Below are 283632 nucleotides of genomic sequence, written 5' to 3'. Positions count from 1 at the left end.
TACTACTAGATTGTAAACAACTTCTCTTCATTCTCTACCTACGGAAGGAACCGGTGTGTGTTCTGCCTAAGGATAGAGGCAGGACTTAAAACATCTGGTGACTGTATTTGCTGAGGGGTGCGGGGTGCTCAGCCGTAATCTCTGTCCCAGGGGGTCGTGGTGCAATGTGAAACCGGCAGGCACCTGAAGGCGCCTCATTTGAACGCCTGCCAGCTCTTCCCACACTTGCCTCTTGAAACTTACCAGATGTAGACAAGGATGGCTCAACTAACACCAACAGCCTTTCTCTTGCATTCTAAACATCTCGCCTGGTGAAGGGTTCTGGGGAGCTCAGGAGCTTCCACAATCCCTTGCTTGGCCTAAGAAAGGAGTGGGACGAATATGGAAGTTCCACCTCTCTCCCTTTACATAAGAACGTAAGCAGAGCCTCCTGGATCAGGCCAATGGCTCCTCCAGTCCAACGTTCCATTCCTCCAGTGGCCAAACAGATGCCCCAGTTGGGGAATCTTCAAGCAGACTCTGGGCACAGGTTCACTCTCCCAGCCTGTGATTTCCAGCAACTGCTCTTCAGAAGCATTACTGAGTGGCACCATCGTTGTCTGGTAGCCATCAATAGCCCTCTCCTCCAAGAATTTGTCCAATCTTCTTTTAAAGTCATTTAGGTTAGTGGATTTCACTGTCTCAAGTGGGAGGAAGTTCCACAGTTTAACTGTGCGCTGCATGAATAAACCTTTTATCTGTCCTGAATCTTCCAACATCCTGCTGGATGCCCACAAACCCTTAGTCTTTCCTTTTTTTATTGTCAATACTTATATCCCGCTTCTTCTTTTTCAAATCCAAAGAGTTGCAACTATTTACTGGATACTTAGGGTTTTTTAAAAAAATCCTTTCCCCATCTGTATCAGCCCTGCTACCCATCTTGATCCTCCAAGGCATGTGGCCCTCAAAAGGTTGCCCCCAAGGCAATGTGGCTCTCCGGCTGAAAAAGATTCTTCTGGCTTTGTCCTAGAAGAATCGCCCCTCCCCATTTCCCCCAGTCAAACCAGTTAAATGTCCAGCCTTTGTAACTCTTGATCACTTTAAGGAACTTTAGAGGATTATTGAATTGCCCCCAGAATAGTGTGGCTGGAGCAACCTAGCCAGATGGACGGGGTTTAAATAATAAAATTATTATTATTAGAATTGTAGAGTTGGAAGGGACCCATAGGGGTTCGTCTAGTCTTAACCCCCAGCATGGCGGGAGTCAACTGATTGAAGCGATGTGGGCTAGTGATTTCAAAAGTATTTCTGGTGGATCCAAAACAGATTCAGAGGCTCACTGATGAGTCCGGGGAAGCTGAGGCAAGGCAGATGGGTTGCTCTGCAGAAATCCACTTGCCCCCTTTCCCTTGTCCATAGAGGTGGGTGTTGCTTGCCCTGAATTGGGGGAGCAGGAGGGGCTGCTAGGTGTCCTGGGATGATGGGCACAGACAAATCCCCTCTCCCTTGTTTGACCATTTCCAAAAGAGCAGCCTCTTTGTAGAGCGGAGAGCCTTTGCACAAAGTGGATTCAAAGCAGCAGGTGTTTTCTCTGTCCACTTCCTTTCTGGCCGGGCGGCCTCAGGCTGTGTAATATATTTGCTTTGGCCTCTGGCCATTCCACACAAGTTCTCGGCCGACTCAGGCCTCCCGCTAAATGAGATCTGACACCGTCGACATGGAGCGACTTAGGCCCCTGTCAACAGGCGGCAGGAGCTCTGCCTTCTCCATGCAGCCGAAGCAAAACGGAGATTGTAGGCCGTTTCCCCCAGGATGCCCACTTGGGCAGAGGTGGGCTTGATGTCCTCAGCAGCTGCAAAAGAACGGTCCATGTTGGCTTCCTTAGCTTGCACTGCCCTGCAGGCAGAAATGTTGCCCTGGAGGCGGAATGAATAGGGATGCTGTAGAGGCAACCGGGGGACCAGAAAGTTTACGATGTTACATCTAATATAGAGAATTTCATAATTTTCATTATTTAATTGGGGGTATGAGGTCTGGTGAATGTGCACAATAACCAGTTGTTCTGCATATTAGCCACTCTTAAGAACACCAGAAGAGCCTGCTGGATCAGGCCAGTGACGCCTCATCCAGCATCCTGTTCTCACAGTGGCCAACCAGATGCCTATGGGAAACCAGGATCTGAGCATAAGAGCCCCCTGCCCTCCTGGGGCTTCCTCAATAAACACACAAGACGTAACCAGCTGTGTTCTTAGATGAATAAGGTATACTATTCATTGTAACAAATTGTAAATTTCAACAGAAGTAACTAATAAAGTTCAACAAACGAACAAAGCAGAAGACCCAGTGGATCAGATCATTCTGTAGTCAGTTCATGCATAAGGTCCGTCCGTGTAATGGTGTCTATTCCAGCTGTCTGCTCATAACGTCCAAACCATCCACTTGAAAGGTTGTTACAGTTCCACAAAATCCTTTCACAGAGTCTAAGACAAGGATTTCCGGAATATTGGCCTTGTTTCGCCATCTTGGGCTTCATCAGTAGTTAAAGCTCATATGTGATATTACAGGACAGTGGATCTTATGGCAAAATAGTAGCTGCTAATAGTATACCTTATTCATCTAAGAACACAGCCGGTTACGTCTCGTGTGTTCATTGAGTATGCTTTACGTGACCATAGGTTGGTTTGTTGTTGCTTTTGCTCCTGTGGCTTCCAGCAAGTGGTATTCAAGAGCATCTTCGCCTCTGGAAACAGAGCACTGCCTTCCCGGCTGGCAGCCATTGAAAGCCTTATTATCTGGACTGTCCAATCTTTCAAAGCCACACAGGTTGGTGAACGTCGGTATGTCCTGTGGGAATGAGTTCCGTAGTTTTAACTCCATGCTGTGTGAAGACTTAAATTTATACACACACCTCTCTCCAGGAAACTGAGAGGCATGTTTGTAGCCCAAAGGCACATCCCAGTCAGGGAAAAGCCCTCAAGGCAGGTGTGAAGCAGAACTGGTGTGGGCCAGGGAGGGTGCTGGAGGGAGAGGTCAACCAGGCTCCAGCTGCATCAGACCAAAAGACCCAGGATTATGCTTCCGACAGAGGACAGCTCAGAAGCAGAAGGTGCTGGGAATGGTGGCTTATTTTCAAGTCGGGCATGCAGAGTTACACTGCTTCTGGAAATGTGGCTTCGCTTTAGCTACCCTATTAAACGGCCGTCATTATTAGTCCAACCCCATTCTCCCCCCACCAAATTTATGTACCACTTGATTGTTGTTGTTTTTATAAAAGAAACAAAGCCTTGAAGTGGTTTACTAGGAAAATAAAACAATAAAAAATTTCAGTTTAGAACAACCCCTGAAGATAAAATCAACAATAAACTAGAAACAGATCAAAACACGCATCAACATTCTGCATGTCTGGGTAGGCTTGCCAAAAAAAAAAAATATTTTTAGCAGGTGCCTAAAAAAAGCACACTGAAGGCTCCTGCCTGTTGTCAAGAGGCAGGGAGTTCCAAAGTGCAGGTGTTGCCACATGTAAGAGATCCAAGTTCTTACAAATGAGGAACGGATGTTATGTGGCGCCTGTAACAGGGCCAGTGCTGGAGGTCGAGTGGGCGTATATGGAGCAAGGCGATCTCGCAGGTAAACTAACCCCAAGGATTTTACCTATTCATGGTGAATTTGGCCTGGTAGCAAATTGGCAAGCGGTGCAGATCTCTGAGCACAGGTGTTCTATTCACTCCTGTCAGCAATCGTGCTGCAGCATTCTGCCCTAGCTGCAGCTTCTGGATCAAGCGTAAGGGAATGTAGAGTGCCTTGCCCTAATCCAGACTTACACTATCTCTGGAAATGCACCGTCCACTTAGTTATCCTATTAAATCGTTAGACCAACCCCAAAGATGGAGATCAGCTCTCTGCCTCTTCCTGACCTCTCAGCCGGCCAGCGGAGTATCCCAGGGAGACACAGCTGGCTTTTTTTTTAAAGCTCTCAGACACATCTGGAGGCGTTGAGGCCCAAAACGCCGCATGGGTGCTGGAAACGGGAACACACAGGCACGAGACAAATCGGCCCCACTTGCAAGGAGGGACTGGCTGTCTGGTGCACTTGGGTGAGGCAGCCAGATGGTTGTGTTCAGGGCCTGTGCTTCAGGGTGGGGCTACAGAGTTGTCCCCCCCCCCACTCAAAACTGCTGAGCTGCAGACAAGAACCATCCATCTACGACCAATTCTGGCCCTTTTCCCACCTCCTCTCATCTCCCCACCACATCCCAGAACTTCCCCAAATCCTGGAGAGAGACTCTGATTTCTCCCACAGAGCTTTGAGCCGCCGTTCCCCTCTCTCCCGCTACCTGGCCAGTCATAAAAGTACATAGCTATTTTCATTTGCGAAGTCAAAGCTAACTTTGAATGATCTGTTAGGGCTTGTTCCGAGATTGCCGGGAGATGAATGAGGTATCAAAATCGCTGCAAATTTGCAGGGGCGGCAGGCTGGAAATTCTTTGCCTGTCTACCCCGAGGAAAGAATGAATGCAGACCAACTTGGCACAAAGGAAGGAAAAGGTGTGGACACACATACACACACACACACACACACACACACATACACAAACGTTAGTAAACACAGCCTGCGGCTAGCTATTTATTGAAACCTAGTTAACTTTCTAGCCAGAGGAACACTGGCTTGGTTTATTGAAAGGAGTCCTCCATGGGGTCAGCAGCTGTGGTTGCAGAATGTTTACGAATATATAAACTGCTCTGGAGTTTAAAGAGGGTCAGCACACGAGGTTCTGGGGACGAGGTTCCGTCTGATAGAATAAAAGGAAAGGAAGGACGGAACGAAACTTTGCGTGTGAGAGGAACTGGTACTGTCATGGTATATGAATGGTACTGAGCCAAGTTCAAGGTTATTACTATCAATATATAAAACCCTTAACTTGGGAACCAGTTTGCCTGCAAGATGGCCTACCCCATATATGCCCACTAGACTGGCATTGTTACAAGTGCCACATAATAACCCATTCTACATTTGTAGAAACACAATAGTTACACTTTGGAACTCCCTGCCTAGTGATATCAGTCAGGCCCCTTTCCCTGTACACTTTGCAGCACTTGCTAAAAGTGTTTTTGTTTAGGCGAGGCTACCCTGATGTTCGGAAAGTTGATGTGAGCTTTAATTCTGTTTTTAGTCTTTGTTATTTTAACTATTCGAAAGCCTTAAATTATGACGGTTAATTGCTCTCGTTGATAATTTTATTGTTCTCTTTTGTAAACCGCTGTGAGGTGCGTCAGGGTTTGGTTTATTTATTTATTTTACAACCAAGAGGTGTATAAATTTTAGGAAATAAATAAATGACAGAGAGGGACCACTGAGACAGAAGGTGCTATTACGGGACAGCCACCCCCCCTCCCGGCTTTCCCTTCTTATATTGATGCTGCAGTCACGCCAGCCCCCCCTGCCCAGCAGTGAGGGCGCATTAGCAATCCCACAAGGAATTGTGCTTGATCTGGACTTCATGAAGAACGGAAAATTGCCCTTGGAAATTTAAAGGCAGCCCCGCCACCTGAGACCCCGAAACCAGCAAAATCTCCTTTGCCGAAGCTCACGTTTTGTGGCAGGCGGCGAGACTGTGGCTTGCTTTTTGCATCCCGTTCCTGGCCTCTTCCCAAGCCTCGGATCTTGCGCAGGCCAGCCAAACGCCTCGCGGTCCACGGATCACGTTGCATTGGGCTCTTTCTTCAGCCCTGGGTTTGTGGTCTCACATGATGGCTTGTGGTTCCCCAACCATCTGGCCACAGATCATTGTTTCATTCGATGAGTTTTGGCAGGCGCCTTGGGCATGATTATTCGGAGGGAGGGAGACAAAGGAGAATTAAGAAGATGATGGGGTGGGGTGGGGGTGTAGCTGGGAGAGAATTGCATATGGATGGAAGGAACCACCCTTCCTTTCCTTGACAATTAGAGGGGCCCAAGCGGCTCGTGGCTGATGAACTGACTAACCCATTTCTCAGTTTCCGCTCTTTGCTAAGGGCATTGACTCCTACACCTTGTAGAAAGCTAACCCAGAGGTTTGTAAAATTATGAATAAGGTATTGTAGGGTTGTTGCTTTTTGCAGGGGGGTCAGTCTGGACAATGCCCCGAGACTCTTCCAGTTCTTGGGAATCCTGTACCCAGTGAGGGGTTAGAACAGTGTTTCCCAACTTCGATCTCCAGCTGTTTTTGGACTACAACTCCCATCACCCCTAGCTAGCAAGACCAGTGGTCCTGGGAATTGTAGTCTGAAAACGGCTGGAGGCCAAATGTTGGGAAACACTGGGTTAGAATCTAATGAAAGATTCTGCTGAACTGATCAGACAAGTTTATTTGCAAGACAAATGACCTTAGCTGGCCACTTACGTGTCCTCATCAGCATCTCTAAAGCATAAGCTAGATCACAAGAGCTACCAGTAAGCGATGGGCCCTGCAGGTCTCTTCTCCACTAGGTAGGAGAACAAGAGCCAGTTTGGTGTGTGTGACCTGACCCGGAAGCTGGAAGCACAGAGACCTGCTTGCTCTGTGCTGGATCCAGGATGATCATGTGGGTCTGGGCTGAGGAGCTGGAGAGAGTGGAAATGAGGATATTTTCATCTCCACGTCCTCAGGGTTTGCTCAGTGGCTGCATACCCTCCAACATGCTGCAGAGAAAAATTGGGACATGTGTATTTCAAGGCCAGGGTCGCGGGTGGTGCTGTGGGTTAAACCACAGAGCCTAGGACTTGCTGATCAGAAGGTCGGCGGTTCGAATCCCCGCAACGGGGTGAGCTCCCATTGCTCGGTCCCTGCTCCTGCCAACCTAGCAGTTCAAAAGCACGTCAAAGTGCAAGTAGATAAATAGGTACCGCTCCAGCAGGTAGGTAAACGGCGTTTCCATGCGCTGCTCTGGTTCACCAGAAGCGGCTTAGTCACGACTGGACCTAATGGTCATTATTCCCTTTACCTTTTTATTTCAAGGCCACATGTGACTTGCACGAGAACACAGCCCCCAAAACAGGCATCTTTTGCGCTCTTGCAGGAGCCAAAACAAGACATCCCAGGATCCAGTCGGAAGCCAGGATGGCTTCTGTAATTCCGGGATGTCCAGGTATTTTGCTGCTCCTTGGGCTTCTGTTGCAATTTGCAGCAATTTGTACGACTTTTGAAATAATTAAAAATCCTCATGAAAATTGGCCGGTATTTTATTGCAAGTTTCTCCAAATAAATACATTTTTGGTATGCAATTTCCCCAAATACAATACATTTCTGTATGTTGTTTTCACTCATACCTGCATTGCAAAATTTGGAGGAGTGCACATTTCGAAGGATGCCTTTGTTTCGGTCCTGATAATGCTTCGGAAAGTGTGAATAGGATAGATGCAGCTTTAAACGTGTACTGAATCAACTTTCTCTTCCATCCCTGTCCTGGGCACTGGAAAATAAACACTCCTTGGCGGGCCTTACTCTTCAACCTCACCATGCCAAAAGGTTCTGTTCTGGGACAGAAAAAACACACCAGGCATTTTTAGCACGCCTGTCTTCACCCTTAGGATGCCGTTGTTGACAGGTATCTGGCTGTGGTCAGATTCATCCTCTGATGTTCACATCGGACTAGGATTGTGCTTGATGGGTGTTGGGCAATGGAAGCCAGAAGCAACAAGAATCACCTGCCTCCCTGGCTGAGAAAGTGGATGGAATATTTTTCTGAAAACACAACCCATTGGATCATAGAACTCTGATTACTTTAAGGAGCCTTGCAGGATAATTGAATTGCCCCAGAATAGAGTGACTGAGGCAACCCAGTCAGATGGGGGGGGGTTATAAATAATATATTAATAATAATAATAATAATAATAATAATAATAATAATAATAATAATAATAATAATAATTTTCAAAGATCTTTATTGAAACTTAACATATATACATAATAACCAAAATTCCCAATGATTTCCCAATGAAAGAGAAACGGTCTCCTGTGTGATTCGGACAACCCCTTTAAACCATGATCTATGTTTTAGGCGATATCAACATTGATATCCCTGATCAATTTATGAGCAGAGGGCGATGTATAGGTTACAAAATTATTGTAATGTACAAAATTATTGTATTGTGATGGTGGTTTCTGTTTGTATGATGGTGGTTTTTGTTTTTGTTTTGCTTCTGTTACTGTTTGTCTTTTGTAAGTTTTGGTGATTTTAAATTTGGAGGTTTAAGTATAATATGTCGGTATGGGAAATTGTCGTGTAACGGGCCAATGGCCGTAATAAAGATCAATCCAATATCTAAATTATAATATCTAAATAAATTATTATTATTATTACTAGAATTGTAGAGTTGGAAGGGACACCAAGAGTCATCTAGTCCAACCCCCAGCAATGCAGGGATTGGCAGATGTGACCATCAAGCACCCTTTATCTCCTTGGATGTTGCCAGACTACATTTTATTTTATTTTATTTTATTTATGGCATTTATATTCCAACTTTTCTACAAGGAGCTCAAGGTGGCGTATATGGTTCTCCTTCTCAAATCCATACAACAACCCTGTGAGGCTGACAGGCAGTGACTGGCCCCCAAAGGTCACCCTGTGAGCTTCATGGCCAAGTGGAGATTTGAACCCTGGTCTCTCCCAGGTCCTAGTCTGACACTCTAACCACTACACCACAACCAACCCTTTCAGTATGACTGATCCTTGGCCATGATGTCTCATGGGCTTGACATCTGGAGTCCAGCAACATAAGCCCGTAAGACGGGCCTGCTGGATCCCCCAAACGCCTGTGGGGAAATCTGTGAGCAGGATTCGAACACAAGAGCTGTATTCCCTCCTGCAGCTTCCAGCAGCTGGCATTCAGAAGCTTTGCTTCCTCCAGCTGTGGCGGCAAGAGCATAGCCATCATGGCTCATAGCCATCAATAGCCGTACCTTCCATTAATTTGTCTTATCCTCTTTCAAAGCCCACCCCCGTTGCTGTCTCTTGTGGAAGTGAGTTCCACAGTTTATGTGAAGAATTCCTTTTATCTTTTTTGAATCTCCCAGCATCTGGATAGTGTAGTGGTTAGAATGTCGGCTTAGCACCTGGGAGAGACCAGAATTTAAGTCCAAGTCAGATGGCTACCTCTGCAGAGCTGCTCCGGTCTATGAGGAGATACTTTTTCAAAAAGTTGGGAAACGGGAGGGCCTTGACTTTTTCATCGATCAGCCAGGGTCTGAGATGTTGCCACAGGAAAACCCGGCACATGTGTTTCAAGGTAGGAGGGGAGTCTTCCAGCTTCTTCAGGCTGGTGAAGAGGTCCGAGATCCTCTTCCTGTGCAACTGGCAGTTGCTGAGGTTGATATCGAAGTTGCTGGGGAGCTTGATGATCTGGGAGCTTGAGGCCAAGAGCTCCAGCACCGTCTCGGCCTTCTGAAAGAGGTCAGCAGAGAAGGTGTCGTCCTCTAACCACCACAGGTAGGAACACAGCCACTCGAAGATACCGCTGAAGCCCGACCAGCAGGCAGGTCCATGGAGGGTGCAGTTGTAGCGTGCCCCAAACTCCAGGAGGGGAAAGCGAAGCTGGAAGTTTTTCAGGCGCACGTGGTTGTGTTGAATGGTCACTTTAAAATGTGAAGGTTCATTATTGTTTCACAAGTTGTGTATGTCTTTAAGGGCCAGGGCCAGGGCAAATAACGAGACCCAGTCTTACAGCTGTGAAACATAGCAGGTGCTGCTGAGTTGTGTTAATCAAGCTGTGTCAGTAATTGGGTATAGTATATAAGGAGCAGCACCTAGCTCTCCCATTACCCTGTGGGATGGGTTGGTGGTTGGCTCTGGTTTGTTGTTGATGTATTTAGTGTATAGGGAGCTTTTGTTATTGTTATTAATACCTTGTTAAAGTTATTTTTGAGTCCCTTTTTAATGCATGGTCTCCCCAGCAAGCTCTCTGCATCGCTACTAAACTGTAAATAGCCAACAGGTTGAGGGACTCGTAGGTTGAACACTCACTAGGTTTGGCCCTGTGGGTCATCGGCAGCTGAGTGACCTGGAAGCAGAAACGGTTGACGGTCTGAGCCTCCTCTTCATCACCTCCCACTGTCTTCCAAAGGAGGGAGATGATGGAGGAGAAGACGGTGTCGCCATCTTTTGTTGTGGCCTTCACATTGGTTCCTGAAGGGCAGGGACAATAAAGAAACGGCCAGTTTACTGGTTTGGTTTTTTAAAATGACCCTTGGCAACATCACCACTGTCATCATTTTCCTATTTTTTCTAATCAGTTTTTACTAAAAGTATTTGACATAAAACACAATCAAAGCGAAACTAAGGAAGAAAAAAAGAGAGAAAACGAGAAAGAGAAAAGAAATATATGGCCTGCTATCACCATTATATCTTAACTCTTATTTAAAGTAATACCAAAGAGGTTTAATAATGTGTTTAGAATAGTGTTGGAAGTATTTGAAGTTGAGAATATAATGCGGCAATGCAAGATTATTCGTATTTCTTTCAGTTAACCAAAAATAAAAAATAATGTTCTTTTTTGCCTAAGTAATCAATTACCTATATATATCTCATAAAAATACATTAGGATTGATCAGTGCTTGCCCTTTTATCATTCCAGTCCACCCAGGCAGGTCGTCTTAGGGAGAATGCCATGTGGTGGCAAAAGGGTGCCAGCCTTCCGGGCTCATATTCCTGCTCTGAGACCGCTGGTTGTTTTGCACTGGATTTGAAGGAAGCAGCAGGGCTCAGTAGGGCGGGCGGGCGGAGGAAGCTCACCTCCTTCCAACAAAAGGCGAATGCTTTCCGTATTGTGGATCTGAACCCCAACACTGCTGACTAGAGCCTAACCAGAAAGGAAGCAGTTGAAAAAGGGGGGGGGGTGTCACAAAAAATGTATATAAAAATACAGTCTCCATAAATAGTTATTCTAATCATTTCTGTAATTTTAAAATAAATGCAAGATGTGAAGCATTAACTGGGTCCCCCTTCAACCTTCAAAGGTGATGTCTGCCGCACCACGCAGGAGGGCTTCTGTGGCTTGGACCATCCCATACGCCGCCATCTTCAGCAATGAATAGTTCACACCCTCCTGGTAGTACAGGAAGCTGGTGTTCCTCTCCAGCAGCTCATGAAGTGCTGCAATCCGTCTGTCATCTTCTACCACGGCGCTGGCGCTTCACAAGAAAACAAGGCAAATAAAGCACCACCATGACCATAGGAGGAGGGCAAAGTTCCGTGGTGGTGGTTTGGTAACGATAAAGAGCCAATCAGTAGGCAGCTCAGAGGGAAGAGCGGTGTGCCAATGAGAAGACATGTCCTTCTGGGGGCCACACGCCAGTGGTGGGCAAGGCCAGAGTGGGTAGGAGAAACTAATGTGATTGATTTATTTTTACATTAATAATACTTTTATTGTCAATGTACAACCTGTGTACAATGAAATTAACCGAGCCTCCCTCCCCACCACATAAACACTCAATCTCATAGCCCTCTGTGTGCTTGTCGCACAACACACCAACCCCGAAAGTCAGTTGCACCATATCATTTTCCATTCAGCAGCCTAACAGCCCACGGATAGAAACTGTTTTTTAGCCTGTTGTTTACGACTGATTATACTTCTATATCTCCTGCCCGAGGGTAGAAGATTAAAGAAGTGCTGGCCGGGGTGTGAATCGTCCCTGATAATTTTTCTCGCTCTCCTAAGGCAAGGATCCCTTGCGATGTCATCTAGTGGGCTCAGGGGACAGCCCATGATATCATGTGCTGTGTTCACCACCCTCTGTAAAGACTTTCAAGCCCAACATACCACTCTGTGATACAATATGAGAGGACACTTTCTTTTGTGGACCGGTAGAAAGAGGTCATCAATTGTTGTTTAACATTGTTCTTTCGCAAGACCCTGAGGAAGTGGAGTCTCTAACCACCTGAGTTATATTGTTTTTTCCAAGTGAGGTCTTCGCTAAGGTAAACTCCCAGGAATTAGACCACCAGGTCCATCTAGCTCAGTACTGTATGCACTGACTGACAGGAGCAATGGCTCTGCAGGGTTTGAGGCAGGGGATATTATAAGCGCCAACTTGGAGATGCCTTCTGCATGTACATAAGGTGTTCTACCCTTAACCATGGCCCTTTCCCTGAAAGTAGGATTCCTTTTGTGCATTTCAATGTACACCGCTTGATTGTAGAAAACCCTCAAAGATCCTAGTTCTCAAAGTTCTGAAGAATAGGATGAATTGAATAAGAATAAGAACCCTGCTCAGTATTGTTGACCTACACTGATGGGGAAGCAGCTTCCCAGTTACCTGTCCATCATTTCCAGCACCAGAGGATTCATACATTCCAAGATCTCATTGACCAACCCCTGGTACTCATAGATGCGGCTGAAGCCATGGAGAAAAGGCATTTTGCTCGACTCCCTGCATCAATACATTCAGGAAATGGTCTAAAGCTTCTTCCTCAGCCTACCAAAAAATAAATTCTTCATCACCATGACTGTCATTCACAACCATACGTATCCTACAGCGCTTGTTAACACATCCCTCCAAAACCCACAGTACAGGTTAACCATTTAGGTAGGATAGCAATGTTTCAACCAGTCTCTTGCTTCTGCTAATAATAATAATAATAATAATAATAATAATAATAATAATAATATCCTGCCTTTCCCCCAGATTGTGACTAAAGGTGACCTACACAAATTAAAACATAGATAAAATACAGAAAGCTAAAACGTGTTTTAAAATAGTAGTTTAATTAAAACTGTAATGGAACTTAAACAATTTGAGAATGAATCTATTTCCCGACAAAGTCAGTGGGTTACTTTGGTGGTTGCTCACTGCCTCTCAGCATAACCTACCTCACAGGGTTGTTGTGTGGGGATTAATTGAGGCGGCGGGGAGAACTACATCCGTCACCTTTAGTTCCTCAAGAGAAAAAAGGTGGAATGTAAATACAGTAACGTAAATAAACGAAGCAGAAAACATTCTGCCGAACACAGCAAGTACTTTTGGCTCAGCCCTCATCCAGACATGCTGTCAACATGTGTCTCTGCAGATATACAAGGGGCGGGTGATTGTGTGCGCACGAGAGTCCCCTGTGCGTATCAAACAGGCCCAGTTTCTGAGGATGCCAGACAGGATATCCAGAGTGTCAGGAAGATAAACGCCAGAGCCACAAGGTGTTTTCCTCTTGCTGTCTCCTTGTGGGCAGCGCCTGGGCTCTGAGCAGCTACGCATGTGTATACATGGGGAAGGGGCTTGGGGGGGTTGTAGAAAAAGAGAGGGGATGTGCGGACTTAGAAGATGTGTGGTATGGATTTATGGGGTGTGTCTGGCAGCTGCTGGGAAGTGCCTGGCTCCAGAGCAGCCGTCTTAAGCACCTTTGGCACAGCTCTGGGAATGCGCACGGCCACAGACACCACCACATGGCGTACGCCCAAGGAGAAGGGGGCATGGAGAAGGACTGTGGGGTTTGCAGGTGGAAAAGGGCAGCCAGAATGGTCAAGGGCAACTGCCCTATGAGGAAAGGTTGCAGCATTTAGGAGTCAAAGATGACATGATAATAGACGTTTTCCTCCTCTCATAACACTAGAATCCGTAGCCACCCAATGAAGCTGAATGAGACAGCAACCCTTCTGAATATCAGTTGCCGGAAGCCACAGGAGGGATGCTCTTGTGTTCGAATCCTGCTTGCAGATTTCCCACAGGCATCTGGTTGGCCACTGTGAGAACAGGATGCTGGACTAGGTGGGCTCTCTGTGTAAGGTTACTCAGAAGTAAGCCCCATCAGTTACTCCCACTTTACTCTCTGTTGTCTTTACTAGTCTTTACTAGTTCTGTTCTCTCTTTATTCTGAAGAATAATGGAACTCACAGGTAGAGAATATTTTAAAAAACGAATCTTTACTATTTGTAAAGGGAATCTTTGCATGAATTAATACTTGACTATCCCTTTCGAGCTGCACTGTATCTTTGTACTTTTGTCCCTCCAGGCTGATTTAAATTTCTGATTCTTTGTTTTCTTTCTCTTTGTTATGTTTGCACTTTTTTGGGGGGGGGGTTAATAGATCTATTATTATTATTATTATTATTTATTATTATTATTACTATTCCAACATTTTTACTTTCCTATCTGTCATCTAGTTCAGACCTATTTATTCCTAGGGGCACTTGGAGCCTGTATCATTTCTGTTTTGAAAAGTATCTGGTTTTAATGGCTGGATTTTCGCTGTCAAAAATAGCTTGGGGACCCTGGGCAGAAAGCGGTCTAAAAATCTTAACAAATAAATTAAACCCCTTTCCTTTACGGATCGTCCCCGGCTCACCCCCCTGGTTCATCTCCATAGCTGGGCTGATCTATCATCTCTGGTGATGCAAGTCCAGTGTTGACTGCCAGGCCCTCTGTTTTGACATTCCTTCTGCGCCCCCCTCCAGGGTAACTAGGGTGATTTCAGACAATCCCGAGCAGCCGCTTCTCTTGAATGGATCCCAAAATGTATCCGACCGCTGCGTTTTCTGAAAAGGCTCGGAATTGCAAGGAACATTCTGTTCTTGGTGGTGTTAAATCAAAAGATGCACAGATCCTTCTCCTCGCGCTCTTGGCTCCAGGAGAACCATCTACTCGGTTACAGACTGTTAGTTTTAATTTAATTTCCTCAACCTTAAGAGGCTGGCCCATCTCTGAGGCACGGGCGGATGGCAAGCAAGTTAGCGGCACACACCGCAGAGACAGCGTTAAGGCGAAATGGCAACGTCTGACATTGAAATCCTCAGACCTTTTGCTGGTTTAATCTCAACCCCATAAAGCCCTCTTGGATTCAGTGACTTAAAGCCATAGCTGAAATGTGAGAAAAGGCAGTGTGGTGCAGTGGTTAGAGTGTCAAGCTAGGACCTGGGAAGGACTGGGGTTTGAATCTCCACTTGGCCATGATGCTCACTGGGTGATTTTGGGGGACAGTCACGGCCTCTCAGCTGAACCTCACTCACTTGAGTTCTTCACATTTCCACATCATGGTGCAATTTTTTTTTAAAGGCATTGTGAAAATTCACGAGCATTTTAGTGTAAATTTCTCCTAATAAACTCACTGCAGCGGGGCAGACTAGATGGCGCTGGTGTCCCTTTCAGTTCTACAGTTCTATGATTCTACATTTATGTATACAGCTTTACCTAATGCACACATTTTTTGCAAAGCAACTTTCCTTTAACACAATTTCTTTATCTGTTATTTTCACTAAGAGCTGCATTATTTTATTTTATTTGCACATTTCACCCCAGTGCAATGCGTCGTTGTACAAATTTCTTTCATGGAGAACGGCGTTGCAAAATTCGGAGCAATGCAAATTTCAAAGGAGGGAATGCATTTTGGTTTGTGGAATGCTTTGGAAACTCAAATCAGGCAGTTTTGCATTTGCATGTGAACTGAATCAGATTTCTCTCCCAGCCCCCTCCCCAAGAAGGGGGGAGCTTTCTACAACCGGGAAATGAAGTGTGTGGTGGCAGTGTGGTGCAGTGGTTAAAGAGTCCAGGGTTTGAATTTCCACTCGGCCGTGAAGCTCACTGGGCGTGACTTGAGAAGGGCAGTCACTGCCTCTCAGCCTAACCTACCTCAGAGGGCTGTTGTGGGGATTAAACGAGGAGGGGGAGACCCACAAACGCCACTTGGAGCTCCCTGTAGAAAAGGGTGTCATATGAAGACAATAAATAAACAAGAATAAACATAAATAATCATCTGCAGATGGAGCTCCTGTAGCACAGGAGCGAGGGCTGGTGGAAACACTGGCAATTCTGACTTGGACGTGTTGGCTGTGGATCAGATTGCTGCATGCAAAATAGTGGAGAAGTGACTCTTGGCACAGGGCAAAGCGACAGTCACCACTGGTGGTGACTCTGTGTGTGTGGTGTGTGTGCGTGTGTGCGCGCGCACATACACAGGATGGGTCCTGATGGGAATGCTGGCAGTTCCAAGTGCGAGTCACATTTTTCTGCCAGGACATACAGTGCACTCTCTCTCTTTTGGCAGAGGTGTGTTCAAGGAGCGCTGAACGTGGCAATTCAGATTTGGCCAAGGGAGAGAGGCAGGCAGGATTTGGACTCCATGGGGTTTGTTTTTGGACGGGGATCAATTGCATCTCTGCCCCCTTAATCCCCAGTGAGCCTGGGTGCTTGCAAATACAGCAGGTCAACCAGCGCCAGGCTGCCAGTTCCAGGTCCTCTCAGCTTCTCGTTTCCCCAACCGCAGGTCCAGATCTCCACTTTATCGCTTGCCACTTGTCACCCTGGGACACCGATTTGATGAATAAATCAACACAGTCTGTGAGGAGAATTGCACCCATTTCTGTGTGTGGCTCTTCTAACGGGTGCCCTTTCCCTCGAGCCTTTTCTCCTGATGTGATGCTGATTTGGATATCCTTCCCACTGATTTTGGGTATAGGGCGGTATAGATAAATAATAAATCAATCAATCAATTTAGGTGCATTCCCCTCACTTATATATCCTATTTTGGTGTGCGTGGAGGACTACTGCGTCACAAAATTTGGGGACATGTGAGCTTTAGCTCCTGTCTTGGTTTGGGGAGTGCAATGGAGAGAGGCGGGACAGATTTGTCCCCCATTCCAAGTAGATGCCCATCACCACCCGCTGGTGCTTTTTCCACCCAGGTTATGTGAAGGACTGTTTCCTCCCATATAAACCTGCCTGGGTTCTCTTGAGATCTTTGGGGATGGCCCTTCTCTCAATCCCACCCCCCTCACAGGCATGCTTGGTGCAGGGCAGGGCCTTCTTGGTGGCTGCTCCCAGGCTTTGCAACTCCCTCCCTAGAGATGCCCTCCTTCCTTCCATCAGCTGATTTTTCCCCTCCCCCCCCAAACAGGTGTTTGGGAACTGTTTTTTTTTAAAATGAAATGAAATGAAAGGAGTTTTAATAGTGCTACACTGTTTTTATTACCTGTATTTTAATAGATCTGTTTTCCCCGCTTTAATTCTATTAGAGTTTAATTACTTATCAGCTATTATTACTTTAAATATGTTTTTAGCTTTCTGCATTTTAGCTGTGTTGTTTTAATTTGTGTAAGTCGCCTTGAGTCCCGGTCTGGGAAAAAGACAGGATATAAATGATAATGGTGATTTTGGGCACCATGATCTTGTGCGACATTGTGCTGCGATTTCCCCCTGGAAAATGTGCTTTTTTGGGGGGGGGCTGCGATCTTAACGCAGCACTACAAAACACATGTTTTCGGGTGCCATGCCTGAAGGGAAATAAATTCCCAGTGGAAAATTGCAGTGCGGAACTGCGCAAACTGACGATGACCAAAATGGCCGCTGTTCTCTTGTGAGAAAAATGGGGAAATGGAGTCCAGGAAGATGGTGTCTCGAATTTTGCTGTTGTGGTGTTGGAGGGCATGCAGTGCTGCTCAAGATGGCCTGATAAGACAGCATCCTACATCCCTGTTGAGTTCAGCTCTTTATTCAGAACCACGAGGACCAGATTGCTTACTTAATATGTTATGTACTGAAGTTCTCACCCTGGGCCAGCAGGGGGATACTGTAGATAGTTTTCACTCAGGTCCACATATGCAAATAAGGGATTGAAAGTGACGTTCAGCGATTGGATAGTTACAGAACGTGTTACAGTTGCGTTGTAGTGGAGCTCTATATAAGCAGGCTGGCTGAACCCTTCAGTTCTGTTCTGGCCTGTGATAAACCAGAGCTGTTTCAAGAATCGCTGTGTCGTCTGATATATTCACCCACAACTTAACATAATACTTAAGGAGAGGGCAAAAAGGCTCTGGAGTAGAGCACTTGCTTTGCACACACAAGGGCCTGGACTCTCCACACAGCTCTGGAAACAACAGCGTGCCTGAAACCCTGGAGAGCTGCTGCCAGCCCGTGCAGACAACACTGGACTAGATGGATGATGGTTCTGACTCCGGCAGCTTCATGCACATCAACGATGCTCTGAGGATCAAAACAAAAACGTTATTAATAATAGCTTCCCCCCTCAACCAAAAAAGAGAGACACTGTTTTGCAGAGCCGCTTTTCCTGGCAACTGCCCTCTGTCTCTTGAGCTGGGGGTCCAAGACAGGCCCTGGGGAGGCCTGGGATGCAGCCAGCCCCCTTTGGCAGGCCTCCCCTCGTGAGAACAATGGCTGACATCATGTTTTGTTTAAGCGAAAAAGCCGCCTCACAGTGTCGGAGGGAAGAGCGTTTGTTTTCCTTTCCCATTTTCTCCCTCCCTCGCTCCCTTCTTCTCCCAGGCTGGCTGGGGCCCACATACCAGGCAAGTGAGTGCTCTTTGCTTACGGGCCCCAGCGCCACCATTACAGAGCCTGGGCCCTCCTCCTCTCCTGCGCCAACCCTGCAAAGCTGGCTGCTTCCTGCCTGGCCAATGGGAGGCTTGGAGAAAAATCTGCTCCAAGGTGACCTGACGAAAAGCTGCATTCTAGGAGCTGTAGAAATTCAGGCAAGTATTTGCATAAGCATCGCAGGGTTCTCTTGGCCACAGGGAGGGGGCAGAGATGCTCACTTGAAATCTTATTTCCCCCCTCGCACCTCCCGTTTGGCTTTGGAGATCTGGCACGTATCGTTCACACACACTATCAAGCTTTATTTCTCCTTGAGAACATAAGAAGAGGCCTCGGACCATAGAGGCAGAGCATAACTACTATGGCTACTAGTTACTGATGGCCTTACCTTCTGTTATTTGTTTAATCCACTTTCAAGTCGGTGGCCATCCCTGGCTCCTGTGGCAGGGAGTTCCATAGTTTTAACTGCGTGTCACATGACGAAGGATTTTCTTTTATCTGTCCCAGATCTTCCAGCAGTTGGTTTCACTGGATGTCCACGAGTTCCTGTATTACGATCAGCGGGAGAAAAACTTCTCTGTCCACTCTCTCTATGCCATGCATAATTTGATAAACTTCTAAAATGTCACCTGTTACTGGCTTTTTCTCCAAACTAAAAAGCCCCAAATGCTTTAACTTTTGTTCCTGGGGGAGTTGCTCCATCCCCTCTTGTCATTTTGGTTGCCTTTTTCTAAACCTTTTTCAAGCTCTGTTGTTGTTTAGTCGTTTAGTCGTGTCCGACTCTTCGTGACCCCATGGACCAGAGCACGCCAGGCACTCCTGTCTTCCACTGCCTCCCGAAGTTTGGTCAAACTCATGCTGGTAGCTTTGAGAACACTGTCCAACCATCTCGTCCTCTGTCGTCCCCTTCTCCTTGTGCCCTCCATCTTTCCCAACATCAGGGTCTTTTCCAAGGAGTCTTCTCTTCTCATGAGGTGGCCAAAGTATTGGAGCCTCAGCTTCAGGATCTGTCCTTCCAGTGAGCACTCAGGGCTGATTTCCTTCAGAATGGAGAGGTTTGATCTTCTTGCAGTCAGTTTCAAGCTCTACGATATCCTTTTTGAGGGGAGACGACCATAATACAGTGGTACATTGGAAGTCAAACGGAATCCGTTCCAGACGTACGTTCAACTTCCAAAGTGTTCGGGAACCAGGGTGCGGCTTCCGATTGGCTGCAGGGAGCTCCTGCAGCCAATCGGAAGCCGCAGAAGCCGTGATGGACATTCGGGTTCTAAAGAACGTTTCCAAACCAGAACAATCGCCTCCAGGTTTGTGGCGTTCGGGAGCCAAAACGTTCCGAGTTGCAAGGCGTTCGTCAACCAAGGTACGACTGTATTAGGAGGCTCCTCCAAGATAACAAACTCTGCACCCCTTCCCCCCCCAATAAAATCTAATGTTTTTCAGGGCATCTTCAAACACTAGGGAGGCACCAAGCCCAGTCCATGACCTTTCATGACAAGTGGGAGAACTTGGCTTTGAGCATTTAAAAAAATCTTTCTCTTTATTACATCCAATAAAGTAAATAAAGAAATCTATGGACAAATACAGTATTCCAACACATTGAAGGCAGCATGAGATGAAACACTATTTTTAGACTCATTCCAAAACACTATAATCTATATTAAAAACATTTTTTCCATGGACCTCTTAGGTTGGCTTATATGTATTCCTTTGTAATAATTTATTAAGAGGTGACATGATAGAAGTTAATAAAATGATAGCCTGGCATGGAGAAGATGGATAGGGCAGAGCTTCCCTTCCTCTCTCATAACACTTGAACCCGTAGACATCCAAAGAAGCTGAACATTGGAAGATTCAGGACAGATAAAAAAGAGTTCTTTTTTCACGCATCACATTGTTAACCTGTGGAACTCCCTCCCACAAGAGGCAGGGATGGCGACCAACTTGGATGGCTTTAAAAGAGGATTAGACAAATTCATGGCTATCCATGGCTGCTAGCCATGTGTGCTATGCTTTGGCTCCACAGTCAGAGGCCGCAATGCTTCTGAATGCCAGTTCCTGGAAACCACAGGAGGGGAGAGGGCTCTTGTGTTCGAATCCTGCTTGTGAGCTTCCCATTAAGGGCATCTGGTTGGCCGCTGTGAGAACAGGATGCTGGACTAGATGGGTCATTGGCCTGATCCAGCAGGCTCGCCTTACAGTCTAAATGTCTTACATTCTTCATATAAGCCAGATCTTCTCTAACCATTCACATACTGTATGAGATATACTATTTCTTGGTCATTTTCCAGGATAATATCCTTCAGGGAGCCCAATAGCAGTACAGTGTTTTACTTTCTATGGGTATCTGCAGGGGGCTGGACTAGACTACGACCCCCCCCATTTCCCTTCCAACTCTACCGTTCTGTGATATCCTAAGATGTCCGAAATATTAGCCTGCACATATTCCAAAACGTTTGAGAGCAGTTCCAAAAGGGGTGTATGTGGTCTGCTTTACTCGATACGCGTCTCCAGAATTTGTCTGATTCCAACTTAACTTACAGTGGTACCTCAGGTTAAGTACTTAATTCGTTCTGGAGGTCCGTACTTAACCTGAAACTGTTCTTAACCTGAAGCACCACTTTAGCTAATGGGGCCTCCTGCTGCTGCCGTGCCGCCAGAGCCCGATTTCTGTTCTCATCCTGAAGCAAAGTTTTTAACCTGAAGCACTATTTCTGGGTTAGCGGAGTCTGTAACCTGAAGTGTATGTAACCTGAGGTACCACTGTATCAAGTTTAAATTTTGGAGTGTTCAAATACATTTGACAAAAGGTCTGAAAATATTTCTCCTGATTCAGGCCTGCTGAAGTTATCTTAGATGTTATACTTTGCATTTGTTTTATTCTTTTCCTTGCCAGAAATAATGAGAAGAAGCCGCAGGATTTCCATCTCAGCAGTGGCAGCAAATGTAAAATGACGGCCCCACGCTGGGTTTCTGATAGGACTGGGAGAGTTTGAATGCCTCCTGCATCGAAATTAGGTCAGTTCTTGAGATTTCTCCACATTTCTGTCTCAAACCAGAATTCCCCATCATGTTCTTCCCCATGATGGGAGTCGTAAAATCATACAATTGTGGAGTAGTCTAGTGCAACTCCCTGAAATGCAGGAATCACAGCTAAAAATCCCTTCTATTCAGTGGCACAGAGCCTATGCGTAGAACTGAAATGAAAGATTGACCAAATCAAATGGCCAAAAAGGAAATTCGGATCAAATATTAGGAAGAACTTTCAGAGGTTAAGAGCTGCTCAACAGTAGAATGGACAATCTCGGAAGGTGAACAACTCTCTTTCCTTGGAAGTTTTGAAGCAGAGGTTGGATGGCTACCTGTCAAGGATTCTGTTATGTACTGAGTTGAATAGGATCCAAAATGCAGCAGTCTGATTGGTCCTAGAACAATAGGAATCAGGTGTACTCGGAGTCAAGAGTGGATTTCATGCTCTTTATTCAGCTCATAATGGTGAGGAAGAATGGAAGTTCCCCCAGAATGTCTGCTTTATATACATTATTTACATAATGGGCCCCACGTGATTGGCTAATTCCGGGATTCTCCTATAGCCCAATCAGGTTGCAGACTCACTTCCACCTGGAGCTGGATTGGGTGGCTCCTGTGGACCAATCAGACTGCTGCATTCTGGATCCTATTGTTCTAGGACCAATCAGACTGCTGCATTCTGAGTCCTATTGTTCTAGGACCAATCAGACTGCTGCATTCTGAATCCTATTGTTCTAGGACCAATCAGACTGCTGCATTTTGGATCCTATTCAACTCAGTACATAACAGATTCTTGAGCTGTGATTCCTGCATTGCAGAGGGTTTGACTAGATGAGACTTGGGGTTCCCTTCCAAACCTACAGCTTTAGGATTATATAAGCCAGCAGAGGCCATTGTCCTCTGTGCACCCCTGGGCAACGGAGCCCGGCTTCGTGATCCAGCAGCCGTGTCCTCGTGATGAGAAATCAAATGTGGAATTCATCAATGTGATCTTGCTGACAATTGGTCATAAATATCTCGAGTGCGAGAGACGGTGCCATCGGAGCCCTTTCCCAAAAAGCTGAACAATCAGCGGCGTCCATTGCGTTTGATTTGAATTGTTCAGGAAGGTTTGGCGGGGTGGAAGGAGGGAGGGAGTCAGGGCAGCCTAATCATTCCCATCTGCCTCTCTTGAGTCGAGTGGCTCCATTTCCCAAAAAACATCCAAATTCCTTCCTTGATTTCCCCAAACACCCATTCCGTCTGCCCTCCCCACCCCCACCCCGTCTCCCTTTCCAGCCAGTGTGCAATTGTGGGATGGGCTGAGCTGTGGTCATAACTGTAGTAAACATTCCGCCCCACCCTGGAATTCTGCACCCTGTATAAATTATGCAAATTGGGAAAATTTGCATAAATTGCTTTAGTTGGCACCACTGATGGGGCAATCCTACCTGGAGATGCCAGATATTGAATCCAGGACACGCCGAGCAGATGTTCTGCCACTGAACTACATGGGCTTTTCAACTTTGTCTGCTTGAACTCATATCCCAGTTCACTCACTGACAACAAGATGAAACTGTGTCCGTGGCCCAGTCCTGTGGAACTCCCTGCCACTAGTGATTCAGCAGGTAAATGCCTGCTGGAAACCATTTTTTGTCTGTGCTGGCAGTTAAGAATACATTTTTCCACACAGTGATTAATTGAGGTCTGTTTTTATCTGTTTAATGGTCTTTATTATATTCTTTTATGTTTTTGTTGCTGTAAACCGCTTTGATACATCTTATATGACACAGCAGTACAGTGGTACCTCGGGTTAAGTACTTAATTCATTCCGGAGGTCCGTTCTTAACCTGAAACTGTTCTTAACCTGAAGCACCACTTTAGCTAATGGGGCCTCCCACTGTTGCCGCACTGCCGGAGCACAATTTCTGTTCTCATCCTGAAGCAAAGTTCTTAACTCGAGGTACTATTTCTGGGTTAGCGGAGTCTGTAACCTGAAGCGTATGTAACCTGAAGCATATGTAACCTGAGGTTCCACTGTATACAAATACAGTTATACCTCAGGTTGAAGTAGCTTCAGGATGAATATTTTCGGGTTGCACTCCGCGGCGACCCGGAAGTAACGGAGCACATTACTTCTGGGTTTCGCCGCTCGCGCATGCACAGATAGTCAAAATGACGTCACGTGCATGCGCGGAAGCGGCGAATCGCGACCTGTGCACGTGCAGACGTGGGTTGCATTCGCTTCAGGATGCGAACGGGGCTCCGGAACGGATCCCGCTTACATCCAGAGGTACCACTGTATTATTATAAATAAGTCAACATTGTCCAATCCACCCACCCCTCGTTGCCACGGAGGCGTCTCTCCTCTTCTTATTTTCTTGACAGTCCTGTATGTGTCTCAGCTCTGTCCTGGAGGCCAGGGACCACAGCTGATGGCAGGGCATCCCATAATAATGCAGCAGGCAGAATATTTTCTTCGCTTCTGCCCTGACTCTGTTGCTCACTTGCTCCTCTCTGGGGCTGTTTAGCCAAAGCCAAGATTCCTTCCTCCGTATTTCTTTGCTCCTGCCTGAAATGCAGAACCTTTGCTCATTAAAAATGTTCAGTGCTACCCAGGGAAATCCTGCTAATTTTATGGGGGTTCTTCCCCCCCCCCTTTCCCTCAAAACCCCTTACAGATGGACTCTGGCCAATCCACATTTGCCACAGGTTTTCCCTTTTTATTGTTGTTTTAGGCCAAATTAAGTGAGGACTCGCTTCGGGAAATGGCGCAGGGAGAGAGAAATGACTGGGCTCTGTAAGGTTCAGAATCCCAGTACAATCTTAGAACCCAGATTCTAAGCAAAATCTCAATGACACATGCTTTTTTATATATAAAAAAGTTCAGAAGCCTTGAACTCTTGTTCAGGCAAGAAAGAACGTGGCCCTGCAGATCTCTTTATCTGGCCCTTGAGAGCCTCCCCAGACCCCACAACCTTCACCAATCCCTGATCTGCACCTTTCTTGATTTTTGACTGGCTGGCGTGAGTTCTTGAGCTGCGATCCTGCCTCTTCCCTGCCTGGATGGAGAGAGAGAGAGATTTGAAATATTAAGCAGCAAATAAATAAACGTGTCTCTGTGTTTATAAATAAATCTGCATGGCCGAAATGTCGCCTGCCGTGCGAAAGGCAAGCATCGCATCCATTGTTCTGCCTGGCTCTGGCCGCTGTTGCAATGTGGCCCCAGAAAGCTTGCCAGTGATGGAATGCGGCCCTGTGATTAAAAAAAACACCCCACTCTGTAGTAAAGTATCAGCTAGGCCAATTTAATCCCTTTACACCTTGTTTTATTTGAAGCCCCTCAATCTTATCATTACCCATAATTTTGAATTCGGATTCTTTTTTCTTTCTTTTTGTGTGTGCAGAGAAGCAGAAACCATAATGGTTCTCTGGGAAACTGTTGCCCTTAAGAAGCAATTCTATCTAGCATGGGTATTCTGAAAGCTTTGCCTCAGTTGCCCCTCTGCAGATTTTCACGCAGAAATGAGACACCGTCAAGGAGATGAAGTGACTCCCCTATGAAGAAGGGTTGCAGCGTTCAGGGAAACGGTAAATAAGAGGTGACTTCACAGAAGCTTAATAATAATAATAATAATTTATTTATATCCCGCCCTCCCCAGCTGAAGCCGGGCTCAGAGCGGCTAACAACAGTAAAATATACAACATTCTAAAATCATTTCATTCTAAAATCAGTTCAAATCAGATTAAAATTATGCCTGGCATGGAGGAGAGGAAGTGGCTAGAGAAAAGCTGTCCTCCCTCCTGCCCCTAGAACTGGTGGGATGTTGGAAGATTCAAGACAGAAGAAAGGACTTCTTCATGCAGCGCATCGTTAAACTGTGGAACTCCCTCCCACCAGAGGCAGTAATGGCCACCAACTTTGATGGCTCTAAAAGAGGATTCGACAAATTCATGGACGAGGAGAAAAGGGCTACTGATGGCTGCTAGCCAGGCTGGTTCTGCACCCCCTCCATGATCCAAGGAAACAATGCTTAGAGAATATTTATGGGGGGGGGGGAGAGAAAGGAAAGGGACAAACCAGCAAACCCCCCCTCTGCACAGAGATGTTAGTTGCTCAGCCCTCCTGGACAATGGCCATCTCCACCTCTGCACAGTGTCAGGCCGCGCCGCGATATTACATTTTACCTTTTGCGAAAAACCTTGCAGCTTTTAATTGCGCACTCAGGCCCTGGGATTTCAGAAACTCCCTGCTCTGGTGGAGAAAAGATCATCTGGATCTTTGAAAGCTTCGGGGGGGGGGGGGAAGAAACGTCACCTTAGTTACATTTTAAGCCCACTTTGCCCTTTGCAGATCTCGGGGTGATGTCTGTGGAATGCCCCCCCCCACTGTCCTCAGCGACAAAGCTGCGAGGTAGGCTGGGCCGAGCCATAGGTCACCGGAGTGAGCGTCGCGACTCGAATCCGCACCTTCTCCCCACCCCATCGGTGTAACGCACCGACTGTGTCCCAACGCAGAAGGGAGGCCTGCCAGCGCTTAAGCCTCATGCCTGGATTTCCCTCCAGCCCCGGATTTAAAATAGCTGAGATCTCGCTCTGGTTTATGTCCGTCTGCCATCAGCACTCCTCTCTCTGCAGAGGGACTCTGAGATCCCAGGCAAGACCTCTTCTCAGCCTCCCCACGGGGCGGCCTGCAAATCTCCTGCTGACAGCCCTTGAATTTATTCCTGCAGCTTTAAAAAAAGGCAAGGGAGGCTGAGTCTGAAGTCACTTAAAGGTCATTTAGCTCACCCCGCCTTGGAGGAGGATTCCACTTACCTCTGGCCACAAAACACACATGCACACTTCCATCTAGCGAGGCAAGCATGCCCAGAAATAATAATAATAGTAATAATAATAATAGTAATAATAATAATAATAATATCAAGAACTGAAATTTTTTTGCTATGGCAACTCAAAATGGTTTACACTATTTTAAGCAAAAAGCAAACCAGCATTAAGAAAATGGTAAAAGACCTCTTTAAAAAACTAAAAAACCCATTGCCTTAAGATATTCCCTCCATGGAAAAATGTTTCAAGATGTGTAATGATGGCGCCAGGTGTGCCTCCCCAAGGAGAGCATTCCACAGGAGGGGAGCCACCCCTGAAAAGGACCCGTTCTTGTGTTGTTCGCATAACAACTTGGATCATGAGGAAAAACCCTATTTGGATGAGGTCCAACTAGTTCAGGCATAGGCCAACTCGGCCCTCCAGATGTTTTTGAGACTACAATTCCCATCATCCCTGACCACTGGTCCTTGGATGATGGGAGTTGTAGTCCCAAAACATCTGGAGGGCCGAGTTGGCCTATGCCTGAACTAGTCTCACCGTGGCCAGCCAGAGGAGGTAACTCAGCCGGCGGTACAGACAAGAGTGTCTCTGAGCTTTCGCTGAGTGTCTCCCCGCTGCCTCTCAGCAACCACAACCAGCCTTCCATTTGCTGGGATTTGAGGTGGCATAGATCGGTTTGGGGTCACCGATCTAAGGCAGCTCTCCTTTGTACCTTGCCAATTTTTGAATGCAGTTACCCCGTCAAACAATGTGCGCACCAGGGGGAAGTGTTGTTTAAAAATGCCCCACGTTACTGAACATAAGGCATTATATCAGTGGAAATGGCTTGCAGAAATTGACCAGCTGAGACTGGAAAAAGAGGTCCTCAATCATGGGTTGTTTTCTTTTTGACTCGTAGAACCACCCATTTCATAATGAAGTCAAGATCTGAGTCCTCTGAGTTCAGCTGGTGAAATTAGCTCAGTTCACAGAATTCTAGAGTTGGAAGGCAACCCAGGGGTCATCTAGTCCAATCCCCTGCAACTGATTTGCTTTTGAACCCTGTGAGATAGGTCATGCTGAGACTGTGGCCAAGGTCACCCACTGAGATTCATGGCTGAGTGGAGATTTGAACCCTAGTTCAACACTCTAACCACTACACCACACCTGTATGTCCAATAATAACAGGTTGAGGGTCACTGATGTCCATCACTCCTGCTATAAAACCAGACTAGGGATGCAGGGGATTTTTTTTTAATTTTAAAAACAGAAATAATGTTATAATTTATTATCTCTCCTTCACCTCAAGGTCCCAGTGTGGGCTACAATTTAACACACAACATAAAACAACAACAACAACAACTTGTCTTGAAAACACAAAGTGATGTGGAAAGGTTGGGAACTGGACGTGAGATTGGAAAAATGAGAAACCGAGAGCAGTCAAAATGGGCGCCTTTGTCCACCCTGAACTTTGGAGGCAGGTGGACTGGAAGTACGTTAGACATGGGGTGGTACTCTGTGTTTTCTTCCCTTGAACTTGTGGAGTGTTAAGCCCACAATTGGAGGGATGTTCCCATATGCCCCCCCCCCGCAACCAGTGAGTCAGAAGGGCCCTTTATTCATATGCAATCGGGAAAGATTTGCAAAGAAAATTTTATGAGCGATCAGGGGGACGACTTTCCCTGCACATTTGGCGGTCTAGCTTTGTGGGAAAAGCAGAGGGGGTGGGGAAGGCTTTTTGATGCAGGTGTCTCTCCCCACACTTCGTCGACTGCCCCAAATTGCCCATCCGAGCAACCGCCGGACCCTGTGAGACTCCCCAGCCGCACTCCCGGCCCCGGTTTGATCAACAAACAAGAACCCTGGTAACCAAGATGAAAATTAAGACCAGGTGAAACCTCAAAGGGGGTGGCTGATGAGGCCAGCTTGTTGTGTAAGCAAAGCCCTGGACAGCTCCCTGCCTAAATCTCCTCCGCTCCACCCCAGATCTCTCTGCCCTGTGGCTGGCTGGCCCCGCTGCATGATGATGGCGATGAAGAGCGAGGGGGAAGCATGAGCCACTGAGACGGAAAAACATGTTTGCTGGAACAAAGCGCTGGTGCACACTTGTTTAGTTCTGAACGCAGGCACAAACCTCCCCACCACTGGGTGTCGGAGCCCAACAACACAAAGGTGCGATGAATGCTCTAGGATAGTAATTCCCAAGCATTTTGGGGAAACCGCCTTTGGTTCCATAAACTCATCTCCAGTGCCACCTATCCTGCCCTATCAAAAATATTATTCAGAGTACAGTGGTACCTTGGGTTAAGAACTTAATTCATTCTGGAGGTCAGTTCTTAACCTGAAACTGTTCTTAACCTGAGACACCACTTTAGCTAATGGGGCCTCCCGCTGCTGCCATGCCGCTAGAGCACAATTTCTGTTCTCATCCTGAAGCAAAGTTCTTAACCTGAAGCACTATTTCTGGGTTAGCAGAGTCTGTAACCTGAAGCGTCTGTAACCTGAAGCGTCTGTAACCCGAGGTACCACTGTAGTGACTTCCATGAACCGCTAAACCAGAGCTTTCCAAACGTTTCATGTTGGTGACACACTTTTTTTTAGACATGCATCATTTCGTGACACAGTAATTCAGTTTTACTAGCAAACAGGAGGTTAAACTAACCCCTTTCCAGCCCTGGGAGGAGCGTTTGTGTGACACACCTACACACTGCAGCCGACACACTAATGTGTCTTGACACACAGTTTGGAAAGCTCTGCACTAAGCAGTAACGGATCAGTTGCACGCTTACTCAAATTACAGCTAAAACTATTGAGTTTAATGAAATTGTTTAATGATACCAGAAATTGCAGGAAACATATTTTTATGCATTCTTGAGGGAAACATAAAGGTGAAGGAAATTTATAGCATGAAATAGTTCTATATAGGTAAAGGAACCCCTGACCGTTAGGTCCAATCGTGGCCGACTCTGGGGTTGCGGCGCTCATCTCGCTTTATTGGCCGAGGGAGCCGGCATATAGCTTCCAGGTCATGTTCTATATAACTACTCACCAAAGGTGCACAAATCTTCCCCTTCCGCAAATATATGGTAAGTAATTAAAAGAGAATCGATAGCAATATTACCAATAAATGGCTAACCTGTGACGACACTGAATCATATATACAAACAAACATGACCGAAGAAAATAGCTTTGAAATAAGAGTGTTGAAACTTTAAATACGAAGCAATGAAGGTGTTTCGCTAGAGGCTGTAGCCTGGTCTTTCAGAAATAAGAGATCAAGATGCTTGGAGGGACCCACCTCCAGTGCCCCCCCTGCCACCTCCTTGCTTCTTAGCGCCCCCCCCAGGTAATCCCACTGTCCCCCAAGAAGAGATGCTTTCTCCTCTGGGAAACACTGATCTAGCCCATGGGGAAACAGGTGTGTGTGTGTGTGTGTGTGTGTGTGTGTGCATGCTTGTTTCTTTCCTGATTGATCATAGAACCACAGAATTGGAGTCATCAACAGGGGCTTTGACCCTCTGCAATGATACCTTCCTGGTTCATCTTGTGGCCGGGCTGGGTGGAAGAAGGGCTGTCACTCAGTGGCAGAGGAATGCAGGGTCATGTCCCAGCACCCCCCCCCCCCGCCTCAAATCCAGGAGCACTGATGAGATGGAGCCACATTGACCCAAAGATTTGACTTGACCGAGGACGGCGACAGAAGCTCTTGTTCAAAACCATGATGGCTGCCTTGCATGCAGAATGCTTCTGGGGAAACCCGCAAGCACTCCCGCCCCCTGGTGATTTCCAACAACTGGTACTCAGAAGCATTGCTGCCTATAGCCATGGAGGCAGAGCCCAGTCCTTGTGACTAGTAGCCGTTGATCACTTTGTTATCCTCCACAAATCTGCCCATTCTCCCTTTCAGGCCATCCAGCCTGGTGGTCCCAGTCTGAGAGCCCCCTGGCTGTTCATTGCACTGAGTCAAACTTGCTTTGGTGCACGTGCACCGTTGGTGAACAACCTTAGCGAGCCTCCTGCAGTTTTTGTGCCCAGGGTTTTGAGATGTCAGGTGGCTGTTGGCCCCCGACTGAGGCTTGGGTTGGAGCCCCTCTGCTTGCAGTGACGAGAAAGGAGAAAGGCGACGCGATGTTTTGTTTCTTAATGTTCTGTTCTCGGCTGTCTCCATGCAACGTACGCGGTGAGCTGATTGCTTATTGTATCATTGTATCCTGTTTACAGTCCAAAGCTGGAAAGGGGCTTAGGAATTGTGCTATTTTAAAACACACACACACACACACACACACACACACACACACTCACACACTTTAATCTTATTTATATACTAGCAAAGAAATGACTATCATTCTGTCTGGAGGACAAAAAGGCTGCAATCTCCTTGATTAACCTTCAGAGCGGGAGAATCCTGCAATATGCTTTGTATGCTGACAGCCTTCCAAGTTTCTATTCGACAAGAGGTCAGGAACAGGATCCCACCAGCTTTCTTCTCCCCCTGCCCTCCCTGCCAGAAAGGGCACTTGTAAGAACTTTGTAACTAAGAAGTAGCGCATCAAGTTTTTCTTCCTCCCTCTCAACCCCTTTTCCTTTTGTGTCATGTCTTTCATTCAGATTGTCAGCCTGAGGGCAGGGACCCTCTTATTATTCACCACCCTGAGCCACCCCAGGAGCCCCCCTTTTTTGGGCTGAAAAGCAAGGCTTTAAAAAAATGCTTTAAATAAAACAAAACATTTAAATTAAAGTAGGGGAAGTAGGTTTCGAGGAAAGGGATCAGTTAATCCTCCACATATGTTCAAATTAATTGCATGGCTCCTATGAGGGTTCAGCTACTGGCAGCCGCTGTGCTCAATCCGGCCTCTTAGGAAGATAGCCTGGCCCCTTCTGTATTTATTTCCTACCTCCACTGTCAGAGGCAACCCCAACTGCTGGGAATCGCAACTGGGGAGAGTTGTTATTGCAACCTTGGTCTTACTTGCAGGCTTTCCACTGGGGCATGTGGTTGACATGAGGACAAGGCGGGCTTCCTTTGCCCTGATCTGGCATCTGGGCTCTTCTGATTGTCATCTGCTTTCAGATGCAAAGGCAAGCAGCTGTGGCCTTGAGATTTGCAGGTTGGATCTGGGGCCCCCAACCCACTCCCAGTTCCTTCTCGAAAGCGTTCACCCATCAACATCTTGTGCTGGATGGGGTCCTCTCCCTCCCTGCCTCCCAATTATTTGGAGACGGCGCAATCCAAAACCACACTGGCTGAGCCCCTCTATTAAAAATGCTGAAAGGTATCCCTGAGCGAAAAGGAGAGGGTGTGAATTCTGGCAAACGGGGGCAGCCTCGCGATACGGGCCAGGGAGGAATTTGAGGGACAAATAGCTAGAGACAGAAAACAAGGAACGTCCGAGACGGGGAAGCCTGCCAAGGAAATGTTACAGAGCATGAAGGTGTAAGAGGAACACTTAGAGCTGACGGGAGATGTGGCTGAGGGGGTCCACATGCCCTGCACAAGCAGGGGGGACACACTTTGGTTAGGCCGCCCCGCTGGGTGGAGGCCTCAGAGAGGTGATGAAATCTGGACAATTAGCGCAAATTGAAAAGGGGTCCCAGGACATGCTTTCGGAGCCGTGAGGGACGGCTCTCGTGAGTCATGGTGACCATGAAATCGGAACACTTCTGAATCGGATATTCAACATCTCCAGTGTTTGTCGAGGCAGCACAGCTGTGGGCTCAGGGATGCCAATGGTCCACTTTGTTGCTGGAGCTTGTCCCTGGTAGGAACACAGAAGTAGAGAGGGTCCCTTCCCCCCAAAATGTAGTCTCCTTAGGCTGTGTGCGAGATTTCCAGCCATTTGCAGAGCACAGGCTTTAGGAGAAGGACAACGACAACAATTTTATTATTATTTCTATGTCACCCATCTCACCGGGTCACCCCAGCCACACTGGGTGGCTCCAAACAGAATAATAAAAACACAATGAAATATCGAGCGTTAAGAAGCTTTGCCTACAGGAAGGTGCAGGGTCAGTTGCTTGTATCAAAATGGTAAAGAGGCTGTTATACTTAAATGGCCACCGGCCACAAAGGCTGTGATGGCCATGCTCTGCCTCCACAGTCGGAGGCACAGATGCTTCGGAATAAAACTGGAAGGCACAGGAGGGGAGAGGGCTCTTGGGCTCAGGTCCTCCGGGTGGTTTTTCCAGAGGAGGCATCTGGTTGGCCACTGTGAGAACAGGATGCTGGGATAGATGGGTCATTGGCCTGATCCATCAGGCTCTTGTGTGCTTATTGGTACAAGACGTGCACATGTGGAGTGAAGTACTCCTTCAGCATGAGTTTGACCAAACTGCGGGAGGCAGTGGAAGACAGGAGTGCCTGGCGTGCTCTGGTCCATGGGGTCACGAAGAGTCGGACACGACTAAACAACTAAACAACAACAACAACAACAACTTCAGAACTTTATAAATAAAGTTAATTATACAAAGGTTGTACTCTCTCTCACACACACATGAATGGCAAATTAGACAAGCTTGTGGAGGATGGTCTATAGCACGAAAATGAAACCTCCAGATTCAGCAGCTGTTTATCTCTTTAATTCCAGTTGCATGGGGAGTTGGGAAACATATTACCCTTCATGCCCTCTTTGTGGGCATCCTGGAGACATCTCAGTGGGCAAGGTGGGCTTCTGGGCTGTCCTTGCACATATCTCCCAACGCCTCCCTGCGTGTGTTGACGGACACAGCCAACCCTTTTCACTTTGACACCCCATTAACCGCCTAATCAGATTGCAAGTGTTGCTGGACCTGTCTTTGAGTCCCCTTTCCCTGTTTCAGGATGAGGACTGCCAGTTCCTTGCTCAGATCAAGCATGCTGTTAAAGCGACCACGAGCTTTTTGACCTCATCAGCCAATGGCAACAATGATCACCCCTGCTTAGATTTGCATTGGCCGTACCAGTGCACCAGATATTACCCCCCTTCTGTGTGTACCAAGTGCAAGATTTCTGCCCCACAGTCTCTCTGTGTTGGGTCAGATGGGTCCAGAGTCATCTGTGGCTGTCAGGTGGTGGGGCATCAAGCGGGAAGAATAATAGATTCATAAAATGTTTGGGAGGGACCCCACAGTTCATCTAGCCCAACCCCCTGCGAATCACAGCTACAGAATCCAGGATAGGTGGCCTTCCAAACTCTGTTTAAAAACCTCCAAGGGACAAGAGTCCACCACCTTTGGAGGCAATTGGTTGGATTGTTGAAAGGCTCTTGGCATCAGAAAGTTGTTCCTAATATTCAGTTAGAATTTCCTTTCTAGCCATCTAAATCTATTGGTTGGGGTCCTCTGGAGCAGCAGAAAACAAGATTGCTCCGTCATTGGTGGGACAGCCCTTCAAATGTTTGAAGACGGCTCCTTTGTCACCTCTCAGTCTCCTTCAGGCTAAACACACCCCACTCCCTCAACCGTTCCTCAAAAAGGCTTAGTTTCCAGAACCACCACCACCCTGATTGCCTTCCTCTGTGCATCTTCCTTGTCAATGCCCTTCTTAAACTGGACTGCCCACAACTGGACACAGGACCAGGTGTGGTCTGATGAAGGCAGAAAACAGATCAGGGCTATTACTTCCCTTGAGCAGGACACTAGACTTCTGTTGATGCAGCCTGGAAGAGCATTAGGGTTTTTTTGTTGCTGCACCATCCTGTTGACTCGTGCTAAGCTTGTGGCCTTTATTATAAAGATAATAAAGGGGCATTTTCTAAGCAACAAGATCCTGAAAACATTTAAAAATTCAAAAAGTGCCATGGGGTGTGGCAGCTAGTGACTTTACAAAGCCAAATAAAATCAGATTTTTTAAAGATATATGTAGTTTGTTTTACTGGATTAATATTTTCTGCTTTATATGTTGTTTGTTTCCAGAAATGCATTTTCAGAATCATGGGGCAGAAAGGAAAATGTTTCTAATATATGAGTCTCTGTGAGGATGTAGCCTACCAGAGGGAATGTGCGGCAACAATTGCGTGTAGCAGAAAATTTATATACAGTAGTACCTCTTCTACCTTCCATCAAACTTTTTTTTTGTGTGTGTGCAGAAAGAAAGAGTGAACCCAAAATTCAGAGCATCAGGGTGCCTCTTAAGATTGTTGCAGCCATTTTGTTTGCTTGAAGTACACTCCTATTTGCCCTCTGCTATCCCACAGCTAAAAGCTAGGGATATAATTTATCAGGGAACCTGTATGAGGAAATGGTTTTTAAATGAATAAAACAGAATTGGCTATGCCAAAAAATAATAAAATAAAATCAGAGTTTCCAGAAATGCTTGCGGCATAAGCCTGTCACCCCGACCTTTTTTCAAAAAGTTTAAAAACACTTTAAAAACACAAACCTCTAGCCCTGCCCCGTAAATTGTTTTGGGGATGGATTGAGTGGTGGGGAGGGTGCCCCGCCTCAGGGTGACACTGGGTGCTCCAGCGGCCTAATGTGTACATCGCCTTTGGCATGCATCAAAGTGCATTTGGATTTCAAAGCAACAATTTTGCTTTTCTAGGCTGGTCCACAATGGGTGAGAACTTTCAGTTCTGCTGGCCTGCGCAATGACTTGGGAGCAGGTGGTAGGTAGGGTTTGACATCACTGCTGGCTGCAGATTCGCCCTTTCGCAGATCAGCAACTGGCTACAAGCAGGAAACAGACGGGTGTCCATCAGGCAGGGGAGAGAGGCTCATTGTCAGCAGAACGTGCCCCCGCCCCCGGTCCTGGCAGTCTGGGATGTGACCCACACTCTGCTCCTGTGATCTGGGAAAGGGTGTGGGCCAGGGCAGGAGGCAGAACGTCTGCTGAGGACACAAAACGCACAAACAGCCGGTCAGGACCGTATACTGACTATAGAACGCAAAGATACATTCTGCAAAGATCGTGTCATCTGAAAAACCAGCTCAGGTTACACACAACACAGAGGTTTCCAGGGGAATGTAAGAAAGTCAGAAGGTCCCTGTTGGATCAGGCCAATGGCCCATCCAGTCCAGCGTCCTGTTCTCCCAGGGGCCAAACATGTAACTCTGTTGGGAAATCTGCAAGCAGGATTTGAGCACAAGAGCCCTCTCCCCTCCTGTGGCTTCTAGCAACTGGCATCCAGAAACTTTGCTGCCTTCAACTGGGGAGGCAGAGCACAGCCAAAATGGAATTGAGATAGACTGCCGCTGGACCTGGAGGTTCTGTATGAACATAAGAAGAGTCCTGCTGGATCAGGTCAAAGGGGGGCCCATCTAGTCCAGTATCGCGGCATCTCTCTTTCTCTCCACCCCCTGCCACCATAATGCCTTGGCAGCCTGCTCCTCAGTACTGTGGTTAAGCTGTGATTCCTGCATCACAGGGGGGTGGACTGGATAACCTTTGGGGGTGCCTTCCAATTCTACAGCTTTACGAGTCTTATCATTCTAATACTTGCCCGGCCAAGGCTAATCTGCAGCGAACAAGCACCTCAGCGCCTGGGCCGCGTGCACCACATGCCAGGAATATCTTGCATGCTTTTGGAAGGACTTCAGCGTTCAGCCACTTAAGAGATGCCTGTGAGTCAGGCCCGTCCTTTGCCAGAAACTGTCTTCTGCGCAGGGCTGGACAATGGGCCAAAAGCCACACAGAGCAGATTGGAAGACCCACAAGGACACGGGAAGCTGCCTTGCACCGAGTCGTGCCCTTGGTCCATCCAGCTCAGGATCGCCTAGACTCTGGCAGCAGCTCTCCAGGGTATCAGGCAGAGCGCCACAGAATTGTCAAGTCGGGAGGGATCCCGGGGTCATCTAGTCCAACCCTCCTTGATGGGAGAAGTGCACTGCAAAATTTGGAGAAATGCAAATTTTGAAGGGTGTTTCTGCATATCGGTTCACAACTTGCTTTGGAACCTGTGAGTTATGTAGGTTTAAATGCAAACTGAATTGAATTTCTCTCCCCTTGCTATGTCCCGGCTTCTGCAGTTTGAGGTGGCACAGTCCAAAACTCTACTGCATAAAGGTAGCAACTAAAGCTGTCTTTGCCGGGGTGGGGGAAAGGAACCAATGTTGGCATGCTTTTCTCCCCAACTCCTAAACATTTTGGCTTGCAAGGAAAAAGGAAGATGCTTTCTCCATGCAAGGAAAATGAGCCAGTAACAGCTGCCCCTGGAATTCTGTCCATGCTCAGGAGAACAAAAAATAATTCCACGAACCTCCTCTTCATTTGACATCAAACAAGTGCAAGAAGTTCACCCTGATATTCTTTCCCCCCTTCAAATGGGAAGAGAGACCTTTTGCTGCAGGTCAGAATCCTTAGCCTTTCATAAAAGCGCATTGCATTCCATCATCCTCACAACTGCTCTCCAAGGGATGCCGGGGCTAACCTGCCTTGATTGTAGATGGAGGGAAGGAAGTGGAAAGATTTTAAACTACTGGAGGTCACTTGATTATTGTATTCATATATTAATGGAGAGAGAGATCACAGCTTGGGAACAGAGCACCGTCTCTTGCAAAAATTGAATGCTGGATGATTCAGGGCAGATGAAAAAAGTTCTTCTGCACGTAGTGCATAGTTAATCTGTGGAACTCTCTCCCACAGGAGGCAGTGACGGCCCCCAACTGAACCGGCTTTGAAAGAGGATTAGACAAATTCATGGAGGAGGAGAGGGCTATTGATGGATACCAGCCACATTCTGGAGGCAGTATGCCTCTGAATATCAGTGGCTACCAGCCACAATGGCTACGCTCTGCTTCCGTGGCTGGAGGCAGCAACACTTTTGACTTCCAGAAGAGAGTGCTTTTCTGCTCAGGTCCTGCTTGCTGGTTTCCCACTGGAGCGGCCACTGTGAGGAAAGGATGCTGGACTGGGTGGGCCATTGGCCAGATCCAGCAGGCTCTTCTCAAGTTCTTCAGGTCCCAGGTTAAATCTTTGGCACCTGTAACCCTGGAGAGTTGCTCTCAATCAGGGCTGACAAGGAGGAAGTCATTGCTGCGCCCTCCCTGATGCTGTTGAGCTGCAGCCTGCATCCTTTTCTGGAGCCCGACAACATCTGGAAGGAGCCACCTTGGCCATCTATGCAGGCAACTTCCTGCATTCCTCCAAGGATCTGAACCTCAGACGTGGCACCCCAACGCTTTCAAGGGCGCAGGAATTCAGCCTTCCTCCTCTCGATGTGTGTTTCTTGGGGTCCAACATTCTCTGCGAGTCATTGCCTGGAGAGGAAAATGAGAAATTGTTCTACAAGCGGATTATGGAAAGAGAGAGAGAGAGAGAGAAAGAGTGTTCCTCTTGTTCGTTCAAAATCTGCAATTTGTTAACTACAAGTGCCCTCATGTCACTGCCTTAAGTGAGCAAGTAAACAGCTGTTGCCTGTTCATTTTTTCCAAATGATGCATGAGGTCATTGGCCTCTGGCATCTCCCCCCACCCCCACCCCCTGCTTGCAGCCCCACCTACACAGATCTCTAGGGCAGGGTGACTGTGCCCTCAGGTTTCACAGCAGGGGTTTGCCCCACATCTCTATAAAGTCTCTGGAAGACGATTGTGCTGGTTTGGAGCTGTAGTAACTCCCCCAAAACCCTACAGCTACTGGGATAATAAGTGAGCTCCTGCACAATTCTGTGATCCCATTTTACAGCAGTGTTTGAACCATAGGATCATAAAGTTCGAAGAGAACCCCAATCACAGCTTAAGAATCCATGGCAGATGGTCCATTCAACCTCAGTTTTAAAAACCTCCAATGAAACAGATGCGGGTGGCGCTGTGGGTTAAACCACAGAGCCTAGGACTTGCCGATCAGAAGGTTGGAGGTTCGAATCCCTGCGACGGGGTAAGTTCCCATTGCTTGGTCCCTGCTCCTGCCAACCTAGCAGTTCGAAAGCACGTCAAAGTGCAAGTAGATAAATAGGTACCGCTCTGGCAGGAAGGTAAACGGTGTTTCCGTGCGCTGCTCTGGTTCGCCAGAAGCGGCTTAGTCATGCTGGCCACATGACCCAGAAACTGTATGCCGGCTCCCTCGGCCAATAAAGCGAGATGAGCGCCGCAACCCCAGAGTCGGTCACGACTGGACCTAATGGTCAGGGGTCCCTTTACCTTTACCTTAATGAAACAGAAAGTAGCTATGATTCCTGCATTGCAGGGGACCAGACTAGACAATTCTGTGTTTCTGTGCTCTAGCCCTGAACCTCCGCACCTCCCTTGAAAGATGTAGCCTGTGGAGCTTCAACAGAGCCTGATGGGTTAGAATAGGCAAACAAGGGCAAAGAGCAAACGTTGCTGAGCTGAAGGCCTTTCGCTTCTTTCACACTCATGATAAATTTGGCGCCTTCCCACAGTCCGTGGTGAATCAGCCTCCCATTAATTTTAACGGACTTTTAAAATGGAATATGTTGTTTTGAGGAAGAAGGAACAAGCGCTGTTACCTGTCCCAAGAAAGGCCAGTACAGGACAATCTGTGCATTTGAAACAAACCGATGACAGAACACACACCCCGCCCCCCCCAAATCCCGTGGTTTTGCGTAGGTGTGCCTTGCGGACGGTGGTGGCTCCCTTCCACATCCCCGTCCTTCCTGGAAGATTCAGTGAAAGAAAGAAGAAGAAGAAAAAGAAGCGGGGGAGTTCATTGTGTTTTGGGCTTGGCCCAAAGGACTACTCCACCGTTCCTGCTTGGTGGCTGGCCTTGTTTTCTATTTATACAGCTCAGACGTGTCTGCTCTTCATGATAATTTTCTGAACCGGGTCCAGCTTGGCGTTTGCAAAACTTCCCAGTCCTCTCTAGAACAGGCCCTTCTCCCATCCCGTATAGATAACGGGGCTCTTTCTTTCTTTCCTCTTGGACTTAGCTGCAGCTTTGGGCTTGCTCCAAAGGCCCATGGAATGGTTGCTCGCCATCTTCTTTCTGGATTTCCAGCTTTGAGCTCTGGGTTTCTGGCTGGGCTGCCGTGGAAGAGCTCTTGCGCTCCTATTCCACGGAGGTTGTGCGTGTGTCTTCCTGCCTTTCTCACGCAGTCTCTGCTCCTAATTAAACGGATGCTCGGAACATGTTCAGGATCCTTTGCCGTTAACAGTTTTCCAGCCGGGCGGGTTGGATCTGGGCTCAAATCAGGACTGGGTTTTGGATCTCAGAAGAAGAAAGAAGCGGCGTGGGATCGCTTAAGGGAATCAGAGCGTGTTGTGTAGACAGGCGGTGTGGTGTCATTCTGAACCGCCCTGAGATCTTTTGATGAAGGGCAGTATATAAATATAATAAATAAATAGTAAAATAAAATAATAATAGTAATAGTAATAATAATAATAATAATAATAATAATAATAATTTATTATTTGTACCCCACCCATCTGGCTGGGTTTCCCCAGCCACTCTGGGCGGCTTCCAACAAAGACCAAAAATACACTAAAATGTCACACATTAAAAGCTTCCCTGAACAGGGTTGCCTTCAGATGTCTTCTGAATGTCAGATGGTTGTTTATTTCCTTGACATCTGATGGGAGAGTGTTCCAGAGGGCGGGCGCTACCACCGAGAAGGCCCTCTGCTTGGTTCCCTGTAACCTTACTTCTTGCAGTCAGGGAACCGCCAGAAGGCCCTCGGAGCTGGACCTCAGTGTCTGGGCAGAACGATGGGGTATACAGGATGGGGTATCCTTCAGGTATACTGGGCCGAGGCCATTTAGGGCTTTAAAGGTCAGCACCAACACTTTGAATTGTGCTCGGAAACATACTGGGAGCCAAATAAAATGGAGTTATATGGGGGGGGGGAACACCCTAATGATGTCACGTTTGAACAGAAGTAGCAATTGGCAGTCAACTAATGGGCCAGTGAGTTTGAATTGATATATACCTGTTGAAGTGTCTCCTTGATGAGCGAGGTTTTCTGGTTCCGTGCTGGAGTTGTGGGAAGGCCTGTCTCCTCCCATCTGGTCTCCTGACTCTGGGTCTTCATCAGAAGAAGAGGCATCCTGGCTTAGGTCAGGATCCGGCTTAACTGTGCCCTCCAGACTGTGCTACAACTCTCAAACATATGGAGAGCACCAGGTTGCTGAAGGCTGCTCTAGATATCCCACTTGATTTCTCCAGCTGTTCCAGATGTTTGGAACGGCCTCCCCTGAACGTTCTCTTCACTTCCTCCTCCTTTTTCCTTTACGAAAAGCAATTACAAAAACATCTTGTTTCCTCCTTGGCCTTCATCATTTTTTTGTCTTTTTGCAGAAAAACACACTTTTCCTCTTATTTACTTTTTTTGTCCTGGTCTCTGACGAACACCCTCTGCCTTCTCTCTCCTGCCCTCAGGACCCTTTCCCCAGATTTTAAGCCTCAATGGAAAGGAGGAATTGACAAAACTGTCAGCTTCGGTTTCTCTGGATTTCTCAATTTCCCACTCGTCAGTTGAGTTTGCCGCATTTCCACATCAGTTCCCCATTTTCTTCTTGTTTTCCTAAAAGACTCCTCATGTAACTTTGTAGCATTTTGGAACACATTATTCCTAACTTACAATTTATTTTTTCCATGAAATTTCCTTTAATATTTTTAGGACTCATATTATTTTTGTGACTTTTTATACTGTTCATAACATTGCATTTTAATGTTGTAACCAACCTAGGGGCCTTAGGGTGAAGCGCAGGTGGTTAATAATAATAATAATAATAATAATAATAATAATAATAAATAAATAAATAAATAAATTTACAAACAGATGTGGAAACATGGAGTTGAAAAATGAGAAATCAGAATGGACAGATTTGCCCATTCTTTGCAACTCATTTCCTTCTACAAGATGCAATAGTCACGGACTCAGATGGCCAAGGATGATGATGAAAATAATAATAATATAGTATTTATACCCCGACAGATAGATGTTTATTTCCTTGACATCTGACGGGAGGGCGTTCCGCAGGGTGGGCGCCACTACCGAGAAGGCCCTCTGCCTGGTTCCCTGTAACCTCACTTCTCGCAGTGAGGGAACTGCCAGAAGGCCCTCGGAGTTGGACCTCAGTGTCTGAACGATGGGGGTGGAGACGCTCCTTTAGGTATATCCTTCAGGTATATACGTGCAACGTGGGTATTCCTTTATATAATCCACAAGTATATTTTGCAAAGATTAGCATGATCTTTCAGGTATTTAAGTTTCTCCCTTAGAAGAAGTCAGATGCCACTACCAGATTTCATAAAACAGAGATTGGATGGGCACCTGTCAGGGATGCTGAGGTTCCTGCATTAAACTAGATAGCCCTTCCAACTCTACTCTTCCCCTTCACCTGAAAGTGACAGGTTTGCCTACTCTTAAGTCCATGTCTCTGGGGGACCACCCCATGCTATTCCGGAGCCAGGACAGATTCGGAGGCTGATACCGTACCCCTCTTCGTGCCGGCGCATGCATGTGCAAGTGTGTGGTCTTCTCCAGTTGCCTTCCAACCACTGTGTGTGGCGGGGGAGCGAGAGAGACCCGTGTGGCTCTTAATCGGCTATGACGGCAGTTTCGTAGCCCTCGCCGGTACAGGATAAGCCCCAGGGACGTGACCAGTGTGTACTTCCTGACAAGCAGGCAGCAGGCAGGCCACGCAAACCCACGTCGCAGCCTGCGGGGTTTCCTGCCGCGCAGATGTCTCCAATTGACGACAACTTGTGGCGAGGTAATGGGAGGTGAGCGCAGACTCCGGCTCCCATCCAGCCTTCGAGAGACACCTTGGAAGCACCGGTTGGAGGAGTCACGCGCAGGAGCGACGGAAAAGGCCTGGTCCTCACTGCCAGCTTTCTGTCCATTCCAACACGCTGAACCATTTAGAGCTAATTTCACGCTAACTCCTCTAATCAAAAACATCTTCGTTTCCTTTTGAGAAAAGAGAGAGACCGGGGGGCAGGGGCGGGGAGGAGCGATATATTTCATAGGGGCTTCCATCTCAATGTAGGGAAAAGAAACACCCTGGAAACTGTCCATATCCCCATGGAACCTTCGGGCCAAGGCAGAGTGTGGTTACTTCCTACGAGACATTACATCACTTCCTGCATGGCCACTCTAGAATAAGAACATTTCTTTGTGCTCCTGGAATGACTGAGACGTGCTCAAAGAGTGGTTGAGGCTCCAGCCTGCAGTCGGAGGGCTCAGGGTTGATTGGGGTGAGCTCACTCAAGGGGTCCTTCGTTAATGTCAGGCGCCCACCCTTGCCAAATTATTAATTATTTCCAGAATGTAAAAATTAAAGGTTTCCCGAGGCAATGGGTGTCTGGAGAATTCCCCCCCCCCCGGTACCTAATCACAAGAAGAAATCTCTGAACATCTGGATGAGAAGGAAAACATCGTCTCACTAACACAAAGCAAACACGGTGCTCAGGCGGCTGGTGCAGAGCAAATTCTGCGACAGCCCTTCGGTGTAGTCCAGACCCACACGTTGAGTAGTGTGGTGTTAATTCAGAGGTGTGGGAACTGAGTAGCTTATGCAAGAACCCTGCATGGGGGCAACCTGTCCTTCTTGCTGCCCCTGCTGAAGCCCTACCTACGGAGGTTGCATGGTTGCGGCTTCCCAGGAGATTTTGTGGGGCTCTCATGAGATCAAACTGGAACCCGGAAGCTATCGCAGCCGCTTCTCTGGAGGTGGCAGTGTGTATCTGGAGAGGGGCATCCATGGAGGCTCCTCTTGGATTCCACCACCTGAGCCAGCCGCCTCAGCCTGCCTTATGGATGAGCTGGCCTCGACTCTGCATTGTTATCCAGTCCCATACCCTAGGTAGGCCTGAGTGTGTGGCGTCCTGTGCACCATCTTGCCTCTTCTGCATGTCAGAGGCCTTGCCTGAGAGACAATAACTTAACAGCAAGCCTCCAAGGTGGTCCACTCAGAGATGGGGTTGGTGCACAATGTGAGCAGGGGTCGCAGCCTCTAGTAGAACCTATATTGTTCTCTTTTGCCAACCAAAAGCCAGCAGGCTAGCCTCTGTTTCTTTTTAAAGTCAGTTTCTAAAGGAACATGATGTTCTGGCACAGTTGATTACTTGTACAGTGTCCTCTTAAGGCCAGGCCTTTTCCAGCTAGGAGAAACTTCTCTGGTGCAGGTCTGTGTGAAGAGCCCAGACAAGGAGCCAGATATAACCTTCTCCAGAGGGGCAGGTCCTGATAAGTCTTTTGCCTCAAAAGCAACAGAGTGCCTCACAGCCCCTTCAAGACCAACAAACTCGCTAAAACAATACCAAACAACTTCACGGAGGAGGAGGTTACTGGTGGAAGCCACAAGCTATCATGGCAACTTTCTGTCTCCACCACCGGAGGAAGGAAGTGCCTCTGAACATGACATCAGCAATGAGGAGAGTTGCTGCTGCTGCACTCAGGTCCTGCATCTGGTGGGCCACTGTGAGAACAGGATGCTGGAGTAGACCCCAGACGTCCCCTAGTCCAGCCCCGTGCAGTGCAGGGAATCACAGCTGAAGAGTTCCTGACAGATAGCCATCCAATCCCCCCATTAAAAACCCCCCAGTGAAGGGGAGTCCACCACCTTCCTAGGGTCAGCTGTTGATCCACCAGCCAAGCCGTCATTCCTTTAACCAATTTATTACAGCATCAGCTTTCATGGGCGAGATGGATGATGTGTTTGCTTTCTTCATCAGATGCTTGAAATATTGAGCTGATTGCTAGGGGGCAGGGAGCCAACCGGAGCTCAGGAACAAAAATCATTTGGGGAGAAAGCATTCTTAAGGGGTGAAGTTGAAATTGTTTCTGATTGTCCAAATGGGGGCATGATAGAACTGTGGAATGGAGTGTCTCTCTGTGTGAGGGAACACGAGGCACGCAAAGATAAAACACACATGCCAGATATTTTGGGAGAGTCAAAGTATGCATAGGTGGAGAACTAGGGAGATGGGGGCTGGGGCACACACCAACGAGACCCCGCCAAGAACCAGAGAAATCTTTCCCCCAGCCTATTGTGGCTCAAAACATCTTTTAGGGATGTTTTCCTCACATGGAAATGGTTACGTCCAAGCGCTCACACATGGATGTTTCCCAGCAAAATTTCCGCACATTCCTCTCCAAATAAATCCAGACCTTCTGCCAAGTTGGACATCTTCCTCAGTGGGACTATTTTGGTGTCCTGGAGCAGGGGACGGAATCTGCGGCCGCCATTGGGGAGGCACCAGCGTGTCAGCGTTGTATTCTGAAACCAGGCGTGCAACTCCTCGAAGCGGACGAGATCTCCATGATCCCAAAAGTGCTGCAGGAAGCCAAGAGGGAGATGGTTTTGCAGGCTGATTGTCGGTTCTGGCTAGGCGACCAAAAGCACCGTCTTGGCATTTTTGTGGGTTTGTGTACGTGTCCATTTCCCCCATAAAGCAAACAATATTGGCTGTTGTTCACCAATGCTTCACAGATCCATGGCATGGGCTTCACGGCTGATCAGGTCTGGCTGTGCCATCACGTGAGGGCAAGCGAGGGCAAAATAAACCATGCAAGGTGAAGAAACCATCATTCTGTTGCTGCCTAAACAACAAAGGTGGCCAAATCATTTTAAAGCAAGGGGTTCTCTGTATTAAGGGCCAGCCAAATGAGGAGTGTTGCTCATAATTTCCCCTCATGGTGGGATTAGATAAAGGAGGAAGAAAACGCTATCAATGGCTACTAGGCATGATGGTGACGCTGGGTCTTCACAGCTGGAGGCAGCAATGCTTCTGAATGCCAGTGTCTGGAAACTCCAGGAAGGGAGAATGCTCCTGTGCTTGAATCCTGCTTGAGGGTTTCACATAAGCATCTGATGAAAACAAGATGCTGGACTAGAGGGGCCATTGGCCTGACCCAACAGAGCTCTTCATGGGTTCTTGTGACCAAGGGGGAGCCAAATCTAACCTTTCTTGCGAGAGAATCCCACAACCTGGCTCACTCTCTGGTCGCCACCAGCTGTGGCTCTGATGTTGATGGGGCCAGGAGAAGGTGCTTCTCTGAGGATCTCGGCACCCGGGCAGGTCAATATATGAAGATGTGACCTTTCAGGGAGCTTCATAAGTCTTCACCTGCACTTTGAATTGTGCCTGGAAATGGACCAGAAGCGGCAACTGATCATCCTGGAAAGCCTGAAGATCTACCAAGGTCAAGCAAGGTGAATTTTTTCATTTGACATAAAGTTGTGTTCGTTTTTGATATTGCAAGCTCTCCATTCCATGTGCTGGGAAAGAAAAAGGCCCCCCTCACTCGCTCCGAGACCAGGATTGCGTCAGCAGACGTCGCCCACCCTTGCTTTGCGGCAGAAAGTGCGGCGAGGAGACACTGCCAGATGTTCTCCGGCAGTAAATCCATGTTAACGGAGTCACGACAGGCCACTGGCATTTGGCAAATGTCTTTGGAGCACCCCAAAACGAGGCAAGATGTGGCTTTTTTTTTAAGAGGAAGATTGGGTTTTGTAGAGGGAGCCTGGAGGTTGTCATCTGGGGTGGCAGTAGCTAAAAAGGGGAATTTTTAAAAAAAAATTGTTTGCATCTGATTCTCCAAGATTCTGGTTGGAAATGAAATGGCTGATTCCAACTGAACCAGAGGTGTTTATGCCTCTTTCCAACCCATAGAAAGCAGTGTGGGAATATAAGAAGAGCCTGCTGGATCAGGCCAGTGGCCCATCTAGTCCAGCATCCTGTTCTCACAGCAGCCACCCAGGTACCTGTGCGAAGCCCGCCAGCAGGAGCTGAGCTCAAGAGCCTTCTCCCTTCATGTGGCTTCCAGCAACTGGAATTATGGCCCCTGACTGTGGAGGCACAGCATAGATATCATGGCTACTAGCCATCAATAGCCCTCTCCTCCATGAGTGTGTCTATCTACTCTGCTTTCAAAGCCATCCAAGTTGGTGGCCATCACTTCCCCCGGGGGGAGGGAGTTCCATAGTTTAACTTTGCATTGTCCTGAATCTCCCATCATTCAGCTTCATTGGATGTTATGTGCATCATAGTGTTATGTGAGGGAAGCGGGTGGCACTGTGGGTTAAACCACAGAGCCTAGGACTTGCTGATCAGAAGGTTGGCGGTTCGAATCCCCATGATGGGGTGAGCTCCTGTTGCTTTGTCCCTGCTCCTGCCAACCTAGCAGTCCGAAAGCACGTCAAAGTGCAAGTAGATAAACAGGTACCACTCCGGCGGGAAGGTAAACGGCGTTTCCGTGCACGGCTTAGTCATGCTGGCCACATGACCCGGAACCTGTCTGCGGACAAACACCGGCTCCCTCGGCCAATAAAGCAAGATGAGAGCCGCAACCCCAGAGTCGGCCACGACTGGACCTAATGGTCAGGGGTGCCTTTTCCTTTTAGTGTTATGTGAGAGGGATGTCTTGATACTCAACTTTTTTCTAAACAGAAACCCCCCCAAACGCTGCAACCTTTGTTTATGGGGGCATCTCTCCATCTCTTTGATCATTGCAACACACCCCTCATTATTATATCATTTTAGAAGGGGGCCTTGGCTGCGACTCTCTGGAAGCAACCCTGCACTTTAGAATTTGCCCTATCCTACTGCCCTTAACATGCAGCTCTTTAAATGCTGGTTAAAGGTAAAGGTAAAGGTACCCCTGCCCGTACGGGCCAGTCGTGTCTGACTCTAGGGTTGTGCGCCCATCTCACTCTAGAGGCCGGGAGCCAGTGCTGTTCGCAGACACTTCCGGGTCACGTGGCCAGCGTGACAAAGCTGCTCTGGCAAGCCAGCACCAGCGCAGCACACGGAAACGCCGTTTACCTTCCTGCTATAAAGCGGTCCCTATTTATCTACTTGCACTTAGGGGTGCTTTCGAACTGCTAGGTGGGCAGGAGCTGGGACCGAAAGACGGGAGCTCACCCCGCCACGGGGATTCGAACCGCCGACCATGTGATCGGCAAGCCCTAGGCGCTGAGGTTTTACCCACAGCGCCACCCGCGTCCCGACAAAAATGCTGGTTATGCAGAGGTAAATGGACAGTGCTGGACATCAAGCATTATTATTATTATTATTGATGATGGTGATGATAAATTGCCCTTCATCTGAAGATCTTGGGGCAGTTCACGAGATAAAAATACAGGATAAAAGCACAAAATAAATAGTTAAAATGAAAGCAACTGCAGGCCCCTCTCAGCTTCCCCAACCAGCCGTCTCTGAGGCCCGTTCTCGTGTTTTACTTCCAAGCGGGCAAGGGAGACTCTAGAAAGAGGAGGGGGTGGGGGAAATGAAGCAGACCTCAAAGCAGCTTACAACAATCCGGTTGAAGTGAGGACAGCATTAGCTTGGCTTAGCCATGTAGGGCCTTGACACTCGAAGAGGCACCAGGGTCGCTCGCGCCCCACAACCCAGCTCCAGGGCTGATAAAAACAATCCTGAGCAGGATTGATAGAGTGGCAACGGAAGAATGTAAGCACACGGATGTGTCAGGGATTTCAGGGACGGTGCGCAGGCATGTTTTGAGAGCCATCTTTTTCTATAAAGGGAAAAGGGAGACGGCTCGCAAATTAGCCAGCTGGGACTTGGGGGGAGAATGCCGTACATTCCTCAGGGCCCGGGGCAGGGGGATGCCACTCCTAAAGTGTCAGTCAACCCTGATTCCAGGAACAGAGATGGAGTGGACATCAGCCATCTGCAAGGAAGGGACAGCTCTCCAGGGGATTTCCATCAGCGCCACCATTCCTGTGGCTGTTTGCCACTGGGAGTTATTGTAGAGTTGGGAAAAGGGCAACCTGAATATTCAAGGGAATAGAGGGGCTCCCTGATGTGGAAAGGTTGCAGCCTGTTGCCTTTCAGCTAGAGCTGCTATCTTTTAAGCATGTGATTGGGCACTCCAATGTCTTCTTCTGGAGTGACCTGTTGTGTTTTACACTGTACCTCAATTCCCTAAAAACTGAAGCACCCTTTGTGCTTTCAATGTGCCGCTTTGGGGTGTGCAAAACAACAACTCCTCCTCGCTCTTCCTACGCACCTTCTCCAGAGGACCCTGGGAGCCCATCCTCACCTCCTTTCACTCCAATTGGCACAAAGGTTGTGAATGCTGTGTCCAATTCTGGGTGCCACAGAAGGATATTGACAAGCTGGAAGGTGTGCAGAGCAAGGGCAACCAAGATGATCAAGGGTCTGGAAACCAAGCCTGATGAGGAACAGTTGAAGGAGCTGGGCATGGTTAGCCTGGAGAAGAAGAGACTGATAAGATAGCCATCTTCAAATATCTCAAGGGCTGGCACATGGAAGATGGAGCAAGCTAGTTTTCTCCTGCTCTGGAACCAATGGCTTCAAGTTACAAGAAAGGCAATTCTGACTAAACATCAGGAAGAACTTTCTGACAGTAAGAGCCCTTCGACTCATTGGGAGGTTGTGGACTCTCCTTCCTTGGAGGTTTTTAAGCAGAGGTTGGATGGCTCTCTGTCATGAATGCTTTAGCTGAGATTCCTGCATTGCAGGGGGTTGGACTAGATGACCTTTGGGGGATCCCTTCCAACTCCAAGTTCTTTGATTCTATTATTCTATGATTTCTCCATCGCTGAAGAGCTCCCCTTTCAGTGGCTCTAAGATACTGGAGAGAGGAACCCTGCAGCAGAAATAGAAAGGGATCTTTAACCCCAGACCACTACCCCACCTTCCAGGGGTATAGGTAACCTCAGGCTAAATGTGCCCCTCTCAGCTTTCCTGTCTGACCCTCAGGAATCTCCCTAGGCCACACATGCTCTCCCAAGCCACCGCCTCCCTGGGCCTGCTCTGCATCATGTGCCTCAGGTGAGTTCACCTGGCTGCATTGTGCTTTTGAACAGGGACCACGCCTCTTGCCTGCCTGGATGGAGCGAGGGGTACGTGTGGAAACCTCAAACTTTTGCGTGGCTGGAACGCACCCTGTGGTTCAAAGGCCAGAGATGCGCCCATTGGCCAACTCCTTTTGGCCCCTGCCCACCACAGCCATAAGGAACACAGCACACACCCATCTTGCTGTCTCTCGTTCTCTCCCCCCGGATAACTGCCCCAGAATGTCGTTCATCTGTGGGAGCATGAAAGGGCTCGCTCTCATGCTTGAGTGTTGATTAGGCATGTGGCGAAGGAATGCAATGTGGAAAATTGGCCCGGAGGAAGGTGGGGGAGAGAAAGAGTTTCCAGAAACTGCCCCATCTGGGAATCACAGGGCAAGTCATCCACATACACAACCCAAGCTTCCATCTGAGTCTTCATTGCTGCCTGTTCCTCCAAAGTTGGCTCTCTAAGCCCACTCCCAAGTTATCTGCTGGTGCAGAAGCCCTCTTCCAGGCTGCATGGAGATGGCTTGGGCACTCTTCGTACCTTTCCTCCCTGGGGATCCTGGTTACACTGGACAGTTATGGACATCCTGCCTGTTACAAAGGAGGAACGGAAGGCATTGTGAGGTTTCTCCAGAGCTGTGCCAAGGAAATGCTCAGGCAACCCCTTCTGAAGACTCAGGACAGATTTAAAAATGTCCTTCTTCATGTAGTGCCTAAACTACAGAACTTGCTTGTGCAAGAGGCGATGGTGGCCACCCACCTGGATGGCTTTAGAGCAGGATTGGACAAATTCATGGTGGAAAGGACAGTCAATGGCTACTAACCACGATGGCTCTGCTTTGCCTCCACGTTCGGAGGCAGCAAAGCTTCTGAAATTCAGCTGGTGGAAATGCAGGAGGTGAGAATGTTGCTCTCGTGCTCGGATCCTGCTCTCTGGTTTCCCACAACTGGTGTCTGGTTGGCCACTGTGAGAACAGGATGCGGGACTCGATGAGCCACTGGCTTGATGCAGCAGGCTGACTTATGTCAACCTTAAGAAAACCTTCATCTTATCTGTGTGGGGAGAGGCTCACCCGAAGGCAAGAAGGTGGGGGCTGCTGAAAAGGTGATTCCTTCCCCTCCTCTGTCCTCTTAAGACTCACTGTGAAGAGAGCCAGTGAGACCACCCCGTGCACCTGCTTCCTTTGGGTGAAGGGTGAATATCCTGGTTTCTGCAGGGCCTGTTCCTTGGGTCCCTCAGCGTGGTGTAGTGGTTAAGAGCGGTAGTCTCGTAATCTGGTGAACTGGGTTCGCTTCCCCGCTCCTCCACATGCAGCTGCTGGGTGACCTTGGGCCAGTCACACTTCTCTGAAGTCTCTCAGCCTCACTCACCTCACAGAGTGTTTGTTGTGGGGGAGGAAGGGAAAGGAGAATGTTAGCCGCTTTGAGACTCCTTCGGGTAGTGATAAAGTGGGATGTCAAATCCAAACTCTTCCTCTTCTTCTACCTGCAGGATCCACCTCACCACAAGGGGAAGGCTCCCATGAGTCCTGGTAACACATCAGTTCACACCAGGGGTGGATCTAGACACATAAAAAAAGCGGTTCAGTTAAAAGCATGGTAAACTTCATACAGGGAAATCCCATTGGTGAAAGACTGGACTCCACAGCGCCATCTGGTGTCACAGTGTTATAATACATATAAAGCACTTCATCTTTATGAATGTAGCTGAGTCCCAGCAAGGGGGGGGGGGCAAGAAGGCCACAAGTGTCTTTTGTGGGGGGAGGGAGTACCTAAGAACATCAGGAAATACAATAATCTGCAATTCCTGGCCTTATGCATGCACTGGAAAGGGATTATCTATTTAATTCCACTCTTCCCCAAATGTTCTAACATTGTTCTCAGTTGGGGTGCAGGGGAAGGTATCAAAATATGTATATAAATTCATAAAAATCTCTTTATTATGTATATGTATAGAGAGGTGTATACATAAAAATATACAAAGTATGTACACAACATATACATATTTCTAAAATTCAACTTTTAAGTACAGTACTGCGCTTTGTCACCTCGCAGTTTTAGATGTCAAGTGCGCTTTTGGGATCCTCTTTCATTCCAATGGCTACAGGGCGCCCACATGAGTTGGACTCCACCTCCATGCTGTATGTGCGCAGATCCTGCTTGTTGGCCACTGTGAGAGCAGGATGCTGCCCATTGGGCACTCCCTAGGTCAGGGGTCTGCAACCTTTAAGACAAAAAGAGCCACTTGGACCCGTTTCCGAAGGAAAAAAAAAACTGGGAGCCGCAAAACTCGTCATTATAAAAATAACTTTTTTGTCACTTTTTTATTATTTCTTTGTTTGACCCCTCAGAATTACTCCTCCTCATAGAAATAAACGTTAAATTAACAAGTTACCTTTTTGTGTGTGTGTGTTCTTCACTCCCCTTCAAAGCAGTGACCAGCGTACATGCCCCCTTTCAATGCAGTGACCAGTGTACATGCCCCTTACAATGTAGCGGGCGGGCGGGAAGGTGACGTGGGGACGGTGAGTGACTAATGCACGCACCGCTCCCATGCGACGTCACAGCCAGTACAGCGCCCGCCACAGTGGGGAGTGTCGGGGCGCACAATGCGCCTCCTCCCCTCGCTAGTATCCGTCCCGGAGCCGTGGCAAAGTGGAAAAGGGCCACATGCGGCTCCGGAGCCGCGGGTTGCAGACCCCTGCGCTAGGTTCCTTTGATGGTGGACTAGTTGGGCCAGTTTTGTCCTGACCCAACAGGCTCTTCTTAGGTTCCTATGGAATCTGCGGAAGGGGAGACGGATCCTGTGCTCAGGTCCTACTTGAAGGTTTCTGCGGGCATCTGGGTGGCCACCGGGAGAACAGGATGCTGGACTAGGTGGGGCATTGACCCATTGCAATGCAGGAACACGCAGCTGCCCCATAGGAGGATCAAACCTGCAACCTTGGCATTATCAGCACCACCACACCAGTGGTGGGAAGCTGAGATGTCCTTCTGGCCTGACTGTCCCCTCTCTTTCTCTCAGGCAGGGTTTGGCTAAGAGGCAAGGGTCCTGCGAAACCTGCCAGCTGTGTCCCCACTTCTGCCTCATGCAAGGAGGGCCAGGGTGGAAGCGGGGAGGGGAGAAAGGGCCTGGGGAAGGATGGAGCTCAGCAGAGAAGAATGTGTGCTGGGTCCCTGGAGGCCATTGTGTGTGTGTGTGTGTGTGTGTGTGTGTGTGTGTGTGTGTGTGTGTGTGTTGCTGCCCCACGGAGCGAGGTAGAGGAATGTCTGCTGCGCTTGGGAGACAGCCTTCGGACGGCTGTCCTTGGAGACTTCCTTGCCCCCAGGCAAATACCAGAACAACTCGCACAACATCACACGCAGACGTTTTCTGGACTGGCACAGAGTTCCTCTCCCAGGCCAGTGTCTCGGCGATTCCCCCTGAGGCTTGCTTCTCCTCCTCGCCCTGCCAAAGGCCCTGATTCATCTCCTCCGTCCTGTCAGCTTGGGAAGAACAGAGTCAGAACCCCGCCGGATGAGGCCAAAGGCTGGTCCTTGACCCGGGCCTGATTTCCAAGAGGAGTTGGCCAAATGCCTCTGGGAAGCTCGCAAGCAGGAGGCCAAAGCGATAGCCCCGCTCCCAGGGCTGCCCGCCAGCGACTCAAAGGTAGACTGCTGCTGAACACAGAAGCTCCATTTCTAACTGTCGTGGATAATGGCCCAGCTGGATGAGACCAAAGGTCCATCTAGCCTAGCATACTGTCTCCAGTAGTGGTCAGTACAGATGCCACTGCACAACCTAACAAGCAGACCTTGAAATCCTTCCCTCTTTCAAAGGTATGTTGCAATAAAATGATTCATCTGCCAGTTTACTCCATCAAGCCTCCCAAACGGCTTCCATCCCAGGTGGTTGTCACGATAACTGTAACTTTAAAGAATTGTTGTCTGGGCTTGCTTTTTTCCTCTGCCCTCCTCATCTCTTTTTCCTTTTGTGCTATGTTTTCAGTTCTTGTAAGCCCAGGGACAGGACCCCTCCACTTTCTTCTTCTTCCATTCACCTTTAAACCAGCCAGCATGGCCTGTGTTCAGGGATGACAGCAACTGTAGTCCACATCCAAAGGGCACCATCTTGGTTATTGCTGAATTAGCATGTGGAAATTGAGCCCAGATTTGTGCAACATTCCCCCTCGCTTCTTTATGTACTTAGCAACACCCCTGCACCTTAGGAGCCATGAAAACCCTGTGTATAATCCTGTTGTGGTCCATACGACAACCCTGCGAGGCAAAGTGCTGTTATTATTTGATTCCCTCCCTCCCTCTCTTTCTTTTTTCTTTTCCTTTCTCCTCCTGCGATGAGGCTACATTTTAATATTTTAATGTTTCAATATTTTAATTTTGTTTTTAAGTTGTAATCATTCAACTTGTTTTTATTATTGCTTGTTAGCTGCCCTGAGCCCGGCCTTGGCTGGGGAGGGCGGGGTATAAATAATAATAATAATAATAATAATAATAATAATAATAATAATAATAATAATTATCCCCAGGTTGCAGATGATGAATACTGAGGCCAAGAGAGGAGACTTGCCTCTGACTGCTAAGTGAGTTGACAGCAGAGACAAAATCTGAACCAGGGAGACATCTTGATTTGTAAACTGGGTCTTTTAACCACCAGTGCCACAGCTTTGCTTGAGAAGCAGGGCTTGGGATGTGGTGAGAACTGTTTCCTTTTAAAACCCAACCACAAATTGCCTCCCCAAGGAAGTGGGGATGAGAGAAAGTGCTCCTTCACACAGCTCTGCCTAGTTAAGACTCTGGAATCTGCTCCAGCAAGAGGCAGCAATGGCCACCAACTTGGACGGCTTTAAAGAGGGTTAGACGAATCGTCCTTGGAGGAAAAGGCTGTGAACTCCCTTCAGGGTGAAGCTTCCCATTGGGGCATCTGGAGGGGGGGGGGGCAAAGTGAGAGCAGCATGGTGGTCGAGATGGGCTCCCTTTGGTCTCACCCAGCAGCCAGGCCCTTTGAATGCTCTGCACTTCCTGATCTCAAAAAGTTGCATGCGGGTTAGACAAATTCATGGAGAATAAAGCTGTCACTGCCACTAGCCAGGATGCCTATGTCTCTCTCCACAGCTGGAGGCAGTTGCTGGCATCCATCTGAGGAGAGGAACAATGGGGGGCGGGGTGAAGTCAAACCGCTGCTGCGTTAGCAGCACCAAAGTGATCTCTCTGGAGTGCAAGCCTGGGCAGCGTGTATGGAGGTCTTGGGCTGCCTAGAGGACAAGACTCCCCTCTTGGCCTTGCTGATGTGATCCAAAGCAGAACAATACCTTTGGCACCAGCTTGGCTGAGGGAGTTGCAAGAAGGAGTGCCATCCAGTTGTCTAAAGGACTCCAGATTTGTGTAGGGTTTACTCCTGAGCCTTTTCTTATCCCGAATATATGCTGCAAGCCAGCAGAGGTTTAGGACCAGAGTTTCCCTTCTCCAATCAGGAGAGTTGCTGTTGCACTAACACCCAGCTTTTGGGCTTCCCCAAAGAGGCATCTGGTTGGCCATTTTGAAATGAGGATGCTGGACTAGATGGGGCCCCCTTTTGACCTGATTCAACAGGACTCTCTTCTTATGGAACCTCCAGCTTCAGAGGCAGTCTACCTGGATTCCATATGATGGCTGTGCTCTGTCTCCCCAGTTGAAGGCAGCAGTGCTGCTGAGTAGCAGCTGCTAGAAGCTACAAGAGGGGAGAGGGCTCTTGTCCTCGAATCCTGCTTGTGGGTTTCCCTTTGGGGCATCTGGTTGGCCCCTGCGAGGACAGGCTGTTGGACTAAATGGGTCCTTTGCCTGACCCAGAGAGCCAGTGTGGTGTAGTGGTTAAGAGCGGTAGACTCGTAATCTGGGGAACCAGGTTCGCTTCCCCGCTCCTCCACATGCAGCTGCTGGGTGACCTTGGGCCAGTCACACTTCTCTGAAGTCTCTCAGCCCCACTCACCTCACAGAGTGTTTGTTGTGGGGGAGGAAGAGAAAGGAGAATGTTAGCCGCTTTGAGACTAAAGGGACCCCTGACCATTAGGTCCAGTCATGACCAACTCTGGGGTTGCGGCGCTCATCTTGCTCTATTGGCCGAGGGAGCCGGTGTACAGCTTCTGGGTCATGTGGCCAGCATGACTAAGCCACTTTTGGCGAACCAGAGCAGCGCACGGAAATGCCATTTACCTTCCCGCTGGAGCGGTAGCTATTTATCTACTTGCACTTTGACGTGCTTTCGAACTGCTAGGTTGGCAGGAGCAGGAACCGAGCAATGGGAACTCACCCTGTCGCGGGGATTTGAACCGCTGACCTTCTGATCAGCAAGTCCTAGGCTCTGTGGTTTAACCCACAGCGTCACCCGCGTCCCTGGCACCTCCTCCTCCTCCTCTTCTTCTTCTTCTTCTTCTGTTCTTATTTTCTAGGTTCTTGGGGTCATTTGGCCATTGCAAGAACTGGACTAGATGGGCCTCCTCCTTTAGCCAGATCCAACAGGACTGTTCTTAGGTTCTCATGGAACCTCCAGGTCCAGAGACAGTCTATCTAAATTCCTAGGTTCTTAGGATCATTTGGTCACTGTGAGAGCAGGAACCTGGGCTAGATTGGGGCCCCCTTCTGCCTGATCCAGCTACAGCATTCTTTATCTGCACGAGCAAGACATCTTCAGCCCTTAATTTGACCCTCCCTTCCTGCTCAGATTGAAGATGAGGCTTTGGATATTTTGAAAGTGTTGTCTGCTGTGAAGTGGGGGGGGGGGGAGAGAGCAAAGGGGGGCGGGGCAAGGGGCGGGGCAGCCTCATACCTTCCATGTTACTTCATTCATTCCTGCCTCCATTAAGAATTGTGTTTATTTCTCTGGGAGACTTTTGGCCCCGACGCAAAGTTCCTTTTCGCACAGCGAGCGAGCGAGACGGCAGCCAAGCAGCGGGGAGCCACCCCCCCACCCCACCCCACCCACAGGAATGCGGCTCCTTTGACAAGGCTGGCCGGCCGGGACCAGACGGGGAGTGCACCTGCCAGGATCCGAGCCCTCCTGCCTTCTCCTCCAAGAAAGGCATCCGTGCACAGGAAAAGCTGGGTAGAAACGTGGGAAAGCAAGAGAAAAGGGCTGGATCCGGAGCAGAAAGAATGCAGGGAAGCAGCAAACACCTTTGGGATTGAAAGGAAAAAACCCAGACCCCTAAATATGCTCTGCTTCCGGAGGCTGTGGGACCTTGAGACTGACCCTTGCTGCTGCAGGAGGGCAAACCATGCCACGACAGATTGTAAATTGGGGTGGGGGCAACTGTGGTCCTCCAGATGTTGACAGGCTGCAATTGATGGGAGCTGGAGTTCATCAACATCAGGAGGGCTGCAGATGTCTCCCACCTTGACATCCTTGGCCAAAAAGGGCTCTGCACACACACACACTTTTGGGGGGGGCAACAGAATGAGCCACCCTTGGAGGAGCTGCTCTTAATAATCCATTGTTCTGATCCGGATCGCTTTTTGATCAACTTCAGGATAGAGAGCAGATGGGAATGAGCTTTCCTTCTCCCTCTCTCATCACAGTGGAGCTGGCAGGCATCCCACAAAGCTGTTGGAAGATTCAGGGCAGGTAAAAGGAAGCCCTCCTTCATGCAGTGCTGTGGAACTGTGGAACTCACTTCCACAGGAGGCATTAATCAACAGCCACCAACCTAGATGGCTTCGGGAGAGGATGGGACAAATTCATAGGGGAGGAGAGGGCTACCGATGGCTACTAACCACAGTGGCTATGCTCTGCCTCCAGAGAGGCAGCAGAGCTTTTGAACACCAGTTGCTGGAAGCCACAGGAGGGGAGATGACTTTTGCACTCAGGTCTTACCTTTGTGTTCCCCCAGCAGTATGACGGGGCAGGGCTGGGGGGCTGTCAGCCCAGGCACCCCTCACAACAGGCTCCCTCCTGTAGGCCAGAGCCGCAGGGAAGGAATCTGTGCCTGGGCCGGGCCTTTGTGCCGTGACGGCTTGGCGCTGCCCTGCTGGAACAACACTCTCCGAACAAGCCTGGCCTGGCAGTGGGAGAGGAGGAGAGCAGAGGCAGCATCTTTATGCCTCTCTTCTGCTTGGCTCCAGCACGCAAAGGACTTCCTTGTGCAATGGCCCAGCACCACTGGGCTGCCCAGTCCACACGCTCTTCCCTGGACAGCGGCAACTGATACTACGCTGCTGCATTAAGAACAGGATGCTGCAGGACTCGATGGGCGGGTGGCCTGATCCTGCAGGCTCTCCTTCTGTTCTTCTGTTGCCGTGTTCTGCTCTGGAGGGCCACAGGTTCCTGCAATACCCTCCCTGCTCCATCCTGGGTCTCTGAGGAGCAGGTGGGAATCTGGAGAGGAGAAGCCCCCCTCTCTGGCTTTGCGCTGGGCTGGGATCCCACTTGGCAGAGCTCGCCCCTGTCAACCGGGAGCTGGCCGGGCCGCCACTCTCTCTGAGTCACCCTCCGTGTTTTGTCTGCCCCGATCCAGCCCGCCTGGAATCAATTAGCCTCCCATCTATCTGCACTGGCTCTTCGCTGAGGCCTGTTTGGTTGTGAAACGGACAAGCCAGCATCCCCACATTGCCGTCCGTTGGACCCTCTGCTTCCTGCGAGGGACGGGTGGTGGAGGGGAGCCCGGAGAGTCGCTCTGAACAGCTTGATTTGCATCTGTCCGGCGAGCTGAGCTGCACGCCCTGGAAGTATCAGTGGGGGACGGGACAGCCCCCAGCCCCGGCAGCAGGGACAAGACAAGACAGCGTGCTTAGAAAACATGAGTCCTGGCAGCGGTGCTTGGACAGGAAGCGGCGTAACCCCCCAGTCCTCATTAAGGCGGCTGCATTCCTCTAACTGGACCTCCGAACCACGGCCTCCTCCCCACAGCCTGCCTGTCCCTCTGCTGCTCTCAGGCGCCTGTCAGCACCCCCAATCTCAGCCTCTTTTGGTTCCTTATCATCCTGAACACAGACACAGCCATAAGGGAAAGCGCTCCGTGACGGAGTTGAGGCAGGGAAGCAGGGCTGGAAGGGTTGCCTGTAGCCTGGGCTGGAGCATCTCTTTTGAATGCCTGGCCCTTGGCTGAAACCCAGGAGAGCTGCTGCCAGCCAGTGTGGACAGTACTGGGGTAGATGGACCTGAGGGTCTGACTTGGCAGAAGCTGGCCTCCTAGGTTCCTATTTAAATCCTCCCTTTCCTCAGAAGCATGAGGAAGGTAGCAGATTTAATCCACGGCATCTCCAGTTAGGGCTGGGAGAGAGACCTCTGCCTGAACACTCTGGAGGGTTTCTGCCAGTCAGTGTATGTAGCACTGGGACTGGCTCAGTTAAGGAGCTGCCTTTCTTCCTAAGGTTATTGCATTGGCTGCCCCCAACTCCTCCAGTGCTGAGAAGCTGGAGGAGGATGTGCTACTAAAGTGAGTTAAGGAGAGGTGCTTAAGCCTTCACTTTGTGGCTCCAGATGTTTTATGGGCTAGCTGCAGCTACTCAGTAGTGAGAGAAAGGCTCTCTGCATTCTCAGAATCAGCCTTCACAATTACAAAGTCCTGTACTTCTGAGCCGGGAAAACAAGAGGGCCGAGCCCCCGATCAAATGAACACAGAACTGAGTCTGAAATCTGTGCACTCTTTGGGTCAGAGAGCAGAGACAGGGATGCAATTGATTGAAAAGGCACTCTGCACATGCTCAGAGGTACCTTCTTCTCCATCATTACTGCACAACCCAAGAAGGAATGTGGGCCTCCTGCATTGGAGGGGGTTGCAATAGATGGCCCTGGAGGATCCCCCCAACTCTATGATTCTGTGATCTTCATTCAGTTTACACATTCGTCAGTAAAAGGATGAGAATATAGCAATGTTCTGGTGGATCAGAGCAAAGGCCCACCCTGCTTATTACCACCAATGATCCTAGGACAATGTAGCATTTAGTTTTTACAGGCAGAATGTTGCTGCATAGGAGGCTGTTACTGAACGATCAAAGCTAATTGCTGCCACAATTAGCTCAATGCTTTGAGTTACCTGGGAGAAGAGTGAGCGCTCAGGGCTCAGTTGAGCCCTCTTCAGGCTTGGAGAGGGATTGCAGTGTTTAGCGTCTGGACAGCTGAGACCCAGGAAGAAACCAGCCTGTGAAATGCAGTTTCTCTCCATTCAGATGCAAACTGGTCTGATCTGCACCTCCCAGGCTAACATATAACATTCAGGTTTCACACTTCTCTGTCGTTTGCGAAATAAGAACACAAGAAGAGCCTTCTGGATCAGCCAGTGGCCCCTTGAGCCCAGCATCCTCTTCTCACAATGGCCGACCAGATGCCTTTTCTGGGAAACCCACAAGCAGGAGTCAAGCACAATAGCCCTCTCGCCTCCTGCAGTTCCCAGAAGCACTGCTGCCTCCCAACCATGGAGTCAGAGCCCAGTCGACATGGTTAGTAGCCTTCACGAATTTGTCTAATCCTCTTTTTAAAGCCACCCAAGTTGGCGGACATCACTGCCTCCTGTGGCAGTGAGTTCTGCAGTTTAACTTTGTGCTGCATGAATACAGACTTCCTTTTTTTCTGTCCTGAATCTCCCAACTTTCGGCGGGAGCATTGTAAAAATCTGAAGTCGTTGGCAGGCCTAGATACAGAATGACTTCTGCGGAATAGTAGAAAACCTTAGGAAAATAAGACCATTGTGATATGTTATGATGGAAAATGAAAAGTGTGTTATATCAAATGTGTTGTGGACCCATGGTGGGGTGACTGGAAGTCACTATAGAAATTATAGAAGCAGGTGGATAGCCGTGTTGATCTGTCATAGTCATAATAAATAACAAGATGAAAGATGAATACATACACACATACACACGAAAGCTCGTACCTTGAAAGCTTATATTTAGTTGATCTTTAAGATGCCACTGGAATTATTAAAAAATATTTTTCATCTTTCATCTTGTTATTTATTATAGAAATTATGTAAGAAGAAATTAAGTTAATTTTTGGTAAGGTGTATTATTCTTTTGATGACAGTTTGCTTTTTAATTTCAATAAAGCATTAAAAAGAATCTTTTAAAAAAGAAACAGGGAGGTAAACTTTTCTTTCCCTGCTTTCCCCATGCAGTTCTATCTGTCGTGTTGCCAGACCTCAGCCCTACAGCTTGTAAGCTCTGCTTTGCAGCCTGGCCTGCCCAGATTCCAGGGCTGAGCCCAGCGCTTGAGCTGTGACAACAGGCAGGCCTTTGATTCCTTTAACAAGCTGTGCCAGGCGGCAAGCCAGCTGAGCAGCTGCACGCCCAAAAGATCTTCCTTAATCCCAGATGCGTGGGCAAGCAGCACCCCACACAGACCTCCTTTTCTGCCTGGGTTGCTGTCTCAGTGAGGATTGCTGAGCAGAAGCCGTTTACCCCACCCCAACCCATTTAAGGTGTATACCAGGAATACGCCAGCAAATTTTACATGGAGAAAGTGAACAGAGGAAGCAATTGTCTCCCTTTCTCTCATAATGCTAGAACTCACGGACAGAGGCGGTTTTAGGGTAGTGTGACTGGGGTGTGTGTGTTGCACTGGGCACCGTGCTGCAGGAGCCACCAAAACAACGTTGTAGGACTGAGGGCGAGAGGCCGGGGTACCGAATATTAGCGTCGCCCGGGGCGCTGCTGAAATTTGAGAGTCTGCCACTATCATGGACATCCAAAAAGAAAGTCGTCCTTCATGTAGTCAATTGTTAAACTATGGAACTCCCTGCCACAGGAGGCAGTTATGGCCACCAACCTTGATGGCTTTCAGAGAGGATTAGACAAATTTGTGGAGGAGGAGAGAGCTATGGAGGCAGCAATTGCTTCTGAATACTGCTTGCTGGAAAACACAGGATGGGAGAGGACTCAGATCCTTCTAGCGGGTTTCCCATCAGGACATCTGGTTGGCCACTGTGAGAACAGGATGATGGGCCATGGGCATGATCCAGCAGGCTCTTTATACATTTTGATGTTCCTTTCAGTTTTAGGGTTCAGGGGAGTTGTGTCTAAGGTAGGGGTGGCTAACCTTTGGCCTTCTGGATAGGGCTGGACTCCATCCCCCACCATTCAGGCCCATTGGTTGCTCTGGAGGGGACCAGATTTTTACCCTATCCCCTGTTCTGGGGCACAGACGTGAGTATCCCTGTTTTTGAGCCTTGTGTCCATTCTGCTTCATTCAGCCCTCTCGTGCCTCTTAAGGACTCGGACCCAGATGTATGTGGGTCAACAACATGCTTGCCTCTCTCCCCCCCCACCGCTCCATCCCATTCCTCTATATCTACCTTGGCTTGTAAACAGACCCCCTTCCCCAAACGCTCCGGCCTGCGCGCCAAGTGGCTCTGTTATGTGGTAAGATGTAAAGCATTTTAATCAAATATTCTCCTTTGCTTTCCCAGGCTAGATTCCTAGAAGACAGGAATTTATGGTATAATCCCACTCCAGCCAGGGCGAGAGCCAGCCAAGGTCAACACCATAAGACAGGCAGCTCTTGCCAAGCGGAGAGAACAGCTCGCTCCGCGACGGGGGTGAAAGGGGGGGGGGAGAGATAGAACAAGAGGACCTGGAAAGCAGACAAGTTGAAAAACACACTTGGAAATGAACGAGGCCCAGGCGAAGAGGAAAACAGCGGAGAGGAAGAGCCCCACCCTGTCTGCCTGACTCCACCCCTTCACTCGCTTTCCTCCGGTGGGGGCCCCCACTTGCATGGACCCCAGAAGCAGGTTTTCCGCAGCACCAAAGGGTTTAGCTAGGGATGCACGGACCACCTCTCCCGAGGCATCTGTCTCCTCTCACTGAAGCTGTTTTCGTTGCTTGGCATGGCTTCAAATTCCTCAGATGTTTTGCTTGAATCCAAATCTGTTTGGGGTGAAATTTCAGGGCCAGCACGTGCTTTAACAAACACGTCAAATTGCATTCGTGCTCGTGAAATTTCGGTGCCAATGCGAGTTTAAATGAATACATCAGTTTGCATTTGGGCTCATGAAATTTCAGGGCCAACACGAGTTTAATGAAGACATCAAATTGCACTTTGCTCGTGAAATTTCGGTGCTAACATGAGTTTAATGAAGACATCCAATGGTATTTTGCTTGTGAAATTTCGGCACCAACGTGGGTTGAATGAATACATTAAACAGTGGTTTGCTGGTGAAATTTCAGCGCTGACATGACTACATTGAATTGTGAAATTTCAGTGCCAACATGATTTTAAAGCATACATTGTATTTGTGCTTGGGAAATGTTGCTGTCAACATGAGTTTAATGAATACATCAAACCATATTTTGCTCGTGAATTTCTTGTGCAAACATCGGTTTAATGAATACATCAAATTGTATTTTGCCCGTGAAATTTCTGTGCCAATGTGAGCCTGAATACATCAAGGCTCTCTTGCTTTCTCTCTGTGCTTGTGCTAAGAAGGTTTCTGTGTAATTGACCAGAAAGCTATTTGCTGCTAAAATGACTCTTGGGAGATTCCATAGCAAGACACTGTTACATCTCATGGGATGCTTGAAAGAGGCAGCATAGATAGCCCTGGAACACTTAGGTCCTCCTGGGCAGAAAGAATTGCCTAGAACAGCCTTTTCCACTAGCAATCCCCATCCACCTATGTATGTGCAGAGCATTGCAGGATGAGACACAATGGCCCTTTCCTCCAGAGGAATCAACTACAAAAGAACAATAGCTGTTCTATCCCCATAGAAGTACAGTGGACCCTCTGGATATGAATGTACCGTATTTTTCCGTATATAAGACTATATTTTTTCCTAAATTTTTGAAGTTTAAAATAAGGGGTTGGCTTACACATGGATATTGCATAGTGCATTTTCTTAATTTTGAGTCCCAAAAAATAGGGGGCGTCTTATACACAGAAAAATATGGCAATTCGTTTCAGGGGTCCGTACGTACCCGAAAAATCCGCAAGTAGAGATGGGCTTCGTGCATGCACGTGGTGCGATAGAGCGCTTCTGCGCATACGTGCGTAATGAAACCCAGAAGAATACACTTCCGGGTTTACTGCGTTCGCAACCCGAAAGTTACATTACCTGAAGGTAAGGCAACCTGAGGGTCCACTGTACCCATATTTGTGTTGCCTTGATGTTAAAATTCATGCAGGAGCCACACAGCTTGTTTGAAAGGAAGCCAGCGTGGAGTCACACTTTGTGGGGAGAGCTGGATTCAAATCCTGACTCAGCCCTGAAGCTCATTGGGTAGCCTCAGACTGGCCACTTTCTCTCCCAGCCTGACTTACACCGCAGGGTTGATCAAGTGACAAATCAGAATGTCTCAGCTGTGCGCCTTGTAGGAACAGCAGGACGCAACTGGAAAAGAAATAAATTTGGAAGTTGTAAACTCACCTGTTAGCTGACCAGAGGGATAACCTTGTCAAAATCTGCCTTTAGCTCCAAACAAATAAAAGAGGTCTGCTTATTTTTTTTCCTTTCCTTTCCTTTCCTTATCATAAGTATTCTGTTACACACCACCCCAATATTTGAGTGGCAAGAGAAACTAGGGGTTCCAGGTGCTTATTCAGGTATGGTTGAGCAGGTGGTCGTGGACCAGATCCAGGCACTCGTGGAGGAAACTGGTTTTCTAGATCCATTTCAATCAGGCTTTAGGCCTGGTTTTGGCACAGAAACTGCTGTGCATGATGACTTCTGTCTGGGGAGAGACAGGGGAAATGTGTCCCTGTTAATTTTCTTCAACCTCTCAGTGGCTTTCAATACCATTGGCCATAGCATCCTTCTGGAACTGCTGTGTGAGTTAGGGGTGGATGGCACGACTTTGCAGTGGTTCCAGTCCTACTTGGGTGGTTGTTTCCAGAGGGTGATGCTTGGGTAGGAGTGTTCTTCGGCCCCGTGGAGCCTTCAATGGGGGCTTTGTCAAGGCTCTCCCCATATGAACCAATCTGGATCCTGCGATCATCATCCGAGGCCCTTCTTTGGGTGTCTCCTCCACAGGTCCAGAGGGTGGTAACACAGGAACAGACCTTTTCTCTGGTGGCTCCTTGTTTGTGTAATGTGCTCTCCAAGATGGCTCACCTGACCCTTCCATGATATATATTTTGGGCACCAGGTGAAAACATTTCCCTTCCACCAGTCACTTGGCTGATTAACAGTCCATGGCCTTTTAAATATGGCTGTCGGAGGAGGGCTCTTGTTTTTTAGGTATTTTGTGTTTTTCATTTTGCATTTTTATATTGTGAACCACTCTGTGATCTTGCGGTGAAGAGCAGTATATAAATGCTGTTATTATTATTAATAATAATAAACATCATCGTTCAGACTGACCCCACCCCAACCTCATAAAAAATACGATTTGTATTTTTCTTTCTTCTCATTGAGCTGGGCTGCAGGGCAGCATGTTGTGTAGTGGCTAGAGTGTCAGACTAGCGAGAGCTGAGTTCAAATTGCCACGTGGCCACAAAGTTCACTCAGTGAACTTGGGACAGTCGTTGCCTCTCAGCCTAGGCTACCTCATGGGGTTGTTGTGAGGATGATATGGATGGGGGAGCCATGTACACTGTCTTGAGCTCCTTGGAGGGAAAAGATGGGATATAAATGCAGTAATAAATAAAAAATACCATCACAAAGCCTATTCAGAGGGAATGTAATGGCTGGTGCCTTTGCTCTGAATGAGCTTCTTTAAGCAACACCACATCCCTGAACAGGATATAGATAGATATAGATACAGTGGTGCCCCGCAAGACGAATGCCTCGCAAGACAGAAAACCCGCTAGACGAAAGGGTTTTCTGTTTTTGAGCTGCTTCGCAAGACGAATTTCCCTATGGGTTTGCTTCGCAAGACGAAAACGTCTTGCGAGTGTTCCGATTTTTTTTCGCTTCCCCCCCTTTTTCTAAACCGCTAAGCCGCTAATAGCCTTTTAGCCGCTAAGCCGCTAAGCCTTTAATAGCCGCTAAACCGCTAATAGCGCTAATCCGCTAAACCGCTAATAGGGTTGCTTCGCAAGACGAAAAAACCGCTAGACGAAGAGACTCGTGGAACGGATTATTTTCGTCTTGTGAGGCACCACTGTATATGCATGCCAACAGGGAAAGGAGGCTTTAAAATGTTTGTGATACATATTCCCCTGGTTCAGTAAAGTGTACAGTCATGCCTCGGGTTGAATATGCTTCAGGTTGAGCGTTTTCAGGTTACGCTCCACGGTGACCTGGAAGTAACGGAGCATGTTACTTCCGGGTTTCACCACTCGCGCCTACACAGACGCTCAAAATTACATCACATGCATGCATGGAAGCGGCGAATCACGACCTGCGCCCACGCAGACACAGAGACGCAGGTTGCGTTCACTTCAGGATGCGAACGGGGCTCCGGAACGGATCCCCTTCGCATCCAGAGTACCACTGCATTTCTGAGCACTGCCTTTCCCTCAGTGCTGAATGAACACAGCCAGGCACTCTGCCTGGTTATTATTCCAGAGGAGGGCGCCCAGTGTGGCTTCTGAGATGGTGGGCTACCAGCTCTTCTCCCTTCCACAACTGAGCCATCACAGTCGGCAGGGTTAACTGGAAACGTCCCATGTTTCAATTCTTCCATTGACAGCAGCTTCCAAGGGTGTACTTAGAAAGCATGGAACATTGAATGGGACTGCCTCCACCTCTGCGAGGCGGTCCCCTTGGCTTGCGAGATGGCTCTCTTGTCCAAGAAGCTCAAGGGCTCCCGGCGGCTTTGGGGAATGCAATTTCTCAAGCTCTCCTTTCGTGGGCTCTGCGAGCGCCTCTCCTCTTGATTCCACCCCCCATCCTTTGTTGGATGCAGGACTCAGCCCTGGAAGAGACTCTCAAAATTGGAATTGGCACCCCTAGGTAAAAGGTAAAGGGACCCCTGACCATTAGGTCCAGTCGTGGCCAACTCTGGGGTTGCGGCGCTCATCTCACTTTATTGGCCGAGGGAGCCAGCGTACAGCTTCTGGGTCATGTGGCCAGCATGACTAAGTCGCTTCTGGCGAACCAGAGCAGCGCACGGAAATGCCGTTTACCTTCCCACCGGAGCAGTACCTATTTATCTACTTGCACTTTGACGTGCTTTCAAACTGCTGGGTTGGCAGGAGCAGGGACCGAGCAACGGGAGCTCACCCCGTTGCGGGGATTCGAACCGCCGACCTTCCGATCGGCAAGTCCTAGGCTCTGTGGTTTAACCCACAGTGCCACCCGCATCCCTGGCACCCCTAGAGATACCATTTAATCCCCATTCCACATTGGTAAGAACGGGATCTTTTTGTATGGCGGCATCTAACCTTTGGAACTCCCTGCCCATTGACACAAGGCAGGCACCACTTTCTGGTGACTGCTAAAAACATTTTTGTTTTGGCAAGCCTTTCCAGATGTTTAGGAAGTCGATGCAAGTTCTGATCTGTTTTTAGTCTCTTGCTATTTAAATTTTTTGAAAGCCTTAAATTATTGTTGTTAATTTTTCTTAGTGACAATACGGCTATTTTTTGTAAAAACACTTACTGTAGATTTTATTTATTTATTTTTTACAGTCGACCAGTGTATAAATCTTGGGAAATAAATAAATAAAATGCACATGACAAAGTGAGAAGTGAGCATGTGCAGAGGGCTGTCTCCTCGTGGCTTCAACATTCCAGTCAGCAGGCAGGTTGTGGAGGCAACTCTTTTTATGGAACGAGAAACACGGCCCTGAAATTTAATCCTACATGTAGCTGGCCTGGCTTTTCAGTTTCTGATGGATCTCTCCTGATGTTTTATTCAGAAAATCACAACCTGAATGATCAAGGGGAAGGAGCGACTCCCCTCCAAGGAAAGGTTACAGAATTGGGGGCATTTTTAGGCAAGAAGTAAAATGACAGGAGTTTATAAAAGTTTGCATGCGTGGAGAAAATGGATAGAGAAAGCTTTTTTCTCCGTCTCTCATAATATTAGTGGACATCAAGAGAAGCTGAATGTGGGAATATTCAGGACCGATCAAATAAAGTCCTTCTCCATGCAGCACATAGTTAAACTATGGAACTCATTGCCACAGGAAGCAGTGACGGCCACCAACATGGACGACTTTAAAAGAAGATAAGGCAAATTCATGGAGGAAGATGGTCAGGGAGGATGCCTGTTTTGCTTGAAAGGGAAGAAAATCTCTGAGAAGCTGGAAGAGAGGTTTTGACACAGGATGACATTTTAAGGGGAAACGATGGAAGAATTGGCAACTTGCTCAAGAAATCCATAGTGGGGGTTAAATCTACATCTCTTCCCACACAAAGTGTGGTTCCTGTAGCCCAGACTGGATGTACACAGGCTGAAAAAGTCCAGTGAAGAGTGTTGGCCGTAGTCCACCTCTCCTGACATCAGCAACGAAATTCTGGAGAGATTTATCATCTTGGTTTTTATTTATATCCCCGCCCCCCGCTTAGACCCATTGTCAAATATAGAGACACAGGAAGCTGACTTGTATGAAGCCAGACCCGTGGTCCATCTAGTTCTGTGTTTTTTAATTTTAATTTTTCTGCATTTTTATATCACCTTTTCCTCCAAGGAGCTCAAGACGACGTAGATGGCTCAACCCCTCCTCATTTAACCCCCACAACAACCCTGTGAGGTAGGCTATGTTGAGAAGTAGTGACCTTCATGGCCAAGTGAGGCCCAGTGTGACCTTCATGGCCAAGTGAGGATTTGAACCCTGGGCTTTCCCAGATCCTTGTCTGGCAATCTAACTGCTAGACCACACTGTGCCAAATGGCCTTCCAGGGTTTTAAGCAGAGAACCTTTCCCAGCCATATCTAGAGCAGGGATGGGGGAAAATTTTAATTCATTTCACATTTGAAGACAAATTCGGATACCATTTGCGAAATGAAACACAGCCCCCCCCCTTTGAAATTTGCATTTTTCAGAATTTTGCAACGCACGTCCGCAGCCAAGTAATGTGTTTGAAAGCGTAACATTAGTGATATGCATTACATTCTAGGCAATTGCTTTGCAGAAATGTGTACACAAGGCAAAACAGCCTACGAGAAAATGTGGATATTAAGATGAATTTGCATGACAATGCTGGCGAATTTTCAGGAGGACTTTAAAAAAATAAAAAAGTCCTGAACTGAACTGAAGATTGGGAAAAGGAGCAACAGGGAGCAGCTGAATTGACAAAAATTCCCCCTAACCCAGAGATTGAACCTGGGTCCTTCTGCATGCAAAGCAGGTGTCCACTGGAGAGCCAGTGTGGTGTAGCGGTTAAGAGCGGTAGTCTCGTAATCTGGGGAACCGGGTTCGATTCCCCACTCCTCCACATGCAGCTGCTGGGTGACCTTGGGCCAGTCACACTTCTCTGAAGTCTCTCAGCCCCACTCACCTCACAGAGTGTTTGTTGTGGGGAGGAAGGGAAAGGAGAATGTTAGCCGCTTTGAGACTCCTTAAAGGGAGTGAAAGGCGGGATATCAAATCCAAACTCTTCTTCTTCTTCTTCTACCAATAAGCTTTGGCTCTTCTGCTCCTCAATATTCTGAATCGGAAACCTATTTAAAATGGAACACAGAAAACTGTCTTGTACTGAACCAAAACCAATAGTTCATCTAGCTCAGGAGTGCCTACACTGACGGAGAGCAGCGGCTGTGGAGCGTTTCAGAGAGGAAGTCTCTACTAGTCGTACCTGGAGATGCCATTGGGCAGAGGCACCGACTTGTGCAGAAAATTGGGGGGAGGAGCGATGACACATGCGTGACATCGGGATGTCACACAAGCGATGTCAGGACGTCTGGAGGAGCCAGGGGCAGAACCGAATGTGGCAGAAGGGTAGTTTCAGTGGCCAGAAGCTCCTCTACTCTCTCTCTCTTGGCCTCCTCCTTTTGCTGCCCTCCGCTGGCCAGGGACTGCTTGTCCCTTCTTTCCCTTACGCAGCAGGAGGAGGAGAAGGAGCTGTGGGCCACTGAAGCCTCGCCTCGCCTCACCACACCATGCTGGGCCCCCCAATTGGCCTCTCCTTCCTCTTCCTGCCGTCGCTAACCACTAGGTGCTGCTTCCCCCTTCCTTGCCCTCTGAGGGGCTGGTTGCCGAAGCCACACTCAGATCCACACTCGGCCTCTTTTGCCCCCCTGATCATTCTGAACATTTTTTTTGGGGGGGTGAGGCTGGGCCACCTAGGAATTGGTGCCTATGCCATTGGGCATCAAACGTGGGGCTTTCTGAACACTAAGCAGGTGCTCTGCTTTTCAGCTGTGGCCTTTTCACATGGCAACAGCAACAACAGAGGGAAGCGCCGTCTTGCCTGCCAAACGAGGCAAAAACAACATTTTACGGGAAAATCTGCAGGTGTTTTAAGCCTCGGTGATTCCCACGGGAATCATCTTTTCGGGATACGAAAGACAGACCTGCTTTCTGATCGCACGCGGTGATGAGTTCTCTGGGAGTAAAAACGGCCCCTCCGAGGGAGAGACAGCGCTTGCGATGCAACAGGATCCCTCAACTCAATGTTGGACGCGATTTACTCATTCATTTAAAGCCTTGCTGCCCCGCCTGTCATCGAACTCAATCCCAGGGCGGGGTTCGAAGCACAATTAAATAATCTCCTGATGATTGAAACATCTGTTTCAATTATAATAAACCCTGTCTGGTTTTAGAGAAGGGGTGGGTGGGAATCATTGCACGCGGGAGGCCTCGGGTTCAAATCCTGGTGGCATCTCCAGGTAGGGCTGGGAACATCCCATGCCTGACACCCTGCAGGGCTTATGCCAGCCAGTGTAGGCAATATTGAGCTAGACGGACAAACAGTATGACTTCGTATAAGACATGTTCCTGGGTTCCTCTTTAAGTCACCCCATAGCTTCAGAATCATGGGGGCTGGAAACATGTGTGGTTAATGGGGGGAGGAGAACAGTTCAACTCATCATGCTTTGCATGCAGGGGGTTGCAACTTCAATCCCTGGTATCTCTTGCCCGGACCCCACCAGGAGTTCTGTGTCAGTTTAAGAAGGATATTGACAAGCTGGAACGTGTGCAGAGGAGGGCAACCAAGATGGTTCAGGGTCTGGAAACCAAGCCTTAGGAGGAAGGGTCGAGAGATTTGGCGCTGTTTAGCCTGGAGAAGAGAAGACGAGACGTGGTATGGGAGCCACCATCAGATATCTAAAGAGCCATCGCATGGAAGATGGAGCAAGCTTGTTTTCTGCTGTTTGGAAGGGTAGGGACCTGAACCAGCTGATTAAAATGGCAAAAAAAGTGATTCCAACTAAAGATCAGGAAGAACCTTTGATGGCCAGAGCTGTTTGACAGTGAAATGGTCTCCCTTGGAAGGTGGTGGACTCTCCTTCACTGGAGAGGTTGGATGGCTGCCTGTCAGGGATTCTTGAGCTGTGATTTCTACATTGCAGGGGGTTAGACCAGTGTTTCCCAACCGGTGTTCCGCGGCACACTACTGTGCCGTGAGACATTGGCTGGTGTGCCGTGGGAGGGAGGCGGGCGAGTCGGGCGGTGAGAGGCGGCGGCGGCGAGGATCCGCGTCGAGCCGGGGGCGGCTCCGCGGTGGTGGTGCCGAGCGGCGGGGCAGCGCGTGCAAAAGGGAGGAGCGCGAGACAGCGGAGGAGGAGGAGGCCGGCATGTCCGGGCAGCAGCAGCAACAACAGCAGCAGCAACTCCCGGCGACGGCTCCTCAAGCCCCGCCGCCGCCCCCTCCTCCGCCCGCTATCGCCGCCACCACCACAACAGCCGCCGCCGCCTCAGTTGCCGCCGTCCCTCAGTCCCTCGCTCTGCTGCCTCCTCCCACCCCCAAAGCTTGGAGGTTCCCCGGCAAGGGGGAGGGAAAAAACTTTCACTTTCGTGCGTCCCTCCCGGCGTGACGCTGCGCGCTGACGTCACGGGGCGGGGCTTTAATGGTGGTGTGCCGCGAGATTATTTTCAGTAAACAGGTGTGCCGTTGCCCAAAAAAGTTTGGGAAACACTGGGTTAGACAACCCTTGGAGTCCCTTCCAACCCAACAATTCTGATTTCTAGGCAGGAATAGGAGAGACCCCTCATATCCTAGAGAGCTGCTGCTAATCTGTTGTATGCAGCACTGAGTTTGGTTGATCAATGATCTGACTCAATAAATGTCAGTTTCCGATGCCCACCTAGCCCTGAGTTGTAGCAAGGTCTCAAAGGCAAAGGGTCTTTCCTATCACTTGCCTGCAACCTGCAGGGATATTCTGAGGTTCTGATGCTTCCCTGCTGAAGACTGGGATTGGGCGGCTTAATGCTGATGACGCTTGACTCTAAATGGCCTCGTCCCTGAATATTTGAAGGAATGTCTCTGCCTTCACCATCCAGCTCAGACACTGAGGTCCAACTCCAAGGGTCTTCTGGCGGGTCCCTCACTGCGAGAAGTGAAGTTACAGGGAACCAGGCAGAGGGCCTTCTCGGCAGTGGCGCCCGCCCTGTGGAACACCCTCTCAAGAGATGTCAAAAAGATCAACAGTTATACAAGCACGATTTCTGTTCTCATCCTGAAGCAAAGTTCTTAACCTGAGGTACCATTTCTGGGTTAGTGGAGTCTGTAACCTGAAGCGTATGTAACCTGAAGCATATGTAGCCTGAGGTACCACTGTATTGGGAAGTTTTTGGTGAATTGTGTGTTCTTTTATGCTATGTTGGAAGCTGCCCAGAGTGGCTGGGGCAACCCAGTCACATGGGTAGGGTAAATGTAATAAATTAGCATCAGCAGCAGCATAAACTTTATTGCACTAGCCAAAGGCCATGGCTTCATAAAAAACTCAACCATCACTACATATACAATAAAACCACCATCAAATCTACTAAAATTCTTTGTCACCTCCAACCTTTTCCATTCATAAAGAGCATCTCTTAAAATCCTTGCCACAAATCTTCTGAAACATCTGCGCAGAGAGACTTCAGAGTCGTAAGGTCAGGAGCTGGGGAAAATTTGGGGCACTTGGGTTGAGCTCTGGGACCCCCTGTTCTTCCCTGGGTCTCTCTCTCCCTCCCCTCGCCCATCATCCTGTCTCTGAGACCCCTTGCCTGGGCGGGTTGTGGACGGACTCTCTGAGATCATCCCTTTCCAACTCCCCGCCATCTCTCCCTCCATCTCGTTCCCTCGGGTTTTGCCTGGGCCAGGGATCAGTGACTCAAGCAAAAGGCATCCCCAGCGCTGTCCTCTGGGATCTGGCCCCAGGGTTTAACGAGGAGCGGTTTGTGGCAGTGAGCAGCGGCCGGCGGGGGTGGGAGGAACACACACACACAGACGCACGCAGATTCGAGACACGCTGCCCTCTGCTCCAGCCTCTTCCTTCAGCTGCAACCCTGCTGCAGTTGCTCCCTGGTGGAGGACCCAATCTGCCACAGGGTAGGCTTGGAGTAGTCATGGAGGGATCCTCCCCATGGTTCAGAAAGCCCGCTGGAGAGGCCAGGGGCCCTGAGCCAGGTCAGATCCTGATCATCATCATCATCATCAGTGCTATTTTTCTAGAAAAAGAGGTGCCAGAACTCAACACAGATACTTCCCTTGTTCTCTTATAATTGCAATGGTGCCTACCTAAGAGCTGCCAGAACTGAAAAACAGCCCTAAATAATAGCATTAGTCAGTGATGGTGGTGTTAGTGTCTCAGATTAGGACTTGGGTTCAATTTTCTCACTCAGCCACGAAGTTCACTGAGGCCTGTCAATTGCAGGGTTATTGTGGGGATTTAATGAGGAGGAGAAGCCCCCCCCCCATGCACCACCTTGAGCTCCTTAAAGGAAAAGGTGGGATATACAGTCGTACCTTGGTTATCGAACGCCCTGGAACTCGTACGTTTTGGCTCCTGAACGATCAAAACCTGGAAGTGAATGTTCTGGTTTTTGAACGTTCTTTTGGAAGCTGAATGTCCGATGGGGCTTCCGGGGCTTCTGATTGGCTGCTGGAGCTTCCTACAGCCAATCAGAAGCCGCACTTTGGAAGTCAAACACTTTGGAAGTCGAACGGACTTCCAGAACAGATTCCATTCGACTTCAAAGGTACAACTGTAAATGCAATGAATGAATGAGTGAATGAATGTTCTGGGAGGATGATTCTGGGAAACCATCAACTGTGCGTGAATATAGGATGGGGAACACCTGGTTTACTAGCAGTACACGTGAAAAGGATCTAGGGGGTCTTGGTCAACAGCAGCGGCGGGGGGGGGGGAGCTAATGCTATTCTAGGCTACACCAACAGAAATATATTGCCCAGATGAAGTGAAGTAATAGTACCGCTCTATTCTGCCTTGGTCAGACCACACCTGGGGTGCTGTGTCCAGTTTTAGGCACCACAATTTAAGAAGAATGTTGACCAAGATGGTCAAGGGTCTGGAAACCAAGCCTGATGAGGAACGGTTGATGGAGCTGGGTATGTTTAGCCTGGAAAAGAGGGGACTCAAAGGAGATATGATAGCCATCAAAAGGCTGCAACAGGGAAGAGGGAACAAGCTTGTTTTCTCCTGCTCTGGAAGGTAGGATTTGAACCAATAGCTTCAAGTGACAAGAAAGGACATTCCGACTAAACATCAGGAAGGATTTGCTGACAGTAAGTTGTTTGACAGTGGAACAGACTTCCTCGGGAGGTGGCGGACTCTCCTTCCCTGGAGGTTTTTAAGCAGAGGCTGGGTGGCCACCTGTCATGGATTCTTTAGCTGAGATTCCTGCATTGCAGGGGGCTGGACTAGATGACCCTTGAGGTCCCTTCCATGCCTATTATGCCTATTGTCACGGCACTGTCAGGCAAGGAATGTCCCGAGTGAGGAATTAACTATTTATTGTCAAAAGCACACTTACAAGTTAGGAAAAGGCGGGTCCACTAGTCCTACGTCTCCCAGTTACTTCTAGGTGTGCGTTGAAGGCGTCTTAGCACTGCTTTTAAGCAGCACACCTCTTGAAACGCAAAGCACTGGCGAAACTGCTGGCTCTGGGCATCTTGGGGGAGATTTAGCCTGTCTCTGAACCGAGGCCTTTCCGTCCACACCCACCTGCCCACTCGGGGCACGTCTGGGTCAGCAGTGAGGCGGGAGGGTGTTGCGGCCAGCTCCACGGAAAGGAACCTGGGAACGGCCGGAGGACGGCGATAAGCCGGGCATTTCACACCCTCCCGTGCCAAGGAAGGGAGCTGGGCGGGGAGGAGGAAGCTGCAAAGGTGCCAGCGGGGCACAGAGGGGAAAGTGGGCGAGGTGAGTCAGAGGAGGAAATGGGGCCGGCCAGCGAAAGGAAATGCCTTATTGCTCTGGATAAGGTCCCATGGACCGAGTGGCACCAGGGAGAGGAGGGTCCTTCTGGGTCCTTGTGCCAGGAGTCGGCAGTGGGCTCCCTGCAAGGAGGAACAACTCCTAGGAATATGGGTAGGTGTAGCCACAGATACCCCCCCCCTCAACTCACATGTGGTTCAGCTGTCCCATATACAGTGGTACCTCGGGTTACATACGCTTCAGGTTACATACGCTTCAGGTTACAGACTCCACTAAAAATGAAGGGGAAATGTGTGTGCGTCCTATGGGGCGAATGCAGGCTTTCGCCAAAGCCTGGAGAGCGAGAGGGGTCGGTGCGCACCAACCTCTCTCGCTCTCCAGGCTTCAGGAAGCTATCTGCAAGCCTTGCGAGCCTTGGACGGGAAGTTGCGCCAGTCTCCCCAGGATTGCGGATAGCAGCCTGCATCCCGAAGCCTGGGGCGCGCTGAGCAACCCGCCCCGGGCTTTGGGCAGATACCCGCAAGTCTGGGGAGACCGGCGGGAGTTCCCGCCGGGCTCCCCAGGCTTGTGGATAGCAGCCTGTTCTGGGGGCTGGGGTCGGGGGAAGCTCGGGCTTCCCCTGCCCCAGCCCCGTGCCTGGGGGGGAAAATAAATCCCCCCCCAAAAAACCTAGGTGCACCCTATGGGCCGGTGCGCCCTATGGGGCGAAAAATACGGTAAGTACTTAACCCGAGGTACCACTGTACTAAGTGCAGCCCCGATTCCAGGTTCCAAATGACTGTTGCTATTTTGTCTCTAATTTTCCCCTTGGAGAACATCTCATTTTAAAAAACAGAGATTTACAGGAGTAGGGATGGAGGGGTTCTTGTCGGCCTCCATCTGTCTCCAGAGGCAATGGAGGACAATGGCGCCTTCAGGGGTGAAGTCAAACCGTTGGAGAGTTACAGTGCCTGATGTAGCTGTAGAGACCAACACGGGAGAGACAGGTTTTGTCGCAGCTGGGGAAGATGGAGGCGTCCACTTGTACTGATGTAGGGATGAGGTAGGGGTGTTTGATTCAGTTGGCACGTAAAGGAAAACCTACCCCATTTGCAAGATCCAAAACTGAAACACAGAACCAGCCTTTGAATTTGGCCTTTCCCTGAAATTTGCAATGTACTTCTCCAGTGAAGTAGTGTGTACAAAAACGCATGTACTAGGGTAAAGTGTGCATAAAAATGCACATATATACACTTGAAAATGACATTGTATTCGGGAGATATTCTGAAGATGGTCCCTTTCACTCTGGCCTTTGACAATCTGAGATGTGTGTTTTCAGGACAAATTCATGGAGTATACAGTCATGGAGTATACAGTCATGTGTATACAGTGGTACCTCGGGTTACATACGCTTCAGGTTACAGACTCTGCTAACCCAGAAATAGTACCTCGGGTTAAGAACTTTGCTTCAGGCTGAGAACAGAAATCGTGCTCTGGCGGAGCAGCGGCAGCAGCAGGAGGCCCCATTAGCTAAAGTGGTGCTTCAGGTTAAGAACAGTTTCAGGTTAAGAACGGACCTCCGGAACGAATTAAGTTCTTAACCCGTAGTACCACTGTATTAGGCAAAATTGAATACAAGCACCTGTACATTAGGAGACGTTCACTGGTGAACAGGCACGTGAAAGCCACTTTAACTCATGTGGTGGATTCTGCACATGGAATTTGACATTTGTGAAGCTGATTTTATTCCAGTTCTGATACAAAATGAGCTAACCTATCCCTCTTGGCTCCAGATTGGAACTCTGCTCCTCAGTGGGCGTTGCATTATTACTGATTGTGGCCACCTAGTTCTGAGCAGTTTAACTGTCTCGGAAATATGCGTTTTGGAGAATGAGGAATCCGGCAAATGTCCCCCCCCCTTCTCTTGCATTTTACATCCACCTGCTGCTCTGTAAACACTTGGGTGTTCACACCTTGTGTGCAGTGCCTGCGTTCAGGCTGGCGAAGACATCTCTTAGGTGGGGAGACGAGAAGGCTGCCTCTGTCTTGGAGACAACAGTCCTTTCAGCAAGAGAGGGAGGCTGTGTTGGACAACCCAAGCCACATCGCTGGGCTGGCTTGCACGGCGATGTGGAATAAATGGCCAGCCAAATTTGAAGTGTTCTGGCTCAGCTGGCTGGACCAAGCCTCTCTCCCCCAAGCAGATGGGCTCTGTGTGTGCGCGCACATGCAAATCGTACATTTTTCCGCATGTGCGCTCACCCGTCACATATCTCCGAAGCAACCCCAGTGCTCTGTCCTGCTCTCCAATTTTCCTTTAAGAGTCACCACGGGCTCGCTATCAAGCCGAGTGAAAATGCAGCCCGGGTGGAATTGGTTTGAATTAGTGGCAAAAGGCTCGGAACGGAAATGGAACATCAGCCTAAATTAGGCCTGTCGCTTCTGGTAACGCTAATGGCCCTGGAGTGACGCTTGCAGGGGTTCCATATGGGCAGGGGCCTCCGTCACCGTCTCCCGTGGTGTTTGCTCCAAAGCGGCCGCACGAAAGCATCATGGACGCACTGAGCGAGAAGGCTTGGCGTGGGCGTCTCCAGCGCACTGTGGAAGATCCTCAAGCATGCCATTCAGTGCGCAATGCATGTGCATTGCCCCAAATGCGGCTGCCGGGCTGTTAATGAGAGCCAGATGCATGGAACGTACAGTTCCAGTGTTCCTCCCTACGGGGCATTGAAAGCCAGGGGGTGGCCACCATTGATCTGAGGGGCTGATGTTCCCCTGTCCTGCTCTTATGCAGCCATGAAGATGTCAAATGGGAGACCCAGGGCCATGCATTTTTTAAAAAATGACTACCATCCCATGTGAATGCCGTTTAAAATACCTCCCCCTGGTGGTGGTCACCCCATGGAAAAGCTTACTCGTGCACAGCTTTGCAGCAAGGCATGCTCTCTGCAGGACTGAGGAGTGCAGGAAACTGCCATAGGCTGAATCAGAACGCTGGCCCATCTGGGTCAGTGTTGCTTACACTGATTGTCAGCAGCCATAGTCACTGGCTCCAGGGGGCTGAGGCTCTGTGGGTCCTCAATTCTTTTTTTTTTTAGGGGGCCAGGCCCCCCATCGTTGAGGCCAGGCCTCCCTTGAGACTATTTGCTTGACAATACATGTGACTCCTGCCTTAGACTAGATGGCCCTTTGGGGTCCAACTCTGCAATTCTGTGATTCTTTGGTTCTATGATTCTATGACTTCACCATGGTCTGCCGAAGCCTTCAGACTTTGGTGCCACCCTGAATATCAAAGCCCGAGTCCCACATGTATGCAAATGAAAAATCACATCTGTCTTTTTCTGCATCAATTGCGCAATTTATTCCAAGCCCAGGCAAAGGAGAGGGGGAAGGGTGGAATTCCTTCCTACTGAATTCTGGTTGTTGTTGTTGTTTTCCAAGGAGGAGATGTTTTCAGTGGGGTTTGCGAGGGAAGCTGGATCTCTCTGCCGTCCCCCACGATGCCACAAGGCTTTCTTCTTAATATCAGTGGATGTGTTGTTGTGTCTCATTGTGAAGCCCTCTGCTCCAAGGAGGACCATGTGCTGCAAATTAGGGATTCTTTCTTTATTTGCTACCCAAGGCAAAAGCATCTGCTTGTGGCGGAAGGCAGGCTGAGGTTGCATCAGGCTTTGCAAACAAAAACACCTGATCCTCACAATGGGGCTTGATCAAAAACCAAGATCCATTTAATCCAACACCCTGTTTCCAGACATCCAGCAAGCAGGAGATGAAGGCAAATTTCGAATGTTTTCTTCTTCACGAATAGACACATTTTTGTGCATTCTTTCCCTTAATGGATGCATTTTTGTGAAGAGCGTTCGGTTCAAGAGCTGCGCTGCAAAATTCGGAGAAGTGTGAATTTATGCATGGCATGGAGAGAGCGTCTAGAGAAAAGTTTCTGTTCTCTGTCTCATGACACCAGCTCTCTAGCATCCTGTTCTTCCAGTGGCCAGCCAGATGCCTCGTCTGGGAAACCAGCAAGCAGGATTCGAGCACAAGACCCTTTCCCCCTCCTGTGGCTTCCAGCAACTGGTATTGAGAAGCACTGCTGCCTCTGACCGTGGAGGCAGAGCAGAGCCATTATGGCTGGCCACCTTCATGAATTTGTCTTGTCTCACTAGGTTGGCAGCCATCACTGCCTCCTGTGGGAGTGAGTTCCATAGTTTAACTAAATGCTACATGTCCTGAATCTTCCAACTTTTAGCATCATTGTGGATGCCCACCATGTCTAGCATGATGAGAGAGAGAAAGGCTTTTCTCTGTCCACTTTCTCCATGGCAGGTGTGATTTCAGACATCATATAACAACAACAACTATTATTATTATTATTATTATTATTATTATTATTATTATTATACATCATGTCACCTCTTACTTGCCTTTATGATATTGGCAGTGCTGTTTTCCTTTCCTAATGATCCCAGTAAGAGCTGTTCTCCAGCAGAATGGACTCTGTTTGGAGGTTGTGGACTCTCCTTCACTGGAGGTTTTTAAGCAGAAGTTGGATGCCCATCTGACATGGATACTTTAGGGGATTGGACTAGATGGCTATGGGGGTCCCTTCCAACTCTACAGTTCTATAATTCTGTGCATTCAAAGTTGCTACCAATAGGCTTCCCTGAAGAGAGAATCTTGAAGCATACGGTATATATGGGTGGGTTTGGGAATGTCATTCTGGATGATGCCCCGAGCCTTTTCCAATTCTTGGGGTTCAGTGAGGTTTAGAATCTAATAGAGGAAGTTGTTGAACTGGTCAAACAAGTTTCTTTGTAGGATGGTGACCTTAGCTCATGGGTAGGCAAACTAAAGCCCAATCGCCTTCTAAAACCGGCCCACGGATGGTCTGGGAATCAGTGTGTTTTTACATGAGTAGAATGTGTCCTTGTATTTAAAATGCATCTCTGGGTTATTTGTGGGGCCTGCCTGGTGTTTTTACATGAGTAGAATGTGTGCTTTTATTTAAAATGCATCTCTGGGTTATTTGCGGGGCATAGCAATTTGTGTTCGTTTGTTTTTTCAAAATATAGTCCGGCCCCCCACAAGGTCTGAGGGACAGTGGACCGGCCCCCTGCTGAAAATGTTTGCTGACCCCTGCCTTAGCTGGCCACTTAAGTGCCCTCATCAGCATCCCAAAAGAATGAGCAAAGTTGCAACAGCTGCACCTAAGTGATGAGGCCTTCCAGTCTGATGGGTGGGCTTCCCCCCCCACCCCCCTTGCTTGGCTGCTGGGTAGGAGAACAGGAGCTTGTGTTTTTGGGTGTGAGCTGAGCTGGAAGCAGGCTGGAAGCTTCCATGCTCTGCACTGGCTCCAAAGCTGTGACTAATGGAGAAGCAAGATTTGTGGCAGAGGTTAATGCTGTGTCTCCAGTTGTATCCATGCATCAATAAAACCATATATCCTAAAGACACCACAGTCTCCGCTGGCTTTCATTCCAAGGAAACTGAACTCTGAGCAGCCTCCCACTGCTCAGAGGGTGGGGTGGAAGGTAACTATTCTGTGCATGCTCAGAGGTCACCTCCCCCTCAACGAGCATGACTGCATTTTCCAGGACGGCGCCCTGATCGGGAAAAACAAGCTCACATGTGTGAGCTCACAGGTTCAGGGGCTGACCTCTGGCTCAAGTGGAGCTGTTTCTTCAGAACTCTTGTCAAAAGGCTTGGACGGTGGGTTGGTCTCGGAACAAGCTGCCAAGGGTTTATTTTATTTTTGAGAAAAGGGAGACTGGGTCTGTCTGGTGGGCCCTGCAGCTATGCCGAGCAGGAGGGGCTGGAAAGACCCCAGAGGGGCATAAATTCTGGGGGCTGCTGGCACCAGGACCCCCATCTTCTTTCTCCTGGACCCTCCTCTTCTCCCACCATGGTTAACTCTCCCAACTGAGGTGTGTGCCCCTCTCTCTGGAACGCGGTCGCTGATCACCAAGGGGAGTCTTGCTGGAAGATCTCAGCCCTGTTTTCCTTTGCAAACATGCCCGGCCCATGAGAGCCACACACGGCCTCTCCCAGCTTTGTGCGGTTTCTGGAGGAAGGGCCCATCTGCCTTGCCAACCATGTTCTAAGCCTCCCTTTCCTGTGCTGGAGAGCCTGGAATGCTGCACCTGGAGACACACAGGGGCTATTCATGTCCGATGCAAGAGAGACTTATGTCACCCTCGAGGCCTGCCAAGGTCCCATTCAGCCTGACAGGTGCTTGGCACACGGAGAGGGAGAGAGAGCTGGGAGGGGGGGGGGATGTCAAGCAGCCAAGGCACCTTTGCAGCAACAGGCAGAAGAAGCAAGAGGAGCCCAGAGGGAAAGAGCACGGACTCGCCTGCCTTGTTCAAAACAGCTTCTCCCCCTAGCCTTGTCTAAAGGCAGAATTGCACAGAAAGCGATCCATAATGTCAATGCTATTATCTAATGTCTTTATATGCCACCTTGGAATTCAAGGCGCCTTGCAACATTGAAAAATAGAAAGTGATAGAAACTCAGTTAAACCAATAATTCAAATGCATTTAAAAAATGCACTTGGAAGCAGTTAAAGTCCACGTTAATGCCCAGTTTGCCCTGACAGTAGCCCAGGGATCAGCATTGTCTGCACCTTAGTGTTTCACAGCAGCACATGTGAAAAGGATCAATGGATCATACCAGACCTTGAGTCAATAGTGTGATGCAGCAGCAAAAAAGGCTAATGCAATTCTAGGCTGCATCAACAAAAGTCTGGTGTTCCGATCAAAGGAAGTTATCGTACTGCTGTATCCTGCCTTGGTCAGAACCCACCCGGAGTCCTGTGTCCAGTTCTGGGTGTCACAGATTAAGCTGGAAGGTGTGCAGAGGAGGGTGACCAAGACGATCAAGGGTCTGGAAACCAAGCCTTATGACAAAGGAGTCGGGTATGCTTAGCCTAGAAAAGAGAATATCTTCAAATATGTGAAGGGTCGTTGCATCGAAGATGGAGCAAGCATCTTTCTGCTGCTCCAGGGAAAAGGATCCAAACCAATGGATCCAAATTTCACGAAATTCCAACTAAACCTTAGGAAGCACTTTCTGGCAGTAAAGCTGTTTGTCTATGGGATGTACATCCTCAGAAGGTGGTGGACTCACCTTTGTCTGAGATTTTGAAAGAGAGGTTGGGTGGCCATCTGCCAGGTCTCCTTTAGCTGTGATTCTGGTGGTTCCCCTACTGCGAGAAGGGAAGTTGCAGGGAACCAGGAGGAGGGCCTTCTCGGTGGTGGCGCCTGCCCTGTGGAAATCCCTCCCATCAGATGTCAAACAGACAACCACCTGGTAGGCTACTGTGAGGTCAGGAAACTGGGCTGGGTGGGCCATTGCCTGATCTAAGAGGCTCTTATGTTCTTCTGTAAATTAATCCAGCAGTTGGAGCAAGACATGAAATGCCTGGTACGTGTGTCTTGGGCAGTAATCATTGTTAGGACAATGGGTGTGTTACAAGCACTCCCCTATTTTTCTCTGAAAATGGTTGGAGAACATGGCAAACCCAGATCTCATTTGCAGAAAGAAGCAAGGCCACCAGGTATCGTTTTTTCAGGACCTTTGAATTGCGGCGACCTCTGGGATGTTTATGAACTTCCGGTGTCCTCCCAGCGGCTATTGACCTGTTCTATTCATGCACGGTTGCACTTCCTCCCTGGCGGAGTTTGAATCCACGTCTTTGTTTTAAGCTGCAAAGATGGCCCCGGATCCAACCTGAAGCCTTTGGGGGCCGTGCGGACTGAGCGCTGAGTGCCTGCACTGTGACTCACCCTCCGCTATGTTTAGAAGCCTCGCAGGATGCATTTTGCTCCGATTCCAAAAACATCTTTCCTTGCCCGAGTCAGGGCTCCAGTAAAAAGGGCGAAGATGAAAGGCCGGCTAATTCCAAGAGTTGCTCATGCTGGGGCCGGCAGGCGACTGGAGCTTTGTTGACCTTGGCTCCTCACGGGCTTGGCATGCTCTCGCCTCGCTCGGAATCGGCTTGTGGAGCTAATCTCTGTCTCCCACACCAGTCCCAGCCTGCCTTGTCCAACCCCCCCCCCCAACTCAACAAGAGAGGGCGGGGGAGATGAGGAGCAGGACAAACTAGGCAACATCTTCCTCGGGAAAGGGAACACTCTGGGTACACAAATTTTCAGCGTGCTGCTTTGCAAGGGGAAAGGGGCACCCTTGTCTGATCTCAGCCAAGGTGGAGGAGACACCTGTAAGGGCTCACATGTCCATGCAATAATACAATCATAGAATTGGAAGGGACCCCAAAGGCCAAGTAGTCCAACCCCTGCAATGTGCAGATGACCATCCAACCTCTCTTTCAAAACCTCCAAGGAATGAGAGTCCACCGCCTTCCAAGGGAGATTGTTCCACTCTGGAACAGCTCTCACCACCAGAAAGTTCTTCCTAAGGGTTCATTGGAATTGTCCTTTGGATGCATTGGCTTGGATCCTCCCTAATGTTTAGTCAGTGTCTCCTTCACACAAGGGACACTTGACATAAGAGCCCTACAGCTAGACCTCTGTAGTCCAGCATCGTGTTCTCACCTTGGCCAACCAGCTGCCCCAAGAAGAAGCTCATAAGCAACACCTGAGCACGACAGACAGCAGCAAATCTCCCCAGCGACTGGCAGTATTCAAAGATGCACTCAGATTGTTGTTGTTGTTTAGTCATTTAGTCGTGTCCGACTCTTCGTGGCCCCATGGACCAGAGCACGCCCTCAGATTAACAAGCCTAAATTGTCCATTAATTCCCATGGGTTTACTCTAAGACTAGCCTTTGATGCAACCTCTAGGCAGCTATCTGTAATTCAGCAAGGAAATGGAGTTAAGCTCATCAGCCCTAGAAAATTCAGTTAGATCAAACAACTTTACTAGTTTGAAATAAGAAGGTAAGAGGAGCTGGATCAGGCCAATGGCCCAGCCAGCCTGTTCTCACAGTGGCCAACCAGATGCCTGGGAGGAAACCCACAAGCAAGACCTGATCACAGGAGCATTCTCCCTTCCTGCAGTTTCCAGCAACTGGTATTCAGAAGCTTCTACTGCCTCCAACTATGGAGGAAGAGAATAGCTCTCATGGCTAGCAGCCATTGATGGTCTTACCCTCTTGTGAATTTGCTTAATCTTCTTATCTAAATTGGTATCCATCACTGTCTCCTGTGGGAGTGAGTTCCAATCTGTGAAGGGGAATTTCCTCTTACCTGTCCTGAAACTCCCATCATCCAGCTTCATTAAATGGCCCCACCTGAGTTCTAGCATTATGCTGGAGAGGTTATGGAACTCATTGCTACAAGATGTGAAACTGGCTATTATTTTAGATGACATTTCAAGGGCTTGCCAAGGATCTACAAAGGATAAGTGTATCAGTGGCTATCGGTCATGGTTTTACTTTATTTGTAGACTACTTTTTACCACAGTGTGTTCACAAAGCAGTTTCCAATAACAGTTATTGAAACAAATAAAGAACCCAAGTACCACAAACATTTAAAACCACAGCATTCATCTTCTCCCTTATGAACCTGCCTGGGTTCTAAGATCTTCAGCGGAGGCCTGTCTCTCAGTCCCCACCACCCTCACAGGCACAATTGATGGGGATGCGGGACAGGGCCTTCTCGGTGGATGCTCCCAGGTTTTGGAACTCCCTCCCTGGAGAAACCAGACTAGCTTCCTCCTTGCTGTCCTTCTGCCAGCAGGTAATACTGTTTTATTCCAACAGGCCCTTGGGAACTGATTGGCGTTTAAGGAAAGGGCTTTTAATAGCACTGCACTTTCATTATCTGCATTTTAATCCTTTTTAAAATACAGTCGTACCTTGGATCCCAAATGCCTTGCGAGTCAAATGTTTTGGCTCCTGAACACCGCAAACCCGGAAGTGAGTGTTTCGGTTTGTGAACGTTCTTTGGAACCCGAATGTCCGACGCAGCTTCCGGTTAGCTGCAGGAACTTCCTGCAGCCAATCAGAAGCTGTGCCTTGGTTTCTGAACGTTTTGGAAGTTGAACGGACTTCCAGAAAGGATTCTGTTTGACTTCCGAGGTACAACTGTATTGCTTTAATCCTATAAGAATTTAATTATTGCCCTTTATATGTTTTTAGCTTCTTGTATTTCATCTGCATTTCAAATCGTGTAAGCCACTTTGAGTCCCAGTCGGGGAGGAAAGGTGGAATATAAATAAATACATTAACAATAACAATAATAACAACAACAGAACGATGGAACTCTTGAAAGGCAAAGCTGGGCTCCTTTCTTGTCACTTAAATCCATTGGTCCCACGCTCTTGAGCAGCAGAAAGAAGCTTGCTCCATTTTCCGTGCGACAGCCCTTCAGATATTTGAAGATGGCTATCATGTCTCCCCTTCTCCAGGCTAAACATACCCAACTTCCGCAACTGTTCCTCATAAGACCTCATTTGCAGACCTTGGTCATCTTGGTTGCCCACCTTCCAGCTGGTCGATATCCTTCTGAGAACGTGGTGCCAAGAACTGGCCAAGTGTGGTCTGACCAAGGCAGAATAGAACGGGACTATTACTTTCCTAGACTTTTGTTGATGCAGCCTAGAATTGCATTGAGATCTTTTTGCCGCTGCAGCACACTGTTGACTTGATGTTAAACTTGTGGTTTCTTTGATCCTTTCCGCATGTCCTTTAGGTATGGCCTGCTGTTACCTCCCCACCACCCCACCCTGCTCTCTTAATTCCACCGCCATGCCTCTCCCAGCCCAATCCCTCCCCTGCAGCACATCAAAAGGGGCAGGTGCCGTGCGCAACTTGTGTGTTCCTCTTGCGCAGCCCCGAGCACGCTACAGTCAACCTGCCTTGGATCCCTCTCTGCATGCTTGTTTTGCAATACTCCACCACAGCTGCGTAAAAAAGGAAAAAGAGGGAGAGAGAGAGGCTGTGTTCATTCAGAAGCAGAATCCACATCCGCCCAGACAGGCCATCTGGAGCCATCCAGAGCCAAGTGGAAAAGATAGAAACCCACTTGAGAGAGAGAGACAGAAGAGCAACAGGCAAGCTCTTGAAGAGACAGAGGCCGTCTCTAATTGAGGGCATTTCGATTGCTTCTTGGTCAGTGACCGGAGGCTTCCCGCCAGGCTCAAAACAGCTGGGCGTGCAAACATCTGGCCGGGGTCCCTCACTGGCTGCCCCCTCCTCCCAAGACGGCGCATCGTCAAGCTGCGCAGTTATTGCCGCAGAGAGCCAAGGGCGCTGTCTTTCCTCTCCAGACCGGTTTTGCTTTTTGCCCATTGCACCTCGCCCCTGTGTGGTGTAGTGGTTAAGAGCGGTAGTCACGTAATCTGGGAAACCGGGTTCGTGTCTCCGCTCCTCCACATGCAGCTGCTGGGTGACTTCTGTGAAGTCTCTCAGCCCCACTCACCTCACAGAGTGTTTGTTGTGGGGGAGGAAGGGAAAGGAGAATGTTAGCCGCTTTGAGACTCCTGAAGGGGAGTGAAAGGCGGGATATCAAATCCAAACTCTTCTTCTTCTTCTTCAAAGCTCCTGGAGGGGGCCTGCACAGAGACAGACCAGCATTTCAAAAATCGGGCAGGGACTGGGTTACTGGGTGCCATCACAAGACACACCCAGCCTTAAGCAGTAGAATGGGTGATGGAGGCAGTTTGGGGTCTGCAGGGCACATGAAGGGGTCACGAGGGCTGGGAACTGTGGATGCAAGATGGGTTGTGCATACAATGGGGCCGGATAGACTTCTGATGCATAGGGTGGCAGCAGGGAGAGCGTGTAGCCATCTAGATGTGGTTCCCTGGTGACAAGCCATACCGGTTGGGCTGAGGGCAGCTGGAGTCCAGAAACATTTGGCAGGCCCCCAGGGCTGCAGCGCCAGTCATTGAGCAGGGCAAGCGAAGTGGACCACAAGCTTAACATGAGCCAACAGTGTGATGCAGCAGCAAAACAAGCTAATGCAATTCTAGCTGCATCGACAAAAGTCCAGTGTCCAGATCATAGGAAGGCATAGTGCCTCATTATTCTGCCTAGGCTAGACCCTAAAACACAGTTTAGGAAGGATATTGATAAAGATGGAAGGTGCGCAGAGGATGGCAACCAAGATGATCAAGAGTCAGGAAACCAAGCCTTATGAGGAATGGTTGAGGGAGTTGGGCATGTTTAGCCTGAAGAAGAGAAAATTGAGAGGTCATATGATAGTCATCTTCACATATCTGAACGGTTGTCCCTTGGAAGATGGAAAAAGCTTGTTTTCTGTTACTCCAGAGGGGAGGACCCAAGCCAATGGATACAGTGGTACCTCGGGTTACAAGCACTTCGGGTTACAGACTCTGCTAACCCGGAAGGAGTACCTCGGGTTAAGAACTTTACCTCAGGATGGGAGCAGAAATCATGCGGCGGCAGCAGGAGGACCCATTAGCTAAGGTGGTACCTCAGGTTCAGAACAGTTTCAGGTTAAGAACGGACCTCCGGAACGAATTAAGTTCTTAACCCAAGGTGCCACTGTAAATGACAAGAAAGGAGAGTCCAACAAAATGTTAGGAAGATCTTACTGCTGATGAAAGCTGTTCAGCAGCAGAATGGACTTCCTATGAATGGTGTGGACTCTCCTCAATGGAGGTTTTTAGAGAGAGGTTGGGTGGCCGTCTGTCAGGGCTTCTTTAGCTGTGATTCGTGCATTCCACGAGGTTGCACTAGATGCCTCTTGGGGTTTCCTTCCATCTCTACAATTCTATGATTCTATGAAGAGAGGGCTGGATAGAGCCACGTTTGGCCCCAGGGCCCCAGGGCCCCAGGTTCCTGACCCCATCTCTACAGCCTGAACAGTCATCATAGTGGGTCACATGCTAAGCAAAACCTCCCTACCATGTAGTCTGAGTACCTGACCTGGGGAAAGGACAAAGGCAGGGTAGCCAAGCTGCTTCATGGTGCGGTTATTCCCTCCAGCCTCATCCTGTGCAAGGTCCTTTTGTTTCTGCCTGTACATTCCAAAGCCACTCTCCCCACCCAGAGGGCCGGACACTCTCCTTTTAAAAAAACACACCAGTGCAATCTGAGCTGAATCCTGCTCATGCTGCTGTCTTTGTGGCTCTTTCCTGCTACATGCAGAGCTCCGCTTGCCACAGCGCTGATGGCAGGAAATCTCACCTGTGGCTGGGCATCTCTAGAGAGTGCGGCCCCCTGTGTCCTGTTAGGTCCTCTGCAGAGGTAGGTGCAGCAAGAAAGAGAGGGTTGCTTCACTGGCGCCACCTATAGGTTCAAAGAAGACATTGGAGAGTTTTTCAAACTCTTCAGCTGTGCTTTTCTAGTTACAGATGGATGATTCTGTACTTTCCAATTTCTCTCGGTTTATCATTCTCTCTCCACCCCCCCCAACTGAGGTTCAGTCACCCCTTTTCCGCATCCGTTTGCGATATATTTCAAAAGCCTGCATGGAGAAACAATTTGGTGCATAATTTTGGACCTAATATACACGCTCCATTTTTGCGAGCCATTTCCCTGTAAAATGATGGATTTTTGTACATGAAATGTGTGTTTGCTATAATTCACCTTGATATGCATTTTTTTGAAAGGACTTCCCTTACATAATACACTTTTTGGAGCACCTTTCCATCAGAGAACTGCACTGCGATATTCAGAGTGCAGATGGGCAATTTGGGTGGTTTCTGATTTTTCTTGTTCACTTGCCCACATTTTCACATTAGTTTGGGGATCTTTCTTTTTTCAGTCTTTGTCAGCATTTTACTGCGAAGTCCTCCCCTAATATACTTTGCCTAGATGCACATTCCTCTACCTACTAAAAGGCTTCTGGGTATGCCACTCTCACTGATAAATGCACAGTGCATCGTTATACACACTTTTATGTTGATATATAAGAACATAATAAGAGCCTGCTGGATCAGGCCAGTTGCCCATCTAGTCCAGAATCCTGTTCTCATGGTGGCCAACCAGTTGCCTCTTCTGGGAAATCCACAAGCAGGATTCGAACCCAAGAACCCTCTCCCCTCCTTCCATTTCCAGCAACTGGCATTCAGAAGCATTGCTGCCCTGACTGTGAAGGCAGAACGTAGCCATTGATAGCCCTCTCCTTCATGAATTTGTCCTGTCCTCCTTTAAAGCCATCCAAGTTGGTGGATATCACTGCCTCCAGTGGCAAGGAGTTCCACAGTTTAACTATGCACTGTATAGTCTTTTATCTGTCCCAAATCATCCAGCCTTAAGCTTCATGGGGTGTCCACAAGTTCTAGTGTTATGAGAGAGGCAGGAAACTTGACTGGAGAACTGCAGCTCAAGATTAGGAAATGTGTGTCTTTCAAAGATTGGCTGTGTTTTGAGTCTGCATATTGTTTAGGAAACTGTGAAAGCAGGAGGTGCCTCTTTAAGCGTGAACTGAAACAAGTTTCTCTGAAATACAAAGGGATGCCGAGTTTCCTCCACAGAGAAGGTTGGGAACAGTGGACAAGCTGTCCTGAAAACCAGCCTGGTCAACTCTGTTTCTTGTCCTTTGAAGCCTGGGCTGCCAACTGATCACCCAAAGCCCAACCTGCAGCATCCCTGTGCCATTGACTGCAGCAGGTCCAGTAGGGGGAGCTTTCGAATGCAGGGATCCCCTGCTATCATTGCCCAAAATGAAGTACATAAATACATTCTATTGGAGGGAAAGCGCTGACGAAAATGTATGTTTGAGACGAAAATGCATACAAAAATGTGTTTCTTGGAAGTACTGCAACACAACACGATTTGCACACTATAGTCCAGAAAATATGCAGAGAATCTCCCTTTCTCTAGATTTTACCTGTCTGAATGTGCTGTTTCTATTCTGCTTCTTTATATTGTGTGATTATTTTTTTATTAAAATACTTTTCTATCATTTTACGTCACTAATGTAAGGCCTTTCAAGCTCAGCAGCAGACCACCTGCTTTGCATTCAGAAGGTCCCAGCTTCAATCCCTGGCAGTGTCTCTATGTAGGGCTGGGGAAGCCTGAAACTCTGGAGAGCTGCTGCCGGCCAGTGTAGACAGTACTGAGCCAGATGGACCAAGGCTCTGAATGTAGCTTAGAGGCAGAACACTTACCTTGTATATAGAAGGGTCCAGGTTCAATATACAACATCTCGGGGGGGGGGGGAAGACCCCTGCCTGAACCCCTGGCAAGCCGCTGCCAGTCAGTGTTGACAGTATTGAGCCAGGGGACAAAGGGTCTTAATGTAGCTCAGTGGCAGAAAACCTGCCTTGCACGCAGAAGGACTTGGGTTCAATCCATGGCATTTCTAGGTAAGGCTGGGAAAGACCCCTGCCTGACCCCCTGGATAGCTGCTGCTAGCCAGTGTAGACAATACTGGACTAGATGGAGCAAGGGTCGAGGCTTTCCATAAGGCAGCTATATTCCTATGTTCCTATGAGCGGTACAGTCATCAAATAAAATGACTGGTAGAAAAATGACAAAAATTCAGAATGTTCATTTTGTTTAATAGCCTGTCCTATCTCTCAGGTTATGCAGATAACCTCAGATATGCAGATGACACAACCTTGATGGCAGAAAGCGAGGAGGAATTAAAGAACCTTTTAATGAGGGTGAAAGAGGAGAGTGCAAAATATGCTCTGAAGCTCAGCATCAAAAAAATCAAAGATCATGGCCACTGGTCCCATCACCTCCTGGCAAATAGAAGGGGAAGAAATGGAGGCAGTGAGAGATTTTACTTTCTTGGGCTCCATGATCACTGCAGATGGTCACAGCAGTCACAAAATTAAAAGACGCCTGCTTCTTGGGAGAAAAGCGATGATAAACCTAGACAGCATCTTAAAAAGCAGAGACATCACTTTGCCAACAAAGGTCCGTATAGTTAAAGTGATGGTTTTCCCAGTAGTGATGTATGGAAGTGAGAGCTGGACCATAAAGAAGGCTGATCGCTGAAGAATTGATGCTTTTGAATTATGGTGCTGGAGGAGACTCTTGAGAGTCCCATGGACTGCAAGAAGATCAAACCTCTCCATTCTTAAGGAAATCAGCCCTGAGTGCTCACTGGAAGGACAGATCCTGAAGCTGAGGCTCCAATACTTTGGCCACCTCATGAGAAGAGAAGACTCCCTGGAAAAGACCCTGATGTTGGGAAAGATTGAGGGCACAAGGAGAAGGGGACGACAGAGGATGAGATGGTTGGACAGTGTTCTCGATGCTACCAGCATGAGTTTGACCAAACTGTGGGAGGCAGTGGAAGACAAGAGTGCCTGGTGTGCCCTGGTCCATGGGGTCACGAAGAGTCGGACACGACTAAACGACTAAACAACAATCTCTCAGGACTTGGGGTGACTCTCAGTTGAAAACCGCACTTTGAAAAAAATCAATCAATCTGTAAGACATTGAGCTTTCCCCTAATACTTTGGAGTGCCTCCCCCCTCAATAGCTGGAGCCTTTCCCTGCACCCCGGGGGAGAGTCGGCCCTCCTCTCTTGGACCAAACTGAAGTCCACCTAATCTAGCATCCTGTTTCTGACAGCTGTGAGCCAGATGCCTCCAAAACGGCTACAAGCAGCACACAAAGGCAAAGGCCCTTCTCTGTTGGTGGTCCCCCAACATCTGGAGGTACTCGGAGGTAGGTTGCCCCTGAACCTGGAGGCTCCACATAGCTTGGCTAATCTAAAGATTCGACACCTGTTCCCAGCAACGGCTGGGCGGATGCCTCTGGGGAGCTCAAATGCATGGCACAGAGGAGACAGCCATCTTGTGTTGTTTCAGCAGGCGGGATTTGAGGATAACTGCTCCTGGACCTGGAGGTTCTACTCAGGGTGGACTTGAGTGAGCACATTTAACAGCTGAAGACATGGGTGTTTGCTGCTGAAAATGGCAGGCCCCTTCTCCATCCACAACACGAGAGACAGCGTGGTGGAATGGCTCTAGCGCAGGGTTCAAATTTCTCCTCCATAAGAACATAAGAGCCTGGAAGGTCAGGCCAGTGGCCCATCTTCCCAGCATCCTCTTCTCACAGTGGCCAGCCAGATACCTCTTCTGGGAAACCTGCAAGCAGGATTTGAACACAAGAGCATTCTCCCCTCCTGCGGCTTCCAGCAACTGGTATTCGGAAGCACTGCTGCCTCCAACTGGTAGCTATTGATAGCCCTCTCCTGCTCCATCACTTTGCCTAATCCTCTTTGAAAACCAACCGAGTTGGTGGCGATCACACCCTCTTGTGGGAGGGAGTTCCATAGACAATGTGCTTTGTGAAGAGGGACTTTCAGGGTGACCGTAGTCCAGCTGTAGTTGCTCAGCCTGGCCTACCTCATAAGGCTGTGTGGGAGGCAAAAGCAGGTTGTTGTGGAGGAAAGACTGGATGAAACACTTGGAGAATTGTGGGCTTTGTTTGGTTTTGCAATCAATAAATTCCTCGAAATAAATAAAGAGATAACAAGCAAGTGGTGGTGGGAGGAGGAAATCCTGATGGTGATGACGTATCACCTCACAAGGCTTTTCCCTTGGCACCCCCATTATGGGCTATGGAGAAAAGGAGGGCTGAACTCCACAGTCTCTGGTGGTGAGGGATCTCCAGCCTGTGATCTTAGTTAATGACGTCTCCCCTTTTGGCTGGTGAGGACATTCTGGCTAACCTGTATATGATGTTTATTCTGCCTTGGAAAACCCCACCTGGAGTGTATCTACACACAGGAAAAACCCACTATATATAAATTAGAAACTAAATCGTTATAATAAAGGAAAAAGAAAAACGCTATGTAAAATCGCATAGGAATTGTTTTTTGCTCTCCAGTGCCCTCTGGTGTTGCATGTTTACAACACATTCAAAATACTGTTTTTTTTTTACCAATGTAGCTGAGTCCCTGGAGTCCAGTTCTGGGCACCCCAATTTGAGAAGGATGTTGACAAGCTAAAAGGTGTGCAGAGGACGGTGACCAAGAGGTTCGAGGGCTCAGAAGCCAAGTCTTGTGAGGGAATTGGGGGTGCTTAGACTGGAGAAGAGAAAACTGAGATGGGACCTAAAAGCCATCTACAAGTATTGGAAGGGATGTCGCATGGAAGATGGGGCCATATCCTCCATCAAAATCAAAATCCAGAACGCCATCTTTCCAGATGCTGTCTTCCCGCTTTTTATCACAAGAGCACAGCGGCCATTTTGGTTGCCATGGTTTGTCAGACACAGTGCCCCAAAACATGTGTTTTGGGGTCACTTGAACCCTGGCATCTCCCAGGTGCAGCCTGACACTCTAACCACTCTGCCACACTGTCTCTCTTAAGATAAGGCTCTGGCCTGGTTTGCATATCATAGAAAGTCCACCTATTTATTTATTTAATGCATTTATATTGCCCCCTTTTCTCCAAGTATCTCAAGCTGTTATGCACGCCTCATCCTCCCCCCTTAACCCCCATGGCACCCCAGTGAACTGGGTTGGGCCAGTGAGGTAGTCACACCCGGTGAGCTTTGTGGCTAATAAATAGAGATACAAACCTTGAGGTCTTAGTCCAACATGCTAATCACTGTGCCACACTGCCTCTCAGCCATTGCTTCTACATGTGGCAGGGAGTTCTGTAAATGAATGGCTGCATCCTTTGCTCATTCTGAAGCAACCAAATGGACTTTGCTGAGTGCCTGCGAGCTCTGGCGTTTGGGCAAGTCTCCTGAGGCAGGGAGTTCCATAAGTGAACGGATGCATCACATTAGGAAAAGAGGCTTTCTTTGCCTTGTTGAGTGCCTGCAAGCTCTGGCCTTCTGAGAAATCTGCTCCCTGCCTGCCACCTTGTTCATGTAGGGAGAAGGAGGCCCACGTCTCTTCCTGTCTCCTCCACTGTGCCCGACAGTTTGGCGCAGGCGCCTAGGTGTGGCTGGGGAAACGGGCAGGCCCCTGCCCAGCTGCCTGAGCCAATGCCACTGGAAAGTCTTATTCTGCCCGGCGGAGGGCTGCCGTGTTTTTCCAACCCTGCGAATATTCTGGGGCTCAGATTGCCAGGCCTCCTCAGGGAAGTCGGCTGAGGAAACTGTCCGATATTTGCAGGGTGTGGCTTCCCAAATGTCTGATATTTGGTTTCTCTCTTTCTCAGTTGAAAATCGCTGGTAGGATGCTCCGTTCTTGAGCCCTGAAGCCCTTGTTTCTAAAGAAAACTTGCTCTCAGAGGAGTCTGTTCTCTGGGTTTCTGCCGGAGTCACTGGTCTGGGTGTGCAGCAGAGGGGTGCAGCGGTTTTGCCTGGGGCAGAAGGGCCCAACTGCAGCTGATGCAGGGTAGCAACAAAATTACTGATTCAAAGGAGGAGAGCCTAGACCAGTGAATCATGCAGGTTTGCAACAGGCAGCCTCCTCCGGATCAGGTGTGATGGAATGATCCTATTATGCCCCAGACCAGGGGTCTGCAACCTGCGGCTCCGGAGCCGCATGTGGCTCTTTTACACCTTTGCTGCGGCTCCGGGATGGATACTAGCGAGGGGAGGAGGCGCATTGTGCACCCCAACACTCCCCACTGTGGCGGGCGCTGTACTGGCTGTGATGTCGCATGGGGGCGGTGCGTGCGTTAGTCACGCACCGTCCCAACGTCACCTTCCCGCCCGCTGTCAGATCAGAGGGCAGCGGCGCGCATGCTTTAAATGTCGCAATGGTTTTGCGGCTCCCAGGTTTTTCTTTTTCTTTGGAAACGGGTCCAAGTGGCTCTTTTTGTCTTAAAGGTTGCAGACCCCTGCCCCAGACAACAATAGGGACGAATTGCCCACTGTAGACCCAAACAGCAACCTCCTCTGAGATGGGGATGGATGCATTTGTCACCTTTGGCTTTTAATTCTTCTTAAATTCAGTTTGCCACATTTCTGAATCGGTTTGCATTTTTTTAAAAAAGAGCTCTCATGGAAATTAATCAGTACCTGGCGTTCAAGTCACTGATGGTCACCCGCCTTTTGATCCTTTCCAAATGTTTTTTTTTTTGTCTATCCTGAAACTCCTGCTAGCTTCATGCCACATCCAAGTACTTCTGAGATAAGAAGCAACATTCCTCTCTACACCTTAAATAAAGTTTTGTAGAGATCGAAGGGAACCCCAAGGGACATCTAGTCCAACCCTTGCAATGCAGGAATCACAGCTAATGAATCCCTCACAGATGGCCATCCATCCTCTTGTTTGAAGGCACTGAGATGAACCTTTTTTAAAAATCCCGTCCAACAACCTGGCTAATGTCTTCCAAACACTGACATCCTGAAAATGATGGGATCTGGCGAATAAATTTGCCAGACGGGGGTGGGAGGGGGCAGGGAAGGCACCCATTTCTGGCATCGAGGAAAAAAGTCAACAAAATACAGGCTTTCTAGGAGGCTGGGAAGAACAATTCCTTGGAAGCAAAAGGTTCCAGAAATTCTTGAGTGGGGAATTCTGCGCCCCATGCCAGATTTCTGTGGATGGGGGGTTATAGCCATCTGTCTCCTCTATATGTGACCCTACACATAGTGGGGGAGCAGTCCTACTCTATCTGCCACTGCTGCCCACACCAAGGTGGGTGGCATAGCAAGGGATGGGACTCTATCAAAGGTAACACCTGGTTTCTGGGCCTAGAATGAAGATTTTATGAGCATCTTGAAGATGGCAAGAGTTCTCCTGGGCATATACAAACCGTGCTTCAGTCATTATGGTCAGGTATGCATGAGGCTTCTCTACTCCACCTTCTGTAGCAGGATGGAGAGATACTCTTCTTCTAGGGTCTGCCCTGAGCATGTGCAGAGAGCATTTCAGTCACCAATGTGAGAAGGAACATCATTTGGAAGGATCATCTCCAATCCTGCCATCTCCTAACCACCTTCATCATTACAGATTTCCTTGTAATCGCTTCTACTAGGAATTTTGTCAACGTGTTGATGGATGTACCCATTTCACAGAAGGGCAACTGAAGCCAAGAGAGTTGCCCAGCACTTTGTGGTGAATGCAGCAGGGCAAGACATCTTGAAATTCACTACCTACGTCCCCAAGATGTTTGTGTCTCTCTCACTGCCCTGAAGGTGGGGGGAGGGGATAAATTCTGCAGGCGAGACTATCTAATTCGCACGTTCCCAAACAACCCGAGAACCGAACCTTTGACATATGCACTTCTCCGAATTTTGCAATGCAGTTCTCCAGCCAAGTAACAAAAATGCATTCTTGTTAAGCAAAGTGTGCCTAACGTTGCATGTATTAGCAAAAAGAACATGCCCGAAATGCATTATGTTATGTGAAACCGTTTTGCAAAAAAAAAAAAAAATCCCGCATAGAGCCAGGCCAAAAATTGCATGCAACAAACTGCATGTAACTGTGTGCATTCGGAGCTGACGAATTCTCGTGAGGGCTTTCCGGAATAAATAAACAAATTGCAAACCGATGTGGAAACATGCAGAAGCAGACTGGGGGACTGGAAGAACAAGGACCTGAAGTGGGCAGGTTTATCTGTGCCACTCCGCCTTTGCAAATGTGGCAACGAGAGCATTGGTGCTGTTGTTTTGCTAAAGGTCAGGGGTCCGCGACCCCCTTGGCTCAGGGCCACTTTCAGGCCATGGTTCCCTGTGTTGCAGAGCACCGGTCCAGGTGTAGGATGTCTGAGCACAAACAAAACTGAAGCAACCGCTTAGCGGGGGCTGGCTGGCTGCGGCCCAGGGGTTCAGCTGCTCAGAGCTGGAACCCTTTGGAGATAGCTTATCTCCAGACTCTCCGACTTAATTTCCGCCACCTTCCCCCACCCCTGCTCTCTCCCTCACCCCACCCTTAGTCCTGTCTTTTCAGCGGGGACCCGTTTCCATCCAGCTCCCATCCTCAGGGCCCCTCACATTCCATTCCAAGACACCCCCCGCTTCCAAAACCCATTCCGACGAGGGACCCTTGTCCCCCTCGCTTAAGTCCCACAACCTGACTGCCTCCTGGCCCGTCCTCTTGGCCTCAGGCCTTGATGCCCTGCATTGGTCCGGGGCATCTGATTCAGCCAGAACTTTATCCCCCTCCCTAAAAGGAGGGGGGGAGCCGCTGTACCAATCTGGATCCCCCCTCCCTCCAGCTCCCTCCCCCTTTTCCTGAAATCTCTCTTGGCAGCAGAGCTCGCTTTTGGCAACAGATCCCACCCGTGCTGGGGAGAGAGAAATTACAAAGGCAAGCCAGGCTCTTGGAGAGAGAGATCCGTGTGTGTGTGTGTGTGTGTGTGTGTGTGTGTGTGTGTGTGCCCCCTCTCCCAATGACGTAGTGTCCTGAGCCTTGTCCCCTCCCCTCATCCCTCCCCTCTCTCCCCCCCCTTTTACATCCTTGGAAGCCACAATTAAGCAGCTCCGCTAGGATAAAACACTCCGGCGGCCAGCGGGCTGGGGCATTGCGTCGAGAGAGATGGCCAGGCTACGGACTCCTTCCTTCCTTCCCGGGGCTGTCACTGTCCTCCTGCTCTCCAGTCTCCCGGCTTCGTGGCAAGGAGGTAAGAGACAGCGGGAGCAGCAGAGAAGGCTCAGGACGAAAACCGCAGACAGCCTCTGACCAGATGCTTTCCCCCCCTCGGCCCTGGAAGGGGTCGTCGAGCCGCCTCGCTTCCAAGCCATCTGCGGCGGAGGCTGTTCCGTCTGGGCAATCGGGGCACCTGACCTCCGCCTGCACCCACCTTTTTGCTTTCTTGCAACAGGCCACTGGCTGTCACAGCCTCCCCTCTGAGGTGCACTTGTAGAACACAGCAAGGAGCAGGATGGGGGGCAAGACTGAGAGGAGTCACCTCTGCCTCCCTCTGCTGTGGGTCTCTCCAGCTCCTGCCCCACTGGTGGGCACCTGCCGCCGCACCTTTTAAAAACTCAGTGCCTGCCCCCCCCCCTCCGGAGCAAGACTCACTGCTCCAAATCTCAGACATGCTGCAGGGACCAATCCCTCTACTCCCTGCTTGTTGGTGACAAGGGGCAAAATTCTGGAGCCCCCGATACTGGCACTCACCGTCTTCAGGGTCTCTGAAATCTTCCGGGTGCACCCTGAAGGTGGCTGAGGTGCTGCCGGCCCGCAGGGAGTCACTAATATTACCATTGACAAACTTTAAGGGTCTATCGTGGTGGTTGAATGGAAGGGGGGCAGGATATGAAGCCAGTGGACTCCAGGAGAGGACAGGAGAGGCTTAACTGAATCCCCAGAAGGTGTTTGCCAAACACCAAACCTCAGCCCCTCAGATGGTACAAGCATGTAATGCAGTGTTTCTGAGCATGTGCAGAGTGCATTGAGGAGCCATAGCGGTGCTTTGGGGATTGGGGCACAGAACGTCGGGGTAAAAAGGGTTCCTCTTGAACCCCAACATTTACTTTCATCTTCTTTGGTGTTGTGGGGGAGTTAGCTCCCCGCTTGCCCCCCACAAGTGAGTCTAGTTTGGTTGTGGCTCAAGAATTAGCTGCGGTTCCTGCTTTGCAGGGAGTTGGACTAGTTGAGTCGCTGTGTCCCTCCCAGCTCTACAATCCTATGATTTATTGCATGTCAGAAGGATGTGCCACCTGCACAGCCCACACAATTTGCACAGGTCGCTCTCCTGTGGTGACGCCGTGGCTCTCCCCAGGCGACCACAGACGCTTTGCCCAGTCGGAGGGCAAAGGGAAGCCCATGGGGAGCGGGAGGGCAGGATCCAAGTGAGGTTCCTGCCTTGCACCCGATCCAAAAAGGGGAAGCAGGCAGGAGAGGTGGGTCATGCCCGTAGGTTCCCATGGGGTTCAACAGAAGGGATGCCCCCATCCCAGACGCCTTTGCCCCATCTCTGGGAACACCGCGGTCCCGCCAAACAGCCGCCGCCTTTGCCTGCAACTTGGGTGTCCTCTTGGAAAACATGCTCTTCCCGGGTTTTGAACACAGCAAGAGGCATTAATGAAACACACTGTCTTGCTTTTCTATTTTGGCATTCCCCGCGAGATCGTACTGTCTCCCCTTGCCGCCCTCAGGAACTGTCATCGCTTCAGTCCAAGCATGTGGGGTGACAGCTTGAGGATCCCATTAAAAGAAAAAATCTCTTTGGGAAGATTCAGATATGATAGGCTGGAAGAATTCCCCGTCTCTGGGTCAAACTAGACAGAGACCTGCTGTTCAGAAGGCTGGGCTTTCTCACTCCAGCAACCTGCTTGACAGATTGTGTCTGCATCCAGTAGGGGAAGGATTGCCTAGGGCTCAAATGTTGGGACCTGGGTGAAGAAGGGCACCCAAAGATCGCCACGGTCAGGGCTGGGGAGCTGGTGACCCCATAGACATTGCAGGACTCCAGCTCTCATTATTCCCCATCGTTGGCTGCTGGGAGTTGGAGTCCGACAGGGTCTGTAGGGTTACAGATGTTCCCTTTGCTATAAGGGGCCGGGGGTGGCAACCTGACAACCTTTGTGACATCATGGGGGAACCTGTGAGGTAGCTGTGATGGGTGAAGCAGGCCCACTCAAGATAAGAGAGGGTCAGACTAGACCGTTGGTACCCCTTCCAATTCTGTGATTCTATGTCCCGCTTCCATGGGACAAGAAACATTCCTCCTACTCTCTCTCTCTCGAAGTGAACTAGAGGAACGCACAAGCTCCGTCACCATCTATTCCTTCTGAGCGGGTTTTTCCACGCTGGTAGACCGAAGTCATTTTGCTGCGAGAGTCCATTTATTTATTTCCTTCTTTATTACAATGGTACCTTGTTTCTCAGACTTAATCTGTTCCGGGAGTCCGTTCAACTCCTGGAACAGTTCGAAAACCAAGGCACAGCTTCCAATTGGCTGCAGGAGCTTCCTGCATTCAAGCAGAAGCTGTGGAAGCCGCGTTGGACGCTCGGCTTCCAAAAAACGTTCGCAAATGCAAACGTTCGCAAACGTTCGGGAGCTGATTTGTTTGGGAGCCAAGCTGTTTGAGTACCAAGGCACCACTGGAAATTTATATCTTGCCCCATCCTCCCAAAGGAGCCCAGGGTGGGGGCGAGAAGGTGGTCCCCAAATTCACAGAGAGACCCTGACTGCACGGGCAGTGGGGTCCTTATGTGGAGTGAGGCAACTGGTTCAGGCTACAGGCAGCAGTGCCCCAACCCCTCTGCCAAGCCCCCTAAGCTAGCCTCTACTCTGCAGCCCCTAAGCCGCCCTGCTGCCTCGGGAAGAGCTGAGGATCTTGTCGAAATAAGTCATTCATCAGTCCAGTCAGATTCTGTCAGGGCCACTGGGACAGGGCAGAGATCTTGCCCTCCAGCCCTTTGCCTCAGGTGGTAAAATGTCATCACCAAGAACCCCATTACCGCCAGCAAGTCAGCTGAGAGGGCAGGGGTGGCCAGGCTGCTTGGTGTGCCCAACTGGTTCCTTCATCACCTTGCCACCATTCAGTGCTTCCCTGCCACCAGAAGCAGCCTCCTCTTCCTTTTGCCCAGCAGCAGAGCCGGCCCTGATGCCACCGGGAAACTCCTGGCTGGAGCTGGGGGGTGCCCTTTGCATGTTCGCTGTTCAGGCTGCCTCGTACGAATTGCTGCAAGTGTGGCAGGTCTGGGAGGCAGGGAATTTGGTGTATGCAAAGCAGGTGTCAATTGGGATTGCTCCCGAGTATGGCTGCACATGCATAAGGGTCCCATGTTCTGTCCCCAGCTGGGAGAGACCCCTGCCTGAACCCCTAGAGAGCAGCTGCCAGTCAGTGCAGACTGTCCTGAGCTACATGGACCAAAGGTTTGACTTGGTAGAAGGCAGTTTCCTGCCTTCCCATGCAATAAGTTGGATTCCCCCCCCCCCCTCCGCTTTTCCTGGGCGCTCCTGGGATGTAACCAAAAAGTCAGCCTGGATAGCTTAGTAAGTTGGCTACAGCACGGTGCTGAGAATGCGAAGGTTCCAGGTTTGATTCCCGTACGGGGCAGCTGCATATTCCTGCACTGCAGAGGGTTCGGCTGAATGGTCCTCAGGGTTCTTCCAGCTCTACAGTTCTATGAAATAGCATCCATGAAATAGTTTGAAGGTTCAGGACTCTCAGGCCCACGATATGGATTAATTTCTGGGCATATGAAGATGGCTGCTGGCTGGGTTCTCAACAGCAGTTTATAGAAGCCCCTAAGCACCTCTCAAGGAAAGGGGAAATTGTGACTAAAAAGTGGGGGCAGGAAATCTGGGACCCGGGGCTTGGTCACCGCTAACAACACCCCTGTATTTCGCCACCATTCCTCCGACAGACGCTTCTCCATAAATATTTATCAGGGAGAAATTGTCTCTGGAAGCCAGAGCCATGCCTGCACTTTTTTGTCCTTCCTACAAAGGTGTGTCCGTTATGAGAGACTAGATGCCCCTTTGGGTCCCTTCCAACTCTACAGTTCAGCTATTTCCTCCTGCCTAAACAGGAGTTCTGTGCACAAAAGATCTCATGAGAGTTGGCAGAGCTCTGATTTCCCCTTCTTTCATTCCTGGAAGGGAAACAGCCACAGAAAGGGGAAGCGGGCTCCCCAACAGCTCTTTTCCTAGTCGCCAGGGGTGAGCCGAGATTGCCTGCTGGTTGACCACAGCTTGCAAATGATCAAGAGGGTGGTTTTTCTTTATGAGGTGCTAGAGTGCCTAGAGATCCCTAACAGTGGCTAGTAAATTCTTTTGGTAATGACAAAAATGGGCCGTTTTTTGTTTTTAACACAAGCTAGTATTCTCTTCTGTGGTCAGAAGGTCAGTTTATGTCTGTAATTCCTACTCTGTGTTGCTTTAAGCAGTGGCTAAATTGGATTTAACTTTCCCCTCGCACACAGACACCCATTCGAAACCCAGAAAAAGACCACATTTCCCTATACATTAAGGATCCTCAAGGCCTATTCACACCCACCCTCCGTGTTCCGAAGTGAGCTCCAATGAATTAAATTGTGGAGCTCTCTCCCCCTGGAGGCAGTGACCCGCCACCAATATGGATGGCTTTGGAATGGAGAAATTCACAAACTATTGGTGGTTACTAGTCATGATGGCTTTTTTCTGCCTCCACAGTTGGAGGCAGCAATGCTTTTGAGTAACAATTCCTGGAAAACACAGGAGGGGAGAACGCTCTTGTGCTTTAAACGCTGCCTCTAAAAGTGCTCTGATGTCTTTTCATTATTGCTTTCCGCTAGTTTGCTTTCATTACTTTGCCTTTGATAGGTTGGACGCCACCTCGAATCCATGCTCTGAAGAAAGGCAGAGAGTCCAAATAAATTTAAAAGATAATAACTTGCAAATACACCCACCCCCACCAGAAAGGATCCAGATTTGCATAAAATGTGCACCTGCTGATTGTTATGCATTGATGAAAATTTAGGGACAATGACTGTAGTTTCAGAAGAAATTCAATAATCTCACCCCAGTGGCCAAGTTCGCTGAGCCTGCAAGCTTAACCAGCTGCCCAGGTGCTAATGACTGTGGACGGCTCATTTCAAGCCTCCCAGATCCCCCTTAAGAGAGTTTGTTAGCACTAAACGGGACTTGGACCAGCTGGTTCAATGGTCCTCAAAGTGGATAGCACTCCCTGGCAGGTGGTCAGATTACCTGGTGGGGGCAGCGGCACTGAGATGCAAGGGTGTGGCAGGGGGGCGCTGGAGGTGGAAATGACCACAGCCTTTGAAAAGCTGAGATTTTTGTGGTTCCTGCATTGCCAGGGGTTGAATTCTTGGGAAGCCTTCCAACCTTGCAATGCTGTGATTCTATCAGTTTTTGTTGCATTGATCAAAATACTTTTAAATGGGTTTTGAATGAATGTGCAATTAATTGTTGGTGCTTTGAATTTTATTGGGCTCTTGCCTTGCTTAGTAGGTCACGCAAACCACTATTCTGAAAAATGTTTTTTTGTGGTGTTTTTTTGTTTGTTTGTTTGGTGGTGGTCAACAGGGATGAGTTTATTTTCTCTTTCAGGGAAAAAGGTTTGGTGTAAATTAACAAGTGATCATAATGATAATAGTTGGCGGGGGGAGGTGACCCCAAAAAGTCTGGGAAACGCCAAGCCAGTTTTTCAAATCGGAGGGCCATTTGCTGCAAAAGGCCACGCTTATCCCAGGAGAAGTGGCCTCCCGTCGGCTGATCCTTGGCGTGTTTACTGGGAGGTAGCTCCCACTTGGTCCAAGTGGCCTTCCTCCCACATTGAAGCATTCAGAGAATTGCAGGGAAATTGCTTAAGGAAAACAGGACGGTGCATTTTTTGAGTTTGGCAGGCCTTCAGATCCTTTAAACCGGTCAACAATTTTGAGGAATCAGGGCTTGGGTTCTGTTCCAAAGCAATCTTTAGAGTTCAGTGAGAGCCTGGGCCTACGTCTAGGAACCATGCACTCCGCTGGACAGGAGTGTTGCAGGCACTGTGTAAAAATTTAAAGATACTGTGCAAAAACTTAAAGATACAGCAGCCCTGCTTGAAGGATTGCAGGTTGATGGGCCTCTGCAAAGCAGTAGCTAGGTCATAAAGGTAAAGGTACCCCTGCCCGTACGGGCCAGTCTTGACAGACTCTAGGGTTGTGCGCTCATCTCACTCTAGAGGCCGGGAGCCAGCGCTGTCCGCAGACACTTCCGGGTCACGTGGCCAGCGTGACAAGCTGCATCTGGCGAGCCAGCGCAGCACACAGAACGCCGTGTACCTTCCCGCTAGTAAGCGGTCCCTATTTATCTACTTGCACCCGGGGGTGCTTTCAAACTGCTAGGTTGGCAGGCACTGGGACCGGGCGACGGGAGCGCACCCCGCCGCGGGGATTCGAACCGCCGACCTTTCGATCGGCAAATCCTAGGTGCTGAGGCTTTAACCCACAGCGCCACCTGCGTCCCAGCTAGGTCATAGGCTTCCTCAAACTCGGCCATCCAGATGTTTTGAGACTACCATTCCCAGCATCCTTGACCACTGGTCCTACTAGCTAGGGATCATGGGAGTTGTAGGCCAAAAACATCTGGATGGCTGAGTTTGAGGAAGCCTGAGCTAGGAGGATAGGAGGCGGAAGGGAAAGGGAGGGTTGCTTAACCCCTCCTCCTCCCGCCCTCCCCTTGGCTTTCTCCCGCCTTGTTTTTCCCTCCCGCCAAGAGGCTAGAAATATGTGCGTCCGGCTGCCTTGGGAAGCAGAGGGAGGGAGGCAGAGAAATGGTAGTGGCTGTGTGGGAGGGGCAAATGTTTCTCGTTTTTTTTCGAATCGGAATCATAGAATTGTACAGTTGGATGGGGCTCAAAGAGCCCTCTTCTCCAACCCCCTGCAATCTGAATTTCAGTTCCCCACATTTCGACATCAGTTTGCAAATTTTAGTGATAATAAAAAAAGGTCCTCATGAAAATTCATTTTAGGACAGATTTCTCCTAGCTGGGAAGGCTTGAGGGAGTTAGGGGTGTTTAGCCTGCAGAAGAGAAGAGTGAAAGCCGATAGGATAGCCATCTTCAGATATCTGAAGGGCTGTCACATGGAAGACGGAGCCACCTTGTTTTGCAATGCTCTAGAGAGGAGGATCGAAACCAATGGATCCCATTCTCAAGAAAGGAAATTCTGGTTAAACATTAGAATCTGATATATCTGAAGGGGCGTCTCCACCCCCATCGTTCTGCCTGGACACTGAGGTCCACCTCTGAGGGCCTTCTGGCAGTTCCCTCACTGCGAGAAGTGAAGTTACAGGGAACCAGGCAAAGGGCCTTTTTGGTAGTGGCACCCACCCTGTGGAACACCCTCCCATCAAATGTCAAGGAAATAAACAACCACCTGACTTTTAGAAGACATCTGAAGGGCAGCCCTGTTTAGGGAAGTTTTTAATATTTGATGTCTTATCATGTTTTAAAAATTCTATTGTGAGCGGCCCAAGTGGCTGGGCAAACCCACCCAGATGGGCAGGGTACAAGGGTACACATAAATTATTATTATTATTGTTGTTGTTGTTGTTGTTGTTGTTATTATTATTATTATTATTATTATTAGGAACTTCCTCACAGTAAGAGCTGTTCAACAGCGAATGAACTCCTTTGGAACGTGGTAGGCTCCATCTTTGGAGATTTTAAAAGAGAGGTTGGGTGGCTACCTGTCAGGGATTCTTGAACTGTGATTCCTGCATTGCAAGGGGTTGGACTAGATGACCCTTGGAGATCCCTTCCAATTCTACAATTCCATGGTTTTCTGAAATCTTGGAGAGCCCCTGCCAATCAGTGTCAGCAGTACTGAGCTAGATGGACCAACAAGCTCAACTGGCTCTACAGAGTGGCACAAGGCATTTCACTGTGTTCTTATGAGTGGGGTTTCCATCTACAGAGGAAGTCTACCTCTGAGAACAAAATGACGGGAGCCAAAACAACAGGGCTTGGTTGTCATCTGCAGGTTCTTCTTCCATGGTTCCTATGGGGCCTCTGGAGGCAAAAAGAGCAGGCTGGACTCGACGGGCCAGGAAGGGAGGGAGAAAAAGGTTGCTCCATCAACGAAAACTTCACAGATTTCTTGAGCTGGCAACAAATAGGACTTGCAAGGCTCTGGAGGTGGTTGGAAACTGAGCAGCTGCTTATTAGAGCTGGGGCAAATTAGCAGCCCCAATGTTTTCCTTCCCGATATATCATGGGCCCAATGTTATTTCTTATGGTGTCCTCACGAAACCTTTGTTAAGAAGAGGCCTGCAAGATAAGATAACGACCCTTACTAGGCTTTCTATCCTCCTTCTGTAACCAAAAAAAGGATTGGGATCTGAGGCTTGCATGCGGGGGAAAGGAAAGTCTCGCCTCCCTGATCCCATAAAGATATTGTGCTTTTCTCGTTCCTTTCCTTCCTAGCTTGCATGCCCTTCATGTGTTTTCTTAAGCTGTTCGGGACATGGCAAGGCCTTGCTTAAGCCGTTAAGTCAGTTTCTTAAGCTGCCTCTCCCCTCCCTCGTGAGTAGCAGGAGCAGAGGAAGGCTTGGGAATTAATGCAGCAATTGGCATCAAGGCACCCAGTTCATAGCAATAGGCCCACTGTATTCTGCTTAACACAAGTCAACAGTGTGATGGTCAATGCGATTCAGCAGAAGTCAACTGTCCAGATCAAGGGAAGTAATAGGGCCAATCTAGTCTGCCTTGGTCAGACACCACCTGGAGTCCTGTGTCTGGTTGTGAGCACCCCTGTTTAAGAAGGGTATTTTCAAGATGGAAGGTGTGCAGAGGAGGTGACCCAGATGATCAAGGTTTTGGAAACCGGGTCTTATGAGGAACGGTTGAGAGAGCTGGGTATGAGTTAAGCCTGGAACAAAGGAGACTGAGACGTGATATGAAAGCCATCTTCAGATACCTGAAGGAAGATGGAGCAAGCTTGTTTTCTGCTGCTTCAGAAGGCAGGGCCCAAACCAATGGATTCAAATTGCAAGAAAGGCAATTCTGACAACACATTAGGAAGACCTTTCTGGCGGTAAGAGCTGTGTGGTGGACAGAAGGTGGTGGGCTCTCCTTCCTTGGAGGTTTTTAAGCAGAGGTTGGATGGCCCATCTGTCAGGGATTGTTTAGCTGTGATTCCTGCCTTGCAGAGGGTTGGACTAGAGGACCCCAGGGGTTCCTTCCAACTCTACAAATGAATGATTCTATTACACATTTTTTCTTGCCTTTTCCCCAAGGAACTCGTAACAGTGTAGAAAGCCTTCTCAGTCACTTGAGCATCAAAACAGCCCTGCGAGGTGGGTGCATCATGCTGAAAGATGAAGACTGGCCTGAAGCCGGACACTGTGCTTCATGACTCAGTGGGGATTTGAATCCAGTTTTCCCTGATGCTAGTCTGACACCCACGGTGCTGGGTTGGGGGGTGGGATCTGTTAATTTCAGTTCCTACCAATTTATCATTTTTCCAATTTTCAGTTTCTCACGTTTTCCTATCGGTTTACAAATTAGTCCTTCAGAAAATTTGTCAGCTTTTTAGTGCAAAGCAATTTCCCCTTCCACAATGCTTGGCTGTATTTTATTTTATTATTTGACTGTCAGATGCTCTTTAGCCACACTCTACCCCAGAGTATGGATTTTTGTACACATAACTTGGCTGGAGAACTGCATTGCAAAATCTGGAGATGTTCAGATTTTGAAGGATGGGTTCTCTGTTTCAGTTTGCATGTTGCTTTGTGCAAAGTGCATATTAGGGAGGCTTGCTTTTAAATGCAAACTGAGCTGTATTTCTCTCCCCATCCCTAGTCATAGCTCAGTGGCAGAGCATGCAAATGTTCCCAGGTTCGATTCCTGGCATTCCCAGGTAGGTCTGGGAGAAATTCTTTACCAGAAACTCTGGTGAGCTGCTTCCAGTCAAAATACTGAGGTGGTTGGACAGGGTATAATAGAAGGCAGCTCCCTGCATTCTTGTAAGTGGAGCTTCCATATACCAAATTAGTCTACCTCTAAGAACCAGTGACAGGACGTGCGTGGCGCTGTGGGTTAAACCACAGAGCCTAGCACTTGCCAATCAGAAGCTTGGTGGCTTGAATCCCCGCGACAGGGTGAGCTCCCGTTGCTCGGTCCCTGCTCCTGCCAACCTAGCAGTTCGAAAGCATGTCAAAAGTGCAAGTAGATAAATAGGTACCACTCTGGCGGGAAGGTGTTTCCATGCGCTGCTCTGGTTCGCCATGCTGAACCACATGAACCATGCTGGCCACATGACCCGGAAGCTGTATACTGGCTCCCTCGGCCAATAAAGCGAGATGAGTGCCGCAACCCCAGAGTTGGTCACGACTGGACCTAATGGTCAGGGGTCCCTTTACCTTTACCTTTAAGAACCAGTGATGAAAAAGCACAGCTGCACTGACCGGGGTGGCTGATGGGAGTTGTGGTCCAGCAACATCTGGAGGGTACTGAGTTGACAAAGCTGGTTCTAGTCTCAGAAAGAAACTATTATTTGGGCCAGAAATTTGGCTGCACTTGCTCGACTGCAGATGCAGACGTGATTTGTCCAAGTCATAATGCAGGGGGTTGGAGGAGATGACTCTTGGGGTCCCTCCCAGCTCTAAAATTCTATGATATTCATCTCTGCCACGGCAGTCTTGGGCCTCCTGAGCCTGGCGTGTCTCAGTGCTAAGGCGATTAGCTTGGCTGTCGTTGTGCGGGGACACAGAGGGGAGGGAGGGAGGCTGAGGCAGCTGGGCACGAGATGCCGGCACTTGGTGGCACTCTCAACTCCTGACCTCTCTTCCCCGATCTGAGCTTTGGCCTTGAGGACGTGGGTGGAGGAAAAGAAGCTTTTTTGTGAAGAAAGGTGGCAGCATTTGGGACTCTTTAGTTGAGAGAAATGGCAAGAAGGAGGCGACTCGATAGAAAATGACGCCTGGAATGGAGAAAGTGAGTAGGGAAAAGTTTTTCTCCATCTCTCATAACACTAGAACTGAGGGACATCCAGGGACGCTGAGTGTTTGAAGATCCAGGACAGGCAAAAGGAAGTCCTTAATGCAGTGCAGAGTCCAACTGTGGAGGTCTCCATGATGGCTGCCAACTTGGATGGCTTTAAAAGAAGATTGGACAATAATAAGGCCATCAGTGGCTATTGGCTGTGATGGCTATGCCCTGCCCCCATGGTTGGAGGGAATACCAGTTCTGAATACCAGTTCCTGGAAACCACAGGAGAGGAGTGTTGCTCTTGTGCTCAAATCCTGCTTAATGTACCTGTACTTCCCAATGAGACAACTGGTTAGGAACTGATTCTGTGGGTGGTTTTGTGAGGTAGACCATTCGACCTCTGCTTTTCTCATCTGTGAGATTTGAACAGTCAGCGTCCGGGAGATCCACCAGAATCCCAATTCCCATTTGCACGCCCACCCCACAAAATCTGTAGGTTTCAGAAGGGCAGCTTGTTGGGGGTCTCCTGAACGTCTCTCCAGACTTTTCCCTCTGGCAGGAATTTGCATGAGGCGCCATCAGAAGTCCTTGGTAATGCTTTGGATTGGGGTGGGGTGGGTGGGAAATGACCTCCAGAGTCGACAAATGTATCCCTTGCCCCCCCCACCCCCAAATGTTAACACCCACCAAGAGAGCAACCTTTCTCGCTTCCTCTCAATTTTATACCCCCGAAACAAATCTGGGAGGAAAATGAGAAAATGATCCCTTAATTTCCCTGTGACAAGAAAACATTCTCAGTCTGAGATCACAGCAAATGCAAACATTGCTCTCCATCTTTGGAACATGATGGGTGTGTGTGTGTGTGTGTGGAGGGACAGAATCTGATTATCTTGCCAGAAAATGTCCCCCCTCTCCCTTTTGAGACACCCCAGGCCACACCTTCAGCTGAACATACGTTCCCAGACAGGAGATAAACACAGACCCGTGTGGGGATCAGATTGGCTGGAATAGCAGCCAACTTTCTCGATTAAAAACATGATTTAAGAGCCTAAGAAGAGCCTGGTGGATTAGGCCAGGGGCTCATCGAGTCCAGCATCCTGTTCTCACAGTGGCCAACCAGAAGCCCCAATGGGAAAACCTCAAGCAGGAGTCAATCTCAGGAGCAACTCTCCCTTCCTGTGGTTCCCACCAACTTGCATTCATAAGCATTGCTGCTTCCATCCATGCAGCCATCATGCCTAGTAGCCATCAATAGCCCATGAATCTGTCCAATCCTCTTTTTAAAGCCACCCAAGTTGCTGGTCATCGCTGCAGTGAGTTCCACAGTTTAACTCTGCTCTGCGTGAAGAAGGAGTTGCTTTTTCTTGTACTGAATCTCCCAGTGTTTGGCTTCCTGGGATGTCCATGATTTCTAGTTTTCTGAGGGGGGGGGGGAAACCTTTCTCTACCCACAGGAGCAAGTGATGGCTCCCAACCTGGATGGCTTTAAAAGAGGATTAGTCAAATTCATGGAGGAGCAGAGGGCTATTGATGGATACTAGCCGGGGTGGCTATGCTCTGCCTCTGTGGCCGGAGGCAGTAACTGAATACCAGTTTTGGGGAACTGCCAGAGGAGGGGAGAGGGCTTGTGTGCTTGGGTCCTGCTTGCAGGTTTCGCAGAAGAGGCATCTATTTGGCCACTGTGAGAAGAGGATGCTGGAACAGATGGGCCAATGGCCTCATCCAGCAGGTCTCTGACACTCTGACATACTCTCTAACATTTCTCCGATGAAAATAGGGGTGTCCTATTTCTTCTTCTTCCCTCGCCCATCTGACTGGATTGCCCCAGCCACTCTGGGCAGCTTCCAACATATATAATAATAATAATAATAATAATAATAATAATAATAATAATAATAATTTTTATTTATATCCCACCCTCCCCAGCCAAAGCCAGGCTCAGGGCGGCTAACAACAATAAAATAATACAACATTCTAAAACCATTTCATTAAAATTAATTCAACTCAAATTGATGGCAACCGTTAGGCTAAAGTTCTGTGAAGATTGCCAAAGGAGAGAGTCAGGCTGTGCCCTGACCAAAGGCCTGGTGGAACAGCTCTGTCTTGCAGGCCCTGCGGAAAGATGCCAAGTCCCGCAGGGTCCTAGTCTCTTATGACAGAGCGTTCCACCAGATTGGAGCCACAGCCGAAAAAGCCCTGGCTCTAGTTGAGGCCAGCCTAACCTCTCAGTGGCCTGGGACCTTCAGGATGTTTTTGTTTGAAGACCGTAAGTTCCTCTGTGGGACATACCAGGAGAGGCGGTCCTGTAGGTAATAAAATGACAAACATTTTTTAAAAAAATAAAAAATCCCTATACAGGTCTGTCTTCTAAAGGTTGTATAGTTACTTATCTCCTTGGCTTGGGGGCGTCTCATACTCCATACCTCCCAACATTTCTCCGATGAATGTCCAAAGGAAAAGTGGGACATTCCAGTATCATATCAGAAAGAGGGGTGGCTTCTGTAAATCCAGGACTGTCCCCGGAAAATCGGGACACTTGGAGGATCCGCTCTAAAGCTTTTGTGTCTGCTCTGTTAACTTGGCACCTGTGAGCCAAAGTGTGGGGCCAGGCTGTGGGGGCAGTGCCTGGCATCATTTCCCGCTCTGTAGCCTCTGCCCATGTGCTCCTCTTGCCCTCCTTGTCCGCACCTGGCAGGCATTAGCTTAGCCTGCTCCCTTGCAAGCCAGCCAGCTACAACACAGAAACACAAGCATCCAGGCTGCCTGCTATCATCCCCGGCTGCCTGTTGCCTAAGGAACTCCATTATCTCAGGGCCTTAGGCCAAGCCGAGGCATCCAGACGAGTCCTGATTGGCCAGCCTCGAAGGTGTGTGAGTAAGAAGGAGCTGGGAGGCCCATAATCCTTTCCCAGAGGGAGGCAGGGCGGATTATCAGCGTAAAAATCACCATTCCTGGGTCCAGTTTCCGAAGGCCATCTGCGTGTGAGTCAGGTCTCTCTCTCTCTCTCCATCCACCGCCCAGGAGCTCTCTCCAATTGCTGCTGGATGTGTGCGTCTGCAGACACCTCCATGCCAAGACAATCATATCTGTGAAAATAGGAGAGGTTAAAAATATATTCAAGTTGGTTTGAAATATAACAGACAAAGCTCCCTCCCTTGTCTGAAATGCCAGCTCCCAGACTTGTATCTTGCGCTGGCCAAGAGATGAGGCAACTGCGCCGTCTCCAAACTGAAGCAGGTGAAGAATCAGAGAATCGGAGAGTTGAAAGGTCACCCTTAGGGTCATCTAGTCCAACCCCAGTAATGCAGGAAACACAGCTCAAGCATCCCTGACAGATGGGGCCGTCCAACCTCTGTTGAAAAACCTCCAAGGAAGGAGAATCTGCCACCGTCTGAGGGAATCCTCAAACAACTCTTACTTTCAGAAAGTTCTTCCTAAAGTTTAGTCCTTATGTTTGCTGTTATTTTGCTCATGAAAGCCACCTTTAGCCCCAGAACCTCTTTTGAATGTCAGTTTTCCTCCCCTCTGGAGTATGAAAAAGCAGGCACAGACATCTCTGGGCATGTGCCGAGTGCATTTTGCCTTCACAGTCTACGTTGTGTCGGTCGCCGCTGAGTTTTGTTCAGAGTGAAATGTCAAGGTGGGTTTTGCACATTACTGAGGAGAACAGCTCAGGTGGCAGAGTTTTGACTCTCCGCCTGCCTGAATTGGGAGACGGGGTTTGATGCCCAGTGCCAATTTTAGAAGAGGCAAGACATCTTCCTGAGAGTAAAGGCCTAGATCTCCTCTCTGTCCCAACATCTTTATGCCTGGAAGCTGAGATGGTTCTTCCCGCCACCTCTAAGCTATGGAACTCATTGCCACAGGAAGCAGTGATGGCCGCCAACCTAGATGGCTTTAAAAGAGCATTCAAGAAATCTATGGAGGAGAGGGGCTAATAACCATGATGGCTGCTCTCTGCCTCCAAACTCAGAGGCAGCAATGTATCTGAATACCAGTCGCTGGAAACAACAGGAGGAGAGAGGGCTCTTGTGCTGGGGTCTTGCCTGCAAGTTTCCAATTGGGGCATCTGGTCAGCCACTGTGAGAACAGGATACTGGACTAGATGGGCCCCCTTTGGCCTGATCCAGGAGGGTCTTCTTATGCTGCTACGGGACACCAGTCGCAGCCTATTTGGCACCGAGGCTGTGCAAAGCTTTGCTGCAGCTCTGCTGGAGGAGCTGGAAAGTTCGGCTGAGAGCCACCCCCAGCCTGCTGTTTGTCTGCGGACTGCTCTCACACACAGCAGGCGCCTCAGTTTTCCCCAAGGAGATCAAGGGAGGCCGCAGCGTTGAGCCCACAGCACCAGCTCTCATGCCAAACCCTCTCCTCTTTGACCTGTCGTAAGCTCTGGGAAATGGGCTGGGGGCAATTGGCGAGGATGTCTGGAGTAGAGGGACACACCATCAGGATAGTCAAAGCGCAATGGCCACAGAGAAAGCCAGGGAGGCCAGCTCTTGGGTGTTTTGGGGGGCAGTGAGGTCAACAAGGCCCCTTGAGTTGAGTCGAGGACTGTGGCATCTGGCTAACAGATGCCTATAAATAGGAGACGTTCATGAGAAGCGCCCATCATTGCTCGGGAATGCTAAGAAACCTAACAGATCAGTGCAGTTTTCAAGTCTGTGCAGTTTGCAAAGCTTTGATCCACCATCTTCATTCCAAATGGCGTCTGCCAATATCAAAATTTAGATGCAAACCTGCCCTTCTATTATGGATACCAATATCTCAAGAGAACAGACAGACAGATCGTTATCTAGTAGATGTGAGGCATGCTGGAATCGTAGAATTGGGGGGATGAACCCTCATTAATCCAACAGTGATCTTTTGGTGGCTGTATCTACAGGGCAGGCTTAGTGTGGCTTCCTATTCACTCATTCCTCTCAGGAAATCCCTGCGAACTGATGTTCTGCAAAGGGGAGAGAGCAATGAGAGGTCCCTCCCTCTCCCCCACATGCCCCAGCTGAAACAGCGACTCCCAGAATGCTTTGGGAGACATCGCAACATGTATGAAACTTGATGTAAGAACATAAGAAGCGTCGGTTGGATCAGGCCAGTGGCCCATCTAGTGCATCATCCTGTTCTTAAAGAGGCCAAACCAGCTGCCTGTGAGAAACCAGCAAGCAGGACCCGAGTTCAAGAGCCTTCTCCCCTCCTGTGGTTTCCAGAAAATGGGATTTGGGAAGCATTGCCATCTCCAGCCACGGAGGTGGGACAGAGTCATCCTAGCTAGTAGCCATGGAGAGCTCTCACCTCCACAAATGTGTCTAGTCATCTTTTAAAGCCATCTATGTTGTGGGCCATCACTGCCTCCTGTGGGAGGGTGTTGCGCTGTTTAAAATATGTGCACTTCCTTTCCTGAATCTTCCAGGCCTCCTTTTGCACTTTGCAGTCTGCATGTTAGTATAGGGTTTCATTTGAGCTTAGACCTTGGCAACTGTTTACAGCCGAGCCACTTGAGAGCAGGGACGGGGTGGAATCCAAGCAAGAAAGACTCTGGGCTCACGCAGAGTGCCTTTCTCTTGTTCCTAAATCGCCAGCTCTAAACAATTGTTTGTCCGTCTCCAGCTGTAAAATTTCTGGCGGAGGAGGGAAAAAAAGGCACACACCCCGTTTTATTTTCATTTTTAATGAAAAGAAAATACGTAAACATTGCAGCAAAACAATGAGATCTTCGGAGGGTTTCTGAGTCCCATCCCACCCTTTGCGTGCAAACGGTTACATCCTTTGTGGGGAGAGCTTCGGTTTGCAAAATGGCACCCCCCCATCCCTGAAAACACTCATGTTTGCAGCAAACCGCCTGGGGGGTTAGTGAGTTTAGGAAAGAAGTCTATTTTTCCAAATCCCCCATTTTGTTTTTCATAGCAAGCCATGGAAAAATGGGGAGGTGGGGGGGTGGAGAGAGCATTTTCCAAAAGTTGATTCATTTTCTGGGCACAAACATCAGTGATACAATTAAGCAGCCTTTGACTGTCCTTTTCTGTTTGCTAACAGGGAGTGGGGTAGAGCAGGGCTTAATTAGACTATGGTTGCGATGCTAACCGTCTGGGGAAAATCAAGCACCTCTGAGCATGAGAAGAGTGCCATCCTTTGCAACAGTCCATAAGTATGGCATGCATGGCCTGGAGAAAATGGGTATAGAGAAAAGCTCTGCTACCCCTCTCATATTAACACAAGAAATTGCAGATATCCAATGAAGCGGGATGTGAGATGATCAGGACAGATAAAAAGACTTCTTTATGAAGCACAACTCATTCTTGCAGGAGGCCACCATGCTCACCAACTTTAAAAAATCATAGGATTTTAGAGTTAGGGTCATCTAGTCCAACTCAGCAATGCAGGAATCTCAGCACACAGTCCCCCATCCAATTTGAAACCAGACCCTCCAAGTGTCACTATTTTCCAGGGACAGTCACAGGTTTACAGAAGCTCTCCCGGTTTCTGATTTGATGTCTCATTTTTCCTGAGGACATTCCTTCGGATGTCCCTATTTTCATCAGAAAAACGTTGGAGGGTATGGAGTTATGCGACCCCTGAGCCAAGGAGATAAGTAACTGTACAACCTTTCGCAGACATCGGAAAGCAGCTGTATGGGGACTTTTTGTTTAATGTACAGTATAATGCTTTATTATGTTTTAAAATACAGTATGTTGGAATCCGCCCAGAGTGGCTGGGACAACCCAGTAAGATGGGTGGGTATAATAATAATAATAATAATAATAATAATAATAATAATAATAATGGAATAGGGCGTCTCTATTTTCATTGGACAGGTGTTGGAGGGGTATGTTATTTTCAATTCCTCTCCTAATGATCCCTAGCCTTTTTCACGCCCTCCTTGGGAAAGGCATTGTAGGCCTCTCTCTCTATTGCTCGGCAGTTGCAAAACCCAGTGCATTTAGACTGAGGAGACAGCGAGATATAAGCCGAGTGATAAATACAAATAAATCTCGGAGAGTCGTCCGTCTGCGAGGCATCAGATTCTGGCTTGCCAAGTCTCTCCGCGTGCAGCCGCCTCACTTCCTGGAATCGCTCTCCATGGCTGCCCAATCCTGAGTCACATTGCACAAGGAGTGTGTGTGTGTGTGTGTGTGTGTGTGTGTGTGTGTGTTGCAACAACTCCATTTTATACATGTTCACTGACAGCCCAGCAGAGCTGTGGTTAGAGAGAGAGAATGATGGCCTGTCTTGCGTCCCCTTTCCCTGGAAATTCAAGAGCAAGACTTTGGCAGAGCCTTATTTGTTAAACAAAATCTATATGCCACTTGATCAAGGCTCCAAACGGTTTACGAGAAGTCATCCATCAAAAAACAGTAATTGGAAACATTTGGGAAATGATTAAAATTAACGGCAGACTAAAGAGAGATTTGAAGTACATGCATACATGCCTGGGCAAGCTTGCCTGAGCAAAATCTTTAAGCAGGTGCTGTAAAGAGTGCAGCCGAGGCTCCTGCCTGATGTGAAAAGCCAGGGAGTTCCAAAGTTTGGGTGGTGCCGTGCTAAAAGAACAGATTCTCACAAGTGCAGAGATTGTGTGGCACCTGTAAGTGGGCCAGTTCTGCAGAGCAAAGCAGTTGAGTAGACGCATTACGAAGTCAGGTGGTCCTGCAAGGAAAGCGGTCCTAAGTTTTCAACAGGTTTTTGTACCAGTAACAATGCATTGCTACCTTGGCCTGATAGCAGCCTGTGCAGGTTCCAGCTAAATGTGAGGAAGAACTTTTTGGTAGTAGGAAATGTTCGATAGGCGAGTGGACAACCTTAGAAAGTGGCTGGACTCTCCTCCCTTGGAGGTTTTTAAGCAGAGGTTGGATCTGCCAGGATATCTTTTGCTGTGATTCCTACATTGCAGGAGGTGAGATTAGATGACCCCTGGACTCCTTCTTAAACTGTGGTGCCCAGAACTGGACAAGCTTTCCCTTGGTGATTCATCTTCTCTGGTCTGGAGAAATAGCTCCTGGTGCCAGAGGTTTTCCGGGGCAGAATCCTGGACCCAATGGGCTGTGTTTGATGGCAGGCCTATTTTCTGGGGGCGGGGGGGGGGCAGGGAGAGAAAGAGAAAAAGAGAAGCATGTTCTGATTACAGGCAAAGGCAGAGGGGAGCTGGCCTGCAGCCACTGACAATTTTGGGAAGGAAACAAAAGATTGTGTTTTTGTTTTGTTTTGTTTTGTTTCTTACAAAGGAGACACAGAGAGCTCTAGCGAAGCCAGCTGTGAGGGAAGGCCAGGATTGCTCCAGGCACATACCTAGGCAGATTGAAGCCTCAGCGACATCTGCTGGGCAAGGCGGAAGTGGCACAACTACCGGTAATTGTTTCCTGGGCAGCAGGTGATCGTGCTGATCTTCCTCAGGAATGGCTGCAGCCCGGCGGTCAGGCACCTGCTATGCACACAGAATCCTGAGTGGCGTCTCCTGGTAGAGCTGGGAGACCCTTGTCTGAAACTCTGGAGGCTCATTGCCTGTCAGTGTAGACACTGCTGATCTAGATAATAGAATTGTAGAGTTGGAAGGGATCCCCAAGGGTCATCTTGTCCAACCCCCTGCAAGGCAGGAATCTTTCGCCCAACGTGGGGCTCGAACCCTTGGTGCTGAGATTAAGAGTCTCATGCTCTACCAACTGAGCTATATAGACCAGTGGTCTGACTTTGTCAAAGGCTGTTCTCTGTGCTCCTATTTGGGAAAGGCCTATTTAAACCAGCTGTTTGTCTAGAACCATGAGGACTAGAGTCTTACTTTACTTTTAGTGAAAGCAGTACAGCATCTGCTCTGAATGCAGAAGGTCCCAGGTTCCATCCCCAATGACAGGTGCAGGTAGACCTGAGACTGTCTCTTTCTTGAAACTATGAAGAGCCATTGCCAGTCAGTGTCAACAGTACTAAACTAGATGGATCAGTGGTCTGATTCTGTACAAGGTTGCTCCCTTTGTTCCCCACAGAGTAGGCAAAACTGATGGGGAGGGCAGAGGTCCCACATTGGCTGGGATTATCTAGTGTGATGTATTTTCTGTATTACAGTGGTACCTTGGGTTACAGATGCTTCAGGTTACATACGCTTCAGGTTACAGACTCTGCTAACCGAGAAATAGTACCTCGGGTTAAGAACTTTGCTTCAGGATGAGAACAGAAATCTCATGATGGCATCGCGGCGGCAGCAGGGAGGCCCCATTAGCTAAAATGATACCTCAGGTTAAGAACAGTTTCAGGTTAAGAACGGACCTCCGGAATGAATTAAGTTCTTAACCCAAGGTACCACTGAATTATGTATTCATTGTGTTTATGAACCACCTTTTTTCTCCAAGGCAGTGGTGTACCATAGGTTGCCAATGCCTTGGGCAAGGCAAGTATTGCATCCCCTAAGCCATGGACCATTAGCACAGATGCCAAGAGGAAGTTTTCTAGGTGGGGCTTGGCGATCTCACATGGGGCTGAAATGGACCAAGTTTGGGAGTTGTAGATAACCTTAGGATCAGAGGCAGGCGGAAAAGCAAACACAACTTTCCGCTTGCCTGTTTCTTTGTTTGTTTCGGGCAAGTCTGTGCAAGGGCTCGTTTCTTTTAAAAGAGGCGCTATCTGAATCCAGGGAGGTGGGGATCACGGCATGGAAGAGGACAACAGCAAGCTGGGAAGTGCCAGTATTTTTCCTTTTGAAATGTTGTGCCCCCTAATAATTTTGCACCCAGGGCCCCTACCCTCTCCTCCCCATGCTAGACCACTGCTCCAATGAGCTCTAGGTGGCGGACATGGTCCCCCTGCCTCATTTAATCCCCACAACAACCCTGTGAGGTAGGTGATGCTGAGAGGCAGTGGGCAGCCCTCAATGAGACCTTCATGGCTGAGTAGGGGCAGAATTCGAACCCTAGTTTCCCAAGTCCTAGCCCGATACTACAGTACATTGGTCCACCCAAAAGGCAGAAGGGGATAAATCTGAGCCTCTTCCTGCTCCTTTCTCCTCCCTCAACGCCATCCCCCCTTGCCGGCAGCCACGCTCCTCCTCGGGTCTCTGTTTATTTCATCACCCTCCTCTTCCCACCCTCCTTCCCTCCATCCGTTTTGGCGAAGCCTCTTGCCTGTTTCCCAGTTCACCCTGGCTTGCATGTCTTGGGGATTTTGGCTTGTGTTGACTTCACTTTGGGCTGCTGTCCAGCAGCCAATTAAGCTAGAATGCCGGAACTTTAAACCAGTTCTAGACCCGCTCCGGAGAACGGGGGAGGGAAGGCGGTTAGAAGAGGCATCGGTGTGTGTTGGGGTGGGAATAGTGGGGGGGGGGGACACCAACCTAGAGAGTTTTGCTGATCTGGAGATTGGAGGCCTGTTTCTTATGCTGGTTTCCAGATGTTTTTTCACCGCGCTCTCCAGCACGCCGGAGCAGATGTTCAGGCGGTAGCGCTTAATTGGTGCCTAACCTTGAACATGAGAAGAGGCTGCTGGATCAGGCCACTGGGCCACCGAGTTGCAGCATCGTGTTCTCCCAGTAGCTGGCCAGATGCACCACTGGGAAAGCAGGATTCGCCACTTGTGATTCCCAGCATCGCTGCCTCCAACTGTGGAGGAAGGACATAGACAGCATGGCTTCAATAGATGTCTAATCCTCTTTGGAATCCATCAAAGCTGGTGGCCCTCGTGGCCTCCTTTTGGAGGGAGTTCCTGAAGAACCTAGGGAGATCCTGCTGGATCAGGCTGAAGGCCCATCTACTCCAGCATCTTAGGAAAAGGAAATGGGTTCAAATGAGAGATTCCGACTAAACACCAGGAAGAATTTCTGGCGGTAAGAGCTGGTCTGGACCCTATTGGAAGGTGGTGGACACTCCTTCCTTGGAGGTTTCAAAGCAGAGGTTGGATGGCCACCTGTCAGGGTTTGGCCTAGAACCCTCGTACCTACGGGACTGCCTCTCCTGGTATGCCCCACATAGGACCTTAAGGTCCATAAATAACAACACTTTGGAGGTCCCAAGCCTCAGGGAAGTTAGATTGGTTTCAACCAGAGCCAGGGCTTTTTCAGCACTGGCACCGATGTGGTGGAACGCTCTGTCACAAGAGACTAGGGCCCTGCAGGATTTGACATCTTTCCACAGTGCCTGCAAGACAGAGCTGTTCTGCCTGGCCTTTGGCTTAGACTCACTCTGACCCCTTATATGGGATTTGGTATATAAATTTTCCCTTGGCTTTTTTTGCTGGCCCATGTAGGACCAGCATGGATAGCTGGCTTGGGTGAATATCCGAAGTTTTCTCCCTTTATGGTCTTGATTTATGGGCTACTACTAAAATGAGGCTGCATTTTAAGCTGCATTTTAAGCCGTATTTTAATTAACTGTTTGTTTGTTTGTTTGTTTGTTTGTTTGTTTGTTGTTGTTTTTCTATTACATTTTATTTTAAATCATATTTGGTGTTAGCCGCCCTCAGCCTGGCTCTGGCCAGGGAGGGCAGGGTATAAATAATAAATTATTATTATTATTATTATTATTATTATTATTATTATTATTATTATTATTATTATTGCTGTGATTCCTGCATTGCAGAGGGTTGGACTAGATGACTCTTGGAGGTCCCTTCCAACTGAATCATCTTCACCACCACCTCCCTAGGAGGCGCTGCTGATTCCTCAGTCTCAAGCCTTCTTTGCATGCTCCCAAGTATTGTAGCCTACCTTTTGCAGTTGTTGTGTGAAATTGCTCCGATAAAGCATGCAACTCTGCTTTTTTGGGGGGAGGGGGAAGTGTTATGGAAATTCTGTGAGACACTCTGTGATTTTTATGAAGCTTATGAAAATACGCTCCAAGCTCAAAGGCGGGAGGTGGTGGGTGCAAGATTGGGCATGGCTCCTCTGCTCCTCTGAGTCGCACTGTGGCTCACGACTTTGATTTGGGGATGGACTGGGGTTTTGCTGCCAATGCACAGCTTGACTCGCTTGCTTGAGCCATCCATGAGTCTTCGCTCAGTTGCCTCATCTCCCTTGGGTGCAGGTTCAGTGGGGGTGCTTGGGCTCATGGGGAGGGGAGATTGAGAGGGCCGTGTCCTTTGACTGACTGTCTTTTCCACGGTTTGAAGAGAGGGAAAACAATCTTCAGAGAATGGCCCCAGTGTTAATTAGCTAATTAGGGGGATGCTGAGAAGGTTTGTGTGTGTGTGTGTGTGTGTGTGTGTGTGTGAGAGAGAGAGAGAGAGAGAGAGAGAGAGAGAGAGAGAGAGAGAGAGAGAACTTCATTTTTCCACCCCCTAAAAAATTAAACCTCTTCACAGCCCAACTTGGCCTTTGTTTGACAATGGAACAAACTCCCTTGGGAGGTAGTGGACTTCATTGGAGGCTTTTCAACAAGAGTTTAGAAGACTACCTATCAGAAATTCTTGAGCTGTGATTCCTGCATTGCAGGGGTTGGACTAGATGGCCCTTGGGTACACCTCCAACTCATAGAACTGTATTCTATGATTCTATGTATCTGAGGCCCCTCCAGATGTTTTGGACTGGAACATCCTCCAACTTCATCAACAGGGAGCTGTGTTCCCACCAGCTGAAGTATCACATGACCACACTGACTGGGGCTGGTGGGAGATTTATTTGTTTATTTATCTATTAACATTTATACACTGCTTGATTGCAAAAAAACCCACAACCCTCTCAAAGAGGTTTACAAAAAGATAAAACGATGAACTTATCCGTAAGAAAAATTAACAACAAAAGTTAAGACTTTCTGAACGTTAAAATAACAATAGCAGATTAAGAACTAGAAGCAGATTAAAATTCACATCAATTTTCTAAACATCTGAGTGGGCTTGTCTAAACAAAAATGTTAGGAGGCACCAAAAAAGATACCTGGACTGTTTATGTATGTGACAACAGCTGCAAGGATGCTACTAGCCCAAAGATGGAAAGAACCAACAGTCCCGACTAGGGAAGAATGGCAAGCCAAACTGCCGGACTATGCTGAAATGGCAAAACTGAATGGGAGACCCAGGAATCAAGAAGATAATGACTTTAAAAAAGAATGGGGGAAATTCATTTACTTAGGAGACCATTGTAAACAAATTAAAACGTTAGCTGGACTTTAAAAATAATGTGTAAAGAAATGAAAGATATGGATAATTTAGAGAGATAAAAATTGTGGAGAATGTAATATGTAGTTTTAGAAAAAATATTTTAAGGACCTATGCAGGGGATGGGGGGGAGCCACAAGATTCAGAGAATCTGATATATGGATATGTTGAAAGTTTTTTTTTCCTTTTTATTATTTTGAATTTGTTCTTGTAAAAACCAATTAGAAATATTATTAAAAAAGAAAAAAAATGGTACATGCTTGGTATCAAGAGGCAGGGAGTTCCAAAGTGTAGGAATGGGTATTATGTAGTCCAAATCATCTAGAGGGCCCTAGGAGGTTGGTCTAATTCCTCACTCTGCCAGCTTCTGCTGCTCTCCCTACTTGGCAAGGGCACTCTCCAGATTTCCTAGTGGCCATCCCATAATAAATCATTGCCATTGGGGGTGGGGCAGGAAAGGGGGAGGTGCCCACTTGAGGCAAAGAGCACAGGGGCAGAAAATTCCAGTTTTCTTTGCTACCCCTTCACAACTTATCCAGAGAGCAGATATGTTTGGGTGTTGCCATTCTTTCGTAACTACCGCCAGATCTGCATTCGATTGACTCTCTCTCTCTTTTTTTAAAAAAAGGAAAAGGAAAAGCCTTCTCTCTTGTTAACAGAATGTTCAAAGCTTTAGAGGGAAGAGATTGATGTGTGCAACTGTGTGGTTTGCATTTCTTTCTGTATACAAGCAAAGCAATGTCACGCCATGTGGTCCACCTACAGGAAAGATGGGCAACATCTGGAGAGGGGGATCCAGATGTGCTTGACTCCAGCTCCTGGCATCTGGCCTCGGGGTTGATGTTAAGAACTGGGAATCCACCACATACCTGGAGACCCCCACAGATCTCCCCCAACCATGACCTGAAAACTCAGCTTGGGAGACTGGCTTTTTAAAAAGCCCTTTCAAGAAATACGAATATAAGAGGTCTGTTGGATCAAGCCCATGTCCCATCTAGTCCAGTAGCCTGTTCTTACAGTGGCCAATCAGATGACTGTGGGAAACCCATATGCAAGACCTGAGCACAAGAGCCCTGTCCCCTCCTGTGGCTTCCAAAAACTGGTATTCAGAAGCATTGCTGCCTCCAAGGTCCCTAGCTGGAGCCCCAGACCCTGGGCTGACAAAAGGTCCCCTCCCTTTGTTGCAGCAAAAGAAAAGCACTCTGCTTGTGCTCAGGAGCAATCCTCTTTCTTGTTCCTACTTCAGAAGAGCCTTCTAGATCAGGCCAGAGTCCCAGCTAGTCCATCATCTTGTTCTCATGGCGGCCAACCGGATGCCTCTTCCGGGGAACCCACAAGCAGCATTCGTGCACAATTGCACTCTTCCTTCCTGCAGTTTCCTGCAATGGGCATTGGGAAATATTGCTGCCTCTATCTGTGGAGGCAGAGCAGAGCCATCCTGGCCAACAGCCATCTATAGGCCCTTTCCCCCATGAATTTGTGCAATACTTATTTGAAGCCCAGTCAGTGGCCATCACTGCTTCCTGTGGCAGGGAGTTTTGCAGTTTAACAATGTGCTGCATGCAAAGTGCTTTCTTTTACCTGCCCTGAATCTCCCGACATCCAGCTTCCTTGTATGTCCAATATCACGAGAGGGGTGGGGGGAATCTTTCCCTTATCCTCTTTCCCCATGACATGCATGCTTTTATTTTTTTTTATTTTTTACCAACAACCAAACACAAAGAGTGAAACCCCCCAGGCGGCTGATACATTGGGTATACATAATCAATAATAACTTATTTAAATCAACCATGTGTACAATTTTATATATGTTAACATTCCTCCATCCACAAGGACATGCATGCTTTTATAAACTTCTATCAGGTTGCCTCTTACATTTTCTCTCAATGAAAAACCCCCTTGGAGGAGTGTCTCTCCATCCCCTTAGGCTGCTCTGCTTGGCCACAGGCTAGGGCTGGCATTGCAAACAGGTTCTGTGGCTGAGCCCCGTCTCAAACGAAGCTCTATGTGGGAACTCTATGTGGGAGACAATTCAGTTTCTCCCAGGGCTTTGCTTCCAGCTGAGCATCTTTGCGCTCCCACCAGCCACACCAATAGCTCCTTGGCCTGGAGAGAGCCCTTCCGCAATCAGACGGTTGAGAAAAGGTCAGCTCTGTTGTTCGACTCCCAGGGCAAAGCATGTTGAACTTAAACACAAGTGTTTATTTAAGAGGGGAGGAGCAAGGAAGGCGTATTGGCTGGGCTGGAGGGCGAGAGAGTGGGGAGGAAGGCAACATGAAAACAAAGGGTGAGCTGTTCGGGGCATGGTTGCGCAATCCTCACGGAGGGTCAGAGGCAAAGCAGGATTCCACCCCGGAAAGCCAAAGTGCTGTCAGTGACTGGAGCAGCTGCTGACACAGGCCAGAGATGGTGGGGGCGGGTTGTGCAAAAGAGAGAGCACAGATCTTAACACGATACTTGCCGCATTAATTATTCCTCTTTATGCATCCAGGAAACTAGCAGATCACACTTGCGAATTTGGTTCATAGAATCCCAGAATTGTAGAGGTGGAAGGGAACCCCAAAGGCCATCTAGCCCAACCCCCTGCGATGCAAGAATCACAGCTAAAGAACCCTTGACAGATCGCCCTTGGACTTGTGCCCTGAGCCCTTTTACTACCCAGCAATGCTCCTGAGTAGCAGGAAGATGGGAGCGGGGGGGGGGGGAGATGGAGGCCAAGGGAGTCTTCTAAGCCTCTCAATACTTTTGTCTTGGATGGGCACAAATGGGGTTTCCCTTCATCACCAGCTATGAGCCAATCAAACTCTCCTTTCCTTTCCAGGGGTCCCAGGTGCTGGCGTTGGAGTTCCCGGGCAAGGCTACTACCCAGGTAAGGGGGTGCTACTACCTGCTGTGTTTATCTTTGTGTTACAGATGTCACCAAATCCACCCGATTTTATTTGTGTGTGGAATTTCTCTGCCCCTTCCCGCAATAAGCCACCCTTCTCAAAGACCCTTTCTTGCAAGAAAGGGTCACAAACAGGAATAATGGGGCGAGATAACGCACTGCCCTGTGGAATTCATGCATGCATTCTTCCATTTGTCTGGCTGATTAATTTCTGATCCTGCTGACACACCCTCTCCCTAAGCATCCCAGGGGGAATCGCATCGTCTTAAAAACCAATCTCAAAATAATGCATAATCAGTCAATGAGAGCTGGTGCGGTATATAGTGGTCAGAGTGTCGGGTTAGGACCTGGGAAAGAAGGGTTTGAATCTCCCACACCACCACGAAGTTCCCTCGGTGACTTTGGGCCTGTCACTGCCTCTCAGCCTAGCGTACCTCATAGGGTAATTTGTGGGGATTAAATGTGGGAGGGAGGGAAACCATGTATGCTGCTTTGAGCTCATTGGACAAAAAGGTGGGCTATAAATGCAATCGATCAATCAACAAACTGTCAGTCAACAACAGTAAATGCTACAATTGATAGCACCATTTGCAGCGGGTGAGGCCTGTGGCCCCCTGATTGTTGCTGAACTACAACTCCCCTCCTCACCCCTGAGCTACTCTTGCTGGTGCTGAAGCTAGTTTCAGTTCCAGTGATGGGTGCTGCGTAAGCCTGCTTGCGATGGCTAGGCGCTGTTTGAGGGCCCCTCCTGGGTCTCCTGAGACAACCGTCTTGATCCCTACAGGAGCTGCTGGCGTAGGAGGACTAGGAGGACTTGGTGGGGCAGGTGAGTCCCTGGAGGAGGGAAAGGATGCTCTCTGCCTCCCATGCTTGAGTGACCGAACGGTTTAGAAGATAATGCATGGGGCAGGGAACATAGGTGGTGGTCCTTTCCCCTGTTTCACCCATGGATCAGTGGCTGCTTCTCAGGACAGCTGCATTGAACCTAAACTGAACCAAGGGTCAGAAAAGGGCAACCCAAACGATTGAGGAGGGGCAGCAAATCCCCCACGGGGAAAGGTTGCAGCATTTGGGACTTTTTAGTTTAGACTAAGGCAAGCAAGAAGAGCTTGTAAAATTGTGCATGGCATGGAGAAAGTGGGTAGAGGAAAGCTTTCCTCCGTCTCTCAAAATGCTGGCATTCCTGGACATCTAATGAAGGAGAACAAGGGAAGATTCAGAACCTGCAAAAGGAAGGACTACTGGATAGCTTAGTTGGTCAGAGCATGGTGCTGATGATGCCAAGGTTGAAGGTTTGATCCCTATAAGGGATGGCTGCATATTCCTGCATTTCAGTGGGTTGGACTAGATGGTCCTCAGGGTCCCTTTCCAGCTCCATGATTCTTCACGCATTGCATAGTTAAACTCTGAAACTCTCTCCCACAAGAGGCAGGGATGGCCACCAACTTAGACAGCTTTAAAAGAGGGTTAGACAAATTCATGGAGGACAATAAAGCTATTGACGGCTACTAGCCAAGATGGCTATGCTCTGCCTACATACTTGGAGGCAGCAATGCTTCTGAATACCAGCTGCTGGAAATAGCACCTATAGGGTGTCACGTTGGCTGCCCATGATATACTTTGGAGCTTAGCATCAGACAGTTGGGAAATGTGAGTGGGGAGTCTTCAAAGTCCATTTTAAAGTCTTCAGGGTAGCACCCATGTTTGCCTTTCTGGGGAGGGTATTCCACAGAATGGGGCCAGTCACCATGAAGGCCCTGTCTCTCTTTATGTCCACCAATCTAGTTCACATTAGGGAAGTGTGAGGACAGGGAATTTCAGGCCTGGGTGCTGGATGCAGCCCTCTATGTGGCCCCTGAGACCCTCATCTGCCCTGCACCTGCCCGGAGTTGTATTGCCTGGCAGGGATGGGTTCTTGACCTGAGAGGTTGCCTCTTGCTTGCTTGGATGACTGTGAAAGTAGTGTGTGTTTTTGTGGGTGTGAGAATTTCTGAGTGTCATGGGGCTCGGGTGCAGCCTACCATACAATGGTAAGTGCCCCAATCTATTGCTCTGCCCACTGTTGCTTTTGGGGACACTTCTCCTGACATTGGCGCTCATCTAACTGTACCCGATGCCTCCCTTTATCCCCAGGATTTGGAGCAGGAGCAAAGCCCCCCAAACCAGGTAAGTGGCCATCTCCACTTCCCCTAATGCTCTTTGCGACTGACATGGTCTCTCCTCTCTTGTTGTGGCTACTAAATGGGGAGAGGAGGAGGAAGAGGCAGCCCAGTGGGCTTACTTGTGTACTCCTCTCCCCAGCTTCTGTACCAGGGATGGGGGGAATCTGTGGCCCTCCAGATGTTGACCACATCATGGTCGGCCACTGGCCCTGCTGGCTTCCAGGCATGGGCATAGCCAGGATTTTTGTTAGGGGGCGGAGCAGGCCTTTTGTTAGTGGGAGAGGGCAGAACCTCAGTTTGCTATGTGTTTTATTGATTTTTTATTGATTTAGGGGGGCAGCTGCCTCTCCCTGCCCCCCTGGCTATGCCCATGCTTCCGGGGCTGGTGGGAAATGGATAAGGTTTGGAAAAGAGCAAGGGGATAGAATGTCTCCCCTGTGAGGAATGGTTGCAGCCTCTGGGGATTTTTAGTTTAGAGGAAAGGAAAGCAAGATAGACCTTTATGAACTTATGCACAACCTCAAGAAAGTGGATAGGGAAAAGTTTTTCCCCTCTCTCTTATAACATTGCAACTTGTGGACATCAGGTGAAGCTGAATGTTGGAAGATTTGCGACAGCTAAAAGGAAGGACTTCTTATTCCAGCATTTGCAGGGGGTTGGACTGGATGACCCTCAGGGTCCCTTCAAGTTCTGTGGTTCTGTGATTCACGCAACACATAGTTAAACTGTGGAACCCACAGTTCCCACAGGAGGCAGTTATGGTGACCAGCCTAGATGGCTTTAAAAGAGGATTGGATAAATTCAAGGAGAAGAGGGCTATCGTTGGCTACTAGCCAGGATGGTCAGAAGCACTGATGCTTCTGAATTCCATTTGCTGGGAACCACAGGAAAGGATAAGGCTTTTGTGTTTATGGCATTTCGTGGCTACTGTGAGAATAGGATGCTAGGCTAGATGGGTCCTCTGTGGGCTGATCCAACTGCAGGACTTCTGACGCCCTGGGTTCTTTTCTCCTCTGCAGGTGTCGGAGGGGTTGTCGGAGGCACTGGAGCACTAGGTAAGCTTGCCCTGAGCTCTCCAGCTGTTTCCTGGGAAGGTCTGGCTGAGAACAGGGATCTCAGACCCACCACCGGCTCTCCTAGGGCTCCCAAGCTGGTGAGAGGGAATTGTTTGGAGGATATGCAGAGCACTGGCTCAGCAGAACTGCTGCCTGGGGCAAAGCGGAAAGATGCCACCTTATCCCATTCTATGCTCAAAAGCAGACTGGCAGCTGAGTCTTACTTCAGCACTGGCAATGGGGACAGCACCCTGTGCTGCATGTGAGGGCAGAATGCCTGCTTGACCTAGTGGTTCTCAAAGTGTGTGGCATTGTGCCCATGGGGTGGGCTTACCTAGGTGGGTACTAAGAAGGAAGCACAGAGGCTGGAGGTGAAAACGACTATCAGATTTTGAAAAGTTGGCATCACTGAATCATCAATTTTCTAATTGGATTTTGAATAAATGCACTTTTAATTGTTGCTGCTTTGAATTTTATTGTGTTGTTATCTGCCTTAGTGGGTCATGCAGGCTGCTATTTTGAATAATGCATTTTATGGGGTAGGGGGATGAGTTTATGGGACCAGGGGGTGGACCCCAAAAAATTTTGGGCGGGAACTCCTGGAACTCGCTCCCACAGGAGTCAGTGATGGCAACCAGGTTGGATGGCTCTTGCTAGTTTAAGAGATGGGCACATAGAAAGCAAGTGGAGCCCAGTGGCTGGACAAAGAGGAGTGGTGGGAGGCAACAGCCAGGGAACCCCCAAGGGAAACCCCCAAGGAGGAAGGCTCAGAGCCTGGGGATTAGTGGCGGGACACTGGGGAGAGGTCAGAGGGAGCAGAGTGGGAGGAGCAACTGGATGCTGTAGGGGCAACAGGGTTTAGTGAGCAGGAAGAGCCTGTGACAGGGTGTTCAGACTCCAAGGGGTCAAGAGGCTGCAAAAGAATCCAGGGAGTCTCCCTCTCCTGCTGCAACAAACTCCCCTCCCTGCTGGTCTCCAATAACACAGAGAATAATGAGGATGGGGGCAGAGCAGAGGTCAGAGACGCACAGACACAGATGGCTTTGAAAATGACTGGGAGAGGAGGAACCTTAGGAGGGATGGAAGGCAGCTGCCCCATAGGGGCAAGACCTGCTTGGAAGTGTTGCTGAGTTGCATGCCATTTCGAAGAAAGAGTTAACTTCACTGATGACAGAGTCCTGAATCTTTCAAGCTGACCTGCATCTGACTCCAGCCCTGACACTCAGTGCCGCTTTCCTTCTCTGCCCTAGGTGGTGGTGTCTATCCAGGTGGCGCCTATCCAGGAGGTGTGTATCAAGGAGGTGTCTACCCAGGTGCCGGAAGCCCTGCAGCGGCAGCTGCTGCTTATAAGGCAGCTGCCAAGGCTGGTGAGTCAAGGCTGCAGGTGTCTCTGATGATTATGGAGGTTCTTCTGCCTGCCTACTCCGTGGGACACAGAATCCGCGCTCTGGCTGCCTCTCTGCCCCACAATGCAGCCATTGCTTTGCTGGTCTCCCCTCCTGATATTTTCCCCTTAGAAGGCAATTCCCAAACAATCCCTCGGTGGTTATGTTGGGCTGTCGCAATACAGAGATGCAGTCCTTTGAGGAGGCTTCCCATTCTAGTTATTCGAATGCCTTCTCTCTTTTTTTTAAATGATATTTATTAAAGTTTCAGAAAAGGTTACAAAAATAAGAAAAAGAAAATACAAAATACAAAATACAGAAAAATAAAAACAATTAAAAACAAATCAATCTTTCCATGTCTTGTCTTTCATTTACTTGTTTCCCTGACCTCCTCACACCTCCCTTTTTTGTATTCCAGTTCAGTTAGTTAATTCAGCAAATCCTTTCCCTCTTTGTTTTTATCTTAATCCTTTATCTTAATATATTATAACTTTAGATTATCACCTGTTAACAATCCATTTTTACATACTCCTTTGTAACATTGCTGCTAAAACCACTTAACTTCATTCCGACATCATTCTAATTTTGCAGTATTTCTGTAAATAGTCTTTAAATTTCTTCCAATCTTCTTCCACTGACTCTTCTCCCTGGTCTCGGATTCTGCCAGTATTCGAATGCCTTCTCTGCACCAGAGGATGCCATCGCTTGTGGTGCAGGGACATAGCAGAACAGGCAGCCTCTTGTAGGCTTCTGGATAAGTCCCTGTTCTGGACAGCAACTCACCCAGAAGCACAGGGAATGTGCTCCTCTGAGAGCAAGTGATTCCTGCTTTTAGGCACTCAGAAAATAAATATTTTGGGTGAGGGAGAAGGCGGCTTTCTGAAATGTGATCATGGCTGCTCCAGCTATGACAACAGGGTCTGAGTTCCTGAGACTCTGTTTGTGTTGTTCCTTAAACAGGCGCTGGGGCTGGTGCAGGTACTGGTGTAGGCGTACCTGGAGCTGGCGTGGGTGTACCTGGAGCCGGTGTAGGCGTACCTGGAGGCGGCGTGGCTGTACCTGGAGGTAAGCTATTTCCACAGGGTATGTTGCCTTGATCTCCTCGCACCCCAGAGACTTAGGAACACTGGAGAGAGAATTGGCCCATCTAGTTCAGCCTTGGTCTAGAGAGGAGACGTGGCTTGGAAAATGCCCACAGAGGCCTGGAAAGCCACATTCAGCCCCCAGGCCTGAGACTCTCTGGCCATCCTAGGGCAAGTGATGTGATATTTCTCTTTCTTTGTCTCCCTCCCGCAGGTGGCGTCTTGCAACCAGGAGCTGGCGGGGCTGGCGTTGGGGCCAAGCCTGGCAAAATCCCTGGTAGGTCGAAGGCTGCCCAATCTAAAATCCAGGGGCAACTTGGGGAAGAGCCAGATGTTTTTGTAGCAGACAGGGAAGAAATCTGTGCAGTCTGGTGTGTGAGCTGGAATGCAGCCGGTCCTTTGAAATGGTCACTTCTCCGAATTTTGTGATGCAGATCTCCACCCAAAAGTTTTGTATCCAAAAATAGTGTATCCGTTAGGAGAAAATGGGCACCAAGATCAATGTGTTTGTGAAAACAGCATACAAAAAGTATATGGCACAGATTATCTTGATCCAGAACTAGTGTAGTTTGAAATTTCCTTAAGAGTTTGAACAATAGTTATCTCAGCATCTTTTAATCAACTCCTTCAGACCATTTCTTTTTTTAAACAAAAAGTATTTTATGGTTCTTCCACATAACATATAATAAACATAATTTAAAATACAATTACAGTGGTACCTCGGTTTTCGAACGTAATCCGTTCCGGAAGACCGTTCGACTTCTGAAATGTTCGAAAACCGAGGCGCAAAGGGGTGGCTGCAAGTTCAATTGAGAAAACTGAAAAACATGCAGCGGAAGCCGTTCAACTTTCAAGGCACATTCGAAAAAGGAAGCATTTACTACTGGGTTTTCAGCGTTTGAAAACCGAAACGTTTGGCTTCCTAGGTGCTCGAAAACCGAGGTACCACTGTAACAGCAGAAATAGCAGCTAGTCTGTAATTTATTTGAGGGAAAGCATAACAACAGCTTAAAGTTGGAACCACCACTTTATTAAGTTTACTAAGCATATTTAAATTTGTAGCCCGCTAGGTCTCTCCAGAAGTTTCCAATGGTCTGGGGAGGTTGTCTCTATTGATTGCCATGTCTTGCATGGGAGATGAATGGCTGCTAGGATAAAGGCCTCGTCTTGCTTTGAGCCGCCCTGACCTGGAAGGTTAATTTCTCAGCAACAGACCATACCTGAGCATACCAGGAATCTATTGACAGACCTGTTGCTGGTCACCAACATTTAGCAACTACTGTATGAGCAGCAAAAATGTCAACACCTCCCAGTGAGATACATGCTGATTTGATTCATCTATTATTCCTAGCAAGGGTAACAAAGGAGTTGGATTTATCATTCTGTTACAAATTGATCCCGTTTCTTCAAAGATGGCTAGCCATTTCTGTAGGCTGCATGTTGCAGATGCTCCACTGCCTTGGCTCCATGGCTGGTGCTCACAGTTTGTGCTCTCTCCTCGACAGGTGTGGGGATCCCTGGCGTCTTCCCTGGAGGTGTGCTCCCTGGCACAGGTGAGTTCTGTCCCATTCTGGAGAAGGGCCATAGCTCAGTGGTACGGTCTCAACCTTGTATGCAGAGGGTCCCAGGTTTAGTCCCCAAGGCCATCTCTAGGTATGGCTGGGGATGTCCGCTGCCAGAAACCCTGGAGAGCTGCTGCCAGTCAGTACCAAGTTAGGGGAACCAGAAGTCTGACTCTCAGGGTAAGGCAGCTTCTTCTGTTTAAATCTGCCCTTGATCTGGAACCATGAGGACTGGAATCTTAGCTCAGCTGCCTTGCAGGCAAATGGTCTCAGGTTCAGTCCTTTCATAGAATCATAGAATTGTGGCTTTGGAAGAGACCTCCCAGGGTCATCTAGTCCAACCCCCATCAATGCAGGAATCTCAGCAAAAGCATCCATGACAGATAGCCATCCAACCTCTGCTTAAAAACCTCCAAAGAAGGAGAGTCCACCACTTCTCATGGGAGTCCATTCTGCTGTAGAACAGCTTACTGCCAGAAAGTTCTTCCTGATCTTTAGCCAGAATCTCCCTTCTTGTAACTTGATGCTATTGGTTTGAGTCCTACCCTCCAGAGCAGGAGAAGCTAGTTGCCTCTTCCATGTGACAGCCTCTGAGATATGAGAAGATGGCTCTCCTATCTCCACTAAGTCTCCTTTTTTCCAGGCTGAACATACCCAGCTTCTTCAACCATTCCTCATAGGGCTTCAACTCCGTATAAGGCAGATATCTGTGTTCTCCCATAGGAACTCAACAGTTCAGCACATGGTGTCAAAAGTCAACACATTCTTAGCACATCCCATCCTGTTTCCAGTTTCCAGTTCAGCTGTTGAGTGCATTCAAATAAAGACCCGCATTTGAAGCCCTGCTGTAGTTTTTAAAAGAGTCCAGCATCTTCTGTTCCTCTTTCAGGGATCCGTTATCCTGGTGTAGGAGTCCTGCCTGGCGTTCCCACCGGAACTGGAGTGAAGCCAAAAGTTCCAGGTAAGCCTTCTTTCCCCTCCCCAATGATGGCTTGTATCCATTCCTTGCTCCAGAGAAGGTGGGGTTGGTCACGTTCAGATGGGCTTTGTTTCTCAAATTATTATGGCAGTTTTCATAGGTAGGAAGTCTCCTGCAGCCGACACTCAAGTCGTCCGGTTGCTAGAACAAGCGTAGCCATTGTGGTGCCTCCAGATGTCATTGGACCCCAACTGCCAGCAGAGCTCATGGGAGTTGTAGTTTGACAACATATGGAGGGCACCATGTTGATTACCCTTGCGCTAGAATATGGGCCGTTCCACACATGATGAATGCTCACAACTACAGAACTCCGGCTGTAGTACTTACTTAAGAATATCAGAAGACCCTACTTGGATCAGGCCAGGCACCCAGGGATGGTGATGGGAGTTGTAGTTTGGCAGCATCTGGAGGACCAAAGGTCTCTTGCACTTTGAAATCCACTCTTTTGGCCAAAATGAGCTTTAAATAAAAACTATTATGTGTGATCAGCAAAGAAATGTATTTCACATTCATTCCATTTATATACCCAACCTTCCATCTGAGGAATTCAAGGTGGCACACATAGTTCTCCTCATCCTCATCTTATCCTACCCTGTGAGGTAGGTTAGGCTGACAGAAACGGGCCTAAAGTCACCCATGGGCCTTCATGGCTGTGTGTGGATTTGAACCCTGTTCTCTCCCAGGTCCTCGTCTGACACTAAGCACTAAATCAGGCTTCCTCAACTTAGGCCCTCCAGATGTTTTTGGCCTACAACTCCCATGATCCCTAGCTAACAGGACCAGTGGGCGGGGATGATGGGAATTGTAATCTCAAAACATCTGGAGGGCGGAGGTTGAGGAAGCCTGCACTAAATCTTGCAACACTTAAAGCCTTCTTCCCATTGCATTGAAATGTCTTGACCACCATGTATCACGCTGCTAGTCCTGTGTGTGCAAGGACAGCCACTGATCATTATCTCTTTCCCTTTCAGGGGCAGGAGGAGGAGCTGTCAATGGGATATCTCGTAGGTTATCAAAACACACCTATGCATGTGCCCCATTCCCGACAGAGCTGGGAGGGAAACAGATCGGCCCACCATGGTGGAGTAGGGGGGTGAGAATGGTTGCACTGTGGGAAGCCTCATTTTCTTTTCCTTTGTTGTTCTAGCCTTCGGAGTCTTTGGAGGGCAGCAGCCTGGGCTCCCACTGGGCTATCCCATCAAGGCACCTAAACTCCCTGGTGAGCCCGACACCCAGAACCAAATTGCTGTTGAAAACCCCATTCTGAGAAGGTCCTCTTTACACGATCAAAAGAACACGAGACATATCTCCCCTCACCTCTTGTTTTTGGCAAGCGAACCAGGCTCTGAGTTTGAGTCCTGCCTGAGACTGTTGACTCACTGTGTGTGACTCGTGCAGGTTACCGCCCGCCCCGGCCTCAGTTCTACTTCCATAAAATGGGACCAAAACCCACCCTTGGTTGCAGAGCTGTTCGGTGGCGGTTTGGGTTCCTATAATAAAGGGCTGTAATGCTCGTGTCAAATGTGAAAGGCAAAGGTGAGGAACCTTTTTTCACCTGAGGGGCCACATTCCCTTCTAAGCGGCCTTCCGGGGGCCGTATACCAATGGTGGGTGGAGACAGAAACAAAAGTGGGTGGAACAACAAAGGCTAATTTTAATTAATGGATAATGTGGTTTTTTCTGGGGGGACACAGGGGTACGCATACCCCTAAACATTTTGTGAATCTTTGTACTTTTGTCTATTTAATATATTTATTTTCCCCTGATTTGAACTATAAAATGGTGATTTTCTTGAGTCAAAATGAGAGTATCCCTAAACATTTTTTTTAGAAAAAAGCACTGATAATAGTAGTTCTACCTTTGAACACCAGGCTTGTTTTTACATTTACACACACACACACACACACACACACACACACACTTTCCTTTGTGCAGATAAGTAAGAAACAATATCATCATCATAATTTATTAGTTATACTCCGCCCTTTTGGCTGGGTTTCTCCAGCCACTCTGGGCGGCTCCCAACAGATTAAAGGATTAACAGGGTTCAAGGGCAGATCCTAGCTAGGAAAAATCACTCAAAGAGGGTGCCTAGCAGGGTCGGTAAGGTGTGTGGCCTGGAGAGAGGGGGTGTGGCCTAGTGAAAGTCTCAGGAACCAGATAGTAAGGTTGGGAGAGCATCTGAGCCCGAGGTTCCCATCACTGGTGAAAGGCATCTCATTTCTGTTCTTAATTTGTTTAAATGTATTCAGATGGACAGCTTCTATCTCTAAGGCAGCTAGCCATGGTTTTTAGCGCAAATGCAAACCATCCCTTTAACATATCAGCCATTGTGGGGGTGGGTGGGAATTAATAAAGATATTAAAAACTGGCTCTGCTGAATTAACTTTCTGCTAAGGGGTTAAGGACTCGCTTTGCATTTAGAAGGGCCCCACGTTTAACTCCTGATATCATCTCCAGACTGAAGGGAGCTCTAGTAGGCGGGGAACCAAAGGCCATTCTGTGCTCAATGAGGCAGTGGCATGCAGTTCCTTAGGCTCACATTATGATTTTTTCTTTCTTTTCCAGGTAGCTATTATGGCCTCCCATACGGTGCCGGGAAGGGGCCTTATGGCGGTGAGTTCTCTTAGTCTCAAGTGCCTAGCTTGTGGCCTGGGGGAGATGGGGAGGGGCTGAGGGAAACGGGTGCATTTTGGGGGATGAAAGTACATGGATCTGTGTTTGGGGTGGGCTTCTCCAAGGTTCGGCTCTGGGTACCACAAATGAGGCTGGCTGTACAGGCACCTCAGTGCTACAGATTTCAACTAGTCAGTTTGAAACCTGTTTCACTCTCACGGCTTTTGCGTGAGGACTGCGTTTTTTGAGGGGGGATTTTGAACCCCCTTTGGAAACTCTGTCAGTTGCCATTCAAAACTACAATCCCATAGACGTCCCTTGATTGAGAAGCAGAGCTGATGCCGGCACCAATATCTCAGTGTAGACGTCTAGTTCTTTGCATCAATAAGGAGGAGGGGACTGTACCACATCACTCTGAAGCAATCTGGGGATGGGCAAAAGTACAACAAAAAGTTTCTGATCCTTGGAACCCACATCATCAACCCCCAGCCAATTTCCTCTGGGCTTTGCATTTGGCGGTTCTTCTCCCCTGAAGACTTGACTTCTCTTTGTGGTTCTAGGTGTTGGGCCGGGCGGCGTGTACGGTGGTGCCGGAGGGAAGGCCGGTTACCCAACAGGGACAGGTAAGCAGGTTCCATTAGCACACAACACCAGCGAAGGATGACCCCCAGAGTCTTGGACCCCTTGCTGACACCTCTGTTGCTCTGCACAGTGTAATAAATGAAAATCTGCCCTTATTCCCTTATGGGGGACACAAGAGCCCTTATAGAGTCCTTTGTAGGTTCTCCATCGGTCAGAGGGAAAAACAGAGGCCAACCAGAGAATATTGAGAAGCAAAGCAGCTTGTAAGCCTGATCTTTATTGAACCATTGCAACAGGGTGCCCCCTTCACACACAGGGGAAGGAGGAGGACCCCAAACCAAGGTGTGTCCGCCCTTATATAGACATCTTAAATTGCCAGTCTTGGAGTCAAAGACCACCCCCAGAAACATCATACCTACATCACAGAAAGGGCGGGCTAAAGCAGAAATCTGAGTGGGTTGTTTACCTCATCATCTGAGTGGGTTGTTTAACTCCTGTCTGGCAAGTTACCTGTTAATGTTTACTGGATTGATACCCTGGGGAGCCTGGCTAGTCTTTTGTAATGATAAGTACTTAGTTCCTGAGCCAAGTCACAGGCTCACCCTATTCATACACAGATATACCCTTAGGACAGGATTTGTGAAGGAAAAGGCAATGGGGAGGCTCCTCCATTTGACCTTGCAGAGAAAACACCTGGTCAGCCTGGGAGTCAAAATGGCTCCATAGCTGTGCAGCTTCAGACAAATGGCCTATATATCTATGTACATGTTTGCTTGGTACATTTATGAACCTTTATTATATACATAAGACCTTAATTTGTTTATTTCAGCAGACGGAAATCAACACATGCTTAGCCAACCTGGTGCCTCCAGATGTTGTTGAACTACAACTCTCACAGCCCCAGCCAGCCTAGCCAGGCTATCTGGGGCTGATGGGAGTTGGAGTCCAAAATGGCCTGGCTGGCTGAGACTGATGGAGTCAAACAACTTCCCCAGGTTGCCAAAAGGCTTGGCTCCAGTGTGTTACTTGGTTTGGATCCTTGATTTCTGAAGCCAGTAAGCTGGAAGGGATATCTGTGCTTTGTGTCCTGAAGATTCTAGCAACGTGGCCACATCGCTGAAGCTCTTTTTGTTCTTTTTGCAGGAGTGGGAGCTCAGGTAGCCGCTGCAAAAGCAGCTGCCAAATATGGTGAGTGACACCATGCTGGAGGAGCCCATATGTAGCCATTCTCTTAAGCCCAGGCTCTGGCTGGCCCCCATTCACTCCTCTTTCTTTCTTTCTTTCTTTCTTTCTTTCTTTCTTTCTTTCTTTCTCCGAAGGTGCTGGAGCTGTGCCTGGGGCGGTCGGAGTCCCTGGCGCTGGGGCCCTTGGAGGAGGCTTGGTGCCCGGTGCTGGTGTCCCAGGAGCAATAGGTAAATGACCTTGGATGGGTAATAGGCAAACAGTTTTGTAGAGTTAATAGTCAATGCCTTTGGAGGAATGATAGATAAGCATCTTTTAATGGGCAATAGTAAACACATTGGTTTGTATGTATGTATGTGGGTTTGATTTTTTTCTTTCTTTTAGGTTCTTTATATTTTGACAAAGTAATAATCATAAATAAAAAAGAATAAGAATGTGCACCCCACCGCCGAGACCATTCCATTGTAACTATCCAACCTCCCGAAATTTCAACACCTCTTGCAGCGGTTGGGCCCCTTTCTGTATTTCGTGCAGCTGTCAATAAATTTGTGAGCAAGTCCTTCACAGCCTGCGAGGCTTCTTTTCTTTGTTTTTGTAAGTCACCTTGAGTTGCCCCTGCAAGAAAAAGCAACTAATAAATTAAATTAATAAAAATAAATAAATAAATAAATAAATAAATAAATAAATGATACGGATAATGATGAATGCGCTAGGTGAGTGCCTTTGCTGTCATTGTGGCCAAAAGATTCTGCAGTTGTGCTCTTCAAAAACAAGCCCATCCAAGTTGGCCAGGCGAAAGGAATGGCTCTCACTTTCTCTCACCCTTTTTCACTGCAGGTGCAGGTGGACCAGCGGCGGCAGCGGCGGCAGCAGCCAAAGCAGCAGCCAAAGCAGCAGCTTACGGTGAGCTGTTTACCCAATTGCTCGATAAAACAGCCCAGAAATCACAGGATTTCTGCAGTGCTTAAAACAAACAGAAGCCGTAAAGGTAGAAATGCAAGTTCCGTCAATAGGTACAGTAGAGCTTACCGAGAATGCCTGCTGAAATCAAAAGGTCTTTGCCAAGTGCCTGAAATTCAACAGGGAGGAGGCGGCTTGCCTTATCTAAGCTCCACAAAGTCGGTTCCACAATCCTGAGGCTGATATGGAGAATGTGGCTCTCTATGAAAGTTGTTGTTCTCTCCTAACACTAGAACTCACAGGCATCCACGTGGGCAGATTCAGGACAGAGAAAAGAAAGTCCTACTTCATGCAGCACAGAGTTAAACTATGGAACTCGCTTCCGCAGGAGGCAGTGATGGCCAAACTGAATGGCTTTTTGAAAAAATCAGAAAGATTAATGGAGGAGAGAGATATCAATGGCTACTAGCCAGGGTGGCTCTGTCTACAGTAAGAGGCAATATGCTTCTGAATAATGCCAGATGTTGGGAGTCACAAGTTGGGAGAGTTTTTGTGGCACTCAAGTCCTGCTTATGGGCTTCCTTTGGGGGCATCTGGTGGGCCACTGTGACAGCATCATGCTGGGCTCTGTTGGGCCACTGAGCCGTCCAACAGTCTCTTCTTATCTTCTTATAGATATGAGCCAGGCACCTGAGCCAAGGGCCACCACGAACAGAGAACCCCTTTCCCTAAGATCTCAGTGACTGGGCAAGGATATATGGAATCAGGTGGTCCTTAAAGCATCCAAATTGTTGAGGGCCTTTTAATTTAATCCGGACTCTTTGAACTCGGCCTGGTAGCCAGTGCAAAATTGATAGGGGAAGGGGTCCAGTTTGGAGTGGGGGGAAGGGTACGTAACCCTTCCCCCACCTGCCATCTCACCCACTGTACTCTCTCTATCTGCTTTTGTGAAGTAACAGCAGGAAACTCTCCTTCCTAAGCTACTGATGAGGTCCTAAGCTACTGAAGGTAATGGGGCCTTTATAAGTCCAGCTGTCTTTTGTCAACAACACATTGTTGCTGTTTTTTGTGTTGAATATACGCTATATGATAATTTATGGACCTAATAGGTATCTAAAGCCATTTCCACATAACAAAATATGTATTTTATCATAAAATACATATTTTATGCAGGCACCCTATATATAAAAATGAGCAAACCAAGAGAGTGGGGCCCTAAGCTATAGCTTGTTTAGCTGATACGTAAATCTGGCACTGATTTCAACTCTCCCCACGCTTCGCTCCAGATTGCATCTCTTTCCTCCTGCTCTTTAAGAGGCCTGCCAAAGACGTGGATCCCCAAACCCAGATTTTTTGTGTTTTCTAATGGAAATTTCATTCCTGCCACTCAACGCCCTCTTGCGTTTGGATTCGTGAATCCAGTTTGGATTTAGGGCGGGTGAGAAATCTTGCCCCAATTGCACAGAAGCAAGGATAAGTGCACTATCAAGAATGGATCCATGCCAGTGCTTCTTGAGTGCTGAGAATAAGATCTGATTTGGGGGTGGGGTGGATCTTCTGGACAGACTCCAGCTCCAAAGGTGTGAGCTCAGCCAGGCTGGAGCCCCAACACACACACACACACACACACACACACACACACACACACACACTTTTGTGGAGTCCTTAGTAACTCTTCCCCCTGCCTCAACCATTGCACACCCAGCCGCACCTGATCTGCTCCAGAGAGTGATAGCGGCCTGGCCTGGCCTGGCCTGGTTTTCCTGGGATCGTCCCAGAACACCATCTGGTTTTGATTGGAAGCAGGCGGCCAGCGGGGAACTGTGCAATTTTGGGATTGAAGAAAAGCCACAGTCGAATCAGGTTTCGCTGGAGTGTGTCTGCAAGGAAGAGAGGGAGAGAGAGAATGTACTCCTTTTCCAGCTTTTGCTGCGCTTAGTAACCTTCCGCCCTGTGATTGGTTAGGAGCGAGGGTGCCAGAGCTTCATGGATCATCTCTATCCACACCACATTGGAGCTTATTGTGGGGGAGGGAACTTCCAGCGTTGAAGTTGGGGCACTTTAGTTGCTGGAGTAACTTGTCTCCACAGCAAGACCACAGACCAAAATCCGGTGTTCTTTTCTAGTCACTTCACCTCAAGAAGAATAGTGTAGAGTTGAAATAAAAAATTCCTTCCAGTAGCACCTTAAAGACCAACTAAGTTAGTTCTTGGTATGAGCTTTCGTGTGCATGCACACTTCTTCAGATACACTGAAACAGAAGTTGCCAGATCCTTCTATATAGTGAGAAGGTGGGGAGGGGTATTACTCAGAAGGGTGGTGGGAATGGGAGATTGGCAGATAGCTGAGATAAGCCTGTTGACGACTCTTAATGACTGCAATAGGTCTTACAGGAAAAAGCAAGGGGTGAGAAGGTGAAAAATGGCTTAGTCATGTATAATGAGATAAGAATCCAATGTCTTTGTTCAGACCAGGTCTCTCCATGGTTTTAAGTTTGGTAATGAGTTGCAATTCAGCAGCTTCTCTTTCCAGTCTATTTCTGAAATTCCTTTGTAGTAAAACAGCTACTTTGAGATCTTGTATAGAATGTCCTGGGAGATTGAAGTGTTCTCCTACTGGTTTCTCTGTTTTGTGATCTGTTTTGTATCTGTAAGTGTGGAGTTGGAAAAGGTTGAGGAAAGGGCAACTGGGGATGGAGCGAATCCCCTTTGAAGAACAATTTCAGCACTTGGGACTTTTAAGTTTAGAGAAAAGGCGAGTAAGAGGCGACATGATAGAGGTTTCTAAAATCATGCAATGCGTGGAGAGAGTGGCAGAGAAGTTTCCCTTTCTCTCTCATAATAACACTAGAACGACAATGAATCTGAATGTCGGAAGATTCGGGACAAGATTAAGGAAGTCCTTCACGCAACGCAAAATGAACCTGTGGAACTCCCTCCCACAGGAGGCAGCGGTGGCCACCAACTTGGAGGGCTTGAAAAGAGGATTGGACCAATCCATGGAGGAGGAGAGGGCTATTGATGGCTGCTAGCCAGGATGGCTCTGCTCTGCCTCCATAGCAAGAGGCAGCAATGCTCCTGAATTCCAGTTGCTGGAAAGATAGGAGGAGAGAGGGCTGTTGTGCTCAAATCCTGCTTGCAGGTCTCCCATAATGAGCATCAGGTTGGCCATTGTGAGAACAGGATGCTGGTCTGGATGGGCCCTTGGCTTGATCCAGCTGTGCACTTATTATGTTCTTGTACTATGTTTAGCCCTGCATTTGCAAGGCATCGTCCTCGTATAGAGGGGCTTTGGCAGAGAGCAACTTATGACAGCCCTGAAGTGGCAGCTACTCCCTGTTTGTTTTTAGCCCAGAGGTGGGTGGTGGTGGTTTGGATTCTCAGCCACCCCCTCCCCCTGTGAAGCACCCCTTGAGGTTGAAACAGAGGCTGGTTCAGCCTGAGTCTAACTCTCAACTTCATTCTGAAGCCTTGCACTCCATTGACCTGGGTGCAGAAATGTGGCGGATTTAAATATGTTAAAACTGATGCATATGCAAATGTGTTTTTGCTCACAAGTCCTGAGTTAGAAAGTGCATGAACTGTTTATGCTGTAATCTTTTTTTTTTTTGCAGTGGTGGGGTGCGGGAGAGATAGGCTACAGTGAAATTTTAGATTACTCCATTGATTCCTTATGGGTACCTACATTCCCAAAGGAGTTGGAGACGGGAGGGTCTGCTGAAACCAGAAGTTCAGACTGTGTGATGTTCCACATGCTTTTAGCTCTATGGCCCAAGCAGAGTTGGGATCCCACAGAAGAGGGAAGCTGCCATCTAGTGGATCAGTCTGGCTACAACACACATGTGATTCTACGGGGTGTTGAACTGCAGATGACAGATGGGGGGGTTGCCTCAATTCAAGACCAGATTAACCCTTCACTTTCCATATAGCCAGAAATGTTGACGTGGTGGTAGGAATCATAATTCATTGTGGAGCAGCAAAAAGCCCCTCATGTCACGTATAGATAATCCTATGAAAGGGATTCCAGTGATCTTGCCCAGTGGCGTAGCGTGGGGGGTGCAGGGGGGGCCGGCCGCACCGGGCGCAACATCTGGGGGTTAGGGTTAGGGTGCGCAAATCCACGGGTTAGGGGCGCAAATCCATGGGTTAGGGGGCGCAAATTACTTGCCTTGCCCCGGGTGCTGACAACCCACGCTACGCCACTGATCTTGCCCATTGGGCTGCTTTGGCTATTTAAAATGTTTGGGTTTAAACTGAAATACGTCACTGATGTACTCTTTCACGGCCGTTCTTCCACTTTAAGCCTCAGTGAGATTTGCATATGGGGAGGCACGTGAAGGTTTGCTGTATATCTTAGACACCCCCCCAAACTACCTCTGTAAACCCAGTGGCATACCCTCCAACATTTCTCAGATGAAAATAGGGACATTCTATTCTACATCAAGAGGCTTCTCCCGTGTTTGATCTCCTGCACTCATATATTTCACATACACCTATACATCGGTCACCTTGAGACAATTGCAACCTTTAAGCCTAGCCTACCTCACAGGATTGTTGTAAAGAAAAAATGTGTGAGGGAAGGGGTCATGTACAGCCGCTTCAACAGATCAGTGGAATGGAATAGAATGGAATGGTAGCTGTAAGCTGCTTGGGCGTGAAGGAGAGGAAATGGAAAACAGGGACATTCCATGATCAAATCAGAAAGTGGGGTGGCTTCTGTCATTCCGGGACTGTCCCTGGAAAATCGGGACACTTGGCGGGTATGCAGTGGTTCCCGGACATTTTTGGGGCTTGCCTCTTTGGTGCCATAAACTAAGCTCCAGTGCCCTCTATTCTATAAAAAACACATGATTCAGAACAGTGGTTTGCATGAGCCCCTAAGAAATATAATAAAACAATGAAAGAGTCACAATTAATCATGCCTTTATTCAAAATCCAATTGAAAGTTGTTTCGTTTAATTAATTCAACAAAATGGATTAATTTTATCCAGGGTGCGACTCCCCAATACCATTCCAGAGGACAGCTGTGTTTCTGGCAATTTTTTACTCTCCTCTCCTCTCTCTTTCCCCAGGTGGCCGAGTTCCAGGGACGGGCATCGGTGGCGCTGGTGTCCCAGGGGTTGGGCCAGGTGGCGTAGTTCCTGGCGCCACACCTGGTGTTATTGGAGTCGGCCCAGGAGGAACTGGGGTAGGAGGTATGTGTCACAGAGTGGGGGGGGGGGCAGATGAGGAAGGTGAAGTCAAATTGGAGGGATTTGATCCTGTTTGCACATTCGTAATCTGCTTTTCGTGACTTACGAAACACAGACCCCCATCCTTTAAAATTTGCATTCCTCTGGCATTTGCAGTGCATTTCTTCAGCTGAGTTACGTGTACAAAAATGCACGTACTGGAATAACTGTGCGTATAACTATGATTCTTAATTCATTTCCTGCTCTTCACCCCAAGGTCCCAGGGCAGGTTACAGCATTAAAGCACAATGACAAAAGCTATTTTAAACAATTATAAGGGTACCTGCTTTACCTCCTATTTCTGAGACCTATCTTCCTGTTTTCTCTTTGGCAGGAGTGAGTCCCGCCGCAGCAGCAAAAGCAGCAAAGTATGGTAAGATCCTGAGTTGTTGAGTCACAGTTTTTGGTGGGGTTTGAGATGGCGGGCATGGAGGGATCCTGCCTCAAGTGTACTCCACAGCACTGGGCACACCAGGCAACCCCCTTAACATCCTTGTGCCCATTTCAAGTTTCATGTCTCAGAGGCGAAGAATAGGTGGGGGATCCACTTGGGTCACTAGTGAAATACCGCTACTCATCATTTTTTCACTTACCCAGCAATGGGGAGGGGAGCCCACTTTCCAGCAAAGATCTTCCACTGCAGCCAGCCCAAAACAGATCCAAATAATCGGTGTCATCCAAAACCTCCTGGATTAATAGAATTGTAGATTTGGAAGGGACTCTCAGGGTCATCTTAGTCCAGCCTCCTGCAAGAGTTAAGGGGTGGAGACATCGCCACTCACTCTTGCCCCAGAATGGCAAATTCAGTCCCTGGCAGGACTTAACCCAAATCAGCTAGATCCAGGCTGGGTTTCTTCTGAAGGGGCCAAACGATGACCTCCTTTAAGGGAGCTGGACAGTCCCTCAAAGAGGCAGTAGCCACCTCCAGGGTCTAAATTGTGGATCTTTGGCTGCTTTTAATGGTGGGGATCTGATGAGCTGGTTGGAACTGGCCTGGCTCTCAGATTCATTTCTTCTGTCTCAGGTCTTATTCCTGGTGCTGGTGTTGGTGGAGTTCCTGGTGCTGGTGTTGGTGGAGTTCCTGGCGCTGGAGTTGGTGGCGTTCCTGGTGCTGGCGTCGGTGGAGTTCCCGGTGCTGGAGTTGCTGTTCCAGGTGCGTTTACATGAGAAGGTAACAACATGGGACCAGTTTATCTGCAAGATCACTTTGATTTGCAGAACTGGCACTGCTGCAAGTGCCACATAATACCCGTTACGTGTTTGCAAGAAAATTCATTTTTAGCATGGCAGCACCTACACTTGGGAACTCCCTGCCTTTTGACACAAGGCCAGCGCCTTAACTGCACTCTTTTCAGTGCCTGCTAAAAACATCTTTTGTTCAAGCAGGCCTGTGCAGACATGTAGAAATCTGCTGTGTCTTTTAATACTTTTTTTTTAGCATATTGGAGATGTTATCTTTTGAATTTTTAAAAGAGTTGTAGAGGGTGTTGGTAAAGTTTTCTTTAATTTCATGTTTATAATGTATATAAAACAGAACAATGATATTGACAGATGAAAATTGAAATGAGAAACTACAAGACAGACACACAGAATGAGTGCAGTTGCACACAGGTGAAAAGAAAGCAAGTTACAAGTAAATAATATCAGCGTTATATGATAACATAGTTCCAGATTTCTGCTGTGGGCTGCCTTGAAAATGATGGTTTCGCTGTATATATAATAAAGGAATGGCAAATCATATTAAAAGCACCTGGGCGTGCTAGCCCCTATGGAAATCTACAATACGCTTAATTTTCCCCATTATAGTTATATTCCAGAGTGGGTGGTACCAAGCATCCAGTATAAGATTTTGGGTCGTCCCCCCATTGTGTTTCCTATTCGAGCTGCCAAGGTCATAAGTAAGACCAATTCTTTTGGCAATATATCTACACTGGTATCATCAGAAATACAGTGGTAACTCGGGTTACATACGCTTCAGGTTACATACGCTTCAGGTTACATACGCTTCAGGTTACAGACTCCGCTAACCCAGAAATAGTGCTTCAGGTTAAGAACTTTGCTTCAGGATGAGAACAGAAATCGTGCTCTGGCGGCGCGGCGGCAGCAGGAGGCCCCATTAGCTAAAGTGGTGCTTCAGGTTAAGAACAGTTTCAGGTTAAGTACGGACCTCCGGAACAAATTAAGTACTTAACCTGAGGTACCACCGTATTCAGCAACTTAAAGAGTTGTTTTTACCGGTAATTCTGTTGTTTGACTCACTTTGTAAATCACTTAGGGTTCTGTTTTTAAAACCAAGCAGTGCATAAATGAAATAAACAAGGTAGCTCCAGGAGTGCACGGGTGCCGTGGCTGGCTAGCCCCTTGACTCATTTTTGTCTCTGCCAACAGGAGCTGGAGTGTCGGCAGCAGCGGCAGCAAAGGCAGCGGCAAAGGCGGCCGCCTACGGTAAGCTGAGCATCCTCCTCCTGTCCCAACAGCATTGAGGCTGCTGGATAAATCAGGGCAGGCCGAGCCAAGGCAGGAAGGAATGGAAAGATCTCTTTAGGGAAACAGAACATGGGCTTGACTGTTTAAGAAAATCAGGCGATTATGAAGCAGCACTCCAGACAGACCACCTGATGCCACTGAATATATTACAGAAAACCCATAAAGTCTAGAGCAGGAGCAAGGAAGTTTTTTCAGCCCTTCTGTTTCAGGAAACTTGGGGGGGGCGTATGCCAGAGGTAGGCAGGGCCAGAGGCAAAGGTTTCAATCTGCAAGTTTTAGTCCTTTTGTGTGTGTGTTTCTATTATTATTTAAACTTTTTGAAACCCTTAATTTCCTTAGAGATAATTTTACTGTTTTTCCTTTTTTGTAAGCCGCTCTGATGGTTGGCTTTTGTTTTTTTACAATCAAGCAGTGTATAGATCTTATGAAATAAGTGAATAAATAGAAATGGGCTACACATGTAGATTTTTGCTAGTTTCTACACACTCTCACGCAGCCCTCTCTGTCCTCCATGTGGGGGCAAGCAAACATGCATTGCCGAGACAAAAAGCTCTTGAGGAGGGTATGAAGGCCCCGCTAACCATGCCAGGCTAGACAAAGCCAGGAGCAGCAGGTCTCGATGGATTCACAGAATTGTAGAATTGAAAGTGACCCACAGGGGCCACCTAGTCCAATTCCCTGCAACGCTGCAATCACAGCTCAAGAATCCCTGATAGGCGGCCATCCAACCTCTGCTTAAAAACCTCTCCAGGACTTCAAAGTCCACCACCTTCCAAGGGAGTCCGTTCCACTGTCAAACAGCTCTAACCCTCAGAAAGTTTTTCCTAATATTGAGTCAGAATCTCCTTTCTTATCATTCGAATCCACTGGTTCAGGACCTCCCCTCTGGAGCAGCAGAAAAGAAGTTGGCTCCATCTCCCAGGGGGCGGCACTTCAGGTATTTGAAGGTTTGCGGCAAATGGCTAATCTGACCTCTTGTTTGTCATTTCCTGCAGGGACTGGTGTGGTGCCTGGCTATGGTGCCATTGGTGGTGTGGCACCTGGTGGAGTCATACCTGGTGGAGTTGCACCTGGTGGAGTTGTACCTGGTGGAGTCGCACCCGGTGGGTTAGGTAGGTTCCCCCCTCTGTGGGAAGTCAATGCCTTCTCAAGGGAACAGAGCGGCTCATCCCGAAACCTTGGTCTTTGCAATAACATGGAGGCTGCTCCTGCTCTGTGGAACAGCGTCAAGATGGGACAGACACCCACTCTCTGCATTCCCTGAAGACAATGGGAGATGTGAGGCAGTTGTGTGTTGGGGGGGGGGAGGTTCCTGGCAGGCTTTCACAGCTGGATGAAAAGGGTCTCTACTATGAGTGCGCACCACCCACTGCTCAAAAGCATCCAGGGTCCTGGAAGGATGGGAGGAGAATGGTAGATGGGCTGGGCTGGGAAAGAGCTTTGGCTAGTGGCCAAGGTGGTCAACCACTGCCATCAGACCTGGTGCGGGTGGTCCTGCTGACACCTCTCTCCTTCTCTCTCTCAATTCTCAATTCTCAGTGCCAGGAAGCCCCGCGGCCGCTCAAGCCGCAGCAAAAGCAGCCGCCAAAGCAGCCAAATATGGTAAGGAGGGCCACTGTGGTGTGTAGTGGTTAGAGTGTCCGACTAGGACCTGGGAGACAAGGGTTCAAACCCCTGTTGGTGGTGGAAGCTCACTGGGTGACCTTGGGCCAGCCACAATCCTTCAGCCTGATCTGTCTCACTGGGTTGTTTGTGGGGATTAAATGAGAAGGGAAAGAACCATGAATGCCGCTTTGAACTCCTTGCAGGAAAGGTGAGATATTAATGTAGAAAATAAATAAATATCAAGACTTCCAACCAGCACAGGAGATAAGGATGGCAAAGGAGATGCGGATCAGTTTTTCTTTAGCCTCGCAAATAGTAGTTGTGCACAAATGCATGACGCTCTTGGATTCCTGTCGTAAAAAATATTGACACTCTGGAGACACAGACAGAGATGCTCGTGGAGGCTGGTCTATTAGGACGAAGAGGGTGCTGCCCCACTGCCCTGAGCCAGCCCCACCCTGCCTATCTTCTTCAATTACAACCTCTCCATCGGGTGGCTCTGCCTATCAGCTTCCTCCTCCTCCTCCTCCTCCTCCTCCTCCTCCTCCTCCTCCTCCATTGTAGGGAGGAGGAGGAGAAAGCCAGGCGTTGGCTCCACCCGTCATTGGCTCTAGCGCCACCTACTGGTAGGCTCCCTGCCTTCTGCCCTACCAATCCTGATGGACACCACTGGGGCAGGCCCTTCCCCCTTTTGATGATGTAGCCTCATTTCAAGAAGACACGGAAAACATCAGTACGAATGCAACTGGCGTTAGGAGGTGAGCAGGCTGAGCAGGGAGCCTGCAATACCCTCTCCTAGTTTTGATCTAAATGTTTTCCTCTGAGGACATTGGCTCCACCCAGGTGCTGTTCTCAGGGTGTGGTGGGGCTCAGGACCATTTTCCAAAAGTGTGCCTTGCTCCAACAGGAGCAGGAAGAGGCGTTGGCGGCGTTGGTGGCGTTGGCGGCGTTGGTGGAGTCGGCGGCGTTGGCGGAGTCGGCGGCGTTGGCGGAGTCGGCGGCGTTGGCGGAGTCGGCGGCGTTGGCGGTGTTGGTGGTGTTGGCGTTGGTGGTGGTAAGCAGCCATTAAGTGCCAACAACTTAGAATTTTATCTTGTTTTATTTGGGGCATGGAGATTTCCAGGTGGCTCCATGCAGGGCAGAAGCTTCCTGAGCAGTTCACAACACAAAATGAACGTGAGCCAGCCCAGAGAGATGCTTGTGGGAAGCCAAAATAATGATGAAGGTTTTTTAAATGAAAACAAATTTATTTCCTCAGCAGCAGCAGCAGCCCCGGTTTAGATGGCTGCACACAGCTGCTGCTTTTAACTTCTTAAAGCAATGCATACTAGCTGACTGCACATCTCAAGTTGTGTCAAGGACTGGGTGGATGAGGCAGAGTGGTGGAAGCCACTTGCCCAAGAGCCCCCAAGGAAGGCACAGAAGAAGATGACTTAGATCCTGGGTCCTGGTGGCAGGATACTGGCTGCAACTAAGAGGAGGGGACAAGCTGGGAGGTACTAGAAGCAGGAAGCTTGAGGTATCGTGAAGAGGCAGAAGCAGGCTGGTGGCCCAGCACAGGGCAGGGGAATGAGCTTCCCAGTTTGGATGAAGGCTACAACAGAGGAGAGCCAGACCCTTCATCTCTCCCACAGCTCCATCATGCCAGCCTCTCTGCTGATGGCTCTCTGGCTCCACTTACTCCTAGAACGTGAAGGACGTTACGTATTGCTGAGCAACAGGCTAGGCAGGCACAGAGAGAGGCTCCTGGGGCTTGCTGTAGCAGAAGATTGCAAGGGAGGAGCCCTGACTCGGAGGGCTAGATAGTAATGGAGGGGCTGCACACCAGTTCAAGCAACTTCTTCATGGGGGGGTGCCTTTATGAGCCTCCTTGTATCCCCCCCCCCTTTCCTTAATAATGAAACTAACTGCACATTAGCCTCATGTCTCCCCCTCTGACCTGTGAATGACCTGATCTTTCTATCAGCCCCCTGACAAATTGCTGGAAACCACAGGAGGATCTTGCGCTCAGATCCCGCTGGAGGGCTTCCCATGGGGGCATCTGACTGGCCACTGTGGGAACAGGAAGTTGGGCTAGGGTCATCTTAGTTCTTATGTCGTGGTGTCCCAATGGGTTTGGCCCTAATCCTGACTCCTTCTGTTCTTCCGCTAGTTCCTGGGGGAGCAGCGGCAGCTAAAGCAGCAGCAAAGGCAGCTAAATACGGTGAGTCCCCATTGCACCCGTCCTGATCTCATATCCCCTGCCTAATCAAGTTCTTCCCTGCCCCTCTGCGCATCCTGGCCCACTGCCCCATAGTGCCAGCCAGTGAGCTTTTTCCCAGATGCAAAAACATGATATCATCTCTGAAGCATCCCACATTGCCATGATTCAGATTGTAAACTTTCTGGGGCATGAGGCCTTAGTTGTGTGCTCACCGTTCATTTAAAACACCTTCAGAACACATTCCCACCTGGAGAATCCTGAGAACTGTAGTTTGTCCCTCACAGAACTACAGTTCCTCACACCCTTAACAAAGCACAGTTCCTAGGTTTCTTGAACTGGCCCAGTCATGATGGAGCAGAGAATCATAGGATTATAAACTTCGGAGGGGACTCCAAAGGCATTTGGTCCATCCCCCCCTCCCCGCAGTGCAGAATTCACAGCTAAATGGGTGGTGGTGGTGGAATTTGGTCAAATTTTGCCCCTAATTCCAACCTCTTTGTAGGTCGTGGGGCAGGTGTCTTTCCTGGTGGTGGAACAGGCGTCTTGCCAGGGGGCGGAACAGGCGTCTTGCCAGGGGGAGGCGTTGTGCCAGGTGTTCCTGGAGCAGGTAAGGGACCCCCTCAGCTACTCCTCATCCTCTGATCTTGGGGAATTGGCACTGGACAAGATTCCCAGTCCAGTTTTGCTGTGCACCAGAAGAGATCCCTGGGCATTGGGGCTCTGACACAGATTGTTTCTCCTTATCTCACAGGAATCCCCCAAACTGGACTGCAACCAGGGGCCAAGCCACCTAAATATGGTACGTATGAGTCCCTGTCAGGGAAATGGGCAAGACGTAAGTAATAATAATCATAATGATAGTACTGGAAGTTCTGCCTAGCCACTCACCTGCCCACACCTCACCCAAAAAACAAAAACAAAACACCCAAAAAACAAAAACAAAATAGTCACAGGAGATCTAGCTATCTGTTGATAAAAGGAAACCCATCTTCACGCAGCACAGAATTAAACGTGGAACTCCCCACCACCACAAGAGGCACTGATGGTCACCAAACTAGAGGGCTTTAGGATTGGGTCAATTCATGGAGGAGGAGGGGGCTATGAATGGGTACAAGTCACGATGGCTATGCTCTGCCTCCACAGTTAGAGGCAGCAAAGCTTCTGGATACCAGTTGCTGGAAGTCTTTGCGGGGAGCAGGGGAGAGGGCGCGTGTGCTCCTGTTTCCCACAAGAGGCATCTGGTTGGCCACTGTGAGAACAGGATGCTGGACTGGATGGACCTGATCCGGCAGACGCTTCTTATGAGTTGAAGAACTGGGAGACATGGGAAGTGTCTGGTCGGCAGTGGGGAGAAATGCCTTTGATAAACCAAGACTCACTTTTTCTCACCCCAACAGGTGTGCCAGGAGCTGGGCTGGGTGGCTTTGGCGTACCAGGTACGATGCTGCGGACCCAAGGGGAGGGAGGGGAGAAGAGGGGCCTCCACACAAGACAGGGCATTCTTTGGGACAAGATGGACAGCTCCATGGCTCATCCCTTGTCCTGGCTACACATCCGAAATCACTTGGGGGCTGGGCTGTGGGGCTTGGGAGCATTCCAAGCAGTCATAGGCTGAATAACTTCAGTATCCTCCATGTTCCTTTATTTACTCTATGGGTTCTCCACATATAGCTTATTTCTAATGAACCGTGAGGTTGGGTTTATGACTGAGCCACTTTTTCTGGCAGGCTTTGGTGGACGAGGAGGCTATGGGGTCCCCGGCGCAGGGGGAGCGGGCCTTGGTGGCGCTGGAGCTGGAGGTGCGTAGAGATCGTTCAGCCAGAGCACTGGGAAGGAAGCCCCCAATGTTGTGCTCTGAATTTGCGGGTGGTGTGAGGGGACTTTGCAAGATGTCTCGGTGGCCTTACCCAGTGGTGGCCTCAGTGAGTTGACCCTCTGCTTTGTCGTTGCTACCAGCCAGAGCCTGCAAGGAAGCGGGCAGTGGGATCTGCTAACTGTTGTAGTTACACCCTGTTGTAGCTACTCCTTGTTTTTAGCAACTATTCGTTGTAGCTACTCCTCATCCTCACCCCTGTTTCCCCCTCCCCTGCTCACCACCCCTGAGCCAGAGTCTGAGCCAGAATTATGACAAAGCAGGAGAATGAAGCTCTCTTCATGGAGGAAGATGAATACCAAAAGCTATTTGCCTCTTTTGGGGCAGCCCATTGGCATTTTGTACTGGTACCTACAACACCTTTCTCAATATAGAAGTACCAGCACCACATTTTTCTTACCCGCCCCCCCCCAAAATAGTACTGGATATACCACAAATGTTACAGCCCCAATCTGCCTCCTACAGTCCTATTTCGGGGGCCCTGCCTCCAGCTCCCCTAGCCTGCCCATGCCCTCTGAGGCAGCCCCACCGCTCCCTTGAGGTCAGCAGGCCACAAGCCTGACTTCCAAGACGAGCTTCTAATTTCCCCTCATGCTCTCTTGCACAGGGCTGACGTACCCAGGAGCCGGTGGCAAACCTCCCAAACCAGGTATGAGCAAAATGGGACCACGTGGTGGAGTTGGGTAATGGCGGAAGGCGAGTGGCGGAGCTCAGTTTCCCTCAGAACTCTCCAGATTGCACCAAGGTTCAAGGCAGAGATTGGGGACCTCAAATGCGGCCCCCATACCTCTTAGGACTGGCCCAAGGCCACGCCCCTCCTTGCCCTGCCCTGCACCCTCTTTGAGTGTCGGTGCCTGGCTGGAATGTGTCCTTGGAAGGTCATAAAGCCTCTTCGCTTGCCTGGATAGAGGAAATGTGTGTATAAATATCTGACTTTCAAATGACTGGGAGACAGCCAGGCATAAAATGGCAACCCTCACATCTGTAGCCCCACCCCTTTCTGCCTTTGGCTCCGCCCACCACTGGGAGCGGCCCTCACAAATTTGCTCATGAGGCAACACGGCCCCCGGGCTGAAAAGCCTTCTTATTTGTTTCATATCATTTCATAAAATTTATATACCACATGACTGTACACACACACACACACACACACAACCCTCAAGGCTGTGTACAAAAGAGCTAAAACAATAAAGTTATTGATAAGGAAAAATGGCAAGAATGATTTAAGGCACCTGGAAAGTTAAAATAAGAACAGACTAAAAATGGATTAAAACTCTTCACCCATGATGTAAAATGGTGGAGCCTCATAAAGGACAAATTTACCCTAATGGAGGTTCCTACCCCCATGGGAAAAAAATAATTTGGGATTGTATGTTTGACCGAAGTCTTGGGATTTCATAGAAGGACCCCCCACCCAAAAACAGCCTTCAACTGCCCTAAGGATGCAACATTGAATCTGGACACGTACATTTCAGACTTTCAGTGTATTGCGATATTGAACAGGGCGTTGCCAGAGTTGTGTGATACACACCCCAATTTGACCTTCCTCAACAACATCTATTCTGATCAAATGTCTTCTTATTTCTATCACAGGTTATGGTGCTGGCATTCCACAAGTTGGTGAGTTGATGAACTAAATTCCCTTTATTATATAATGTGTATGCATGTGTGTGTGTGTGTGTGTGTGTGTGTGAGAGAGAGAGAGAGAGAGAGAGAGAGAGAGAGAGAGAGAGAGAGAAATTATAGAACAAAGTTCAATAATGCTGTCACTGCGAGACAAATTTGGTTTCAATAAAAATGCTAAGTCTTTTTAAAAAACAACAACAACACACCTAATGTTACATTATTATGCTTTGTAGCCAAGATCATTAGACATCCAACATGCTTGCTTGTCAAGAAAAAAGAAAGAAAGGGAAATAAATAAACAAAAGAAAAATGACATATGAAGCAGAACAGGAGCGGCTTAGTGAGGCGAGAAACTCACAAAAAACACTGTAAAGTACCATGAATAGATTAAAAGGGGAAGCTATCTTAATTTACATTGTCATTCAAAAAATGCTAAGTCTAAATGATGTTAAATAGAGCTTTTAAGCAGAAAGAGAAAATAAAATAGAGGAACCCCCCCCCTCTCTGATGGTTTGATAAAACAATAATGTTGTAACAAGTTATGTAACAGAATTAAAATTAAAAATAACACCAAAACTCAGCAGCTACATTAGTATCAGTAGTAAGACTTCCACTCGTTCTCTAGAACAGGTAAAAAATAAGGTTAACTCCTTTTTATTTTAAGCACCTTTATCGGGGGTCACCAACCTTCTTATATATTTATGTATTTGTATGATTATTTAATGCATTTATATGCCACTCCTTTCTCCAAGGAGCTCAAAGTGGCTTACAAACAATAATTAAAAACAGATCTCAGAACCCATTTAGAATGGGCCATTAAAATCCAGTTTGCCCTGCCAGCAACCCAGTTGGCCAGCATCGCCTGCCTCTCCGTTTCCAAAGCTCTGTCGAAGCAGGAAGGCCTTAGCCTGCTGGCGGAAGGATAACAAGGAGGGAGCCAGACAGACCTCTCCTGGGTGGGGATCCCACAATCTGGGAGCAGCCACAGAAAAGGCCCTGTCTCTTCAGTGCCTCTGATGTTGATGGGACCGAGAGAAGATGCTCACTCAAGGATCTGAGCATCCAGGTGCAGAGCATCCTATCTTTCTGGTAGCCTGGCCCCAAGCTGTATAGGAATGTGTGAACTGATTCCACCCAACTGATGAGAGGGGACAGATGGGTGGGAGAAGAAGAAGAGGAGGAGGAGGTGTGGAAACCTGCAAGGGGTTGGACTAGACCCTTGGGGTCCCTTCCAACTCTATAATTCTATGAACCAGGCTTGTGGAATTCCTGCAATATTGAAGCTTTTCTGACTCTCTCTCTCCCACCCATTTTTTCTCCATTCTAGCGGGCGGAGCTGGCTATGGTTATGGTTTGTCTCCTATTTACCCAGGTATGTTAATAGGGGGCGGGGGGTGTGTGAGTTCAGTTCCTGAAAAACCCGGGTGCAGGGAGAAAGCAGTGGCCTTGTGGATGATACCCACAAAGGAGCTGAAACAGACCAGGGGAGCAGTCAATTTGGGGGCAAGCAGGTGGTCTTCAGTGGGGTCATCTCCCTCATAAGGTATGCCTTACACCCTGTCACTGGTACCAGTTCATAAGAACTTAAGAATCTAAGAGCCTGTTGGATCAGGCCAATGGCCCATCTAGTCCAGCATCCTGTCTCCACAGTGGCCAACCTGACGCCTGCGGGAAACCAGCAAGCGTAAGATGCCTTGCTCCCACAGGAGGTAGTGATGGCCGCCAGCTTGGATGGTTTTGAAAGATGCTTGGTCCATTCATGGAGGGGGGAAACTAACAATGGCTACTAGCCATGATGGCTTTGTTCTGCCTCCATGGTTGGAGGCAGCAGAGCTTCTGGATATTAATTGCTGGAGACCACAGGAGAGGAGAGGGCTCTTGTGTTCGAATTCTGCTGTCATGGACTCGCTGGCTGCAGAGGAGTGGTACGAGGTGCCAGCGGGGGAACCCCCAAGGGAAGACGTCTCAGAGCCAGGGGATTGGTGGTGGGTCAGAGGGAGAAGAGGGAGCAGACGAGGAGGAGGAGGTGTCAGGGCTGAGGAGGTAACAGGGTTTAGTGAGCAGGAAGAGGCTGTGGCAGAGAGCAGTCCAGAGGCAGAGGCAGAAGCAGAAGCGGAGGCTGGAGAGGAGGAGGGCCAAGAGGCAGAGTGGAGGCAGGCTGCTGGAGAAGCCAGGGAGTCTCCCCCTCCTGCTGTGACCAGCTCCCCTCCCCACCGGTTCCCCAGAACCAGAAGAGGTATAAAGAGGGCGGAGGAAATACAGGGAAGACGACAAAGCCTCAGATCACTTGGAAAGAACTTAGGCAGCTGTGGGAAAGCAGGGATCTTCAGTCCCCACAACTGCCTCCTTGGGGGAAGCTCTATTAGGAACAGCTCAGTGGCGTAGCATGGGTTGTCAGCACCCAGGGCAAGGCAAGTAATTTGTGCCCCCTAACCCGTGGATTTGCGCCCCCTAACCCGTGGATTTGCGCCCCCTAACCCCCAGATGTTGCGCCCGGTGCGGCCGGCCCCCCCTGCACCCCCCACGCTACGCCACTGGAACAGTTGCTGTGCTCACTAGGCCAGAGCTGTTCAATTCCTTTGAATAAAGAGTTAACTTCATGGACACCTTGTGAGTTATTGCTGACTTGTTCCCTACTCCTGCCTTGACACCTCCTTAGGGGTTTCTCATATCAGGCACCTGGCTGGCCACTGTGAGAAGGAGGTGCTGGACCAGATGGGCTTCCTTTGGCCTGATCCAGCTACAGGGCTCTTTGTATGTTCTTATGCTTAGAGATAAGAGTCCCATACTAATGATCTGAATACAAGGAAATATAACAAGATGCTTAGGTGTTTCCATAGAATCCTGGAACAGTACAGTCATCTAGTCAAGCCCCCTGCTTGTTTCCCCATCAGTTTCCCCGCTTCTCTTTGGCTGAGGCCCACTGTGACCTTTGCCATGCACCCCTCACCCAAACACACACACACAGTTCAGAATGTGGGGTGGGAGGGGGCTGCTGGCTGCTCTGTGTGGCTAACCAGTTTTCCTGCCTGGTTTGGGCTTGCAGGTGGAGTCCCTGGCCAGCTGGGCTATGGTGGTAAGTGCATTGCTTTCTGCTGGCCGGCTGGGTGGGGGGTCAAGGGTGAATCCAGGAGATCTTGAGTGACCTCACCCCATGTTTCTCCCTTGCTTCTCCACAGGCAAACCTCCCAAGCCGTACGGCTACAGAGGTAAGTCGCACCCCAACCCAGAAGCAGTCCACTTTCAAACTGTTTCTGTCTTGTTCCAAGAGCCTCCAGGTTCAAAGGCAGTCTACCTCTGAGTGCCAGGCTCTAGCTTAGTGCCAGGGTGGGGTGGGGAGAGCTTCTTCCCATCAGGCCTCGCCTGTACGGGGAGGGTCTCATGGGCTGCTAATGGGAACAGGAGGTCGAAGGGCAAATTCTCTTGGTCTGGCTGTTTTTGCAAAGGGGCCAAGAAAATGGCCACCAATCACATTATGTTTGTGGACTTAAATGATGACAGCAAGTACCAACAGGTTCACTTGCCTGAATTCCGCCCCAAGCTGAGAATCAGCACACAAATGGACACAATTTGGAGTGCTGTTTTCCAGTCCACCGGAATCTTCCACTATCCCTACCTGTGAGCCACCCATGAAAAATACCCCCCAGACACACAGTGTCCTCCTCCTATTGTTGTTGTATTTTATTTTAATGTGTTTATCATGCCTTTCTCCGAAGGTGGGATTCAGGGTGGCTTGCAGCATTATTATTTTTTCAAAAAATTATAAATTACAGGGTAATAAAAGCAAAGTAGTTTTAGAACCAGCAACTGAAATACAGTTTGCCCTGACAGCAGCCCAGAAGATGGTTAAATAAGGACACCACTGGTAGCAAAGGAGCTAGTCCATATGAACCCATCCACCAGTTTTGGTGTGCTCCAGGTGCCTCAAGGCCAGCCCACCCACGAGGCAGGGTGAAATGGAAGCCCCCGAGGCATCACCCCCACAGATGTCCTTTAATGCCATCAACCCAGTCCTGTGGAACTCTCCACCACTGGAGTTTCAGCAAGCGCTGAACGCTTTTCAATTCCGCCAAACCTAGTGAGGCAATTCAGAACACATCCTCCCACAATGTCTGTTTTAAACTTTTTGAATGGTTTTATGCTTTCATTGCTGTAAGCCGCTTTGACATATATATTTTTCTGATGTTGCAGTATACTGGTAATATTATTATTACTATTTTTACAAATAAATAATACAAATAGTTCAAATGCAGCTGGGATGTGAGTAAGGCATGTGTCACCGCTGATGGTCTTCCTCTTCTCCTCTCCCCACACCTTGCAGGCCGCAAGAGGAAGTAGCCCTGACAGACTGCCTACCATTCACCTCATGAACTTTGGTGCTACTGCCTGGTCTCGAATGTACCCCCTCACCCCGAGAAAAGCAGATTCCACCACCACCGCCATCGTCACCGCCGCCCTGTGCCTTTTTGCCCCACAGACCCCAAACAGCCCTCCTCCCTCTCTCACTGGTGCTACACCCAGCCGTCCACTTCCTGGGCGGTGGGGGGCCTCTTTGGTGCTGCGGCCGAGGAGGGCCGCTTTCGGAGGAGGGGGGGAAGATGCCCGAGCACTTTAGCCCACTCCTGAGCCCTGTGCGGGGGGGTCAGTAGTCACACTGGCCAGTTGGCCCCACTCCCTTTCCCAGTCTCCGCCCCCTCTCTCTCTCTCCAGGCTCCAGTTTTTCTGGGGGGAGAATGCCACTGGGTTGCCAGGGAGCCCCTCCCCTGGCACACTGCCTGCGTATCGGCAGGGGAGGGGGAGCAGGCCGGGCTGGGGGGTCGGTGCCAACAGGATTAACCTTAATCCTCCAGCTGCTGCCTGTCAAGGCCGCAGCGGATTAGCACAGCCCAGGCCACATCCGGCCTTTCAAGGAAGAGAGCCAGAGGCCACGCCGTCCAGGTCCGAGCAAAGAGGCCGTCCTGGGGGTCCCCCTCCCCTCCCCACGGGACCGTGGCTGACCTGCTCCACGACTCTTCATGTTTAATCACTTCGATGTAACTGGGATGGGACACTTTTTATAAAGAGGAACAGTAAACCGCTTTCCGGGAAAAAAAGAATTAAATAAAACCTGACTAATAAATAACTTTTTAAAGGAACATTTCTTGTGCTTTTTCCTCCTGGAGACGTACGGTCTGGAACCTACTTTCCCTTGAGCAACCCGAGCAAACACAAATTGAGTGTCTCTGAGCCTGTGCAGAGGGGCAAAGTGAGTGCATCTTGGCAGGTGTGGCTGTTTATTATTAGAAGCACAGAACCTAAGAGTTTTCTGGTTCAACTGTTTGCAGTGCATCATGGCTGAAGATGCCTGACAGGTGGCCATCCAGCCTCTGTGGGAAAACCTCCAATGATGGAAATTCCACCACCTTCCGAAAGAGCCCGTTCTACTGTCCAATAGCTCTTAACACCAAACTGTTCTTCCCAGTGCTATTTTTCTAGAAAAAGAGGTACTCAAACTCACCATGAATGCCACCCTTATATTGGCAATGGTGTTCACCTAATAGGTGCCAGAACTAGGCGATATATTGTGCAAAACCAGTGTGAAGTCCATATCGTGATATTAGTTTCATCATTTTTGACCTGGCAATATATCATGAATCATGATGCATGCATGTGTATGTGGTGATATATCACAATGTTGAAAACCAGATATCACCCAGCCCTATCCAAAATCGAGTTTCAGTGAGTTCTGGCCAAAAAAGGGGGCCCTGGTTCTTCCTACTGTTTATTCAAAATCTCCTTTCTGGTAATTTGAATCCATTGATTCCAGTCCTCCCCTCCAGAGCAGCAGCAAACCAACTCGCTCCTTCTTCCATGTGGAAGCTCTTCAGATCTTTGAAAATAGTTCTCATACCATCCCTCAATTTGATAGATAGTAGTGGGATGCACACTTGGAAATGGATCCTATAGCTTGTATTTTAACAGGGAGAAATGTAAAGTATTGCACTTGGGCAAAACAAATGAGAGGCACAAATACAAGATGGGTGACACCTGGCTTGAGAGCAGTACATGTGAAAAGGATCTAGGAGTCTTGGTTGACCACAAACTTGACATGAGCCAACAGTGTGACGCGGCAGCTAAAAAAGCCAATGCAATTCTGGGCTGCATCAATGGGAGTATAGCATCTAGATCAAGGGAAGTAATAGTGCCACTGTATTCTGCTCTGGTCAGACCTCACCTGGAGTACTGTGTCCAGTTCTGGGCACCACAGTTCAAGAAGGACACTGACAAACTGGAACGTGTCCAGAGGAGGGCAACCAAAATGGTCAAAGGCCTGGAAACGATGCCTTATGAGGAACGGCTAAGGGAGCTGGGCATGTTTAGCCTGGAGAAGAGGAGGTTAAGGGGTGATATGATAGCCATGTTCAAATATATAAAAGGATGTCACATAGAGGAGGGAGAAAGGTTGTTTTCTGCTGCTCCAGAGAAGCGGACACGGAGCAATGGATCCAAACTACAAGGAAGAAGATTCCACCTAAACATTAGGAAGAACTTCCTGACAGTAAGAGCTGTCCAACAGTGGGATTTGCTGCCAAGGAGTGTGGTGGAGTCTCCTACTTTGGAGGTCTCTAAGCAGAGGCTTGACAACCATATGTCAGGAGTGCTCTGATGGTGTTTCCTGCTTGGCAGGGGGTTGGACTCGATGGCCCTTGTGATCTCTTCCAACTCTATGATTCTATGATCCTATAGCTTAGGGGGAGGAGTTGGGCTGTAGGGCTCATTAAAGATCCAGAGGTGAACTTGCTAGAGTGGAGCAAAGCACTTTGCAACCAGCAGTTCAGCTCCTTTGCAGCCTGATGAGGAGCTGAGCTGTTTCCATGGGAGTCATGCAACTTTTATTGCAGAATGCCCAGCAATGGGGCAACTTCTGTAAGCAAAGACACTACTGAGAAAATGATGGTGTTGGTTTGGTTTTATAAATACATTTTATTGAATTTCACACCTATAAGCCATCTCAAACAATAAAAAACACTACCAGGGGGGGGGGGGAGAGAGACAGTAGAAATCGGAGAAACTGTAAATGAAGAATTAATTCTCCTGGAAAATATTGCAGAGGAACTGTTTTGGATTGTCATTATACTAGGACCGTTATATTTAAATGTAATATTTTTCTTTCCCTAGTCATAAAACCCACAGGTGAATAAATGCATCTGGTGGAGACGAACTATGTTACTCCATGCTTGCAAATAGAATAAAATCATAAAATCGTACCTTACTGCCAAAAACGAATCTGCAGGGATCCTGCAGCACCTGTGTGAATTTCACAAGGAAATATCAGTGTTTGTGGTGCAAGTGAACTGAAAATAGGCAGGAAATCAACACTGAGGAGGGGCGAGAACATCGGGAATCATCGGGAAGCGGAACTGAAATTTCTACAGACCATGTCCTAATGCCATACAAAGCTATGCTAGGGTCGCATTTTGAACATTGTGTGAAATTCCGGCCACCTCACCTAAAAACGGATATTGCAGAATTGGAAAAGGTTTAGAAAGCAACAACCAAAATGATCAAGGGGGCTGAAGGAGAAAGCTTGTGGCATTTGAGGCTTTTTAGTTAAGAGAAAAGGCAAGTAAGAAGCGACGTGATAGAGGTTATAAAATTATGCATGGCATAGGAAAAGTGGATGGGGAAAAGTTTTTCTTCCTCTCTCTCATAGCACTAGAAGTCATGGACATCCAATGAAGCTGGATTGGAGATTCAGAGCAGACGTAAGGAAGTCCTTCTTCAGGCAACTTGCTCCCACAGGAGGTAGTGATGGCCCCCAGCCTGGATGGCTTTAACAGAGGATGGGGCAATTTCATGGAGGATAAGAAGACTATTGATGGCTTCTGGCCATGATAGATATGCTCTGCCTCTGCAGTTGGAGGTAGCAATGCTTCTGAATACCAGTTGCTAGAAACCAGAGGAGAGGAAAGGAGAGGAGAGGGATCCTGTGCTTTGGTCCTGCTTGCGAGTTTCCCAGTGAAGCATCTGGGGTGGTCACTTTGAGAAGAAGATGCTGGACTAGAAGGGCTGTTGGCCGAACCAGCAGACTCCTCTTATGTTCTTAATGGAAGCTAGCCAGCGCTTCTGGTGGAAAATAATAATAATAATACAACACATCAAAAGAATCTCAATATAGCCATATGCACAATTGTCCCAAGACTCCTTTTTGCCAAGTATTGGCAAAGTTGTTCTGTACACTGGCAATGTGTGCAGGGGAGGAAAGGAGACACATACACAAATAAGCTGAAGGAATTGAAGGCCGTCACTGCTTGCTGCTCTGTACAAATTCAGAAAGGCAGAAGTACAACAGAACAAGAGGAGATCCTGAATGCATCAGTCAAGCACTCTAAGAAGTGGATCAGGCCATTTAGACCGGCACCCTGTTCTCAGTTGGTGACCCGGTGGCCATTGTGGGAAACCCACAAGCAGGATTCATGCACGAGAGCACTCTGGCCCCGCCTGGCTTCCAGCAGCTGGTATTCAGAAGCATTGTTGCCTCTGACTGTGGAGGCAGAGCCATTGTGGCTACTACCCATCGATAGCCTTTTCCTCCATAAATGGCTGCGCATTAGCAACCAGAAAATAGACAGCAGATAAGAACCTAAGAGGTTGCTGGATCAGGCCAATGACCCATCAAGCCCAGTTTCCTTTTCATATAATTGTTGAGCTAGGGTTATCCAAGTCCATCCCTCTGCAATGCTGGAATCTCAACACGTAGTTCCCCATCCAATTTGAAACCAGACCAGACCCTGCTTAGCTTTGCAAATCTGCCAGCAGTTTTAGAGGCCAAGCGATGTCCCAAGGGATAGGCCGCAAGCAGGATTCAGGTATAAAGGGACTCCCCCTCGCGCCACCATGGCGTCCGGCAACTGGTATTGATAAGTCTTGCTTCCTCCCACTGGCTAGAGGGACTGGTAGTCTGAAAGCAGTCCTTGGTTGGTAACCATGAGGACTGGAGTCTTAACCCAGTGGCAGGAGAACATCTGTCCCAGGTTCAATCCCAGGTGGCATCTCCAGGTAGAGACTCCCACTTTGGAGAGAGCTGCTGCTGGTCAGTGTCCACCATACTGGGCTGGACTGCTGGTCTGACACAGGATAAGGCAACTTCCTACTGTTATGAGTTTATGAGTTTCAGACTCCTACCCACCCGTTACAAGTTTCTGGATGCCAGACACTGAACTTCTGGATTCAGTAAATGTTAAAATATAAACTAAGCCAGTTTCCTGATCGGGAAATCACCTGGGATGATGGAGAACAAAAGCCATTAGGAAAACCAAATGCAAGGGGCCTCAGCTCAGAGTTAGTTGGGAAGACAAAGAGTCTGAAGTAGAGTTGACTGTGATCTGACCTAAGTTGCAGACTAGAAAAAGTGGCCGGCTGGAAAAGGCAGAGAGTCAGAGCACAATGGCTGATGTCTGTTTGAATCCAGAGAAGCAAGAGTCTTTTAGGGTGTTAATGCTGGGAACTGCTGCATCGTAGGCTCAGGTTGCATATACAGTGGTACCTCGGGTTAAGTACTTAATTCATTCTGGAGGTCCGTTGTTAACCTCAAACTGTTCTGCACCACTTTAGCTAATGGGGCCTCCTGCTGCCGCCGTGCTGCTGGAGCACGATTTCTGTTCTCATCCTGAAGCAAAGTTCTTAACCTGAGGTACTACTTCTGGGTTAGCGGAGTCTCTAACCTGAAGCATATGTAACCCGAGGTACCACTGTATGTGTAAATAAACTATGTATCATAAAAATACCTGAGTCCCCGCTATGCCTCATTTTTAAAAGGAAACATGTAGGGGTGAATTTTCGTATTTCAAATTTTTAGTGGCGCCCTCTGCAAGGCCAAAATCTGATGTCCCCTGCCTCTTGCCTTCCGTTCTGTGCGCTATGTCACAGTTGTGGCACCCTGTGGTGTCCCCTCGGCTCGGCGCCCAGTGCAGGCGAACCTAAATCTGGCTGTGAAAACATGGACCCTTGGTAAAGGTGCCTGGAACCCAATAGCGTCTCGCACAGCTCAGAGATTGGGGTGGCACACAACAATACGTTTTCCTCTTCCCTGCACTACCCCCTCGCCTTTTGTCTGCAGATGCCCCTGGGCGCTCTGCACATACTCAGGGGCCCCTTCTCCATCCCCTCCTGAAACCCTGGAAAGAGCGGCTGCCAGTCAGCTGTGGACCATCACAGCTTAGCTGTGGTCTGACACGAGATCATACATTTCTCTTCACACACCCCCGTCGGTTTTATCTGCCGTTGCCCCCGGACCCTCTGCGCGCACTCAGGGCTTCCCTCACCATCCCCTCCCTTTCCGTCAGCTTCGCTTCCCAGGGAGCGCGCGGCGGCGGCGTGTGTGTGTGTGTGTGCGCGCGCGCGTGTCCGGTTCTGGCTGGCTGGCAGCATCCCTGCCGGGACTCCGCTTCTTCTAGCCCCCCGCCCCGTCCAAGCGAGAGGGGAGGCGCCTGGCCTTGCATCGCCTTGCAGCGCACGTTGCATTATAGCTGGAGACGGGCGGAGTAAGGGGGGTCCCTCTGGCTGGCTGGCTGGCTCCTCTTTGGACCCGCCTCCCTCCTCCTCCTCCTCCTCACCCCCCGCCCCATTTTCCCAGGGCTGCCGCGCAGTCGGCCCGGGCGAGTCCGCAGCCGGCGCAACCAAGCAGCCCGCCCTGCCCCCTTCGCCGCCCGGCAAGCGCAGGGAGGAGACGCCGACGCCGACGCTGCTGCCGCCCGAGCCGGGGGGGTCTGGCGCGGCGTCCGCATGAGGCTGATGCTCCTGTGCTGCACCTGGAGAGACGAGCCCATGGGAGAGGACGAAGGTGGGTCCTGGAAGAGAGCCCTCCCCGCCCCCACTCCACGTCGCCCCTCACCCGGCCTCTGGCCGGCCTCCTGGGGCGCGGTGGGGACGGAGTGGGGTGGCGTTCAGGGCTCCTCCGCCCCTCCCCTGCTTGACCTTGAGCCCTACAGGGGGTGGGAGAGAGAGAGAGAGAGAGAAACGTCCGGGCCGCCCCCTTGCTGCATTGCACGCGTGGCAGGCATTCACACGTGCAAGAGGCCGGGAGGGGTGGGGGCGAAAGGAGCGATCTACTTCACGCGCGTGGGGCTTGTGGAGTGGTCCTCGGAAGGTTGGGAGAGGCCCCCAAGGCCTACTTAGCCCCTTCACTCGCCTTAAGGGGCGTGCGCAGACTAACTGGGAGCGCGTCTCTGAGCACGTGCAGAGCGCGTTTCCTCTCTCCCCACCTCCAGCCCGTTGTCTCTGCGCTTTCAACTCACCCCAGGAGGCGGGGGGCGGGGAGGTTAATCCGGTGCCCATCCGGTGGGTGCTGTCCAGGGTGCTGTTTCTCCCGACCTCCTGCCGCAGGCAAGGGAGTCTCGTCTGACCGGAATGCAAGAAAGTGGGGTTTGGATAAAAGACTTCGGGGTAGACTCTAGGATCCATGCTTTCCCCCTTCTTTTTGCAAATATTTTCGCTACTTTACTGAAAGTTGAGGATTCATAGAGCCTTTCCTGAGTGTGGGAATTCTCCTTTTGCAAACGGGTGGAACAGGATAGGGTGAATAAAATGCTCTTTCACAGCAGGAAAAAGGGTGTCCCACTCGCCCCACAAATCCTATCATCTTTCTGATCCCCATAACCCCAATGGCACCTGGGCCCAGAAGAGGGTGGGCATGCTGTGGTTACAAAGTAAAAAGAAAAAAGAAAGCACCCTCTGTGCATGCTCCAGGACACTTTTGCTCCCCTGTAATTGTTACAGCATGGAGGCCTGCTACTGAAAACAGGTTCAGAGTCTGGGTGCAAGGAAAAATTTATTCCCCCCCCCATTCTGTTCCCCATTTCTAGGGATGCCTCCCCAGTTTCCCTGCCACTCCTCTCCACACCCCCAATCTATGGGGGTGAAGTAGGGGACAGTCCTGCTGTTATATAAACAGGAGATCGATCTGTGGCCACCAGCCATGGGAAAGGAGGTCATAGGGCTAGCCTCAGCTAGGGGCCTCTGGGCATTCGTGAGCAGCTGGGTGCAGGAGAATTGCCATTATGCCCCCATGCCCCCTCTCAGAGTTAACAGGGATGAGGCTCCTGGTGGAGCCATGCTTCAGGTTCGGATTACGGAAGTTATTCTGCATGTTCTCAGAGGAACCCTTGTTCATTCAATGTGAGTGCTGCTTTTCTTTGAGCACTGCTTCAAACAAATCTATTCTGGGGGGGGGGGGCACAAGAGGATGAGGTGCATTCTGGGGGAGAGAGAGAAATCACCCACAGCCCCTCTGGAGTCTTGGGGTGCCTCTGCACTATACATTTAAATCAGCGTCATGCAACTTTAAACAGTCATTCCTTTCCCCCCAAAAAATCCTGGGAAGTGTAGTTTGTTGTGGGTGCTGAGGGTTTTTAGGGGACCCCTTATTCCCCTCCCCAAACTGCAAATCCCAGAGTGGTTTGACAGTCAATCCCTGTTCCCAGGGCTAATAGGGGTATTTCTAAAAGCAACTCAACATCCTTAGCAAACCATGGTTCCCAAGATTCTTCGGGAGAAGTCATGCCTATTTAAAGTGGTCTTGGGCTGCTTTAAATATGCATTGACTCCCTCCTTCCTCTCTGAGGTCACACCACATATCCAACATGCACTGAAAGCCTGTTTGGCTTCCCAGGACCTGTAGTTTGTTAAGGGCTCTGGGAACTGTAGCTCCTCAAGGCTGAAACTGCCGTCCCCAGAATTCCTTCGGGGAAAGCCATTCCGGTTTGAAGTGGTACAATACCACTTTAAAAGTGTCATGCAGACAACAGCCCTGTTTGCTAGGCCTACATCTGGTTTTGGGCAAAAACTGAAATCCTGCAGTGAGAGCCCAGGCTGTGCTGGTGATACCCCTCCACTCAACCTGCCCCCACTTCTGTTTTCCTCTCCAGGAAGCGACCTGCCAATATGCGCCAGCTGCAGCCACAATATCTACGACGGCCAGTATCTGCAGGCCCTCAACGCGGACTGGCACACCGACTGCTTCAGGTAGGACCGCTCTGGTAGGGCGGCTGTCACCAGTAGGGTGGGAAGGGGGAGCCAGCATCCTTCTAGCTGCTTTTCTGAACTGCCATCTCCCATCAGGCCCTGCCAGGAGGGTCGAAGGTCAAGGACGATGGGAGTTGTAGTCCTGCAAGCTAAGGGAAGGACTATAGCTCAGGGATGGAACACTTGCTTTGAGTGCAGAAGGCCCCAGGTTCAATCCCCAATGGTGAGAGATTCTTCTGTCTGAAATCCTGGCGATCTGCTGCCAGTCAGTGTAGACAGTATTGGGCTAGATAGACCAGTGGTCTGACTTCCTGTGTTCCGATCTGGAGAACCACAGTTTCAGAAAGCAGTGAAGGGGTTATTAGAGCAAGGAAAAGTTTCAAGATCTGGGGCGTTTTCTTTAGAAAGTGGTAGTGTTGGATTAGGACCTGAGAGAGGCCAGGGTTCAAATCCCCACTAGGTCATGAAGCTCCCCACTAGGTCATGACTTTGGATCTGTCGCTGCCTCTTGGCTTGGCCTACCTCACAGGGTTGTTGTGGCCAGGAGAACCTGGGAGGAAAAAAGGTGGGCTATAAATGCAATAAACAAATAAATAGCTTGGCTTTCCATGGTGTGCAAACTAGGCCAGAGCTACATCTTAAGAGAGGCAGTGTTATCAGACTAGGACATGGGAGACCTGGGTTCAAATCCCCACTCGGTCACAAAGTTCACTGGGTGACCTTGGAGGCCAGTCACTGCCTCTCAGCCTTACAGGGTTGTTGTGGGAATTAATTGAGGGGGGAGGGGAGAACCACGTCCACCACTCTGAGCTCCTTGGAGAAAAAGGAGAAATGCTAGGAAATTCAGGGCAGACATAAGAAAGTCCTTCTTAATGCAATGCATAGTTAAATGATGGAACTCACTGCCGCAGGAGTCAGTGATGTCCACCGGCTTGGATGGTTTTAAAAGAGGACTGGACAGAGGGGCTGTTGATGGTTATTAGCTACAATGGCTATGGTCTGCCTCTGAATCCTACTTCCTGGGGATCCCAAGTGGGGAGAGGGTTGCTCTGGCGCTCAGGTCCTGATTATGGGCTTCCTGGAAGAGATGTCCGGTTGGTCACTGTGAGGACTGGATGCTGGACTAGAAATCGGCTTCTTTTCGACTGAGCCATCCCAGGACTCTTCCTATGTTCACTGTTGCTTATTGGGCCAGAAAGGAAGTGCCCCCACCCTTAGAATATTCTTTAGCACGGGTTGGTGTGAGCAACGAGATCCAGTGCTCTCCTGCCAAGGAGGCTCGTGGCCTGGCCCTGGGACAGCTTGAGCAGCTCCTTCTGCACCAAAGAATCATGCAAACCTAGAATTGTAGAGTTGGAAGGGCATCTAGCCCAACTTCTGCAATGCAGGAATCGCAGCTAAAGAGTCCCTGACTGATCGCCGTCGAGCCTCTTGAAAATCCTCCAGTGACGGAGAATCCACTGCTGTGGAAGGAGAATCCTCCACCGTGGAACAGATCCTATGGTCAGAAAGTTGTTCCTTGTCAGAATCTCCTTTCTTGCCATTTGAATCCTTTGGTTCGGGTCCAGCCCTCTGGAGCAGCAGAACAGAAGCTGGCTCCATCTTCCCAGTGAGAGTCCTTCAGGTATTTGAAGATGGCTATCATATCACCTCTAAGTCTTTTCTTCTCCAGGCTAAATATAACCAATTCCCTCACCCATTCCTCAAAAGGCTTTGGGCCCTTGATATTCTCCATCACCCTCCTCTGCCCACCTTCCAGCTTGCCAATATCCTTCTTAAACTGCAGGGCCCTGAATTGCACGCCGCACTCCAGGTGGGGTCTGACCAAGGCAGATCTGGACACTAGACTTCTTCTGAAGATGCCTATCATAGAATTGTAGAGTTGGAAGGGACCCTGGCGACCATCAAGTCCCACAATGCAGGAATATGCAGCTGTCCCATACAGGGATCGAACCTGCAACCTTGGCATTATTAGCACCGTGCTCTAACCAGCTGAGCTATCCTGCTTGCACCTCTCGGTCTTCTCTTCTCCAGGCTAAACATACCCTCTCCCCTCCAGCATATGTTCCAGGTGCCTGGTGGGGAGGGGGCGAAAGACGAGAGCCACCTTCCTCCGCTGATCATCTGTTTCCCCAACAGCTTGGCTGCTCCATTCATTCTTGGCTTTACAGTTCCCCCCCTCCTCCTCCTTCTGGGCAGCCGTCAATATGGCTGGTGGCATCTGGCAAGCGCAGAGACTTGGCTCTCCTTCCAAGAGACACACTCCTCACACGTCCAGCTCGGAGCCGATTCCCTGGGCCCCGACCCTGGCTGCTTTGGGGTTGTGCGCTTTTAAAAGTCTGGCTGCCTCCCTCACCAAGCAGGGAATAAAATAGCTCTTCTCTCACACTGGAGTCTGCTTGGAAGAGTCTGGCTTGAGGACAAACGGGCGCGTCTGTGATCCATCTGAGGGCATGCATTTAAACTCCGGAACTTGCTCCCGCAGGACGCAGTGGGGAACACCAACCTGGATTCCTTTAAAAGACTAATTCATGGAGGAGAAGGCTACTAATCATGATAGCTATGCTCTGCCTCTGGGCTCTTCTTATGTCCTGATGGAACCTCCAGGCCCAGTGGCAGTCTATCTCTATTTCCAAGTTCTTAGAGGCATTTAGCTATTGAGGGAACAGGGTGCTGTGCCAGATGTGTCTTTGGCCTGATCCATCAGGCTCTTCTCACGTTCTTACAGCTCTTGCATGCTGGGGAGATGCCCAGGTGTCAGTGCTCCCCCCACCAGCTAGCGGGGCACGGAGGTGGGTGGAAATTGCATGTGTCCTCTGAGGTGGACAATGCGCAGGCTGGCTCGATGATGCAAGAGGCGGTGCAGAGAGAGGCCTGCGCTCCGGCCTCCCAGCTGTGGCAAGAACACATCTGCGCAGGGCTGTTGACAAAGATAGCTACGTGACTCCCAGGGGGGCGGCTGAGAGAGAGGCCCGATGCTGCGTGGAGGCGGCAGTCACAGAGGAAGTTCCCCTCCTTGTGATTACAGAACAACTTCCTGCCCTGGGGCTGGGCTGGCTGGAGTCAGCTTCCGAGGCAGAACAGAGCAGAGCAGAGCGGAGCAAATTGCAATGGCAGTGAGGAGCTACTCTTCGGGGTCAGAGCTGGCGAACTCGGGGGCTTATCTCGGGGGCCGGGCTCAGCCCCTGGCTGCCCAGGGCAGGCAGGGAAGGGTGTGCCTCTGCCCACGTTCGAGGCACCAGCAGTGGGCAGGTGCCAAGGAGGAGACCCCATTGCTGGCTGCCGTGCTCAAGAGCAACCACTTTCTGACAGCAGGAGCCAAGTAAGTCTCCGCCGGAAATGATGAAATGCAGGATTTGAACTCAGAGTTGGCAGGAGATAAAAGCTGACTAGCTGGGCCAGGCGCTGGGTTGGGTTGGTTCAGTGCACTGCCTCCGACTGTGGTCAGTTGGCGCCTCTGGAAAGCTTCCCAGTACAGTGGACGCTCGGGTTGCGAACATGATCCGTGCGGGATGCACGTTCGCAACCCGTAGTGTCCACAACCCTCAGTGACACATCTGTGCACGCGCGGGTTGTGATTTAGTGCTTCTGCACAGAAGTAACCCGTTCCAGTACTTCCGGGTTTCGGTGGTCCGTAACCTGAAAAACCGCAACCTGAAGCGTCTGTAACCCGAGGTATGACTGTAGTGCTCCTGTTGCCCTTTGGCTCTAAGCATCTGATATTGAAAGATACACTGCCTCTGAATGTGGAGGGTTTATTTAGCAGTCACAGGTGAGAACCGCTGACTAGGGTTGGGTGATATATTTATATATCCTCCAATTTGCAATCCTTGGCATAGAACAAGCGGAAATGTGGACAAGCCCAAAGAGGTGACATGGTAGAAGTTTATAAAAGGACACCTGGCATGATGAAGGTGGCTCAGGTGGTTAGAACGTGGTGTTAAAAATGCCAAGGTTGTGGGTTTGATCCCCGTATGGGCCAGCTGCATATTCCTGCATTGCAGGGGCTTGGGCAGAGGCCCCTCAAGGTCCCTTCCAACTCTGCAGTTCTATGATTCCATGGTGAAAGTGGATAGAGAGAAGTTTTTCTCCCTCTCTCATAACACTAGAACTCGTGGACATCCAATGAAGCTGCTGGATGATTTGGTACAGAGGAAAGAAAGTCCTTCTTCATGCTCTGCATAGTTAAACTGTGGAACTCCCTCCCACAGGGGGCAGTGATGGCCAACAACCTGGATGGCTTTAAAAGAGAATTAGGCACATTCATGGACGAGGAGAAGGCTCTTGAAGGCTACTAGCTATGGTAGCTATGCTCTGGCTCCACAGTCAGAGGCAATAATGCTTCTGAATACCAGTTTCTGGGAACTGCAGGAGGAAAGAGGCTCTTGTGCTCAAGTCCTGCTTGCTTCTCCATGGAGCATCTGGTTGGCCACTGTGAGAACAGGATGCTGGAGTAGCTGGGCCATTGGCCTGATCCACCAGGCTTTTCTGATGTTCCTGTTGTTCTTTGTCTCTAGCATCTGGTGTCCAAACTTACACTTCCTCTGAGCATGGAGGTTTGATTTAGTTGGCCGGGTTCTCCGTGGTATTAAAACTGTCTTTTAAAGCAAGAATGGAGGATCCCTGTTGGGCTTGTCTTTGCATTTGGTTTCTGAAGTTATAGGCAGCAATGCTTCTTTTGAATTGGTCAAGGGGGTGGGGCATGTCTGTTCGGCTCACTTGCACCTGGCATAAAGAGGTCCAGCAGGTTTCTGCATGGTTTCCAAAACCTGCTGTACATGGTTTGACCCGAGGCAAAAGGAAGGTGGAACAAATTTGTGTTGCACTCTGGGGTGTGAAATCCCATTCTGTTTTCTTCAGGCTGAGAACAAGGAGCTGCCAGCTCCTGGTTGCCTCATAGAAGCTTCTCAGTGCCAGCAAACTGGAAGAGTTTTGCAGCTTCTGATTCTATTTCCAGATCAGCGGCTACCACTTGCCAGCACGTGCCAGCGAAGGTCACCTTTCATTGTCCTTGGTGGAGAAAGAAAGGCAAGCTGGGCTCCTTTTGTCAACATCCTGTCTCGTATTATTAGGATCACTGGTCCTGGGCAAGGTGGAATTCTGAAGGAAATGGGAACAGGAGCAGAAAATGGCCAGTGTCTGCTGATTTGTTCCTTGTGTGGGACAGAAATCAGTCCAGTGAATGTTATCCACATTCACTGTTGTGGCTTTCAGTCTGCAAATGATATGTAATTGGTGGTGTTCCTCTCCCCTGTTTGCATTGGATTTCCTTTGCATCGAAACGAATAGTGCTGATTGATTGATTGATTGATTGATTGATTGATTGATTGATTGACCTACTATATATTTTGGAAAGTAGTTTGTCTGCCTGCCTGCCTGCCTGCCTGCCTGCTCTCTATGTGTTTGGACACGTCTTGGGATAATGTTTCCCCAGTGTGGCATGATAGTGCCTGAGATAGAGGAACATTTTTTCCATCTATGTTTGAATACCATCTGATGCCGTTTTGAATTGAGATACTGTTGTAGTAGTAGTAGTAGTAGTAGTAGTAGTAGTGGTTGTTGTTGACCTTTCCCCCCAAGGAGCTCAAGGTACCATGCATGATTCTTCCCCTCCTCATTCCAAAAGGAAGCCAAAACTCATTTTGGGTGGGTGTCCCACATTTAACCTCATTTAAACTTTAAACCTTTAAGAGGAAGCCCAGCCATCAGAGTCCATGGCTTGGGAGCAGACCCTTTTCCATTCACAGCGCCTGGTTTTGACTGTGCTTCCTTTTAAATGCTGATTTTCCTTGGTAGGTTTTTGGAAATCCCATTGAAACCCCAAATGGCTGAGCCTGGTGGGTTCTTTTCTGCATTAACCCCCAGGGCAGACTCTGAAAAGGGAAGTGACTAGGTTTGGTTCCTCTAGGTCAGGGTGGTCCAACTCTTCATACCAAGTGGGCCACAAGAGTACTTTGACACAGAACCTGTGAGCCACACACAGCCTGGGAGGGGGAGTGAGGCCCAAATTTTAGCTAAGGACCAAACGTGTTCAGGTATAATACCAGTCCATAATAAGAGATGGAGATCTGGGAAGAAGACTGGTCACTGTTGTCATAAAACTTATTCGACAAAAGGAAACCCAACAACTGAGAAAAATGTTGTTACATAATTAGATACGTAACTGGTGATGTCAAATTCCAGAGTGTGAGATGAGTGTCTTGGTTTTTTGCCAGAAGCTGAGCTGCAGTCAAATGAAAATGGCATGTGTGATGTACAGAGTCTTCCATGTGACTCTTAATGGAGGGAGCCCCCAGAAGCTTGCAAATTAAATTGTGTTTGAGAGGGAAGCAGCAAGGCGGCAAGGCAGATAAGAAGGAAGGGGAGACAAGAGAGAACTTCGAATGGCTGCAGTTTCATGTTTTCAAGCTTCCATTTTGTTGTGGGCAGCAATGAAGGGGCCTGAACTGTAGGCCTCACAGGAAAGGTGTTTGTTTGTTTGTTTTTAGTAGGAAGGAACCGAACATTTACTTGCTTGGAGCTATCTTCTGTGAGCTCATGAGTGCTTGCAATCCACTGGATTCTCATGGCATGCACATAATTTATTTACTGCATTGACACCCACCACATCCCTGTGAGGTAGGTCAGGCTGAGAGGCCGGGACAGAGCCCAAGCTTCTTGGCTGATGGGGGGATTTCAACCCTGGTCTTCTAGTTCCTAGCCTGACACTCTAGCCACTATGCCACACTGGATCTCCACACAGCCTTTTGAAAAATTATTTTACAGTGGTGCCTCGCAAGACGAAAAGAATCTGTTCTGTGATTCTCTTCGTCTAGCGGTTTTTTCGTCTTGCGAAGCAAGCCCATTGACGGATTAGCGGATTAGCGCTATTAGCGCTATTAGCGGCTTTTAGCGGCTTATCTGCTGATCGGATCAGCTGATAAGCGGCTTAGTGGCTTAGAAAAGGGGGGGGGAGGGGAAAAAACCAGCAGGAACTCGCAAGGCATTGTCGTCTTGCGAAGCAAGCCCATAGGAAATTCGTTTCGTGAAGCACCTCCAAAACGGAAAACCCTTTCGTCTAGCGGGTTTTCCTTCTTGCGAGGCATTCGTCTTGCGGGGCACCACTGTATCTTATTTTACATTGCGATGTTGTACTGAGCCACTGATAGCCCTCTCCTCCTCCTTGAATTTGTCCAGTCGTCTTTTAAAGCCATCCAAGTTGGTGGCCTTTGCCGCCTCCAGGGGATCCCACAGCTGAGCACGATAGTCTTTGGCCTGTTCTGAATATTCCAAAAATTCAGCTTCCTTGGATGTCCACGAATTCTACAGTTGTGAGAGAGGAAGGTAGCCTCTTCTCTGTCCACTTTCTCCATGCTGGGCATAATTTTATAAACTTCAGTCAGGTTGCCTCTTTTACTTGCATTTTCTCTAAACTTAAAAACTCCCAAATGCTGCAACCTATGTGCATATTAGTGTGGTGTGGAGGGGGAGGAGCAGGCAAGGAGGCCATCCACCAGCAAGGAAGTGTGAGTGGGCTTTGCATGGAAGTGAAAGCGATATCCAGCGGATGCTGGGGGCCAGATACCAGGCTACCACAGACCAGTTGCTTCTTGTAGACTTCCAAGCGGCATCTGGTTGGGTGGTGCTCTTGCTCAGATCCAACAGGGCTGCCCTTATTCCCTGTGGCCGTTAGGAATGGACCTGCCATGTTCAGAGTAAGTCTATCCCTGAACACCACTTTCTTCAGGTAGGTGTGGTGGCTTTTGCTTCCATTAATATTTTTTTAAAAATAATATTTTGAACGACTTATATTCAAAAGAATTTCAGATCAGCGCATGGAAAACAGAACTCCGATACAGCAGGGTAGAGTCTCAGAATGTTATACAAACCAGAGGTCTGGTACTGTAGGGAAAAAATAGGTTGCAACATTTGCGACTTTTTTTGGTGAGTAAGAGGCAACACGATAGGCAAAATTATGCCTGGCATGGAGAAAGTGGATGGAGGAAAATTTTCCTTCTTCCTCTAACGCTAGACATTTGATGAAGCTGAATGTTGGAAGATTCGGGACAGATAAAAGGAACTTCTTTATGCAGCGCAACGTTAAACTGTGGAACTCACTCCCACAAGAGGCAGAGATAGGCACCAATTTGGATGGCTTTGAAAGGGGATTTGGCAAGATCATTAAGGAGAGGGCTGTCATTTGCTAAAAGCCACAATGGCTGTGCTTTGCCTCCACAGAGGCAGCAATGCCTATGAATGCAGAGGGGGAGGTCTCTTGTGCCTGGATTCTGCTTGCTGAGTGACAGTTTGGCCACTGTGAGAGCAGGATACTGGACTAGATGTGCCATTGGCCTGATCCAGGAGGCTCTTCTGATGTTCAAAAATGGAGATCCAATGCAAAAAAAGCCAGAAACTCTAATCGACATACATTATCAAGTATAATCTCACAACAAAATACAAAGTGCAGGTCAAATGCAGCGCAAAAGAAAAAGATCAAGCAATATACTGTACCAGGCAAAAGGCAAAGGCAAAAACCAAATAAGTGCTCATTCACACTTTAACTTGACCCATATTTTGATTGGATTGTGTATCGATTAATTCCACTGCGTCTGAGAGCTTTTATCGCCGTTCCACTGCTGTGCCTTGTGAAAATCAAATCTTACCTGCTGAATCAGATCTCATCAGATGCGTGGAAAAAACTGGAGAGGGATTTTGCTTACTGAGCTTCTGATTCAGCGGGTAAGATTGGATTTCCACAAGGCACAGCTGCAGAACATTGAGGGAAGCTTCTGGACTCTGGGGAATTAATTGGGACACAAGGAGATCAAAATACGGAGCAAGCAAAAGTGTGGATGAGCCCTAAATCTCAGAATGCTAGGACTGTAGAGTTGGAAGGGCCCTGAAGGGTCATCTAGCCCAACCCCCTGCAATGCAGCAAATAAAAAGCAGATGCTGTACAAAATAATAAAAATAAAATAGTATACAGGAATATTAACAATAAAATCAGAGAACCTTTCCAAATAGCACTATGCTCTCAATTCTTACGTTCTTCTGCTCCTTACTCTTAGGTTTCTATGCGCCTGCTAAATCCCAGGAAACCCAGAATAGCCATTGTTTGGTAGCCAGGCATGGGTTAAACGCAGCCGGCTCTGCTATTGGCTCCCCTCTCTCCCTGCTTAGAGTTTGAGCTGGGAAGTTCCGCAAGGGTGATGTAATGGGGTGGCCCCCCTGCAGGTGACGTCAGTCACTGCTGCTTTGGCATTCCCCTCCTCACTCTGGAAATGAGGTGGGGAGGAGAGGAGGGGGCTGAGCAGCAATGATGCAATGGAGCCTCATCACACAAGCCAGAGACACATGGACCAACTCAATCTCCCCCTCTGGCAGGAGCGTTTCTTTCATGGGGGTGGGATGGAGAGTCCGGGAAGACCCTCTCTGCCCGGGGCCACTAGGAGAGATCAAGGGGTGCATGAGGGTTCCTGCTGGCTTGTGATGGAGCCCCCAAATGCCAGCTGATTCCTGGCACGTTCACACCATGAAACGGGGTGCCTAAGAAGATAAGAGCCCTCTCCCGTCCTGTGGTTTCTAGCAACTGCGATTCAGAAGCATTGCTGCCTCTCACCAGAGCACAGCCACCCTGGCTAGTAGCCATGGAGAGCCCCCCCCTCCTCCTCCATTGATTTGTCTAATCCTCTTTTAAAGCCATCTGGGGTCGCTGCCTCCGTGAGGTCAGCTGGGGTGGCACCCGCAGCATGCAAGGCTATTGTGCAGAACACCTGCTGGGTGGCGCCATCCTTCTGCAGGTGCCTCATGCTAGGAGAGGCGTGTAAGTAACTTCACCAGTGAACACGGAGGCTTATAGCAAAAAGCTGGTCCCCTCAGGGTACTTTCTGCCCTTGGGGAGGGGGCAATTGCAGGCTTCTTGTGCCGGAAGAGAGGGGGGGAGGGGAGAGAGAGAGCTTCGCACGACAGCTTGCCCGGATGCCTCCTGTCACGTAAATCCATTGCACCAGCGGCAGGCTGAGTCACACTGAATACCTTTCCGCAGAAACTCCTGCTGCAGGCTCACCGCTCCCAGGGTTCGTACTTGGTTGGCCAGCCGGCGAGGCAGCCACAAGGAGGCAGGCCTCAGACAATGGGAATCGTGGCTGGCCTAGGTGGCGCTGATGCAAGCAAAGACCTCCCTCCCCAAATGATATAGACATGGAAATTAACTGCACTGTAAGAAGGTGGCAGATTAGTAAATCAAGGCAGGTGTTTTCCCAGAGAGTGGCTGGTCCAGAAGACTTTTCTTCTTCCTCTGCCATATTCTGGAAAGTCTTGTTTTTAAATCTCGGCATGCTTGCAAAGCACAGATGCATGTGTGCACCCTAAGTTTGGGAGGTGCACCTTTTTATTGCCAGTGACACCTGTAGGTTTTTTTTAATTGTCAGAGGCAGTGTGGTGTAGTGGTTTGAGTGCTGGACTATGATCTTGGAGACCAGGGTTCTAATCCCCACTTGGCCAGGAAGCTCACTGGGTGACCTTGTGGGACAGTCATGCTCTCTCTCAGCCTAACCTACCTCACAGGGTTGTTGTGGGAGTTGATTGAGGAGGGGGAGAACCATGTACGCCACCTTTGCAGAGTGTTCAGCTAACTCCACCTCTTGCCAACCTGGGCCCTTCCAGCTGTTTCAAAGGACAGTATGTTCATCCCCTGGTGCCACTGCTGATGGGAGTTGTAGTCCAAAACCTAGGAAGGACCTAGGTTGGCCAAAGGTTTGGCATATGATTGCGCAATGCTGGTCTCCTGCATGAGAGTCATCACTGCTCAACTCAGTGGGCCTTACTTCCTAGTAAAGAGGTGTAGGGTTGCGCGGTTATGTAAATCTGGCCAGATGGTTGTAATCCAACTGAGATCCACTTGAATTGGTCCCATCAAAAGCAATATACTCTGTTATTTCAGTGTGTCTGTTTTGAGTCTGTTTTGCGTAGGACTAGTGTTGGACACAACATATGTCATATTTCATGTGGAAGGTGCTGAGACTTACCCTTTTCTGAACAATTATAATTAAATACTTTCCCTGATAATTAAAAGACCTGCTGCTGTAGGAGGTAATAGAAAGAAAACATGTGTCACCAGGCTAATAAAATAATTCACAAAAAGGTCACAACTCACTATGCAGAGCACCCATTTAGCATGTGGATGGGATCCTGGGTTCAAATCACAGCCGTTCTAGAGGATCTCAGCTTGACTTTGGAGACTAGCTGCTGGTCAGAGAAGAGGACCTTTGGGGCTAGATCAATCCAGTTCTGATTCCCTGGAGAAGTCCCCAGGGCAAGTCAGGTCAGTTGTTTCAGAACCACGGAGAGCTCCTCATGAGCAAGTTGCTCCCTCAGGGTTGGATGTGAACCAGGGCCTCAGCTCAGTTGGCATTAAAAGAGAACTAGTAGACAAAATCATGGAGGATAACACTATCATAAATGGGGCAAGTTTCTGTCATGCTTTGGGGCTTCCCATAAGCATCCGGCTGGCCCCTGTGGGAATAAGATGCTGGACTGGAAAGGTCCATGGCCTGATGCATCACGGGGGTGCAGCTTTGGGCCCCTCCTGATTCTGTGATCCGGCAGGGCTCTTTTCACACTCTTAGACCATCCTTCAGATTTGCAGGATTTGTGAGTAAACCTTAGGAGCAAGGTTGCCGATAGCAGTCTTTCTGCTCAGTTGAAGGGTGATAGTGGGTCCCCAGGGGTGCCTGCTTGGTTGCCCTGATCCACCAGAAGCAGGGGGGAGGACAAGCCGGGAGGGACATTTGACACCCAAATGTAAACGGAGTGCTCAAGGACAAAAGGAGCGTTGCAGACAGAGGCAAAACCAGCCTTTGCAGGTGGCCACTTTTCAGGAGACACCCGAGCCCTGCTTCTCCCTTTTCAGATTGGCATCTCCAAACCGAGGATGAATCAGAGAGCAGCTAAAAGGAGACGCAGTGGGAAATGCCCTTGGGATAACTGGGGGACTTTGCCAGAAGCGGAGGCTGTTTGAGAATACAAGAGCCTGCTAGGTTATGCTAGTATCCCATTTAGTCCAGCATCCCATTCTCCTGGATGCCTCTTTGGGGAAACCTGCAAGCAGGACCCCAAAAAAAGGTCAGGATAGGAATATAATTAATAATGATGCAAATAGCTGCTGATTGAAAAGGGATCCTGGTAGAAAAATGAAAGTGCACTGAGAGCTCTGTCTGTGTTGGAATAAGGTGGGACCCAGGATGGTTAGACTGGGAAGGTTTGGGAAGTTGGCACACCCTTCATCTGCCCTGAAGTGGGATCTGAGCCTCCCCTCAGGGCTGGGTCTACGGCTGCCCTTGTGGAGGTGCCAGTAAGGGGGCGTTTCTGTGGCTTGTTGCTGATCCCATGCCACAGTGGCGTGAGAACACATGCAGTGGCTTTGCAACCTGTCAGACCCAAACAGGAAGCGAATCTGTCCCATCACTTCCTCCTTTCCTCAGGGGAAATCCCCACCAGCCGTTAGCTCAGCCCTGCCTGGTTCCTTCCATGCAAAATATACATAAGGAAGGATTGGAACCCCCCCCATTTTTTATCCTCATCCCTGGCATCTAGACTGCCCCTGACACTGGAAATTTTGTTTAGCCACCAGCCGGACACACAGACACTCCAATCCCCTTCTCTCCCATTAATCTGTAGGATCCCCATTTGGAGTCTCTTCAAGGACTGCCCCCACCTCTTGTGGCAGGGAGTTCCACTGGTGAATTCCTGCACTGCAGGGGGTTGGACTAGAAGGCCCTTGGGGATCCCTTACAACTCTGTGGTTTCATGCTGCATGTGAAGAAGCATTTGCTTTTGCCCACCCTGGATCTCTGCTGTCCTGCTGCCAGCTTGGGGGATCTTTGAGATTTCTAGCTGACCACGGTCTGAAAAAGGCACGGGGTGAGATGGTGGGGTGGAGAAAGTGTTTGCGCGCACACACATACACACACCTCAGTCTCCCAGAAGTCTAGAATTGAGCACCCTAAAGGAACATACAAATCATAGAATAGTAGAGTCTGAAGGGATCCCAAGAGTCATGTAGTCAGAACATTGGCCCATCCAGCTCAGTGTTGCCTGCACTGATGGGATAGCAGCTCTCCATGGTTCCAGACTGAGCCACAGTCAAGCGTAGGTCAGCAGTAAAACACCCAGTGTCAATGAAGTTAACTCTCTATTCACAGCAAGCAAAATATCGCAGGCCTTGTAATCCCACCAACTCCTCCCAGTAGGTCTTCCCCAATGAGGCAGTTGCGAGGACTGATGGTCCCCACCTTCCCCACAGCTGCCTAAGTCCACCCCTCTCCAGGGTTGTCCCCCCAAGCAATCAGAGACTGAGACTGCCTCTGCGCACAACCAATCTCTGCTCTGCTCTTTTCATGTCTCTGTGTGTTCTAGGAGACCCACAGGGACGGGAGCTGGTCGCAGCAGGAGGGGGAGACTCCCTGGCTTCCTCACCAGCCTGCCTCATCTCTGCCTCTTGGCCCTCCTGCTCCCCAGCCTCCGCTTCTGCCTCAGCCTCTGAACCCATCTGCCACAGTGTCTTCTTGCTCACTAAACCCTGTTGCCTCTTCAGCTTCTGACACCTCCTCCTCCCAGTCTACTTCCTCTTCTCCTTCCAACCACTCATGGTCACCCCACCACCAATCCACTGGCTCTGAGCCTTCTTCCCTGGGAGTTCCCTTGGGGGGTTCCTTAGCTGGTGCCTCCCACCACTCCTCTGCCTCCAACCAGCCCTTGACACAGGGAATATTCCCAGCCCTGCCTTGTAGATGCCAAGGATTGGACCTGGGACCTTCTGCATGCAAGGCAGAATCATTGCCACAAAGAAACTCATCCCTCTCACCATCAGAAAAACCCAGCTGTTCCCAGTAATAGCTGGTCCTTGACGGCAGACAGTTTGCTCTGCCTGCAATCAGCTCTGGCACCCCCTGCTGTTGGGTTCCCTGCCTTCTACCCTATCCTGTCTCAATGGGTTCCAGCCACCATCACGTCTGACCTTCTGGTGTAAGGAAAGTTCTTACAGTATTTGGACATGTGATTTTGGGTGAGTTTTGCCTCCTCATTGTTGGGGAACTCACCCAGAAAAGTGTCACAGTTCTTTTGCAAGCCTGGAAATGACCTCGATGAAGGTTCATAAGGGTGGAAAGTAGAGTTGCTTCCCTAAACGTTCAGTTTCAGAGACGGAAACAACGGGTGGCATGTTCAGATCCCTGGCCTTGGTCTTGCCAGCCTTTGACGCCTCTTTGTTGCCACAAACAAACTGCACCTAGCTCGTCTCTCTCCCACAGGCCCACCAGCCTTTCAGGGTTGCCAGGGATTCACCAACCTCTGTGCCAAAGAGACAATTTCATGGTGCATATATTTTGAATGTGGCTGGCAGTCACAACCGGATTGTCAGACGTCACCAAATATTCATCAGTGTTCAGAGTTTTTGAAGAGCTGAGCCACCTCTGCCTCCTTACCACAGCTTCCCATAAAAACTGCCTTCTTTTCTTCTCTTCTCTTCTCTTCTCTTCTCTTCTCTTCTCTTCTCTTCTATTGCTCCTGCTTTGCCTTTAACCGTTAGCCCTCCCACATACCTCAGGAAGTCATTTTAAAACGAAGCTGAGTGTTTGGAGATTGCAGTAGAAGTATGTCTTCACACAGTGCGTAGTTAAGCTACGGAACTCCCGCAGGAGGTAGTGATGGCTGGATAAGAGAATTAGACAAATTCATGAAGGATAAGGCCAGGCTGGCCATGTTTTTTGGTGAAGACATTTTGTTTCTGTTATAATGCATATAAAACAGAGAGAACGGTGATAACAACAGATGAGAATTCAAAGATGACAAACAAAACTATAAAATAGGCACGTAGAATAAGTACATTTGCACATGGGCTAAAATAACAAAGTCCAAGTAAAAAAATATTAGCGTTTTCTGATTATTAAGTCTAGTTTCCAATTTGCCAGGCTGGGGACAAGGATTATCATGAAAATGATGTTTCTGCTGTAGACGTCATAATTCAATGCCTAATCATATAATAAGTGTCTGGAGGTTCTAATCCCTGTGGAAATCTCAAATTATGCGTATTTTTCTCCATTATTCCAGTGTGAGAGGTACCAAACGTCCAGTGTAAGATTTGGGGCCATTTTCCATTGAGTTGCAGTTACTGTTTGAGCTGCCGAGATCATATATGAGACCGGTTATTTAATTTTGGACAATAAACCATGGTTTCTTTAGGAATAACCATCTGCCAATTTTTTTTTAAAAAAAAAACACCAAAAAACTTGCACCAATTTACAGCACCACTATAAATGATATGTGCCAAGTTTATTGCAACCTCCCCAACAATTAAGTGATATAGAAGAAAGTGTTTTTGATATCTGCCAAGGAGGGTAATACCTTCTGTGACGGCTGTGTTTGACCTCTGTGTTTGACCTCCATTGTCTCTGAATGCCCATTGCTGGAAATTGCAAGTTGGCATAGCATTGCTATTGCACCCAGATCCTGCTTTTGGACCTCTCATTCAGGCATCTGGCTGGTCATAGTGCTGAACTATGGTGGGCCCAATCCTCTGGATGTTGTAATGAGCCCAAGGATCACCCCAGCTGACAATGAGAGGATTCCCCTTTGTCCTAGTCAATTTAATGCTTTGAAAAACGTCTTGACCGTTATTTGACCGGCTGAGGCAATCATTTCCTCAATCAGTCAAATGCCCAGCCTGAAATCCACGAGTCAAGCTTAGGGAGGGAGGGGATTTATTTTATCTCTTGCCCTGATATCCTACCTTTCCAACAAGGAACTCCAGGTCGTAATACATGGTTCTCCTCCCATCTCCACTGTATCCTTAAAACAGCCCTGAGAGGTTGGTTAGAGAGTGTATGGCTGGCTCAAGATCATCCATGGCTGTCTGGATTTGAACCCTGGCCTCCCAGGTCCTAGTCCAACAACCTAACCACTATGCCATGCTGGAAGGGCATTACAGTAACTCAATATTAAGTGGATCTGACCCAAAGGGACCATTTCAGTCTTTCCCCAAACTTTTGGAAGGGCTGCTGTGCACACATTGCTCGGTTGAGGGCGAAGGCCATCTGTTAAGACGCTTGAGGCTGAAGCTGCAGTTGGTGCAGAATGCTGCAGCGTGATTGCTGACAGGAGTAAGGCCTTGGCAGCATATAACACCTGTGCTCCAAGAACTGCACGGCTTGCCAATTTGCTATGGGGCCAAGTTCAAAGTGTTACTATTAGTATATAAAGCTCTTAACAACCTGGGACCAGTTTACCTGTGAGATCGCCTTACCACATCTATATCCATTTGGCTGCTTTGATTTGCAGAACTGGCATTGTTACAAGTGCCACATAATACCAGACGCTCCCAGTGTCTTTATTTTCCAGGGACAGTCCCGGATGTACAAAAGCCGTACCGGTTTCTGATGTGATCCTGGAATGTCCTGCTTTTCCTTAGGACGTCCCTATTTTCATCAGAAAAATGTTGGAGGGTAGGGAGTTATGTGACCTCTGAACCAAGAAGATAAGTAACTACAGTCATACCTTGGTTTTCGAACAGCTTAGTTCCCGAATGTTTTGGCTCCTGAATGTTGCAAACTCAGAAATGACTGTTCCGGTTTGCGAACTATTTTTGGAACCCAAACGTCTGACAGGCTTCTGAGGCTTCTGATCGGCTACAGGAGCTTCCTGCAGCCAGAAGCTGCAATTTGATTTTCGAACATTTTAGAAGTCGTACAGACTTCTGGAACGGATTCCATTTGACTTCCAAGGTACGACTGTATGCAATCTTTAGAAGACATCTGAAGGCAGCCCTGTATGGGGAAGTTTCTTAACGTTTAATATTTTATTATTTTTTATATATGTTGGAAGCTGCCTAGAGTGGCTGGGACATAGATAATAAAATTATTATTATTATTATTAGTTGTTGCTGTTGTTGGTTGTTGTTGTTAAATGGGACGTCCCTATTTTCATTGGAGAAGTGTTGGCGGTTATATAATACCCGTTCTATATTTGTAAGAAATCTATATCTTAGTGTGGCAGCACTTAAACTTTGGAACTCCCTGCCTCTTGAAACCAGGCAGGCGTCTTCAGTGTACCCTCTTCAGCGCCTGCTAAAAACATTATTGTTTGGGCAAGCCCATCCAGATGTTTAGAAAGTTGATGCACGCCTCAATCTGTTTTTAGTCTATTCTTATTTTAACTTTTTGGGAGCCGTCATGGAATGAGTTAATAAATATGGGTCCCGGGGCCTGATGTCTCTCTCTCTTGCTGTCCTTGCAGGTGCTGCGAATGTGGGGCATCCCTTTCCCACCAGTACTACGAGAAGGATGGACGCCTCTACTGCAAGAAGGACTATTGGGTGCACTTTGGGGAGCTCTGCCACGGCTGCTCAGAGCAGATCACCAAAGGGCTCGTTATGGTAAGAAAGGGGGTCCAGGAGAGAGCGGAGGGATCTCCTCTAGCCCAAATGCTTTGCTGCAATGAAGACATTCTGTGTCTTTGGCATCCTCATGATCTACCAAACCAGCCGCTGCATCAAGAAAGGAGACAAGCTTTGTCTGGCATGGCTTCCTCTTGAGAAATCCATAGTAGCCTCTAATATCAACACATTATTTTCTAGATGCTCCCAAATGGACTCCTTAACCGCCTGCCCTAGAATTTTGCCCAGTATAGCCATTGGCTCTTACATTGGCTCCCAGTATGTTTCTGAGCACAATTCAAAGTGTTGGTGTTGACCTTTAAAGCCCTCAACGGCCTCGGCCCAGTATACCTGAAGGAGCGTCTCCACCCCCATCATTCTGCCCGGATGCTGAGGTCCAGCGCCGACGGCCTTCTGGCGGTTCCCTCACTGCGAGAAGCAAAGCTACAGGGAACCAGGCAGAGGGCCTTTTCAGTAGTGGTGCCCGCCCTGTGGAACGCCCTCCCATCAGATGTCAAAGAGATAAACAACTACCTGACATTTAGAAGACATCTGAAGGCAGCCCTGTCCAGGGAATTTTTTAATGTGTGACATTTTCATGTCTTTCTAATCCTTGTTGGAAGCCGCCCAGAGTGGCTGGGGAAACTCAGCCAGATGGCAGGGTACAAATAATATTATGTTGTTGTTGTTGTTGTTGTTGTTGTTGTTGTTGTTGTTGTTTTTGTTGTTTTTGTTGTTGTATTATTGGGCTGGCCTGCCTGAATTTCCCAGAGCTGTTTTCCTTTTCTGTTTTTGAAAAGCAGGGGCAATCCCATCCCACTCGTTTTGCCCATCTCCAGTCTCCAGGCCCCTCACCTTCTCTCCAAAAATGCTCAAAAGAGGCTCTGAAATAACCCACTGCAAACCCCTCTTTAGACTTCTTGGTTCTGCAATTCCCAGGCTGAACATAGTTCCCCTAGCAGAAGAAGACAGAGGCCGAAAAGGAACTGAGTGGTTCCTATTTCCTCCAAGTCACCTCTTAACTCAAACCACAGCCACCTGCACGTCACCTGGTGTCATAGTTCTGGGAATTAGGTCTTATGTTGTGTTCCTGGAGGGGGACACATGCCCCCTGTAGGATCAGACTTGCAGTGCTCTTGGATTCCAACATATCACTGACAGTGAGCCCTTTGTGATATGTGCCTTTGCAGGTGCAGTTTGAATCCAGGCTCAAAAGCAAACGGACCAAGCAGGGCTTGCTGTCAGTGCAGATCAGCTGGTCGGCACTGACAGCGAGCCCCTCCAAAGTTATCCATGTGTAGGTGCAGATTGAATTTAGCTTGCAGCTGCCAATGGGCAAAGTGGGGCTCCCTATTGGTTCCTGTTGATTTGTTTCAGAATTTAAAAACCCCTCTCCATAGAACTAGAGAACCGGAAGAGATGTAAATATGTAAATGCAGTGGTACCTCGGGTTACATACATTTCAGGTTACATACACTTCAGGTTACAGACTCCGCTAACCCAGAAATAGTACCTCGGGTTAAGAACTTTGCTTCAGGATGAGAACAGAAATCGTTCTCTGGCGGCAGCGGGAGGCCCCATTAGCTAAAGTGGTGCTACAAGTTAAGAACAGTTTCAGGTTAAGAACAGACCTCCAGAATGAATTAACCCGAGGTACCACTGTACATGTGTCTGTTTCCCTCCTAGGTTGCTGGAGAGCAGAAATATCACCCCGAATGTTTCAGCTGCCTGAACTGCCGGGCGTTCATCGGCGATGGAGACACTTATGCGCTGGTGGAACGGTCCAAGCTCTACTGGTGAGAGGGGAGAACAGCTGGGCTCACTTGCGGGGGGGGGGGCAGTGCTTGGGCAGGAAACAGGCAGAGAGAACCAAAGGGACAGCTTTCATTATTGCAGGCTGCAACTGGAGATTTCAGGCTCCGCTGTGCAGCCTTGTCCCGTATCAGAAGAGCATCAGCAGAGCCTGGTGGATCAAGGCAATGGCCAATCTAGTCTAGGCTCCTGCTCTTGTAGGGGCCAACCAGATGCCTCAAAGCAAAGCCTGAAAGCAGGATTCGAACACAAGAGCCCTCTCCCCTCCTGTGGCTTTGCTGCCTCCAGCTATGGAGGTGGCTAGTAACCATTGGTAGCCCTCTCCTCTATGAATTTGTCTAGTCCTCTTTTAAAGCCAACTAGGTTGGTCATTATGTAACTTGTAAATTGCCATGCAAAACAACACCGGTTCCTCCACTTTAGCTAATTTACTGATCCAAGTATTTGTTTCCGGTAACATCAGTGCAGCTTGTTTTCTCTAGGCTGCAGTTTTGTGCTATTTCCAAAACTATTGGTACTGGGATATTTTACCAGAACACAGCAAGCCTGTCACATAGACAGCTTCTTGAACATTGAGGGCAGCCGGGGACAGTGTGGTATTAAATTACATCTTCAAATAAAATGCGTATGGGTTATTATTATTATTTTAAATTGATTGATATTATTATTTCTAATAGTTTCTAATATGCTTTTTTTTTTGGAACCGTTGTACTTAAGTAATCACATGAGATGTTGTGAGCCACTTTGGGCACAATTTTGTGGAAAAGTGGCATACAAATAATCAGATGATGATAAGAGTTCAAAGGCACATTTCCAGCCAGGAAGAAATGCTCAAGGAGGGTGTGGGGGAACACCAAGGAGAGATTTGGCCTGGTGGGCAGGAGAATTGAAGAGTGCCAGGCAAAGAGGCCTGCTTTCCCTCACCCTGATCTAGAACCCTCATTCGGAGGAGACCTGTTGGAACATCTCAGGAGCCTCAAGTTGTGCAGTTCACTCCATTTCTCATGGGACTTTCGGGGCTCGCTCACCGTTTGAGAACGACTTCCCTAGTGCCTGACCCTTCTCCTCCTCCCTGCCACAGCGGACACTGTTATTACCAGATGGTGGTGACGCCAGTGATGGACCAGCTGCTCCCAGAATCCCCTGGCACCCGGATCCCGCACACCGTCACCCTCGTCTCCATCCCGGCCTGTTCTGATGGCAAGAGGGGCTTCTCCGTCTCCATCGAGGCTCCACACGGAGGCTCAGAGCACCCACACACTGTCCGCGTCAGAGAGTAAGTACAGCCCGCCAGGCGTCAGGCTCTTGTCTTGCCCTTGTTCAGGTGATGTGGTTCACCTCAAGGAACTGCCCACACTCAGCCTCCACGGCCGCCTTATTCTGATCGTTCCAGTGAATAATAGCCAACACAACTTGAAATCCACCAAAGCTTCCCATTTCAAACAAAGTTTTAAATTTAATGTGTTTTCCTGTGAAATTTTACAGGCAGCATTTTGAAATTTGCATATTCTTAGACTTCACAGTGCCTGCTGATTTGTTGCGATTCCAGTAGGCTTCAGATGCGAAATCTCATATGCTGTCAGCTCTCAAACACCAAATTACCATTGCATGTCAAATCCTAAATTACCATTGCATGTCAAATACCAGATTACCATTCCATGCTGTCTTGTCTAATGCATTTGTGTGGCCCTCTCCAGACACTGTGGAATTCTGAATAATGTGATACGGCTGTTACAAAATCTTGGATACCATGATTTGCCATCTTTCAAATGATATCAAATATTATCAGGTGTTTTTGGTTAACATGCTTTATTCTTGTGTATTACTACATGCATATCCCATCAATTCCTCCAAGGAACTCTAGGTGGCACGCGTGGTTCTCCTGCTCCCAATTTTATCCTCAGAAGAACCTTGTGAGGTGGATTAGGCTGAGAGACAGTGCCTGGTCCAAGGTCACTCAGTGAGCTTCATTGCTAAGAGGAGATTCAAGCACTGGTTCCCCAGATCCTAGCCTGACATTCTAAGCACTACACTGCGCTTAACATTTGAAATATCCATTGGATGTCAAGTGAAATTGGAGCTCGAGGCTCCAGCAGCGTGTGTGGTTCCCCTGTACAGGGTGCCGAGCCAAGAGGGCACAAAACAACAACAACAATTTTACCTATATTTATATGGGTATCTACTGAGAACATCCATTAAAAAAACAACTGCGCCAAAAGGAATTATTGTGAAAATATGAAATATTTAGAGAGGAGCAAATTTTGTCCTTTCTCAGGGTCCCATATTACCAAAGTCCACCCTGGCTCCAGCCTGGTCAACTGTAAATAAGAGATTGATGCATTGTGGTCCTGTTTTTTCCTCCACTAGGAATTCTGGAGCCTGGTTTGCTCCTCTGGGACTTGGGTTTGAGGGGGTGCCCCCATATGCCAGCTTGGAATAATAACCCTTTTCTTGCCTCCTTCTCCAACACCCTGGAAACAGATTGAACCCCGACTGCATAAGTCCTGACATGAAGAACTCCATCCACGTCGGGGACCGCATCCTGGAGATAAATGGCACCCCGATCCGGCATGTCCCCCTAGACGAGGTGATGTTCTGGGGGGTTCTTTCTCCTCCATGCTTTTGAGAAAGTAACTGCTGGATCCCATGCCTTTCTGGGAAACATCTGGGCTCCCCAAAAGAACATCAGAAGAGGCCCTTGGCCCAGCTAGTCCACCATCCTGATCTCACAGGGGCCAGTTATCCCTAGGAATCTAGATAGACTGCCTCTGGACCTCAAAGGTTCCATGAGAAGAACCTGGCTGGTGGATTCAGGCCCAAAGGAGCCCATCTAGTCCAGCATCCTGTCTTTGCAGTGGCCAGCCAGGTGCCCTAAGGGGAAACCCGAAAGCAGGATTTGAACACCAGAGCTCTCTTCCCTCCTGCCATTTCCAGTAACTGGCATGGAGAAGCATCGCTGCCTCTGACTGTGGAGGCAGAGCAGAGCCATCCTGGCTATTAGCCCTCTCCTCTTCCATGAATTTGTCTAATCCTCTTTTAAAACCATCTAAGGCCCTAAGGAAGTTAGATTAGCTTCAACCAGAGCCAGGGCCTTTTCAACACTGGCTCCGGCCTGGTGGAACGCTCTGTCTCATGAGACCAGGGCCCTGCAGGATCTGATTTCTTTCCGCAGGGCCTGTAAGACACAGTTGTTCCACCTGGCCTTTGGTTTGGAGCCAATTTGATTCCCTCCCTCTCTTTCTTTTTCCTTTCTCCTTCCTCCTCCTCTGATGAGGCTGCATTTTAATGTTTCAATATTTTAATGTTGTATTTTAATCTTGTTTTTAAGTTGCATTCATTCAACTTGTTTTTATTATTGCTTGTTAGCTGCCCTGAGCCCGGCCTTGGGGAGGGTGGGGTATTAATAATAATAATAATAATAATAATAATAATTATTATTATTATTATTATTATTATTATTATTATTATTATTATTATTATTAGGTTAGTGGCCATCACTGCCCCCAGTGGCAGGGAGTTCCACAGTTTAACTCTGCACCTTGCAAAGAAGTCGCTTATTCATGCCAACCTGGCCTGCCTTACTGTCTCCCCTCTGCAGATAGACCTGCTGATCCAGGAGACCAGCCGCCTGTTGCAGCTCACCATTGAGCACGACCCGCACGACATGTTGGAGAGCAGTGGCGGCAGCCCCCTCTCGGAGCTGCGAAGCCCCCTCCGCTCCCCCAGCCGCACCCCCTGCCCAGAACCGTCCGCCATCCGCCAGCGCTCCGTCATGTAAGGCAATGAGGCTAAGCAGCCAGTCCTAAATGGGGGGGGGGTATGCCTGTACCCCACCACTGCAGCAATGATGGGTCAGGGATGGTGGGAGTTTAGCAAACCTGGGGGGCACCAGGTTGGGGGACGCTGGAGGCAGGGTTGTACCTGCTCTTTTTTCATCTTTTTTGCAAAATGTGTACACTGCTTGGTTGTAAAAAGTAATATGCAAAACAGTTTACAAAGAATATAAAACAATCAAATTATCAACAATCATAGTATTTTTAAAAATAATTTTACTTATAAGCTTTTACAAGACATACAAAAAAATCAAAACACCACCAATCTTTCATATATCTCTTATTTCAGCTCCCGTCTTTCTTCGGTTCCTTATTTTTATGTTGTTTTTATCAACAAGAAGAATTAATAACAAAATAGGACGTTCAAAAAGTTAAAGTAGCAATAGGCTAAGAACAGATTGAAACTCACACCAACTTTCTAAACATCCTGGTCAGCTTGTCTAAGGAAATATATATATATATATATAGAGAGAGAGAGAGAGAGAGAGATATTAAAAATTAGCAAGCTCTGAAAAGAGCGCAGCAGAGGCAGCTGCCTGACTTCATTAGGCAGGCAGTTCCAAAGTTGTAGGCACTGCCAAACTAAAAGATCAAGTGCTTACAAATACGGAATGGTTATGATGTGGCACCAGTAACAGGGCCACTTCTGCTGAGCAAGGCTGTCGAGTGGGCATAAGGCAACCTCGCAGGTAAGCTGTTCCTGAAGTGTTAAGGGCTTTGTATACTAATAGTAACGCCATGAAATTGGCCCAGTAGCAAATCAGCAACCAGTGTGGATCTCTGAGCACAGGTGTTACATGTTGGCAAGGCCTCGCTACTGTCAGCAATCGTGCTGCAGCATTCTGCACTATCCTCAGCTTCCGGATCAGGTGCCAGGAGGCCCCACATAGAGCACATCGTGGTAATCTAGTCTTGGGTAACCAGTGCATGAACTGCAATTCCCATAAACCCTTAACCAGCTGTGTTGTCCAGAAATCTATGAGAAAAAACATGCTTCAAACATGCTCTGAAGGTACAGTGCCAAAGCAGTTGGGTGGGCACAATTGGGGTGATCTTGCAGGTAAACAGGTCCCACATTTCCCCTTTCAAGAGGGCAGGAGTGACCACTATTGTTCCTCTGTTGTGCCCCTGCTGATGCCCCCTCTCTCTTTCTTGCCTTGATCCTCCTAGGAGAAGCTGCAGCATCGACAAATCTCCCTGCTCCAGTTCCCTGGGCTCCCCTGCCTCGCAGCGGAAGGACATTGGGCGCTCTGAGTCCCTCCGAGTTGTCTCTCGGCTTCACCGGATCTTCCGCCCCTCGGATCTCATCCACGGCGAGGTCTTGGGCAAGGGCTGCTTTGGGCAGGCAATCAAGGTACCAGTGTGCCCGCTCTGCCCTTCCCCAGCTGGGCCTTGTCCATGGCTCGATCACACCAGCCCCAGGCAACTCATTGGTTTTCCCCTGGCCTCCTCGCTGGCCCAAATAGGACTAATTTAGCCAGCTAGCCCTAGGGATCATCTAATGATAACTGGATGGATTTCCCCCTTAAATTGATTTTGAATTCTGAATTTATTGTTATTCACGTTTTATACTGTATTTTATGCTGTTTGTGGTTGCATCAATTAAGTGTTTTAAATTTGTTGTTAGCCGTCCTGAGCCCGGTTTTCTGAACCGGGAAGGGTGGGGTATAAATAAAAACTTATTATTATTATTTATTATTGATGATGAACATGCTTTGACATCACTCTGGGATGCTCGCACAAGATCTTGTGGGGCCATCTGAGCTCCTGTGAGATCTCGTGTGGGCTTCCCCAGCCTTCCAGATCCCACATGCTGAGCCCACCTTGCCCCCCCCCACCCCCCAAGCATGCAGAGAGTTTAAAAGCTCTTTTCGTGCTGTTTCTGCTTGGCTACCTGGCACAAAATGAGCTTTTGAGTTGCCTGCCTTGCTGCGGTTGGGCAATGCCCATTCAGTGCTCCAGCTGAACGGAGGAGTCTCCTCCCCCTTCCCCGCTAGCTGTGGGGTGGCTGCAAAGGTTCGGGTATGCACGATTTCCGTGAATTTGTGGAACCTTTGGAACCGAACCCCCGCATGAGATGCGCTAATACTGTTAATGATGTTTTAAAGGTTTTGAGCTTCCTTTCTGGGCATGAAGAGTGGGCAGGGCTGGATTGAGGTTTGATGAGGCCCTAAGCCACTGAAGGTAATGGGGCCCTTTCTATGTCCCAGTGGCGTAGCGTGGGTTGTCAGCACCCGGGGCAAGGCAAGTAATTTGCGCCCCCTAACCCGTGGATTTGTGCCCCCTAACCCAGATGTTGCGCCCGATGCGGCCGCCCCCCCTGCACCCCCCACGCTACGCCACTGCTATGTCCAGCTGTCTTTTGTCAACAACAAATTGTCGCTGGTTTTTGTGTGTGTTGAATATATGCTATATGGTGATTTATGGACCTAATAAGTACCTAAAGCCATTCACACATAACAAATAGGAGCCTACACAACACAAAACACTGTTGCTGTATGTAGGTTTTATTTATTTTTTTTATCTTATATTTTGGAAATGTACATCCAGATTTTTCCCCTTTAAATTTTTTGGGGGCCCCAAGAGAGTGGGGTCCTATAGCTTGTTTAGCTTATATGTAAATCCGGCACTGAGAGTGGACCACAAAACGTGTAAAGAAATAAATGCATCCTTTGGCAGGTGACGCACCGGGAAACGGGAGAAGTGATGGTCATGAAGGAACTGATCCGCTTTGATGAGGAGACCCAAAGAACATTCCTTAAGGAGGTAGGTCTAACCTAAGTATATTCCAGTAGCTGTGGAGTCCCCTCAAAATACCCTGCTCTGTTTTTCCCTTGATAGCTACCATAGAGTCATAGACTCATAGCATTGTCAAGTTGGAAGGGATCCCAAGGTATTCTAGTCCAGCCCCTGCAATGCTGGAATCACAGCTAGAGATCGCTGGCAGATGCCCATCCAACCTCTGTTTAAAAACCTCCAATGAAGAAGAGTCCACCACCTTCCAAAATGTCCTTTCCTCTGTCAAACTGCTCTTACACTCAGAAGGTTCTTCTTAAGGTTTAGTCGGAATCTCCTTCCTTGTAACTTGATTCCATTGGTTCAAGTCCTCCCCTCTGGAACAGCAGAAAACAAGCTAGCTCCATCTTCCATCTCTGTCACAGATTGCCTGTATGTTGGCATTCCATGGCTGGCCCTTCCCTTTCAGAATGTTGGAGGGCATCCCTTCTGTGATGTCACAGAAATCCAACCAATTGCTTGGGAGAAGCCAGCAACAGCCCTCATACAGTCTGAATAAATCTGCTAGGCTGCTCCTCCCCATCCACCCTGACTACTTCTGGCCCCAGATAAATTCTTGGATAATCTCTGCCACTCCATCTTGCCTGGTGGCTGACCCCCTCGTGGTTCTCTTCCGCCCTCCCTCCCCCAGGTGAAAGTGATGCGATGCCTGGAGCACCCCAACGTGCTGCGGTTCATCGGGGTTCTCTACAAGGACAAGCGGCTGAATTTCATCACGGAGTACATCAAGGGAGGGACGCTCCGTGGGATCATCAAGAACATGGTGAGGGCATCGGCAGAGATTACAACCTGGGTGACTCAGGGGCTTGGGAGACCCTCATTTGCACAACACAGGGGTTGGCGTCTTCTGCCTCCGCCATCCCACCCGCCACCAGCTCAAATAAGAAGGTTACAGCCTCACCTAATTATGCTAGAATATAATTCCATAGAATTTGAGAGTTGGAAGGGACCCCAAGGGTCATCTAGTCCAACCCCCTGCAATGCAGGGATCACGGCTGAATTTGACAAACGGCAGGAGGGGATGCATTCACAACCCACCAAGTGTTTGTGAACTGCCCAGGGGTTTTCTAAATTAAAAGCAGTGCATAGAAAATATCATTTATTTCATTTATGGAGCAATCCCCGTGAGGCATCCCAAAGCAACTTGCAATATCCTTTGCCATTTACAAGCCCACAACGATTATCCCAACTGCCTGGCTGTCTTTGCTCCTCTGCCAAGAAAGCGGGGTGCCCCCTCACCACCTGCATCTTTGCTTTCAGGATGGTCAGTATCCCTGGAGCCAGAGGGTCAGCTTTGCGAAAGACATTGCTGCAGGGATGGTGAGTATACAGGGGAACAGCCACCTTCCTGCAATGCAGTGCGACAAGGTGCTATGTGAGGTTCGGGAGTGAACAAAGCCATCACAAGACCCACTGGGGAGATATATTTTCCTGGTTTGGACCAGGGCATTCAGAACATAACTGGAGGCATTCCTGGAGCTGTTGGTCCAGAAGAGCTTCTCTGTCCAGAGGCAGTGTACCTCTGGGTGCCAAGTGCCTTTAGCAGGGGAAAGCCAAGAATTAAACATAAAATTATGATAGAAATAAAAGAAAGAGGAGGCTCTGCCCTGCCAGACCTGCAAATGTATTATGAGGCAGCCTGTTTGTGTTGGTTAAAAGAATGGATTACATTGGATAATGCAGATACTTAGAAGGTCATGACTTAAAATTTGGCTGGCATGCATGTCTTTGGTGTGGGAAGGAGAAAATTTATAAAAGTTTTATGATCTATATTCTTAGGAAGAATCAGTATAGAGTTTGGGAGAAATATAAAAATCTGCTGAAAAGGAAAACGTCTTTAAAGTCTTCTGAAAAGAAGCATAGCAAAAATCTAACTTGTCTCCCCTGCCACTTCCAGGCTTATCTGCACTCCATGAACATCATCCATAGAGATCTGAACACACACAACTGTCTGGTGCGGGAGGTGAGTTGTTGCAGTACCAGGTCCAGTGCAGCAGGGAGGGTCTTGCGCTTCCTCTGTCAATGACTGCAGACCTTGAAGCTGCCATGTGGCTGATGAGGGCCATTTCTCTCCCTGGACAGAACAAAAGTGTGGTAGTGGCCGATTTTGGCCTTGCAAGGCTGATGGTCGATGAGAAGAACCAGCTGGCCACTCTGAAGAAGCCAGACCGCAGGAAGAGGTACACGGTGGTGGGAAATCCCTACTGGATGGCTCCAGAAATGATCAACGGTGAGTGGTGCAGAGGGAGGGCGAGTGGGGACATCGCCAGGGCTTCCTTGCTTGGCGTTCAGCATCCAGAGCCAGGGAAGGTTCATGGGAACAAGGGAAACTGCCTTACTTTGAGTCAGACCATTGCTCCACCTTGGTCAGTGTTGTCTACACTGACTGGCAGCAGCTCTCCAGGGTTTCAGGGGGGACATTCCCAACGCTGTTGGCGGTCGACCTTGGGCCCTTCTGCATGCCAAGCAGGTGCAAATAGTCCGATCCCCATGGTTCCACATGCAGGAGGCATCCTTATGCTGAGTCCAACCAATGGCCCGCCTTGCTCAGTGTTGCATGCACTGACTGGCAGCAGCGGCCCTCCAGGGATTCAGGTTCAGTGGTCTTTCCCAATCCTCCCTGGTGATGTCACTGGGGATAGAACCTTCTGCATGCCACTGAGCTATGGCCCTTCCTGTCAGGGATTGGCTGGAAGACCAGCAGTGCGGGGGGCGGGGTCTTCAGGCGAGGAACTCCCTAGAGAAGCCACAAAGGAAGAAGGCGCCGACCCAGGGGAGTGGTGGTGAGACACAAGAGGCAGATCAAAGGAGGGAGGAAGCCGGGAGGTGGAAGAAACAGGCAGCTTGGGTGAACAAAAGAGAGCCAGAGGCAGGAATCCCTCCAAGGACAGGAAAAGGGACATACATTTTATACTGCATTTTAACCTGTATTTTAATTTTTTTCTTTTTTTTCTTTTTTCTTTATTCAAAGTTATAACAAAACATATTATCCAAAAACATATCCTTATTTTCCCATTAATTTTTCTTTTCTTATTATGTTTTTACTGAAATTTTATTGGTGTTAGCTGCCCTGAGCCCAGGGAGGGCAGGGTATAAATAAAAAACTATTATTATTATTATTATTATTATTATTATTATTATTATACTTCAAGCTCAGTATTGGAATAAGAGTTCAGGGAGGGGTCAGAAACTGCAAGAGCTTATTCACAGCAGCTGCCCAGTCCCTCTGCCTTGAGCTCCCCTCACCCTTTGATTCCAAGATCACGCAGAGCATTACACATAGCCAAAGGGAAAGCTAGGAAAGCCCAAGGCAGGGGGTTCCCTCCTCCCCAACGGAGTTTGCATCTGCTTGGGAGACGTCCGGAAGAGGAAAGCTAGGAAGAAGAAGAGGTGCAACATTTTCAGTGAGGGCAGCCATGCCGGAGTGATCTCTGTTGTATACAAATTGCCCGAATGAAGCAGCTGACTTGACTTTGAGTCTCCCTCCTGACCTGTTGATAAACCTGCTCCCCCTGACAGCCCCCTGACACTTGCCTTGTAAAGTGGGGAGCAGTTGACGGCGCCCTCCCAGGCGATTGTTCTGTGACCGGGCTGAACAATCCGGTTTGAGCTGCACTTTTGGGGAAGATGTCTCTCACGAGGGTTGTGCCTCTGTGGCTCTGGTGAAATGGCTCTTTCTTTGGCACGGAGGAGCACCAGGGTCTGCAGGCAGCACCATGTGGGCAGAGAAATGGGTTGCTGAGAGAGTGCTTGTAGGCCTGATGTCTGGGTAATGGACTCCCTCTCTCTCCTTGTGCAGGCAGGAGCTACGACGAGAAGGTAGACGTGTTTTCCTTCGGCATCATCCTTTGCGAGGCAAGTAGGCTTGGCTGCACCGGCTGCTACTCCCAACTTTCCCAAACCATGCCCTTTTTGCCTGCCGATTTAATCACTTGGGATTTCAGCCATGCACCTTTTTCTCTGAAGCGTGCGTGGCATGGAGAGAGGGAATAGAGAAAAGCTTTTTCCACTTGACACTTGAACTAATGGATATCCAAGGAAGCTGAATAATGAAAGGTTCAGGACTTTCAGAAACTATTTGGAAGCCTTCTTGCCTCCGACTGTGGAATCAGAGCATAGCCATCTTGGCTAGTGGCCATTGCTAGCCCTCTCCTCCTCCATGAATGCATTAAGCCCTCTTTTAAAGCCATCCAACTTATGGCCATCACTGCCTCCTGTGGCAGGGAGTTCCACTAGAAAGGCGTTTCTTTTATCTGTCCTGAATATGGCTGTGAGTTCTAGTGTTAGGGTCCCTCTTACGCTGGGCTCTGGGTTCTAATCCTTTTTTAATTAATTTTCCAAATTTGTAACAGAAATAACATACAGAACACACTAAAGAAAACACATTACAATACAAAAAGAAGAAGAAAAGACAAATAAAAACACTTATTACTTATAACCTAATTTAACTTTCATTGTTAACTGACTTCCTCAGATCCCCCCTAACTGAATTTCATTGTATCACCTTGTAACAGATCTCCAAAATCATATTTCTTTTAAACTTAACTCCTTCAATTTACTATCCTCTTCTCTTTTATTAGTATTCTTATCCTTAATTCTTTACAATCCATTCTTAATCTAGTCCTAAGCCTATTTGATACTTCCAAGTGATTTCTAATTATCTTAAGTTACAATATTTGGCTAAATATTCTTTGAATTTCTTCCAATCTTCTTGGTATTCCTCTTCCTTCTGGTCGCTGATTTTTCCAGTCAGGTTGGCCAGCTCCAAAAAGTCCAACATCTTCACCTGCCATTCTTCTGTTGTTGGTATCTCTTGCCATTTCCAATTTTTATCTGTGTTCTAATCCTGGATGAGCCCCCGATGCAAGGAGGCACGTCTAACACCTCCTTCCTCTCCATTGCACACAGATCATTGGGAGGGTCAGCGCGGACCCCGACTACCTGCCTCGGACCCTGGACTTCGGCCTGAATGTGAGGGGCTTCTTGGACCGCTACTGCCCTCCCAACTGCCCCCCAAGCTTTTTCCCCATTGCCGTCCGCTGCTGCGATCTGGATCACGAGAAACGGTGAGCGGCGGGGGGGGGGGGGCATGTATGGGAAGTGGATCTAGTGCTGGAAAGGGGTCAGGATGTTCTGAGCTGTCCCTCAGGGGTGGACCCATAGGAACTAATTTGCATATGGTAATTTATAGCTAGGTGTAGGTTCACATTTGGAAATTAAATGTCGCAGGAGGCAGGGCAACCATTTTCCCTGTCCAGATCACCCGCAGAGACATTATTTCGTTCATTTGCACCCGCCAACCCCTATTCCTATTCCCAACGAACCCTAATTAAAGTCCCCTTCAGTTACTCCCATTTGTTATCTCCAGATAAACTCCTGCATTGCCAGGGATGGGACTGATGATAATTTGGTCCCCTTCCAACTCTAAAGTTTTTTGATTCTGTGATTCTTCTTCAAATCATTTATTTCAGGCACCCCCAACCTTCGGCCCTCCAGATGTTTTGGACTACAGTTCCCATCATCCCTGACCACTGGTCCTGTTAGCTAGGGATCATGGGAGTTGTAGGCCAAAACATCTGGAGGGCCACAGGTTGGGAGTGCCTTTATTTTCTCAGATCACGACCCATTCACTTCCCACCAACAAATGTATGTACTGACCCAGAAACAACCAGGCCCCTTAGAGAACTATTGGAGGGCTGTGTCTCTTGGGCTCACCCCTTGCAACACCCCTAATGAATTTTTTTTTGGGGGGGGCAGAGCCTCCTGGCCCCTCTTGCAACACCCCCTAAACCCACAGGGTCCCTGAGATGAATTGGAGGAGTGGGCTATGTCTCCTGGGCCCCACTGCTTACAACACCCCTGCCAGCAGGCTCTTCTTACCATATTGTTGAGCCTCCATGCACAGGAGCAGCCTACCTGCAAGAGTGAATCCTCATGTCCTCCTTGCTCTTCCTGCAGGCCTTCCTTCAGCCGGTTGGAGCAGTGGCTGGAAGCCCTCCGGATGCACCTGGCCATACAGCTGCCCCTCATCTCCCAGCTGGAGCAGCTGGAGCGGGACTTCTGGGAGACGCAGCGGCAGGCTGAGGGCGGGCTCCCCGCGCACCCCGAGGTCTCAGAATGAGCACCGGGGGGCTGGAAGACGCCTCCCATCCTGCTGGGCCATCCTGCAAGCTCCCTGCGTCCGCTCCCTTTCCCCCCCACCATGCCCGCCAGAGCCGGTCTCTGGGTCCAAAGAGGCCACGTCCATCCGTGGCGCCCTGCGTGGCTGGGAGCTGGTTCTCCCTGCTTCTTTCCCTGGGGGTGGGATGGGTGGGATCTGTGCCTGGCATGCACAGTTGTCGGAGGGGCACCTTGAAGCTCTTGTAAATACCCTTGTCTATGGAGAGGCACCTGGACAAAAACCCTGCAAGGGAAAGGGGGGCGCCCCCTTGCCCCACAGTACCCCCAACTTCTGCCTGGCACGCTTTGTGGCTGTGAAAAGTCTTGGAACACCCCACTGAGCACGTTCCTTCCTGTTACCGGCTGGCTATTGCTCCACAAGCTAGCGTTGTGTGTGTGTGCGTGTGTGTGGTTTTCTTTTGGGGGTAGAGAATCTCTGGGGTGCCTCATTCCAGCGCCCCGCAAACAGGCTCTCTTCGCTCCCTGCCTTGGGCAGAGTCTCCCACTCCTGCAAAGCGGTGCCTTCAGGTTTTCGTCGTCCCCTGGTTCTCTGCCCGCCCCCTTTCATTTGTTCTCCGTATGTGGGTCACTTTCGCGGGGACGCAGGACTCGCACCTGTGATGTGCAACATTCAAGGCATGGCCTGTGCGCTGCCCGGAGCCTGTGTGGTGTCCGTATCTCTCTGTGCCCAGATGTGTCTGTCTGTCTGTCTGTCCGTACCCCCTTAGACAGTCTCCTAACCCTGCTGGTGGAGGACCTGTTGTCGCACCTTAGTTGTGGGTATTTGGAGAGAAGTGCTCTCGGTGTGCAATGTGGGGTGGCATGATGCGCTTGACCCCTCCCCTCCAGCCGCTTCTCTGCTCTGCCTCGCCCTTCCACGCCACACTGCTGTTCTGCTGGTAGGGATTCTGTTGTGCTGCGGGGAGTTATTTGCGACATCGGCCCACTCCTCTTTTTCCCACGGAGAGCTTTGGGCACACAGGCTTGCATCCTCCGGAAATGCTTCCCAGGTCTGAGAGGGATCCCCACAGCTTAGGAGTGGAGCAGAGCTGGGCCCGGAGGAGGTAGAACTGGCATCATCAGGCATCTCTTGAGAGCCGACACTCTTGCAAGGGGCCCACTGCTAGGCCTCCAGGCCTCCTGGTGGCTGCTCCTTTCTTTTAGGAGCACCTTGGAGAAGATGGAGAAGAATCATAGAATTGCAATTTAGCTGTGACTCCTCCCAACTCTACCATTCTGGGAGTCGATAAGCGGCAAAAATATGCATACACTGGTACCTCTCGAACTTAATCCGTTCCAGGAGTCCATTCGACTCCTGAAACTGTTCAAAAACCAAGGCACAGCTTCCAATTGGCTGCAGGAGCTTCCTGCACTCAATCGGAAGCCGCGTCAGACGTTCGGCTTCTGAAAAATGTTCGCAAACACTTACATCCGGGTTTGCGGCGTTCAGGAGTCAATTTGTTCAACAACTAAGCCATTTGGGAACCAAGGTACCACTGTACTAGGGAAAATGGCATAAAAAAGCATATTATGACATTCGGACTAAGATGCTGATGAATTTTAATGAAAAAACTATTTGCAAACTGGCATTGTCAGTGAGTCGCTCGCTGCCACTGGGCTCCACTTGGATCATTCCTTCCATGGTTGACCTGACTGGGTCCCTTCCTGCAACACCTGGGAGGAAGGGAAGCTTGGAGAGTGTGGGGCATCAGAGCCAGGGTGACCCAGGACTGTGGCCCCCTCTGCCGTGGGGGTCTCCTTCAAACGAACTGGGAAGTGTTGCATTTCCACGGGGCCCGTGCAGAGTGCACCCCTTGTGTCCCAAGTCAATCCTGATCTCCCATTTGGGGCTCCTGAGCCCCTTGCTGCTATCTTTGTTCTCTGGACCACTCCACCCCCATTCTGTTGTTTGTGAAGGGGCCTGGGCCAGCCACCTCCAGCCCCGCCCCACCCTACTTTTGCCAGCTAGTGGGGCTGGTCGGATCCTGGCCTCTTGTCTTGCATTGATTTCTCCATGCCATGCCATCCCTCTAGGTGCTTTTAAACTCCCTGGTTGCTGAAGGGTTAGGCCCAGCATCTCAAGGAGTTTTTCCACGCTGGGGGGGGGGGATCTTCCACACCGCCTTCTGCATTTTGGGGAGGGGTGCTTCTGCGCGGTACGTCTGAGGCCCCCTCCTCCCCCCTCTCCCCACTACATTCAGGTTATTTTTTCTGTAACATAGTTGAAGAGAAGAGTTTGTATTATTTTTTCATATACAGCTGCCCTTGGCGCTTTTTGGAGTTTTGCCATGTTTTCACTCTGCCTCAGTTTCGCCTACGGGGAAGTATTACTTTGGGGAGTCATTGGGTGGGTGGGGAAGAAAGAGCACGCGAGATTTTTGTTTTTTTTTAAATAGACTGTGAAGCATCTGTACGCACTTTGACCCGGAAGTGAACCTAGATGCCGTCTCCGGAGGGGAGGCGGAGGATTTGCAAAACAGGGATGTGAATTAAATCACGTGGAATTAATAAAAAAGATATTTCCACCCCACACTCCAGTTTCCTGTCGTTTCCTTGGAGGGGAAGGGGGATAGAGGAAGTTGTCATTTACTGACTCAGACCAGTATCACCTGCACTGACTGGCAGCAGCTGTCCAGGGTTTCAGGCAGGGGACATTCCAGTCCTACAGGGAGATGCTGCTGGAAATTTCACCTGGAACCTTCTGCATTCAAAGCAGGTGGATGATGAAGCACCCTTGTTTTTGACTGCTCCAGAGTGGAGGACCCAAACCAATGGATTCAAGTGGCAAGAAAAGAGATCCTGACTTAATCAGGAAGAACTTTCTGACGACAAGAGCTGTTTGACTGTGGAACAGCTCCTTCATGGGAGGTTTTGAAGCAGAAGTTGGATGGTCATCTGTCAGGGATTCTTTGGCTGTGATTCGTGCATCGCAGGGGGTTGGACTAGGTGACCCTTGGAGATCCCTTCCAACTCGACACTTAGTGGATTCCATGAAATGCCCTCTGGAGGAGGCCAGGGCTACCTACCCCCAAATGGGCGCTGCATGGAGCAGTACTTGGTGGTGGCGGTGTCTACTCATTGAGCCCTCCTCCAACCTTCTGGAGTCCAGCCAGCTAAAGGGCATACTTTCTTGTTCATGCGCTGCTACCAACTTTGTGATAAGGTAAAGGTAAAGGTACCCCTGCCCGAAGGCCAGTCGTGTCCGACTCTAGGGTTGTGCGCCCATCTCACTTAAGAGGCCGGGGGCCAGCGCTGTCCAGAGACACCTCCGGGTCACGTGGCCAGCGTGACGAAGCTGCGCTGGTGTCAGCTCACCAGAGCCAGCACCAGCGCAGCACATGGAAACGCCGTTTACCTTCCCGCTATAAAGCAGTACCTATTTATCTACTTGCACTTAAGAGTGCTTTCGAACTGCTAGGTGGGCAGGAGCTGGGACCGAAGACGGGAGCTCACCCCGCCGTGGGGATTCGAACCGCCAACCATGCGATCGGCAAGCCATAGGCACTGAGGTTTTACCCACAGTGTCACCCGCACCCCCCCAACTTTGTGATGGCACTGCTCAAAACCAGGGGCTTTTGGGAGGGAAGGGGGGGGGGAGAGTGGCTGTCATGCAGGGCTTCAGAAACTCAGCCTTCCCTGCAAGTGTGTCTCTCTCTCTCATTATGAGAACATAAGCAAGCAGGTATTTAGAAGCCCCATGGGTATTCAGAAGCACAGCTAGTATCCACTGAATACCCCTGTCCCTCCATGAATTTGTCTAACCTGATTTGAAAGCCTTACAAGTTGGCGGGCATGACAGCTTCCTGCAGTAGTGAGTTCCACAGTTTAACTAGGCACTGCGTGAAGAAGTACTTTCTTTTATGTGTTCTTAGTCATCCAACATTCAGATCCAAGTTTTGGTGTTACAAGAGAGGGAGAGAGATAAATATCTATTTCTCTAAAGTAAAAAAACAAACCGAAACACTGCAACCATTCCTCATAGCAGAGTCAACTCCATCCCCTTGATCCTCTTCATTGTCCTATTCTGAACCTTTTCCAATTCTGTGATCTCCTTTCTGAGGTGAGGCGACCAGAACTGCGTGCAGTAATCCGATCACAAACGCACTGTATATTTGTAATATTGGCGTTGTGATATTGCCACAGAGCAATGCAGTCCACATGTTGACGCCTTACGCTGCATTCAAAGAATCACAGAATCATAGATTTGGAAGGGACCACAAGGGTCATCTAGTCCAACCCCCCGCAATGCAGGAATATTTTGCCTGACGTGGGGCTTGAACCCACAACGCTGAGAGTTCAATGCTCTACCAACTGAGCTATCGCAGCAGTGCACGGACCTACGCTTCAGACCCAAATCAGGACGAGGCCCCAACAAACTCATGGAAATCAGCTACATTTATTAGCAGGATAAAAAATATTTCGACTGGAGCGATTTGAATGTATAAACCTATAATTTTTGTGTTTTTTACAGCTTTTAAATAAATAAAGCTTTCCTTCTCTTTTCTTGGTACAACCGTGCAAAGATATAGACCCTCTCTTTTTTTGGTAAGAAAATAGCAAGTTTTGGAAAATAAAGAAGCAAAACCAGAAACAATCATTCCTCTCCACCCCAGCACAAACCTCCTTCAGAGCTCCCCAAAATAAGAGGCTGAGGCAGGGGGAATTAAGGCATCCTTTGCCAACCTGGTGCCCCCCACCCTAGACAATGTGGTGGACTATTTTTCCTCAGAGGTTTTTCAACAGAGGTTGACAGCCAGGGATTCTTTCGTTCTGAGATTCTATGCTACAAAGGTGTGAGTTTGTAGGTCTTGGGGCTGAGGGTCACCTCTCCATAGAAGATCTGCCTCCAACCATCTCAAAAGCAAATCAGTTTTCCAAACAGCTTTCTCAGTGCTCTGCCACTCCAATTATATAATAATAATAATAATAATAATAATAATAATAATAATAATAATATCATCTAAAACTGAGTGACTTGGAAAAAGCAGGCATTTTGCCAATATCTCATGCAGAGGAACATGTGGAAATGTAACTTTTCTCTTCCTGGCTGAGGGCGGGAAATAACAATTCATAATCAACTGTAAACCATAATTGACAACAATAATAAATATATAAAACAATAAAGGAATAACATGAAGGCAGTAAGAAACCTAAGGAGTAAAAAGGGAGTATTTTGAAGCTGAGCTTATGCTAGGGTTGCCAACTTTTCAACCAGCCCCTGCTCTCCTGTGCATTAATAGCAGGTCAATCTGCAGACATGGGGCTTGGGTTAGGAGGGAGGATTTTCCTGCCACGCCATGAAAAGCATTAGCTGCCGGTTTGTGCAAATCAAGGTGCTGTTGAAGGCACAGGAGCAGGCTGGGGTGGCTTCTTCCCTGGTTAGCTGGCAACCTGTTCTATTGTGTTTGGTGGCTTGACGCAAAAGCGGCCTAAAATTCAGGGCCTGCGGTGGTTGTGAGACATGGCGTCTTACGGGCTTTCCTCGTGCAGAGGCTTCTGTACAAGGTGACCATTGTGACGGTTCTTTGAGCTCTCAGGCTGGGGTTTCGGAGTCCCTGGCTGAATTTGGGCTCAACTCCAGATGTTGCAACAGCCAGTCGTGCAGGCAGCTTAAAACAAAGAGAATTCAGGCATCGCCACCACGGAAACTAGCAGGTATCTCTGATGCGAACAAGGAATAGAGCCTTCACTGCCAGATGAAGCCTATTCCAGATGACTAGATGCTGGTAATATGAGGGGGTCTTTGCATTCCTCTTTTGCCCAGCAGTTTCCTGTAGGGGCCTCTGGCAGAGCATGTTCAATGTTCCTTATTCCAACGCGAAGTGAGGTTCTCCCAATTCTTTGGCTGCAGAGGGGGCCCTGATATTTGGCACCTACAGGTGCCGGGAGCATCCGCCCACCTGCTCATGTCTCTTCCTTCTCTGTGGTTGATGGAGAGAGAAGAAGCAACGGTAGGGGTGGCTCATTGATTTAATGTAAAAAAAAAGGGGCCTAGATATTTTAGGAGGCCCATCGACACTGAGCTGTGCATGCAGGCTCCAAGCAAGCAGACGTTGTGAGGGTGCGTCCAGACCAGGGTTTCTCCTGCTTCTTCTCCAGATCGTTCCCCATGAAGGCCACTTCTTGAAACAGGAGATCTGCCCCACCTTCCACATGGAATGGGCTTGGATTCCGGCGTCTCTCCGACGGTCCGTTCCGACAACCCCAGGGAGAAGGCTGTGCAGAGGAGCTGGTGGCTTCGACAGCACCTCTCTGCCCCCTGAATCCATCTCTCACCACCAGTCCCTTTTTACACATGTACAGTGAAAGTACGGTTTGGAGACGGGGTATTGTGCAGCTTGGCTCGCTGACTCGATCTCTTCAAGCTTAGCATGGCGCATGGATGCTCAGCAGAGATGGGGGTTTGCAGCGGGCTCACAAACACGGCTCCGGGGGATGCCCGCAGCATGCAGAAGCAGCCTCAGAAAAAGGCGTCGCTCAAGTTTATAGACCTCTTGGAAGATTTCTGAGCAAATTAGGCCACAGAGGTTCATTCTGTGATTTGGCTCCAGTTTGGGTGTATTTGACTGAGCAAGAAAACACACCCTGATGGTCTCCTAGTTTGCGCCAGAAACCCTTCTGACACAAAGAAGTAAATTTCTCAGGCCAATTGTCCTGAATAAAATTAACTTGCAAAAAATAAAATAAAAATTATTTTAATTCTGTGTTTTGTTTTGAGCATTTCTCAATTATGGGAGGGTTGTTGGGGTTTTCACCCCCCCCCAAAAAAAACAGGATATAAAATAAATGTATTTCGTATTCATAAGAACAAAGCCACCAAGGAGATCTTGGATGCAAAAAGATATTGAACTCCCATTCATTTTAATTGGAAACCTTGCACCCCATAGTCTTTCAGATTAACTTAAAAAATATTAAGAGGAGCAAAAAAAAGTCAAATTTTAAAACAACCCCATGAGATCGCCTTACCCCATTTATGCCCACTTGACTGCTTCAATCAGCAGAACTGTTGATTCAGGTGCCACATAATATCCGTTCTGCCCTTTTAAAAACTCCAACTTTTATCACAGCAATATCTACACTTTGGAACTCCCTGCCTCTTGACATCAGGCAGGCACCTCCACTGTACTCTGCTAAAAGCATTCTTGGTTAAACAAGCCTACCCAGATGTTTAGAAAGCAGGTGCAAGTTTTAATCTGTTTTTAGTCTACATTTACTTTAACTTTCCGAAAGTCTTAAATTATTGTTGTCACTTCTTATTGATAATTTCATTGTTTTATCTTTTTGGTAAATCGCTTTGAGGGTGGCTGGGGTTTTTTTACAATCAAGCGGTGTATAAATTTTATGAAATAAATAAAATTTGATCTCTCAAACAGGCAATTTGAGAATGCATCTGGGTTTTAAATTTGTAATTTCACCTATAAAGTGTCCCGCCACATGTTTTCAGCAACAGAGAGGGCAGAGGGTGTGTTTGATCAGAGAAATCACTCATATTAAAAAGAAAAAAATCTGGTACCTAGCCAGAGTGGAACATGGGCCAAAAGCTAAGGTTGTCACGGTGGGATTTGCTGGGCAAATGATCCGAGGACACACACTGCCATCAGCTAGGAGCGAGAAATCCGTGTTTGCTGAATCCTCCTGCAGCTGGAAAAAGAGGTATTTGAATTGCACATGAATTGCACCCAAATCATTATTGCGACGGCTGCCAAAGGGTTCAGGTCAGGCAGGAGAGCAAGAGGCAGAACATTCTCACATGCTGGAGAGTCGCAGGCAGAATCTTTGGCGCCCGGGTGAGCTCCTCGTTCCTTAGGAAATCCGATCTAGAAGCCGGGATGAGTGTCAGTTATAAGGCGATGATCATTGCATCGGATGACCGTTAGCTTAAGGTGCAAGGTGCATCGTCAGGGCCAAGCGCTGGGAAGGGGCAGATGGAGTAGCTGAGATGTAAACATTTTGTGTCTCTGGGGGGCGCGAGGAGCAAAGGTGTTTTTGCAGGATCTGAGGGGGCAGGGGCTAGTGGGCATCTTCCATCTGCCGCTGGATTTTCTGCAACATGTCCTGCATTCGGCGTAACTGAAAAAAAAGGGGGGGAATCAGACCTGAGAGTTCCTTTTGTTGGGTTGCAAGATCAAACATTATGCACCGCCCGCCCCCCTTGATACTGGGCCTGGGTCTTTTAAATTGTGGCTCTGTTCCCTCTGACGTGGATAAGCCACAAGGAAGAAACTCCACCTAGGGATTTAGAGGAAGACATGCCAATTTATTTTGGTGGTTAGCAAATTCATATATAGGCTGTTCTATATTTAACCGGAGCGGTTAAATCTGGAATCACTCATACTGTCGAGGGCTTGGCAGGGTCAGTCTGGATGATGCCCTGAGGCCCTTCCAATTCTTGGGGTCCTGTACCCAGTGAGGCTTGCAATCTAAGGCAGGAGGTTGCTGAACTAGCCGTACAAGTTCGTGACTTTAGGTGGCCACTTAAGTGTCCAACATCCCAAAAGAATGAGCTCAGTTGAAAGTGATGGGGCCCTGTAGGCTAACAGGCAGGACCCACAGGGGCCAAAGGGAAACCCTCAAGGAGGACTTGAGCGCAAGAGCTCTCTCCCTTCCTGTGCTCTCCACCAACTGCTATTCAGAGGCATTGCTGCTGCTTCTGACTGGGGGTAGCCCTCTCCATCTATTTGTGTGATCCTCAAAGTTGGTGGCCCCCACTGCCTCCTGCGACCGTGAGTTCTTGGTCTGTTTGGGGCACTCCCTAGCCCTACTGGGCTCCCATCTCTGTCGCTCTCATCCATAGCTGTCAACTTTTCCCTTTTCTTGCGAGGAATCCTATTTGGAATAAAGGAGTTTCCCTTTAAAAAAGGGAAACGTTGACAGCTATGCTCTCATCTGACCTGCAGGTAACCACCATGCCACTCACCTCGTCGTCCTTCTCCCGGATCAGCTTCTCCGTCTCCACATCTGGTGTTGAGGGGATGGCCGGAATGGGGAAATCTGTCCCACTTTCTCTTGTCAGTTTGCTATTTATTTATTTTAAAGAGAGAGAGAGAGAAAAGCCATCAAGGCCAAAAACAGCAGCGATGTGTTTGCACCCACCACCACCACCCCGACTCTACAAGACACAGCTGTTCAGAGATGCCTAAACAACTGACTCTTCTCCACCCCACACTGAGGTCCTTAAATTTACTCCCTTAACTGCCATCCTACAAGGCTGTCACAAAGACATCCAACAATTAAAATGGAGAGTAACACTTTGGGTGGGGGGAAGCCCAGCGTCAGGCTCTTTGGGAAAGTGTTGCTCTCAAATCGCTCTTCACCCCGCAAAGCTTACCTAAATAAGTAGGACTTTCTGAGCCTCCACAGCGAACCAGAGTGTTGAACCTCCTCTGGGAACTCACTCCAGAGTCTTGGGGCTCTTGCAAAGAAAGACTTTCCTCCTCTGTCGGTCTGCTCCAACAAGGGATGTTCTTAAGGAGCATCTAGAGATACAACAGGTTTCCCCCCACCCAGTTCTGGCTGGGCTACAATGCCCAACAGCAGCAGCAGACCTTGGGGCTCTCAAATTCCAGCGGCATCCTGTGCAATGCCAAAATTCAGCACCCCTCTGCCTTGTGCTCTCCATTCTAAATCATAGTTGTTGCGCCTCCTCCCCCCCCCCCCACAAAGTGGTTTCGCTCCCCTGAATCCATGTCTGCCATCAGCCCCAGTCAGCATGGCCGATGGTCAGGGATCCTGGTCTGCAAGCCCAGCCAGGTCGCTGAGCACCTGTGGGCCAAGTTGAACTGTGGAATTCGCTCCCACAAGATGTAGCAATGGCCACCAGCTTGGATGGCTTTAGAAGAGGACTAGGCAGATTCATGGAGGAGGAGGAGGCTATCAATCATGGCTACCAGCTCTCCCTTCGCTGGCAGAGGCAGTCTGCCATGGGGAGAGTTGTTGTGGTCAATGTTTAGACAGGATGCTTGACTAGGTGGGTCTTCTAAGGTTCTGATAGGTGGCTTTCAAAGGATGGAAGCGCAGGATACGTTCTGCTGACGAGGAGCTCACGGGGGGTGCAGCTACAGACACCCCATCCTGCTTTTTCTTTGGTTGGGTAGTCTAAGTCCAAAAAAAGGACTGTCTTCTGCAAAGGACGACACCTGGCTTGGAATTCAGTAGGTCCCAGGTTCAGGCCTCCAAATTGGTTTCTCCAAGCAGGGCTGGGAGAGGCTTCCTCTCTGAAAGTCTCTGTAGACGCTGCTGCGAGTCAGTGTAGACAATACTGGGTGCATCTGTCTCAATTGAAGCTTTCTATATAATATTTCCATGGCTTGATAAGTGGCCAAAGGGCAGAGATGTTGTTGCAAAGACAGATTAGTGGATTTGGAAGAGGGGGATTAATGGGGCATGCAGGCAGATGGTTATACTGTGCACTATATGCTTGTGAAAATATACCATTTTTTTTAATGTCAGCAGGGGCTCATGACATTCCCAAGCATATGCGTCCCTCCCATCCAATTTCTCTCCAACGTTTCTACCCCACCCCCAGTCACAAGCTTCTGTGATGGAGAGACGCCTCAAAAAGTCAGGGTACATCCCCAAAGGTACCATCATGGACAATGGTCTTCGGAGAAGTGCTGGTTCTCGGTTCATGTGGGAACCCTGTGCCATGTCAAGCCTGCTGAGAGATGTGTTTCCTGGGTTTCAGATGACCTTTGGGGTGTGTCCCTTCCAAGTCTGTCATTCTATGAGTCTCTATGTTCCATCCACAGCCCCCTTCCTGCTCCCTCTCGCCTCTGAATGTAGTATCACAATCCTGCTTTGTCCCCATCCTAAAGGGTTCTTAGGGTAGCAGCAGAAGATATGGGCTGACCCAGAGCACCTTGGCCAACCACCATAAAGGGTACTGATGCTATAAGAGGGCCAGTGTGTGCAGTGGTTAGGGAGTCAGACTCGGACCTGGGAGAGACAAGGATTCAAATCCCTACTCGGCCAGAAAGTTCACTGGGTGACCTTGGGCCAGTCTCTGTCTTCTCTCAGACTGGACTGCCTCTCAAGATTGTTGTGCGGATCATATGATGAGGAGGAGAACCATGTACATCACCAGGAGCTCCTTGAGGCATAAATGCGATAATGGAAATAAATAAATGCAGTGCTGCTTCGTAGAGTCATCTGGATCTGGTGACAGCCTAGACCAGGCATAGGCAAACTCCGGCCCTCCAGATGTTTTGGAACTACAATTCCCATCATCCCTAGCTAACAAGACCGGTGGTCAGGGATGATGGGAATTGTAGTCTCAAAACATGTGGAGGGCTGGAGTTCGCCTATGCCTCATCTAGACCCTCTGAACGTTTCAAGGCTGACCTGCAAATTCAGCGCAGTTTCTGATCCCCCAACCAAACTTTCCAATGATCGGGAGACCAGCCTGGAGAGTAACTGAAGTGGAGTGAAAGAACAACATGGCACATGGCCTCGAGGAATCAGGAGTGGGCCATAGGCAGCCATTTGCCAAAGGTTATTTAGCTGTGATTCCAGCACTGAAGGGGGTTGGGCTAGATGACCCTTGGGGGTCCCTTCCAAGTCTACAATTCTATGTTCCTGTTCTGATGCACTCTGTCTAAAGCCAGGTTGTGCAGTGTATCAATGCCCCCCTTCCTCTGCACAGCAAACTTAGTGAGGTGGAGGGCAAATCCATGACACAGGCTTCCCCATCTCCCACGCACCCCCCACCCCCCAAAAATCCTTGAGCTATGACTTCTGCAGTTGTCCAGTGATGGCAATACGACACTCAAGAATCTCCTTTGCCAACCCTTGCTGGGTGAGAATCTACTTCAGGGGTGGGAAACCTCCAACCCATGAGCCAAATTGGACCTAACAAGGACCCTGTTTGGCCCACGAGGCTGTTGCCCACAAGCCATGCCCTACATTTAAAGGGTTGTCATGTGATGACTTTTCAGCAGAATTTGGATGGCCATCTGTCAGGGATTCTTTAGCTGTGACTCCTGCATTGCAGAGGGTTATGCTAGGTGACTCCGGGGGCGGGGGATGTCCCTTCCAACCCTACAATCCCATGATTCTGCAAGGGGACAGGCAGTCGCATCCAGTCTCAGCCAATCAGCGGGCCGTCAAAGCGCTTTCCAAGCCCTGGAAGGTGCTTTGGAGTCCCTGCAATCATTGCCTGGCGAAGAGGCGACGCATCCCGTTTCACTGCTGGAGGCGAAGTAGGAAGTTGTGCTGCTTTGCCCTGCCACCACTGCCCCCACTGAACTCCTTTTGCCACCGCCATGTGACCCGCCACATTCACCACTGGTGGAGAAGCATCACCACTACCAGCGCTGATTTTGGGCAAGATTGCACTGATTTCAGGCAAGATCTCAACCAAATGGACACCACCTTGCCTCAAATTGGTGGTATTGATTCTCTGTTGTTGTAGGAGGTGGGGGGGCAGGCAGGGCATGCCGCCTGAGGGCTTTTGCTGCCTGAGGCAGAGGCTTCACCCTGCCTAATAGGTGAGTTGGCTCTGACTCACCCAACAGCTGTGACCTTCCTTTGATGTCTTTACGGCCAAATTCTCCCTTGCTTGTGAAGCTCCAGTCCACTTCAACAGAGCTGACCCCAGACCACATCCTATATTGTTGTTTTCTCTCTTCTTAAGGAACAACCCCTCCCTCAATCCCCCCTCCCCAGCCACAGGCATTGCTATTTATGCTCACGACAACATCACCCCTTTGCCAGGAGTGTGACACAAGGATGCATGGCCCTTTGGGGTCAATAGTGTTGTGCCAAACAGGGGGTGCACTCCTCTCCCCAAAAAAACCACATTTTGCTTTCCCACAGACACAAGGCAAGGGTCCGAGACAAGGATGGGTTAGAAAGAAAATAATTTATGTAAAAATGCACGGACGCCAGACAAAACACAGGTCTCCAGGAGAGAAAGAGAGAGAGAGAGAGAAGGAGGAGGTTGGTGGTGCAGCCCCAGGGTGGGGGGCGGGTGGGAAACGCCGCGCGGATCTTCAGCCGGGAAAGGGGACCTCAGTCGCTCACTCCATAGAACAGTCGCTGCAGCAGAGTCTCAAAGATGAGGAGTCCCTCCTTGGTTCCCCCAAAAAGATGGCGGCAAGCAGAACAAGGGAATTGAAACACTAGGCTTAGATTCACCATCAGGGAAACCAAGGCAGACGGTGGCTGAGACATTGCAGGGGTTGGGCTAGATGACCCTTGGGGTCCCTTCCGACTCTACAATTCTATGCTTCCCATTATGATGGTCTTGCCCCTTGATCTTTTGTGAGGGGCTCATGGCTGAAGATGCAGACAGAGGGAAGGGAGTGCAGAATAATACCCCAGACAACTGAAAGGCCAAACCATGGGTTGTGTAGGCAGAGCTTATGATTTGGGTGTGAGGCACGTAGAGGCGTACTTAAGAGTCCCCTGGGCCCTTGGCAAGGAGTTGTATCAGCAACCCCCATAGGGAAAAAAATACCACTTTACTGCAATTGCCACATTAGAAATTACAGTGGTGCCTCGGTTTACAAGCATCTTGGAAGCCAAACGTTTTGGTTTTCGAACGCCAAAAGCCCAGAATTGCTTCCATTTTCAAATATGCCTCAGAAGTCGAATAGCTTATGCCGCGTGTTTTTCAATTTTTCGAATTGAACTTGCAGCCAGCCCTTTGTGCCTCAGTTTTCAAATGTTTCAGAAGCTGGACGGTCTTCCGGAACGGAATACGTTCAAGAACTGAGGTACCACTGTACAGTGGTGCCCCGCAAGACGAATGCCTCGCAAGACGGAAAACTCGCTAGACGAAAGAGTTTTCCGTTTTGGAGGTGCTTCGCAAAACGAATCTCCTATGGGCTTGCTTTGCAAGACGAAAATGTCTTGCGAGTTCCTGCGGGGGTTTTTTTCCTCCCCCCCTTTTTCTAAGCCGCTAAGCCGCTTATCAGCTGATCCGATAAGCCGATAAGCCGCTAAAAGCCGTTAATAGTGCTAATAGCGCTAATCCGCTAATCCATCAATGGGCTTGCTTCGCAAGACGAAAAAACCGCTAGACAAAGAGAATCACAGAACAGATTCTTTTCGTCTTGCGAGGCACCACTGTACTACATTTTTACACAGCCCAAGTACTTTAAGCGTGCAGAGTAAGGGCAGGGCAGAAGGGAGGCGAAAATTGCATGACTTCATGCCACAGTGCAAGATGGATGAGAAGCTTCTCCTGGAAATGATCTCGCTGTGACAGCGATGGGTGTGTGGCCACACACGCCACACACTCCCTAGTCTGGTAGGTGATTTTTGCCACCCCCCACTTGTTTGGTCTACGTCCCTGGCGGGGTCTGGCTTCGCCAACCCCTAGGTACACCTCTCTCTGTGTTCCCCTGTCCTTTGGCCGAGTGACAGGAATTCCAACTCCAGGGAGCAAAAGGGCAGTCACGGAATGTTGGCAAACTGCAACTCTTGGGGAGAAAGCGAGAGGTCAGTTTAGATGGGGATTGAATGCAAGCAGAGCACGGTTGGCTGGAATGGGGCAGAAGAGGAAGGAGGCTAAGAGCAGAGGAGATCCAGAACGGGGTAAGAAGCTAGCAGCCCGGGGAAAGGAAAAGGGTCGTGGCCTAAGAAGTGTGGAGATCAGGGAATCACGAGAGGATGGGGCAAGATCTGAGAGAAAGAGGGATGTGGAAAAGAAGGCATTAAGGAGCTGAGGGAGGACTTGGGTAGCAGCAAGGCAGGTGGGCCATACATGCTTCTAGGATGGAAGGAGAGGGTGGGCATATGAGCTTCAGAGACCAACAGGCTACAGACCAAAGAGGCAGAGAAAGCCACTAGGGGGAGCTGGAATTCAATCTACCGGTTGGAATTAACCAAAGCAAACTCATGCTGTGGAGTCCCTGGGATGACCACCTCCAACCTGGAACCATCCAGATGTTCTGGACTAAAACTCATGCAGCACATAGCCTGTGGAACTCCCTCCCACAGGAGGCAGTGATGGCCACCAACCATGATGGCTTTAAGAGAGGGTTAGACAAATGAATGGAGGAGAAAAGAGCTACTGAAGGCTACTAGTCACAATGACTGTGCTCTGCCTTCAGTGATGCTTCTGAATACCAGCTGTTGGAAACTCCCATAAAAAAAACATCTGGAGGGAAACAGCTTAGCAGGGGCTGCCCTGGTGGAATGGTTACTGATCCCTCCTTCTTACGGAGGGAGACCTCTCTACCCTTGATCACTTTTAGGGTACTCAGCCTGAGGACAGGGCCTGTTATTGTGGTTGATCTCTTATCTAGTTAGTTCATAAGATTTATAAATCCCTTGATTGCAAAACAAAGCAAGACATCACACCCGGTTTACAGAAAGAATTAAAACAATAAAACCATCAGCGGTTAAAAAGAGCTATTGAAAAATAATTAAAATCAACAATAAGCTGAAAACCAGAATAAAGCACACATCAATGTTCTGCGCGCCTGGGTAGGCTTGCCTAAACGGGAATGTTTTTAGCAGGCCACCAGAAAGAGTACGGCAAAAGCACCAGCCTAAGTCAAGAGGCAGGGAGTTCCAAAGTGCGGAACAGGAATTATATGCTATTTCCGCAAAACTAAGCAATAAAGTGGGTGTATAAGGGGTAAGGTGATCCTGCAAGTAAACTGGTCCCACGTTGTTGGGTTTGTTTGTTTGTTTGCTGCTGTTGTTGTTGTTGTTGTAATCCTTTAAGAGCAGGCAGTTTCTTAAAAAAAATAATGCTCCAAATAAACCAATGTATTTCAATTGCGAATAATTTATTTAAGTTGCAAAATGGTGGCCTGTTGTGGTTTTAATAAACTCAAGTCCTGCTTTGGGGGGGCGGGGGCTAAAACAATAGTGTTTTCTGGGGTTTTTTAATAAAAAAAGAAGAGATAATGATCTTGGAATCGTAGGCAGCGCTAACCTTCCTGCAGAATCCTTCTCTCTCTCTGTCTTACACCCTCGCCCCAGCTGGGGGCACTGTCCATCTCTCCGCCTGATGCCTGTTATTAGGGTGGAGGGAGGGGGCAAGAGCATGTTATTGAGGTCGGGGAGGGGGAGTCGCGCTCCATCCCAGAAGGGGGGCATATCCTCCCCACTCCCTGATCAGGCCAGCCCCAGATAACACATGCAAGCGCACACAGTCTAACGGCTTACTTGCGATTCCGCTCTTTGACCACCATCCTGGTCATGCTCTGGATGCACTGCGCCCGGTAGTTCTCGTAATGGGTCTCCCGCGTCACGTCCTTCAGGTCCTGCATGTGGGTCCTCACCAGCATGGTCCGCAGCTTGACAAAGTCACAGTGCAGAGGGTTCTCCACTGTGCAAGAGAAGGCAGCATTAGCGGGCGGAACTCCCCACCACATGACATGGTAACAATGCAAATGAAGACGCCTTTAAAAGTGTGTTGGGGGAGAGATTGTACAAATTCATGGAGGATAGAGAAGTCTGGTTATTGTGTGGCTACTAGCCATGATGCTCCTGAATAGCATTTCCTGGAAGCCGCCGCAGGAGAGGAGAGGGCTCTTGTGTTTGAATCCTGCTTGCGGGTTTCTCACAAAGGCATCTGGTCAGCCACTGTAAGAACAGGGTGCTGGGACCCATGCTGGACCCAGGAGGGCTTTTCTTATACAGTGGTACCTCGGGTTACATACGCTTCAGGTTACAGACTCCGCTAACCCAGAAATAGTACCTTGGGTTAAGAACGTTGCTTCAGGATGAGAACAGAAATCATGTGCCGACGGCACGGCAGCAGCAAGAGGCCCCATTAGTTAAAGTGGTGCTTCAGGTTAAGAACAGTTTCAGGTTAAGAACAGACCTCTGGAACAAATTAAGTACAGTGGTACCTCAGGTTAAGTACTTAATTCGTTCCGGAGGTCCGTACTTAACCTGAAACTGTTCTTAACCTGAAGCACCACTTTAGCTAATGGGGCCTCCCACTGCCACCGCACCGCGCCTCACGATTTCTGTTCTCATCCTGAAGCAAAGTTCTTAACCTGAAGCACTATTTCTGGGTTAGCGGAGTCTGTAACCTGAAGTGTATGTAACCTGAAGCGTATGTAACCCGAGGTACCACTGTACATAACCAGAGGTACCACTGTATTCCAGCTTCCAGATCCATTTGTTTAGGGCCAGAGCAGGCATTATAAAAGGACATGGTGCGGTGTCATATCATTCCAAGCCCACCCCCCTCAACCCACCATTGCCACTCTTCTTTATTGGCTGATACTTGGGGAGGGAGGGAGAGATAGAGGGGGGGGGGGACATCAGGTCACATGCCTTTTTCCCCTGGATGTTACCAGAGAGATGCAAGGAGATGGTTCGAGGCTATTCCATTCTCTGCACAAAAGCCGTGCATTCCTCTGAACACCTGTAGTTCAGCACTCAGGAAGGAGGGGGAGAGGACAAAATCTTTCTGGGACTTCTACCCCACCGCTTGCAAAGGTAAGACACCCCACTGCCAAAATTAATCATTTCAAGCCCCTGTAACTGGTCATAAATTCAGTCCGTGATCAGTTTGGGGCTGGCTTTGCTCTGCTTCCTGCATGGGCCCGCTAAGCAATTTGTTGTTGCTGCTGCTGCTGTTGTTGTTCTACAATTACTGCTACAAAAATTTCTATGCTGCCCTTCATCCGAAGATCACAGGGCCATTTATAATAAAAACACAAAAATGCATACCATAATAACAAACTAAAACAATAACTGCCCACCAACAGTTTAACAGGCTAACTAAACAAAGGGATGAGAGGGATGTTTTTGCCTGGTGCCCAAAGATATGTAATGAAGGCGCCAGGCCAGAACATTCCATGAGTGGGGAGCCACCACAGAAAAGGCCCTGTTCTCGTGTTGCCACCCTCTGGAACTGTTATAGAGGAGGCACATGAATAAAGGCCTCAGATGAAGAAGCTCAAGGTGGCAAACATGGTTCACCTCCTTCACATTTTATCCTCACCTCAACCCTGTGAGGTGGCTTAGACTGAGAGTAAGTGACTGGCCCAAGATCACTCCATTGTCGTGGGGATTTGAACCCTGGGCTCTCCCAGGTCCTAGTCAAACACTCTAATCAGTACATCACACTGCCTCTCTTGAGACCAAGCTCTGGCCTAGTTTGGGCATCATGGAAAGTCAAACGTTTGTTTGTTTGATTGATTGATTGATTGATTGAGTGATTGAGTGATTGAGTGATTGATTGATTGACTGCATTCATCTCACCTTTTCCTGCAAGGAGCTCAAGGTGACAGACATACTTTTCCTCCCCCCCTCCCCATTTTCTCCCTACAACAACCCTGAGAGGTAGGTTAGACTGAGAGGCAGTGGCTGAGCTCAAGGTCGCCTAGTGAGATTCATGGCTGAGTGGTGGGGATTTGGTCTCCCAGGTCCTAGACCGACACTCCAACCACTATGCCATGCTACCTCTTGCCTCCAAATTCGAGATGAGTGGCTTTCCTTGCAGGCACAGCAGAACCATCACAATCTAGGAAGGGCTCTGTTGGTTACCTTCCACGATGCCCCACGGATACAGCCTCCCACGGATCCGCCGGCCTTTCGTCTCCACCACCGTGTTGCTCCCAATGACGGCGAAAGGGATGCTCTCCTGGAAGAGAACAGGGGCAGTCAGGGGCCTCGTGGCATTGCAAAGAACACAAGTGGCTGTTTGCAAAATATTAGGAGCACAGAAACAGGGAAGGGATGGCTCAGGAGGTTTCTGGCTAGGGTCACTATGAAAAGCATTCATTTGTAAATCTGCTCCATCCATGTTTAAAAAAATACATATTTATATTCCACCTTTAAGGAGTCCAAGGTGGCATATATGAGTCTCCTGCACCTCCTCATTTAATCTACACAACAACCCTGTGAGGTTGGTTAATCTGAGAGGCAGTGACTGGCCCAAAGTCACCCAGTGAGCTTCAGGGTTGAGTGGGATTCAAACCCTGCTCTCTCAGGTCCTAGTCCAACACTCTAACCGCTACACCACCCCTGGCTCTCCATTTCCACCTTAACAGAATGTTAAGTGGTCATGGGGTGTAGCTCAGTGGCAGAGCATCTGCTTGGCGTGCAGAAAGTCTCAGGCTGAAACCTGAAACCCTGGAGAAGCTGCTGCCAGTCTGTGCAAAGAATACTGAGCTAGATGGGCCAGTGGTTTAACGCCACATAAAGCTGAATTCCAATGTTCTTACATTTACACACACACACACACACACACACACGTATAATGTTCAGTATTTAAACAGGCATTTCAACACATATTTTTTCACAAAATATATCCTCCCCCTCACCTTGAGGGCTTGATCCTGAAGCTTGAAATCCTCATCTTCATCAGAATCACATTCAGGAAACTGGTAGATGCGGATCCCAAACTGATCAATTTCATCGCGGATCTGAAGAAGAGGAACTTAAAATTTATACACAGCTCAATTATAAACAGCAAACAAACTTCAAAGCACTTTACAACAACAAAATTATTTAAAAAAAATTAAATTGCCAGTAAGAAAAACTAGCAACAACCATCTAAGACATTCAAAAAGTTGAAATAACAATAGACTCTAAAAGCAGATTAAAACTTGCTTCAGCTTTCTAAACGTTTTGGTGGGCTTGTCTAAACAAAAATGTTCTGAGCAGGTGCCGAAAAGAGGGCAGTGAAGGTGCTTTGCCTGACATCAAGAGGCAGGGAGTTCCAAAGTGTAGGTGCCATATGACTAGATCCGGGTTCTAACAAATGCAGAACGAGTATTACATGGCATCTGTTCCACCAACTGAGTGGGTGTGCATGGGGTAAACAAATACCTAGAATCCTAGAACTGTAGAGTTGGAAGGAACCCGAAGGGTGATCTAGTACCCACTGCATCTGGTTGGCCACTGTGAGAACAGGTTGCTGGAGCAGATGGACTCCCTTTGCCCGATAGTAGCCATGAGGCTCTCCAGATGCTCCTCTGGCTGGCGTGAGAGGATCTCAGGTCACAGCAGATATCCTGGGACAAAGGCGCTTCTCCTGAACTTCCCACCACCCGGGAAAGTAGGCAGGCCCACCAGGAAAAAGGTTTTTAAATATACTTTTAACAAAAAACCAGAGGCGTTTTTGTTAGGTATATTTGGAGACGAAATTCCTAAAAAAGATGCAAATTTGTTTATGTATGCTACAACGGCAGCAAGGATACTTTTGGCCCAGAAATGGAATCAGCAGGAACTTCCAACATTGGAAGAATGGCAGACTAAGATGATGGAATATGCAGAATTGGCAAAGCTGACTGGGAAGATCCGAAATCAGTGCGACAAACTTTTTGAAAAGGACTGGAGTAAATTTATACAATATATGAAAGAAAACTGTAAACGTTTGTAGGTTTGAGTTGAAATATTTTGTAATGTTAATACTGGGACCTGGTTTACATTTAATGAGGTAAATTTTATTAAGAAAGAAAGAAGGTAAATAAGTGGTGATAGAAATGCTAAGATGTGATTATTTATGAAAGCCAGAGAGTGGGATGGGGGAAAGTCGAAGCTCAGTTTGAGCATTGTTTTTTGGTTATGAGATTATGTAATGGAATGTGATTATGGTAAAATGTAAACTCAATAAAAATTATTATTTAAAAAAAGGAAGGTCTTCATCTCCCCTCCCCGCTCCTAATTCCTCACCTTGTTCTTCATCCGCTCGACCTCGGAAGGCATGAGAGTGTCCGCTTTGGCTAGAACGGGAACGATGTTGACCCGCTGGTGAAGAGCCTTCATGAACTCAACATCCAGAGGCCGCAGCCTGCCAAGGAGAGACAGCACAAGTCTCAAGTGTACAGCGCACAAACACACACACACTGTTTGGGGAAGACTCAGTGGCAGAGCAACATGCAGGACATCCCAGATTCATTCCCCAATGGCATCTCCAGGTAGGGTTTGGAGACACTCCTGCCTGAATCCCTGGAGAGCTGCTGCCAGTCAGTGTAGACAAAACTGAACCAGAGGAGCCAATGGTCTGACTAGCATAAGGCAGCTTCCTAATTAATCCAGCTCTCTCTTCTCAACCATAAGGACTAGAATCTTTGTTTTTAGGGGAAGGCCTGCAGCTCAGTGGTAGAGCTTGGGAGGCAGACCCCTGCCTGATAATCCTGGAGAGCTGCTGCCAGTTAGTGTAGACAGCACTGAGCAAGGCATGCCAATGGTCAGACTCAGTATAAAACAGCTTCCTGTGGCCCTAGGCTTAGGTTCTGTTTAGCTTTTTTATTGTGGTTTATAAAAATTTCAAAACACAGTAAGGAAAACTTCAAAATTGTATTTTCTTTGCTGCATAATGAGCCCAGGTCCAAGATGCACACTGAGGCCTTAGCTGATTGTTTTGCAACATCAACAAGTTTTGTCTTTCTACTCAAATTATTTCATTGAATCGTAGAATTGCGAAGCTGAAAGGGACCCCAAGGTTCATCTAGTCCAACCCCTCATGGCTTGGACGTTTTGCAACAATTTGGGACATATCCATCAGTTTCAGCATCTCATCTGCCCAATTTTTAGTCGAGTTCTGCAATCATCCCATGCCCCTCCCAGAGCCCAGACAGGCCAGACTCAGCTTGTACCCATGGCCAAAGGGTGAGATGAAGTAGAGGCAGCAGTGGACGCGGTTGTCCAGGATGTTCTTCCGGTTCAGGCCGCTCTCATCCCGGAAGTACTGTTCAAACTGCTGGTCTACATAGTCAGCCACCGGCTTCCAGCTGCAGAGGGAATTGCAAAGAGTCACCAATGTGGTGCCCACGGGCACTAGCGTGCCCACCAGCGTTTCCCATGGTGCCCACAAAAGGTCTGAGTAAATATCCTGAGTTCCCCCAGCCCCGTACCTAATCAGAGTCTAGGCAAGTCATCTGCCATAGCTTTTGTATTTATTTGTTTGTTTGTTTGCTTGCTTGCTTGCTTCTCTACTGTTATTATAATCATATTTTTGTCTGTTTTTACCATAGCAACTCAAAGCGGCTTACAACTATTTTAAACAAACCAACACAAGCAGACATTAAAAGCAACATTTTAAAAAATCTAAAAGACAATTGTGTTCTGAAAAATTAGATTAAAACATTTCGCCCGAATGAAAAGGCCTTAGATAATTAAAAACCAAAGACCTGGTGAAAAAGGAAAGCTTTGTATTTCCTATTTTATATTTATATTCATAATTTAGATTTATATCCCACCTTTTTCTTTCCAATGAGCTCAAGCTGGAGTACATCACTCTCTCTTGCTCCTCATTTAATCCCCACAACAACCCTATGAGGTTGGTTAGGTTGAGAGGCAGGGGCTGGGCCTTCAAGGTCACCAAATGACCTTGAAGGCCAAGTGGGGATTTGAACCCTCGTCTCCCAGGTCCAATTCCGACACTCTAACCAGTATACTATGCTGGCTCCCTTGTTTTCTGTAGTTTCCTATCCTGAGCAATGGGTAGGACTAGGGTGGCAGCCATTTTTTAGAAAGATTGCCAAAATCTGCACTTCCAACAAGGGTTGTTTTGAGTCCAGATTTTCCCGGACAGTTCTGTGATTTTTGCCCGGATGCAATTTCTGAATTTCACAGGGCTGCCTGTGAAGACGGTTCATAAACTTCAGCTAGTGCAGAATTTGGGCAGATTACACTGATCCTGGTCCAACTGCACTGTCTACCAATTAGCTCCAGGCCCAATTCAAACTGGTGGTTTTGACCTATAAAGCCTTAAACAGCTCAGGACGGCAATACCTCAAGGACCACCTCTTTCCAGACAAACCTACCCAGACCCTGAGATCATCTTCTGAGGCCCTTCATGGCAACATGAGAACGGAGCCTTCTCTGCAGTGGCTCCCTGTTCGTGGGATGCTCTCCCCAGGGAAGTTCACCTGGTGCCTTCGTTATACAGACAAAAACGTGACATCCAATACCCTTTTAAAATGTGTTGGGGAGGGGAATTTATTGGGTTTTTTTAAAAAAAAATGATGTCTTTTGTGTTTTTATATTGTGATTTTATGTTGTAACCACCCTAAGACTTGTGGGTATAGGGCAGTATACAAATTTAATAGGTAGTTAGCTAATAATAATAATAATAATAATAATAATAATAATAATAATAATACAGTTGTACCTTGGAAGTCAAATGGAATCCATTCCAGAAGTCCGCTCGACTTCCAAAATGTTTGGAAACCAAAGTGTGGCTTCTGATTGGCTGCAGGAAGTTCCTGCAGCCAATCAGAAGCTGCAGAAGCCCTGTTGGACATTCAGGATCCAAAGAAGGTTCGCAAACCAGAACACTCACTTCCGGGTTTGCGGCGTTCGGGAGCCAAAACATTCAAGTACCAAGGCGTTTGGGATCCAAGGTACAACTGTAATAATAATAATAATAATATCCCCAAATGAACCTGTTTCGCTGGCAGATCAAAGCACTCCAGCTCTCGCCTGGGATTTACCTGCCTCACAGCCAGTTAGACTTTGTCTTCCACATATTATTTTTATCCCTCCTTGGCCCCCACCCAAAGGTCAATGGCTTAATGGGATTCCCTCCAAGCAGCTCTGCTGAGAAGCTGCCAGGGCTAATTCCTCTCTGCTTCTCTGCTGCCCCCCAACCCCCTGGGAGGTGGCCGTACCACTCTGTGTTGTTCAAGGCATCTCCAAAGCCTGGTGTGTCCACGATGGTCAAGCGCAGTTTGACACCCTTCTCCTCGATGTCCACCACATGCTTGGTGATCTCCACCGTCTGGAGGATCCGCTCTGGCCGTGGGGAAGATGGAAGGAAGGAGTTCAGAACGTGGGGGGAGGGGTTGAGGAAGACGAAGAAGAAGAAGAGTTTGGATTTGATATCCCACCTTTCACTCCCTTTAAGGAGTCTCAAAGCGGCTCACATTCTCATTTCCCTTCCTCCCCCACAACAGGGGGAGTTGGACAGGGGGTTGGACTCGATGGTCCTTATGGTTTATTCCAACTCTATGATTCTATGAACAAACACTCTGTGAGGCGAGTGGGGCTGAGAGACTTCAAAGAAGTGTGACTGGCCCAAGGTCACCCAGCAGCTGCATGTGGAGGAGCGGAGACGCGAACCCGGTTCCCCAGATTACGAGACTACCGCTCTTAACCACTACACCATACTGGAGGGGGAGCAGGGAGCCCAGAGGGAGTAGGAGAGGATACCTCACCCTCAAACCCTGAGAATCCCTCTCTGCCAAGAACATAACCAACAAATCAGGGCAAGATGCGTCCAACCAGGTCAACGTTCTGGGTATAAGAAGCAGTGGCCATCCCATCCTCCTCACGGCTTCATCACCAGCATCTAAGTATTGGAGGTAGACTATTCCTAAACATGGAGGGTTTCTTTAACTGCTACAGATAGCAGCCGCTGGCTGGCATGACCCCCATGAGAACTGCCTTGCAGGCGTCTGCTGAGCCCAGAAAGGCCTGCATCTTAGGGTTAGAGTGCCTGCTTTGCATCTAGAAGGTCCCAGGTTGCATCCCAGGTAGGGCTGGGAGTGCGTCCTGCATGACACCCTGCTGCTGCCAGTCAGTGACAACAATACTGAGATAGGTGGATCCATGGTCTAGCTTGATATATGTTGCTATGTCTTAAGGGAAAAGCCAGAGCTCAGTGGCAGAATATTTGCTTGGCATGAGGGAGGTCCCAGCTTCCATTCCCACTGTCATCCTCCAGGTAAGTCTGGGAGAGATTTCCTGCCTGAAACCCTGGAGAGCTGCTGCCAGTCAGTGCAGACAATACAGACCCAATAGCCTGACTTGGTAGAAGGCATTTTCCTATTTCATTGGGAGCCAGCCAGATTCCCCTGTGTGGCCTGAGAGCAACATCCCCACCTGCTCCCCCAGTGTCAGAACAGGGGCAAAGGCTGGTCCAGAACTCCCACCGACCAACCGACCTACCTTCGGCATTTAAGAGTTTGCGGTCTTTGTACAAGTCTGTGAGGAAAAGGCTGTTCACCAGGGTGGACTTCCCAAGCCCGGCCTCTCCTGCAAAGAGAAGGGGGGGGGGCAAGCAAGATCACTCAACAGGAAGGTGGATCCTTAAGAATCAGACTTTGGGGAAGAAAAGGAAAAGTGCAGACCAATGATAGCTTTTTAAATAAAGAGAACAAGCTCAAGCCATGTTCAAGGTGGTACTATTTATTATTAAAAACTTGGGACCAGTTTACATTTGAGGTCGCCTTATCCCATATGCGTCCACTTGACTGTTTTGATCTGGCCCTGTTACAAGTGCCACATAATATTCATTCCTCATTTGTATGAACCTGGTCATTTCGTGTGGCAGAATCTACACTTTGGAACTCCCTGCCTATTGAGATCAGGCAGGCGCCTTCGTACTCTTTTCAACACCTGCTAAATACATTGGATATGCACAAGTTCTAGTGTCATGGGGGGACGACCTTTCTCTATCCTTTTTTCTCATGCCATGCCTAATTCTACACATTTCCACCATGTCTCCTTCTACTCACTTTTCCTCTCACCTTAAAAGCCCATTTCCTCATAAGGGAGTTACTAGTGTGGATGACTATGAGGGAAAAGGTTCAGGCATCCACCCTGGGGTGGCAGCTTTGCCCTCTGATGTGCCCCCATCTTCTGCCGGCCACAATTTCCATCCTGATCCGGTACAGGCCAGGACACAGTCCCCAGAAGGTTTGTGAACCACCCAAAAGTGCGTTGGAAGTGCTCCTAAACGTACAGCTTCAACATAAGTTGGCAGAGAGCTAGAAACTTGATAGCCTGTTTCAATCAGAATTCATTGTTGTGCATTGCACTGGCTCTACCTTGAAATATTCATGCGTAATTGAGAAGGCGGGAAGTGGGAACAGCTGCCCCTCCCAAGTGCCCTGGTACCTGCAACCATGAGGGTGAAATCGAAGCCTTTCTTCACAGACTTCCGGTGGACTTGATTGGGGAGCGTGGCAAAACCCACATACTCTTTGTCGTCCTGGAGGGAGGGAGGAAGGAAGGAAGGGGAAATGTGTGGTTAGAAGAATCTCAGAATTCCAAACAGCTGGAGCAAGTCAGTCCAAACCAATTATTCATATACTTGTTGTTATTTACAACTAATCCTGTCCTTGAGAGGCCTGGCCTGGTAAAAGGTTTGAAAGACCCTGCAACAAAAATCATATGCTATATATTGCCTAAGAGAGAAACACCACCTAACTGTACAGTCCTACACACATCCACTCTGAAGAAAATCCCATGGAGTTCAATGTGTGCTGGGTATGCTCCACATGCTATATTTCTACCATCTCTAGCGAGGTCCTCCTAGAGATTGCCCGTGAGATTTATCAGTTTATTTAGAACACTTCTTAGCCACCCTTCAGCCAAAGCTTCCACCAAGGCAGGGTGGGCAAAAGTGTGAAGGAGATGAATTCGCAGAATGGCTGAAAAACACGTTAACATAACAAATGACAGGAAGGCAAAAGAACGCATATGCCACGCCCACGAAAGCTAAGCGCCCGCCATTTTAAGAAATCTAAACAGGGTTGAGGAACCTACACTCGGAAGATGGGGCAAGCTTGTTTTCTGCCACTCCAGAGGGCAGGACCCATACAACCGTACTCAAATGACAAGAAGATTCTGCCTAAACATTAGGAAGGGCAAGAGCTGATTGGAGGTGGGGCGGACTACCAGGGAAGGTGGAAGACTCTCGTTTCTTGGAGGTTTTGAAAGAGAGGTTGGCCATCTACTGGGGATTCCTGCATTGCAGAGGGTTGGTCTGGATAACCCTTGGGGGTCCCTTCCAATTCCACGGTTCTATGAACCTCAGGCGATGAGGCCAAATATGCCCACCTCAACGCCAACACGTTTGGAGCTGGTTGTGTATGGGAAGCTTGAGAGAAGGAAAGCCAAAGTGAGATCCGGGGGAGGGGGTGTTTACCATACCTCATCAGACTCATAGGGGTCCAGCCTGCCCCAGGGGCTTCTGGGACGGGACGGGCTGGGGGGCGTTGGAGCGGCCATGTGCTGCTTCAGATCCAGAGGCCGCGGGCGGTGGAAGCTCTTCTGCTCCTTCTCTTCTGAGGCCTCGTCGGGGAGGGTCCTGAGCGCCGCACTGGGGAACATCTCGGGCTCTGCACCGCCACCGCGGCCCCTGTCCTTCCAGGACTCTCCCGGCTCCACACGGCGGAAGCCCTCCTCAGCCGGGTAGTCGTTGAGGAAATGGACCAGCTCGGCCTCCTCCGAGTCTTCCTTCAAGAGGTGCTTTATCTGAAGCAGCAGAGGAAGAGAATAGGAAATGCACTTAAACACAGGGTTTAAAACTGGGGTCTATCATGGGAGTAAAATTTGGGGGTCACAACCCTTAAAACCTGCTTACAGTTTTCTGAGGTTAAAGAATCACACAGGTGGTATCGCCCTCCTTTGCAAATGTCAAAACTCTTTCCTTCCAAAACAGGTAATTGTTGGATGGGTTGCGATAAACTTGGTACATGTTTATTGTGGGAATATAAGTTGGCACAAGTTTTTTCCAAATTTAATTTTGACAGAAATGATTAATATTACTATAGAGACTATAGGTTTGTTGTCCATAATCAATGTTACTGAATATTTTTGTTGATAGCAATGTACATATGTAGTCAAAAGAACTGGTATTATAGATGATCTTGGCAGCTCAAATAGTTATGGCAGCACAATGGAAAACAGTCCAAAATCTTACACTGGATGCTTGGTATAACTCTGGAATACAGCTAGAATGGAGAAAATTATGTATAATTTGATATTTCAACAAGGACCAGAACCTCAAGGCACTTTTTAATATGATTTAAAATTCCTTTGTTATGCATCAAAGCCATCAATTTCAGGGCAAATCTGGCTTGAAATCACAAACCTGGCAAATCTGGAACTATGCTTGATAATCAGAGAATGCTAATATTTTTTTCTTGGATTTGGCTATTTTAACCCATGTGCAACTGTACTCATTCTATGCGCCTATTTTATAGTTTTGTTTTCCATCTTTTGATTTTCATCTCTTGTTATAACAGTTCTCTCAATTTTATGTACATTATTAAATGAAACAAACAAACTTTATAAAAGAAAAAAATGCGATCTATTTATTTTCCTGATCTTGGTGCAATGAACTTTCTTCAAACTTTCTTTCCAGCAAGGGCCGGCTCTAATGTTAGGGAGAGGGAAGTGGCTGCCTCAGGCGGCAAAATGTGATGAGGTGGCAGTGAGGTCTGCAGGACGAGGCACCACTTGCCCTGCCCAATACTCCCCTGAGTTAGCACTGCACTCGCTGGTGTGGACGACGACACTGCCTGGTCACTATTGTTGAAGTCAGATACAACTACCAGTCGCATCACCTCATTTCCATCTAAGACAGCAAAATGTCTTGGGCCAATGCCACTTCTAGCTACCTGCAGCCTTCAGATCATGGCACAACTTTTGTTTAGGAAGCCCCACTGCCAATTCATGTCATGTCTCCCAAGTGCTAATGGTAGCAGTGTTGTAGCCACAGCAACCCTGGTAGACCTCTTTTTTTCCTTTTTGTTCCATTCAGGAGTCTTGCAAACACTGGGTCTGCCAAGATCGCATCTTGGCTCATTTCCCTGCTCCCATCTCCCAACCCAAAGATACCAAATTGTAACTTATTCATTTTATCTTACTATATAAATAAAATTGGAAGGCTCTTATCACATGGCAGTTTCCGTAGCTGCCAATAGGGGGCCGTACCAACTCCAGCATTATGACAGAGCAGCATGTAAAAGAGGGCACAGCCATCGTGGCTAGTAGCCTTTGACAGCCCTCTCCTCCGTAAGTTTGTCTAGTCCCTTTTTAAAGCCATCTAAGCTGGTGGCTAAGGGATGCAGGTGGCGCTGTGGGTTAAACCACAGAGCCTGGGACTTGCCAATCAGAAGGTCGACAGTTCAAATCCCCGCGACAGGGTGAGCTCCTGTTGCTCAGTCCCTGCTCCTGCCAACCTAGCAGTTCGAAAGCACATCAAAGTGCAAGTAGATCACACAGGTACCGATCACACAGGTACCGTAGATCAAATAGGTACCGCTCCGGCGGGAAGGTAAATGGCGTTTCCGTGCGCTGCTCTGGTTCGCCAGAAGCGGCTTAGTCATGCTGGCCACATGACCCGGAAGCTGTATGCCTGCTGCCTCGGCCAATAAAGTGAGATGAGTGCCGCAACCCCAGAGTTGGTCACGACTGGACCTAATGTTCAGTGGTCCCTTTACCTTTAAGCTGGTGGCTATCACTGACCCCTATGGAAGCAGGTTCCACAGTTCAACTATGTGCTGTGTGAAAATGTACTTCTATGATTGTATGATTCCTTTCATGTGTCCTGAATCTTCCAACATCCATCTGCAATGGATGTCCCGAGTTCGAGTGTTATGAGAGAGGGAGTAAAACTTTTTTTCTAGACACTTTCTCCATGCCATCCATAATGATAACCTATGGAGGGCCACAAGGCCTCTATCCCTGATGAACGCAAACCCACAGTGGTGACCCAAACCCCAGCATTAAACTCCATAACAATAATACCATAGCAGTGCAGCGTTTGTATCAATGCCCGTCGCCAAAATTGGGGTGGAGGCGGAGAAATGACAGGGAGCAGAAGGAAACATGTAGCTACAGTCAACTTTGCATGCACCCCTTAATTCTGGAATTAATTCCAGATATTCTCCAGCTTAAATTCATACTCATAGAATTATAGATTCGGAAGGGACCCAAAGGGCCATGCAGAAATCACAGCTACATTGAGGAAGAGTCAATGAGAGGAACAGGGAAGGAATGCAACAGGAAAATCCGTGGTGCTTATTTGCATCTTCCAAACATAAAGAACCGTTGGGTCAATCAAGAAAGGAAAGTGTGGGTTAGGCCGCAGGAGAAGCTGAGACAGCTTGAGTCAGGGGTCCATGGAGGAAAAACCAGAAGGCTCCCTCTCCCCACATGCCGAGGTCTTACTGCTTGCTCCCTGGGGATCCTGGCAGGTTCTTCCGGCTGCCCAGGGAGGCCAGAATCAGCATCCTCCTCTCCTGGGGCACCAGCAAAGGGCATTTCTGCTGGGCAGGGTTGGGTCTCTGTGAAGTCATCCTGCGTTGGCAAGGTCTCTTCCACCTCTGCAGCCTGAGTCGAGAGTACAGGGCAGGACACAGGAAGAGAGGCGAGAGAAGTGGTTGGGACGGCAAAAAAAGGGACAGAAACCAGAAGATGGAGCAAAGTTAAAGCAGCTGGAAATGTCCCGGACCCAAACCACACACCGGGGGGAGCGAAGGCAAGAGGATGTTTTCATTCCATGATGGTTGTTGTCATAGACCAGGAACCAATTGCAACCCTCCAGATGTTTTGAACTCCAGCACTCGTCATGCCTGGATGTTAGCCTTTTTGTCGTAGAACTTTAGAGCTGGAAGGGACCCCAAGGGTCATCTAGCCCAACCCCCCAGCAATACAGGAACCACAGCTAAAGAATCCCTGAAATGTGGCCACCCAACCTCTGCTTAAAAACCTCCACCACCTCCCAAGGGAGTCCATTCCACTGTCAGACCGTTCTTGCCACTAGAAAGCTGTTCCTAATGTTGAATCTCCTTCCTTGTCATTTGAATTGATTGGTTCAGGTCCTCCCCTCTGGAGCAGCAGAAAACAAGCTGGCTCCACCTTCCATGTGATGGCCCTTCCAGTATTTGAAGCTGTGTCTCCTGTAACCATGCCATGCCGAGTTTTATAAACTTCCACCATGTCACCTCTTACTCTGCTTCTTCACCTAAGTCCTTCAGTTAGAAAACCTCCTCCTTGCCCCCAAGCCCTTTGAACATTTGTTGCCGCTTTACACCAGATCAGACAATGGGCCCATCTACCTCAGTACTGTCCCCACTGACTGGCAGCAGCTCTCCACAATTCCAAGTGGAGGTCTTCTTCTCAGCCCTATTCAAAGATGCCCCGGAAAAGACCTGGACTGTCTGCGTGTAAAGATATACTATTACACTATTTAGATCATTTGTTCATCTAGTTCAGGGGTCAGCCACCTTTTTCAGCCGTGGGCCCGTCCACCGTCCCTCAGACCATGTGGTGGGCCGGACTATATTTTTTTTGGGGGGGGGGGAGGGTGAACGAATTCCTATGCCTCACAAATAACCCAGATGTATTTTAAATAAAAGGACACATTCTATTCATGTAAAAACACGCTGATTCGTGGGCTGGATTGAGAAGACTGTCCGTGGGCTGGATTGAGAAGGCGATTGGGCCTTAGGTTGCCTACCCCTGATCTAGTTCAATGCTGCCTACACTGACTAGGCAGAGGCAGCTCTCCAAAGTTTTAGGCAGGGAATCTCTCTCTGAGCCCTACCTAGAGGTACCAAGGATTGAATCTGGTACCTCCTACATGCCACATAGATGCTCTATCCCTGAGCAACAACCCTTCCTGTATATAAAAAGAGAACTGTATACTAATCCGATCATTGGTTCATCTAGCACAGTGTTGTCTACACTGACTGGTAGCAGCTCTCCAGAGTCCCAGGCAAACTGTCCTTATCAGCTGGAAATGGTGGGGACTTTTTTCATGCTTTGCGACTGCAGGATGGGCTCCCTCTGCCCAAAAAGAGGTGGCTGTTGTCATTTGACGCAGGACTGGCAGGAGAGGCGGTGGGGCAAGGCCAGAATGAGGTCAGGGTGGCTCCCTCCTCTCCCCCCCCCCAACAGTGCACCATCTGGAGAGGGGCTCTGCTCATCCACCCTAATCAATTTCACTCATTATGTCTGCCTAATTGCCGCGTCCCAGATCCCAGCCAAACTCGCCGACTCTGACCTTGGAGAGGTCGCAAAGTGGTGAGCGACTGCTTTAGGCCCATGCAGTTGAGCAACCAAACACACACCCGACAGATTCTGTGCTCCTGCTCTCCTTGAGCAGCACCTTCTTGTGAGAGCATCAAGCTTCTAGACCTCAGCTTTTTCCTCTCTACCTCTCCACCCCAGATTTCAGTCTCCTCCCTTTTGCAGTTTCCTCTGCCTACTGGGAACCAGGCCCAATTGGATCCATCAATGCATGAAATCCTAGTCAGAAAGAGTTAGGACCCAAACAGTGCTCTCTGCCTTTGCAATCTTCAGGGACTGGTATACAGAGGCACACTTCCTTTGAAAGAGGGAGAGCGTTCTAGCTAGTTGCCATTAATAGCCTTATGAACATAAAAAGACCCTTGCTGGATAAGGCCAGTGGCCCATCCAGACCAGCATCCTGTTCTCACAGTGGCCAACCAGAGTCCCCAGTGGGAAAACCTCAAGCAGGACCCGGGTGCAAGGACACACTCCCCTCCTGCAACTTCCAGAAACTTGGTCTCAGAAACATCACTGCCTCCAACTGTGGAGGCAGATCTCAGCCACAATAGCCCTCTCCTCCTCTATGAATTTTTCCAATCCTCTTTTCAAAGCCATCCAGGTTGGTGGCCATCACTGCCTCCTGTGGGAGGGAGTTCCACAGGACTTCCTTTTATCTGTCCTGAATCTTCCAACCTTCTGCTTTCATAGGATGTCCCTGAGTTTCTATTGCGGAAAGGGAGAAAGACTTTATCCACTTTCTTCATGTCATGCATAATTTCTTAACACGTCCATCATGTCTCCTCTTCCTCCTTTTCTCTAAACTAAAAAGTCACAAACACAGTAACTCCACACCTCCCCCTTTCTTCTCACTGTCTACTGAATGTTGGTGTAAATTTCTAATGGACTTCTTGTGTGAGAGGCAATACATAAATCTAACTAATCTAATAAACAAAAGCCAATAATGTTTCCTGCAGTGAACAACCTTTCGCCAATGAACCATTTCCAAGACCCACTCTTGGAGCAGAATTCCCAGAATATGGTTAGTAAAGGCAAATCTGTCAATTTCAGTTTATTGTAGCTTCTCACTTGTACATTTCAGTTCTCCATAAATGCATGTCTGTTTGCGAACATATGTTTTTTTAAGTCCCTGTGAAAATCCATGAAAATTTCTCCTTCGTATGCAATTCTTGGCTAACACACGCATTTTTGCAAAGCAATTTCTCTTCACATAATGCATCTTTGCTTGCAATTTTCACCAACAGATGCATTCTTATGCACACTTTGCCTTATATAGTATATTCAATTTTCTACACATTACTTGGCTGGAGAACTTCATTGCTTAAAACTCGAGGGGCGAATTTTGAAAGACGGTTGCAGTTCAGTTTGCACATTGTTTCCCAAAGTGCGAATTCGTTACGTCCACCTTTGAATGCAAACTAAATTGGATTTCCCCCCACGTCCCTACTGAGGGCCACCACATGGACCACACATACCATGTACACCCCCTTAGGTTCCAGCATGAAAGAAAGGCAGGATATGAACATTTTAAAAATTGAATAACTGAATAAAAGTCGAGAGAGGCAGCTGCGCTCTGCAAAAATGAGATCCTATGGAATGAGCTTTCATGGACCAGAACCAAAAGCGCCAAGGCTCTCAGAACAAGAGTCAGAAATGGCCACCGGTCAGGAATTCCTGCATTGCAGAGGGTTGGACTAGATGACTTTGGAGGTCCCTTCCAACGCTACAATTATATGATTCCACTCAAAATCCTTAAAGGACATAAAGGACATATCTGCATCCAGCGTGCATGGGCTCATTTATTCACATAATTTAGGTCAGCTTCCAGAGGGAAAGTCAACCTGTAAGCAACATTAAATTTAAATGGGTGGGGTTGAGAAGGGCAGAAGATCGGGTGCAGAAAATCTCCCTACTACGCCCCTGGCCCCCAGAGGGTGGAGACTTTGCTTCCCTTGCCCCCCCCCCGAGCCCCAAAAGAAAAGAAGGCGCTGCCCCTGATAGTGCCAGATCCAGCCCCAGAAACTGGGCATCCTCCTCTCCGCCTGCTCAGTACCTTTTCATCATTCGTTGGCTCTGGGACGGACGAGGCCATTTTCCACTCTGATGCGAGATCTAGGCTGCAAATGGAATATTTTGCTACAGGGCTTGTAAGATCAGGGGAGAGTGCAATGGGATGGGCGCGGGGGGGGGGAGAGAAAGGGCATGCCTTTCATTTGCATGGCCACATCCCAGCAATGGCTGCATGTCCTTCGTCCCGCCGGGGGCAGCTGTTTTGGAACAGCGTGCAATGGAAAGGGTTTCTGCCATTGGTGCTGGGTGGAAGAGGGAGGGGAGCCAGCGCTTACTGCCGGCTTCCATTCGTTCAGTTTGATTCCGAATCCTCTGAACGAACAATACAGGAGTGTCTCTGAGCATATGCAGAGTGCCCTGCACTTGCCAGTGAACTGGCCTCAGCCAGAAGAGCGCTAAAGTTTCAAAAGCGTGGAGCTATCAGGATTTGAATGTGGATCACATCCCTGGTCTCTGAATGCCCTTCTTGTAGCTGGAGAACTGAGTTAACAAGAACATAAGAAGCACCTACTGGATCAGGCCCCTGGCTCATCCAGTCCAGCGTCCTGTTCACACAACAGCCAACCAGATGTCTGTGGGAAATGAGCAAGCAGGACTGGAGGACAGGAGCACTTCTGGTAGCTGGCATTCAGAAGCGTTGCTGCCTCCCAACTGTGGAGGCAGAGAATAGCCATTATGGCTGAGAGACACTGATAGCCCTCTCCTCCTCCATGATTTTGTCAAGTCCTCTTTCAAAGCCATCCAAGTTGGTGGCCATCACTGCTTCATGTGACAGTGAGTTCCACAGTTTAACTATGCGCTGCATGAAGAAGGACTTTCTTTTATCCGTCCTGAATCTTCCAGCATTCAGCTTCATGGGATGTTGACAAATTCTGGTGGTTATGAGAGAGGGAGGAAAACTTTTCTTGATGTGTTTTCTCCATTCCAGGAATCATTTTATAAACTTCTATCATATCTCAGCATTTTTCTAAATTAAAAAGTCCCAAACACTGCTACTTTCTTTTATAGGAGAGTCATTCCATCCCGGTGATCATTTTGGTTGACCTTTCCCAAACCTTTTCCAACTCTACAATATTCTTTTTGAGGGGAGGCAGCCAGAACTGTACGAGGGGGAAACACTCTGCATATGTTCAAATGAGCTTGCAGGTGTGTTAAAGACCTCAAACATTAGAAACTCAGGTGTGAAGCCATCTTACAGGGTCAACAGGATGTCAGCTGGTTGCTTACAGCAGTCAGTAGGGAGGTCAATGCAATGCAATTCTCTTTTGAACAGCCAATTTAAATATTATTCATCCCTAGAAATCCTCGTCTCAGCATCAGCCAGCTTAGCCTATCAGCACATGAACTCAACCAGAAGCGAACGGCATTGCAGAACTTGTTAGATCTGAGTTGCGAGGAAGGCTGTTGGCCCAATTCGCAAATATTTTTCTAGCTTGATTAAATCATATGCCTTTTAACCAAGTAGTTTTGAACCAGATGGATTTGATTTAAAGGCATGTCTGTACCAGCAAATCTCAATGATTTAGCTTTCTTGTTCCGATAAGAAGAGCAACAATGGATCAGACTGAGATCTACCTAGCCTAGTCTCCTGTTTCCAATGCTGCACAGCCAACTGCTTCTGGGAAGCCAATGAATGGGGGGGGTAGGTTAACAGCCCTCCCCTGTTTTCTGAACCCCAGGATCAATTAAAATATTTTGCCTCTCCCCAAAGAGATCCTCAAAAAGGGGGACGAAAGAGTACAATGAAAAAGCTGTACTCTTTTCGCCAGCAGTGCTGAAGATCTGGAAAGTCTTGAGAAGCTATCCGCTGCCCCCAGATTTATTTATAAGTGAACTGTTGCTTCCGCCACACACACACACAAACATGCATAGAATGCCTGGCTTGTTACATGAGATTTTAAAATATATTGAGAATCTCTGGCATGAACTTCCGCGTGTTGTAGAAAGCCATGGGAAAATTACATGAGTGGTGGAGGTGCTTATTTATTTATTTTTCTCAAGAAATTTATATACGGCATGGTTATTAAAAGGAGAAAAAAATGCACTCAAAGCTGTTCACAATAAAATTATCAATAAGAAGAATTAATAAGTATTTAAGACTTTATAAAAAGTAAAATAACAACAGACTAAAATTGATTAAAACTCGCAACAGCTTTCTAAACCTGTGGACAGGTTGCTCAAAGATGTTTTCAGCAGGTGCCCGAATGGAGTAATAGGGAAGGCTGATTATCAATAGGCAGGGAGTTTCGAAGCATAGGTGATGCCACGCTAAAATATCAAGTTCTTACAAATGTGGGGCGGGTGTTGTGTGGCACCTCTAACAGTGGCAGTTCCGCTGATCGAAGCAGTCAACTGGGCATCTATGGGGGAAGGGGGTCTTGCAGGAGTGGGTGGTGTGAGAATGACCCACTGCTTAGAAATAAACAAAGACCAGAAAGACAGAGAGCAAAGATCATTTCAGTGCAGAGACTGAACCAAAGCCTTCCTAAGAAAGATATTGGAAGAGCCCAACAGGGACAGGCTGAACGTCCACCCCTTCTGATACCCCTGCTTCCAACAGGTGCCTCTAGGAAGTGGGCGTAAAGATAGCAGATCTCCTCCGTGGTTTAATCCCATCGCTTGGTATCCAGAGACAGGCTGCCTCTGAAGCTGGAGGTTCCATCACAGCCATTGTGAGATTCCCTTTCTTCCCCCTATGAATGTGCCCAATTCTTTCATGCCTCTGGTGACCCATCCCATCTCACAGCCACGAATCCTGCACGTTTGTTACACACTGGGAGAAAGAGGCCCCTCCGTCTCACCCAGAGGATTTTGGACCAGCTCAAGTGTGTGATGAGAGGAAAACAATGTGGGATGCCCAAAGGGCGACTCAGGGTGGAGGTGATTGCCTCAAGGTGTCTCTCTCTCACACACACACACACACGCACACACACCTCGTTCCAGAGGGTGGCAAAATCAGGGCAAGAATCAGGGTGTCTACATATACATATACATATACATATACATATACATATACATATACATATGTATATATACATCCTGCATTGATTCTGTGGGTCCCTACATTTCTACGATTCCCGTGAAATGAAATTAAAAACCCCCATGTCCCAAAGAAGAATGTTTGTGTTGTTTGTGCAACTAGGCCAAGGTCTGGTTAATGTTGACGTTGCCTCCTTACTAATGCTCACTGGGTGACCTTGGGCTAGTCCTTCTGCTCTCTGTGTGGCCTACCTCACAGGGTTGTTGTGAGGATGAAACAGTGGGGAGAGGAGAACCATCAACATCTCTTAGAGCTTTTTGGAGTGGGGAGGAGGGGGAATATAAATGTAAGAAGAAAAAAATGAATTGCTGGATGAGAACTTTGTGTGGATTTTGTATTGTCACGGTTTAAAAAATAATTCTGGCTTTTATGCATTTTGTTCTGTTGCTTTCTGACTTTTTTGCTGCGTAAAGTGGCTGAGCGGCAGTGTGGCACAGCGGTTAGAGAGTTGTACTAAGACCTGGGAGAGACCATGGTTCGAATCCTCCCACTCAGTCATGAAACTAGCAGGGTGACTGCCTCACTCCCTCACAGCCTAACCAACCTCACAGGGTTGTTGCGGGGGGTTAAATGAAGAGGAGGAGAACCATGTATGCCACTTAGAGCTCCTTGGAGGAAAAAGTGGGAAATAAATACAATAAACTGATAAATAAATGGCAGAAATAGTATCAACAACAGCTTGGGTTCACGGTTTCAATGAGTATCCACCTCTGGAGCATTTAAAATGCTTTAGAGCACAGCACATACAACACCCCTGCGAGGGAGGCTCACATACACACACTGTATCCATTCACCCCATATTCCAAGTGGTAAAACTGAGGCTGAGGAGAAACAGATCCTTGCCTAAAATGAGCTAGACAGTTTGTGGCTGGTGCCAAGCGCAGTCCTGACTCATCCTCGTTTCTGTTCCCCGGCGCGGAAGAAGGGGAATCCCCAATCTTACTAACTGAGAGGAAGCCCCCCCTCTAACCCCCTTACTCCAGATGCAGAAGGACAGCATGTCTGGAATAAGGACCAGTGTTGCCTAGTGGTTAGAGCATCAACCAAGGACCTTGGAGAAGCTAGGGTTCAAATCCCACTCAGCCATGAAGCTCACTTGTTGACCATGGTGACCAGTCCCCGCCTCTCAGTCCCTAACCTACCTCACAGGGTTGTTGTGAGAATAAAAGAGAACCCCCCGCCCCATATGCCACCCTGACCTCCTGGGAGGAAAGTTGGGACAGAGATGCAATAAATAAATAAATAGTTTGACTTTCCGTGGTGTGCAAACTGGGCCAGACCTCTACCTTACAAGAGCCAGTGTGCTGTAATGGTTAGAGTGCTGGGACCTGAGCGGCCCGGGGTTCAAATCCGCCTGCCGCTAAGAAACTCACTGGGTGGGTGACCTTGAGGATCAGTCACACTGCCTCTCAGCCTGGCCTACCGCACAGGGTTGTTGTGAGGGGAGGGAAAGACCACGTATGCCACCTTGAGCTCATTCGAGGAAAGAAGCTGGGGTGCGAATGCAGTAAATAAATAAATAAGCAGGCAGGCAGGCACTCTGCAGATGCTCAGTGTCTCCCTTTCTCCTGGCTGGAAAAAGCGCTAAAGAGGGTATTTGTGGCCAAAGCGGCCACGGAGAAGGGGGAGCTCCTACTTGTGCCTCCGAAATGCAGCTCTGGAGAGCCGCTCGGGGCAGAGGCCTGTCTACTCCCCCCCCCCCCACTTCCAAACCTCCCCTCGGCGATGCGGCGGCGGCGCCCTGCATCCCTTCCCTGGAGCAGGGAGGGCGATGCCTCTCGGGGCAGCCGAGAACGCGCCAGCCACTTACGCAACCATCCGGATCCCGGCGAATAACGCCAGCCCGGCTCCGGAGTCACTCCGGATTGCCCCCGCCCGCTGCTCCAGGCGCGCACCGCACCCGCGAGGCTTACCATGGCAGGAGGAAGCGGCCGGGATGGATAGATGGATGGGGCCGGCAGGTGAGGTCTGCGGGGCTGGCTCCGTTCCTCTCCCAGCCGGGCGCCGGATTAGGGCAGCCGACCGAGGCAGGCAAGCAGGCAGCCATGTGACCGGCGGCAGGACGGGCGGGGGAGCCTCCCTGCCTGTCTCCCTCCCTCCCTCCGGGCCTCTGCGGCGGAGATCCCAGGACGCCAGAGTGTCTCTGAGCATGGACAGTGGGCAGCGCTCCCTCTCTCTCTCTCTCGGAGCCAGCGTGGGACCCTCCGCGGCTCCAGAACGGGGCGGAGTCTCTGGGCACGTGCAGAGGGCAGAGCTGGCATTTGAACCCGGGGCGTGGGCTGATGCTGTTGAAAGGAGCAACGGGACGTCCCTGCTTCGGAAAGGAAGAGGCAGGATTGGAAGAAAGGGGGAGGGGGAAACAGGTGTTTTCGGGGGAAAGAGCATGTGCAGAGTGCAGAACTGCTGTAGCTGCCAGCGGAGTCCAGGGCCAACTGCAGATGCTCTGCCACCACTGAGCTAAGATTCCGGGCCTCATAGTTACAAGGGCTGCTTTAAAATAGGGAAACTGTACTAACTCAGACCTTTGATCTATCTAGCTCAGTATCGTCTACACCATGGGTAGGCAAACTAAAGCCCGGGGCCCGGATCCAGCCCAATTGCCTTCTAAATCCAGCCTGTGGATGGTCCAAGAATTAGCATGTTTTTACATGAGTGGAATGTGTCCTTTTATTTAAAATGCATCTCTGGGTTATTTGTGGGGCATAGGAATTTGTTCATACCCCCCCAAAAAATATATAGTCTGGCCCCCCACAAGGTCTGAGGGACCGTGGAGCGGCCTCCTGCTGAAAAAGTTTGCTGACCCCTGGTCTACACTGATTGGCAGCGGGTTCTCTAGGATTTGAGGTAGGGGATATTCTGACTCCCACCAGGAGATTCCAGGGTTTCATTGAACCTGGAACCTTCTGCATGCAAAGCTACTGTTTAGCTACCTAGCTACCCTACAGGATGTTAGATCTGGGCTTCCAAAGCAGCTCAGGCTTAGCAAAGTTCTCTCGGTTTACCCTGTTGCTTTACTGCTTTAATTTGCCTCGTTTTACATTTTGCAAGCCTTTCAGGGTCAGTATAGCAGCACAGAAAAGCAGAGTACAGGTGCTGAAAGTAAACCATCTCCATCTGCAAACGGAGGCCACGACTAGAAGCTTTGCAGGTCATCGATCTGAGCTACCTGACGGCTCGGGTTCAGCAAGGTTCACTGCGTGATGTGAAGGAGGCGGGAAAGAGCAGGCCAAAATGAGGAGATCAGCAAAGTGGGCGGCAGGGATGAAAAGAGCAAGAGCTTTGAATCAGGGTGTTTCCCTTTCCGCTCTCGGAGAGCTGGCAGGACAGAGGACTCTGCCGCAAGGAAGCAAAGAACCGTGGAAGTCTAAATCTGTAGCCTGTCCACTGAGCGCCTTCCTCCAAGATCTGGGATTACTGAGGATTACCCTCTTAGGCCTTCCAGATCAGATGCATTTCTCTGCCACAGCAGCAACGTTGCTGGTGCGCCTTCCCCCTGGATTTGCAAGGCAAAACCCAGACTGGATAAGAGGGGGGAGAGGCAAGGAAGAGGACAGACATGGTAGAAGTTTGCAAAATTATGCTTGGAGAGAGCAGATAGAGAAAAGTCTTTCTTCCTCTCTCATAACACTAGATACCGTGGACATCCAATGAAGCTGAATGTTAGAAGACTCAGGACAGATAAAAGGAAGGACTTCTCCACACAGCATGGAGTTAATCCATGGAACTCACTGCCACAGGAAGCAGTGACGGCCACCAACCTGCATGACTTCAAAGGGAGATTGGACATATCCATAGAGGAGAAGAGGGCTATCAATGGCTACTAGCCAGGATGGCTGTGCTCTGCCTTCAGTGGTGGAAGGCAGCAATGGTGCTCAATACCAGTTGCCAAAAACCACAGGAGGGGAGAAAAACCTTGTAGTGGAGTAGAAGAGTGCAGGTGGGGGTGGGATTCACATCTGTCAATCAATGTGCCTTTTTGGTTTCAGACACCAGGAAGTTTAGTTTGGTCAGAATCGAGTATACACTTCCAGAGTCTATGCTAAACACATTACTTCTGGTAAATGAGCCACCATAACTGCTGGAGGGCCGTGAAAATTTGTGTCCCAGGCTTTTTTAGACTCATCTACCCAGGTACTAACGGGACGCGGGTGGCGCTGTGGTCTAAACCACAGAGCCTAGGAATTGCTGATCAGAAGGTCGGTGGTTCAAATCCCTGCAACGGGGTGAGCTCCCGTTGCTCAGTCCCTGCTCCTGCCAACCTAGCAGTTCGAAAGCACATCAAAGTGCAAGTAGATAAATAGGTACCGCTCCAGTGGGAAGGTAAACGGCATTTCCGGGCGCTGCTCTGGTTCGCCAGAAGCAGCTTAGTCGTGCTGGCCACATGACTGTACACCGGCTCCCTCGGCCAATAAAGTGAGATGAGCGCCGCAACCCCAGAGTCATCCACGGCTGGACCTAATGGTCAGGGGTCCCTTCACCTTTACCTTTACCCAGGTACTATCTGCAGCCCAAAGGGCACATTGATTGCAAGATGTGAGCTATACAGTATTGACATTCTTTTCAGCTCTCCTACCTCACAACTTGTGTTCGAATCCTGCTTGCATGTTTCCCACAGGCATCTGGTTGGCCATTGTGAGAACAGGATGCTGGACTAGGTGGGCCACGGGCCTGATCCAGCAGGGCTCTTCTTATGTTCTCATGCCAGGGCAACATCTCATGACTCTGGTGCTGCACTGCAATGGGGAACCCAGGATACTGCTTGAGCCAGGCCACTAGTCCATCTACTGTAGTTCAATGGTGTCAACACTGACTGGCAGCAGCTTTCAGACAGGCCGTCTTTCCCCAGTCCTGTTTGGAGATGCCCTTGGGGATTGAACCTGGGACGGTCCGCATGCCAAGCAGGTGCCCAGCTGCTGAACTACGGCCCTCCCCCAATTTCTGCCATTCCGCACCTTTCCAAAATGTGCCCTTTTGCCAGAGGAAGTGCACACACCCTCCCTGGTGAAAATAGCCACATTTTGGCACCTGGTGTGGAAAAGGAGGGGGAAACCCACAGGCACATGTGTGCAGCACATTGTTATGCCCTGCTGTGCTCCTGTTGACCTCAGCAGGGCTTGCAGAGAGGAGGCCTTCCTAGAGGATGCTGCCTGCCAGATCCCAGCAGCCTGCCTCCCACTGTGCTCTGGCTCTTGAAATCTGTGGCTCTGGGCAGCTGCTTACCTACTTGCCTCGCAGCAGGGCTGGCCCTTGGAGAAAGGGAGAAGCCTAGCACCATCACAGGTGACAACCCCGGCAGGATGTAAGGCTAGTTGGAAATCTGCTGCAGGTAGCAGAACACGGCAGGCAGCAAACAGCACATGGCGGTGTGCTGGAAATGCAGGCACAATCTCTCCAAAGCCGCCAACGGGGACGGCGTGCCGTAAAGAGCTGAACAGCCAGTCGGGAACTGTTCAGGGAGCCTGGCATGTGGGATGCTTGCAACAGATGCTTTGGCACACAGTGCCAAGAGGGGAGCTGGCAGTAGTCACAGTTGGAGGCTGTCAATGGCAGCATTTGGAGCCCGAGCAAATCAAAGTAGCACTTGCTGGGGAAGCGGGAGAAGAAATGGCAATCAACCCTGAAGCAGGTGGCATAAGTCTTCTTTTGAGCAGCGAGCTTCGCCATCCTTATCATCATCATAAAATTGGAGAGTTGGAAGGGACTTCCAAAGGTCATCTAGTCTAATCCGCTGCAGTGCAGGAATCACAACTCAAGAATCCCCGAAACATGACCAAACAGCCTAAGCTTAAAAGCCTCCAACAAAGGACATTCCACCACCTTTGGAGGTTGTCCGCTCAACTGTCAAACGGCTCTTACTGTCAGAAAGCTCTTCCTAATGTTGAGTCAGAATCATTTGAATCCACTGGTTTGGGTCCTCTGGAGAAGAAGAAAAGAAGATTGCTCCATCTTCCATGTGGCAGCCCTTCAGATATTTGAAGATGGCTCTCACATCACCTCTGTCTTCTCTTCTCCAGGCTAAACTTACCTAGCTCCCTTCACTGTGGCTTATAAATAAGGCTTGGTTGCCGGACCCTTGATCATCTCAGTCGCCCTCCTCTACACATGTTCCAGCTTGTCAATATCCTCCTTGAACCCAGAACTGATCACAGTACTCCAGGTATGGTCTGACCAAGGCAGAATAGAGCCGTACTGTTACTTCCCTTGACTGGGATACTAGACTTCTATGGATGCAGCCTGGAATAGCATTAGCTTTTCTGCTGCTGCATCACACTGTTGACTCATGTCAAGCTTGTGGTCTATTAAAACCCCTAGATATTTTCACATGTGCTACTGTCAAGTCAGGTGTCCCCCATCCTATATGCTATCCAGAGCCCTGCTGGATTAGATACGCAACAAAGGTGGAATCTAGACACATATAAAAAACCACTGTGAAAATGCTCTTTTTAAAAGCGTTTTGAAAAATATATGGAATTTGCCATAAGCTCACCATCTCCATCTAGTGTCACAATTGTAAAATGCACTTAAAATGTTAGATTTGCAGCTGTACAGTGGACGCTCGGCTTGCGAACATGATCCATGCGGAATGCACGTTTGCAACCCGCAGCAGCGCATCTGCACACATGCGGGTTGCGATTCGGCGCTTCTGCGCATGCGCAAAGCGTGATTTCGCTCTTCTATGCATGCGCGACCGCTGAAACCCAGAAGTAACCTATTCCACTACTTCCGGGTTTTGGCGGGTGCGTAACCCGAAAAAACGCAACCTGAAGTGGCTGTAACCCAAGGTATGGCTTTATAGCTGAGTCCGTGGCCTCTGACCAATGCAAATGTCCCTGTGGGCTCAAACATTCCACTGGTGGTGTTCTGAGGAGGCTCCTGGACTCAAATCTTAGTCTCAGGTGTCATCAGTGGCCAGGTTTCACAACCCTGGATCCAGCAGTGATCTGGACACAGGGACACAGCAGAGGCACCAGAGGGAGGTTCCAGGTTCTGAGCTAACCACTGGAGATGAGGAGGCTACCCTGCCTGAGGCTGTCCAACAGGAATTCCCCAAGGAAACCCTACCCCAGCTACCAGGGCCCATAGGGCCAAAGCTCAGACTTGCCCCAAGCCACCAGACATCTCCCACTGCACATCACCAGTCCAGTGGCCCAGGGAGAAGGCAGGAGAAGCCTGTGGAATGGAGGAGGCATGCCCTTCTTCAGGTGCCAGAACTGATTTCTGTACTACCTTCAGCCGGCACACCGGCAGCCACCAAACCAGAAGAAGGTGGGCCTCACCTTCAGGACACATGCTTTGCTTACATCTAGGCTGGATTACTGCAGTGCATTCTGCATGGGGCTGCCCTTGGAGATTGTATGGAAGCTTCAACCAGGGCAGACTTGTAGGAGCCGGGTGCTCTGATCCTATCACACTTATCCTGCACACATGATGCAGGCTGCCTGTATGCTTCTGAGCCAAATTTAAGGTGCTACTATTGGTCTTTAAGGCCCGCAGCATTTGATTTAGTGCAACAGCTTACATACACAACGTAACACCATTAGGTTACAAAGTACAATAAAACTCAACAATCAGAACGCATACTTTTTAACACTTGTTAAAATAAACAGGTCAGCAAATGTTCAACAGTTTCATTTTGTGTGTCTAGGACCGTTAGGAACTGAATCAGGGCATTTCGTTCAGCCACCTCATTTTCACCAAATAAACATACACATTCTTATGAAGCGATTTCTCCATCATATAATGTTTGTTCTTTTCATGATTATATGCTCTTTTATGCATACTTGCCCACAGCATACGCATTTTTACTTTGCTGCCGAATGGCTTGGCAAAATTCGGAGGGTTCCAAGGGAAAGTTGCATTTCAGTTCACCAAGTGCAAATGAGGTCGGTTTGCCTTTAAATGCAAATGGAATCAAATTCCTCCCCTTTCCCCTCCCCCTCCCTGTCACACCCCCTACTCATGGGATGGACCACCCTTAAGCCCAGCTTCCTGTGAAGGGAGGGAGGCTGCAGCAGCTCGTGGCTCATGGGGGAAGAGCTATAATTATCTACAGAGGCCAGATTTTATTTTGGGAAGGATCTGGCCCGCTGCCCAGGCCTCTCTCTTCCCAACAGCCAAACCCAGCAGGGCCAGACCTGTTGCAGAGACAAGCACCCAGACTGCAAAGCAACATTCATCTTACCCGTTCTTGCAGTTGTCCCCAGACACCTTTTTCACGTAGCACATGCATTCCCACGGGAGGCAGTGAGGGCCACCAACCCAAGTGGCTTTGAAAATTCATGGAGGAGAGGGCTATTGAAAGCTACTAGCCAGAATGTCTATGCTGTGCCTCCACAGTCAGAGGCAGGGATGCTTCTGAATACCAGAGGCTAAAAACTGCAGAAGAGGAGAGGGCTTGTGTTCAAATCCTATTCGCCTGTTTCCCAAAAGAGGCATTTGGATGGCTACTGTGAGAACAGGATGCTGGGATAGCTCAGTTGGTAGAGTAAAGGTAAAGGGACCCCTGACTATTAGGTCCAGTCGTGGCCGACTCTGGGGTTGTGGCGCTCATCTCGCTTTATTGGGCGATGGAGCCGGCGTACAGCTTCCGGGTCATGTGGCCAGCAAGACTAAGCCGCTTCTGGCAAACCAGAGCAGTGCACGGAAATGCCGTTTACCTTCCCGCCAGAGTGGTACCTATTTATCTACTTGCGCTTTGACATGCTTTCGAACTGCCAGGTGGGCAGGAGCAGGGACCAAGCAATGGGAGCTCAACCCGTTGCGGGGATTCGAACCGCTGACCTTCTGATCAGCAAGTCCTAGGCTCTGTGGTTTAACCCACAGCGCCACCCGCGTCCCTTCAGTTGGTAGAGTATGAGGCTCTTAATCTCAGGGTTGTGGGTTCAAGTCCCATGTTGGTCAAAACACTCCTGCATTGTAGGGGGTTAGAGTAGATGACTCTCGTGGTCCCTTCCAACTCTATGATTCTATGTTCTTATGTTCTCCACCCCTTTTAAGCCAGCCTTGGTTAATTTTTATTTTATTTTTAATAAACCAACCTTGCTCTTGCGTCTTTAACAGCCGCCTGATGTGCAACAATTCAACAGGTGAAGCTATTCCTGGTGAAGTCTATTAGTATACCTGTCAGAGTGGCACATCCACCTTGAAGCCCTCGGGCAATTCTGTGGCCTGGCATAGGCACAATTAGCCAGAAAGGGAATTAAAACAGAGGTGGCGCCCAAGGGTTTTTAATATATTCAATTTTGTTTTCAAACTTCAGGGGAGGGGAGTCCACCAGTAGGGAGACAGAAGCACAACTCTCACCTGCAAGGTCACGAGCCCAGCAGACTTAAGGGTAGGGAGACTCATACATACTTTTGCAAAAAGAAAAATACTTGACTAAAGACTGAGCATGCTCAGTCACTACAGAATGTTGACTGACTGCTGAGAGGTAAAAAACAGACAACCAGGTGGGAGAAGGAATGGAATGGAAAACAAGGCAGGAGGAAGAGATATTAAAAGGGTAGAAGGAACTCTCTTGATGTCTAGTGCTGATTGCACTTTAAAATGATCAAAACCTTTTGTTAAAAAAGGGGGGGGGGAATCACATGAAATTAGACGCAGAGCAGAGATGCTAACTTTTGTTGTTTCTCCCTGCTCAGCTACAGGCTGGGAAACAGGTGAGGCTCAGAGGCAGAACATCTGCTCTGCATGTAGAAGGATCCAGAATAATAATAATAATAATAATTTATTATTTGTATCCCGCTGTCTGGCTGGGTTTCCCCAGCCACTCTGGGCAGCTTCCAACAGAGATTAAAAATACATTAAAACATCAGTCCCTAAACTTCCCTTAATTTCCAGGTAGGACAGAGGGAGACCCCCTTGCCTGAAATCCAGGAGTGCCACTGCCAGTCTGCGGTGAGCTAGATGGACCAATGGTCTGACTTGGCGTAAGGCTGTTTCCTACATTCCTGTGTCTCAGGACACCTGCTTGGCATCCAGAAGACCCCAGTATCAATCCCCAGCATCTCTAAATAGGAGTGGGAAAGATGCCCAAATGAAACCTTGGAGAGCTGCTGCCAGTCTGTGGAGACAATTCTAAGCTTTATGGGATAATGGCTCTAATATCCACACACCAAGGTTTTGTTAAGGGATCCTGTTTGAAGGGCTATATGTGATCAAGGAAATACCTCTCCCCCCCCCCCCCCGTGGCCAAGATCCTTATACAGTGGTACCTCAGGTTAAGAACTTAATTCGTTCTGGAGGTCCGTACTTGACCTGAAACTGTTCTTAACCTGAGGTACCACTTTAGCTAATGGGGCCTCCTGCTGCCGCCGCGCCGCCTGAACACGATTTCTGTTCTCATCCTGAAGCAAAGTTCTTAACCTGAAGCACTATTTCTGGGTTAGCGGAGTCTGTAACCTGAAGCGTATGTAACCTGAAGCGTATATAACCCGAGGTACCACTGTACCCACAAGTAAGGCATTCTATTGCAGGGGGTTGAACTAGATGAACCCTTTGGGTCCCTTCGAACTCTGTAATTCTAGGATTTTAAGTTCCAGTCAACAATGGTTTCCAGCAACATCATTTAAGTTTCCGCCTGGTACTAGCAACGTCTGTTAATTGCTCCTTGTGACTGCTCCACTGTCAAAATCTGTTCCCACCGGATGTGGCAGAGGAAGCTTCAATTACAAGTTCCTTAATATTCATTTCCTTTTTTAAAAGTGCACTATTTTACTGTCATTAAAACTTGTCCACCCTCAGAGCAGAAGTCAATTAAAAGAGAGTCTTCCTTCTGGCTAATCCTACAACCTTGGTGGCCTCCACAATATATAGGAAACAAATAGATTGGAGAGGATTCAGGCAGAAGAATGCCTGGCCCATTGTTAAATCAACACTGCCATCTCCTGGATGAACTCAAGATTGCTTGCATCCCATTTCTAGTGACATAAGATAGGAAATGTGCAGATGAGGGCAATCGAAGACAGAAAAGGACCTGAGACCCAAGCCTTATGAGGAACGGTGAAGGGGATTGGGGGTGTTTAGCCTGGAGAAGAGGGAACTGAGAGGTGATATGATAACACCATCTTCAAATATCTAAAGGGCTGGCACATGGAAGACAGAGCAAGCTTGTTTCTCCTGCTCTGGGGGGTAGGACTTGAACCTATGGATTCAAGCTACAAGAATGGAAATTCCAACTAAACATTAGGAAGAACTTTCTGAGGGTAAGAGCTGTTCAACAGTGGAATGGACTCACTTGGAAGTTGGTGGAGGTTTATAAGCAGAGGCTGCATGGCCACCAGCCGGATTCTTCAGCTGTGATTTCAAGGGGTTGTTCAAGATGACTCCTCGGGTCCCTTCCAGCTCTATAATTCTACAATTCTATGCATCTAACTGGACACGGGTGGCGCTGTGGGTTAAACCACAGAGCCTAGGACTTGCCGATCAGAAGGTCGGGGGTTCGAATCCCCGCAACAGGGTGAGCTCCCGTTGCTCGGTCCCTGCTCCTGCCAACCTAGCAGTTCGAAAGCACGTCAAAGTACAAGTAGATAAATAGGTACCACTCCGGCACAAAGGTAAATGGCGTTTCCGTGTGCTGCTGTAGTTCGCCAGAAGCGGCTTAGTCATGCTGGCCACATGACCCAGAAGCTGAACGCCAGCTCCCTTGGCCAATAAAGAGATGAATGCCGCAACCCCAGAGTCGGTCACGACTGGACCTAATGGTCAGGGGTCCCTTTACCTTTATGCATCTAACTGGCCCCATGGGTCCCAGTCAGACCTGTTTCCACAACTGCTCTGCATGTGCCAACTGGTCACACCTGAAGGCTGTTCAGGTTGGAAAATGAAGGGAATAAATTCGGAAGAAGATTACCTCCCTCTCTCATAACACTGGAACTCATCATGGACATCCCATGAAGCTGAATGTTAGAAGATTCAAGACACATAAAAGAAAGGACTTCTTCGTGCAATGCTGAGTTAAACTGTGGAGCTCACTCCCGCAGGAGGCAAAGACGGCCACTAACCCGGATGGTTTTAAAAGAAGATTAGATAAATTCATAATATGGCTATGAATGACATACTAGCCAAAATGGCTATGTTTGACCGCCTCTGTCGGAGGCAGGACACCCCCAAATACCAGCTGCTGGGAATCCCAAGTGGGGAGAATTGCCATTGGCCATTGTGAGGACTAGATGGGTCCCCTTGGCCTGCTCTTCTGATGGTCTTATCTTGCAAAGGAGCTGAGAGGAAACTGTTAGGATGGGCAACTAGGCAAGCAGACCTGGCTATGAGACAGTATCCTTGAGTGCATTATTATTAGTAGTAGTAGTAGTAGTAGTAGTAGTAGTATGAGAGCCAGTGTGGTTTGGTGGTCAGAGTGTCAAACTAGGTCCTTGGAGATCAGTGTTTGAATGATGCTCACTGGTGACCTTGGGCCAGTCATGCCCTCTCAGCCTAACCTACTCATAGACTTGTTGTGAGAGCCTTGTAGTCATTTACACCTCCACCCCACCCCCACCTGAAATAAATAAATCCTTTTGATTTGTCAGCCACTTGTCGCACAATAGATGATATCCAGGTGACTTACAATGCACCTCTGAGCTCCAGCATAGCCCGAAAACACTTTAGAATAAAAACACACACAGCTCATTGAAATCTACAAAGCACACCCCCGCCAATGGCAGAGAAAAGGTTCAGCAGTCCAAACTCACAGCAAGTGGCATCATCATAGCCCAACAAAGGTCTAGGAGTGGGGGCAGATAAGATGTCAAGGACAGCACCAGGCAGACCTCACTGGGGAGAGAATGTTCTACAGGCAGGGAGCCACAACCAAAAAGGCTCTGCTCTTGCTTGCCATCACCCTCTGAGTCTCCACTTAAAGGAAGCACCCAGAGAAGGGTGTCAAGATGAAGACCTAAAAGTCTGGTTGGGCTCATAGCCAAGGAGAGGCGTTCCAGAAGATATTGGGGTCCTGAGCCATCAAGAGCTTTGTAGGTCAGAAACCATCATTTTGAATGGGGTGTGGAAACCTAGGTTTCCCTTCTGCAATGTGGGACACCTTCATCCTCCTCAGAGTCTTCCACTTTAGTCAGATGCCTAATGTACTCCTAATGTACTCTCTGACTAATGGGAGAGACATCCATTAGTCAGATATGCACAAATGATGAATTAGCATGGAATAACTTTCTGAGAGTTCAACTTTCCTCCCTCTAAGGTGTCTAATGATGGGTGGGAGGGGGAAGCTGGGAGGTGACCTGTAGTAACATGAATTGCATCTGGTTCCCAAAGTGGGTGTCCACACCCCCTGGGGGCCCGTGGGATTGCCAAGAGGCAGGGGGGCACAGGAGCTAGTATCCCTGGATCCTCAGTTCTGTTGAATTAATTCAACAAATAGTTCTAATTCTCTTTTGATTAAATGTGCAAAGAATTGTTACCGTTTTGAATTGTGTTCTGTTATGATCTTCCTGAGCGGGTCTTGCCATCCACGATTCTGAATAACACCTTTTAAAGGTTTGGGGCCCTAGGGGTGAGTTTAGGGAACCAAAAGCTTAGGGACCACACCTAAAGTGTGATGTTTAAGAGTAAGACCATTACTATTTTGAGGTCTACTTTTAATCCACCCTGTACCTCCTGAATAAAAGAGCAGACCTTACCTCCCTCGAGGGGGTTGGGTCCAATCCAACTGGGCAGGCAAGTCACGCAAATACTAAAGTGCTGAAGGGAACGTCACACAGAGGGCCCCTCTTACCTCTTCGTCTGGTGGGTTCAAAGAGCCATCGTCCCAAGCAGGGAAGAGGTTGGAGAGATGGGCGGTCAGGAGGTGGCAAGGATGAGAAAGAGAAGGGACCAAATTAGTGCAGCGTCACACCCAAGAGCTAAGCAGAGGGGCTTTGTAGGGGCCTCAGAAGCCCCATGGCTGTCAGGACGGATGCATTTGGGTGACCAGGGAGAGCTGGCTCATTCTCCTTCCCCCCATGAGAAACACCCCCCACCCATCACATCCATCCCAAAATACATCCATCTCAGTCCAGGGAATCCCAACAGCTGTGGCGCTTCCAGTGCAAACACAGAGTTCCCAAATCAGCTGATCCACCATGCAGTGCCTGACTTTGCCCCCTATCAATACTAGATCTGGCCCTTGCCTTGCAAGGCTCCATCCTATGATCTCCTAGACTCTGCCCTTTGATTTCAGCTGCAGGGAGAAGGAAGGGGCGTGCGATGGGGACGGACAGCCCCGGGTGTCACCACTGAGGGGGGTGACAAAATGCCGGGCGGCATTCGCCATGGGGCCTGCAGCACACCCAAGCCACGTGTCTCTCCTGGGAGTGACGCTGTGGCTTGGGCGGCACCCGCAGGCTCCAAATGGTCCGCCTATTGTCTCCCCCTCAGTTGTAGGGCGGCTGTTGTGGGAGGAGGCAGGCAGACTCCTTGGAGGCCCCGTCCCTGAGCACAGGGCACACGCACCGCCGCAGGTGCCCAATTGGCTTGCTCCACCGCTGTTCAGCCACAGAAGATATGGCAACTCTTAGCATTTGTGTCATTATTATGATGACTAATAGTATTGCTACTAGTGCTATTGTTTTAGTCGTCGTTGCTATTAATGAGATGATGATGGTGATTGAATTATTATAGTTCCACCCATGTACAAGGCTCTGTACACAATTAAAATAAGAAATTCCACCCTGGAGGGTATGCAGCCCCAAACAACAAATTTAAACAATAAAAAATCAATGCTTTAAAATGTGTAATTCACAATCCACAGCACCGTGTATAATAAAACTCGCTAACCAGCCCCAAAGGCCTTAGGAAAAAAAGATGAGTTTTAAAAAGAGACTTAAACATGTGAAGTGAGGGGGCAGCCCACCAATGTTCCAGAAGACGATTCTAAAGATAATGGGAGAATGAACACTGCTGACCAGTCCTGGCCTTTTGACCACCCTTCAGTGCTGCTCCTGTCTTCACTTAACCATGCTACTCTGAGCCACAGGAAATTCAGGGTAAATTCAGAATTGCTGGCTCTGAGTGACTGATTGGCTAATACCATTACCAACATAAGAAGAACCCTGCAGGATCAGGCCCATGGCCCATCTACTCCAGCATCCTGTTCTCACAGTGGCCGACCAGATGCCCCCAATGGGAATCCCACAAGCGGGACCTGAATGTAACAGCATCACTCTCCACTACAACCTAATTGTATGTTGCAAATCAGTTTCTGGTTTTAGTGGCGGGTGGCAGCAAGCAACGAGGATTCTGTCTTAGCATTTCCAGAAGGCTAGACATCCGCTTACAGAGAAGACAATGAAAAGCCTTGTGGTGCCTTGAATGTTGGAAGATTCATGGAATACTGAATCCAATACAGTGGTACCTCAGGTTATGTACTTCGTTCTGGAGGTCTGTTCTTAACCTGAATCTGTTCTTAACCTGAAGCACCACTTTAGCTAATGGGGCCTCCTGCTGCCGCTGCACCGCCGGAGCATGATTTCTGTTCTCATCCTGAAGCAAAGTTCTTAACCCAAGGTACTATTTCTGGGTTAGAGGAGACTGTAACCTGAAGCGTATGTAACCCAACGTACCACTGTACAGTCATACCTCGGGTTGAATGTGCTTCAGGTTGAGCGCTTTCGGGTTGCACTCTGCGGCAACCCGGAAGTAACGGAGCACATTACTTCCGGGTTTCGCCACTCACGCATGCGCAGATGCTCAAAATGACATCACGCACATGCGCGGAAGAGGCAAAATACAACCCACGCACGTGCAGACGCGCCATTGCGTCTTACGTTCCATTCAGGATGCGAACGGGGCTCTGGATCGGATCCTGCTCGCATCCCGAGGTACCACTGTACTTAATGTTGGGAGATTTAGGGCAGACAAAGTAAAGTCCTTCTTCGCACAACGCATAAACTATGGAAGTTGCACCCGCAGGAGGCAGTGATGGCTACCAAACTACATGGCTTTAAAAGAGGATTAGGCCAATTTATGGAGGAAAAGAAAGCTATCGGTGGCTGCTATCCATTGTGGCTCTGCTCTGCCTCCACAGTCAGAGGCAGCAATGCTTCTGAATACCACTTGCTGGAAACCACAGGAGGGGAAGGGGACTCAGGTCCCGCTTGCAGGTTTCCCATTTGGCCTCTGTGAGAACAGGATGCTGGACCAGATGGGCCATTGGTCTGATCCAGCAGGCTTTTATTGTGTCCTTATGTCCTCCAGCCCACCTGTGGTGTGAATCAGTGGAGGAATGACAGGGTTTTAATGGGCCATGCTTGTGCACTAACCAGGGAAGGGGCAAACCTGTCAATGTTTTTCTCTGCTCGTTATCTTTATTTATGTTATTATTTATTGCATCCCTAAGCAACCTTCTTCTCCAGGGGGTGAATGGTTCTCCCTTCTCCTCCCACTTAATCCCCACAACAACCCTGTGAGGCAGTGGCTGGCCCCCAAGTTCACCACCCAGTGAGTTTTGCGGCTGAGTTAGCCTCCCTCACAGGGTTGTTGTTGGCATTAACTGAAGAAGAGGGAGACCCACGTGCATGCCGCATTGAGCGTCTCAGAGAAAAAGGTGGAAATAAATAAATGTGTGTGAACCTCAAAGAACATTTGCCTCTAAAAATGAAAGGGATGGGAAAGAAACGATGACTTTGCACAGGCTAACAGAAACAAAGAAAAAATGTCTACAGCCAAGGCCTGCAAGGGGGTGCATCAGATATAATGAAGAACCTCAAAATGTTTGGCAACTCTTTGGTAAGTCCTCTGCTGTTAATGAAGAATTTAGAGTATCTTCTATAGAATACAGTGGCACCTCGGGTTAAGTACTTAATTCGTTCCGGAGGTCCGTACTTAACCTGAAACTGTTTTTAACCTGAAGCACCACTTTAGCTAATGGGGCCTCCTGCTGCTGCCTCACCGCTGGAGCACAATTTCTGTTCTCATCCTGAAGCAAAGTTCTTAACCTGAAGCACTATTTCTGGGTTAACGGAGTCTGTAACCTGAAGCCTACGTAACCTGAAGCGTATGTAACCCGAGGTACCACTGTATTGATTCAGCTGCTGTGTAATGGGACATGCTTCTCTTCTGATAGCAATTTATTTTTTATTGTGTTTATTTCCCAAGTTTTTCTCTGAGGAGTTCAAGGCGGTGTGCACATGGTCTCCCCCTTCTCATTTTATCCTCACAACAACCCAGCGAGGTAGATTTGGCGGAGAGCCAGTGATGGGCCCAAGGTCACCTAGTGAGTTTCACCGACAGGTGAGGATTCGAACCCCAGTCTCACCCAGGCCCTAGACGGACATTCTAAGCACCATGCTGCACTGGTTCTCTATGATGCCAACGGAGCAGTCTCAATGTGCATTTTACTCAGAAGCCCTGCTGTGTCCAGTGGGGTTTACTCCTAAGTCAGGATCACTGCACAACTTGAGACTCCCCACTTGCTAGTCAAGCAGCAGGGAGTGGAATAACTAGAAAATGGACAACGTCTTGCTGGGAGGAGCAGCAAGTTTTTGTTGATCTGTGACACCGAACACACACCCCGATTTGGCCCTGGTCCTACATCCTCAGGGCTTGCAGGAAAAGGATCCCAGGAAGGGACAATTTCAGGAAAGGCCACAGAGCCATTTCAGCACAGACACACAATGACAAATCAAAAACAGGAACTCTGCTTTCTTTCCCTTCCCTCTCGCCCCCTGGGATTGCGCTCCAAAAACACCCACCTTTCAGCCACCAGAGAACGTCCGTGTGCATCTCGTCCGAGACATCTAGAACAGAGGAAGAGGGAAAGAAGCATTAGGAGCTGCAGTGCAGCATCTGAGAGGCAGGAGGGAAGCTAGCCAGCCAGCCTGGGGATCCTGCTTGCGAGATTATTTTTATTGGCCAGGCTCCTGAACTCAGGAGGAGAAGAAGGAGTCAGAGGCTGCCCGGGAAGGGGAGGCACTCTGGCGAAGCCGAGCCCACAGTGGTGGCAGGGAAGGTGGCACAGACCCCACGCTTTTCCCAGTGGCAACCTTGGGGGTCTTGCGTCTCCCGCAAGCTGTTCTGCCCCTCGAAAGCCGAGCATCAGGGCCTTGTTTTAGCTCGGATCCAGCCCTGCTACAAGCAAACAGAGCCAGCGACTTGCATGAGGGTTTGGGAGAGAGATATATGTGGGGGCTTCCCAAGATATTGTCAGACCCCAACTCATCCCCAAACTTTGGGCATGCTGGCCCCTGGGGCTGGTGGGATATAGGGAAATTGACCTTTTAGCGGGGCAGCGTCTATTTTCTGGAACTCCCTGCCTTCTGACATCAGGGGGCGCCAGTACTCTCCTCTTTTTGGTGCCGGCTAAAAGCGTTTTAGTTTAGGTAAGCCTGCCCAGGCAGGTAGAATGCTGACGGACGTTTTGATCTGTTTTTGGTTTTGATTCTTTTAAAATGTTTTAAAGAGTTAGTTTCACTGATAATTTTATTGCTTTACAGTGGTCCCTTGGTTCTGAAACGCTTTGGTACTCAAACAACTTGGAACCCAAACACTGCAAACCCGGAAGTAAGGTTTGCGAACTTTTTTTGAAAGCCGAATGTGCTTCGTTTTGAGTGTTACGCTTCTAATTTGAGTGCCACACTTCTGTTTTGAGTATTACACCAAGGTCTGTCTCAGCATTTTTTGTTTTTGTTTTTGCAGCTCTGTGTGAAACCCAGTTCAGCTACTGATTGATTGATTGTGTGACTGCAGTACATTGTTTATTGTTTTCATTTTATGGATCAATGGTCTCATTAGATAGTAAAAATTCATGCTAAATTGCTGTTTTAGGGGGTGTTTTTTTAAATCTGGAATGGATTAATCCATTTTGCATTACTTTCTATCAGAAAGTGCACCTTGGTTTTGGAACGCTTTGGTTTTGGAACGGACTTCTGGAACGGATTAAGTTTGAGAACCAAGGTACCACTGTATTCTCCTTGTAAACTGCCTTGAGGGTTTCATTTTGTTTTTACAAAATAAATAAGTAATAAAAGCAGCAACAGCAACAACAACAGTAATCTTCCCCTCTTGTCTCTTCCAGGCCCCCTCCAAACAAGGATGCGTTGGCCCCACCTGCCATTGCCTCTGGCGCCCCCTAGTGCCGAACTCCATGCCTTACACACACATAGACCAACCATTCCCAAGCTGCCACTGGTGGCAAAGCAACCTGCTTGGCATGCATAAGATCCTCAGCTCAATCCCTAAGGGCATTTCCAGTTAATGTTACGCTGCACTGTGACCCTTTCTCTGCTGACCTGAGTGAGTGCCGTATGTAGGAGCCGTGCTTGGGAGAGGTGGAGAAATCCCATCCTTTCCTCATTTTAAGGTGGAGCCACCTGATTCGCACTTCCCAAATCAATATGCCTCCCAAAACACAGTTCATCTTACAAAATTCGCATTTCTCTGAAATTTGCAATGCATTTCTCCATCCAAGCAACATGTGCAGAAGTGCATGTACTTGGTGCAGTAAAGCGTGCATTAAAAGGCATATGTGACATAAAGAAATGCATTTGATATGGGGAAGCTGTTTTGCCAAAATGAGTATATTATGCAAAATTAAATGCGAAAAGGTGTATGTTGGGAGGAAATCACAGTAAAATGCTGGTGAATTTTCATGGGGATTTTTTTTTTTAATGCAAAATGTGAAAATGTGGAATGAGAGAGACTGAAAAGGACATCTTTGCCTGTCGGTGTTTTTTCTGCCTTGCCCTTAGCTGAACAGGAACTCGACTGAGAGTCAGCCCTACCATAAGGGAGATTGAGACAGCGACCTTGGGCAACCATTTTTCCACACAGGGCTGACTGAATTTATACCCTGCCTTCTTCCCAAAGGAGTCTGAGTGGGGAGAAGGTGGTGCCAACCTCCAAACTCACAGATGGAACTCAACTGGACAGGCAGTGGGATCCTTCTTCAAAGTGAGGCAGCAGCCTCGGGCGGCAGGGGCGTAGGAGTGGCAAACAGCAGTCCTGCAACCCTTCCTCCTGTGCCCCCTAAGCTAACCTTTACTCTGCACCCCCTAAGCTGCCCTCCTGCCTTAGGCGCAGTTGGGGATGTTGTCGAAATAAGAGTCATTTGTGAGTCCAGTCAGATTCTGTATGTCGAATGGGGGCGGGTATCATCTTGTCCTTTGCCTCAGGTGGCAAAATGTATTGGACCAGCCCTCACCGGGTCTGATGACTGCACTACTGTGTCCAGCCCTGCCTAGCTCAGCACTGGCCACTCTGACTGGCAGCAGCACCACCTCTTCAGTTTCAGGCAAAGAAACCTACCTAACTGGGGACACCAGGAATGGAACGCAGGACCTTCCACATGTAAACAGGTAATCATAGATTTGCAGAACTGGCAGGGACACAAAGGGTCATTTAGTCCAACCCCTTAAAATGCAGGAATCACAGCTAAAGCTGACTTCATGTTTTAATATATATTTTTAAACTAACGGGGGGGGGCTTTTTATTTCATCTTTGCAAATCCACCTTGCCTCTGATGAGTGCAGCCTCCTCTGCCCTCCTCAAGGGGGGGCCCAGCCTGGTGGCACGAGATGCAGCCCAACAGACTCCTGCAACATACCCACAAAGAAAGCACTAAACCTCAGGGGGTCCTTCCCTCGCCGCAGGTTGATGAGGTCATCGGCCTCACTGCTGGGGCCCACACACGCCAGCCTCTGGTCCTGGTGGGCAGGCGGCTCTTCCAAACGCGCTGTCTGTCTTGGCAGGTCTTTGCTCGAGGTGGAAATGGCATCCTGCGGCAAACCCAAGGCTTCCTCCAACTCCCCAGGAAAAGCCGCCGCGACCTTTGCTGGGTCCGGAGCTGGCGGGCTGCTTAACATCTCCCTCAAGTCCGGAGCTAAGCTGGAGCGAGGCTTCTCCCTCAAATCTGGAGCTGGCAGGCTGCAGGGCTTCTCCCTCAAATCCAGAGCTAAGCTGGAATGCTTCTCTCCGAAGTCTGGAGCTGGTAGGCTGAGGTGCCTGTCCATCACATCCGGGGTGGGAGGGCTTTGGCCTGGCTGGAGCAAGGGCCACCAAGTTGACTGAGGCCCAAACTTGCTTAAGGGCCTTGGAGGCAAGAGTCCCCAGTCCACGGTGGCCTCTGGATCCGACAAGGGCCTGGGTCTTGCTATGGTGGCGGTGGTGGGCTGAAGAGAACCTCTCGGAACCTGATGGGCATCGAGGCCAGGCTCTGACTGGGTCCAAGCTGGCCCAAGGCTCCCGTGCTGTGGGGTCTCCCTGACGAGGGAGCCCCTGTGTGGAATATCAGTCCCTGGAGGGGCGGACCGGCTGAGGGCTGCCTCCATTTCTTTATGAAAAGGGCACCTGTACTCAGATTCGCTCTCTGGATGAGAAGCAGGTCTGTAGACAGGCTGGAATTCTTGCGGCAGAGAGTCAGGCCAGGGGGGCACACAAATGGTGGATCTGGGGACTGTTTGGAGGGGGGTCCTCTTGGCTTCGACATCTTTCAGCAAGGAGACCCTTCTTGCCTCAGGCTCCTGAGGGACGGATCCCCTTGGAGCCGGTTCGAGCCGGGCTTGGAGGGAACTTTTTCTCTGTTCGGCAGTGGAAAGGGGTTGCTGGCCATGTGGCTCATGCCCCGGGGAGAGAGCCCGCTTCCAAGCATCCTCCATCTCCTGGTGGATTGGGCAGAGATACTCAGATTCATACACAGGGTGGAGGGAAGGCCTGTAGATGGCCTGGATTGGTTCAGACCTTGCCTGGAGGGAGGTCCGCTTCGCGTCTGGCTCCCTGGGAGGAGAGCTCCTTCGGCGGGTGGGTTCAAGGGGTGGTTCAAGGGTGCCCCGCCTCGGATCTGGCTCCCTGGGAGGAGAGCTCTTCCGGTGGGTGGGTTCTTGAGGGGGCACATGGGTGCCTCGCCTTGCGTCTGGCTCCCTGGGAGGAGAGCTCCTTCGGCGGGTGGGTTCAGGGGGCGGTTCAGGGGTGGCCCGCCTCATGTCTGGCTCCCTGGGAGGAGAGCTCTTCCGGCGGGTGGGTTCAGAGTGCGGTTCAAGAGAGCTCCTCCTTACTTCAGCCTCTGTGGGGAGAGGAAGGGCCAACCACACCTCTGCTTGAGGAGAGTCGCTCTTTGGGAAAACGGAGACCTTGTAGGCCGGCTCCGTCTGGGTCCACTCGTCCTTGGGGTTGGGGACGTGTTTGCGGATGAGTTTCCGAGGTGGCTGGCAGGTGTCCTGTGGTCCCAATTCCAGTGCCAGCTGGGGAAACCCCTTGGGCACCTGAAAGGATTCCCTCTTTGGGGGATTTACTCGTGCAGAATCCTCCTTGGGACTCGCCATAGGCCTCAGATAGCTCTGGGTTGTCACCTGGGGCAAGTCACTCGGATTTGGGGAGATGGGGATGCATCTGTTGTCTACTTGGGTTCTCCCTATTCTGGATGCAGCCCGGGACCTCTGGTAGATTTCCTCCCGTTGCGAATTGAGGCTCTGTTGCATCGCCATCAGCATCTGGCTGTTCGTCATGGTGAGCTGTCCCGGCTGGATGGAACACTTGCCGCACCGGTAGTCCACCACCGGCTGAGGGGAGATGTTCCGGATGGACGTCCTCCCTCTCTGCGGAGGACCCCCGAAGGAGAGCTCGTTTTCTTCCTGACACCCTGACCTCAAGGCAGGTCCCTGGGAGAGCTCACTCCCTCGGCGGGATGAGGTCCCAGCTGGGAGTTCGCCCCCTTTTGGCGAGGAGGTCCTGCTCCAGAAAGCATCACTTCCTCTGTGGGGAGAATTGTTCCGCAGAAGGTCACCCGGTTGTTGGTAGAACGAATTCTCGGAGACCCCACTCCCTCTCCGCAGAGAAGGGCCCGGAACAAGGTTGTTTGGCCCTCTTGGAACAGACGGCCTTCGGGGTTCCTCGGCCCCCCTCTGAGAAAGGGTGCCCTGGGAGACCTCGCTTCCCTTCCGTGAAGAGGCAGCCGGCAGAACGGACAGTCTTTGGGGAGCCTCGCTGACGCTCCCCCTCTGGGGCAATGCATTCTGGGACAGTTCACTTCCTCGCCGAGGGGAGGAGCTCTGGCCTGCATCACTCCCTCTGGGGGGCGAGGAGCTTCTCAGATGCTCACTGGCTCTCTGAGGGCTGCTCCCTCGATGGGACCGGGTGCCGGAGGCTCCTTCTCGCCGAGGGGACGTGCTCCCCCGGGTCTCTCTGCTTCGCCGGGGAGAGCCCTGGCGGGGCTCGTGGGCTACGTTGGCTGGAACAGGCAGAACCATCCTGGCGGGCGGCCCCTTCTCATTGGAGCCCATGGCGCCGCTGGCTTCCCCTGGTCCTCCGCCGTCGGGGCACGAGCCCTGCCGGCAGTGCTAAGCACAGGTGATCTTGGGCCCTCCATAAAGCGCCTGGTTGTTCTGGGAGCATCTTCAGGGGCCCCTCCGTTTCCTCAGCTCGGCAAGGTCCTGGCAAGATCACAAAGCTGTGATGTCATCCTGCTGGACTGTGATGTCATCAGACACAACCCTAAGGACCTGCCCAGAGGCCATGGCCGCCTCTCCTATGCACGGCCCTTCGAAGCACTGCATCTCTGACCCTGCAATGTTGGCCCTGCATCTCCAGGTTCAAAATGATGAAATTCCCCTGCAGGTCTTAACAACTTTAAAATAACTCTGTTCCCAGGGCTTTTTTTCCAACCAGGACTCCTCGGAACTGAGTTCCGGCTCCTCTCAGGTGGGCGTCATTGCCAGGATGGCATTCATGGTGAGTTCTCTTTTTTTATAGAAAAATAGCAGTGACCGTTCTAGAGCTGAGAGACAGTTGAACTTTGAAAGATGGAGGACTTCTCCTTCCTTGGAGGTTTTTAAGCAGAGGCTGGATGGCTGTCTGTCACGGATGCTTTAAGTGTGATCCCTGCATTGTAGAGGCCCTATAATTATAAGATGGCAATAACTAAAGCACAACGTTTAAAAAGATGCCAGTTTTGAACAATACCGGTCAATGCACTAGAACAGGGGTGGTGAACCTTATGCCCAATGGCTGAATGTGGCCCTCCAGACCTTTATGTTTGGCCCTCAGAGTGCTCCCGAACCCAAGCCCCTCAGTGGACCTGCTTTTGCCTGGCTGGGATGCATCCTTGAATTCTGTTCTTACTCTCTTTTTGGGGGACTGTCTGTGGGTGTGTAGACACTAGCCTACTATACAAAGGTAAATTTTGCCTTTGCTGCTCCACCCATTTTTCCTCTGGCCACACCCACCACTGGCAGGTGGCCCTCGGGAGGTTGCCCAGAGGGGAATGTGGCCCTCGGACTGAAAAAAAATTGTTTCCCCATACTAAAGGAACAGAGCAAAGCTAACAGAGATTCAGCCCAAACTACTGGTAACATTTAAGGGGAACGCCTTAGAATCAATGAATTGTAGAGCTGGGACCCATAGGGTTATCTAGTCCAACCCCGGCAGTGCAAGAATCACAGTCTCCATTTCCTGGAAAGTGTTCCAAAGAGATGGGGTCACCACCAAAAAGGCCCCGCAGCTGCATTTTCCCTACACTTTCCGTGGCAAAACGATGGAAGCACTTAGGTGGCCTGGCAGGTGGGGAAAGCGTTCTCCTAAACCCCAGGCTTCGCAATCTGTGCTTTTTTCTCACAACAACCCTGCGAAGTGGGCAATGCAGTTATTCCCACTACACATGTGTGAATTGAATCAGTGTGTTAATTGCTCATTGACCGACTATATTATTAGTAATTTTATAGTAATACTCTTACTATTATGAAGTTGTAACCTACTAAGTTCTACTCAGAGTAAACCCATTCAAATTAAAAGACCTAAGTTCATCATGTTGTTAATTCCAGTGAATCTGCTCTGAGTACAACTTAATTGGAGATCACCCATTATTATTCTTAGTTTTTCCACTTTTTCTAATTTTTTTTTTAAAAAAGGTTACAAGAAAGAAAAAGCACCCAGTTTTTTAAACCCCACTTTTTAAAAGTCCACAGTCAAATTAAAAGCCGAGACCAGCAAAGTTCAATACTTAGTAGAATACCATCATTAATGTTTAAAGAGAATTTTCTGCAAATACCTGGAGATGATCTTATTACTTATTTGTTTATTTATTTATTTATCATTTTACTATGTTAATCTGGTGCCACCCCCTGGTTGGATCCCTCGCTTTCACCTAGCCAGCCACCACAGCTTCTGACATTGCTCTTAACCAGCAGGAGGCGCTCTCGCAAGAGCTGAGCACCCGCAGAGCATCGGGCGATGATGGGAATCTTCAGGGAAGATCAGCTCAAGTCCAAGACTTTTCAGTGGAGACTGTTTACCCAAGGGTTGTCTGGCCCATTCAGGCCCCAAGATCACCACAGGAAAGTGTACATTTGAATTTTAACTGCTATGAGGGTTTTCCCCCCCAAACAACAACAACAAAACATTGGTTTTGTTTGTAAAATTTTTAATGTAACTTGCTTTTAATGTGTTTTTTTTTAAAGGTATTTTAAATGACTATTTTAAGCTGCGTTGAAAACCTCTGAGAGGCCTTTTGTCCTAGTAAGCAGAATATACATTTTGTTAGATAGTCCTGAGCTGTTTTTATTAGCTGTATTTTAATAGATTTGCTTTCTACATTGCATTAGAGTTTAATTACTTTTAAACAATTACCTACATGCTTTTAGCTTTTTGTATCCCCCCCTCCCCGTTGTTTAAATTTGTGTAAGCCGCCTTGAGTCGCAATCTGGGAAGAAGGCAGGATATAACAGAACATAATAAATAATAAAGATCAAGATCAAATACAAAAAAAAAGCTTTCCTCCTGTCTCTTTTAGCAGCTATCTCACAATTCCTGCTCCGACTGAGTGTATGTCCCCTCTGTGTAGAATCATAGAATTGTAGAGGTGGAGGGAACCTAAAGGGTCATCCAGTCCAACCCTCTGCAGTGTAGGAACTGGTGTGATTGTGTAAATGCACCAGTGGCATGCCTAAGGAGTGTTAAGTAGCCACAACTACTGCTAGGATGTGGGCCCCAGAGGGCTGGGGCAGCAAGAAGATTAAGGTGCACACATTCAGACATTGCTCTTGAGGGGTGCGAGATCGAGGTATGAACACACAAGTGTGAGCTTCTTCTAACCCCAGGAAACCAACTCTGGTTGGGCCAAGGCTGAACAGAGAGTCTGTGGCAGAGATGGGGCTTTGATCTGAAGGCCCTGAGAGTAGCCCAGTGCTTTATCGCTAAGCATCCAGTTATTCTCTTTCATCACCAGGGTGCCACCACTAAAAAGCCCTGCTCACAAGTGCCCTCCCACCTCTAATCTCACACCACCTAGAACCTAATAACACCAGCTAGGTCAAGCCAAATGTCCAACGTCAAACAAATGCCCACTGTAATCCTCCTTACAGCGACCCTGAGAAGCTGCTCCATCTTGCAGCTACAGGGAGGAATTGGGGTTGAGATTCTGGCCACCGACCTACAACTCAGTTCCTAGTCTTCATTTTGCAGTATTATTATTTTCTCCAAAGAGGTCACAAGGAGAGCTGTGTAGCCGGATGAAGCCAAAAGGCCAATCTATCGAGAATCCTATTCCCACAGTGACCCACCAGTCCTCAGTGTTTTGGGGAGAGTTGAGAGAAAGCACACTTGACATGCTCAAAAGCTCATTTTGTCAAAGCTGCAGGAGCCCCGCCCCCTTTCTCCTACTTTCCCCCGTGGGAAGAGGACTGAAAGGCACCCTTAGGGTAGTCAGAAGCTCCTCCTTGTTGAGATGTGATCAGATGCTCGGAGAGGATATAGTTTTGTTAAATGACACTACTGATTTCACTTCAGACGCCAAGGCAGCAGAAACCCCGCCCCCTTTTTCTTGCTCTCCCGCTGGGAGGCTGAGAGAAAGCACTCTTAACATGCTCAGAATCTCCTGCTTAAGATACCAAGGCAGCAAAGGACCCGTCCCCTTTAGGCGACCCCCCCTTCCCGCTGTTTTGCGAGGAGGGGGGCTGCTTTAAAGCTTTCCCTCCCCCGCCCGCCCCTTCTTCCTCCTGCCGCGCCCACCGCCTTTTTTCCATACCGGGAAAGCGTCGTCGGCGTCGGCGTCCCCTTTAAGAGCGTCGGCGCGGCCGAGGGCGCCCCCTGGCGGCCCGCGGCGGCGCTGCAGGTGCAGGTGGAGGATCGCGCGCCTCCAGGTGCGGCCGCCGCTGCTGCTGCTCCGTCGGCTCGGCCGTCCCCACCATGGAGCGCGATCGGGGCCCGCGGGGCTCGGCGGTGGACCTGGGCTTCGGGGCGCTCAGCACCGCGCAGCTCCGCGCCCTCATGCGGGACGAGACGTGGCTGGAGCGCATCGTCAAGCTGAGCAGGAAGGTAAGCCCAGGATCGGGACCCCGAGGAGGAGAGGATCGGGCCCCTGGGAGGGAGAGGTGGGACTGGGGGGGCCGCATCCTGCCTCTTTTTTTGCACGCATCGCTTGGATAGCATGCATCGGGATGCATATCCTAGCCCCCTCCCGGTCCAAACATGTAACCGACCCCCACCCCACCCCGCCATCCATCTAATCCCCCCCCCCGCCGCCAATTAAAACACCCACAGCACACAAAGGGGGCACCGATGCCCCCATCAGGCCTGCCACTGCCCTCCTCTGGGGCCGTGCCACACACCCCAAAACCCTATTGCAGAGAAGGTGCCCGCTGATGAGGGGGGCATGGCATGGGGGGCACAGTGCCAATCCAGCCAGGCCTGTGCTTGGTGCCCAGAGACGGTGTCCAGCACCACCACTGACGGCCTTTCCACAGAGGCTTGTGGCTATGACCCCCCAAAACACCCCATGCCTATGCCCCCCAAATGTGCAATCCTGTGGGGCAAACCAGCCGCTCCCTGACTGCCTCCCAACCTGGCCGATGTGCCTCTCCATCTTAACCCCCCAATCCAATCTTGGGGGGGACCATAATGCCCCCCACTTACCTTCAAAGCTCCTACCAGGACACCCCAAACAAATTTGAGCACAGCTGCTGTTTCCTTGGCACCCCACTTCCTCAGTTACCCACCCACCCCCTACCAAAATAGATGCTACTGAGCCCTTTTGCATGTGGTTTTAATATTCTGCTGCTTCCCCAGACACCTGTCACTTGGACCCCCCCTCCCCAAAAAATTAACCGCCCCCTTGCAGCAGTTTTTGCAAAGGCTCCTTCTTTGTTATCTCTATGCCACTGGCGATACCAGTTGAGGGTCGAGGTGTGTGTGTGAGAGAGAGGCTGCAAGGGCCTGGATGCTTTGTCTGGGTGGGTGGGGAGCTTCCATCCTGGGGTGCCCCCTCCCTCCCCTCCAAAACCAGCCCCAATGCTCACAATCGCAAACCCACGCACCCTCCCCCCACACCCCTGTCTGTTTTGTTTTTCTGTACCCTTAGGAAGGGAGTTTGGGATCCATCCAAGGCTCCCTGAATCAGCCAGAGGATTTATTTTTATTTTATTTGGGGGGTGGCTGTTGCTGTCTGTATTGTTTGCAGGGTGGGTGGGTGGGCTTGCCAAATAATTGCCAGAGCCTTTCATACATTTGGATCACGGATGGCGTAGGGTTTTGCCTTTCCGACAGAGAGCCATGGAAACAAAGGACATCCTCTTTTTTGTTTTTGGCCAACCCCTACTAAATCTAACTAGCCTCCTCCGCGTTCCAGGAATCCCCCCCCCCCGCCTCCTAATTCTGGCTCCCCAAAACCTTTACAGGCCCACTCAATTTTGTGTCCACCCCCACCCCCATCCAGACACGTCACAGACTGCTGTTGCTGTCCATTCTCCCAAGAATACGTCGGGTCTGTTTATCTCAGAAAGGCACCTTCGCCTCGCGACCCTGGGAAGCAGGAGATTCCCCCCCCCACACACACACACCGTTTCCTGGGTTTGTCCCGGGTTAACTGCTCTGGAATAACTGTTTCTCTGTGGGGTGCCCCACAGGGGTTTCAGAGGACCCCGGGACCATCCCTGTGTGGTCCCACAACTCCGCCCCACTCAGTGCCCCAGAGAAGCTCCCAAATGGGGCCCGGGTGTAGACAGGATTACACGTCGTGTGGACATTTAGCCAGGATTAAAACTGGGGTGGGTGATGCAAGGCCCTGTCTGCCCACCCTGGTTGTTGGGGGGGGACCTAAACAAAGCCTTGTAGCAGGCATCATACTTGCAATGCTATTTGAGAATTGCTTAAAGAATTGTCGCTATGTGCAGTGTGTCATCTTGGAAGAATTAGACGGGTCTTGGGGGGGGGAGTCCAGATGCCATCTTACTCTGAGGCTCAGTCAGGGCAGCAGGTTAGGCAGAGGTGGGCACCGCCGCAGTTTCTCATTGGCCCTGCTGCAAACTCAAGAGTGCTGAGTGGATCTAGCTGTTGGATATGGGTTGGTGGAGCGGAGAAGCATCCATCTCTGGCCCATCTGATGAAAGTGAATGTTGCGAGGTTCGGGAAGTTCTTCCTGCGTTGCATGGTTAAACTATGGAACTCACTTCCACAGGGGGCCACCAACTCGGGTGGCTTTTCAAGAGAATAAGACAAATTCATGGAGGATAATAAAGCTATCGAAGGCTACTCGCCATGGGGGGGGGGGCTATGCTGTGCCTCCAGAGTTGGAAACTCTGTTGCTGGAAATGGGAAGAGGGGAGAGGGCTCTTGCTTGTGGGCTTCCCATCTGGTTAGTCACTGTGAGAATGGGATGCTGAGCCAAATGGGCACCCTTTGGCCTGATCCAGGCCTCCTCTTGTGTCTGTTAAGCACATGTATCTGGTTTCTTCCATGCAGGGGCTCCGAAGCCACTGTTGCTTGCCTGAGCCATGAGAGCTTAAAGTTTCAGAAACAGGAGCCTTAAAGACCCCAAAATGTTGGGCAAGGACAGGAGAGAGCTGGGAGCCTGCTCTAAGGAGAGATGTTATCATTGTCTGTGACACTTGCGATAGTCAGCTGTTTAGAATCTAAACTTTAGTTGCCTTGTGGCACAGAGACATTCTCTCTGGTTATCCTTGTAAAGTCGCAGCTTGCTTCTTATCCCCACATTGCAGATGGGAAAACTGAGGCTGAGTGGTAATTGTTTACCCAAAGGCACCACCAAGTGAGTTCATGGGTGTTAGATATAAATCCTCTCTGTTCACAGTTTTAGCCATACTGCATGGTTCGTCTTCCTGTTGTTTTATAATTAAGTTTATTAGTTTACTCCTCCATCCATCCTCTCCCCCACTACCCCCCTGTGGGCTCTCTGTTATGAAGCAGGGCCTTTGTACTGGTGGCTCCACTGCTCTAGAGCTTGGCTCTCCCTGTCTGTGAAAGGGAGCCCTTGTTTCTTTCAGCTTTGAATTGTTTTGGTCACCAGCATATTACAAAAACCTACTTGACGTCTGCAGACTGTGTTTGTCAGCCATTAAAGATTGCATTCTGCTCTAGATAGGAGCTGTTTATGGCACAAAAGCTTTTAATAAGTTTAAAAACCAGTCCATCAATTTAATATCAATAACACAACACCATCAATGTGCCTGGCACTTTGAGAAGAGGTCCCTGCCTCATGGACCAAACAGTTGCACCATTTGCAAGAAACAGAGGATGGCCGAGCCACAGAAAAGGTGCCTGGTGAGCAAACAGGTAGCTCAAGCAAGTTAGTCAAGCCGCATACTGCAAAGGATTGCAAGGCCAATCCTTTGTTGTTGTTGTTGTTGTCGTTGTTGTTGTTATATTTATATCCTGCCTTTTTCCCAGACAGGGAGTCAAGGCAGCTTACACAAATTAAAACAAGACAGATAAAGCACAGAAGGCTAAAATCATATAAAAGATGATAGTTAAAAAGTAATTAAGCTCTAATAAAACAATATAAAAACAGATCTATTAAAATACAGATGTGACACTATTTAAAAGCCCTTTTCTTTAAAAACAGCCGGTTTCCCAAAAGCCTGTTGGAATGAAGCGGTCTTCACCTGCTGGCGGAAGGGCAACAAGGAGGGAGCGAGTTTGGTTTCTCTAGGGAGGGAGTTCCTCAGTCTGGGGGCAGCCACCGACAAGACCAGGCACCCCCAAACTTGGCCCTCCAGATGTTTTGGGACTACAACTCCCATCATCCCTAGCTAACAGGACCAGTGGACAGGGATGATGGGAACTGTAGTCCCAAAACATCTGGAGAGCCAAGTTTGGGGGTGCCTGGACAAGACCCTCTCCCATATCCCCACCAAGTGTGCCTGTGAGGCTGGCAGGACTGAGAGAAGAGCCTCTGTATGGCTTCCCCCATCCTGCACACCAGCTAGACTAGTAGCCGAAACAACCAAACTCAGCCTCACCCACCTACCCGAAAATATTATTCCTCCAAACGTGGAGGCAGAGCATAAGCCATCCTGTCAAATAGCCACCAATAGCTTTATTCTCCTCTGTGAATTTATCCAGTCCTTTTTAAAAGCCATCCAAGTTGGTGGCCAGCCCTGCGTCTTCCTGTGGGAGGGAGTTCCACAGTTTAACGCTGTGTCTGTCTGTTGCAGTTCCAGAACTTGCAGCTGGAACGGGAGAGGCGTCTGGCCTCCAACTATGCCTTGGCCAAGCAGAACCTGGCACTGCAACCACGGCTGGAGAACGGCAAGGCCTCCCTGGCCATCAAGTATCAGGAGCTGAGGGAACTGCGGGAGACATGCCGGGACAAGCAGCAGCGTCTGGGTGAGCCCCCTCCCCCCTCCATTTCCCAGCCTGGCAGCCATCTTTCTTTGAGCCTCGCCTGACCCCTCATTCTGGTTGTCTGCCAGCTGTGGCTCTCTGCACGGAAGGGAAATTCTGCACATGCTTTTGTGACTTATTTGCTGTTTATTTCCTAATGCTTCTAAACCGCCTCCTTGTAGAAAACCTCAGAGCTGTTTGCAAAAAGAGTAAAACTGTAAGATTATTAATAAAAACCGCTAAGACATTAAAATTAAAATAAAACCAGCAACAAACTAAAAACACACCAACACTGTAAACAACTGACCAGGCTCGGTTAAACAAAAAATGTGTTTAGCAGGGGAAAGAGTGATGTCAATAGGCAGGGAGTTCCAAAGGGTAGGAATTTGAGTTGGGCTCCAGGCTGGGCTTTGTCGGACTGGTGTGTCCCATGAGCAGGGCTGCCAGACCTCCAGGGCTCACCTGAAGTCTGCAGGTTGGTCTGGCCCAGGTGGCAGGGGAAGCTGGCTGCAAATTATTGCATAGATTCTCTAGGGTGGGAGTCTGCCCTCCTGCCCTTCCTCCTCCCCTCTCCCAATTAACCTCCATCTCCAGGGCTCAGTGGAAGGAGGGAGTGCAGAGGAAGACCCACCAGGGGCTGCCTCCTGTGATATCACCCTAAGTCTCAGCTTTGGGCCCTGAAATCTCAGCTTCTGGGATGCTCCTGACCCGGTGACCCTATCCTTGAGCCACGCTGGCATCCTAGAATAGCATGTCATAGCCTCTTCCTATACCCCCATCCACCATGCCATGCCCTAGGATAGAAGCTTCCTGTTGTTGTTAATTGCCCACCCATCACCCTAAGGTCCCAAGGTGGCGTACAGCATTGAAACACAGTATTAAAAACAATTAAAAACAACATTCAACCATAAAATTAAGGTGGTTCCTAAAACCATAAACCTCAAGGGTCAAAAGGACCTTTTTGGTGGTGGCTCCCCACTTGTGCGAAGCTCTCCGCAGGAGACTTGACTGGCACCGCCTCAACATACACAAAACATTTCTTTTCTGCCTGACCTTTGGCTGTGAATTCTCTGTGGCCGCCTTCCGTGGGTGGGATGTTTTATCCTTGCGTTTTAAAAAGATGAACACGTTTTAGATTTTTCTCTGTGTTTTGTCCTGGGCTAGTTTAAACGTATGTGGGCTTTTTTATTGACTTAAGTCACTTTAAAACAAAAAACAAAACAACCCTCCAAGTTTAATAAGTAATAATAAATATTGATAGCCATGCCAGCTGCAGAGAGAAGAAGGGACTTGGGATCCAGAATATCTGGTTGGGGAAGTCTGGAGTATGCAGTGTGGCTTAGCAGGAGAGCCCCATACTTTTACAAGACAGCTATTCTTTTGGCTTAAAGTGTGAAAGAGACAAAAATGGCATTAAGCACTCCTGTATGTATGCAAACACCTGGCATTCTGAATTGGGCTGTGGACCAGTAGCCCCCAACACATCCTACAAGTATGCTGTAATTCCCATTAGCACAGCTGCATGAGACCCAATTGCTTGTGTGGAGTCACTCTTGGACCGAAATGATGGGGCATTGAGGTCACCCCTCCAGGAACCTTCCCCTTTTATTTGTTCATTTGAGAAACTGCATTTATTTACCACTATATATCATTTTTAAAATAAAAAACACACACAATCAAAGCAGTGTTCAACAATAAAACCATAAAAAGGTTAGAAACAGACAGCAGTCAACCAGTGAGGAAGGATGCATTTACAATTGCCTGCGAAGTATTGGCAGAATAGAATAGTTTCCAGCAGGTGTTTAGATGCCGGCACAGAAGGCGCCTGCTGAATCTCTAACGGCAGGGAGTTCCACAGGACACCAAAGTTTCGGTTTCTCGTTGTTGTCAAACAAGCATCACCAACCCGGGGAATGGCCAGCGATGTTCCTGCAGATAATCTCAGTGATCAAGTTGGGATGTGAGTGTTCAGGCAGTCCCTGGTCAGGAAGGGAATCTTCCAAAAGCAATTTGCAAGCCCCCATGTCACAACAGAAACTACAATGCAATTTAAGGAGGAGGGCGGGAAAACATCAAAACAAAGCATTTTATTCAGGACTAGCAACTTGCCCATCCTACTAGTTCTGTACACTAAACTTTTGCCAACCTGGTGTCCTCCAGAAGTTTGGGACTATGGCCAGATTCACCCCATACATTTAGTGGACTGTGATACCATGTTGAACAGTCATGGTTTCCCCCAAAGAATTCTGGGAAGTGCTGTTTGTTTAGGGTGCTGAGAACAGTTAGGAGGCCCTTATTCCCCTCCCAGAGCTACAATTCCCAGCGTGGTTTTACAATCCCTCTTCCCCAGGAAGGCTGCCAGGGGGTCAATCCCTGATGTCTCCAGGTAGCAGGCTGGGAGAGATGCCTTTCTGAAATCCTGGAGGGCAGCTGCCCATCAGAGCAGACAGCCTAGAGGTAGATGGACCAGTGAGTCCAACACTGTAAAGGCGGCTTGTATTCATCATTATATTTTATTATTTGTATGCCAGCTATCTGACTGGGTTGCCCCAGCCACTCTGTCGGCTCCCAACAAACTGAAACATCCGACACAGTAAAACATCAAACATTAAAAACCTTGAGGACTAGGAACTTACCACGATGGTAGATCACCTGTTATTTTGCTGACCCGGACTAATGTTCCGTTTCCTAGAGCAGGATGGAGAAGGAAGGTGAAGCCCCGATGGCGCCTTGGGATTAAACCCTGCTTGGTGGGAGGGAAGAGTGGGGACATGGGGAAGGAGTGTCTGCGACTGAGGCTGCTTTTTTGCCTGGCAGGGGCCTGCATGGCCAAGTGGACCCCCGAGAATGCAGTGAGCAGGCTGCAAGCTGAGCTGGACGGCGTGGAGGCCAAGGTGGAGGTGAGTTGCCATGAGGGGGGGGGGCTAGTAGTGAGGGGAAACACCCACACTGAAGTGCGTATGGCTGCCTGCCCCACAAAACTGTGTTGTAGGGTTGTCAGGGAGTCCATCAGCTGGGGGCACCAGAGCCCAATAAGCCAAGTTTTCTGCTCAGCCTCATCCTCCCTGCTGAGTTCTGCGAGAGGAGGAGGAAACTCCTTGGGTGTTTTTGCCACGGTGGGCAATGCCCTTTAACCTTGACGGCTGAGATCACAGAACCATAGAACAGTGCAGGGATCACAGCACAGATGGGGGTGTGTGAAGGTTTGCAAAAACAACCTCCCCTGCAGAGGTTTATCATTTATTTTTAAATGAAATTTGTATACCACCCTTCACCTTCACATCTCAGGGCGGTTTGCAACCTAAAATTGCAATACAGTCGTACCTTGGATCCCGAACACCTTGCGAGTTGAACGTTTTGGCTCCTGAACGCCACAAACCCGGAAGTGAGTGTTCCGGTTTGCAAACGTTCTTTGGAACCCAAACGTCTGTCGCAGCTTCCAATTGGCTGCAGGAGCCGCACTTTGGTTTCTGAACGTTTTGGAAGTCGAACGGACTTTCAGAACGGATTCTGTTCAACTTCCAAGGTACCACTGTATAAGATTTGCGTTCGTTGTCCCACCCACTTTTGCTCCTGGCTCCGCCCACCACTTGCACGCGAAGGTGTCTAAGAAGGGAACATGGCATTGAGCTGAACAGGGTTCCCTGTCCCTGACCTCTCTGTATAAATTGGGCCCTGCAGGTTTCACTTTCCCCTCTTCACTTTAATATCATAAATGGGGTCCGAGGGTCATCTAGTCCAACCCGCTTAAAGGAGGGGGTGAGAGGGGCGGAAGGCCCTCCAGAGGCTTGCTTGAATTCTCCCATTCCTTCCTCCCCCTGCCCTGTTTATTTCCAGGAGCAGATGGAGCAGTTTCTCTGCTGGGACCTCCCCGTGGAGACCTTTGTGGAGTCTTTCCAGCACGCCCGAATGCTCTCCCACCTGCGCCGCACCCAGCTGGAGAAGCTGCAGAGTGCCCTCAAACTGGAGAAACTGGAGAAGGCCAAGGACAAGCCCAGCCCCGGCAGCGAGGAGCCGCCCGCCGTCTCCCCCGCCCTCCCAGTGCCAGCGCCAGCTCCGCCTCCGCCACCACCTTCGGCCCAAGCCCCTCCTCCAGCGCCAAACGGGCCGCCCCCCAAGGTCTTCCAGCTGCGCTTGGCGCCAGCGTTCCTCATCCCCTCGGAGGCCGTGCTCCCCATCCCGGTGGGCACCGGCCCCCAAAAGTGCTGCCTGCCGGCCCTGGCCACCTCGCACCCTGCTGCTCCCTTTGTGAGCTCGCCCTTGAGCCTGATTGGACACATCCACCTGGCGCAGGCCCACCTGCCTCCCCAGCAGAAGAAGAAGGAGCCGCCACACCGGTAGCCGACCGCAGCTGACGGACCGTTTTTACCGGAGCCTCCGTCGCGAGACGAGACGGGCCAGGGTCCGGGGCGCGGCGCCGCCAGCACCCCCCGACCTGCCGACCACTCTGCCCGCCCAGACTTGCCCGGAGCTGGGGCGTTGGGGTGGGGCAGGACTATGGCAGCTACAGGGGGGTGTCCTATATGATTTAGACGCTTGGCGCTGTCTCTGTCTCCCATCTCTTGGGGCTGCCTGGCCGGCTGGGGCTATCAAACGTTATTGTAAGTATAGGTGCCGGAGGGCCGGGGAGGGGGGCTGCCCTCCCCCATCATTTAGAAATAAGGGAAAGTCTATATTTAGCTCCACCCCTCTCCTTTTTTGTGGGGTGGCCCTATGACCATTCTGCACCCATTCGATGCCAGAAAGAGCATAGGAGCCAACTCTCGGGGGCCGAGGTCCCTTCGTCGTCGTCCCCATAAAATATTTGAGGGGGCCCCCCAAAGTTGATAGGCATTGCCATTTAAATGGTGTGCGTGTGCCGCGTCTTGTGATCGATTATGCGGGGCGGGATTTACCTGAGCCCCCCGATATTTTATTCCATTTGGCACCCCTGAGAGAGAGAGAGGCTTGCAGGCTGCCCCCCATCCTGCTTTGAGGCGGCTGACTCTGGGTGGGAACGCCTGTCCTCCAGACCCAGCCCACAAACAGAACTTCCCCTATAGCACAAGTGACTCCATTTTGGAAGCCAGAGGAAAAGACCAAGAAAAGGGGTAGAGTAGAGCACATTTGGGATGGGGGTGTGGGGTGAAGGGAGTTGGGCACAGGCAGATATTCTGTTGGCGGGGTTTGTTGTTGTTTTTTCTGAGCCAAAAGCTGAATTCTCCTTCTCCCCCTCGCCTCCTCACAATAATTTGTATGTTGGGAGTGAGGGGGGGCGGGGCGGCTTCTGAGGTAGAACTGGGAGGGCTAATTTGGGAGGTTGGGGGGCAAGGGCTGAGGTTGCGAAGCACAGGGTAGGACATGAAGCCCAAAGTTAGGCCACGGCTAGAGGATGGGTTTGTGGAACCAGCACACACGGATTCAACAGGGTATGGGGTGTGGGGCTCAGCCAGGGTCTGGGGCGGGGTGGGGGGGCGGGGCGGGGTGGAATTTGTCTTTCCGGAAGACGTAGGGCTGAGTGACACACACACACAAAACTGGGGCGGGGTGGGCCAGGTGAGGATGTATTTTTGAGCCGTTTTAACTTGAATGTCCTTGCAAAAATTTGAATTGTCAGGAACGGGGGGAGGCTGCAGCGAGAAGGAGGATTGAACCAGAAAACTTATTTGTGTTTTTTTAAAAAAAAAAATCCAGAGAGTCTCAAGTGCTCCCTCATGGAAGAGGTGGTTTCTGTGTCTCTGCATGAGTCACTGGCCCGGTTTTCTTCTCTTATTCAGCCTCCTCAGGAGCTGGTACAAGTGAGTCATTCAGTCACTGCCGAGGGAACCAGAAAGCAGTATTCTGACCTGTCAGCAGATGAGGCTGCCTGCCGCTTCTCTGCATGAGCAATTTGTATGAAGTGTCTCGAAAAACGTTCTTAAAAAGAGCGAAACAAATCTCGAAATTTGCGTTCAGCTGTCAAAAGGTCCCCACTTTTTGTTGACGGGTGGTGAGATTTTTATTTCAGCTCTTGCAGATGGGGCATGCCCTGTCGTCTGGAGACAGACAGCTGGGGTGGGTAAGGATGAGTGCAGCTGTTGCGCCTCTGACTGTGCCGGTCCTGGTATAGAAAGAGCGTTTGGGGTGTCCCTGGGTAAGCTGGTGAGAAAGGTTCGGCTGTGAGAGATGACTGTGGGGAGCCTGCTCAGGCAGGGGACGACTTTTCCCCTCTCCCATGGGGTATGACGTCCCTGTGACTGATCCCACTTTGGGAGAGGAGGACGGCAGCGCCCTCCACCTCTGGCTGGTTGCTGGGGTAATTGTGTAGCAAGAGGGATTGTGTACCAGGGCAGCCCCTCCAATCCGGCGCTGAGCCCCTGATGCAGGGAGCCAGGCGGTCTGGGACAGTGAGAGGAAGACAGCAGCTGTCAGCTGAGCTGGAGGCCTGGAAGAACCATCTTTCTTTGCTTGAACCCAGGCAGGAGCATGGCACAGCAGCTATGATGAAGGGAATGCACTCTGCACACGCTCAGAGGCACTGTCAGCATTCCACAGGTCCCTATGCTGAAAGCACATCCAGTTGCTTTGCCTTGCTAGATTACTCCGGTTCAAATGAACCCCTGGCCAGCCTAGTCTTCCTTCTACACTGTATGATCCCTGACCCGCCTCACTGCTGCAGCCGCCAGGTTCTCCAGTCACAGAGTCATTACAACCACCTATTTTCCCTCCGCAAGGAACGGCTGCAAAATCCAGTTCCTGGAGGAGGAAATGTAGAGGATTGGGCCCTGAGGGGCTGTGATTCAGGACCATCTGAAACCACCACCCCCCACTCTAGAGGGCATATTCCAGGGAGCTGAAATGAAACGCCGATTTAATTTTCATAAAATTTATCCTCCGCTTGATTGTAAGAAAAACCTTGAAGTGGTTTACAGTGTTTGATGAGGTCTGAATCCCAAATGTCAAGCTTGGTGGAATTTGGCAGAAGCAAAGCCAGTTTGCAAAAATAAACGGGTGGGGGCTGAATTATTGGTAGGAAATGGAATCATAGAATGGAAGAGTTGGAAGGGACCAGAATAGGGGAGCTTGTAGCCCTCCAGACGGAGCCAGATGCCGGCTCCCATCATCATCGTCCCTGACTACTGGTCATGCTGGCTGCTGGGAGTTTGACTCTAGCATCCAGGGGGCACCAGGTTGGCAGGCTTATATCATGGCACTCCGGAGGGTCCCCCTCCCTGGCTTTGCAGTAGTTATGGTGGCCCCTGATCTTGAATGCTGTAATTGTCAGGACTGATAAAAGATAGTCCTTTTTTGTGCAGTGCAAGGTTGAACTGTGGAACTCCCTGCTGCAGTGATGGCCAGCAGCCTAGATGACTTTAAAAGAGCATTAGACAAATTCATGGAGGAGGAGGAGGACCACTGATGACTACTAACCATTATAGCTAGCTAGGGTTTCTGCAGTTAGAGGGCCAGGAATGCTTCTAAGTACCGATTACTGGAAATCCCAGGAGGGGGAGAGTCTCTCAGGTCCTGCTTGCAGGTTTTCCATAGGCATCTATTTGGCCCCTCTAAAATAAAAGGCTGATGGGCTAGAAGGGCCAATGGCTTGATCCAGCAGCCTCTTCTTAGGTTCCTGTGTTGTTAGACTTCATCTCCCTTCATCCCTGGCCAATGGCTATGCTCTCTAGGCCTAGTGGGAGTCTAACAACACCCAGAGGAAGGCCACAGATGTTGGCCCTCCACCCTGGTTTTATAGGCTGGCTCTCTGAAACCTGCTAGTCCAGAGCCCTGCTGGATCAGGCTGAAAGTCCACAGCATTCAGCATTCTGTTTCCACTAGCAGCCAATCAGATGCCTTTAGGAGGCCCACAACAGAATTCCCGGCTGGTCATTTCCAGTGGGACAACTACAACTCAGAGGCAGACTACTCCTGAACCTGGAATGTCTCTTCAGCTGTTGTGACGAATGGCTGACGATATACCTCTCCATCCATGAATTTGCCCAAACTCATGTTTTAACTGGAAATGTAACAGAGGGTGTTGCTTTAGAATATCCGGGGGGTGGGGGGCAGGATGGCTCCATTTGCAGAGGAAATCTGACATTCCAAAATTTGTCTGAAACCTTCTAAGTTGTCTGAGCTCCCAAGGAAGGAGAGGAGGAAAGCAGAGGGCCATTGGGCAATTATATTTTAATTCATTTAAATGCATGCAAATGTAACGCGGCTGGTTTTCTAGCATTGATACAGAACAGTTTTCCTATTTGATGGCTAGGTTAAAAAATATATACAACCACCTGGGTTGAGCTTTGAAAGAGCCCCACATCCTGGTTTTGGGGGGGTAGGTGGGTGATAATGTATTTCCACCTATATCCAGAAACAGACCCCCCCCCCCAAAAAAAGACCTCACTTTCCTGAGAAAGCCTAGTGGCCTCGTTCTTGGAATATAATTTTGCTGATTTGATTTTTTTCTGCAAGATTTGAGAAACGGGGGGTGGGGGAGGAGAGGAAGGGGCAGTTTCCTGGGGTTCTCCCCGTCTCCGAAACATCAACTGAACTTTCTTGACACTCTCCCCACCCCCCACCCCATTACAAGCCAGAACCTCTCTCTTTCAGGATCCACTGCAAAACTTTCCATGTGTGTCAGGGGTTGGGTGGGTGGGTGGGTGGGGGTCTTTAAATATTCCCACGGTCTCAATCCGATTCCGGCAGCTTCAAGGTAGACCCCATGCTGTCTTTGTGGACGTTTTCTTTTCCATGTAATGTTTTTGGAAAAATAAGTGTGGAAACAAGTATATAAATATAAATATATTCTTTGGAATAAATCGAAGGAATACATTTCTGCCAGCGGCGTTTTCAACTGCAGGGGTCATCTGCATTCTAGAGACATTGAAGTATGCGGGCGGGCAAGAGACCAGCATCATGGTGGAAACAATGAGATTTTCATAGAACTGTCAAGTTGGAAGGGACCCAAGGATCATCTAGTCCAACCCTTCAGTGCAATTTGTTTTCCAGTTGGCACATGAAAATTTGGAGGATGTGCCCATTAAGTCACAATGCTCTGTGGTCTCCGAACGTAGCCACAGTGGCCATGCATAGTTGCCTATTTAAGTTCATGCCTATCTCTTAAATCGATGGTTGCAGACCTGCTAACAATGGCAGTCATTGCAATGTGCTGGGCATGTTGGTTGCTAAGCATGCAGATAGGTCTGAGAACAGGCTGAAGATTGGAGGAGTGGCTGCTGATGTCACAAAAGCACTAAGGGCTACTTGGTACAGAATCTTATGAGGAACAATTGAGGGAGTTGGTGAAGTTTAACCTGGAGAAGACCAAGAGGTGATATGAAAGCCGTCTTCAGCTATCTTAAAGAGGGTCAAATGGAAAACAACAACACTGAACACCAGCTGTATTTGCTGGGTTGATTTCTCTTCCGGATATGAGACGAATAGGTGGTCTGCTGAGACCTGAACATGAGTCAACAGCGTGATGCAGCAGCAAAAAAAGCTAATGTAATTCTAGGCTGTATCAACAGAAATCTAGAGTCTCGATCAAGGGAAATGATAGTCCCACTCTGTTCTGCCTTGGTTAGACCCCACCTGGTGTCCTGTGTCTAGTTCTGGAAGGTGTGCAGAGGAGGGCAACCAAGTTGGTCATAGAATTATAGAGTTGGAAGGGACCCTACTGGACCCAGGAAGTCCTATTGATGCCCCATAGATCTGTGAGGAAAACTGGGAGAGCGGACCCTCTGGAAGTTAAGATGCTGATGGACTATGGCAGGGTATGTGTGTCTCACAGGCCCTGTGCTTTGCAACACAGCAAGCTTCCCTATAAGCAAAGTTTTAACAATTCAGACAAATGTTTAAAAGGATATTTGTTTTATTTACTTATAAAAATATTTGTATACTGTCAAAATATAGCAAAGCAGTTTACAGCAATAAAAACATAAAAGCAGATAGGAAAAGCATAACAAGTGAAAAACAAAAAAGCTAAAAACAAGCATCAGTAAATCATTGTGGAAAGATATATTCTTAATAGTCTGCACTGGCTTGGTGGAATAAAAAAGTTAACAACAGGTGTTTAAAAGTTGGCCTGCTGAGTATGTAGTGGCAGAGAGTTCCACAGGTCTTGGCTTCTCATTGTTGTCATATGAGCCCCACCAACTCTGGAAATGATCAACAGCACTCCTTCAGATGTTCTCACTGATCGAGCTGGGATATCTTAAGGGATTAGGTGATCCCCAAGGTACCCTGGACTTAATTGTCCAGGGATTTGTAAATTAATACAATATTTGAGGCTCAGTATGAAAAACCCAGGGCAGGAGGTGCTTGGGGCGACCCTAACAACACCCCTGTGAGGCAGGAAGCCAATACACGCTCTAGAGAGGAGCTGGTTCCCTGCTGTATTAAGTTCCAACGGATTGCGCCCAGGCCTTGACAAATTAGCATGGCTTGGGCCACAGGCCCAGCGCTCTCCAGGGTAGACAGTAACAGAACATTCAATCACAACAGAAATTCGCATCACCAACAGCTCCTGCAAATATAGCAGGAACAGCCGGCTGGCAGGGTGAGCGTTTGCCTCGGCATAGCACAGCCGTGTTTGCTGTTTCGGGGGAAGCACCAGACAAAATATTGGCGAGGCTCTCCCCAGTCAGACAAGCAGTGGCTGCTTCTTGGAAAGACAGAATGTTTTAAAAGATGCCCCCCCCCCCAAAAAAAAACATGAAATGTGTGTTTAATTAACAGCAAAACCTCCAGCAGATATTAAGAGCAGAAACCAGGCATCAATCAAGAAACACAAATAAGGAATTAAAGAGCAAAATAATTCAACACAATAAATACGGCCTAACATTCAGTAATAGACCGTATTTTTCGCTCTATAACACGCACCAGACCATAACACGCACGTAGTTTTTAGAGGAGGAAAACAAGGGAAAAAAATATTATAAACGAAATAGTGGATATATTATTTTTGTGGTTCATGCTGTGGCCACAGACATGTGATCTGACAGTGAGTTTAGAGTAGCCCAATGCAAAAATCCTGAGGATCCATGTGGATCCATGCTTTGTAACCATGGAGGAGGGAAGGAAGGGGAACCATGGATCCTCTGCTCACGACTGCAGCAGATCCCCCCCGCCACCCGCAGGCATTCGCTCCATAACACGCACAGACATTTCCCCTTACTTTCTAGGAGGAAAAAAGTGAGTGTTATGGTGCAAAAAATACGGTATTTTTACATCACACAAGGGCAGGGAGAGAAATGTTCAACAAGGGTATGGCCTCTGAAGAATAAAAGGATCTTTGTTGCAGACTCCTGTTCAGGTCTACTCTCAAGTGAGGGAGTAACTTCGTTCAGTGAGGAAATGTACAGTACTGCTATATTCTGTCTTGGTCAGATTCCTTTGCTCAGTTCTGGGCACCCCAGTTTAAGAAGGATATTGAGAAGCTAGGAGGTTTGCAGAGAAGGGTGACCAGGGTGATAAAGGGCCTGGAAACCAAGCCTTATGAGGAACGGTTGAGGGAATTGGGCATGTTTCGCTTGCCATTCATATATGTGTTTATGAGGTGTTAGCAGAAGGGTACACCATGCTCCTCCTAGGGTATTTGCTCCACCTTTGGTCCCCGCTTTGCACTCAGCTCTCACCTGTGGCTCATATAAGCTGTCAGCATGAAACATTGGCCATACCCCAGAAACAGTGTCAATTGGCCAGCTAAACCAGGTGAGGGTAGCCAGTAGGTCTCAAACCCTCAGTGAGTTAGGGACTTCCTTTGCATGCGAAGACATGTTCTGGTGGACTGAACAGACAAAACCAATAGTGGGTCCATACTGTCACAAGGGCAGTTTGGGGACTTGTCAACCTGGGAAGGTAACCCATCTAGGAGAAGGAAGACTGATCCTAAACTTCTGCTTCCTTATGGGATACCTGGGAGAAGAAAAGGCTAAGGCGTAAACCCTACACAAATCCGAAGTGAAGTCCCTAAGATGGTTGGATGGTGCCATGTACTCCTCCTTCCAGCAACTCCTGCAGCCAAGCTGGTGCCAAATGTCTTGTTCTGCTTTCTTTTGGACCATATCAGCGAGGCCAAGAGGGGAGATTCTTGCCATCTAGGCAGCCCAGGATCTCCATATACACTGCCCAGACTTGCGCCCTGGGGAGGTCACTTTGGTGCTGCTAATGCAGCAGTGACTTCACCCCCAGAAGCACACTCCCTTGTCTCTCAAGACAGAAGGATTCTAATGATAGATAGATAGATAGATAGATAGATAGATAGATAGATAGAGGAAGAGTTGTTGGGTAGCTCACTTTCCTTTTCACAAACTTCAAAAAAAATTCCTTGGAGAAAATGGTAGGGGGAGCTTGAATGTCATCAGTAATAATTACATACTCTGTTTCTATTGAAAATAGTTCTATGTGTGTTTGTGTATGCACACATTAAGGCTGTGGTTGTGAATAACCCCGAATAATGCTGATTTGGGTGCACAAACTCTGTTCGCCTAATGCAGCTCTGTGTGGAACCAGGGACAGAGTGGAGTTTCAGCCTTGCCTTGAGCTCCTGGTGGCTTCCCCATCAGAAATCGAGCATTGCTTGCTGGAATCATAGCTGGAGAAATAAGTTGGCTGGATCCTGTCCCGTCCCCCCCCCCACTCCCACCCCCAAGCCTTCAGGGACAGGTTATTATGCTCATGAACTAGCTGCTAAGTAACCGCTGATGGGGAGGAGGGGGTCCTCTTAGCCCCCCCAGTTGCTTAGGTTAATAGGAAATCAAACGCTTTCCCAGAGAGGGGGGGACTGGAAGGTGGGGGGAGAGAGATCTGCTTCCCATTTGCCAGTGGGTAACCCCTGGTTACAGGCAGCAGAGTCGCTGTCTCTAGGATGCCAGCCGGGCCCTGCGATTGGTGGAGAGGACCAGCCAGGCTCTCCTGCTCGCTGATGGGCCGCCCGTTGCCCTGGCAACAGCAGCATCCAGCTCCTCCTGTGTGTGAGAGAGGGATGTCTTGCTGTTCTGCAAACCTCTCCAAAGAGCCCTAGCAACTGCGATGTGCCTTCACCCGACAGTCAGGATCGTGTGGGGTGTGTCTCAGAGGACCCCCCACCCCGGGCTGAAATAAGCAGCACATACAACAAGGAGTATATACCTACTCCCTTTCTGCAGGCTCTGGGGCATGGCTGGGGGGCCTGTGGGGGGCTTCCAGGTGCTTTTATTTGGTTATTTACTATATATATATATTCTAAGGAGCTACGTACATGGTGCTCCCACACACATGCTGCATTTTATCTTCAGCACAACCCTATGAGGTAGGCCAGGCAGAAGGAGAGGGGGAGAGGGAGAGAGAGGCTGAAGGTCACCTAGTGAACTACATAGCTGAAGGTGGATGGGATTTAAACCTGGGTCTCCCTGGCTCTACATGCTAAGTCAACCTCCTTCAACTTGCATGGTCCTCGGGATGTTTTGGACTCCCAGCTCCCTTCACCATCCCATCCTGCCTGGGGCTGATGTGAGTTGTATCCAACAGTCATGAACAGACTGGCAGCCCCATCACATTTTTCTTCTTTAATTTGTGGGCTAGCTTTTGTGAACTTGGGGGACAAGAGGTCCAAAGCACTGAGGAAACCCAATCCTGGGACTTCAGGCTTCACGCTTGAAAATCAAGCTGAAACCAAAGAATTGTAGGATTAAAAAGGACCCCAATAGTCATCTAGTCCAACCCCCTGCACTGCAGGAAATACAGCGAAAGAATCCCTGAAAGATGCCAATCCAACCTGTTTAAAAACCTCCAGTGAAGGAGATTACACCACCTTCCAAGGGGGTCTGTTCCACTGTCAAACAGCTCTTACCACCAGAGGGTTCTTCCTAAGGTTTCATCAGAATTTCCTTTCCTGTTATTTGAACCCATTGGTTCAGGTCATCCCCTCTGGATCAGCAGAAAGCAGCTTGCTCCATCTTCCTCAAGCCTTCTCTTCTCCAGGCTAAACATGCCCAACTCCCTCAACTGTTCCTCGTAAGGCTGTTTCCAGACCCTTTATTCCTGCATTACAGGGGTTTGGACTAGATTACCCTTTCCAACTCTACAATGATATTATCATCTTGCTCACCCTCCTCTGCACAGAAAGCATCAGAAGCAGAACAGGAGTTATGTTGACTATTGCTTCATGCTGTTAGGAGAAGGAATTCTGACAGATGCATCTTTTCCTGCAGTGGAACTAGACTATGAGGATATACTCAAGTGTATGAAGATTAAAGTTCAATCCTCAGTAGAAACCCACGGACGATAATTCAATTTGCAGTGGGGGGTTGAAATTCGGAGGCAGGATTTGGCACAAAGGCCAGGTAGGGATTAGAGGCCAGATGCAAGGACCTGCACTTTGCAAGACCAGGATGAGGGTAGCTAATGCTGGCCCAGTGGCTAACCAGCCAAGTTCATCAGGGATAGCATTCAGCAAAGAGCTTCACTTATTTTCTGCCCAAGCCAGTCAGAATTGCATTCTTGTCTGTATGCCGCCGCCCCCCCCTCCCTAATGCTAGCTCAAGCATCTCATAGGTGTCTGAGGAAAGACCTTTGTCCAAGGAAGTGGTCCAACAATTGTAGCAGGAGTTGAAACTCCATAGCTGAAAAGGGAGATGGAGGGGGGCTATTCTGAATGGCCAAGGGATACCTGGGCTTGGAGGACAGCAGCAGCAGCAGCACCCTGAATCAGATGCAAATACTCAAATGGAATGGATGGGCTGGTTGCCTGGTGAGGTTTTCACTTAGGGAGAAATCAATATAATCATCTATATTTCTATTGGATACCTTTCATAGTTTTGTGATCCAGTTATCCTACTACCTCCCCAGCTAGCTTCAGGCTTCTTCATCAGCCACCCCCCAAAAAAACTTCTTCCTTGCCATCAACCTAACAGTGAGAAGAGCTCCCTCACCAAGCCTGGCTGAGTAAGCCACTCCCTCCTTATTTAGCTGTGGGATGACGATATCCTTTCCAAATGAAAAATCAGTTTCCTTTCACTGTCAGCTGAACAATGGTGCAAGGACCCCCTCTGCTGTACCACTCGGGAACAGCAACCCAGCGCTTGGAAAAACACAATTTCAACACAAGGGGAGTTGCTGAGCTGGACCAACCACAGCTCAGGGTGGTTGCCCTCCTCTCCTAACTTGCTTCAAAGGGAATTGCAAGAAGGAATGGTGAATGGAAAGAATATGGGGAGAAGAAGGGGGCGGGCTTCTCCCCTTCCCACAGCCTACTAAAAACTCACCTTTTACTAGAAGTCTTTGCCTGACCCACAACCTTCAACCCACCTGCAATTTCAGTGAAACCTACCCATATGTATTCAAAGAATAACATGTTAATCGAGTTTGAAGGGAGTCAAAGGGTCATCTATCCCAAACTCCTGCAATGCAGGAATAACATTCACCAAATGCTACTCTCTCCTCTCTTGGCCTTCTAAATAACCCTACACAATGTTTGCTTACTTTTACAACTCAACACCAATCAAAGGGTGGCACTGTGGTCTAAACCACAGAGCCTAGGGCTTGCCGATTGGAAGGTCAGCGGTTCAAATCCCCGCGATGGGGAGCTCCAACAGGGTGAGCTCCCGTTGTTCGGTCCCAGCTACTGCCCACCTAGCAGTTCGAAAGCACCTCAAAATGCAAGTAGATAAATAGGTACCGCTCCGGTGGGAAGGTAAACAGTGTTTCCGTGCACTGCTCTGGTTCGCCAGAAGTGGCTTAGTCATGCTGGCCACATGACCCAGAAGCTGTACACTGGCTCTCTTGGCCAGTAAAGCGAGATTAGTGCTGCAACCCCAGAGTCGTCCACGACTGGACCTAATGGTCAGGGGGCCCTTTACCTTACCAATCAAAAGAGGGGACCAGGCAGCTGTGTTTCCAAAAGCATCTAAGTGCTTCACTTTAAGACTTGGAAGGACCAGGAGACAGTTCCTAAATGTTTCTTTGTGTCTTTATACAGCATATTAAAATAAATATCATTCACATGATTGGTTTGAATCCTTTGGATATACAGATCAAAACACCGTGGCCACGTCATTACATTCCAAACTGCAAGAGTGAATCCTACAGCAGTTTACCCCATAAAAGCGTATGCATTTCCCCGAACACTATTAGAAGCCACCACAAAATCTCCAAATAATAATTTTCTTCTCTTCAGATGCATCCTTTATCAAAACAAATAGGTTTGTTAAGTGCCTAAGTTGTGGAGCAGCGTTTTTGGGCCCAAGTGCAGGGGACACTCCAATAAGTCAGCAGAAACTTTATGAAAGAAAGGTAAGGTAGACCTGAAATCCCTCCCTCCCCCACCCAGAGGAAGGATTTCAAGCTACAGAGATGACACCTGCTAACTGAAGCACCATGCTCAATACACTGACACTCATAAATATCATCCACTTCTCACAGTACAATTAGGTGTGGGAAATTAAACCCACTTGCACTTTGATCCAAATAAAACAGCTGAGGCAACCAATTCCATGCCAACAATAGTTGGATGATAGGGGTATGATTTTTAAGGCAAAGTAAAGCACGTTTTAAAGGTTTTATTATTATTGGAACTGGCATCTGGAGTCTTGCTCCCCAGCACTGTGTAGGGGGTTGGTTGGTTGGTTGGTTGGTTGGCAACACTCCAAATCCTTCTCAAATTGTTATGTTCTCTGGGTGATTACAGTGAGGCATGTAGGAAAGCAGAGATCTCTCCAAGCTTGGCCCTGGTGGGAACCCGTATCAGCCTTCATGAGGGATGCTTTTTGTACCTCTTGAAGCCAGAGCCTTTGGGGAGGACACGCTTCTCCTAGCCGGTTCTGCCTGCTCCAGGAGAAAGTCCCCCCGGAGTGGCAAGCCCAAAGTGACACCTGGCCATGCCAGCTTCTCCTCCTCCTTGCTCACTTGAAGCTGACCAGGAGGATCAGAGCTGACAAGAAAGTGATGGCGGCCAGCAACTCCTGCAGGTGCTCCCGTCGCCACATGTTTTCCATCTCGGCCTTGCGCTTCTGCATCTCCCGTCGTTTCTCGCGGATGAAGCGCTCACGCTCCAGCTGCTCCCCATAGTGGGCCTGGTAGAACTTGTCAAAGTCGAATATGGGCTTGTTGTGGGGCCACGTGGAGGCAAAGGGCTGCGTCCTGGTGGCTGAAGAGGTGGTGGTGGAGGAGGAGGACCCTGCTGTCTTGCCCGAGGGCTTCCCGGCGGTGCGCAGGTCCTCCCTGCTGAGGAGGCCGCGGTCGTACTTCCTTCGGAGGGCGACGCTGCCCAGCACCAGGTAGGCCTCGTTGACGAGGGTGAAGCGCCGCGCCGCCTCCTCGCTGCCGGCGTTGCGGTCCGGGTGGTACAGAAAAGACTGCTTGTAGTATGCCGTCTTGATCTGCGCCTGCGTGGCCCCCGAGGGGACCCCCAGCAGGGCGTACAAGTCCTGTGGACCGGAGCCTGGCCGGCCTGTGCCGCCCCCGGATTCGGTCCCCGAAAGGCCCGCCGTCTGGGGCGGGCGGGAGAGCACCGCCCGGGGCGCCCACAGCAGTGGGGCCGCCGTCCCCTTGTTCAGGCCCCTTAACAAGGCCATGGGATGCCGCCGGCTTCAGCGGCCCAACCAGGCCGCCCTTCCACGACTGACCTCCACCATCTTGGCTCGCTTCGGAGGTAAGGAGCCGGCCGGCTAGTGACGTCACAGGGCCAGGACCCAATTGGGAGGCAGTTCCTTGCTGAGAAACGGGTAGCGCCGTGGTTGCTGTTGGGCGGGATGCAGACGGACGCGTTCCTCTGCCAATAGCAGGAAAGAACGCATCACGGGCGAGGGCGGGCAAATGGCGTCATAAGGCGACGCATTTGCCCGCACAGCTGGTCGATGGAAGAGGAGGAGCGCGCAGAGTGATGGCGTTCTGGCACTCGATTGGAGGGATGCGTGGCTCGGCTATTCGCCAATGGGAAGTGGTGCGGGGGAAGGCCAGTGAGTGTTATTGGAGGGCTGTGGCGGAGGGAGGGGACGCTGGGCTACACTGCAGGGCTGTTGTAAGCCCCTCTCAGCCCACACCATAGTGGGAAACGAACTGGACTACACTGCGGGGCTGTTAAAAACCATCTTCTTTCCAAGCATCAGCCCTCATATGTTCCTGAGAATATCGTAGCTTCACTGGACTGCTCTGCAGGGCTGTTGTAAATTCAGGTCAGAAGTGATCTGGTTATAGATAAATTCTCTCACAAACTCCAAGTTTCAAACAAAACATTTTCAAAGTTATGGTTCTCCCTCTTCTTTCTCAATCCTGAAGCCATTTTGACTCTCCCAATAACCTCAAATATTCCTCTGCAGTAAGGGAGGTAAATGGGGAAAGCTTTCCCATTGTCTTTTTACTTACAGATGCTTCAAATCCTGTCAAGGGTGTACTTGTGTATGAATAGGGTGAGCCTGTGACCTGGATTCAGGAACTAAAGTATTTACTGTAGCAGGGAGTTCTGTGGGCTCAAGTTGGATCATCAAACAAAAAGTTCCGGCCAAGATAATCATGCAAAATAGCAGCCAGGAGGCCTGATCTTTATTGTTTCAACAAGACTTCAAACTACAACATAAAGGAAGCAGAGAGAAGCCCTGAACAAAGATGCTTCTCATTTTAAAAGTTCCTCATAGTTACCCACAACACCCTTGGAAAAACATCATGCACTTGTCATAAATCAGGTGTAGCATCTGAACTGAAACTTGAGTGTCAGACCTGCCCTGTCAGTCAAATTTACTCTACGTTCCTGTTTCCAGGTACAAAAAAAAAAAGTATTTACATCTTCCTGTTTTCTCCCAGTTGAGTCAAGTACACCTCTTTGTCTTTACTTAGACCCCCAATCCACTGAAGCAGGACGGTCATTGTCTTTGCAATGACTACCAGTCTGGTGCTCTGGAGCAGGATGCCAGGGTTTATCACCCAGGTAGTATTGTCATTGGGTACGTGGTCCTATTCTTAT

General features: G+C 49.0%; 6 protein-coding genes and 1 long non-coding RNA gene across 25 annotated transcripts; 3 read left to right on the top strand and 4 right to left on the bottom strand.

Moving 5' to 3' along the window:
• Positions 1-1706: 1706 nt before the first annotated feature.
• On the bottom strand, positions 1707-12349 carry LOC310696143 (ankyrin repeat and SOCS box protein 6-like; the record flags this gene model as incomplete). The annotated part of the gene is made up of 6 exons (XM_083481267.1): positions 1707-1919; positions 9091-9528; positions 9908-10119; positions 10726-10792; positions 10994-11123; positions 12249-12349. The coding sequence occupies 6 exons, from the start codon at positions 12347-12349 to the stop codon at positions 1707-1709; spliced, it is 1161 nt and encodes a 386-aa protein (XP_083337393.1).
• Positions 12350-22996: 10647 nt separating this feature from the next.
• On the bottom strand, positions 22997-25966 carry LOC310695343. The gene is made up of 3 exons (XR_014520020.1): positions 25443-25966; positions 24256-24316; positions 22997-23826 (listed from the first exon to the last, which is right to left on the bottom strand). It is a non-coding gene; the product is annotated as an uncharacterized lncRNA (long non-coding RNA).
• A 70029-nt stretch (positions 25967-95995) lies between these two features.
• ELN (elastin) lies at positions 95996-156531 on the top strand. 14 transcript variants are annotated; one of them, XM_083479262.1, is made up of 35 exons: positions 95998-96171; positions 122802-122849; positions 123652-123693; positions 125001-125033; positions 126049-126084; positions 127335-127451; positions 128430-128534; positions 128766-128828; positions 130057-130104; positions 131003-131074; positions 132064-132096; positions 132240-132311; positions 133661-133708; positions 134269-134331; positions 135434-135478; positions 135610-135702; positions 136310-136375; positions 141444-141566; positions 141937-141975; positions 142627-142755; positions 143991-144047; positions 145085-145177; positions 145635-145691; positions 146602-146748; positions 147847-147897; positions 148400-148504; positions 148649-148696; positions 149295-149333; positions 149625-149696; positions 150378-150419; positions 151364-151390; positions 152724-152768; positions 154443-154472; positions 154576-154605; positions 155718-156531. In XM_083479262.1, the coding sequence occupies exons 1-35, from the start codon at positions 96087-96089 to the stop codon at positions 155732-155734; spliced, it is 2220 nt and encodes a 739-aa protein (XP_083335388.1). In that variant the 5' UTR covers positions 95998-96086; the 3' UTR covers positions 155735-156531. The 14 variants fall into 14 exon arrangements, with proteins under 14 accessions (XP_083335389.1, XP_083335381.1, XP_083335391.1 ...); XM_083479257.1 differs by having other exon boundaries at positions 145085-145201; positions 145629-145691; positions 146602-146636; positions 147849-147897; XM_083479261.1 differs by having other exon boundaries at positions 145085-145201; positions 145629-145691; positions 146602-146730.
• A 5263-nt stretch (positions 156532-161794) lies between these two features.
• Positions 161795-198935, top strand: LIMK1 (LIM domain kinase 1). Of its 3 annotated transcripts, XM_083479291.1 has the most exons (16): positions 161795-162218; positions 164302-164398; positions 181667-181805; positions 183492-183601; positions 184699-184893; positions 186099-186204; positions 187216-187391; positions 188621-188804; positions 190130-190216; positions 190878-191009; positions 191507-191566; positions 192144-192209; positions 192329-192476; positions 194046-194101; positions 195155-195312; positions 196205-198935. In XM_083479291.1, the coding sequence occupies exons 1-16, from the start codon at positions 162161-162163 to the stop codon at positions 196365-196367; spliced, it is 1935 nt and encodes a 644-aa protein (XP_083335417.1). In that variant the 5' UTR covers positions 161795-162160; the 3' UTR covers positions 196368-198935. The 3 variants fall into 3 exon arrangements, with proteins under 3 accessions (XP_083335417.1, XP_083335416.1, XP_083335418.1); XM_083479290.1 differs by lacking the exons at positions 161795-162218; positions 164302-164398 and adding an exon at positions 167483-167720; XM_083479292.1 differs by lacking the exons at positions 161795-162218; positions 164302-164398 and adding an exon at positions 172023-172124.
• A 1847-nt stretch (positions 198936-200782) lies between these two features.
• SEPTIN4 (septin 4) lies at positions 200783-256932 on the bottom strand. Of its 4 annotated transcripts, XM_083479222.1 has the most exons (12): positions 235124-235442; positions 223211-223534; positions 222173-222266; positions 221222-221308; positions 219943-220066; positions 217927-218061; positions 217001-217118; positions 215647-215748; positions 214868-214964; positions 212528-212690; positions 205323-205422; positions 200783-204475 (listed from the first exon to the last, which is right to left on the bottom strand). In XM_083479222.1, the coding sequence occupies exons 1-12, from the start codon at positions 235124-235126 to the stop codon at positions 204416-204418; spliced, it is 1407 nt and encodes a 468-aa protein (XP_083335348.1). In that variant the 5' UTR covers positions 235127-235442; the 3' UTR covers positions 200783-204415. The 4 variants fall into 4 exon arrangements, 3 of the variants coding, with proteins under 3 accessions (XP_083335348.1, XP_083335349.1, XP_083335347.1); XM_083479223.1 differs by lacking the exons at positions 200783-204475; positions 205323-205422 and adding an exon at positions 212129-212373 and having other exon boundaries at positions 235124-235419; XR_014519965.1 differs by lacking the exons at positions 200783-204475; positions 205323-205422; positions 212528-212690; ... (6 more) ...; positions 222173-222266; positions 235124-235442 and adding exons at positions 246842-246944; positions 250892-250936; positions 253741-256929 and having other exon boundaries at positions 223404-223534.
• A 3307-nt stretch (positions 256933-260239) lies between these two features.
• Positions 260240-274213, top strand: VPS37D (VPS37D subunit of ESCRT-I). Its single transcript, XM_083480836.1, has 4 exons — positions 260240-260438; positions 264572-264743; positions 267558-267640; positions 268578-274213. Exons 1-4 carry the CDS (start codon positions 260310-260312, stop codon positions 269079-269081), a joined length of 888 nt encoding a protein of 295 aa, XP_083336962.1. The 5' UTR covers positions 260240-260309; the 3' UTR covers positions 269082-274213.
• Positions 274214-280626: 6413 nt separating this feature from the next.
• On the bottom strand, positions 280627-282357 carry DNAJC30 (DnaJ heat shock protein family (Hsp40) member C30). The gene has a single exon (XM_083479464.1). It carries the CDS (start codon positions 282245-282247, stop codon positions 281576-281578), a length of 672 nt encoding a protein of 223 aa, XP_083335590.1. The 5' UTR covers positions 282248-282357; the 3' UTR covers positions 280627-281575.
• Positions 282358-283632: the final 1275 nt, after the last annotated feature.

This window comes from Podarcis liolepis (genome assembly GCF_965112155.1).
Source record: "Podarcis liolepis genome assembly, chromosome: 16".
NCBI classification, from domain to species: Eukaryota; Metazoa; Chordata; class Lepidosauria; order Squamata; family Lacertidae; genus Podarcis; species Podarcis liolepis.
Note: the sequence above shows the minus strand (reverse complement) of the source record. Positions and strands in the feature narration are given on the sequence as shown.

Excerpts from the sequence above, each read along its gene's own strand:
- ELN (XM_083479253.1), top strand. The coding sequence starts at position 96,087 with ATGGCCAGGCTACGGACTCCTTCCTTCCTTCCCGGGGCTGTCACTGTC. Across the intron at positions 96,172-122,801 it reads CCCGGCTTCGTGGCAAGGAG|GGGTCCCAGGTGCTGGCGTT; the intron begins GTAAGAGACAGC and ends TTTCCTTTCCAG. Across the intron at positions 148,505-148,648 it reads GCCAGGTGTTCCTGGAGCAG|GAATCCCCCAAACTGGACTG; the intron begins GTAAGGGACCCC and ends CTTATCTCACAG.
- LIMK1 (XM_083479290.1), top strand. The coding sequence starts at position 167,509 with ATGGCAGTGAGGAGCTACTCTTCGGGGTCAGAGCTGGCGAACTCGGGG. Across the intron at positions 191,010-191,506 it reads GTGGGATCATCAAGAACATG|GATGGTCAGTATCCCTGGAG; the intron begins GTGAGGGCATCG and ends CTTTGCTTTCAG. Across the intron at positions 194,102-195,154 it reads TCGGCATCATCCTTTGCGAG|ATCATTGGGAGGGTCAGCGC; the intron begins GCAAGTAGGCTT and ends CATTGCACACAG.
- SEPTIN4 (XM_083479221.1), bottom strand. The coding sequence starts at position 256,411 with ATGGGCTCCAATGAGAAGGGGCCGCCCGCCAGGATGGTTCTGCCTGTT. Across the intron at positions 250,937-253,760 it reads CGAGGGAAGGACCCCCTGAG|ATGTCTCGGACGAGATGCAC; the intron begins GTTTAGTGCTTT and ends CCTCTGTTCTAG. Across the intron at positions 246,945-250,891 it reads CGTTCTCTGGTGGCTGAAAG|ACGAAGAGGTAAGAGGGGCC; the intron begins GTGGGTGTTTTT and ends TGAACCCACCAG.
- VPS37D (XM_083480836.1), top strand. The coding sequence starts at position 260,310 with ATGGAGCGCGATCGGGGCCCGCGGGGCTCGGCGGTGGACCTGGGCTTC. Across the intron at positions 260,439-264,571 it reads TCGTCAAGCTGAGCAGGAAG|TTCCAGAACTTGCAGCTGGA; the intron begins GTAAGCCCAGGA and ends TGTCTGTTGCAG. Across the intron at positions 267,641-268,577 it reads GCGTGGAGGCCAAGGTGGAG|GAGCAGATGGAGCAGTTTCT; the intron begins GTGAGTTGCCAT and ends GTTTATTTCCAG.
- DNAJC30 (XM_083479464.1), bottom strand. The coding sequence starts at position 282,247 with ATGGCCTTGTTAAGGGGCCTGAACAAGGGGACGGCGGCCCCACTGCTG.